Below are 288,358 nucleotides of genomic sequence, written 5' to 3'. Positions count from 1 at the left end.
CCACCCTGAGGGAAGGGACGCCCCACCCCAGAGACAATCAGAAAGGGAAGTATCCCCCTCTCCCCTGCCTGTGGACACTGGACATTGGTAATCCCTCTTACTTATATTGTTTGGACTTCCTCAATGGGGGAAGCTTTGGACTAAGCTGACCAGGGGGGTGGGGGAGGGACAAGAGGAAGTGGCCCAGGGAGAACAAATCTTGGTTGCCAGACCATTGGTGGCCCAAAGGCCCCTGGGTCTGAGCCCAGTGGAGTGGGAGGGCCCGGGCTCCCCTCCCCACAACTCCCTTGGGAGTCAGGGGTTGCGGCCATGACCACTAGGCCGTGCTCCCCAACCAGATCCCAAGTGAGCACTGTTACACCCAGGCACAGCAATGCTACGTGAGTGGAAGGTGCGAGCTCAATACTTGTATTTTAGTGGAAGGTGAATTACACTGGAATTGAGGAGAGCATGATTTCAACTCTCATGTCTACTGACTGCGGTTGACATTTCTATGCACTTAAGCACCCAACTCTCTCGGGCCCTTTTGAAAATCCCATTCTACAATATTATAGTTTGTCGGCTTTTACTACATGAACCGAGATTTCATTTCTCAATTTCCCAATTTTTCTACTGGTAGGATGTTTAAATTTAGGAGTTTCCATTTTTTTAAAGAACTATAAATTTCAACTTCTGAAAGCATATGCGATAAATGACTCTCCTATTACGCTAAAACTTTGAATAAGCAGAGTTACAAACACCAAAGTTACGGACTGACCAGTCAATCACACAACATGGAACCTGAAGTATGCAATCCGGCAGCAGAGAGAGAGAGAGAATAAAAACAAATACATTACAATACTGTGTTAAATGTAAATGACTAAAAAATAAAGGGAAAATTTAAAAAAAAAAGATTCAACAAGGTAAGGATAGAGGCGGATTAGGGTTTTCTGGGGCTCAGGGCCAGAGTAAGTGGGGGCTCCTCCCCACTGCTTCCACCTGCAGTCCCCCCCATTTTCCACCCCCCGGTGGTCCTGCCAGGGAGCGGGGTTGGGTTGCGGGGGCTTCCCTCGCTCCCCGGCAGGAGCACTGTGCAGGTGGGTGGAGTGGGTCAGGGCATGGGGGCACCTATTTTTCCGGGGGCGTCCCATTGACCCAATTGCTAATCCGCCTCTGGATAAGGAAACTGTTTCTGTGCTTGTTTCATTTAAATTAAGATGATTAAAAGTAGGGCTGTCAATTAATTGCAGTTAACTCACGTGATTAACTCAAAAAAATTAATCACAATTATCACACTTATAACAATAGAATATCAATTAAATATTTTTGGATGTTTTTCTACATTTTCAATATTGATTTCTATTGCAACACAGAATACAAAGTGCACAGTGCTCACTTTATATTATTATTTTTGGTTACAAATGTAAGTACTGTAAAGATGATAAACAAAAGAAATAGTATTTTTCAGTTCACCTCATACAAGTACTGAACTGCAATCTCTTTATCATGAAAGTGTAACTTACAATTGCAGATTTTTTTTGTTACATAACTGCACTCAAAAACAAAACAATGTAAAACTTTAGAGCCTACAAGTCCACTCAGTCCTACTTCTTATTCTCCAATCCCTAAGACAAAGAAATTTGTTTACATTGATAGGAGATGCTGCTGCCTGCTTCTTATTTACAATGTCACCTAAAAGTGAGAACAGGTGTTCGCATGGCACTTTTGTAGCCGGCGTTGCAAGGTATTTACATGGCAGATATGCTAAACTTTCTTATGCCTCTTCATGCTTCGACCACCACCCCAGAGGACATGCTTCCATGCTGATGATGCTTGTTAAAAAAATAATGCGTCAATTAAATTTGTGACTGTACTCCTTGGGGGAGAATTGTATGTCTCCTGTTCTGTTTTACCCACATTCTGCCATATATTTCATGGTATAGCAGTCTAGGATGATAACCCAGCATATGTTTGTTTTAAGAACACTTTCACAGCAGATTTGACAAAACACAAAGAAGGTACCAATGTGAGATTTCTAAAAATAGCTACAGCACTTGACCCATGGTTTAAGAATCTGAAGTGCCTTCCAAAATCTGAGAGGGACGAGGTGTAAAGCATGCTTTCAGAAGTCTTAAAAGAGCAACACTCCGATGCAGAAACTACAGAACTCAAACCACCAAAAAAGAACATCAACCTGCATCAGTTTGCACTGCTTTGGATCGTTATCAAGCAGAACCCATCATCAGCATGGATGCATGTCCTCTGGAATGGTGGTTGAAGCATGAAGGGACATATGAATCTTTAGTGCATCTGGCACGTAAATATCTTGCAACGCCAGCTACAACACTGCCATGCAAATACCTGTTCTCACTTTCCAGTTACATTGTAAACAAGAAGCAGGCAGAATTAGGGTACCAACTCATTTTTAAATAAATTCATCTTCATGGGTTAATACTGGGCAACTGTTTATGATTTTCAATTAATCCAAATAACATATAGAAATGGTGTGTTGCATACCAATTTGTTTTTAATATTCCAAACGTTTCCTCTTCTTTTCAAAATTCTGACCCTGATTCTCTACTTTGTTTGTGCTGCATAATGGGGAGTGGTGGCCTCAGAAAGCTGGCTGCAACTCCCTGATCCCTGACTGCTCACACCAGGGGAAGTTAGAACAGCAGAATGCCTGCTTCAACTTCTGCCTTTGGCACCAATGGTTCATCTAGCCCAGTATCCTGTCTTCCTACAGCAGCTAGTGCCAGGTGCTTCAGAGGGAATGAGCAGCACAGGGCAATTATTGAGCGATCCATCCCCTGTCATCCAGTCCCAGCTTCTAGCGGTCAGAGGCTTAGGGACACTTGGGGTTGTGTCTCTGACCATCTTGGCTACTAGCTATTGATGGACCAATCCTCCATGAATTTATCTAATTCTTTTTTAAATAAAGTTATGCTTTTGGCCTTCACAGCATCCCCTGGCAATGAGTTCCATAGGTTGATTGTGAGTTCAGTGGCGTAGCCAGATTCTAAGAGCAGGGGGAGCAAACATAAAAAAGGCGCCCCCCTTTGGCTCCTCCTCTGGCCATGCCCCTCCTCGCTCCTCTGGCTGCGCTGCCCCCCCACCCCCCATGGCTGTAGAGGGAGGCTGGCAGAGGACTGGGGGTTTGAGGGGAGGTGGAGGGGAGGGATGTAGAGGGAGGGTGGCAGAGGACGGGGGTACGAGGGGAGGTGAGGTGAAGGGGAGGATGTGGAGGGAGGGGGACAGGGGGTTTGACTTGAGGGGAGGTGGAGGGGAGCGAAAGGCAGGGGCATGGGGTACATGGGAGGGGTACACAGGGTATGGAGCTTGGGGAGGGGTTATCAGGGATGGGAGTGGGCTGGGGTTCCAACGTGCATTACTTTGCCTTTATTACAATTGAATTTCATCTGCTGTTTTGTTGCCCAGTCACCCAGTTTAGTGAGATCCCTTTGTAAAGGTTTGCAGTCAGCTTTAGATTTAATTATCTTGAGCAATTTTGTATCATCTGAAAACTTTGCGACCTCATGGAGCCAGAGAGCAATGGGAATTGGGGTGGGCAGCAGAAAGGGTGGTTCTTTACTGCCTAGTCTCCACTCCTGGCTGTAGAAAGGCATAAAGTGGACTTATCTCAATACTGCTGCTGAGGAGGCCAACAGGCAGGCATGGGCACAGAAGGGAAGAGTGGAGTCAAGCATGTTTGGATGGTATTGCTCTTAGGCGAGTGCTCACGCTTCCCTGCTGAAAAGACACTATCATTGGTGGGGAAGGAAATCAGGATATACTATTCGAATGGGACCAGAAACTGATTTGTTATTAAAATTAGTCAGTTGAAAAACAAATTCAAGGTGAGTGTCCTTTAAAAATAAATGTAAGCTGGCTGGTATAGGCCTCTCATTACAAGTAGTTGTAGTACCTGCATTTAGGAAATTTAACATATCCATGGTAAACTAGTTGGTGCTGTACTCCTGCAACAGTACATTTAAAAATAAAAATTCCTTTTAATTGTCCTGCTAATTACTATAAGATTTGGACACCACTTTTTCTTGTCTATGTACCAGACTTCCCCTGTGTGTTTAGAATTCAAGTCAGTTCTCATTCACTTACCTGATCAAAAGCTGACCAAGGGCACCAGCATTAAAAGAGAGGGATTTCAGCTGGTGAATTTCACAACAGCCTTAATTGTTTGTCTCTTTTCCGATCGGTGGCAGATGCTAGTGGCAAGGTGGGGAGGAGCAAATCTACATGGCACACCCTTTGGTTATTATCCGTGTCTTCTGCAGCTCAGATATTCCATCGGTGGCAGATATAGATGCGGGGAAGGTTTTGTGGAAGAGTAAATCTACAGGGTACAGGGGCTAATCGAGCAGGCACAGAAGTGCTAGATGGTCCTATAGAAGCTACTGCTATAGCAAAAAGAATCAGGCTCCAAAATCTGTCCTTTTTCTTGCTTCTAATTGGTGTGTGGGGTAGAAGTGGCAGGGATACCAGAGTGGGAGGAAAGAGAACCAGCCAGGTCAAGAACACTTCTATATCCCTGATGGTTTTCGGGGGGAGAGGCAGGCTGCCTTGAACTTGGGAGGTGAAGAAAGGCAGAATCAATAGGGACTGAGGTAGGGAGTTGAGGGAAATCTCCTTGTGCTTGTTTTCTGCTGTGAGCTCCCATGAAAAATGTATTTAGTTTTGTTTTTTAAATGTTTAAGTGGGCTTATGTCAATATAGGTTATTCTGGTTCAGGAAGCTACGAGCACTTATATATCTAGTATCTGCATCCATGCTAGGGTGGGGTGGTTAAAACAGCAAACTTTCTAGTGTAAACAAAGTCTTCTGTACTGAGCCTGCCAATGGCATTGGGGTGGATGCTTTGGACATCTGTCCCACTAGGAACTGGGCTAACTCACTTTGCATGTGAATTGCTGAACAGCTGGTAAACAGTAGCTTTTCTTCTTCAGTGGCCTGGCCTGGATTCAAATTCCAATCCTACTGGGAAGCAAGATCTCACAGCATGTTCAGTTCACTTTACCAACTCTGAGACCTGTTTACATGTTAGAGGACTTCCTATATATCACCAAAGATATTCGCTTGGTGGGAGGTTCAAGCTTTTGAACTACACAGAGATCTCTTGAACCTCCCACCAACAGAAGTTGCTCTAATTAAAGATATTACCTCACCCACCCTGTCTCTTTCATTATGGAAAAGGTCCTTTGGGGTCACATCTGTTTGTGGCATCAAAAGGAAGGCCTCTCTGTCAGTTCAAACTTGCCCTTTACACCCTTTCTTTGTGTCTCACATCTCTTCTGGGACGGCTCTGAACCAGGATATGCAAATCACCCCAGGATGTGGTACTTCTCTGGAGCTGTTTATAGTCCCAGCAACAGCCATAATCAATCCCCACAAACACCTCTTTCATCAATGTTCTGTTTGTCTCTGCTGGGATAGTGCTACCTACAGGAGAGAAGGAAGTACTGCAACCAGATTCAGTCCAGCACTTCCTCCAGCCCCTACAGGTAATGCTGGTACAGCCAGACTATGTCACTATCACCCTGCACTAGAAGGCAGGGTGCCAGAGGTGCATATCACAGGGAACTGAGAGAGGTTTTAGAGCTAAGAAAGGAGATTGTTTCTTCTGGGTGTGCACTTTGTCCTGGAATTCAGGAATGATTTCCAGGTGCTTCGTGCTCTTAAAACCAGCTGCTCAGTTCCTCCTTGTCACACTCATGGGATAAGCTGTCAGAGTTCAGGACTCTTCAGGTTGACCCTTGGGCTGTACACCTGAAGATTGGGCTCTCAGAGGAAACTCTGCCACAAACAGAAGAACAGGAGTACTTGTGGCACCTTAGAGACTAACAAATTTATTAGAGCATAAGCTTTCGTGGACTACAGCCCACTTCTTCGGATGCAAGTGGGCTGTAGTCCACAAAAGCTTATGCTCTAATAAATTTGTTAGTCTCTAAGGTGCCACAAGTACTCCTGTTCTTCTGTTTGCGGATACAGACTAACATGGCTGCTACTCTGAAATCTGCCACAAAGAGATAGGTCTGTTGTCAAAGATGACTGGTGGCTGCTGAGTGGGGGGGTGGCACATTTTAAAGGTTCACCACCTCCAACAGCTTCAGTCATGCCCCCCCCCCCAGGCATGCACCCCCTTCTTACTCTCAGCAGCCCCTCCCTGCAGCTCCCAGGTGTTAGCTCTGCGGGAGAGGCAGCAGCAAAAGCAGCGGGTCACCCTGCAGGTACCAGCTGCTTGCCCCTGCCTCTCGGCATGGCCACAGCTCCCAGCTTGCTGGCTCCAGCAGCTACCATGCAGAAAGGAGGCCCGGCCTCACCATGTGACAAGCGGGGCCAGCAAACCCTAGCAAAAATTGGGGGGGCATGTGACCCCATGTGACCCCCATCCACGTGTCATCTCTGTCTCTTCCAGCAGATTCAACTGTATGTATCTAGGATAGGCCCTAAATAAACAGATCTGCTGTTAGGCAAATTTTGGGAAGCAGAATCCAACAGATTCTAAGTTAAACTTTTTGACTCACAACCAGGAGCGCCGCCAGCTTTTCTGCTGCCCTAGGCGGCGGAAGGTCCTGCCCCAAAATGCCGCCCCCCACAGAGCCGGTGGAAGGTCCCACTGCCAAAATACCGCCGCAGTCGCCGCCCCCCAAATTGTAGCGCCCTAGGTGACCGCCTAGGTCGCCTAATGGGTTGCACCGGCCCTGCTCACAACAGACCTCCTGTGACCTTTTAGAAACAATATGTTGATGGGTGTGTCAGTATAAAATAAGGAACCAGCTGCTCACTATTCTATATCCTGTTTATATCCTGGTCAAAGATGTTTTTAAAGTAATCACATGCTAAATTTTAACTAGCTGATCACACAGTGAATAAATCTACCAAATGGAACTATTTAACGCAATTGATTGGTTATTACTATGGCAGGTACAAGTATAAATAGGAGAACTAAACTCTTGGTGCTCACTCAGCAAGAACCTCGAGCCCCAGGTACGTATTTCCCTGCTAATTTTCCTTCAGTGCTTTTGATCAATTAACTGTATTGATTATATTGTAAACTGTGATTGTTGCATTTCATCCCAGAGACTGATTGTTATTCAGGGCAGATGGAAAAAAACGTGGCCTGATTTTTTCCAAAGGTGCTGTGAATCCACAGTTTTCATTTGCTTCAGTGAGAATAGTGGGTGATCAGTACCTTTGAAAAGCAGATAGTACAGCAGAAGGGCCAAGAGGGAATTTGAGAAGCAAATAGCCAAAGATAAAGACAAAAAACAAGACATTCTCAAAGAATATCTGAAGCAAGAAGCCTTTCGGGGTTTATTAAACTACTAGGGAGGAAAAGGACACTGCAGAGAAGTTACTAAAAAAATACACCTCAGCCTTTCTAAAAGGGGATGATGGGCAGATACCTACCCCTGAGATACTTTATACAGGTGGCAATAAAGAAGTGGCAGTACTAGAGAGTGAGGTGTCAACTTAAGACAGGCCTGCACAACTCATAAAGCGGCGAGGGCCAAATTACTCCAAAGAAAACAGCTGAGGGCCAAAACCCCCCGGCCCCACCGAACCCCCTCCCCCAGCACTGCCAACCCCTCCCCCAGCGCTGCCCTCCCCATGGAAACAACCCCCCAGTGCCACCCAGACCCTCCGAAACACCCCCCCTGCGCCGCCCGCCCCGCAGAAACAAACCCTCCTTCCCCAGCGCCGCCCCACCAAAACAGCGGTATTGAACCTTTGTAATATGTTATAGCGGGCTCCTAAGGTAGTATAATTAAGGTAAAAGAAAAATGTCTTTTTGCTAGAAGTAGAATAAGATTTTCCCCCCACTTTGTAATCAATTGCCCTGTTGAATGAATGAGGTATGAATGAGGAAGGCATGGAAGGCAGGCACCTCCAGACAGCTGAACCCTTGGAGATGGGATGGGAGCCAGACCAGATCAGTAGACCAGGTCAGCCACAAACTCACTGCTCGCCGGCTCACCTGCCCCCCCGCCACTACCCTCCCGTTCGCCTCCTTAGCCTCCCTCCCTCACCCGCCGCTTGCCTATTCACCCCCCATGGGCCACACAGTGAGCCCACACGGGCCGCATGCGGCCCCCAGGGCCGCATGTTGTGCAGGCCTGACTTAAGACATGCTGGAACAAATGGATAAAATAAAAGAGCAAGAAGTCATCTTGACTGGTTGGTGACTTGGCTGAGCTGTTAACAAAAATCTGTAATAGAGAATGAAAATTAATTACTATGTTAGTAGATTGGAAGGTAGCCAATGTTGTTGCTATTTTTAAACAGGTACTTAAAGTGAGCCTGGGAACTACAGATCAGGGAGCCTTACTTCAGGACCATATACCTTAAGTTAAAAAATAGAGAATTATAAAACACTTACATGATAGCTAGGGCCCTACCAAAGTCATGGTCCATTTTGGTCAATTTCATGGTCATAGAATTTTAAAAATGGTAAATTTCATTATTTCAGCTATTTAAATCTGAAATTTCATGGTATTGTAATTGTAGTGGTCCTGTCCCAAAAAGGAGTTGTGGGGTGGTCACAAGGTCATTGTAGGGGAGGTTGCAGTACTGCTACCCTTAGTTCTGCGCTGCTGCTGGTGGCAGTGCTGCCTTCAGAGCTGGGCAGTTGGAGAGCGGTGGCTGCTGTCTGGAAGCCCAGCTCTAAAGGCCGAGCCACGACCAGCAGCAGCGCAGAAGTAAGGATGGCATGTTTTGGTATTGCCATCTTTACTTCTACATTGCTGCCTGCAGAGCTGGGCCCTCAGTCAGCAGCTGCCACTCTCTGGCCGCCCAGCTCTGAAGGCAGCAGTGCAGAAGTAATGGCATGGTATGGTATTTCCACCCTTACTTCTGTGCTGATGGGGCACTGCCTTCAGAGCTGGGCACTTGGCCAACAGCTGCCACTTTCTGTCTGCCCATCTCTGAAGGCAGTGCAGAAGTAAGGGTGGCAATACCGTGACCCACCCCTAAAATAACTTTGCAACCCCCCTGAAACTCCCTTTTGAGTCAGGACCCCCAATTTGCAAATGCTGGTCTCCCCCATGAAATTGTATAATATGGGGTAAAAGCACACAAATGACTAGATTTCACAGAAGAAGACCAGATTTCACGGTCAGTGATGCGTTTTTCATGGCCGTGAATTTGGTATAGTATAAAGAGAGGACCAGCGGAGCTCCTGCAAGGGAAAATTATCTTTCTAACCTATTATAATTCTTTTTAGGGTGTTAACAAATTAGTGGATAAAGGAGAACCAGGAGATGTAATGTGTTTGGACTAGACCTGGTCAGGAATTTTCCAGGGAAACAGATTTTTATTAGGAAAATGCCAATTTGTCAAAACAACATTTGTGAAAACATCTCAGTTTCAACAAACTCCTGACGAAACACGGGCAGGGATCTGATGGCACTTTGGCTGGTTTCCTGCCAGCTCACATGATGAGCTGCTGGGGAATCTGGGCTTCCAGGGTTCATGGCTGTGGGGCAGCTCTGCCGCATGGGCTGCCTTGGAATTGGTTACAGGAGGGTTTCTGGCCTCCGTGGCTCTGGGGCAACCTCACTATGTGGAATGACTTGTGACTGGGGACTGCAGTGTTTCCAGGGTTTGTGGTTCCAGAGCAACCCTGCCATGTAGACTGCCCTAGAGTCTGGGTCCTCAAGGCTTCCAAGCTCCCTGCCACAGAGCTGGAGGCTCCTGGGCTCTAGCAGGGGCTCAGCTCTTAGCTCTGCATCAGGATACCTGGTAGCCCTGAGAACCCCAGCAACACTATGACAGTTGAAATTATGCCTGATTCTGCTCTTCCTTAAGCCCTGATCTACACTACAAATGTACGTCTGTATAACTACATTGCTCGGGAGTGTGGAAAAGTCACATCTGTGACTAACATCATTAGACCGATCTAATTCCTAGTGTAGTCAGTGCTATGTTGATGGGAGGGCTTCTCCTATCGACCAAGCTACTGGCATTAGGGGAGGTGGAGTTCCTATGCCAACGAGAAAGGGTGTCCTGTTGGCTAGGTAGCATCTTCGCTAAGTGCCACAGCAGTGCAGCTGTGCTGCTGCAGCAGTATAAGTGTAGACAACCCCATGTACATTAGGGGTAACCCTGCTGAAGCCAACAGAGTTACTCTGGTGTATAATTAATTTGAGAAAAAAATCATCTCATATGTATCTACTAGGATTAAAACATGGTTTTCTCTCTAGCATAGTTATAAAAATAGGTTTTAAATGTCAACACAGAGAAGAAACTACACACTATAAGACAGCTTAGTCACAACCATGTTTATTACACAACCATGTTTAAACATGGATATTTTTGTAGTGTAGATGGAGTGAAAAGATATACATGCAATAGATGGATCATTGTCTGGAAAATGTAATCAGAATCTAGAAACTGATAAAAGAACAGGAGTACTAGTGGCACCTTAGAGACTAACAAATTTATTTGAGCATAAGCTTTTGTGGGCTACATCCCAATTCATCGGATGCATAGAATAGAACATATAGTAAGGAGATATATATACACATACAGAGAACATGAAAAGGTGGAAGTTGCCCTACCAAATCTAAGAGGCTAATTAATTAAGATGAGCAATTATCAGCAGGAGAGAAAAAATGTTTGTAGTGATAATCAAGATGGCCCATATCAGACAGTTTGACAAGAAGGTGTGAGGATACTTAACATGGGGAAATAGATTCAATGTGTGCAATGGCTCAGCCATTCCCAGTCTCTATTCAAGCCTAAATTGATGGTATCTAGTTTGCATATTAATTCAATTTCAGCAGTTTCTCTTTGGAGTCTGTTTTTGAAGCTTTTTTGCTGCAAGATTGCCACTTTTAAATCTGTTACTGAGTGATCAGAGAGTTTGAAGTGTTCTCCTACTGGTTTTTGAATGTTATGATTCCTGATGTCAGATTTGTGTCCATTTATTCTTTTGCACAGAGACTGTCCGGTTTGGCCAATTTACATGGCAGCGGGGCATTGCTGGCACATGATGGCATATAGCACACTGGTAGCTGTGCAGGTGAACGAGCCCCTGATAGCATGGCTGATGTGATTAGGTCCTATGATGATGTCACTTGAATAGCTATGTGGACAGAGTTGGCATCAGTCTTTGTTGCAAGGATAGGTTCCTGGGTTAATGTTTTTGTTCTGTGGTGTGTGGTTGCTGATGAGTATTTGCTTCAGGTTTGGGGGCTGTCTGTAAGTGAGGACAGGTCTGTCTCCCAAGATCTGTGAAAGTGAGGGATCATCTTTCAGGATAGGTTGTAGATCTTTGATGATGCGCTGGAGAGGTTTTAGTTGGGGGCTGAAGGTGACAGCTAGTGGTGTTCTGTTATTTTCTTTGTTGGGCCTGTCCTGTAGAGGGTGACTTCTGGATACTCTTCTGGCTCTGTCAACTTGTTTTTTCACTTCAGCAGGTGAGTATTGTAGTTTTAAGAATGATTGATAGATATCTTGTAGGTGAATGTCTCTGTCTGAGGGATTGGAGCAACTGCGGTTGTATCCTGAAAGATGATCCCTCACTCTCACAGATCTTGGGAGACAGACCTGTCTTTGCTCCATTGACTTCAATGAGCTTTTTGATCAAGCCTTTAATTCACAGATATACCTGAGGATATGCAATGAGCCCCTCTAGATGTGAAAGATTTTCATCCTATATTTAAATTTTTCAGAAGAATCTATAGGCTGAAGATTACAAACTGAAATGGAAGAGAAGGGGTTTTGGTTACTGGCGATTGTCCTGGTATTGGAATGCAGAATCCTGATTGAAGGAGGTGAAATACCAAGTAAGTACAATTAACATTTCATCCCAAAGTGATGATGTATGAGCCAATACAAAACTTCTATTGACTTCATATGACCATGCTTCATTCCCTACTCAAAGCAAGGTAATGTATCTATGGGAAATATTCTTGGTTTCCAGTGTTCTCTCCCTACATCAGACTTTTGATCTCAGAGATACTGGTTGCCAAATAGGCAACTGTAGAATTTGTAGCTTCTCCAATGGAAGTTCTAAGAACTGATCAAACCTTTCCTGAAGTAGAAACCGACTCATGCCCAGTAATTAGAAGCATCATCGGGAAATTGTTATTAAATGGGCAGCCTCTGTCCCTTCTCAGTAAACCTCTCTCCCAAAATGTAGAGTTTCCCATTTCAGGCCAGGAAACCCAGCAGGTCAACACTCTAGATCTCCTGGAATGGTTCACCGCTCCAGGCCAATGGAGACTGAAGGAAGTGGCGTGGGCCGAGGGATGTGCTGGCCACCGCTTCCCACAGCCCCCATTGGCCTGGAGCAGCGAATCATGGCCAGTGGGAGCTGCGATTGTCCGAACCCGTGGATGCGGCAGGTAAACAAACTGGCCCAGCCCGCCAGGGGCTTTCACTGAAAAAGTGGCGGCCCTCATTTCAGAACCACTGCACTAAGTGAAATTCTAGGGCCTATGTTACACAGAGGGTTTTAATGGTGCCTTTCGGCCATTCAGTCTGTGAGTCTGTACATCTGTGGAGGCAAATCTTTGTCTTAGCTCCTAATGCAGAACAGACTTCAAATTTATTCACAGATTTTGATGACCATAGCATATTTCAGGTGGCATTTAAATTGAAACAACATAATTTTTAACTATAGTGAACTAATGGTCATCCTTTACATTAACATTCCATTCATAAATGGTTTATAAAGGGTTAATAAATTACAAAGGGTTCATCCATTTTTTCAAGTTGTTGGAGCCAAACAGGTCATTAGTTTGTTTATAACCGTGGCTTATAACAACTTCTAGTGATGTGTTTATAACTATCCATAAGACTAATCCGGTTTGTAACATGCACATAATAGCTAGTATTAATTTATTAACACTTTATTTGCCATTGATAAAAGAAAACATCAAGTAAGACCAGAATAATAAATATCCAGTAGTCCAGACAGGTCAATTCAACACACATAGTACAGAAAAACTCACTCTTAGCACTCCCTTCTCTTACAGTGACTATCCCCAGAGAAGCAGAACTTTGTAAACCAACATTCTTAGTTTCCTTCTCTAACCAAGAGTGTTTGGAAGACGTGTAGTAGTAGGATTTTATGTTCGTATTTCATATAATATGAATGAAGAATACAGAATAGTAATGTAGCATGTATTAAATGTATTGGTGCAAAATTTGATCATATCCTGCCAGCCACCCATTTTAAATAGCAGAAAGGAATGGGCTAATGGGTCATTTGGTAAAGATGCATCAGCTGGATTCTGTATCTGGGCTGATTTCAAAGCAGTAACAGAACTTTTTAGGGTCACCAATTTGTTGTAGGGTTCGCATTTTAAAATACACATTCATGGCATTCTTTTACTTTTCTTTGGCATTGCAACTCAATGTTTATGTTAGCCAACGGGATTTCAGTATTGAGAAAGATGACTCCAATATTTGTCTTCAAGAATACCAGACTTAGCCTTAGTGTGAGCCATGGGAGCAGGTAAACTACTCTCAACAGGAACTTTCCTGGGAAAACAGTGCTGTACGGGTTCCAGGCAGGAAAAGGAAGCAGCAGAGCTCTCAAGCGTGCTGGATTCGCCATGACGTTTCACATTTCTGCTGAATCCGGCTGTGTGTTTCGCTACTGAGCCCATTCACAGCACTGCATTGTGAGTGGAAGGGGGGAGCTTAATACTTGTAGTTTAGTGGTGGAAGGTGGATTACACTGGAATTGAGGAGAGCATGATTTCAACTCTTACCTCAATGGACTGCGGTTGACATTCCTGTGCACTATAGCAATCGGAGCTGGGCAAACAACACTCTAAGGCCCCCTGCAGAATCCCACTCTACAATATTATAGTCTGTCAGGTTTTACTTGTAAGAACTGAGATATCATTTAACAACTTCCCAATTTTTCTATGGGTACTGTGTTTAAATTTAGGGGATTCCATTTCGAGAGAGCTATAAATTTCAACTTCTGAAAGCATAGAAGATAAATGACACTGCTATTAAGATAATAATTTGAATGAGCAGAGTACTGAAAACTAATCATGAATAGGACAATATACAAAATCTTGGACTTTGTCTTTAACAGGAACAGCTGAATGTGGTATGAAAGTAAAAGAAAGAACGAACTGTGGTTATGCAGGCATTTCAGAAAAAGAATGCACAACTAAAGGATGTTGTTTTGATGACAAATACCCAGGTGTGCCGTGGTGTTTCTATCCTCACCTCAGAACAGGTAAGATACCTCTATGAAATGTGTATAATTATCCCATTACTTGAATATATGAAACTAATGGAAGTGGAGAGTGATGCTTGTTTTCTCCCCGGCCTGCATTATGCTTTGTGTGAAGCTGGCAAATCTCTTTTTGACAGACCCTCATGGTCTCTTCCTTTATTTTCTTATTTTTCTCTCTTATACACACTCACAGTATCACATGCTGACCAGTGTGGTTCATCCTTAATTGGCTCCCTGTACTAGTCCTAGTCCAATCTCCTGTTTAGTGGACCACATGTGCCTGACGCAAAATATCCAATAATGCCTAATGTGGAGAGGGTACCGTGTCAGGTTCCCCCAGGGTGTCACCTGGATCTGGGGTACCACTGAGCCATCTGACCCACCAGCCAGGGCACCCACTCACACTGTGCTGCTGTGATAAGTTGCGAAGCCCTCCAAGCATGCATTTTCGCCATCATTCTCGTTGCCATTCAGGCTGTGAATCTGTTCCTCTGTGGAGGCAAATCTTTGTCAGAAACTGCCTTAGTTTGTAACGCACAACCACAACGTATTTCAGGTGGCGACTTCAATTGAAACCATATAATTTTTAAGGCTAGTGGACTAATGGTCATACTTTATATTAACATTCCATTCATAAATGGTTTAAAATGGTTAATAAATTACCAAGCATTAGTCCATTTTTAGAAACTGTTCAAGCCAAACAGGTCATTAGTTTATTTATAGCCTTGGATTATAACAACTTCTACTGAGGTGTATATAACCATCCATAACAGTCATCCCCTTTGTAACATGTGCATAATAGCTAATATTTATTTATTAACACTCTATATGCCATGCATAAATGAAAACTTAATATCAAGTAAGACCAGAATAATAAATATCCAGTAGTCCAGACAGGTCAATTCAACACACATAGTACAGAAAAACTCCTCTTAGCACTCCCTTCCCTTACAGTGACTATTCCCAGAGAGGCAGAACTTTATAAATCAACTTTCTTAGCTTCCTTCTTTAACCAAGAGTGTTTGGAAGACGTGTAGTAGTAGGATTTTATGTCCGTATTTCATATAATTTAGAATGAAGAATAAAGAATAATAATGTAGCATGTATTAAATGTATTGGTGCAAAATTTGATCATATCCTGCCAGCCACCCATTTTAAATAGCAGAAAGGAATGGGCTAATGGGTCATTTGGTAAAGATGCATCAGCCGGATTCTGTATCTGGGCTGATTTCAAGGCAGTAACAGACCTTTTTAGGGTCACCAATTTGTTGTAGGGTTCGCATTTTAAAATACACAATCATGGCATTCTTTTACTTTTCTTTGGCATTGCAACTCAATGTTTATGTTAGCCAATGGGATTTCAGTATTGAGAAAGATGACTCCAATATTTGTCTTCAAGAATACCAGACTTAGCCTTAGTGTGAGCCATGGGAGCAGGTAAACTACTCTCAACAGGAACTTTCCTGGGAAAACAGTGCTGTACGGGTTCCAGGCAGGAAAAGGAAGCAGCAGAGCTCTCAAGTGTCCTGGATTCGGCATGACGTTTCACATTTCTGCTGAATCCGGCCATGTGTTTCGCTACTGAGCCCAGTCACAGCACTGCAATGTGAGTGGAAGGGGGGAGCTTAATACTTGTAGTTTAGTGATGGAAGGTGGATTACACTGGAATTGAGGAGAGCATGATTTCAACTCTTACCTCAATGGACTGCGGTTGACATTCCTGTGCACTATAGCAATCGGAGCTGGGCAAACAACACTCTAAGGCCCTCCGCAGAATCCCACTTTACAATATTATAGTCTGTCAGGTTTTACTTGTAAGAACTGAGATATTATTTCTCAATTTACCAATTTTAAAGTGGGTACTGTGTTTAAATTTAGGGGATTCCAAATTGAGCGAGCTATGAATTTTAACTTCTGAAAGCATAGGAGATAAATGACACTGCTATTAATCTAATAATTTGAATGAGCAGAGTACTGAAAACTAACCATGAAAAGGACAATACACAAAATCTTGGACTTTGTCTTTAACAGGTACAGGTCAATGTGCTATGAACGTAAAAGACAGAAAGAACTGTGGTTATTCAGGCATTTCAGTAAAAGAATGCCAAACTAGGGGATGTTGTTTTGATGCAAAATACCCAGGTGTGCCGTGGTGTTTCTATCCTCACCTCAAAACAGGTAACATGCCTCTATGAAATGTGTATAATTATCCCATTACTTGAATATATGAAACTAATGGAAGTGGAGAATGATGCTTGTTTTCTCTCCGGCCTCCGTTATGCTTTGTGTGATGCTGGCAAATCCCCTTCTGACAGAACTTCATGGGCTCTTCCTTTATTTTCGTATTTTTTTCTCTTATACACACTCACAGTATCACATGCTGCCCAGTGTGGTTCATCCTTAATTGGCTCCCTGTACTAGTCCTTCTCCAATCTCATGTTTAGTTAGGGTTACCATACGTCCAGTTTTTCCCGTACATGTCCGGCTTTTCGGCAATCAAACCCCCGTCCGGGGGGATCTGCCAAAAAGCCGAACATGTCCGGGAAAATGCCGGCCGGGCACTTCCCCTCCCGCGGCTGCTCTGCTCCTCCCCTGACTCTTCGGCTCAGTTTAAGAGCCGAGCTGCCCGAGCGCTATGGGCTTCAGGCAGCCCCCATGCCTCCGGACCCCAGCCGCCAGCCGGACACTTCCCCTTCCGGGCTCCGCGACGCAGGGTCCGGAGGCATGAAAGCTGCCCGAAGACGGTAGCACTGGGACAACTCGGCTCTTAAACAGAGCCGAAGAGTCAGGGGAGGAGCAGAGCCTCCGGCCGTGGCGGCTCTGCTCCTCACCTGACTCTTCGGCTCTGTTTAAGAGCCGAGCGCTACGGGCTTTGGGCAGCCCCCATGCCTCCAGACCCTGTGCCGCCGGAGCCCGGGAGGGGAAGTGCCCGGCCAGGGGCGCAGAGTCCGGAGGCATAGGGGCTGCCCGAAGCCCAAGCGCTACTGGCTTCACAGTTTGCCAGGCAGCCTCCAGACCCTGCGCCCCCAACTGGGCGCTTCCCCTCCCGGGCTCCTGCTGCGCTGGGGAAGCACCGGCCAGGGGCGCAGGATCTGGGGGCTGCCCGGCAAACCGTGAAGCCGGGAGTACTCGGGCAGCCCTTTCCGCATGGCTGGGAGTGGGAGGGAGAAGGGGGCGGGGTTGGGGCGGGGAAGGGACAGAGTTGGGGTGGTGCTGGGGGTGGGAAATGGGCGGGGCCAGGGCCCCATGGAGGGTCCTCTTTTTTTATTTGTTAAATATGGTAACCCTATGTTTAGTGAACCATGTGTGCCTGACTCAAAATATCCAATAATGCCTAATGTGGAGAGGGTACTGTGTCAGGTTCCCTCAGGGTGTCACCTAGAACTGGGGTACCACTGAGCCATCTGACCCACCAGCCCGGTGCCCACTCAGACTGTGCTGTTGTGACAAGTTGCGAAGCCCTCCAAGATTGCACTTTCAGCAGCATTTCACGTGGCCATTCAGCCTGGAATCTGTTCATCTGTGGAGGCAAATCTTTGTCAGAAACTCCCTTAGTTCGTAACGCACAACAACAACGTATTTCAGGTGGCGACTTAAATTGAAACCACATAATTTTTGAGGCTAGTGGACTAATGGTCATCCTTTATATTAACATTCCATTCATAAATGGTTTATAAATGGTTAATAAATTACCAAGCATTAGTCCATTTTTAGAAACTGTTCAAGCCAAACAGGTCATTAGTTTATTCAAAGCCTTGGATTATAACAACTTCTACTGAGGTGTATATAACCATCCAGAACAGTCATCCCCTTTATACCATGCGCATAAAAGCTAGTATTCATTTATTAACACTTTAGATGCCATACATAAATGAAAACTTAATATCAAGTAAGACCAGAATAATAAATATCTAGTAGTCCAGACAGGTCAATTCAACACACATAGTACAGAAAAACTCACTCTTAGCACTCCCTTCCCTTACAGTGACTATCCCCAGAGAAGCAGAACTTTATAAACCAACATTCTTAGTTTCCTTCTTTAACCAAGAGTGTTTGGAAGACGTGTAGTAGTAGGATTTTATGTTCGTATTTCATATAATTTAGAATGAAGAATAAAGAATAATAATGTAGCATGTATTAAATGTATTGGTGCATAATTTGATCATATCCTGCCAGCCACCCATTTTAAATAGCAGGAAGGAATGGGCTAATGGGTCATTTGGTAAAGATGCATCAGCCAGATTCTGTATCTGGGCTGATTTCAAGGCAGTAACAGACCTTTTTAGGGTCACCAATTTGTTGTAGGGTTCGCATTTTAAAATACACAATCATGGCATTCTTTTACTTTTCTTTGGCATTGCAACTCAATGTTTATGTTAGCCAATGGGATTTCAGTATTGAGAAAGATGACTCCAATATTTGTCTTCAAGAATACCAGACTTAGCCTTACTGTTAGCCATGGGAGCAGGTAAACTACTCTCAACAGGAACTTTCCTGGGAAAACAGTGCTGTACGGGTTCCAGGCAGGAAAAGGAAGCAGCAGAGCTCTCAAGCGTGCTGGATTCGGCATGACGTTTCACATTTCTGCTGAATCCGGCCATGTGTTCTGCTACTGAGCCCAGTCACAGCACTGCAATGTGAGTGGAAGGGGGGAGCTTAATACTTGTAGTTTAGTGGTGGAAGGTGGATTACACTGGAATTGAGGAGAGCATGATTTCAACTCTTACCTCAATGGACTGCGGTTGACATTCCTATGCACTAAAGCAATTGGAGATGGGTAAACAACACTCTAAGGCCCTCCGCAGAATCCCACTCTACAATATTATAGTTTGTCAGGTTTTATTTGTAAGAAATGAGATATCATTTCACGATTTCCAGTTTTAAAATGGGTAGGATGTTTAAATTTAGGGGATTCCATTTCAAGAGTGCTATAAATTTCAACTTCTGAAAGCATAGAAGATAAATGACACTGCTATTAAGATAATAATTTGAATGAGCAGAGTACTGAAAACTAACCATGAAAAGGACAATACACAAAATGTTGGACTTTGTCTTAAACAGGTACAGGTGAATGTGGTATGAAAGTAAAAGAAAGAACGAACTGTGGTTATTCAGGCATTTCAGTAAAAGAATGCGTAACTAAGGGATGTTGCTTTGATGACAAATACCCAGGTGTGCCGTGGTGTTTCTATCCTCACCTCAAAAAAGGTAACATGCCTCTATGAAATGTGTATAATTATCCCATTACTTGAATATATGAAACTAATGGAGGTGGAGAATGATGCTTGTTTTCTCCCCAGCCTCCGTTATGCTTTGTGTGATGCTGGCAAATCCCCTTTTGACAGAAGTTCAGGGCTCTTCCTTTATTTTCATATCTTTCTCTCTTATACACACTCACAGTATCACATGCTGCCCAGTGTGGTTCGTCCTAATTGGCTCCCTGTACTAATCCTTGTCCAATCTCATGTTTAGTGGACCATCTGTGCCTGACTCAAAATATCCAATAATGCCTAATGTGGAGAGGGTACTGTGTCAGGTTCCCCCGGGGTGTCACCAGGATCTGGGGTAGCACTGAGCCCTCTGACCCACCAGCCGGGGCGCCCACTCACACTGTGCTGTTGTGACAAGTTGCGAAGCCCTCCAAGCTTGCACTTTCACCATCATTCTCGTTGCCATTCAGGCTGTGAATCTGTTCCTCTGTGGAGGGAAATCTTTGTCAGAAACTGCCTTAGTTTGTAACGCCAAACAGGTCATTAGTTCATTTATAGCTTTGGATTATAACAACTACTGAGGTGTATATAACCATCCATAACAGTTATAACCTTTGTAACATGCGCATAATAGCAAATATTCATTTATTAACACTCTATATGCCATGCATAAATGAAAACTTAATATCAAGTAAGACCAGAATAATAAATATCTAGTAGTCCAGACAGATCAATTCAACACACATAGTACAGAAAAACTCACTCTTAGCACTCCCTTCCCTTACAATGACTATCCCCAGAGAAGCAGAACTTTATAAACCAACATTCTTAGCTTCCTTCTTTAACCAAGAGTGTTTGGAAGACGTGTAGTAGTAGGATTTTATGTTCGTATTTCATATAATTTAGAATGAAGAATAAAGAATAATAATGTAGCATGTATTAAATGTATTGGTGCATAACTTGATCATATCCTGCCAGCCACCCATTTTAAATAGCAGAAAGGAATGGGCTAATGGGTCATTTGGTAAAGATGCATCAGCCAGATTCTGTATCTGGGCTGATTTCAAGGCAGTAACAGACCTTTTTAGGGTCACCAATTTGTTGTAGGGTTCGCATTTTAAAATACACAATCATGGCATACTTTTACTTTTCTTTGGCATTGCAACTCAATGTTTATGTTAGCCAACGGGATTTCAGTATTGAGAAAGATGACTCCAATATTTGTCTTCAAGAATACCAGACTTAGCCTTAGTGTGAGCCATGGGAGCAGGTAAACTACTCTCAACAGGAACTTTCCTGGGAAAACAGTGCTGTACGGGTTCCAGGCAGGAAAAGGAAGCAGCAGAGCTCTCAAGCGTGCTGGATTCGGCATGACGTTTCACATTTCTGCTGAATCCGGCCATGTGTTCCGCTGCCGAGCCCAGTCACAGCACTGCAATGTGAGTGGAAGGGGGGAGCTTAATACTTGTAGTTTAGTGGTGGAAGGTGGATTACACTGGAATTGAGGAGAGCATGAGTTCAACTCTTACCTCAATGGACTGCGGTTGACATTCCTATGCACTATAGCAATTGGAGCTGGGCAAACAACACTCTAAGGCCCTCCGCAGAATCCCACTTTACAATATTATAGTCTGTCAGGTTTTACTTGTAAGAACTGAGATATTATTTCTCAATTTCCCAATTTTAAAGTGGGTACTGTGTTTAAATTTAGGGGATTCCAAATTGAGCGAGCTATGAATTTTAACTTCTGAAAGCATAGGAGATAAATGACACTGCTATTAATCTAATAATTTGAATGAGCAGAGTACTGAAAACTAACCATGAAAAGGACAATACACAAAATCTTGGACTTTGTCTTTAACAGGTACAGGTCAATGTGCTATGAACGTAAAAGAAAGAAAGAACTGTGGTTATTCAGGCATTTCAGTAAAAGAATGCGAAACTAGGGGATGTTGTTTTGATGCAAAATACCGAGGTGTACCCTGGTGTTTCTATCCTCACCTCAAAACAGGTAACATGACTCTATGAAATGTGTATAATTATCCCATTACTTGAATATATGAAACTAATGGAGGTGGAGAATGATACTTGTTTTCTCCCCGGCCTCCGTTATGCTTTGTGTGATGCTGGCAAATCCCCTTCTGACAGAACTTCATGGGCTCTTCCTTTATTTTCGTATTTTTTTCTCTTATACACACTCACAGTATCACATGCTGCCCAGTGTGGTTCATCCTTAATTGGCTCCCTGTACTAGTCCTGGTCCAATCTCATGTTTAGTGGACCATGTGTGCCTGACTCAAAATATCCAATAGTGCCTAATGTGGAAAGGGTATTGTGTCAGGTTTCCCCCGAATGTCACCTGGAACACTGAGCCCTCTGACCCATCTGCCGGGGCGCCCACTAAGACTGTGATGCTGTGACAAGTTGAGAAGCCCTCCAAGATTGCACTTTCACCAGCCATTCAGGCTGTGAATCTGTTCCTCTGTAGAGGCAAATCTTTGTCAGAAACTGCCTTAGTTCGTAACACCACAACCACAACGTATTTCATGTGGTGACTTAAATTGAAACCACATAATTTTTGAGGCTAGTAGATTAATGGTCATACTTTATATTAACATTCCATTCATAAATGGTTTATAAATGGTTAATAAATTACCAAGCATTAGTCTATATTTAGGAATTGTTGGAACCAAACTGGTCATTAGTTTATTCATAGTCCTGGATTATAACAACTTCTACTGAGGTGTATATAACCATCCATAACAGTCATCCCCTTTGTAACATGCGCATAATAGCTAATATTCATTTATTAACACTTTATATGCCATGCATAAATGAAAACTTAATATCAAGTAAGACCAGAATAATAAATATCCAGTAGTCCAGACAGGTCAATTCAACACACATAGTACAGAAAAACTCCTCTTAGCACTCCCTTCCCTTACAGTGACTATTCCCAGAGAGGCAGAACTTTATAAATCAACTTTCTTAGCTTCCTTCTTTAACCAAGAGTGCTTGGAAGACCTGTAGTAGATTTTATGTTTGTATTTCATATAATTAAGAATGAAGAATAAAGAATAATAATTTATCATGTATTGGTGCATAATTTGATCATATCCTGCCAGCCACTGATTTTAAATAGCAAAAAGGAATGGGCTAATGGGTCATTTGGTAAAGATGCATCAGCCAGATTCTGTATCTGGGCTGATTTCAAGGCAGTAACAGACCTTTTTAGGGTCACCAATTTGTTGTAGGGTTCGCATTTTAAATACACACTCATGGCATTTTTTTACTTTTTTTGGCATTGCAACTCAATGTTTATGTTAGCCAACGGGATTTCAGTATTGAGAAAGATGACTCCAATATTTGTCTTCAAGAATACCAGACTTAGCCTTAGTGTGAGCCATGGGAGCAGGTAAACTACTCTCAACAGGAACTTTCCTGGGAAAACAGTGCTGTACGGGTTCCAGGCAGGAAAAGGAAGCAGCAGAGCTCTCAAGCGTGCTGGATTCGGCATGACGTTTCACATTTCTGCTGAATCCGGCCGTGTGTTCTGCTACTGAGCCCAGTCACAGCACTGCAATGTGAGTGGAAGGGTGGAGCTTAATACTTGTAGTTTAGTGGTGGAAGGTGGATTACACTGGAATTGAGGAGAGCATGATTTCAACTCTTACCTCAATGGACTGCGGTTGACATTCCAATGCACTAAAGCAATCGGAGCTGGGCATCCAATTCTCTAAGACCCTCTGCAAAATTCCACTCTACAATATTATAGTTTGTCAGGTTTTACTTGTAAGAACTGAGATTTCATTTCACAATTTCCCAGTTTTTCTACTGGTAGGGTGTTTACATTTAGGGGATTCCATATTGAGAGCTATAAATTTTAACTTCTGAAAGTATAGGAGATAAATGACTCCGCTATTAAGCTAATAATTTGAATGAGCAGAGTACTGAAAACTAACCATGAATAGGACAATACACAAAATCTTGGACTTTGTCTTTAACAGGTACAGGTCAATGTGCTATGAAGGTAAAAGAAAGAAAGAACTGTGGTTATTCAGGCATTTCAGTAAAAGAATGCGAAACTAGGGGATGTTGTTTTGATGCAAAGTACCCAAATGTACCCTGGTGTTTCTATCCTCACCTCAAAAAAGGTAACATACCTCTATCTATGAAATGTGTATAAATATCCCATTACCTGCATATATGAAACTAATGGAAGTGGAGAATGATGCTTGTTTTCTCCCCGGCCTGCGTTATGCTTTGTGTGATGCTGGCAAATCCGTTTTTGACAGAATTTCATGGGTTCTTCCTTTATTTTCTTATCTTTCTCTCTTATATACATTCACAGTATCACATGCTGCCCAGTGTGGTTCATCCTTAATTGGCTCCCAGTACTAGTAGTCCAATCTCATGTTTAGTGGACCATCTGTGCCTGACTCCAAATATCCAATAATGCCTAATTTGAAAAGGATACCCTTACATACCGCATGAGCCAGCTCCCGTTAACATCAATAAGAAATTTCATTTAATGTTATTTAGATTAAAAATCTAAATGTTTTCCATGAACGTTTTTATTGGAAAACATTTCGACAATTTTTTGTGACCAGCTTTAATGCGAGCATCAAAGGTGTTCCCTAGTGCTTCATTCCCTACCCAAAGCCAGGCCAGGTATCCATCTGAAATATTCTTGGTTTCCAGTGTTCCCTCGCTACATCAGACTTTTGCTGTCTTGTAGACTTACTGGCTGCCAAATAGGCAACCATAGTATTTGTATCTTCACCAATAAAAGTTCTAAGAAATGATCAAACCTTTCCTTTAGTAGTCTCATGCCCAATAATTAGAGGCATCGTCAGCAAATGGTTAGTAAATGGGCAGCCTCTGTCCCTTCTCAGTGAACCTCTCTCCCAAAATGTAGTTTCCCTTTTCAGCCCAGGAAACCCAGCAGGTCACCCTCCTAGAGTTACCCTCTGCATCTCCTGGAACGTGGTAGATTTTTCTAATCTGGCAGACAAAAGAGAAGCAAGATCCAGTGGGTGGAATTGAAGCCTGAAAAATTCAAACTAGAAATAAGGTGTGAATTTTGAATAGTGATGGTAATTAACCACTGAAAGAGATTTACCAAGAGATGCAGTAAATGTTTTATCACTTGCAGTCTTTTAAATCAAGTATAGCTGTCCACACTCTGCTTGTTATTGGACTCAATGAAGGGATCACTAGGTGAAATTCCACTGCCTATGTTACAAAAAAGATTTTAATGGTGCCTTTTGGCCATTCAGTCTGTGAATCTGTACATCTGTGAAGACAAATCTTTGTCAGAAACTGCCTTAATCCCTAATGCACAACAGTCTTCAATTTTATTCTCAGGATTTTGATGATCAGAGTGTATTTCAGGTGGCAGCCTAAATTGGAACCACATAATTTTTAAGGATAGTGGACTAATGGCCATCCTTTATATTAACGTTCCATTAATAAATGATTTATAAAGGTTTAATAAATTACCAAGGGTTAATCCATTTCTAGAACTTGTTGGAGGCAAACAGGTCATTAGTTTTTTTACAACCGTGCCTTATAACAAATTCTACTGATGTGTTTATAACCATTCATAACACTAATCCTGTTTGTAACATACTCATAATATCTAGTGTTCATTTATTAACACTTTATATCCCATTGATGAATGATAATGTCAAGTGAGACCAGAATAATAAAGATCCAGTAGTCCAGCCAGGGTAATTCAGCACACATGGTACAGAAAATCTCACTCTTAGCACTCCCTTCCTTTGCAGTGACTATCCGCAGACAAGCATAACTTTATAAACAAACACTGTTAGCTTTCTTCTTTAACCAAGAGCATGTGGAAGTCCTGTGTCTTATGTTAGCTAACAGGACTTCATTAATGAAAAATATGACTCCCAATATTGGTCTTCAAAAATACCAGTCTTACTTTAATTTAATTTAATTTAGATTAAAAATCTAAATGTTTTCCATGAACGTTTTAATTGGAAAACACTTCAACTTTTTTTTTTTTTGACCAGCTTTACTGCTGGTTGGAAACTTGAAGGTAGGGAGGGGAATAGTAAAAAAAAAAAAAAGTAAAAAAAAATTCATGGTTTAGCATTAGAATAACTTTTCAACTAGCTGTAGCGATTTTTTCATCTTCATTAACCTGAAAAATAGAGAATATTGTAGGGGCATCTCAGTTATCTCTTCCTTATGCAGATATATGACATACATTTGTTTCATCTTCCTGTATTGGTTTATGATATATACCAGGGGTCGGCAATCTTTCAGAAGTGGTGTGCCGAGTCTTCATTTATTCACTTTAATTTAAGCTTTCACGTGCCGGTAATACATTTTAACATTTTTAGACAGTCTCTCTCTATAAGTCTATATATTATATGACTAAACTATTGTTGTATTATAAAATAAACAAGGTTCTCAAAATGTTTAAAAAGCTTAATTTAAAATTAAATTAAAATGTTGATCTTACGCCACCGGGCCGCTCAGCCCGCTGCTGGTCTAGGGTTCTGTTCACCTAGGCCGGCAGTGGGCTGAGCGGGGCCTGCGGCCGGGACCCCAGACTGGCAGTGGGCTGAGTGGCTCAGCCTGCTGCCGCTAAGGGGTTCCATCTGCTGGCTCCTGCCAGCCGGGATCCTAGCTGCCGGACCTGCTCAGCCCGTTGCCGGTCTGGGGTCCCGGCCCTGCCCACATACAGTGGGTACCTACCTTCTCCCTGGTTCTGATCCATTCTCTTCCTCTCTCTCTGCACTGAGCTGAGGGTGGGAGTGCACTGAGCACAAGGCTGGGGGTGAAGGAGCAGGCTGGGGGTTGGGGTGTAGGGTCTGGCCAGGAGCTAGAATGAGGGAGGGGGCTCAGGGTTGGGGCAGGAGATTTGGATGTGGAGCGCTTACCTGGGCAGCTCCCATTTGGTATGAGGGGTGCAGGTGGGAATGTGGGGGTGGTGGTGCAGGAGCTCCCGTTTGGTGCTGAGGGTGGGGGTGGGGATTTGGGGGGTGAAAGAGTCAGGATGTGGGAGGTGCATGAGGTATGGGGGGGCTGGGTATGTGGGAGGTGCAAGAGTCAGGGCAGAGGGCTGGGGGCATGTGAGGGGAATGCAGGTGTCAGAGCATGGAGTGTGGGGGGCCTGGGTATGTGTGGGGGTGCCAGAGACAGGGCTGGGGTCATGGGGGGTGGTGAAGGAGTCAAGCAGAGGGCTGGGTGTGTGTGAGGGGGGTACAGGGCTCAGGCCAGGGGCCTAGGGAGGCGGGGCGCAGGGCTCAGGGCAGAGAGCTGGGTGTGTGTGAGGGGGGGTCAGGGCGGAGGGCTGGGGGTGTGGGCTGGAGTCGTGGGGTGCTCACGGCAGGGGGCTGGAGGGGATATGCCCCTATTCCACTACCCCCCTTCCCCAAGGCCCTGCCCCTGCTTCTTTTCTGCCTCTGCCAGAAGCAGTGAGCACGCTGACTCCACTCCTCCCCCAACCCCTCCCTCACAAGGGCCATCAGCTGATCGGCCGGCAGGGAGGGAGGGATGGAGAGGAGGAGGAGGGACAGGAACCCAGCACACTGCGGGAAGAGGCAGGGGAGCCGGCAGGACCAAGCTTCTGCCCCCTGCCCCCTCGGGAGAGAGTGGGGGGGCAGAGGGCAGAGAAAAGCGGGCCGGGCCGGGCCAGGCTGGGCAGGATTTTTAATGGCATGCTGCTCCCTGCCGGGACTACGGCAGACAGCAGCGTGCCATTAAAAATCAGCTCACATGCCGTCTTTGGCATGCGTGCCATAGGTTGCCAACCCCTGATATATATTTTTGTTCTGCTGCTGGCCCTCCACAGCTAGGACCCTGTGTCTTCCAGCAGCCATCAGCACAAATCCCACATGAAGGGCACAAAAAGTTGGTGCAGATTCCAGTTGTGGCATCCCAGCCTTTATGCCACTTCCACTATCAGGGCTCTGCTCTGATCTTACTCACCTCCTGGATATAACAGAACTAAAGAAAAAGAAAATATTGACACACACCTTCTATTAGACCAACTGAACTGTGTCCAGTCATCTGAGGATGTGTAGAAGGGGACTGTTGTGTTGAACAATTGCCTGATATACACCTCTCAATTTGTCACAGCTTTGCTGCTTTAGGATTCAGAAAAATACTTTTCATTGACTTGTGGACTTGATGGGAAAATCTGACCCTAAAATATTGGTTTTCCCTTTTTTTTCTACCCTCAGATTATTAAAGAAAATCTACCCCAGGAACATACCCCAGGAACTTCTCTGTCAATAGAACCACTGACGAAGGAATGTGTTTAAATCTTGCGATTTCTACTCTAATAATTTTGATTTCCAGGTCATTCCTGTCTTATACAATGACACAGTTAATTACTGGATGGGGGTGGGGTTTGGGTACCAACTCATTTTTAAAAAAAAATCCTCTTCACTGGTTTAATATTGGGCAACTGTTTATCATTTTCAATAAATCCAAATAACATATAGAAATGGTGTGTTGCATACCAGTTTGTTTTTAATATTCCGAATGTTTCCTCTTCCTTTCAACATTATGTCCCTGATTCTCCACTTTGTTTGTGCTGCATAATAGGGAGTGGTGGCCTCAGAAAGCTGGCTGCAACTCCCTGATCCCTGACTGCTCACATCAGGGGAAGTTAGAACAGCAGAAGGCCTGCTTCAACTTCTGCCTTTGACACACGCTAACCTCACACCACAGGGGGAACCAGACAGAGCCCCACTCTACTGGGTCCCCATAATAAGAACATCAGAATGGCCACACTGGGTCAGACCAATGGTCCATCTAGCCCAGCATCCTCCCTTGTGACAGTAGCTGGTGCCTGGTGCCAGAACAGGGCAATTATTCAGTGATCCATCCCCTGTCATCCAATCCCAGCTTGTGTCCCTAACCATCTTGGCTAATAGCTATTGATGGAACTGTCTTCCATGCCCTTATCTAATTCTTTTTTTAATACAGTTATAGTTTTGGCCTTCACAACATCCCCTGGCAACAAGTTCCACAAGTTGACTGTGCGTTGTGTGAAGATGTACTTCCTTTTGTTTGTTTTAATGCTGCCCATTAATTTCATTGGGTGATCCCTGGTACTTGTGTCATGTGCAGGGGTAAATAACACTTCCACATTCACTTTCTTCACACCATTCATGATTTTATAGACTTCTACCATATCCCTGGCCGTTAGTTGTCTCTAAACTGAACAGTCCCAGTTGTCTTAATCTCTCCTCATATGGAAGGTGTTCCATACATCTAGCCATTTTTGTTGCCCTTCTCTGTACTTTTTTTGAGATGGAGTGACCAGAATAGTGCACAGTGTTCAAGGTGTGGATATCCCATGGATTTATATCATCTCATTATGATATTTTCTGTCTTCTTAGCTATCCCTTTCCTAATGGTTCCTAATATTTTGTTAGCTTTTTTGACTGCCTCTGATCATTGAGCAGATGTTTTCAGAGAACTATCCACAATGAGTCCAAGATTTCTTTCTTAAGTGGCAACAGCCAATTTAGACCCCATCATTTTGTATAAATATTTCCATTTATGTTTTCCAATGTGCATTACTTTGCATTTGTATTTCAGTATTGAATTTCATCTGCATTTTGTTGCCAAGTCACTCAATTTAGTGAGCTCCTGTGATGAGGTGGACTAGGCCTTGAGGCCTCTGGCTATAGGCCTTGCCATGCCACGCCTCATCCCAGAAAAAGGCAGTGGAGAGGGTCCTCCAAGCTGCCTAGAGAGGCGGCGTAGGATGCAGCCAATCAGAGAGGCTGCAGGCAGCAGCCAATCAGGTCTAGCAGACTTGTTTAAAAGGATCTCCGGGCCCAGAGTGAGTTCAGCCTGCTGTCTGGGACTGGGGGAGCAAGTGGTGCTCTGGTTGACTGTAGTAGCTGAAATAGCCAAGGCAGGTTGTTTCTGGCCGGGAATGGGGAACAAAGAAGGAGCTCCTGGCTGGCTGCTGGGACTCGACAAAGATAAGGGCCGTGGGGAAGTGGCCCAGGGAAACACAGTTAGTTAAAGTGATGTGGCACATAGCTCCGACTTAGAGGCTTCCTGGGTTGGGGCTCAAAGTAGTGGGTGGGCCCAGGTCAGTCTCCAACAGCCATTGGGGAAGTGGCTGTGACCTGAGAGAAGGGAGTTTAGACACGCCCAGGGAAGGGACTGTTTATGGAACTGTAACCCCCTTGGAAGGGGGTTGAACTGAGACTGACCCAGCTGGAGATCCAGAGTCAGAGGACTAAAGGGCAGATGAAGAGTCACCAGGTAGGAAGCCCTAGGGGTGCTGTTCCATCCCAGAGTAGGAACCTTTGCAAGTAAGCTGGCCAACTAGGATACTGAGATAGGCCCTGTTGGTCAGACTGAGGTCCAGAGCCCGGGCAGGGCTACAGAGATGTTGCCAGTGGAAAGGTATTGCAATGGGCCCTGTTGGACTGTGAAGTGACTGAGACAAGGAGGAGCTGCAGGACATTACTGAGGACTTTGAAATAGGCCCGGTTGGACAGTATACCCCGGAAGGGGATTGTTTTCTTTAGTTTCTCACATGGACTGTGAGAGGACTGAATCACCAAAAGCCTGCCTGACAAGCGCAGCTGCTGACAGGGGGCACCATGAGTGGAGGAAATTGAAAAAACTGCATACACACCCTACCAGAAGGTTGCGCTCGCAAGAAGTGGGTGCCACACTGCTACAGATCCCTTTGTAAATCTTTGCAGTCAGTTTTTGGCGTAACTATATTGAGTAATTTTGTATTGTCTGCAAACTTTGCCACTTCACTATTTACCCCTTTTTCTAGATCATTTATGAACGTGTTGAACAGCACTGGTCCCAGTGAAGATCCTTGGGATACCCTGCTATTTATCTATTTCCTTTGTGAAAACTGACCATTTATTCCTAACCTTTGTTTCCTATCTTTTAATCAGTTACTTACTTATTTATTACTTATACTTATTATTTTGTTGGTCTTTTGACTGACAATCAACATTCAGTTGCCAGTTTGATGACTTTAGTTGTGGTTTTCCATTTAACAGGGTGAACCATGTGAAGGTCATCTTCTTTCATCCAACTTCCCATCTGGCAGATTATGGACAACATACCCCAACAATGCCTGAAATTGCAGAAGCCACATGCGGCCACCTCATGTTTTTGGATCCAGCCAGGGAATGGCAAAGTGTCTGGACATTATCAGTGACCCAATCAGCTGCCCTCCAGGTTTCGACCTGCCATGCAGACTTTGGGCCATACTGAACCACATTCAAACAAACCATGGAAGATGTGGCTACTTGATGTACATGTGGAAAATCAAAGACTCCCCTTCATGAGACTGCACTGAGAACATACAAAACATCAAACACGTTGTAACACAGTGCCCCAAATAGGGATGATGAAATGGATGATATCCACAAATGTCACAGAGGAGGCCTTGGAGGTCTAGGTTGGACATTAGGAAAAAGTTCCTAACTGTCAGGGTGGTTAAACACTGGAATAAATTGCCTAGGGAGGTTGTGGAATCTCCATCTCTGGAGATATTTAAGAGTAGGTTAGATAAATGTCTATCAGGGATGGTCTAGACAGTATTTGGTCCTGCCATGCGGGCAGGGGACTGGACTCGATGACCTCTCGAGGTCCCTTCCAGTCCTAGAATCTATGAATCTATGATTTTTTCTTGACAAATCCATGTTGGCTGTTCCTTATAATCCTATTATCTTCTAAGTGCTTACAGATCGATGGTTTAATAACTTGTTCTACTATTTTTCCAGGCATCAAAGTTAGGCTGACTGATCTATAATTCCCTGGGTTCTCTTTATTTCCCTTTTTTGAAAAAAGGTGTTATGTTTGCGCTTCTCCAGTCCATTGGGACCTCACCCTCCCTACTGCTGTAGCAGGGGAAAGGCTCCAGCAGGGGAAAGGCAGTGAGATCTGGGAGGCACTGCTTGGGTAGGGGAATATGCTCAACAAGGACAAGTGCAGAGTCCTGCACTTAGGACAGAAGAATCCCATGCACTGCTATAGGTTGGGGACCGACTGGCTAAGCGGCAGTTATGCAGAAAAGGACCTGGTGATTACAGGATGAGAAGCTGGATATGAGTCAACAGTGTGCCCTTGTTGCCAAGAAGGCTAATGGCATATTGGGCTGCATTAGTAGAAGCATTGCCAGCAAATCGAGGGAAGTGATTATTCTCCTCTATTCGGCACTGGTGAGGCCACATATGGAGTACTGCATCCAGTTTTGGGCCTCCCAATACAGAAAGGATGTGGACAAATTGGAAAGAGTCCAGCAGAGGGCAATGAAAATGATTAGGGGGCTGGGGCACATGACTTATGAGGAGAGGCTGAGGGAACTGGGATTGTTTAGTCTGCAGAAGAGAAGAATGAGGGGGGATTTGACAGCTGCTTTCAACTACCTGAAAGGGGGTTCCAAAAAGGATCGAGCTAGGCTGTTCTCAGTGATGGCAGATGACAAAACAAGGAGAAATGGTCTCAAGTTGCAGTGAGGGAGGTCTGCCTTGGATATTAGGAAAAACTATTTCACGAGGAGTGTGGTGAAGCACTGGAATGGGTTAACTAGGGAGGTGGTGGAATCTCCATCCTTAGAGGTTTTTAAAGCCCAGCTTGACAAAGCCCTGGCTGGGATGATTTAGTTGGGGTTGGTCCTGTTTTGAGCAGGGGGTTGGACTAGATGACCTCCTGAGGTCCCTTCCAACCCTAATCTTCTATGATTCTATTATTCTATGGTTCTGGCATATTTCTATTCTATTCACCTAAGCAGTGCCTCACTGGCTCCATTGCTGTTTATACCTATGCTAGGGGGACATATAGTGGCTGTATTCAAGTATAGACCTATCCTATGTTACTTGAATATTCTGTAAGGTGCACTTTCCTTATTCTGGCTTTTGTTCCTTCCCCATTGTTGTTAATATTAATTGTTAAGCATCTGGTCACTAAAGTTTCAGAGTTCACTTTTTCTTCTGAATGAAGGTTGAGGTTGATTTTATTTTAATCAAATTGATAGCCCTGTGCTGTTCTTAGCTTAACATGCGTGGTTTATGCAAGTCACTCCCTGTGCAACAAGAAGGGAATGTACTCCTAAATATACATTTAATAGAACTATACAGTAACTCCTCACTTAAAATCATCCCGGTTAATGTTGTTTCTATGCTAAGTTGCTGATCAATTAGGGAACATGCTCGTTTAAAGTTGTGCAATGCTCCCTTCTAACGTTGTTTGGCAGCCACCTGTTTTGTCCACTGCTTGCAGGAAGAGCAGCCTGTTGCAGCTAGCTGGTGGGTGGTTGGAACCAGGGTGGACCGGCAGCCCCCTATCAGTTCCTGCTATCAGCTCCCCGCTCCCCTAAGTTCCCTGTGCAGCAGCTGTCCCTCCCCCCACTGCGATGTGCTGCTCCTGCCCTCTGCCTTAGAGCTGCTCCCAGAGACTCCTGCTTGCTGTATAGGGGGAGGAGGGGAAAGGGGGGACTAATGTCAGGGTGTCTCCAACCCCCCCTCCGCTCCTGCACCCCGCTTACCCCATCTTCCATAGAGCAGGGGGGACACACGACGAAGGGAGGGAGCTTCTAGGCAGTAGCTGCCATCTCAGGTTTCAGCAAGCTGATTTAATTAACAAGGCAGTGTACTCAAGCCTGGGGTCAGCTACTTAAAGGGGAAATACGCATTTTTTCTCTCACACACAGGGTGTGTGTCTCTGTCTGCCCTCCCTCCTTTCCTGCTGCCTTGTAGAGTGTTGTGAGAGTTAACCCGTCAGGGCTCAGTCAATTGCTAGTTCATTTAGCAGTAAGGCATTCCCTGGGAAATATCCCACCCTCTGACTTCTCCACCTCAACCAAGCTTCACAATCATCATCACTGTGTACCAGTATTAAATTGTTTGTTTAAAATTTATACTGCATGTGTGTGTATGTGTGTGTATATATATATATATAGTCTTTTGTCTGGTGAAAAAAATTTCCCTCTCATTTACATTAATTCTTATGGGGAAATTGGATTCACTTAACATCGTTTTGCTTAAAGTCGCATTTTTCAGGAACATAACTACAACGTTAAGTGAGGAGTTCCTGTACCATCATTTGAGAGGTAAGGAGCCATCAGATTCATGCCCCTGCATTGTGTTGCTAAAGGATTAATAGGTATTTTATATTCTTGGATTCTAAGCCCAGAAGAGACCATTTTGATCATCTTATCTGACCTCCTGTATGGCACAGGTCATAGAACTTCCCCACAATAATTCCTAGAGCAGATATTTTAGAAAAATATCCACTTTTGATTTAAAAATGGTCAGTGACTGAGAATCCACCACAATCTTTGATATTTTTTTCCAGTGGTTAATTACTCTCACGGTTAAAAATGTACACTTATTTACAGTCTGAATTTGTCTTGCTTCAACTTCCAGTCTTTGGATCATGTTATATCTTTCTTGGCTAGATTGAAGAGCTCAATATTAAATATTTGTTCCCCACGTAGATACTTTCAGACTGTAATCAGGTTACCTCTTAATCTTTGTTCAGCTAAACAGATATAGTTATTGAGCTCCTTGAGTCTAAGGCATGTTTTCTAATCCACTAATCATTCTCCTGGCTCTTCTCTGAACCATCTTCAATTTACCAACATTGTATTTGAATTGTGGGCACCAGAATTAGACACCAGTACCAAATACGGAAATAAAATAACCTCTCTACTCCTACTGAAAATTCCCGTTTATGCATCAGGATCACATTAACTCTTTTGGCCACAGCATCACACTGGGAGCTCATGTTCAGCTGATTACCCACCCCCAATGCCCAAATTTTTTTCACAGTCAGTTTTTCCCAGGATAGAGCCCATCACCATGTAAGTAGAGCCCACATTCTTTGTTCCTAGATGTATATATTTACATTTAGTCATATTAAAATGCATGTGATTTGCTTGCGCCCAGTGTACCAAGTGATCCAAAGTGCTCTGAATCTGACACATTCCCACAAAATATTTAGATTTCAGTAGCACTGCATTTTCTTATGGACATTTTTTTAGACCAGCTCTACTCACAGCACATTGTCTTCTATGGACAGGAAAGAATTTGCCCTGACATCATAAAAACAACAGGACAATTGGTTAGGTGCATTATCGGGAATGGGAATGAGTAACTGCAGGAGGTGAAATCTCATCTTGGATGAACCATTGGTCTGATTCAGTCTAACACCACCACCACCCACCTGTTATTCCTCTGTTTGAAGATGATGCTATTGCAAGGCTAGTTCCAGAAATTCTGTGGTGTAGAATACATATAGACAGCTTATGACAGAAGCTAAAATGACCAGCCATAATATATGTCTTGGCCCCTCCCACATTAGTCAAAACAAAGTGTGTGTTACTTTGGTAACCTCCCTGACTGTATTGGCTGGTAGCATCCAATATTTCTGCCATATGTAAAAGCTGAAGTTTAATATTTTTAGAACATATGACAATGGTTTTATATTTGATGAAAAATTGCCTTCTAGCTTACATAGTGTCCATAGCTTTCTGGGTTCTATCCTACCAACAAGGCATAGCCCCTCAAAGGGGCAGCCCAGAGCTTCTCCATCCTAATGAGAGTACTTTAATGTGGCCCATCACAGACAGACACACTAGGCTGGTACTCCACTATCTGGCACATTGTGTAGTTGTTTGGACCTGTGCAGAGCAAGTGTTAAATCCCACCAAATCAGAATGGTAGCATGTTACACCTACTTCACACTTACTAAATCTGATCATCTGGTTTTGTCAAACTGTGGCCAATCCGGGATCCAAGCAAAAGGAGAAACAAAAGGGGACTTTATGCCACTTTTTTGGTTCCCCAGTCCTGGGGCCGGTTTGACTTTGGGCACTTTAGAGTAGCCTTCACACTGATCTAAGCTGTGCCCAGTTGCTTATTACCCCCCCAGGGGCTGTTCTGGCAATGTGGAATAGCAAGAGTTCAGGGGCACTCTGTATGCAGCCTCTTCCAGCTGAACATGTTCCTGGTCATGCTCCCATATCAGGGCATAAAGAATGAGTGTTGAGCTGGAGTAGATGGTCCAGAACTAGCAGGGGAGTCTTCAGCTGGCTGGTTAAAGAAGCTTGACTGTCCCTTTGCACCACTGGTACAAAATTTCCAGGTCCAGGAGCTAGCCCAGTTCAAATAAGTGTGACTACACAAGATACAAGGCAATTGAGAATCAGGCCCAGACCTCTAGGAAGTGTAACCATAAATATAAATACATATTTATTATTGATATGTATTGAAATACATAGTTATTATTGATGTCTATAAAAGGTAAAGCTATCTACTGGGTGACTTCAGTTTTAAATGTGGAAACTGGCAGGCTATTTCTGATCAGGCTATGCAATTGTTCCCAACGTTGCATCTGAGAAATTAAAAGCTTAAAATGCCATTACTTTCTTTTCTTTCTCAACAATCAGTGGGGGTTTTGTATAGGATAAAAGCACAAAGATATGTCTGGTGTGTCAATAGGGGTTAATCACTTTTTCCAAGACACAGCTTAGAAAGCTGAATTTAAAGGCAGAGGAAATCTGCAATGAGGGTATGACTGGAAAGATGGATTCCAAGCTCCAGTTCAGTACAAACATGGGCCCTGATTAACTCTGAGTCAAGGAAAAGACTTCAGTGGGAAATGGATTGAGCTCATGGCATTTTTTCCATGACAGGGATCCTTTGCAAGTGCATATCCTAAAATCAAATCCAAGTGACAGAATTGTCTGAGTAGTTCATCAGCTCTCTTCATCTAAACAAGGTTTGTTTGAGCACATCTATTGCTTGTGAAAAGTTCTGTCATGAAAGCCCTGGAGACTAAAATCTCCAGCAGCATGGGTAGTAGTTTTGCATACTTGTCCACATTGCCCTATCCATGTGCTTTACCCATGATCTGGAGGAAGTACCTGTAGGGGTGAGGAGGTAGTTCAGTCTCCTTGGTCCATTCAGTTCTTGTGTCTGTTAAGACAGCCAACAAAGTTATCAATCAATCAGTGCCATAGGTGATGGGTTAGTCATGTCCATTTGGAAATAGACTGTGATCATGTAGGCCACAGAAAAGTCTTTAGTTGGTAACTTTAATTCATAACCAACTTGAGCTAGTTTCATCTCTTTGGTAATGTTTTAATTTGTAGTATCTGTATTGACAATATGATGATGTGTTTTTCTCCAGAACTGTCAGTAATTTATTTCTCTTGGGAAGTCAGAGAGAGAAATATCTACTTTCCAGGAAAGGGCAACCTATTTGGAGCACAAAAATACCAAAGAAGCATCTTGCAATTTTTGTTTTGCTGCTTTTATTGTTTCAGGCAGGTGCATGATACTAAAGTATAGAAAAAAGATTGCAGTGGTAAACTATGTCATTGTAAAGAAAACAGAGGGATCAGAAATGACCTGCATGAAAATCAGCATAATTACAGATTGTATACATTGTACAGATGAGAGCACTTTGTCATTGTCATAATGAAGAACTCCACTGTGAGAGACACGTTTCTAGAGAAGATCCATTTTATAGTTGACATTCTGGGTGGAGAAAGAAAAAAATGAAAATGACCACTGCACAGTGCATTACCTATCTCAAACAATTTCAACAAAACCCATTTAACAAACACTGTGATGACATTCTGAAAATTAGGACTAAGTTTAATTTTCCCCTGTCATTAATAGAGGAAACAAATTAGTAACTGAACTCTAAATATTTTCACATAAAGGGGTGCCAGATGGTGTTGAATAGGAAGGAAATGGAAAAATAAATGAGAGGGATAAACTGAAAACCAGTTTAAACAAGATTCTCCTCAACCTCCCAAATCCTCTCATCTTCTTTCAATGTATCTATTAATTGTAGATGACTGATAACCTCTTTAAAGCAGTCACATTTGTAATCTTCCATTTATCTTTGAAATCTATTGATTTACTAAAATGTAATTTCTGCTTCACAGTGTGGCTTCTGTACACATTAATATATAAGAATGCATTTAATTATATGGTACTTTTCATTCACAAGATGGTAAAGTCACCATGCAGCAAACAGCACCAAGACCTACCTTAGCATGACATTTAACTGATCACAGGAGTCTTCCTGAAAGTTGCTGCATTAACTTTAAGGGAAGGGGAAGATGCGCCACACCTTGCAGAACTGGGATTTATACAAATAAAAGTCCATCTGCCAGCACTGAAAAAACTGACATCCTTCACACACTTACCTTCTGCTGGAACCGGTTTGAAACACCAGGGGCTATCTGGGGTATCTGAATTAAAGCAGCATTGTCTTGCACTACATTCAATTTCAGTGATGCCTGGATACCCACAGTTTTCTCTTGCTTTTGGTTGCACATCACATTCACCTGGAGCTATTTAAAACAAAGTACAAGGTAAACAGCCTAACATATTTTTCATTAAATGATTATGCATCAGTTATTTAAGCAAAGATTCAAAATTGCACCAGCCTGTAAATGACACTTTCAGGCACATCAAGCACTTTTGTAAACCTAAACAATTTATTACCTTAAACTATAAATAGACCCAGCTCAAAACAGTCCCCCAGCATGGGACCAAGTAGTGAAATGGGTTATTTCCTTAGACTTATATTGCAGAAGAAATATGTTCAAATTCACAATTTAAATGAGTCTAGTGTCCTGAGACTGCTGAATATTTGCTCTTACCACTATGAAACCACTACACAGCTTCGCACAATAGGCAGTCTTTCTCCAAAAGATGCCTCCAGCACAGTAACAGTGAGCATTAGTGTACAGTAGTTTTACTTCACTACAAAAATTATACAACTACTAGTAGTACAAAGTTGTAATTGTAAAATACTAAGAGCCAAATTCTAGCCATGTCAGTAGAACCCCAGGCAAGTACCCCAGAGATGAATTTGTCCCTAATGTTGTAGCTGATATAAAGAACCCAATTCTGATCTCAAATTGCTGTAAATTGAAAGAAACTGCACTGAAATCAATGGAGTTACATTTGTGTAAAATCCCAATGAAAAGTGAGAGCAGACTGGCAAAAATCACTGTAGAAATGCAAAAGTGGGAACTGGTTTACTATATCCAGTACTTTGCTTAAATCATCTAACACCACAGATGTGAAAACTAGTCCTTTTTATTTTTTGTTTATTTGAAATTGTTTTCTTGCTACTTTACTTAGTGGGAGTGGCATGTTTTCCAAACTTCAGGTCTGAAATGCCTAGACTCTCTTGAGATTTGAATCTTGACACGATTCTCTTATCCTTTCTAGACAGTAAATTCCATGTAGCCGGACTCTTGTCTTTGTTCATGTTTTGTAAAGCCTGGTGTACATGTATGGTGCTACGTAAGTATTTAAGACACACTCATAACCTGGTTTTGAGGAGCAGGCCCTTTTCGAAAGCTGGGTGGATTTCCGGAGAGGGATCCATCCGAGTTCATAGGGACAAATAGGCACAACCTGGTTCTACAGCTCCTAAGGCCTAATCTTGCCCATTGAAGTCAATGAAATTTGCCATTTACTTTAATGGGAGCATGATCGGGGCCTCAGGAAAAGCTTTTTGAGGTTTGCATAATAAGGATTTTGCAGTACTGTGTCTTATAAATTTGTGTATTAAAATTCCTTGTATTTTTAACAATATTAATATAACTAAAAATCTGAAGTATGTAAATGATATATGCTGGTTTAGATACTTTAGAATGCATTTAACATGGACCATGAAAATGGACTAGTCAGTCTAGCATGAAGTCCTCTAGGGGCCTCAATGTTGCTAGCCTATATTCATGGAAGGCTTTTGGATGATATGGGGATGGGCAGCAGTTCTAAGATAGGCAGATAGGGGAGCTATCTGCTTCTCCTACAATAGAACAATGCTGCAATATTTGGAATGCTGGAAGCTTAAATACAAAACAAGAACTTAATTCCCAATAAGATTTGCAAAACCTTAATTCCGGTTCTAAAGTAACTGACTTTTTTTCTTTAAATAAAATTAACTCCATAGAAAAATAAGACTACATTTTGTATATTTTGGGGACATGGATGGTCATCTTTTTATCATATAGATCTCTTTTGTAAGCAGTGCCATCAAACACTGCTGCAAAAAAACTCTCTCAAATACAAACACATGATCTAAGCTCTTGAAAGAATTGCTATATGCTGCAAATACACTAGGTAGTGCACCTTGCCACTAGGCTGTATTATGTCTAATTCCTCCAGAGCTATATTTCCCATCTCTGGGATGAATTTTTTCCCTGGACACAAACAGCTTCCAATGAAGTCAGCAGAACTCTGCACAAACATCCAGATCAAAATTGGGCCCTAGGTGGACAAATCTCTCCAGATAAAAAACATTATTGTTAGAAGAACAGACCCACATCAAGTTATCTCTGCATGACAGAAAGAAACATAATTTATTAGCTCTCCAATGTCTTTGCTCTCTCATTCTCCCTCATGCCAAGAAAAATAGTAGATGGGTCCTAATTTTCATTCTTTCCCATTTGGAGTCATAACAAAGCTGAAGTACAAAGATGTACTAAATTTTACATCTCAACATAACATTAGAACAATTAACATAATAGTTTCTTAATATTTAACATTACTGACATTATAAAGCAAGATCTTTGAGAAATACCTTATTGAACAATACTCAGAATTAGGGTTGATTAATTTCAGGTGGTTTGAGCTTATGCCCTGAATGTGATATTTTAAAACATGCACTTACGCAGCAAGGCATCGCTGAGCCCCACAATGAGGGAAATGGTCAGTAACCAGAACACCTTATTTTCCATTGCAGTCTTCAGTGTTCAGTCTTTACGAAGAGTGTGAGTCTGCGGACGAAAATGTCCCTAAAGGGTTTTGTTTTATAGCAGTTTTGTTTGCTCAAATAGTTTCAAATAACATTTACCTAAGGAGGCATTTTTTGGCAGTTCTCTCCATTTATCACTTTTTGATTAAACCATTTCCTAGCCCATACAACGTCCAGTGAAGTGATAAGTATTGAAAATGGGAAAATGCTGGTGTAGATATAAAGCTTTGTTTAAAGCTTATGTGGCAATCAGGTTTTACATTCCGCACTGTCAACCTAACCTTATCAGAAGTAAGTCGATACTCTGTCATGGGTGCATTCTGCCAATTTCAGTATCAGTTATTTTTAATAGTAAAAAAAGTGATATTTCGGCAAGCCACCAAGATGCAGATTTTTAAAAGAACATATGTGCAACGCTTAATAGATTTAGGAGCATAAAGAGTATTTTCAATGGGATTTTGGTGCCCAAGAGCCTAAATCAGTTAGGTGTTACAATGCTGAGTGCTGCAACACTTAAATATCTGGGTCTCAGTGTCCATATGTCTGGGACACTAGTTCTATTCTATATGGCTTCTTATACTACCCTCATCACTGTAGTATCTCAGCACTTTCTGGTAGTGCATAATTCAGTGTTAAGGGGGAAAAACTGAAAAGCAGATGAAAGTTATTTAGGATTTTTAACAGTTTTCTCACTTCAGAACTGAGGCCTCAGTTTAGTAAGGTACTTAAGCACATGCCTGACTTTAATCATATGGTAGCTCCCGTCTACAATAGACTACCTGTCTATAGCACATTGGGCTCCTGCTATACATATAAAGAAGGCTGGAGGAGAAGCAGAGTTGCACTTCCCTCCTCCACACAGTAAAAATAAAACCAACAATAAAACATCTGAAAGAAGCAGTTTCCGTATAGTTCGTTCGTTCTTTCTTTCTTTTATTTCCAGATAATTATCTCTCAAGGCTTATCTAAATGGCATAAATCCAGGCCTTATTCTTTAAAATGTCACACTATTGATAACTGCAGATGCTACGTAATCCAGAAGGACTGATAGAGGACTGATAAAGGCTCAGCTAAGGCCCAGCACTGGTGGCTAAGATACAGCATAAGTAACCCTTTTAAAATAATGATTAAGGCTAGGATTTAGTCATGGGTATTTTTAGTAAAAGTCATGGACAGGTCACGGGCAATAAACAAAAATTCACAGCCCCTGACCTGTCCATGGCTTCTACTAAAAATACCTGTGATTAAATTTTTGTGGGGGGAGGGGGAGAGAGGGGCCGCTGGAGAGACATGGGGGGTTCACTGCTGGGGGAGCCGCTGCTGGGAGGGCACCCAGGGCCAGTGGTACCAGCTGCCGGGACCACGGACCATGGCCACTGCAACCGGCCAGGGACCATTGCCAGCAGGGCCGGCTCCAGGGTTTTTGCCACCCCAAGCAGCGGGGGGGGGGGGAGGGGGGAAAGCCATGCTCACGGGCACTTCGGTGGCAGCTCCACCGAGCCGCTTCATTCTTCGGCGGCAGGTCCTTCCCTCCGAGAGGGACTGAGGGATCCACCGTTTAATTGCCGCCGAAGAGCCGAATGTGCCACCCCTCTTCATTGGCCGCCCCAGGCACCTGCTTGCTGTGCTGGGCCAGCGGACAGCAGCTGCTCCGAGCGCCCCAGGTCTGCTGCCTGGGGGCTGGAGCAGTGGCTGGTGTGGCTGCCCTGGGGGCCACCTGAGCAGCTGGCCCTGGAGCTAGCTGCTTGGGCAGCCATGGGGTCAGCCACACTGGCTGCTACAGAAGTCACGGAAAGTCATGGAATCCCTGACTTCTGCGACCTCCGTGACAGATACACAGCCCTAATAATGATCAATAACATCACTGTAACAGTGAAGTGTTTGGGGCAACTGAGGAACAGAATTTAAGTGACTCACTTATGGTTATGTAGGAAATCTGGGGCAGAGCTGTGGACAGAACCCCTAACGGACACATACATTGTCCACTGGACCAAATTGCCTCTCATAAAGTTGTTTCAAATCTCAGGTTTTAGGCTAATTGCAAAATAAGATTAAAGTGCTTACCCACCTTTTGTAAAGTGCTCTGAGATCTACAGATGATAAAGCAGTGTGTAAATGCAAAGAATTAATATTAGCTATATATATATCAGATGTAAGAAGACAAACCAGAAACAAATGACTTGCTTGAGAAAAACTGTGGCCAGGTAGATTAAGTATTTGGAATAAAGCAAACTGAGCCCTGATGCTTAGGGTATGTCTACACAGCAAAGAAATACCCACAGCTGGCCCATGCCAGCTGACTCAGGGGTCACAGGGTTGGGCTGCAATCATGTTTCATTGTTGTGTAGACTTTGGGGCTCGGGCTGGAGGCATATGAATAAGTAGTAGAGTGAAATTAATGATAAAAAAACATAGTAAAGTGTTCTTTTGCATTTACATTTTCTGAATTTGCTGCAACTTCTTTTCTCCCACCCAGCAGGAAGGAAACTAGGAAAAGAAATAATGGGCAAATATGTATTCCTGTGTAGGAGCTAATGCTGATGGTTGCCTGGCTACTAATGGCTAGAAAAGCCAGAACAGCCGTGACCTGTTTAAGGCACAGGTGCAGCTCATTACCAAATGGGTAACCATCTGAGGCACAAGAAGCAAGTTAAAAACTTGGGCGGTCAGAGAAGCTCTAGAAAAGAGATCTAAAGTGAGAGGCTGGTTATAGTGTTTTGGAGTAAGATCTTTGACTTTATTTAGGGCTCTAGTGGGCCAGAAAATAAGAATGCTATTTCTTGAAAAATTTTGAGGTTAACATTTGTTTTCATTCTGCATCAGAACAAAACTTAGACCTTTCAGAATGTTTCTCAAATAGTCCAGTGGTTAGGAGATTCACCTAGGATGTGGTAGACTCAGGTTCTAAGTCCTCTGTATTATTTGTATTGTACAAGTGCACAGGGCCGGCGCTTCCACTAGGCGACCCTAGGCGGTCGCCTAGGGCGGCAGGATTTGGGGGGCGGCATTTTGCCGCCCTTGGTGGAAATTCGGCAGTGAGGGTCCTTCCGCTCCGGATCTTTGGCGGAAATTTGGCGGTGGGTCCTTCACTCACTCTGGGTCCCGCCGCCAAAGTGCCCCGAAGATGCGGAGCGGAAGGACCCCCACCGCCGAAGACCCCAGGCCCCCTGAATGTTCAGAGGAGGATCGCTGCCACCTAGGGTGACAAAAACCCTGGTGCTGCTCCTGCAAGTGCATAGGAGTTTCAGTCATGACCAGGCCCCATTGTGCTAGGCCAGTGGCGTAGCTAGAACAGGGCTATCTCTGCCAGTCCTTATCATTCAGCAGGCACCAGAAGATGAGGCTGTGGGGCATGCCCAGGGGGCAGAGGGGGGCCCTTCCATGGCTCAAGATCTGTCCGGCCCTTCATCCCTGCTCGGTGTCCGTCTGCCCAGCTGGCGGTGTCCTTCTCCTGCCAGCACTGTGTGCTGCTGCTCCGGTCTCTGGCCCCAGTGCTAGCCATGCCCAAACCCTCCCCCATGAAGCACACCCTCTGCCTGGAATGACTTGCCCCCTCCCATCCTGTGGATTTGGGGGGCTCCGGCCCAAATTTGTGTGGGCCTGGATGCTAAGTGGGTGAGCCCTGGCCCAGTCATGGTGTAAGCAAAAGCCTAATGGGAAGAAATTGTCTCAAATAAAATTGTACTCCGTTTTGCTTATTTTGCTTTATACTCCATTTTGCTAGCTTTGAATTCGTGAGAAGAAATTGTAGCCTTGAATTAGTAAAAAGAAATTGTTCTGAGTTTACTTTTTGCTGATTGTGTTAACATTTGTTCTTAGAAGGATAGAAATTTTATGTCTTTAATTGCCTTATTTACTGTTTGGTGTGAGTGAAAAATGTACAGTACTTAACTGAGAAAGGACAACTGGGCCGGATGGTCAAGAAGGGAGTGGAGGAGTAAAGAGGCACCAACTCCATCATCCGGATGGCAGATTGACAACCCTAAAGTGAAGTCATACACCCCAAGGACAAGATAAGGAGTTGAGCCAAAGGGACAGATAAGAAACAGCTGCGGACCTCCTGGTAACAACTCAAAATAATGCTAATTAAAGCAACCTTGAATACCTCGTGACTGACAGCTCCGGTGTGTCACAGCAAGGTCCATAGACTTGTGTGGGAACTTATCACTATAAAAGAAGGGTGTATTGCCATGAGACTTTGGGTTGAATTTCATTGTTCTCTAAAAAATGGAAATGCCTAGATTTAAACATCCTACCAGTTGAAAAACTGAGAAATTGAGAAATGAAATCTCAGTTCTTGCAGTAAAAGCTGACAAACTATAATATTGTAGAGTGGGATTTTCAAAAGGGCCTAAGAGAGTTGGATGCCCAGCTTCAGTACATAGAATTGTCAATAGCAGTCAGTAGAGGTGAGAGTTGAAATCATGCTCTCCTCAGTTCCAGTGTAATCCACCTTCCACTAAACTACAAGTATTGAGCTCCCTCCTTTCACTCACGTAGCAGTGCTGTGACTGTGCTTGGGAGTGGAACACACTTCCTGATTCAGCAGAAATGTGAAACGTCATGCCAAATCCAGCACGCTTGAGAGCTCTGCTGCTTCTTTTTCCTGCCAGTTTTCCTAGGAAAGTTCCTGTTCAGAGTAGTTTACCTAGTCCCATGGCTCACAATAAGTCTGGTATTCTTGAAGACAAATCTTAGGAGTCATCTTTCTCAATATTGAAATCCCTTGGGCTATCGTAAGATACAGGATTTCCACGAACTCTTTGTTAAAGAAGGAAGCTAACAGTGTTGGCTTATAAAGTTATGCTTGGCTAGGAATAGTCACTACAAAGGAAGGGAGTGATAAGACTGAGTTTTTCTGTACTATGTGTGCTGAATTGCCATGGCTGGACTACTGGATCTTTATTATTCTGGTATACTTGATATTACATTTTCATTTAGCAATGGCATATAAAATGCTATGAATAAATGAATAATAGATATTATCAGCGTGTTCCAAACATGATTAGTGTTATGGTTATAAATACGTCAGTAGAAGTTGTTACAAGACAAGGTCATAAACTAATGACCTGTTGGACTTCAACAATTTCTAAAAATGGATTAACTCTTTGTAATTAGAGCGATCTCTGGTACCACGTTCCAGGAGATGCACTGGAGGGTGCATCTCCTGGAACTCTAGGAGGGTGACCTGCTGGGTTTCCTGGCCTGAAAAGGGAAACTACATTTTGGGAGAGAGGTTCACTGAGAAGGGACAGAGGCTGCCCATTTAATAACAATTTCCTGATGATGCTTCTAATTACTGGGCATGAGAGAGTTTCTACTTCAGGAAAGGTTTGATCACGAGAACTTTCATTGGTGAAGCTACAAATGCTATGGTCGCCTTTTTGGTAGTCAGTATCTCTAAGAGAGAGCAAAAGTCTGATGTAGGGAGGGAACACTGGAAGCCAAGAGTATTTCACATAGATACATTACCTGGCTTTCAGTAGGAAATGAAGCACCAGGGAACACCTTTGATGCTTGCGTCAAAACAACATTTCTTTGTCTGGCATTCGCGGCATTGATTCCCGGATATCCACAGTCCTCTCTCTCTCTTGGGGTTACTGCACACTGGCGTTTGGCTGTTTGCAACAAAGTCCAGGTTACTGTATTTTTCTTTCCTCCCCCTCCCCCCCCTGTAAATGCTTATTTTTAATCCATACTCTGTCAATTTCCACTGGACTATCTATGGGATAGTCTGACATATACATTTTCCATAACTCCATATTTAATTTGGTTTTAAAACCCCCATCTGTTAGAATAAAGATACAGAGAATGCAGACCTTACTTCTCATGATAGATGATCTGTAAACATTTTGGTTGTTGAAAAGTTACCTTGCATAAGCCCAGTATTTCTACTGTGACCAAAATGCACTTTATAATTTACTTGATTACGCCACAGATAAGAGATTTGCCCAATGGCTTAATGTGAGAGCTTCTCCCAGGTATGCTATTACCCAGGTGATGTATACAGAGGATGCAAATAGTACTTTTTGTCATTAAGATTCTATCATTTTCCTATTCTGCCAAACAACATAAGGGTTATTTGTTCCCCCAGTAAGAGAGCTATTTTTTCGCTGTCTTTGGCTCCCTTAAGTGTATGTTCAGAGAGGGGAACTTATAGCCCTTTTTCTGACCAGCAGAATAGAGATATGACAAAATCTCAAGGACAAAAAGCTTTTTTCAGAGTCTCCAGGACAGTCTCATCAGGTGGAAATTCACAATTCAATTTACTTCAGTGGAGTTGCACCAATTTACACCCCCTGAGGAATGGACCCTCTGTATCTAATAATTCAGTAATACTGATCCATATTCAGGCAAATCTTCCAGAAAAACACCAAACTCAGAGTGAAGACTACAGGGTCAGGCCTGGAATATGGTCTTTCAAATCTGACTGAATTCCCAGTTTTCCATAACCTCTATCTATATCCTAAACTAAGGCTGTCCCCACCTTTTGTGCACAGACGAAGATGGAAGACTAAAGGTAATGTCCGTGAGAGATGCTACTCCTATTTCAATGATAGTTACCATGGTTTCTTTGGTATTTAAAGTAACCAGAATGTGGAAGAAGCTTGGGGAGGAGCCTCCTCTGCACCAAAGACGTGAATATGATCAATTACATGGTAAGAATTTCTAAAGTGAGACTTTTTAAGACAATTTGATACAGTATCATTATTAGGGAAACAGCTTTCCAGTTACATAAAGTATAATCAGGGCCAGTGCAAGGATATTTTGCGCCCTAGGCGACACTTCCACCTTGCGCCCTCCCCCCCTAAAATAAATCACATACATTATACACAATACACTGTCACAGAGTAATGTTATAATTTAGAATTTATTTTTCTGCACTTTAAGTTTAGCAAATTTAGAAACAAGTTCCTCCAAGTCAATGCTGTGAGCAATGTCACGTTCTATTGACAAGGTAGATAGCCCAACAAGTCTTTGTTGCAACATTGATGTTCGCATGTATGTTTTTATCAACTTGAGTTTTGAGAAGCTTCGCTCACCACTGCCCACAGAAACTGGGAGAGTCAAGAGGCTGCAAAGAGCAATAACTGTGTTAGGGACACTATCTGTCAGCTTATTTTCCCCTATGAAGTTCAATACATCTTGCGGTGATGAATTCCTTTGGACTCGTCTTGCAATAGCTTGCAATTCACTGCACAAGTCAAAGGCATCAATATCTTTGGATTCACCATGTTGCAAAGCTTGCTCCAGATTCAAGCAATGTTCCATAATTTGCTTTGGTTTTGTATTTTGCAAATTGTAAACATCATATAGGAAGCCAAATACTGAACTAATTTGCTGCATCAGTGTGAATCTTTCTTCAACCAAATGTATTGCTGTGTCAATGACTGCAAAGTAAAAGTTCATTTTGAATTTTTCTTTCGGATTATAAATAGGTTCGTCATCTGTTTCATATATGAACTGCTTCCTCTTCTTTCTAATACGGATTGGATCTGGTTCAAAAAGTGCCGGTACATCCAACTCTTCCGCAAGTTTACCTGCATCTACCAATGTTTTCTCAAAGGCTGAGTCACTTCTGCGGCCCACAAGAAACTTCTTGGTTTCTCCGAGTAGATTAATGGCATCACATATGTCGAATTCTTTTGCCTGAAGTTGTTTGCTAGTCATGTTGATCTCAAACAATATGTTATACCACAAAACAAGAGAAACAAGAAACTTGAAACTAGAAATGGCTTTTGTAAGAGCCTTTGCATCAACTTGTGACATATTGCCAGATGATCCTGTCAGAGTAGTGTCTTCATAGATGTCTATCAGAGCATCATAGATGTCACCAAGCTGATAGCGAAGAGGTTTCAAGGCATCGATTCGACTTTCCCATCTTGTTTCACTCAATGGTTTAACTGTGAGATTAGATACGTGGCGTGTTAGAACTTCCCAGCGATGTGTAGGAGCTGAGAATACACATACACATGTTGAACTAAATCAAAGAAGGCGGTTGCCTCCAAGCAACACTTTGCAGCATCATTAACAACCAAATTAAATGAATGTGCACTGCAAAGAACAAAAAAGGCTCATAGATTAATATCCAAAATTCTTCGCTGGACACCATTTTCTTTCCCTTTCATATTGCTCCCATTGTCGTAGCCTTGACCACGCAAGTTTTCTATAGCCAGTGACATCTCTTCTAACTGGTGAAGAATAGTTTCTGTCATACCAGCTCCAGTTGTCTCCATAAGTGACACAAATCCCGAGAAGTGTTCCTTTATGCGTACTGATTCAGTCTCATTCTCGGTCTCTGAAGTAGGCCTGTCCACAAACCGAATGATCATGGTTATTTGTTCAACGTGGCCTGCATCTGGTATACAATCTAGAATGATCAAAAAGTATTTTGCAGCACGAGCAGATGTAGGATTTTTTGTTTGATGGCATTGGATAGAGGATGAATAAGCTCATTCTGTATGTCTTTCCCTAGGTAATGTACATGCATCTCCTTGTCCTTAATCCTGCAAAGATGCTCATCCATAAGCAGGTCAAACAAAGCTAGATATTCAACAAATTTGAGGAAGTTCCCATTACCAGAAGTGTGCGGTTTTTCATGTGTTCCCCAAAAGGCCAGGTTTTGCATACCAAGAACTCTGACCAAAGCAATCAGATGTTTTAGTATTTGCTGCCAATGCTTTTCTTCTTGCTTAATCAAACGCAAATGTTCTTCATCAATTGTTCTCTTGTATTTCAATCGCAGTTCAAGTTCCTTCCATGTTTGAACATTCGTCAAATGTTGACTGCTTTTCTCGTGCTGTGAAAGAATTGCAGACATGTTTTTCCAATCCCTTGAGCCTTTTTCAGAAAGAGATGATGTGACAATAGTACTACTGCCAAACAACTTGCAGCAGAAGCAAAAGACAGAATCACTTGATGTGGAATACTGCAGCCACTGACGGTGCATTTCTTCTTCATTAATAAGTCTACATTTGTAACAAATTGTCGAGAATTTTCTTTGCTTACTATCTTTGGGAAAATCGAACTGCTGAACTTGTTCCAGCCCATGTTCCACCAGAATTTGTTGGACTTGATCATCGCATTTGGCCCAAGTAGCAGGATCGAGGAATGTGATCGTTCCCCTTTATTCAACATTGGTGAGGCCTCATCTGGAATACTGTGTCCAGTTTTGGGCCCCACACTACAAGAAGGATGTGGAAAAATTGGAAAGAGTCCAGTGGAGGGCAACAAAAATGATTAGCGGGCTGGAGCACATTTCTTATGAGGAGAGGCTGAGGGAACTGGGATTGTTTGGTCTCCAGAAGAGAAGAATGAGGGGGGATTTGATAAAAGCCTTCAACTATCTGAAGGGGGGTTCCAAAGAGGATGGAGCTCGGCTGTTCTCAGTGGTGGCAGATGACAGAACAAGGAGCAATGGTCTCAAGTTGCAGTGGGGGAGGTCTAGGTTGTATATTAGGAAACACTATTTCACTAGGAGGGTGGTGAAGCACTGGAATGCGTTACCTAGGGAGGTGGTGGAGTCTCCTTCCTTGGAGGTTTTTAAGGCCCGGCTTGACAAAGCCCTGGCTGGGATGATTTAGTTGGGAATTGGTCCTGCTTTGAGCAGGGGGTTGGACTAGATGATCTCTTGAGGTCCCTTCCAACCCTGATATTCTATGATTCTATGATCACTAAAGCTCAAATTCAAACAAGTGACATTTTCTCTTTCACGGTCTTCCAAGTTTTGCTCCTCACGTGTCTCATTTGATTTGTCTTCAATATTCAGATTATGTTCTTCAAACTCTTCTTCAACTTGTGAAACTCTCATCCCCACCTCCATCTCTGCATGATCCTTTGGCATTGAACTATCTTCATCTCTGGCCAGTGGATGGAGATATTTCAGAAACAAACCTTTTTGCTTTCTTTCTTCTTTTGCTTATCAGCCTTCCGCTTACGAAATTGTGCCCAGCCATGAGGCTGCGTCAACTGAAAATGAAAAAAAATGAAATTTTATTCCTATCAGTTCTTTTTCTTGTTCACTATTAAAAGTAAAGGATAGAGAATACGTCACTTACTATAAGTCACTATTTGAATTTCATCAACTGTTTGACGTAAATATTGATTAAGAGATCAAGATGACTTTCCCTTAAAATTAAGCAATGTTGATTGTAATCAGAAATACACCCTTTTTAGTCACGTATACTTCCTTCCTTCATTCTTTCATATCAAAATCTGACTGGGAGTGCTGCAGAACCCATTCTGTCCAACCAGCCATGTACCTCCAAATGATTAAAAACATCAAATGGTACAAACTCAATTTGAATGAAAAGTTCCATTTTCTAACTAAATAGGTCACACACTCTCAAATGGTTGCCAAGTGCTCTTTGTGGTGGTATGCTCATCTGCTCTAAATACCTACTAACTTCCCTGTGAGAATAATCTTTGACTTTGATCCAATGAAAGCAGGATGGAAAAGCCCCCCCCCCCCCCCCCGCGAAGACCTAAGACATGATGGCTGGATGACATAAACAGACACCTGTCCCTCACAGGCACTACCTCATAACATGCCAATTTTGCTCAGGACAGAACATCATAGAAGAATATTATGCATTCAGTGGTCTCTACACTGGCCAAGCAACAGCATGACAACTAACCCAACATAACCTAACGAGTCCATCCAACTTTTTTGACTGCTTCTTGGTGAGGGCTAGGGGTGCCAGACTGAGCCCGGTGACAGGGGTGGACTACAAGTCTACAAACCGAGGCAAGGTGCTGGGTCTAGAGTCCTCTGAGACTGCAGTCCTGCACCAAGTGGAGTGCAGCCTCCATGTGGAGAGAACTCAAACAAATATCACGCTCCTTCTGCGTGATTCCCCCAAGCACTTCTTCAGGCAGCTGCTATGGGGGTCACTCACAGGCTTAGGCCTGCCTGTTGCAGGCATAACACAGCAGCTGGGCTTAAAACCCAGATACCGGGCATGACAGAGGCTGGGGCAGGGAGAGGGGGGCACTGGGGCAGCTCAGTTCTGCAGGCTGCCGTTCTCTCCAGCCACCCACGCACAAGGGGAGCAGGAACATGGACCAGCCACGGACCAAGGGGGGCAGGAGCACAGGCGCCCGAGGCCAAGCTGTGGGGAAGTGTTTACCTTGCCCAGCGCATGGGCGTTGGGGTCCTCTTTCTTCCTCCACCGGACCGCCGCCCGAGGCTCTCTTGTTTTCCGTGCCCCCGCTGGGGCTGACCGTGGAGGCTGAGCCAGGAGGCAGCCGCCCATTTCCTCGCAAAGCCCTGCTGTCGCACCCATCACCAGGCTCGTGCCACGTGAGCGCTAAGCAGAGCTGCGGAGCTCTGCCCAGCCGCCGGCGCCCCCGCTGGCAATGACAATAATTGCATGGAGCGGCCGCTGTGCTGGGAGAGGGAGTCTGAGCCTCACGTGTCAGCGCGCAGCCCAGCCCAGCTGTAAAAAAAATTTGGGGGCACCACTTTTTGGCGCCCCCAAATCTTGGCGCCCTAGGCAACTGCCTAGTTTGCCTAATGGTTGCACTGGCCCTGAGTATAGCGTCAGTTTAGATGTGTTTTTCTATTACCTTTGTAACTAACTCCTTATTCTGCAAAGAGTATACGTCACCATATGAAGTCAATAGAAGTTTTGTCATTGAATTTATCATGTAAGTGTTTTATAATTCTCTATTTTTTTAATTAATGTACCTGGTCCTGAAGTAAGGCTCCCTGATCTGTAGTTCCCAGGCTCAACCTAAGTTTAAAAATAGCAACAACATTGGCTACCTTCCAATCTACTAACATAGTAATTAATTTTCATTCTCTATTACAGATTTTTGTTAACAGCTCAGCCAAGTCACCAACCAGTCAAGATGCCTTCTTGCTCTTTTATTTTATCCATTTGTTCCAGCATGTCTTATGTTGACACCTCACTCTCTAGCACTGCCACATCTTTATTACCATCTGTATAAAGTATCTCAGGGGTAGGTATCTGCCCATCATCCCCTTTTAGAAAGGTTGAGGTGTATTTTCTTAGTAACTTCTCTGCAGTGTCCTTTTCGTCCCTAGTAGTTTAATAAACCCTGAAAGGCTTCTTGCTTCTGATATTCTTTGAGAATTTCTTGTTATTTGTCTTTATCTTTGGCTATTTGCTTTTCAAAATCCCTTTTGGCCCCATCTGCTTTTCAAAGATACACCCACTATTCTCACTGAAGCAAATGGAAAAAAAAAAAAATAGGCCATGTTTTTTTCCACCTACTCTGAATAACAATCAGTCTGTGGAATCAAAGGCAAAAAATCACAGTTCACAATATAATCAAAACAGTCATTTGGTCAAAAGTGTTGCAAGAAAATTAGAAGGGAAATACGTACCTGGGGCTCGAGGTACCTGCTGAGGGACCATTAAGTGTTTTGTTCTCCTATTTATACTTGTACCTGCCATAGTAGTAACCAATCAACTAAATTAAAACAGTTCCATTTGGGACATATTTATTGGCTATATGGTCCGCTTGCTAAAATTTAGCTTGTGATTGTTTTCAAAATGGCAATGACTAGGATATGAACAGGATATAAAATATATAGCAGTTTGTTCTTTAGTTTATAAATGCAATTTATTTGGAAAGGAAATGTGTACAGCTTTGTATACATTCTCAAGTAAAAGAGAGAGCAGGTGACACATGGGTTCCTATGATACTGCCAAACCCACCCACTATCTGTTTCTCAAAGGTGACATAAGTGAGATTTGTTGTGAGTCAAAATTTTTACTTAGGATCTGTTGGATTCCCAAACCATGCCTAACACCAGATCTGTTTATTTAAGGCCTATCCTAGATACATACAGGTAAAGCTTCTGCAATGGACCTATCTCTGTGTGGCAGAGTTTCCTTTGAGAGCCCCATCATTAAGTTTGCTTAGCACATAGCCCGCGGGTCAACCTGAGGAGTGCTGAACTCTGACAGCTTATCCCATGAGTGTGACAAGGAGGAACTGAGCGGCTAGTTTAAGAGCACGAAGCACCTGGAAATCATTCCTGAATTCCAGGACAAAGTGCACACCCAGAAGAAACAATCTCCTTTCTTAGCTCTAAAACCTCTCTCAGTTCCCTGTGATATGCACCTCTGGCACCCAGCCTTCTAGTGCAGGGTGATAGTGACATAGTCTGGCTGTACTAGCATTACCTGTAGGAGCTGGAGGAAGTGCTGGACTGAATCTGGTTGCAGTACTTCCTCCTCTCCTGTAGGTAGCACTATCCCAGCAGAGACAAACAGAACATTGAAGAAAGAAAAGGAGAAGAAAGAGACAAGAGGGTGGGGTGGGGAGGGAAGAAGCTGATTGATCGATCTTTGACCACAAAAGGAGTGCCAATGAGACACCACAAGGCAAGGGAAAGAACACAGGAGCAGATTGCTGGTGTCAGAGGCAATGTAGCCTGTCTACGGGTCTAAACAGTCACTTCTCTCACCTGTATTGTTTTATAGCCATTCTAAATTCAACCATTTCCACCATGTAAAATCAAGATAAAAGGTCAAAAAATATTTTTTGCAGGAGGGAAAGACAGAAGAAATTCCATTTCAGATCAACTGAAATGGATTTTTTCAGCTTGCTCTCTGGGCAGTTCATCAAGCAGCCCTGGGAGCCAATGGGCTGCCGCAGAGCCAGGGACCCTGGGCTCCCCAGCAGCCATCCATATGGGCTACCAAGGACCTAGGGAGGCAGGTAGACTGGCAGGAAATCAGGTAAGTTTCTAACTGAAACCTGTCTCGTTTTCAGCTTCAATCAAAACAAACTTGCTTCCGTTGAACATTTCAATTTCTTACAAATTGGCATTTTCTGATGGAACCTGTCCATCCAAAAATTTCAAACTAGTGCTAATAGTAGTGTTTGGTTACAGCAGTAGGTTCATCTTGCCGACTAGTTCTTATTAGTCAAATCATGGTTTCATGGTCTAATCCATTGAGCTTTCACTGCCTTTCTTATGGGTGACTTCTCTTCATCACCAGCCTTAAAACACATTTAAACCAGGCGCAGCCTGGGGAGCGGGCACTTGTTACTGCCAACTGTCCCCCTCCTGGGCTCTAGAGGTAACCCTCAGCTGTAAGGAAGTTCTGAGCCCAGCCCCATCTGACATACTCTGAGTGACTGGATTTAGGAGAATGGAATCCATTTATAAGCTTGATTGGTTGAACTGAGTAATTAGAAGGTGCTGGGGACAATGTGTCAAATGCTTATTATGTAGCCATTTTTCCAGGTGATTAATAACAGCAACAAAGGCCAAGTTCCACATATCTAGGGGTCCCTCTTAAAACTAGCAAACAACCACCGCCATCTCTTGCCCTCACGTAGAATTTCTGGAATCACAACGTATCTTCTCTGGATGCACTTAATTACAATATTTCCCCATTCACAAGCACTGAGTGTGTGTATGAAAGAAAGAAAGCTTTATTAGGGGTAAAAAGAGAACAGAGCATCAATATAGCTATATGAATGATAAATAACACTGTAACTTTGTCAGTAGTCTGTTAACTCAGTTCCTCATCTGCTGGAGTGAATGTCCAACAGAGAAGAGAAATTCCCAGAGGACACTGAACTGGGAGGAACTGTGGCTGCCCACAAGAAGAGAAATAATCCAAAGGGCCCTACTGAGACATGGGCAGGAAGCAATTTATCCAGCTATGTCCTATGGTACTTATATAGCCCCCATTGCTATAAAATCTGAGCACTTCACAAACTTTAGCATAGTTATCCTCAGAACAGCCCTGTGAGATAGGGCAGTACTAATATTGGATTGTTTTCTAGAAGATCTCCTCTAGAGATTATTTTGGGGAAGTTCTGTGGCCTGTGTTTTACAGGAGGTCAAACTAGATGACCACAATGGTCCCTTCTGGCCTTGGAATTTGTAAATACGCAAATGTCCTTTATCATATCACTTCTCCCTTTGCAAAACCCTACTCATGGTTTGGTGTCAGTGTGTAATGCAGTCCCAGAGTCCTTAGTGCCTGTCTCCAATCTCTTGAGTTGCTTAGTCCTGCACTGATGCTCCACCACCTAACCTAACTTTTGGAGTGCAGCTTTGTTTAGTGGCGGGAGGAGCAGCCTTATCAGAGTTTACTCATCTCTGCTCCCTGCATCATTCCCCAATGAAAGAAGCCTTCCAACAAACACAGGATCCTTAGTAGAGGGGAACCTTTGAACACAGTCCTTGCTACGGGGATGTACTCCCCGCCCTAAAGTATGAACTCTTTTTACCCTCTCTCCTCTCACAGTTCAATTCCAACCAATTCTGAGTCTGTGTACAATTAGGGGGACTCCATAGTGTTACTGGAGGAGTTCTGCATTGAAATTTTATGCAAAAGAAGTTCTCTGTAGCCATACATTCCCCTGTTTACCACTAGATAGAGAGAGGAAACTTCTTTTCCTCTGGCTCTTCTGTTCATCTGGAATTCTGGATAAATAGCTTATGTAGGGTTGCCAGGTATCTGGTTTTCGACCGGAATGCCTGGTTGAAAAAGGACCCTGGCGGCTCCGGTCAGCACCGCCGACTGTGCCGTTAAAAGTCCAGTCGGCAGTGCTGCAGGGCTCAGGCAGGCTAGTCCCTACCTGTCCTGGCACTGTGCTGCACCCTGGAAGCGGCCAGCAAGTCCAACTTTTAGGCAGGGGAGCCATGAGGCTCCATGCGCTGCCCCCACCCTGAGTACCGGCTCCGGACTCCTATTAGCCGGGAACCACAGCCAATCGGAGCTGTGGGAGGCGGTGCCTGCAGGTGACAGCAGTGCGCAGAGCTTCCTGCCCCCCACCCCACCGCCTCGGAGCTGGACCTGCTGCTGGCTGCTTCCAGGGCACAATGGGGTGCCAAGACAGGCAGGGAGCCTCCCTTAGCCCCGCTGCACTGCTCACCGGAAGCCACCCGAGGTAAGTCCACGCCCCAACCCCAAACCCCAACCCCCTGCCCTGAGCCCCCACAAACTCCTCATCCCCGGCCCCACTCCAGAGCCTGCACCCTCAGCCAGAGCCCTCACACCCCTGCAACCCAACCCTAGCCCACATCCTGAACCCCTTATCCCTCACCCCACCCCAGAGCCCAGACCCCATCCCAGAGCCCGTACCACATCCTGCACCCCAACCCCCTGCCTCAACCCGCAGCCCCCTCCCACACTCTGAATATCTCAGCTCCATCCCCCAGCCTGGAGCCCCCTCCTGCACCCCATACCCCTCATCCCCAGCCCAGAGCCCTCACCCCCTCCCACACTCCAATCCCCTGCCTCAACCCGCAGCCCCCTCCCGCACTCTGAATCCCTTGGCCCCACCACCCAGCCTGGAGCCCTCTCCTGAACCCCAAGACCCTCCTTCCTAGCCCCAACCCAGAGCCCGCACCCCCAGCCAAAGCCCTCACCCCCTTCTGCACCCCAACTCCCTACCCCATCCCAGTGAAAATGAGTTAGGGTGGGGGAGAGCAAGCCACCGAGGAAGGGGGAATGTAGTGAGCGGGGGGCAGGGCCTCAGCAAAAAGGCAGGGCTAGGGTGTTCAGTTTTGTGTGACTGGAAAGCTGGCAACCCTAAGCTTATGCAGACAGAGCAGCTCAGCAGCCATTCTTCTTCCTGTTCATCAATGGATGAGAGCAGAGAGCTCCTTAGTTGTTAAAGCATTAGGCCACAGGGCTTATATTTGTACTAAACTTTGAACTGTCTCTGGATTCTATACTTAGTATACTTTATAAAAGTATGTGGGAGAAGGTTTAAATATTGGGGATATCCAGAAAGCCTGCTGGAACATCCTCCTTCCCACCCCTCAAAGACCTACGCTCCTGCTATTTAGCTTATCATCCTGAGAGGAAAGGGTGATGGTCTTCTTTCCCCTCCCATAGCCTACTAGGCCCAGTGAGTCTCTCCCTGTTTTTAGAGGAGATGCTGGATTGCTAGACCTTGTGGTGCATTCAGGATGGGTTTCCCTACCCCACTGGTGTTCATCTGCCTTTCTAAACACTTAAATGTAGATGGTCAAAAATTCAAAACCATTTTTCCTGAAGATTTCTAAGACTCTTTCATTCTTGTGGTTTTGGAAATGGAGTGAAATATTTATTTTTCAAAATTTGCCCTGAATCTTTTTGGACAGAAATATTTTCATTTCTGAAAAATCAGATTTTTCCAAAAACAAAAAAAGTTTGAGTTTCAAAACAGAAAAATGTTGAAAACAAAATTTAGATTATGAAAGTCCCACCATGTGACTAAGTCAACCAATCAAATACTGACAGTATGAAAAAAATACCCAAACCCAAGAAATCACACTGCTATTACAGTTCCTTTTTCAAAAAATTGCCCACATTTACTCTTTTAAGCATGAACATTTTCAACCAACTCTGCTACAAGTAATCTAGTCCAGGTTCTGGTTGGGTTTCACTTTGTCTAAATTGGTTCACCCTTCCCTCTCATAGTAACAATAGTAATGAACACTTCTTAGTGCATTTACTAAGCATGGTCCCATCTCAGAGAACACAAATGCTGACTATAGGAAGTATTGCAGACATCAGGCCATATTAGAAGATCCAGGCACATTCTTCCACAAGAAGCAAGAAGCAAAATATACATATCTATTCCTCTGAGTCTCTTCATTTTTGGCGAAACAGGGTCTGAACCTTAGATCTGAATCCAGCTCTGAAGTTTCCCAACTCTATCGTGTATTTGAATTCAGGTTTTGGGGTCGGGTCCAGCTCCAGGTTGTGTGTGCACATTTGGTTGATCTGAGGCATCTAATCTTTCCATTTTATCTCACTGACTCTAACCATGTAAAATATACCACAATGGACCATGTATTATTTTACAAGGCCTTCCTTAATGAGTCTACAGAGATAGAATTAAAGTTGGTTTTGGCATATGCAATGGGATATTTTACATAGCTATGTTTGTTTAAGAGATTGTATGGACTATGAGTATATTGGAATATTTATCTTCCCTTAACTGTTCATTTCCGGACTTCAAATGCATAGATTTTTTTAACTACGCAGTTCCTTGGTAGATACGCACATAGCAACCTGCACTGAGAGAGCCTTTTTTCTGTTAATTTCCATGGTTTAAAAACACATGAAACCAGTGACCTCTCCCTGCCTTTAGATCCGGAGCAAAAAGTTCCCTCCTCCTCTCCCTGGAATATGGAGCTTTGTAGGGTTCTGGTTCCCACAGCATGCTGCCCTTCACAGTCCTCATTCCTCACACATACCACTAGACTGCACATTTTGGTTTCCCCTGCCTCGTTTACTCTGGAGATGCTGGAGAAAGCCAACAGGTTCCCTGGGACCTCCAGTCCCTCCTATTCTGAACTGCACTGTGGAGTTTAGGCATAATCCACAGAGCTCCCATTCTTCTTCTGCTTGCCCTGCTCAGACTCTAGATTTGATAAAGCATTAGTTGGGCACTGGGGGTTTTAGAAGGCGTAGATCACTATGCAAAATGATAATGGTAATTCTTGGTAAATAAATATTTAAAAAAAAAAGTTGCCTGGGTCACAAATTTTAGTGGCGTTTAATGTCTTGCATAATTTCTAGTTTGGCAATCACAGATTTGTAGTGAGAGGAACGCAAACAGATATTTTGAGTAAATTTTCAAAAAGTGGTGTCATTTTTAATCATCACTCTCAAACAGGGTTTGACCAACTGACTTCAGACATTGTCCAGAAAAAGCCTAGCATATCCTGAAAGAAGTCACACACACACCCTCCCTGGGCAATGGGAGTGAATTTAGAACTCTTAGAGAATTCTGGTTGTACAACCTTTAGTATAGAGCTTCTCTGAGTGGCTCCACAGGGTAATAATTAATACCCTGTAACACAAGAACAGTGTGAACTATTTTACTTAAACTTTGTAGAAACAAAACCATTAGGTCCATTGTGCAAAAGAGATATTGCTACAGTCACCACAGTTAAACCCCAGAAAGCCATAACTAGAACCTTGGTCTTTTAGCTTCAGAAAACACACATTTACTATTTGAGCTAAAGAATAACCTGTGATATAGAAGTCAAGAGGAATCTGAGACTTTACCTTCTGTATTTGGAGCAGAGTTGGTTTTTGACACCATAAACCTAGCCTGTACTACATTTAACCTTAGCAGGTTATGCGGCAACCTTCTGGAATTCCATTCCTGTTCCAATATGTACCCCTAATATTCCTAACAGGTTTCTTAAGGACATCTAAGAAAATTGGGAATTGCCAGTCTCAAATTTTGAAGTCTATATTATGTCAGTTGCTTAGTCTTAAGGCTGCTTTGACTTGTGCCCAAGGACAGGGCAGAATGGAATCAGAAGTGTTCCCCCCACACCAATCCTTAGGTGGACTGAGTGCATCTCAGAAGAACCAAAGAATTTAGGGCATACTCCCCCAAACTTTCTTACCTACAAAAAACTATACTTGTTCAAACTACTAATGATAGCAGCAAGAAAATGCATCCCCATATTGTGGCATGTAAAAGAACATAAGAATGGCCCTACTGGGTCAGACCAAAGGTCCATCTAGCCCAGTATCCTATCTTCCGACAGTGGCCAGTGCCAGGTGCCCCAGAGGGAATGAACAGAAAAGTGATCCATCCCCTGTCGCTCATTCCCAGCTTCTGGCAAACAGAGGGTAGGGACACCCTTCCTACCCATCCTGGCTAATAGGCATTGATGGACCTATCCTCCATGAATTTATCTAGTTCTTTTTTGAACCCTGTTATGGTCTTGGCCTTCACAACATCCTCTGGCAAGAAGTTCCACAGGTTGACTGTGCATTGTGTGAAGAAATACTTCCTTTTATTTGTTTTAAACCTGCTACCTATTAATTTTATTTGGTGACCCATAGTTCTTGTGTTATGAGAAGTAGTAAACAACACTTCCTTATCTACTTTCTCTACACCAGTCATGATTTTATAGACCTCAATCATATCTCCCCTTAGCCGCCTCTTTTCCAAGCTGAAAAATCCCAGTCTTATTAATCTCTCCTCAGACAGAAGCCTTTCCATACCCCTAATCATTTTTGTTGCCCTTTTCTGAACCTTTTCCAATTCCAATATATCTTTTTTGAGATGGGGCGACAACATCTGCACTCAGTATTCAAGATGTGGGCGCACCATGGATTTCTACAGAGGCAACATGATATTTTCTGTCCTATTATCTATCCCTTTCTTAATTATTCCCAGCATTCTGTTAGCTTTCTGACTGCTGCTGCACATTGAGTGGATGTTTTCAGAGACTATCCACAATGACTCCACGATCTCTTTCTCGAGTGGTAACAGCTAATTTAGACCCCATCATTTTATAGGTATAGTTGGGATTATGCTTTCCAATGTGCATTCCATTCATCAACATTAAATTTCATCTGCCATTTTGTTGCCCACTCACCCAGTTTTGAGAGATCCTTTTGTAGCTCTTTGCAGTCTGCCTGGGTCTTAACTATCTTTAGTAATTTTGTATCATCTCCAAATTTTGCCACCTCACTGTTTATCCCTTTTTCCAGATCATTTATGAGTATGTTCAATAGGACTGGTCCCAGAACAGACCCCGGGGGACACCACTATTTGCCTCTCTCCATTCTGAAAACTGACCATATATACCTAACCTTGGTTTCCTATCTTTTAACCAGTTATCAATCCATGAGAGCACCTTCCCTCTTATCCCGTGGCAGCTTACTTTACATATTAGCCTTTGGTGAGGGACCTTATCAAAGACTTTCTGAAAATCTAAGTACACTATATCCACTGGATCCCCCTTGTCCACATGCTTGTTAACCCCCTCAAAGAATTCTAGTAGATTGGTGAGGCATGATTTCCCTTTAGTAAAACCATGTTGACTCTTCCTCAACAAATTATGTTCATCTATGTGTCTGACAATATTGTTCTATATTATAGTTTCAACCAGTTTGCCCGGTACTGAAGTCAGGCTTACAGGCCTGTAATTGCGGGGATCACCTCTGGAGCCCTTTTTAAAAACCGGCTTCACATTAGCTATCTTCCAGTCATATCCAGTCAAAAGGAAGCCATATAAATGGAATGTGGGTAAAGAAAACACAAGCGGTATGAGAGATGGAACAAATCACAGCTTAAATCAAAATTGATTATAAACCTGCAAGATTTTAGCTTGTAATCTATTCACAATATACCAGAAACAAAGCTCCTAGCAAAGGCAATGTTGTATTGTATCCAGAAAAGACGTCAACTCTTCATTTACATACTGATATCCATATTAACTGAACCCACCCCATCCACATACCTATCTACCGGAAACAATATCTACATTGTGTGCATAAAAACTTGCATACACTTCTATATAAACAGTATAGAACAATGCCATATCAAGCACCATGTTTGCCCGTTTATTCTGTTTATCTCTACGCAGCTCTGCGTGTACATGTTTAATGATCAGAGGACCCAATTGTTTAGCTTCCAATCCACCTACCAGCCCCAAAGCCACAAACAAACAGTACTTCCAACCCACACATGGCTGCTATCCAGCCCTTGTGCGGACACTACCCCGGCCAAAGGCAGGAATAGAGGCCCTCGCCACTTTATGCCTCCTGTATAGGCTGTTAGAGCCACTGAATAGGCAGAGCTGGAGATCCCATGGCCCTTCCCCAGACCACCCTCTCTTGGTCCTCCCAAATCTTTCTTGAGTGCTGGTCTATTTGGGGCTGGCAGGGAGCTCCCTTCCACAGTGCACAGGAAATGCAGAGACCCCAGTGTGTGCCCAGTCTTCCTGCAGTCCCTTGAGTTACTTCAATGATGTGGAGATCCTTGCCAGACCCTCTGTACCATGTGTGAAATTTACTGAGACAGAATTGGGCTCCAGCACTCATGGTCATTAAGGATCCCATCTCACTATTATAATGGGCCTGATTTTGATACCTTTACACATGTTGACTAGCACCTTAGTCTTAAAGTAATCTCACTGATTCCAGTGGGACTGCTCATGAAGTAAGTGTTACTCAGTGTAGGTAAGGATATCAGCAGCTGGTCCTACAAGAGAAGTGTTAGCTTCAGTGTCTTGGTCAAAAATCTAGCTTGGTTAATTGCATTGAATCTACCTAAACTCTCCACTTCTCCTCCTAAAAACTGTCATGTAGTGTTGCTAGACTAAAATTGCTGCTCCAATTTATATAGATAAAATGGGGATTTTAAGCAAATTTTTGATTGAAATTTTTAGTGAAAATTGCATAGGAGGGAAGGTTTTTTCAGTTCTGTTGATAAGATCACAAACTATTTGACCAATGAGGTACTACTTAATTTAAGTAAAGATGGGTTCTGATAATTGGGCCTACAAATTTACCTGCATTGTGAGTGGAACTGTTAAAAGTATGTAAAACTTCATAAAATGTCATAATAACCTATTGCAACAAATGTTGAAGTGAAAAGGTGCAAAAAGGAGACATAAAATGAATTAATCTAAACAACAACACAAAAAGCCAAGTTGTTATGATTCAAGGACTGTGTTGAAATTATGCATGTTAAAAAACAGGAGATGTGGAAATGGAAGTTAATAAGCCAGAATTAATATGTCAGATATTGGGCCTACATGGTGGATAAAATAATAAGGGGATGGAATATTCCACCCATCACTCCTTTTTTGAGTCCTTAAAAGAAATAGATTTAGTGGGTAAAGTATGAAAGAACAAAAAGAACAACTGGGAAGAACAGACAGAGGCTACTGGAGTGAGCTTCATCATCACAGCTGTCTCTACCACAGTTTCCTAGGATCCCTAGCCTTCATCATCTTGATCTTGAGAGGTGTCCTGACCAGAATGGGCCAAAGAAAGGGACCTGATGACATTATCACCCCTGCCAGCTCCAGCTGAATCCCAAACTGAATTGATAGTTCTTACCATCTTTGCTCCCATCTAATAGATTGTCAAACAAGGGTTTTTTTCCTTCTAAGACTGGATGTTAACAGCAGCAACAGTGATATTTCCAACCCATCTTAAATAACTAATTCTCTTTCCCCCAAAAGGACAATTATTACCACCTTTGATACCATCTAAGGGATGGTCAAACAACAGGGTTTTTTCCTTCTAAAACAGGGATTGACACGGGCTGCGGGAAGCAGAGCGGGCCGAGGGGTGTGCTGGCCGCCGCTTCCTGCAGCCACCATTGGCCTGGAACAGCGAACCACAGTCAGTGAGAGCTGCGATCGGCCGAACCTGCAAATGCTGCAGGTAAACAAACCATCCCGGCCCGCCAGTGGATTTCCCTGATGGGCCACGTGCCAAAGGTTGCCAATCCCTGTTCTCAAACATATCTACAGATAAAGGGAAAGGGAACAAGGAACACAGTTAAAATGAAAGCCTTATTTAACATTTTGCATTTCAAATGGTTTAACGCTTTTTTCCATCTTTTCTTTATTTTCAACAAAAGGTTAAAAGGATTTTTAATAATGTTTTTGCCATGGTCCTAAGCAGCTGAGCTCTTTCTATACCAAGCCTCGGACCTTGTTTGACACTGTTTAATGTTGGACAGTGACTGGATTACGTTAACACTTTTGGACCATTTATTCCATCTAAATTAATACAACAGGTGGCAGGAGCCTCAGACACAAAGAATTAGATTGAACAGATTACACGTAGCCCATAATAAGAGGCAGTGTGGAGCCGCATTGCCACAGGGGTCCCGTGTCCAAAGGAAAAGTGCGTACACTGCTATATTCCTTCATGGGGTGCAGCACATTCCTATTGTGTGGAGTTCTGTCTCTCCCAGGAGAGGGAGGGAGCAGTCACTGTGCTCCTACAAGCAAAAGGACATACATTATGTTAGCCCCTTATATGGCCCATACAATGGTGGGCAAGGTTCCTTACTCTGTCTCTCTCCCACAGAGCACTGGCGAACTGCAAGAGGACCAGAGGGGATCTAGCCCTAAGTAAGACAAGAAGCATAGAAAGGATAGGGGTGGAAAATATCACCCATATCTAAATTCCACGAATAGTCCCTTACACACAGGCATCCCTGAAAAGTTAGTGGCCTGAAGTCAGTTCTTCAGATGATGGTATTGTGAAATCACCACTACTTCTGACCAATTTCTATTTTCTTCAGAACGAGGCATCTCTCTGAAACAATAAGAAAAGCCAAATAAGACTACAAAGATTTTTAGTTTTCTTTTTTTCTCTTGCTCTCATTTTAGTGTTCTAAGAGGATCTCCTTGAGTGAACACTTTCATGCTGCCAAAAATGAGATTGTTATGTGGAAACATATTGCATATTTATGTCCAATTAGTGTATAAGTGTTCAGTGCTCAAAACTGGAAGGTGAAGGACTCAATTTAGATCAGTGATGGGCAACCTGCAGCAACCAGTGGCAGCAGTTTGCCATTCCCAGCCAATGAGAGCTGCAGGAAGCGGTGTGGGCTGCAGGGACGGCTGGCCGCCGCTTCCCACAGCTCCCATTGACCAGGAACTGAGAACCACGGCCACTGGGAGCTGCAGTCGGCAGTGCCTTTGGACACTTAAATGTAAACACTGTCTCATGGCCCGCCAGCGGATTACCCTGGTGGGCCACAGGTTACCCACCACTGATTTAGACTGACCCCATCCTCCTGCACCCCTCAGTAGGGCCCTACCAAATTCACAGCCATGAAAAACACGTCACAGACTGTGAAATCTGGTCTCCCCCCGTGAAATCTGGCTATTGTAGTGGGGTTGTGGTATTGCCACTCTTACTTCTGTACTGCCTTCAGAGCTGGGCAGCTGGACAGTGACGGCTGCTGGCCAGGCACCCAGCTATGAAGGCAGCACCGCCACCAGCAGCAGCGAAGAAATAAAGATGCCAGTACCATATCATGCCACCCTCACTTCTGTGCTGCTGCTGGTGGCGGTGCTGCCTTCAGAGCTGGGCTCCTGGACAGCAGTCTCCACTCTCTGGCCACCCAGCTCTGAAGGTGACGCAGAAGTAAGGGTGGCAATACTACAACCTCCCTACAATAGCCTTGCAACCATCACCACCCCTGTGACCCTCTTTTGAGTCAGAACCCCTATGGTTACAACACCATGACATTACAGATTTCAATATCTGAAACCATGAAAGTTAAGATTTTAAAAATCCTATGAGTGTGAAATTTATCAAAATGAACTGTGAATTTGGTAGGGTCCTACCCATCAGACTGCTCTGGGACTGGTCAGACAGTTCCTTGACAATTGGCACAGATTTGATTCCAAAAATATAGAAAATAAACCACTTGAATGTATTGCTCACCCAATGAAAGGAAATAAATTCACTCAAGGGAAATCTAAAATAACTTTCTAGATATTATAACAAAGGATATAAACAGATTAAGAATTTAACAATCATGTGTTTGCAAAAAGAATAGAAGCCGATAGCTTTCAGATTAAGTTGTTTGTTAAAGGCCCAATCCTATACTCTTTGCATAGGTAAATCTTCCATGGAAGTTTTGCCTTGTGAATAGAATGGGATTGGGCCCAACACTTGACAGCTCAAGGATAACAGACTTAATAATAATTTATGAAGCAATAGGAGTGACAAATTATATAGGTACTTTTTATGAGTCACACCAAGGTCTAGTAATCAACTCAACATTGCTGTCCTGTTCTGACAGCAACAACGTTTAGGTTGGATATTAGGAAAAACTTTTTCACTAGGAGGGTGGTGAAGCACTGGAATGGGTTACCTGGGGAGGTGGTGGAATCTCCTTCCTTAGAGTTCTTAAGGTCAGGCTTGACAAAGCCCTGGCTGGGATGATTTAGTTGGGGATTGGTCCTGCTTTGAGCAGGGGGTTGGACTAGAGGACCTCCTGAGGTCCCTTCCAGCCCTGATATTCTATGATTCTATGATTCCTCACTTTTAGATAAAAAGGAATTCATTTAGTCATTTGCTTTTCGTATAAAAGAAGAAGGTTTCAGACACCTAAGCTTTTCTTATGGTCTGATGCAGCTCCCACTGAAGCCAGTGGAAGGACTCCTATTGATTTCTGTGGGTGCTGCATCGGACTCTTAGATTGCATTGACAAAATTGTATGTAGGACAAGAAACTGAATTCCTTTATCTGAAATGTGAAGTTTTCTCCATTTGATGGTCTGTCATGAATTGCTGGATGTTAACTTGTAACACAGACCACTTCTGCTTGCTCCTGCATAATATCTGAAGCAAAGGATGAACAAAGTGCTAACCCATTATACTTTGATGGATCATACCTTCCATAAAGAAACTCCAATACACTGAGTATGGATGGATTTTGAGCGGTGGTTCCTTTTTGATCGTTAAAAGCAAAAAGTCCCTCCTTTGCCAGTAAAAAAAACTGTAAAGGGAATTCATTTTTTCCCTTGTCAATATGTAACCATGCCCTCTGCATGGGTCATTTGTGGGGAATGAACACAGGACCTCTGGATAAAAAAGCATGAGGCCCTATTTGCTTGAGCTAAAGGATAAGATCCTCAGCTGATCTAAATTGTCAGACCTCTATTGACTTCAATGGAGCTTTGACCATTTACACCAGCTGATGATCTACCTGTGAACCGGCCTACTCTTTTGGAAGCAGTAGCAGGCTCATACATCTCTATATATGATCCAGCCACTAAAACAGGCGTTGGCAACGTTCGGCACGCGGTTCGCCAGGGTAAGCACCCTAGCGGGCCGGGCCAGTTTATTTACCTGCTGACGCAGCAGGTTCGGTCGATCACGGCCCCCACTCACCGTGGTTTGCTGTCCCAGGCCAATGGGAGTGGCGGGAAGCCGCGGCCAGCACATCCCTCGGCCCGCGCCGCTTCCTGCCGCCCCCATTGGCCCGGGACGGCGAACCGCAGCCAGTGTGGGCCGCGATCGGCCGAACCTGCTGCGTCAGCAGGTAAATAAACTGGCCCGGCCCGCTAGGGTGCTTACCCTGGTGAACCGCGTGCCGAACGTTGCTGACCCCTGCACTAAAAGGATCAAAGATCAGTGAGGACTGCATAGATGCAGAACAACATTTTCTCTTGGTCATTGACGTAACTAGCTGAACATGGTAGCTGTAGAACACATGCAGGTGTGGCTCAAAGGTTTTGTCAGCATGAGTCTCAGAAGATCTACCTAACTCCTGAGTGATGAACCCACACACAAGTGATGTATGCAGGTCATCCCAAATAGGTGCCAATAAAACCTTTATAGCAAAGTACTCCATTCTGTTCTCTGTACTTGCCACATTTTATATTAAAAATATTTAGCTGTTATGTTCACAGCGTACAATACACCACAGACATATTTATCTTCTTTTTATTAGTACTATTTTTGTATCCTTCCACCTTCTATGCTTTGGAATCATGTCTGACAAAACAGGCCACAAAGGCAGACATTACAGTCTGAAAATTCTAAATATGGAAAAGCTATCTTAGGTTATTAACAGTGGTGTCAGGATTTTAAGCTCTGATCATACCTCCCAAACATACCTCTTTCAATTTAATCCCATAGTTCCCTACATACCTCACAGATTTGTTGTCCCGCTCACTTTTTTGTTATGTTTCACAGGATACAAACAGAGAAGCCAAATAAAAACAAAATACTCTTACTGGAAGATTGCAACATAACACAACATTATTTCTTGGAAATCAGAACAATAAAAGAGCCCAGAAAAAGAGAGAGACAAAGCAGGCTGCTCCCTAAAACAGAGAGGCATAACTCAACTCACCTCACCTAACTCTAGGCCAGGGGTGGGGAATTTTTTGGCCCAAGGGCCACATCTGGGTGGGGAAATTACATATAGGGCCACGAATGTAGGGCTGGGGTTGGGGGTTGGGGTGCGGGAGGGAGTGCAGTGTGCAGGAAGGGGCTCAGGACAAGGAGTGGGGGTGGCGGAGGGGTGCAGGGTGTACAAGGGGGCTCAGGGCAGGGGGTTGGGGTGCAGGAGGGGTGCAGGGTGCAGCAGGGGCCTCAGAGCAGGGGTTCAGTGTGCAGGAGGAGGATCAGGCTGGGGGTTGGGGTGCAGGAGGGGTGCAGCAGGGGGCTCAGGGCAGGGGGTTGGGGTGTGGGGTGCAGGACGGGTTTGGGGTGCGGGCTCTGGCCTGATGCCACTTACCTGAAATGGCTCCTGGGTAGCAGCAGCGCCGTGCTGCTAAGGCAGGCTCCCTGCCTGCCCTGGCCTCGCGCCACTCCCAGAAGCAGCTGGTACCACGTCCCTTCGGCCCCTGGGGTGGGGGGGCAGAGGACTCCGCGCGCTGCCCTCACCTCTGGGTTCCACACCCGAAGCTCCCATTGGCCGGGAACGGGGAACTGCTGCCACTGGGAGCTTCGGGTGTGGAACCCACAGGTGAAGGCAGTGTGCGGAGCTGTCTGCCCTCTCCCCCCCCATCCCCCAGAGGCCGCAGGGACGTAGTGCTGGCCGCTTCCGGGAGTGGCGCGGGGCCCATGGAGCCATGGGGGATGGCAATCCCACAGGCTGGATCCAAAGCCCTGAGGGGCCATATCCAGCCCTCGGACCATAGTTTGCCCATCCTTGCTCTAAGCTGTCAGTCTGCTGAATAACTGTGCTAGGCCCAGATTGCATGCTTCCATACAGAGCCCCCTAGCCTGCAAGCAGGACCAGGAAGCCTCTTACTCTTAAAGTAATAATGTTAAAATCTGTACATGTCTTCAATACACCACCCTTTTGTTTAAAATTATTTATGGCAGAAGTTACAGGGTTATTACCCTAAATAGGTGAATCCCACAGCACTCTAACGTACCTGCATGAATAATTTTATGCCCCTTTTTGGTCTTTGTCACATAGCCAGATTTGGGCCTTGGCAAGTTGAGAGGTATGGATCTAATATCACACAGTCTATCAGAGTTAGAAACAAATTGATTTCCCCATTGGAAAAGGTGGTGTAACAATGGTGTCTATCAGGCCTACCCCAATTATGAGCACAACTGCTAGAAAGTGGGTGAAAGTTCACAAAATGTTACCATCACCTATAACAAGTATGAACAGAAAAAGATATGAAAGGGAGACAGAGACTGGACTAGTTCAAACAAAAAGCTCTACTGATACAACCCCAGAGCTGTGTTGAGATCATGTCTGGTAAATAAGAGAATGGAAATTAATGGACCAAAATTGGAGTGCTGGAAATCAGGACTAACTGGTGGACAAGTAACGAGGGTATGAGCTATTCTACTCAACGTCACCCTTTTAGGGTTCTTATGAAAGGGTCTCTCCAGGGATCAAATAGGGAATAGACTCCTGGGGGAGTCCCTTGAGGAAAAGCCAACAGGCTTCTGCTTCATTCCAGAGACTGTCTTTCGCTGGTGAACCTTGATCATCAGTATGTCTAGACCAGCACACCATTGAGGACGCCCAACCATCACTGCTGGACCAGTGAGAATCCCAGACTGATATATGTGAGATTCTACCCTGTCTTCCTTTTCCTTTGCGTCCACCACTACCTTCCCCTGGGGCTCTACCTGCTAGCTTTACACCTGAGCCAGAGACCGACGGCACCACCTGGCACGAGAACAACAAGATGAAATGGCTCATTGAAGTCCGTGCAGCCTGAGAGAGATGGATAAAGGAGAGGGACCTGACCAGACCAGCCATATGACATCCCAGACCAGGGAAGTGAGCCAGAGTCCAGAGCAGTAGCTGTTACGGCCTACCTGACAGCCCAAAGCATCCACCTGTGACTGACCAGCCCCTTTGTATTGTGAGAATGTCAACAAAAGCCTTATTTCTCCCACTTTTACTAACCTTTCTTTTTCTTTCTGTTTTGCCAGGGGCAGAAAAAGTAATCACCATTCTCAGCGGTCAACTCAATATACAACAGAACTAATCCTTTCTTCTCCACTAAGAAGGACTGTTTGGCAAAATACAAGACTCTAACCAATATCCTTGCTCTAAAGAGGACCTTGATAAGTTTGGATTAAGTTTGTTTTGCATAACCACTCTATTGCAAGATGCTTTTTTCTCTTGTGTGTCCTAATCAATACATTTCCAAACTTTGGCCTTTTTTTTGTGTGTGTGTGTTTGCACCATGGGATTAAGATGGCCAAGGTCTCTCTACTCATCATAACCCCAAACCATATTGGACTATTTGGTGTTGTACAGTGACAGGGTCAGGTTAATATTCCATTGATTTTAACACAACAGTTCTTTACTTCCTAATGTGACGTGGTTTCCTTTTCTACAGGCCAAATGGATTGTGAGCTATCCTCTCACTGGTTCAGGAGTGAAGATCGCCTGGTCTGGGCCTTGGCCCAGTGGGAGTCTTGAAGCAGAAATTATATATTTGGAGGGAAAATATTGCTCTGGCAAGTTGTTTTATTAGAAATATATAGCAACAGTTTGAAGCTGCTCAGATGTTTGGCATGTACTCAAGGAAATGAGCTTAGGTGAGGTGGTCAAAGGTGTATGATAAATGCAGTTTATCACAGGAGTTTGCATTTTATCAAATGGATATCAAATGAACATATATGCTATACTTGGTTAGATTTTCTAATCAAAAGAAAAAGATACTCTAGGTGGAGCATGGTCTGGGAAAGTGTTATCTGAACCTACTGCACAAACACAAGAGAGGATATAAAATGAACCCTTCTGAATGTGAGAGGTACTTATCCTAGATCCAAATTCTCTCTCTTTTCTTTTTGAGGACTCCAAACTGTAATGGAACAGAAGGGGATCCAGTTACTATCAGTCATCCTCATTTTAGGGCTCAGTGCACTGACTGAAGGAGCAGAAGCCCCAGGTAAGTATATTTATTTGCTATTGCATTCAGAAGTACTTGCATGGGCCTGATCCTGCTGATTTCAAAGGCAGCAAGAGCAGATCTCCTATTTGTGTACAATAAAACATGAACATTTCATCTCAAGGTATTGTTCCATGATCCTGATCCGGCTGCTACTGAATTCAGTAGCAAAAATCCCACTGACTTCACTGGGAGCAAGATTAACTCTCATATTCTTAGCAAAATAAGCAGCAATCTACAAAAAGGAGAGTAATAGACATCGAACCTGGTACTACCCATTAGAAAACCGGAAAGATCTTGCCTCATGATGGTCTACTGTAGCCAAGTCTCTCCAAAAAGCACACTGTTGTTTATTTTAACTTATACCACGCTGTTGTGCCAATACAAGCAGAAAGTTGTATATAATACTGCATAATCAGACAAAGAAATCCAATTAGACAACCCAAGAAAGGGGCTGCAATTAACTAGATTTGATGCATTTAGGCAGCTTTTATTGAACCAATCTATTAGTGATGCCTCTACTGTAAGATTATAATGTTAAAATTCCAGCTATTACAATTTGCATCTGATCCCTTATTTTACAATAACCTGACTACCATGGTTTTGCATCTTCACAACTATACTAATTTGCACTGAACTCTCTTTCTTTGTAAGAGATCAGCAAAGATGTCAAAATTTGCTGGAACTGGAATAGTACATGATGTCACATTCTTACTCCTGGGCCTGATCCAAAGCTTACTGAAGTCAATGGGCCTCATTCCATTACCTGAATGGGCTTTGGAGTAGGACAGTAATGCTTAATGGGTGAAACCCTGGCCCCACTGAAGTCAATGGAACTTTGCCTTTGACCTCAATGGAGCCAGTATCTTCATACTATTGAAAAGCTGTAGACCAAAGGATTTCTGGCTTCAATGGGTCATGGAGAATTTATGTTTGCAAGATTGTTTGAAACCAATGAAAGTGCCAATGATTAAAAAAAAAAACACTAATAAGGATAAAGAGAGAGAGATGGTAACATTGATTTTTGTTCTAAACAGCTCCATGCCGATGTAATGTGGATCCAAAAACCAGAGTGAACTGCGGGCCTCCAGGAATCACTGCTGAGCAATGCGAGAATGCAGGATGCTGCTTCAGTTCAGAAGTTCCTGAAGTCCCCTGGTGCTTCGCTCCTCTCGCAAAGAAATGTAATGTACCTTTCTGAAACATGTCTGATTTCCCTAGTGCTTAACTATGCAAAAATGTGTCCAGGTGGGAAACAGTGCTACTTACACAATAAGAAGGACAACCAAATGGGTGCAGACTTCTATTAGAACACTGCAAAGAGCAAGGACAGTGAAAAATACTATTGTAGGCAACATTCAACCTTATTTTCAAGTCTCCTATATCTCTATTTTTCTCAGATGCTCTACACCAGTCATTTGCTTTCTCTCCTGGATAGAAGTTAGCAAGTAACTAAAAGTGGCCCCAATCTGCAGCTTTGTTGACTAATGTTAGGAATGTCTTTGTTAATTTATATTTGTTTTCTAAGTGGCTATCCAGGGCTAGAGTTACTCCACATCAAATCTGATCCAAGGTCAGGAAAAAACAATCTTTAAGGGGACATGAGCCCATCTTTAACTGTTTAGTGCCTTCTGCAAAAGACCCCTAGGTCTATCTTCCCTCCAGTCTTTCCAAACTCCTGATACTTCTCTCCATTCTCACTCACTCCCCATTTTAACTCCAGTTTTCTGTTCTCCTCCTGTCCCCCGCACTCACTCACTGCATCCCTCCCATTATGATCTTCAGGTAAGATGCCCCAACTGCAGAACCTCAGCCTCTGCTTTAGCTTCTTCCTTGAATAAATTCTATGGGGGAGTCTAAGATCCTGTATTATTTTGTTTTTTTCCTTAAAATTTGAAAAGATGTTCCCAAATTTTGTCTCTAATGGACACCAGACCTAACAGAATAGGAATTGTAGGGCCATGGCTCTGACCCTGCAACATGTAGCATATAGGGGAATTCTGCTGTGCTCACATGCTGCATATAGCAAGATTTGAGCCATGGATGTAACTCAAGACACTAAGGACTTGCCTGAGGAAACTATTGTATAGTGGTTTCAAGCTGGAGATAGAAACTCAGAGGTGAAAGTAAGCTGGTATAGTCTGGTACAGCGTACCGGCAAGAGCCAGTACACAGCCGACCATACCGCCAGGGGGCAGCGTCCCGAGGCCTGCAATTTAAAAGGGCCCTGGGCTTCGGGCAGCAACCCCGGGCCCTTTAAATCACTGCCAGAGCCACGCTGCTGGCAGGGCCGGTGCAAGGATGTTTTGAGCACTAGACGAAACTTCCACCTTGCGCCCTCCCTGAGCCCTGGGGCAGCTCCCCACCCCTCCCTCCGCCCTGAGGTGCCCCCCCCTGTGGCAGCTCCCCACCCCCGCCCTGAGGCACCCCCCCTGTAGCAGCTTCCCAGCCCCCTCCTCCGCCCTGAGGCACCCCGCCCCGCGGCAGCTCCCCACTTCCCCCCGCCCGGGGAGCCGTGCGGCAGCTCCCCACCCCAGCTCACTTCTGCTCCGCCCCCTCCCCGAGCCCTGCGGCAGCTCCCCACCTCCCCCTCCGCCCTGAGGCACCCCCCTACAGCAGCTCCCCTACCCCCAGCCCGGGGAGCCGTGCGGCAGCTCCCCACCCCAGCTCACCTCTGCTCCGCCCACTCCCCAAGCCCTGCGACAGCTCCCCACACACACCCCTCCTCCCTGAGATGCCTCCCCCGCGGCAGCTCTCCACCCCCCCACCCTGAGGCACCCCCCCTGTAGCAGCTTCCCAGCCCCCTCCTCCGCCCTGAGGCACCCCGCCCCGCGGCAGCTCCCCACTTCCCCCCGCCCGGGGAGCCGTGCGGCAGCTCCCCACCCCAGCTCACTTCTGCTCCGCCCCCTCCCCGAGCCCTGCGGCAGCTCCCCACCTCCCCCTCCGCCCTGAGGCACCCCCCTACAGCAGCTCCCCTACCCCCAGCCCGGGGAGCCGTGCGGCAGCTCCCCACCCCAGCTCACCTCTGCTCCGCCCACTCCCCAAGCCCTGCGACAGCTCCCCACACACACCCCTCCTCCCTGAGATGCCTCCCCCGCGGCAGCTCTCCACCCCCCCACCCTGAGGCGCCACCCCCTGCGGCAGCTCCCCACACCCCCCCTCCGCCCTGAGGCACCCCCCCTGCAGCAGCTCCCCACCCCCCCCGCCCTGATGTGCCCCCCCGGGGCAGCTCCCCACCCCCTCCTCCGTCCTGAGGCACCCCCCTGTGGCAGCTCCCTATTTCCCCCCACCCGGGGAGCCATGTGGCAGCTCCCCACCCCAGCTCACCTCTGCTCTGCCCCCTCCACAAGCACGCCATCGCTGCTCCACTTCTCCTGCCTCCCAGGCTTGCGGCGCCAATCAGCTGTTTGGCACCGCAAGCCTGGGAGGGAGAGAAGCAGAGCGGGGCGGCGTGCTTAGGGGAGGAGGCAGAGCAGAGGTGAGCTGGGGCAGGGAGCAGGTCCCCTGTGTGCCGCCCCACCCCTTACTTGCTGCAGGCGGCCCTCCCCGCGCCCCTCTGCCCCAGCTCACCTCCACTCCACTGCCGCCCCGGAGCACGCTTTTGTCCGCCCCCAACCACTTGGCGCCCTAGGCAGCTGCCTAGTTTGCCTATGGCTGCCAGAGCCCCAGGGTCGTGGTGGCAACCGGGAGCCCCAGAGCTCCAGCGGTGATTTAAGGGGCCCGGGGCTCCCAGCTGCCACTACTGCAGCGGAGCCCTGGGCCCTTTAAATTGGCGCCAGAGCCCCTCTGCCGGAGCCCCAGGGTAGCAGCGGCGTCCGGAGTCCCTGTCCCTTTAAATCACCGCTAGAGCCCTGGGGCTCCCAGCTACTGCTACCATGGGGCTCCGGCGGTGATTTAAAGGGCCCAGGGCTCTCACCCGCCGCTACCACAGCCAGAGCTCCAGGCCCTTTATATCTCGATTTAAAGTCCCCGCCTCTTCCAGTTGAGCCCCCCCCACTTCTGGTTGAGGCCCCTCCCCCTCCACAGGACCCTGGCCCTGTGTACCAGTAAGTCCTTTAAGTTACTTTCACCCCTGTAGAAACTCCTCCATAGAGTTGGGCACTATACAGAATAAATGAATTAATTTTAGCCTCAAAAACCTCTAGAGTACCTTGCAAAAACCTCAGAGCTATCTGGTGTCCAGTCCTATTAATAAATACCTAAAGGGGCTGCCTTTGCCTTTTGTTTTATATTATCCATAATGCTTAATTCTAATTTAGTACTACCCACTGAAGTCAAGAAGGGCAAGGGATTCTTATCTGTAAATGAAGCCACCAACTCTTAATACGAGTAATTGGAGGATATTGAACACGTACACTGGAGCAAGTTTGTTTCTGGCTAGTAAGGAATAGACAGAGAAGCAGTGAAACACCTGCACTCAAGAATATCCTCTCTGGTACCCAGAGTATTTAGGCCATAGAATTCAAATCCTTTTATTTTAGGGCCAAGAGAAGAAACAACATCAAACAGACATGGGATGATACGTCTCTTTTCAACCCCCTTCTCCAAAAGAAAGAGGAGTAGTTTTACCTGAAAAACACTTAAGAACTAACGAGCTCTTAAAAGAAAGAACAAGCCCATTTCAACGCTGCTTTTAGGCAACTTATGCCAGAGGAGAGTCCTACTAAGAACACCCAAAGGGCAGCAAACCCTGTGTAAAGCTTTTCCTGTAGTATCAGATATTTATAAATTTATTGACTAGGAGAAACAATGCAAATCACTCATCAGCAGTAGAATGGTAAGTCTAGAAACTGTCTTATTATTCACACAACTACTGCACATTAGACCTGCTGTAGCAGTTTGGTTCACAGACACCTTAATACTTTACGGACTAGGTTCAGCATCCATAAGACATTTGGTCTCTATCATGACAAGTCATTTTTATTACCTTTCGTAAAGATAAGATGGATAATGCTTCCATTCCAGCCCCCTAAGTAGCCAGATCTCTATTTTAGCAGTGAAGAGGACAGGGGGAAAACAAACAAACAAAAAACAGGGTCAAATAGAAAACAATATAAGTGTGATTCAGTTCTGAAAAGCAAGCATACAAAAAAGGCAGCTTCTTGCTCAGCAGGTTTCCTCTCCCCCACCCCTCCCCGTATTCAGTTCTTTCCAGTTACCTTAATGACACAACCAGATCTTTACTCCTGTTGGGCCAGAAGATGCTCTGGGAGTAAGATGTGTTTTATTCCTTCTTTTGCATCATCAACAACTTTCTGCTCTAAGTTCCCATTAGTTAAAGCCATGCAAACTCATTGAAAGCAACTGGAGTTGCACATTTAGCACTGAGGACATAATTTGAAGACAGTGAGGCTTCATAGTTGTAACAGGCACAGGTTTCTAATGGAACCTTTATTACAATGTATACGATACATGAGATGGAAAGAATTCATCTGGGCTGTCAGTGCCCAGACTGATTTTGCACTCTGAGAATTAGGGGAGCAGGGAGGGAATCGTTTTATTTTATAAATGGAACGTTTCTTATGGGAATCATGAGAAACAAACTGCAGAATCCCACCGTGCCATTTTCACAAATTCAGTTTTCAGAGCAGGACTTTACATCAATAAATATTCTTGTGCAGGAACACCATACCTGGGCTGCATGGTGGTGAAATATGCCCACATAAGTTTTTCCACAGCTGCTGAAGGGAAATTGGAGATTTACCAAACAGATATGCACAGCTGCAGTTATCAGTTGATTTCAATTCTGCAATGGTCTCCTGTATCCTGATGTGAATTTTCAACCCTAGCTTGAAGTATGGACCCTGATTACCTCCTAAACAGCCTACTTAGCTCACATGATTGAAGGCTGAGCACAATTTCCCTCAGTCTGACTTACTTGCTGAACAACTGCTCTTGCCTCCCCACCTAGGCTGTGCTCCTCCCACTTGACTAAGAAGATACAACACCCTTCTTAACAGGGCCGGCTCCAGGCACCAGCGCAGCAAGCAGGTGCTTGGGGCGGCCAACAGTAAGGGGTGGCATGTCCGGCTCTTCGGCGGCAATTCGGCCGCAGGTCCCTCAGTCCCTCTCGGAGGGAAGGACCTGCCGCCGAATTGCCGCTGAAGAATGAAGTGGTGTGTTATAGGTTTTACCCTCACGCTGAACTTTAGAGTATAGGTATGGGGACCTGCATGTGAACCCCTAAGCTCAATTAACAGCTTAGATCTGATCTGACTGCTACCACCCAAATGATTTATGAGTTATTTGGGAAACTCTGTCTTCTCCCCCGCTCCCCAAAACCTTTCCCTCCCTGGGTAGCCTTGAGAGACTTCTTCACCAATTTTCTGGTGAACACCGATCCAAACCCTTGGATCTTAACACAAGGAGAATTTAACCATCCCCCATCCTTTCTCCCACCAATTCCTGGTGAGTCCAGACCCAATCCCCTTGGATCTTAAAAACAGGGAAAAATCAATCAGGTTCTTAAAAAGAAGGCTTTTAATTAAAGAAAAGAAAGGTGAAAGACAAACCTCTGCGAGAGATTAGCATACCAGCTACTCTCACAGACAACAGATTCAAAACACAGAGGATGTTCCCCTGGGCAAAACTTAGTTACACAAAAGAATACCCAATTTGATTATTCCCCTAATTGCAAGACAAGTTACAAAAAGAAAATAAACAAAACCTATTTATTCCTTTTTTAATACTCACTACTCTGATAAGAACTGATTCCTTGATTTTTTCCACTCCAGCCAAAACTGAAAACTGTCCCAGACAAAGAGAACTTCCCTCCTTCCTTTTGAAACATTTTGTCCCCCCATTGGTTCCTCTGGTCAGGTGTCAGCTAGGCTAGGTGAACTTCTTAATCCTTTACAGGTAAAAGAGGCATTAACTATCTGTTTATGACATGGCAGCAGAATAGCTACCGCCGAAGTTCCGGTCACGGCTTTTTTTTCTTTCGCTGCTTGGGGCGGCAAAAACGCTGGAGCCGGCCCTGCTTGTTAAGAGCCAGATTCTGATTTCTGTGGGGCTTTAGGGACCCTTTCTCAGATCTGCACCTATAAAAGAGTCAGGATCAATTGAAGTCTATGTGATCTGGAGAACACAGAGGCTGTTCCATTCTGACTCCCTAGGGCAGGGGGAGACAGCACCATTGGTTTTAGTGGGGAGGGGTGAGGAAGAGGTACGATCATGACTCCACCATTGATTCTGCTCCTGCATGCTAGGTAGTTCTAGGAAGCATTTTGCCTCTGAGGCACAATTCCTCCCCACGATCCTGCTGAGGTGGGAGGGCTCCCCACCCTCCTTTACTTAAGCTAAACAGGCTTAGCTTCGCCCCATGTGTATCTGGTACCTATGTTGAGAAGACTGGCCTGGCTGTCATGTTCAGTTATTGGCCAAACCTTATCAATGTATCGTTTAAGTTCTAAGCTGGATTGTTGTCATGTTACACGTGCCCCAGATCAGAGAAGTTTACAATCTGTACAAAGCCAATTATTATATTATTATTAAAACATTTAACCTTTTGCTTCCAGGTACTGGGATCTGGTTTTGATTCCTTCATTCTGCTGGACTATTTAAATAAGGCAGTTTCTGCTATTAGCACCTTATGTAGGAAATGCGGGCCAAATTCTCTGCCCCCACTGCACTCCCTTTACCTCACTCAGAGCAATGGGAGTGGCCAAAGCACCAGGCACTCCCACAATCCCTATCTAGCAGCTGGTCCCTAGTTGCTCTAAACTGCACCTGTGACCAAGGCTGGGTGTAGAATCAGGAGCTGTAACAGGCTCCCTCACAGAACCCCTTCCCCTCCCTGCCACACCCAGCACGTGTTTGATGCAGCAGGGACTCTGCCTCTCTATTTCTATAGCCGAGTCCAGTGCTATTAAACTAACAATTTGTCAGTAGATTACAAATAAACATCATGTATGCCTCCACCTAGCTGTCTGTAGCCATCTGATGTCTCTTGCCTTATACTTAGATTATCAGCTGTTTGGGGCAGGGACTGTGTTTTTGTTCTGTGTTTGTACAGCACCTGGCGCACTAGGGTCCTGGTCCATGACTGGGGGTCCTAGGTGCTATGGTAATATTAATAATGACTAGAATAATAGAAACCTAAGGTAATGTGCCTTTTTTTAAAAAACAGATAAAAAGGTCTGTCCAGCAGAAGTAAAACTCAGACAGAACTGTGGCTACCCTGGCATCCCTGCTAAAGAGTGTGAGGCAAGAGGATGTTGTTTTGAGTCAAACCCCCCTGCTGTCCCCTGGTGCTTTTTTCCTCATCTGGTGGAAGAAGGTAAGTTATGTGTGTGAAATAAAGTTAATTTTCTCAGGACATGAACACATAGAAGCTTGTAGTTGGGAATTTTATTCTTTTACTTTCTGGTCTCCATTATACTTTGCAAGCTAAGAGTTGGTAGAGAATTCCCTTAGACTAAGCTTCATGGAGTCTTCCTTCATTATTTGCTTGTGTTCAAGTCTTGCATGCTCAGGGTGTGAGTGAGGTAGAGATGTTTAATATTTAAAAAAGGGGGAATGAATAATCATAGAAATGTGGGCCTGGAAGGGACGTCAAGAGATCATCCAGTCCATCCCCCTATGCTGAAGCAGGATATAATTATTTATTACATGACACTCACAGCTGTTATAATGTTGCCTGCAGTGATGTTTGTGTGTCATTAAAGGGATATGAAGACAGTTGTTGTGCATACAGTACTTAGTACTGCTCTGCAGCTAACCCTCTCCAACCAGGATCCTGCATCCTAAGACCAGTCATCAGGGTATCAATGCCACAAGGAGGGCACAAGAAGGTGGTTCAGAGTCCAGATGGGGCATCTCAGCCAGTTTGGAACTTCCCCTCTGTGGATCACAGCTCCCATCTTAGTCAGCTCCTCTATGTAACAGAAATAATAACACCTTTACACACATTCCTTGATAGATCTTCGTAACTCATGTGCCTTAAACATATAGAAAACTGTGTAGGAGGGAACTGTTGTGCTGAACAATTGCCTGATATACAACTTTTTGTTATTTGCCACAGGCAAACCAATGCTTTTAATCTTCTATGGATCTGATGAAAAAATTCAATCCTTAACCCATTTTCCTTCTTTCTTCCCTAGCTTGTTAAAGAGACTGTGCACCAGGAACTTTCACCAGGAACCTCTCTGTCAATGGATCTACTCACGCAGGAAAATAATAGAAAGCCCTCACATCTTACACTTCGCACTCTGTAATCATTCTGATTTCCAGATCATTTTTGCCTTGGATTTACTCCTTTTCCAATGACCCAATTAATCACAGCTTTTATTCTTTTCAGTCGGTTGGTACCGGGCAGCTGTCCAAAGCAATAAAAGAATCAAAACAAAATGTATAAATGCTGGGTTGTCCTTTGTTTCTAATTGTCCCAATATTTCTCCCTTCCTCTAGATGTACATACTTTAGTGCTCTGCAGATGAGACATTAGTCAATAATATTTCTGACACAAACCACAGCACTTTCAGTTGGGATCAGATTGTGATGCCCTTCCCAGAGCCGGTGGAGAATTTTTTGATGAAACTGTTGTTGTTGTAAAATGCTGATTTGTTGAAACTGAAACTTTTCATAAGATTATGACAGATTCTACAAAACTTTCACTGGGAAGGTTTCTGGGGTCCAAGAGGGACTTCCTCTTCAAAACGCTAATAGTCTCTGTGGGAACTGAGAGACCTAGGGTTCAAATCCAGGCTCTGCCCCATTCAGAGTAGGGACTTGAAGTGGGATCTTGCACATCCCAGCTGAGTGCCTCAACCACTGGCTATTGTCTCACCTGGCTTCTGCTTGAAAAATTTTAAGGGTCTCAATTTTATCTCATTGAGGAATGGAAAAACCTTGACCTCTTCCATTTTTGCTGGACCGGAAGACCATTTCCCATCCAGCTCTAGTTCATACTCATAATGGCTCATTCACTTTAAGGTCCCTTTACATTGATGGAATAAAGGACTAATCAGATACCTCCAGAGCAAGCAGCACAAATGGCTACAACTTGAGCTAAAGAGCCAAGCTCTGTAGCCAGGGCCGGCCCACAACATTTTGGCACCTGAGGCGGGGAGCTCAAATGATGCCCCCATGTCCCCTTGCTTGGGCCAAAACTTTGAAAGGTCTCAATTCTGCCTTCTTCCTGTTCTACTCCTGTCATGGGACTTCTCTACTACTCATCTCATGGTATGCTCTATTGAGATGTTTGCAAGGCTGACCAGCCTCTCCTGTGTCATTGGGAGTGTAGATGTGTTTTTATTAACTTCAGCTTGGAGAAGCTGCGTTCTCCACTGGTAACTGTTACAGGAAGTGTTAGAAGTATACACAGAGCATCAAAAGCATTTGGAAAGAGGGTGGTCATCTTATTTGTGCACATATATTCCAGAACAGCCTGTGGAGTTGATCCTGCTGAAATGTATCTTGAAAGGGCTTTCAGTTAATCACTTAAATCACTCACATCAATATCGCGCATGTCATCATGTGTCAACACTGTCTCTAGTGCTCTGCATTGCTGGTGTAGGTCTTCTTCAGGTATAGTTAGGAGTTTTGGAATATCATATAACATCCCAAATATACTGCTGTGTTCCTTGAGCTTCATGAAAAGTTCTTCAACTGACTGTATTGCACAATCTATCACCTGGTTAAAGAATTCAACTTTGAATTGTTGTTTGCGGTCTCTTATGGGATTATCTCGTCCCTTGTAATCAAAGTGTCTTCTTCTTCAGTGACTCTTGTATTCTTGAATGGGTGGGAAAATAGCTTCAGTGTGAAGTTCCTCTGCCAACTTCTGTGCACTCTTCAGAACGTTTTGAAATCCCTCATCTGACCAGTAAAACTGTAGGTATGACTTTGCTTTGTTCAGTTGTTCCATTGCTCCAGATATATCAAGGTCAACACCTTGGGGGTCTCTTGCTTACAACATTTATTTCAAACAGTATGTCATACCACAACACTAAGCCACACCGAAATTTTAAGTTATGTATGTTTCTGGTGATTCCATTTCCCTCTGCCACTGTTCTCCCACGGACAGTTCCTGTCATAGCATTATCCTCCATAATGGCAACTATGGCATCATCTATCTTCCCAATTTAGTGTTCGATAGGCTTTATCGCCTCCACTCGACTTTCCCATCGTGTGGCACTCAGTGGTTTCAGTGTCAGAGAGGATGTTCCCAGATGTTGCTTCAAAATTTGCCATTGATGAATTGATGCAGAGAAAAATACATAGATGCTTTGAATTACATTAAAAAATTAAGCACCCTCACTAGAAGCTTGAAGGAACAATAATCCACACCATGTAAAGTCAAGCACAGGAGTTTATTACGCACAGCGCTGGCGGAGTGTCACTTTGCTTATCAGGCTCAGAGACACTGCAAAACAATTAATTACTATTGATTATATATGATGCTCATTGGGCGGAGAGAAGCAACAGGGATGGGTTTTTCCAAGCCCTGGATAGGTTCTAGCAGCAAGACAAGATAAGCCCAATAAGCCAATGGTCTAAAAGATTACATAATGGCTCCGCCTATGGCACAAATTAACATATTGCTGACACACAGGTAATTACCCCCAAACTATGTCTATTAAAGTGTATAGGTTAAATCCTAATTTTGGGGTCCAGGGGAATGAGGTAGCAGCTCTCTCAGTTGACCAACAGGTACATTCCTAGAGATTTAAAGCGAAAAAGCAGTAATTAGTACTTAACAATTTCACAAGTTTACCCTTGCATTTCTGTGGGCTAAGACTGGCATACATCTGTGAGGGGAGGGTGTCATAACTCATGTCAATCATATTAGGCCTCTCCATGAACTTTGTCTAGGATCTGAGGGGTATTGTACCACTATCTCTGCCCTGCATTAGGGAGTAACGGTGAGGCCTTTCTCAGCGCTTCATGTGTCTATAACTCGCAATAGGGATGCCCAATTACATTCGGAGTATGCTGACTCCGCACACTAACTTGAAACACAAGGTTATCTGTTTATCCCAGCTTCCTCTGAGCTATGTATTGTTCTCTGTTAGCCGGCCCCCATGGCCCAGGCCAAGCTGTGGACTCCGGGCCCATATGAAAAGTTCTCAGGAGAAACTGTAGTTAAGATCTTACATCCATAGCTAATGGATTCTGATCCTTCAAAACTGATGCTGCATCGCTGACCACCAAGTTCAATGAATGAGAACTGCGTGGGACAAAAAAAGCTTGAGGGTTTAACTCTCGGATCCATGTCTGCACTCCTCTGTTCTTTCCTCTCATGTTGGAACCATTATCATAGCCCTGACCTCTCATGTCAGCTATCGTAATTCCCATATCTTCAAGCTTTTTCAGAAGCACATTTGTCATACCAGCTCCTGTAGTATCATCAATGTCAATAAATTCTGGAAAATGCTCTCTGACAGTCACCATTGCAGGGACATTTTCACTAGGTTCTGTTGTTGTTACAAAACACACCATTAAAGTCATTTGTTCCGTATGGCTGATGTCACGTATGCAGTCCAGAATAACAGAGTAATATCTTGCTGACTTCAGATCTGCCACAATCTTCTGTTTGACTTTTGTTGCCAGTAACTGTATGATCTCATTTTGAATTGTTTTTCCAAGGTAGTGGTGTGTATACATTTCTTGGGTGGTGACTCTTCTTAGATGCTCCTGGAGTACAGCATCAAACTCAGCCATCAGCTCCACAATTTTAAGGAAGTTTCGATGGTTTGATTGTTACAGCTGATCTGAAATGCCACACAGTGCTAAGTTTTGGGTAGCAAGCATTCTCACAATGGCAATGAGCCTTTTCAGAACATTTTGCCAATAAAGAGACTCTGACGCAATCTTCTCTTGATGCTGATCATCTATGGTGGCCTTTAACCTTAATCTCATCTCAAGCTCTTTCCACCTATGGAATGCTCTCTGGTGATTTGCTGCCCTCTCATGGTAGGCCAGATTTCTAGCCAGATTTTTCCTGTCCTTTGTTCCTATAGAACCCAATGTGGCTGGAACATTAGACTGGAAGAGTTTGCAACAAAAACAGTAGGCAGCATTCTGGGTTTTTGAGTACATATGCCATGGCCTCTCCACTTTATCACCACTGGGGATTTCACCCCAGTAATGTGTTGGATGGAAACTTCTATTTTCATTGTCTTTGGGGGACATGACATTTTTCACTTGCTGTGGCCCATGCAGTACAAGGAAGTCCCTCAGGCTACTGCTCAAGTGGGTCCACAGTCCTGGATCATCTAGACTTAAGGAACTAAACTCAGCAGCAGCTGTTTCTTGCGCCTCCACCACACTCTTCTCTGATCTACACTTCTTCAGGAATGTGCATGGTTACATCCATTTGAGATGGAGATATGGATGCTGCAGTAGCTGCCAGGTCACCTGCACTCTCACTAACTGGAAAAACAGGCATCTCCTCACCACACACACCCTCACTGGGGCCGGAAGGCTCACCGTGAACATTTGTGTCTATGTATCTCAGGAGAGCTCCTTCCTGCTTAGATAGAAAAGCTTCTTTTCTTTTTCTGAATGCTGTCCCAAAGGGATGTTTTCTTCTTTCACTCATGACTGCTGTTCTGTGCCAGCTATAGTGGCTCGCAGCAATCAATTGAAGGGGACAAATAAGCAGGCTGGTAGCAAGGCCTGAGTGAGAGAAGATATCAGCGTCTTAAGGGCCTAACTGGCTCCTATTACTTCAGTTGACTGCCTGTTCTCCTCAAGTGGGTTCAGGGAAGCAGCAGGAAACAGGAAGCTCCCTGAGAAGCTGGTGTTAATCAGTCCAGGCTCCTGGGGGTGCTAGAGAGGTACATAAGAGGCTCCTCCTCCTCTCTCTACCTGCAGCTCCTGCTGCTTTCTGTTATTCCCTCTCACCTTTTCTCCTGCCTGCCTGTTATGTCTCTTGTGCCCTCCTTCCTCCAGCACAGCACTCCACCACCTCTGTGCATCTAGAGCAGAGAGAATACATATGCACCAGCAGCAGACACAATTTTCTACACTCTGGATCCTAGGGGCGCCTCTCCCTCCCTCCTCCCCTCCCACAGTCTGGCACCTGAGGTGGCCGCCTCAGTTTGCCTCATGGTAAGGCCAGCCCTGTCTGTAGCTGTGAACTTTACCAGCCTGGCATCCTCAAGCTCAATCACAGAACTAACTTACATTGAGCAGTGGGTTAGTCACTGATAGCTGTAAATTGTGGCAGATTAATCAGTTATTAGACACAATTCCCTCCCTACTTGATATAAGGAACATGAACACTAAGAAGGGGCAGATTCAGACCAGTAAGGAATTGCTGTGTAGAGCTGGTGAACTACAAGACTCAGAGATGGTTTCAGGAAAACTGCTGCAATTCATTCATTCAGGAATTCACCAGTAGAGTGCAGCAGATTGAGAAAACATTGTAAAATAGGTACCTTTACTGGATTAAAGGAAGAGTGCTTCTGTACAGCTGGACAAATAATGGATTGTTTGCTTTTTTTGGTTTGCTGGCAATTTTGAAAACAATCCAAAAAAGTATAGTTTTGTCTCAAACCGAAAAAGACCTTTTCTGAATTTTTTTGGCAAATTGAAAAATGTTTAGGTCAAATCTTTTTGGTAACATAGAAATGAAATGTTTCAGTTCTACCTGAAATAAATGTCTTTCAAGTTTCAAGCATTTTGACCAAAAAAAAAATCAAAGAAAAAGGAAGACTGGATTCACAAAGCAAAGGTGCTTCCCTTATAAGCTGTAGCTTAGTACAGTAGTCCCCAAGCTTTTTTTATCATGCCCCCCTTCCCCATAATGGAATCTGTCCACACCCCTGCCCTGAAAACCATAGTCAGGAGCCACGGCCGAGATTGGGCCAGGAACCAGAGTGGGATCTGGAACTGGGAGCAGAGATGCAGTCGGGGCTGGGAGCTGAGAGCTCAGGCCAGGGTGGAGTTGCAGTGGGGGCCAAGGCCAGGGCTGGGAGCCAAGGCTGGGAGCCAGGAGCCAGGACCAAGGCTGGGTCCATGGCTGGGCATGGAGCCACTGCTGATGCCAGCTGCGGGACCAGGGCCCAAGCTATGGGCAGGGCCAGAGCAAAGCTGGAGACAGAGTAGGGCTGGGTGACGCTCCCTCCCTGCCCCCAGTGGGTGCTGGCTTGTGCCCCACCATTCCCCCCACCCCCCGAATGTTCCTCCATGCCCCACAGTTTGGGTACCACTGGCTTAGTAGTTCAGGGACTCACTTGGGTTGTGGGAGACCTGGGTTCAGTTCCTTTCCCTTTGTGATGTAGAAAAGGGATCTAACTTGAGCCTCCTCCACTGCAGGAGAGTGCCCCAAGCACTGGGCTGTGGCGTATTCTAGGATGGGGCATTCCCAAGCTCTCTTCTTGAAGCTGTTCCACTTTTGATAAATAGCTTAATAGTCTCTGCAGCAAGGATTTGAATTTAGGCCTCCTACATGAGGGCCCCAACTACCAGGCTATAGAACAGCAGCCGTGTAGGTCTGTATCCGCAAAAAGAACAGGAGTACTTGTGGCACCTTAGAGACTAACAAATTTATTAGAGCATAAGCTTTCGTGGACTACAGCCCACTTCTTCGGATGCATATAGAGTGGAATAAATATTGAGGAGATATATATACACACATACAGCATAAACAGGTGGGAGTTGTCTTACCAACTCTGAGAGGCCAATTAAGTAAGAGAAAAAAAACTTTTGAAGTGATAATCAAGATAGCCCAGTATAGACAGTTTGATAAGAAGTGTGAGAATACTTACAAGGGGAGATAAATTCAATGTTTGTAATGGCTCAGCCATTCCCAGTCCTTATTCAATCCTGAGTTGATTGTGTCTAGTTTGCATATCAATTCCAGCTCAGCAGTCTCTCGTTGGAGTCTGTTTTTGAAGTTTTTCTGTTGTAATATAGCCACCCGCAGGTCTGTCGTTGAATGACCAGACAGGTTAAAGTGTTCTCCCACTGGTTTTTGAGTATTATGATTCCTGATGTCAGATTTGTGTCCATTAATTAATTAACTCTCACAGATCTTGGGAGACAGACCTATCCTCGCTTACAGACAACCCCCCAACCTAAAGCAAATACTCACCAGCAACCACACATCACTGAACAAAACCACTGACCCAGGAACCTATCCTTGTAACAAAGCCCGATGCCAACTCTGTCCACATATCTATTCAAGTAACATCATCATAGGACCTAATCACATCAGCCATACCATCAGGGGCTCGTTCACCTGCACATCTACCAATGTGATATAAAGAATTAAAGATTTGTGTCCATTAATTCTTTTGCGTAAAGACTGTCTGGTTTGGCCAATGTACATGGCAGAGGGGCATTGCTGGCACATGATGGCATATATCACACTCTCAGAGTTGGTAAGACAACTCCCACCTGTTCATGCTCTCTGTATGTGTGTATATATATCTCCTCAATATTTATTCCACTCTATATGCATCCGAAGAAGTGGGCTGTAGTCCACGAAAGCTTATGCTCTAAATTTGTTAGTCTCTAAGGTGCCACAAGTACTCCTGTTCTTTTTACCAGGCTATAGAATCATTGTCATTCACTTTTCTTGGCCAAGTGACCATCCATTGGCATCATGAGGGGCAGTAACTGAGCAGGGGGGTGTGGATCACAGTATAGGAGTGGCTAAATCTGGGATTTAGGCACCTAAATTCCTTTGTGAATCTGAGCCCTGGAGCCTTGTCCCAGTGTGGCTCCTACAAGTGCTAATACCAGTATAACTGATTCAGTGCTAGTGCTGGCATGTGAGGAGGGAGCAGGGGGTCTCTGGTACATTCCTCAGTACAGGCCGTTTGTAGCCTGACTGGTTCCTGAACTCAGTAGAGCACCAGGTACAAAGTACATTGAGAGTGTTCCATCTCTGGAGGCCCATATCCTCACAAGAGCTAGAGGCAATGCTTTGGGGTAGCACCCAAAAGGTGCTCTCCACCCTCAATTGCTCCCAGTTGCACTGGTATCAGTGGAGTTATTCTTGACTGTAACATCAGTGTGCGATATCAGGTAGGGTTACCATATTTCAACAATCAAAAAAGAGGACGGGAGGAGCCCTGCCCTAGCCCCGCCCCATCCTGCCTTAGCCCCACCCCTGCCCCTTTCACTCCCTCCCACTTCCCGCCCCCCTCAGAACTCCCAACCCTCCCCCCGCTCCTTGTCCCCTGACTGCCCCCTCCTGGGACCCCTGCTCCTAACTGCCCTCCAGAACCCCACCCCCTACCTAAGCCTCCCTGTTCCTTGTCCCCTAACTGCCCCCTCCTGAGACCCTACCCCCTACCTGTACCCTGACTGCCCAAAACCTTATCCACACTCCCGCCCCCAGACAGACCCCCCCCCCAGAACTCCCAACCCATCCAGCCCTGCTCCCTGTCTCTTGACTGCCCCCTCCAGAACCTCCCTGCCCCTTCTCCGACCCTCTGGCCCCCTTACCATGTCGCTCAGAACAGCGTGTCGGGCTCCACGTGGAGCCCAACACGCTGCCGTGCTCCCCCACGGAGCACCCAGCCCGGTTCCCGCCCTCGCAGAGTGCTGCTGAGCGACGCACTGGGCAGCAGGGGGGGAGCAGGAGGAGGAGCTCCAGACTGCCGGAGGCCCGATGTGAAGCTCTGCAAATGCAGGGAGTGGGAGGGGGAGGAGGAGGGGAGTGATCTCAAGCAGCAGGGGAGAGAAGGGGGAAGCGGAGGAGGGGCTCTGGCTGCTGGAGCCCCGTGTGAATGGCTCGATCCGGCCGGCTGCCCTGTCAGCCGCGCACACTCTGCATGGGGGGGAAATCCGGACATTTACAAATTCCCCCGGACTCTATTTTTCACTCAGAAAAGCCGGACATGTCCGGGAGAATCCGGACAAATGGTAACCCTTTATCAGGCCATGGAGCATCTGAGTGCATGCCCCAATTCACATCCCTTTTACACTACTAACTGCTCACAGCAGAGTCAGTTGCCATTAAAGAGATGATGTCAGAAAATAGGCCAACCATACCCTGATATACAAATCCACAATCCTGGCACCACCTAGTGGAATAGGAGAGGTACATTTATTTATGTTATTACCCTTGCTTAATCACTATATTATTTAAAGTGCTCTCAGCTAGGTTTTGAATGAACACTTTATAGAGTTAAATGCACTGGGAGAAGGGCATTTCATTGCTTTGCACCTGTTATTGTTTTTCAGGAGTATTCAGGGTTAAAAGGCAATGAAAGCTTAGACTTTGCCAATTGCTACAAAACAGTTACTATTGGTGATTTTTTTGCATGTGCAACTAGTGCTTTTCTCCTGGCCTTGGTAACTATTGGAATTGGCCAGCACACCACACTAACCTAGGGAAGCTTCCAAGGCTCTTTTTGTCACTATACTGGTCAGGATGTTGGGTTTATATCAATATGTCTTAAGGTACTTATATGCCCTCCCCTTATCATTATATCTGAGCAGCTCACAACCTCTAATGTATCTATTTATCCACATAACACCACGGTGAGGTAGGGCAGTGTTCTTATCCCCATTTTACAGATGGGGAACTGAAGCAGAGAGATGCTAAGTGACTTGCCCAAGATCTCATGGGATGCCTGTGGCAGAGCAGGGAATTGACTAGAGAGCTCCAGATTTGTGCCCTAATCACTGGGCCAACCTTCATTCCTGATTAAAAAAAAGCCCACTATTTCCATAACACAGGTCTACAATTTTTGAGAATCGTCTGCTTCAGAGATAAAATGTGCTATTTATTATGTATTTTGATGTGCTGAATTCAAATATGACAATTAGAAACAGTAGCCAATCAGTTGTTTTAAGATATTTAAGTTTTTCATTTTATATCTATGTATATTGTGTAGATAGTAGAGTTTTAATCATAAATTGTAAACCTAGGTCTTTTCATGTGAGCAACAACCTTCAAATCGCCACAAAGCTGCCACTGATGTTGATCATAGTTTATGCACCTCAAAAGTTGTTTCATGTTGTCATAGGTTTCCTTCATATGGACTGCATGACCAACTGGAATTGATGGCAAAACATTGCCATTATGCAGTAAAACAGCTTTAAGACTCGTCTTCGATGAATCAATAAACAGTCTCCACTCATCTGGATCGTGACTGATGTTGAGGGCTGCCATCACACCATCGATGTTGTTGCAGGCTACAAGATCACCTTCCATGAAGAAGAATGGGACAAGATCTTTTTGACGGTCACGGAACATGGAAACCCTAACATTACCTGCCAGGAGATTCCACTGCTGTAGTCTGGAGCCCAACAGCTCTGCCTTACTCTTGGGTAGTTCCAAATCCCTGACAAGGTCATTCAGTTCACCTTGTGTTATGAGGTGTGGTTCAGAGGAGGAGGATGGGAGAAAATGTGGGTCCTGTGACATTGATGGTTCAGGACCAGAAGTTTCATCCTCTTCCTCTTCCTCATCTGACTCAAGTGAGAATGATTTTGGTGCATCAGGAACCGGCCCTCCTTCTCCATGGGGTACTGGGCGTATAGCTGATGGAATGTTTGGATAAGGCACAGTCCACTTTTTCTTCTTTGACACACCTTTCCCAGCTGGAGGCACCATGCAGAAGTAACAATTGCTGGTATAATGTGTTGGCTCTCTCCAAATCATCGGCACTGCAAAAGGCATAGATTTCCTTTTCCTGTTCAACCACTGGCGAAGATTTGTTGCACAAGTGTTGCAGCATATGTGTGGGGCCCACCTCTTGTCCTGATCTCCAATTTTGCAGCCAAAATAAAGGTGATAGGCTTTCTTAACCATAGTGGTTATACTGCGCTTTTGTGATGCAAAAGTCACTTCACCACAAACATAGCAGAAGTTATCTGCACTGTTCACACAAGTACGAGGCATCTCTGCTCACTTTGGCTAAACAGAAATGTGTCCCTTTGCAAAATCAAACACTGACAAATAAGAGAGCACGACTCTGTATGATTTCTAGAGCTGATATAGGGCAATTTGTTCAGCAGAGTGATGTAAGCTTTGTTATGATTGTATCATCCATGACTTCTAGGAATAACATGATGCAATTCATATCATGTATGATGCAATACCAGCTTCAGATTGCATCATTCATTGTTTTGCCTAAAAAGCAAGTACTGTCCAAACCCAGTCATGGATTTATTCATAGATCCAGTCAAAGATGTATTTTAGTCATTTCTGGTTTAAATTGAGATCCCTTCCCTTTATAACTCACTTATCCTCCGCCATTCCCAAGTCAAGGGTCGTATATACTGACCCAATAGCATATCTTGAAAACTAGAGCCAATCAACAATTTTAAGCATCATTTTCGTTCTCAGTGACCCAGAATTAGTAACGTTTGACTACATTTATTTCAGAATCATTTTGGCTGTAGAGCAGTGTAATCAAAAATACTAAAACTTATCTTTGTCTTTGTAGTAAACCATCTACTTAACGTATTTCAGTGATCAGACTGCAGGACCTTTGGGGTTCTATATGAAGATTAATGTAATTAAACATTTAAATTAAATCTCTGGTTTGGGGCCCAGGCAAGCACAGAAAATAGTAGAGCTGGTCAAGAATTTTGACTAGAAAAATAGGTTTCCATTTTTTAACTTGCCCTATAAGATACCACATAGTGTTTATTGTAACTTTGGAAAGGAAAACCAAGGGAGTGAGCTCAGCAGCAGATCAGCAGCTCTATGGCATGTTTAGTCATTTGGTGTGGCTGATCATATCATAAGTGTGACTATGTCCTATCAACTACACCCTTGTGTAAATGAATTACTCACAACAGAATACTTCGTTATAATCAAAAATATGAGATCCACTGATTCTCTTCACAGGCTTTCCCCTAAAAGGTGGGATTATATATAAATGGATATAAAAATCAAACAATTAGGGCTAGACTGTGGGTGACCCCTGCTTAACCAGGGACACATAAGAAGTCTTCCTGTGCCACTTGGTTGAGTGTGTAATAGCCACTCACAATAGCAGTCTGTGTGCGCTGGGGAATGGGCAGGGCTGTGGCTCCACACCAGCATATGGAGCAGGGCCAGTGCACTGGGTGGGGGATGTTCTTCTCCACCCGAATCTATGGAGCAGATTGCTTCTTGCCCGTACACAGGGAACAGCCCTGGCAGAGATTGTGCTCTCCAAGATGCAATCTCTGGTGTGGCTCTGCACCACCCTCTTTTCAGGATTGTGGCTTAACAGCTGCAATCGATCCGAAAGTGTTATCTCCGCAATAAACACACAGCAGCACACATTTGTCCAAGATGGGGAAAAACACCACCACCCTGAATGTTTGCCTCTGCGCCATTTCAGCTGCACCTACACTGAGAATTGCAGGGACTACTCCCACCATTGGTCTCGCACTGGTGCAGTTCCAACAGTGCTAGCCATAGGAGAAGTGCTTTGCCACGTCTTTGGGGAATTTACTGTTTCTCTTACAGACCGAGCTCTCTGAGAATCTCAACTTTCATTAAAAAAAAAAAATAGCTTCTAGTCCTCATGGTTTCAGAGAAAAGCCTGCAAACCTGATCCCTGAAGATTCAGAAACCAAGTCATATAAAAAAACCTCCAAAAATATTTTTTTAAATCTCATGTTTTTTTAAGCCAATTGTGTGATTTTAGGGGGGTTACTTGTTATTTCTGAATGTTTGGGATTAGCAATATGGCTAGTGTAGGCTGCCTGGCAAGCTGTCTAGAGTGGCTCATGACCAGGAGTGCCAACCTCAGGGCAGACTGTGAAGAAGCAGGGCACAAACCCCAAACTGGTTGTGAGTTCTAAACTTAGATTTCACCAATCAAGTATCCAGTGTGAATTCCTCCAGCGCTACAACAGCCTTAACATGAAATCACAGACAGTTCCCTTGGGCACTCCAGTCTATCCTGCCACCTAGGCAAGCTTGCCTTTGTGATGGATAATCCCTTACACCAAAAATCGCAACAATATTCAAGTTACTTCTAGTCCCAAAAGACCAGTCACTTACCCCAGATCAGGGATCGGCAACCTTTGGCACGTGGCCCGTCTGGGAAATCTGCTGGTGGGCCAATGGGGGCTGCGGGAAGCAGCGGCCATCACATCCCTTGGCCCAAGCCACTTCCCGCAGCCCCCATTAGCCTGGAACTGCGAACCGCGGCCTGTGGGAGCAGCGATCAGCCGAAGCTGCAGACGCTGCAGGTAAACAAACCGTCCCAGCCCGCCAGCAGATTTCCCTGATGGGCCGCATGCCAAAGGTTGCTGATCCCTGCCCCAGATCAATTGTACCTCAGATCTCAAACGAAAGACAATGCTTGCAGCCAATTCCATAGTACTAACTAAAGAAAAAGAAATAAGCGAGTTATTTACAAGGTGAAAGCAGGTAAATATACACACGCAAATGAGCTATTATCTTAGATTCCAAAGGTGATAGAAGCTGCTATGTATGCAAGCATTCTGTGTCTCTTTAGGGCTAACCCAAATTAAGGGCTTGTCTACACTACACAGCTTTTAGCGACACGGCTGCGTCGACAGAGCCTTGTCGCTAAATGTCAGTGTGTATGAATGCTCTCTGTCGATATTTTGTCAGCACTTTTGCCAATAAAATACTTCCAGCCCTGAGAGCGGTGTTAGCTTTGTCGGCAGGAGAGCGCTTCTGCCGACAAAGCTGCATTCACACTTGCGTCGGCAAAACTTTTGTCTTTCGCAGGGGGGCTTTTTTAAGTAGTCGTAAAAGACAAAAGTTTTGTCAAGCTGCTTGGGGATCCCTTGCTTATGCTTTGATATATTGCCCTCTCCGAACTCCAAGCAGCACAGTGATACAGATTCTCCTTGTCAGACATTTTTATTCCCTTCCCCCCAGAGTTCAAGCTGATGGGGTGAGTTCATGCTCAGGTCCCCTCTTCATGGGGGTCGGGGGGAGCAGTCAACAAATTCTTTGTCCTGTGATGTGTCACAATGGCTCCTTTGGTTTCAATGGGCTTTCTTGTGTGCAGGACCAGCACTTTACACTAATGAATGCTTCTTTCCTGTTTGGTGAGTTGCACAATTACAGAGGTTTACAATGCAAACACTCAGCATAACTTATACCAAGGGCTACAGATGTTATAAGTGAGTTCAATACATGCAGCATCCTACAAGCATTTCATCAAGTCTAAACACTAAATGCATTTGTATCAACTTAACATCTATTTTAACAATACTAACACACCAGTGAGACAGACTGGTTTCCAGCTGTGCATTTGTCAGTGTCCAATGAGGCCTAGGGGCCTTGGCATGAGCTGGCACCTGATCTGCCAGCATCACAATGCTCACGGGCAGTTCTCCCAAAGTAAAGAGTGCTTGTGGATGACCAGTCCACGTCAATGTCTGAACACTTTAGAGTCATCTTGTAGGCCCCTGTCTGGCAAAGGGTTCCATATGGATGGACTGGTGCATTCATATGGAGTCCCACTGACTTCAATCAGACTCTGCATCTGTGTAAGGGTCCACCACAAAGATTCTGTTACAAGGTAGGGACCTTAGCACCTTTTCTTTTGAGACACACCCAGTACAAAGGTTTCAAAAGCCGGGGGGAAATCTTGTCCCCTTAAATTAAATGGGAGCTTTGCCAGTGACCTATTTGGGACCATGATCTCACCCCAGATCCTTTTCTCCAGCCGTTAGATGTACCAGCTTCTAATGTTAACCTAATTCTTTTCTGTGTGACTATTGTATCTGGAATAAGAGGGCTTAAACGGGTAAACAAAAATATTACCCCACTACAACCATGGTCAGCAGGTAATTTCTTGTCAGACAGGTACTGGGGCTTAAAAAAGACTCTACAAACAAGGCATTTGCAACCACATAGTAAAGACAGTAATATAGACACTGTGTCTCAGAGGAATCAAAATAACTATTACCTATTTGGTTTCTGATTATAATATAATAATAGTAAAAATATACTGTGATGTACATCATGTCCAGACTACAATGTTTTTACCAGTAAACCCATAGACATGAGTATGCAGCAAATAGGCATTCTGAATACTGCATTAGAATGAAAAATGTCAGTTATTAGCTTCTCTCATTTTTCTCTACTGTAGAATCAACAGTCTGTTTAAAACTAGTGCAAACCAGTTAGTGTGTATTTCTGGGCTGCAGAACTTCACGTATGGGGATCTGGTAACACCCCTGCTGCTCCTTTGTTTGCAGGAGGCCTCCTGACATCCGAGCATCGGTAACCACAGAAAGAAGATACAGGCTGCAGCATGCAGCAGTGGTCCATTTGCTGGAGATGTTTTGTCTGCTAGGGAGAAACAGCTGCTGCTGTTGGCACCTCTCCCAGAGGATCAGAGGTGCAAAGTAATATATTTGATGTGTGATTTTTTACGTTCCTTCCTGCTCCCTTTCATGCTCTTGCCTCTTGAATGCACACTGTTGTTTGTGGGGGAATTCCAGTGATCACATAGCGGAGCGCCTCCCTGCAAATGAGACACATACAGAGTAAATACATTTCCGTGGAAAATCCCGAGCAAGCCACATTACACCAGTACACTGGTGAGACATAAGGCAAATCCTCAGACGCCCTTAGTCCTTACCTAGGCAAAACTCATTTGACTTCAGTGGGAGTTTTACAGAGTAAGCTGTGCACAGAGTTTAGCCATATTTGACATAAGTGGATTCACTGTAGTAATCAATACAATAGCTTGCATTTATATCAGTCTACACTTTTCATCATTTGGCCTCCATCTCTGTAAGTTATCAGAATAACCTTCCACTCTTTAATGTATTTAACTTCACAACACTCCTAAGAGATAATGAAGTACTATTATCCCCATTGTTTCAGGTTGGAAATTGAGGGCCTAACATTGCCCAAGATCACATTGTGGAGTTCATGGGACAGCCAGGACTTGAATCTAGGTCTCAGAAGTCCCAGCTTAGTGACTTAACCACTGGACTGTCTTTTAGCTTCAGCTAAGCTACTTTCCATCCCACAATGCTTTAATAAACGCTATACAGGACTTATTTTAGGCACCACCAATATGCAACTCTCTGGAGAGGAATATGGAAACTTTTTAAGGGAATGATCATTGCATTGAAGTCAGTGTTAATTTTGCCACTGGCTTCAATGGGCCCAAGATCAGGCCCTAACAGTACATAGCAAAAAGACACAATTAAAGACAGGGCAAGAATAAAAAACCTGAATACAGTTCAAGTGCTGGGGGGATTTATATAAGCAAAATGTAGTTATCTAAATTGAACAAGGACAACAGGGGCTGACATCCTCACTCTTCAAAAAAGCCATGCTCTAGGGTCTTCAGTGACGACAAGTCTCTTCATTTCCCCTCTAGAGTGCACTTTCAGCAGCACAATTACTCCAAAGACCACATTGGGATATTGCTTCGGGGCTGATTCACAAAAGGGAGGAGTGCCTCTTAATACAGAATTGCTAATACAATTGTATGGGGTGTACATGAATGAAATAACTAATGTTCCCAAGGAGTGCTTGTTATCTGAAGTGCTGGTTTTTCAAACCACTGATATTCTCACATGGCTGAGATTTTATAGGGCAATAGGACATTTTAAAAAGCCATGCTGTTCTAAGTTTAAACATTAATATGAAAAAGTAGCTGGTATGAGAGTCATACTTCTACCACTCTCAATTACACAGCATTAGGAAATGCTGCAAATTCTCTTGAATGTTCTGAACTTCTGATAACTTCAAGGACTGAATTAATCTAATTTTTATTGCTATAAGAGCAGCTGCTCCTGATGATCAAGCTCCAATATTTAATCAGTGATATGCTAATCACTGAGCACCTTAATTATATTGCTCATAAAATAATATTGCATTGCTGCGCTGCAGATCCCTATTTAAAGGCAAAAAGAAAGTGGTTCCATTTAATAAATACTTGAAAGATTAAGTAATACCCTTACTTAGACTTCACAGATTTCCATCTCTTATGCAAAACTTGGGAGAGAGAATTAAGTGTTAAGACCTATCAATTCAATTCACTTGAGACTAGAGCCGGGTGAATGTTTTTTGACAGATAGTTTATGTGCTAAAAAATGCAATGTTGGTCAACCTGACACTATTTCTGAATTGGACCCTTTTGGTTTTGACAAGCTTCAGAACAAAAGAGTGTATATGTGTTCATTCCCTGTGAGCCCAGTGGTTCGGCCATCTGCCTGGTATAGCAGAGACCCAGCTTTGAAACCCTGCTCTGGAGCAAAAACTCAGACTCTGATTTTCTCTCTGCCTGATGGAGGCCTGGTCTACACTAGGAGTTTATGTCGAATTTAGCTGCATTAAATTGAATTAACTCTGCACCCGTCCACACAACAAAGCTATGTAGTTCGACATAGAGGTCTCTTAAATTCGACTTCTGTACTCCTCCCCGACGAGGGGAGTAGCGCTAAATTCGACATGGCCAGGTCGAATTAGGGTAGGTGTGGATGGAAATCGATGCTAATAGCTCCGGGAGCTATCCCACAGTGCACCACTCTGTTGACGCTCTGGACAGCAGTCCGAGCTCGGATGCTCTGACCAGCCACAGAGGAAAAGCCCCGGGAAAATTTGAATTCCTTTTCCTGTCTGGGCAGTTTGAATCTCATTTCCTGTTTGGACATCGTGGCGAGCTCAGCAGCACTGGCAACGATGCAGAGCTCTCCAGCAGAGATGGCCATGCAATCTCAGAATAGAAAGAGGGCCCCAGCATGGACTGATCGGGAAGTCTTAGATCTGATCGCTGTGTGGGGTGATGAGTCCGTGCTTTCGGAGCTGCGATCGAAAAGACGGAATGCAAAGATCTACGAGAAGATCTCCAAAGCCATGACAGAGAGAGGATACAGCCGGGATGCAACGCAGTGCCGCATGAAAATCAAGGAGCTGAGACAAGGGTACCAGAAGACCAAAGAGGCAAACGGACGCTCCGGACCCAGCCCCAGACATGCCGTTTCTACGAGGCACTGCATTCCATCCTAGATGCGGCCACCACCACTACCCCACCACTGACCATGGACTCTGAGGATGGGATATTGTCGACGCCCGCTTCCTCGGAGATGGTAGTGGACGGGGAAGATGAGGAAGGAGATGAGGAGGACGAGGCAGTCGACAGCGCTTACAACGCTGATTTCCCGGACAGCCAGGATCTCTTCATCACCCTCACAGAGATCCCCTACCAACCGTCCCCAGGCGTTAACCCGGACCCAGAATCAGGGGAAGGATCAGCTGGTAAGTGGTTTAAACATGTAAACATTTATTTAGAACAGAACATTAATATTAACTGTGGGTTTTTCATGATTAGATTGTCCTAGGCACTTAAAGTTTTAGTCTTTGGCAGTGCAACTGCTGCAAAAAAATCTAACAATGTCCGGTATATCTTGATTGGTTTGCCCTAGGCGCTCTACTGTTTAGTCCTTGCCAGTGCAGCTACAGTAAAATTCGGTCTATATGTCCGGGGAAAGAGCAGAAATCCTCATGGGACATCTCCATGAAGCTCTCCTGGAGGTAATTGGAAAGCCTTTGCATGAGGTTCCTTGGGAGAGCGGCCTTGTTGTGTCCTCCGTAGTATGAAACGTTTCCGTGCCAGGCTATCATCAAGTACTCCAGTATCATTGCCTTGCACAGCATGGCGGCATATGGCCCTGGTCTTTGCAGGCTTTCACGAAGCATGCGTTCTTTGTCGCTGTCTGAAATCCGCATCAGAGTGATGTCGCTCATGGTGACCTGCTTTGAATTAGGGGAGTGTTAGTAGTGGGACTGCTTGCCTGTTCCTTTATAGAACTGTAACCGGCGGTTTACAGCCATGCGGTGGAGGCGGGAGAGGGGCAGTATAGAGGGATCTTTCTCGGGGACAGCCACAAGGGGGTGGGACAGGGGCAGAGTTCATGCTTGCCGGATTGCTGGCAGCAGGAACTGGCCAACGCTAGGAGCATTGCTTTGAACGTCAAAGTAGGGCAGTGCTATTATTAAAGTTTTAAGGTGCCACAAGTCTACGGCTTACCATGTCAGCCTGCTACCCAAATTCCACTGTCCTGTTCCACTTCTGTGATCTGCACTGCAAGACCCCAGAGACTGAATGCGAAGGCCGAAAATTCGACCTTGTCCTGAGTGCGCATGTGATAGGTGTGGTGAATGGTCTTGTTCACAGAGAAAGACTATTTTCTTTGTTCACCAAAAATTTATCTTTCTGAGGAATTCACTCCCTTTTTCCCATCCCACAGCTGTGACTGTCTCCCGACCTACCCAGTCATCAGACTCCAGAGGCTGGCGCAGATTAGGCGTAGAAAGAAAAGGACACAGGACGACATGTTCTCAGAACTTATGGACTGCTCCCGAGCCGAGGCAACCCAGCAGACCCATTGGAGGGAGAACATGTCCCAATACCAGCGAGCACACAGCGAACGGGAGGAGAGGTGGCGGCAGGAAGACCAGCAGGCGACTCAAACGCTGCTTGGACTAATGAGGGAGCAAACGGACACGCTCCAGCGCCTTGTGGATGTTCTACAGGACCGGAGGCAGGAGGACAGAGCCCCGCTGCAGTCTATCTGTAACCACCGTCCCCCGCCACAAAGTCCCATACCCCCCTCACCCAAAGTACCAAGAAGGAGGGGCTGCAGAGTCCGTGAAAACTGTCACTGCTCAAATGGCAGAAGGCTGTCATTCCCCAAAATTTGATAAGACCTTTCCTTCTTGCCTCACCCAAGCCCCCATCTCAGTTTCATCCCCTAACTGTCTAGTTGCTAATAAAAAATACGTTTCTGTTAATTACTGTTTCCATCATGTTTTTTTAGAGGACAGTCTGTTTGAAGGGGGGGAAGGGGGTTGGTACAGACACAGGGGCAGGTTCAGCAGCAGGTCACACACACAGTGCAGTCAGTAGGCACCCTGGTCAGTCTGGGAGGTGGTTTTCATTTTCTGTGGGGGGGGGGGCTATGTGACTTTGTGGCGGGGGAGGGCGGTTAGAGATCTTATGCAGCGGTCCTTATCCTGGATCACAGAGCCACGCAGCAGCGGATCTGTAACCGTCCTCCCCCTGCCACAAAGTCACATAGCCCCCACACACAGAGTCCCGAACAGGAGGGGTGGCAGGCTCCGTTGAAACAATCAGTCCACCAGTGCTGACCACTATAGAAGCAGGAGCCTGTCATTCCTCGAGTTTAGAAGCGTCCTTTGCATCACTACACTACACCCGCTCCCCACCACAGTCTGCGTCCCAGTTTCAACACTTTACCGCGAAAACAGTAATAAAGAAAACGTTGTTCATTAACAATTTTTCAGTGATTTTATTTCTAAACGTGGGTTGGAAGGGGGTGAACAGGGTATGAAACTGGAGAGGATAGTGAACATTCACTGGGTAAAGAAACGGGGGCAGGTTCAGCTTCTCTGTAAACAAACTAAATAGTCACAGGTTACCCTGCTCACTCAGGAACCTAGCTTTCAAAGCCTCCCAGATGCACAGCGCGTCCCTCTGGGCTCTTCTAATCGCACGGCTGTCTGGCTGGGCGTAATCAGCAGCCAGGCGACTTGCCTCAACCTCCCACCCCGCCATAAAGGTCTCCCCCTTGCTCTCACAGAGATTATGGAGCACACAGCAAGCTGCAACAACAATGGGGATATTGGTTTCGCTGAGATCAGAGCGAGTCAGTAAGCTTCTCCATCTCCCCTTGAGACGGCCAAAAGCACACTCCATCACCATTCTGCACTTGCTCAGACGGTAGTTGAAGAGTTCCTTTTCACTGTCCAGGGCACCTGTATAGGGCTTCATGAGCCAGGGCATTAGCGGGTAGGCTGGGTCCCCGAGGATGACTATAGGCATCTCCACAGCCCCAACAGTTATTTTGTGGTCCGGGAAGTAAATACCTTCCTGCAGCCATCTAAACAGACCAGAGTTCCTGAAAACACAAGCGTCATGAACCTTGCCCGGCCATCCGACGTTGATGTTGGTAAAATGTCCCCTATGGTCCACCAGTGCTTGCAGCACCATTGAAAAGTAGCCCTTTCGGTTAATGTACTGGCTGGCCTGGTGGTCCGGTCCCAGGATAGGGATGTGAGTTCCATCTATAGCCCCACCACAGTTTGGGAATCCCATCGCGGCGAAGCCATCTATGATGATCTCCACGTTTCCCAGGGTCACTACCTTTGACAGCAGTACATCAACAATTGCGTTGGCTACTTGCATCACAACAACCCCCACGGTAGATTTGCCCACGCCAAAGTGGTTCGCGACTGACCGGTAGCTGTCTGGCGTTGCAAGCTTCCAGAGGGCTATGGCCACTCGCTTCTGGACAGTCAGGGCTGCTCGCATCCGGGTGTCCTTGCGCTTCAGGGCAGGGGACAGCACTCACAAAGTTCAAGGAAAGTTCCCTTCCGCATGCGAAAGTTTCTCAGCCACTGTGATTCATCCCAGACCTGCAGCACTATGCGGTCCCACCAGTCCGTGCTTGTTTCACATGCCCAGAATCGCCATTCCACGGCATCAACATGACCCAGTGCCACCATGATGTCCACGGCGTGGGGTCCCGTGCTTTGTGACAGGTCTGTGCCACTCTCAGACTTCATGTCCTCATCACACTGCCATAGCCTCCTCGCCCGATTTCTCAGCATCCGCCTCTGGAAAATGTGGCTGATAAGGTGCGAGGTGTTGACAACGGCCATAACTGCAGCGATGGTTGCAGCGGGCTCCATGCTCGCAGTGCTGTGGCATCCGCGCTGTCACTCAGCAGAAAAGTGCGTGAACTGATTGCCCGCCAGCGCTTTCAGGGAGGGAGGGTGGGAGTGACGATTGGATGACGACAGTTACCCAAAACCACCCTTGACACATTTTTTTCCCCAGCAAGCATTGGGGGCTCGACCCAGAATTGCAATGGGCAGTGGGGACTGCGGGAACTGTGGGATAGCTGCCCACAGTGCACCGCTTCCAATGTCGACGCTTGCCCCGTTAGTGTGGACTCACACCATCGAATTACTGTCCTTAGTGTGGATACACATGTTTGACTTTGTAATATTGATTCCACATATTCGATTTAAGTGAAAACGAACTACTCTCGTAGTGTAGACATACCCGGAGAGAAGGGACTTGAATCCATGTCTGCTACTTCTCAGGTGAGCACCTTAATCGCCAGGCTATTTAGCGGCTGCTTCTCTTTTTGGCCCAATGAATACATATATAGTTATACAAAGTGGAATAGCTTCAACAGGAGAGACTGAGAGTAACCCCCCACACCTTCCAAATAGCCATCAGCATGGTGGTTTGGAACCTCAACTCAGAAGGGGTAGCTCTGAGTTCAAATCCTCGCTCTAGCATGGGCCTCCAAAGCTGGATCTAGCAGATGCCAGGGAAATGCCCTGACTGTGGAGCTAAATGTTATAGGGGTCACATACCCATGGTTTTCCTGAAATGGACCTTTCTGATTTGCTGAGAAATTCTAAACATTTTCAGAACCAAACTGAATATTTTTTCGGTTTGCTCACAGAACCGAAAGATAGATTATTCACCCATCTCTACTTTTGGCCTTAATGAAAATGTTCCGGAAACTGTGGTGTTTATAACAGCTCCTCATAATAAATCCATTTGTTTAGTTTGCAGTGGGCCAATTCCTGAAGGCCATACTTAGATTAAATTTCCAACTGCTGTGAGAGTTTTGCTTGAAAGAGCAAAGAGTAACTACTTCAGGAATTTACTCTGTAATAGGTCCAGGGTGTCCTCACCATACAAGCCAGATGAGAACCAGTTCTCCTCTCCCTTATACTGTGTGTAGTAACTGATACCTGTGCAAAATCAGTTTCAAATAGCTGTAAGATATAACCTAGTCAGAATAGATTGTGTTTTATGCCCAGTTTGCCCATGTATAAATGACTACACAAGGTTCAAGTCTGGGCCCAAATGTGTTCTGATACAAGTTTTGCACATAGCTTTTCAACAGTATTACCTTGATGTACAAACTAGAGTGAGATTGGTATCCAGGTCTCTGTTTTCTGCTATCTTTCCTGAGTCATATTTATGAAGATGTAACAAAAAAAAAAGTCACAGTACACAAACTGGCTCTCTTTGTCTATGTTCTTATTCCACACAAACTACAACAAGCAAAAGGAGGGAAATTCAGTCCAAAACATAGTAAAATTGCCCAGGCAGCTGCTTGGATGAATCCTTCCTGTAGGCTCCTTGACTCGTCTCTTTCAGGTCCCAGTTTCCTCTGAGGGAAATGTTAGTGAGTTATGTAACTTCCTGGTGGTTAATTGACAGGGAAACAAGGACCACTTGGCAAGAAAACCCAACTTTTTAACCCCTGGTAGGCTTGGATACATCCCTTTTTGTGCTCACAGGGTTCTTTGTATATATGATCCACTTGCCAGGGTCCTTGATCATCCTCACTTTCCAGCCACAGGGCAGGACTGGGTCTTGGTGCTTCATCATCCTGTTGTCTACAATGACTCATTCAGATTTTTAATGTTGCCCAAACTCCCTTCACAATAATGTTCTCTAATATTTTGCTTATCGACATGAATCATTTATCAACATGGATCATATCTCTCCCAAGGGGAGATAATTATCTGGAAAGAGAAAAAGAGAGATAAAAGATAACTAGGAAGGTAAGAGACCTGCTGTTGTAAATAATACTTTGCAGTTTTACAAGGGAGGTAAGCACCATATGCCAGTTTTAGAGATGAGGTCAGAGAAGCACAGAGAGATTACAGGATTGCCCATCATCTTCTGAGTCCCTAGCTGTATGCTAAGTCCATTAGACCACAGCTACCCCCACTGGGGGTGAAGTGTCATTCTGCCCATGCCTTATCAGATAATATACTGTATACTACCATCTGTCCCATTCTGAAGAGAAGAAGCAAGTTGAAACAATCATACATTACAAGAGTCTCTTGATCCCTATGCATTGAGGTAGTGTCGGAAATATGGCATTTATCAAACTTTTATGGCTTGATGTCACAGCCCTGGTCCAGAAGAGTCTGAGAAGAGTACAGGCACTACCTTGGAATATATTTTTGGGGTGCAGATTCTCTGTCTAGCACCCCCTTCTGAGAACTGAGGCCCCACAGTCTGAATGGCTGGTCTCTGTGACTTGTATTGGCGCCTCCGCTGCTTAAGCATGTCTTTTCCCAGAGCTCCAACCTTGAGGATTCTCTAGTTTACAGTTTAGTTCTTTGGGGACACTGAATAGTTGAACCTAACAGACATAGACCTTGCAAAGATTTCTAGCACAATTATTCTTTACGTTAGATAACACAAGAGAGAAAGAGATCTAAGAAAAAACAATTAAAAAAAAACCCTGTATGCCATTTGCTGCTCACTTCCTGCAGCATTCTTTGGGATTTGGGCCAGTGTCCTTTCCAGTCATTTAGGATCTCCCTCCTGCAGCTCCTGGCTTCCTTTCTGGACCATGGAGAGAGACAGACCATCTTTCCATTGTCTCTCAAATGGCCACTGAGAGACCCTTCCTTTTACAACTTCCAGACCCCTTTGTCAGGTGACCCCCTGATCAGCCTCATCAGGAAATCCAAGTCCCCCACCTTTGCCTGGGTAGCAGTTCACTTGGCAGAATCACTTTTCTTGGTTTGGCCACCTTCTTTGGCATACCCATTGTATTGTCCAGGTAGACCTATTCAAATGACAATGAGTCTTGATAGTCCACTCACCCAACCCAGGCACACTACTACACTGATCACCTATTACTCCCAGCGAGTGTCTCTGGAAAGAAGTCAACCCCCTGAGGTCAGGTAACAGACAGCGCAAGATTAAACAGGTAAACCGAGTCACACCTAATATTTCATAAGCACACTGCAGAAATTTCCCACATTCTCCACACCTGGCAATAATAAATCACTTATATCACATTTTCTTTCTGTTAGATTGATACTGTAATTGACAGAGAAGCTAAACTGATAGAATATTGACTAATTCAAGGGTAGGTATGAGTGACTCATGAGAAAAAATGTGCGGCCTACCCTTGCCACATAAATCTCCTCCTAAGATTAATATCCAAACCATCATTCCTATTTCTTGATAATGTATCTGGACTGAACATGGGTTACCCCAAAATAAATACACAGGTGGAGTTTGGATACAAAATAACCCTCCCAAGATAATGTTTATCTGAAACGACTGAACAAACATATGGGTATAAAATTAGCTTTTCTACAGATTTTCACTCTATACTAATTGTTCTAACCAACCTGAAGGTTCAGGGCTGAGAACTGCAAACAACAATGGAACACAAGGGGTGCTGGTTACTGGCAATTGTCCTTATTTTAGGGCTCAGCAGCTTGGCTAATGGATACATACAACTATGTAAGTGCATTTGCTTCATTTTTCATGTGTTGATAACAAGCAAAATCTTTTGTTGATTATTTGGTTAATCAAACCAAATAATACATTCAAGGAAAGTCTGGGAGAAATCTTAATTTTATCTAAGGAGTTCTGTTAAATCACAAGGCTCTTTCTTGATGATTGCATCCTTTTACTCATCATTATTATCAGTAATAATTATTATTTCTTGAGCACCATTTGGCCCAAAAGTTTACAATCAAATTAGTTTCAAATTTTTTGTGGGATGCTGCAAAATCTGTCTTCTCTGTTACCAAGTACTGTACGTAATGCCACAATAAGTGAAATGAAATCAAAATTAGGATTCTTTTAGTATTTTTAATGTTACCATTTTATATAAAGTCTGTTTTATTGCAGTAGTGGGGTTATCACAGAATGGGATCTTAATGCTTCTAAGATCCCTTGCAATGGAATGCAAAATTTCTTATTACAAATTCAGCTCATTAATAATAATCAAATGTGAGAACCACAAAAGATGAAGATCATCTTCTTATTATTTTCATATACAGAACAGCTGACTAAAACATTTGAAAACAATTCCCCTATATGTCAATTAGCTCACGTGGTTTTCCTTTTCCTGATTTCTAGCCATAGCACAGTTTAAAAGTATAAAGATTATCTCAGCCCTTATCCCATAAACACTTGCCCACATGAGTGACTATATACTGCTGCATGGTCCCATTATTACTCATGTATGCATGTGTTTGCAGGATTGGGGCTAGAGTTTAAAAAAAAAAAAACTAACCAACACTATGCAGGCTTTAAATCACTTTTTTTAAAAGACCTGTGCAGATTCTATTGGGCTTGAGACTGATCTCACTTCCACCCATCATTTAACATTGTATAAGTGAGTGAAGTTCTTAATGTTTTTCGGGGGAGGAGGGAAAGTGTCAATTACATAAATTGTCTCACTCACACAAGACAATACCTTGACTGCAAGACTCTAAAAAGAGCAAGACTTCGTGGTGATGAAGCCACCGACAGCAATCGGTGTTTGAAATCACAACTGGCCATTAGCCCTAAATTTAACTTCTACAGTTATGATGTGGTTCTGTAACAAAGCCTTCACTTACTACTATAACTGAATACACAATGCTTGGTATTACAAATTGGTCCTCATCACTAAAGACAACTTTATAGTAGCTTTAAAACAAATCTGACTAAGGGAAAGCTGTCAACGGATCATGGAATTCTGAAGCAATGGGAGAAAATTGTTTGTGGCTGAGATGCAGAAACAACAAAAGTGCAGTGGGTGGTACATTGTTAGCATGAATGGAAAGGAAAGTTGTAAGAACCTAAATCATTTGGAAAGGAGAAGTAACTCAAACTTCTATGAAAAACTGACATTTTAATGTACTCACTTGCAATGTATCACATAGGTAAATGCTTTGCAATTAAAGGCTCTGAAAAATCTCAAGTCAATGGCACTATTTGAATTAGTAAGGCCCGCTTGCATGAGTGAGATGTTTCTGCAGCCGACAATTGCAATTCATTTGGGCCCTGATTGAACAAAGCACTAAAGCACATGATTACCTTTAAGGACAGACCCCTTGACTTCAGTGGGAGCACACATGAGCTTAAAGGTAAGCATCTGCATAAGTGCTTTGATGAATCTAGGCCTCAAGAAGCTAAAAACAGCTCAAAGAGATTTTTATCAAAAGAAAGAGAGAAAGAAGGAACCCTTTAAATGTGATGTTTGCAATGGACACAAATAATGTGGGGACTGATATTGCAGACATTAATCAAAACTCCCATCAAAATGAGGCCTGCAGAGAAGTTTATCATCTAGACGTTAATAAGCCAGAACAAGAGGGAATACAGAGACTGAATTGTTTCCTTTGTTGGGATTGCAGCATTGGCAACTCTCACAGTTTAACAAGTGTCTGGTGCTATTTGGTGCTTTTCTTAAAGCCCCTCTTCTGGAGTCATGAAAGTTAGAGGAGAATCTCAGCTTTCATTTGAAAAATAAGTCAGTTTCTAACCCTCCTCGTTGCAGAGAAAAGCTTGAAAACATGGCCCAAATGTAATGGAAAGGCTCAGAAGCCAGAAAACAAATCAAAAGAGCCCAAATTATATATTTGTTGGTTTGTGATTTTTTTAAAATATCATGGTTTTTAAACCAATTTAATGAGTTTTCGGGGCCTAACTCACAATTTGAACACTTGAGGCTGGCAATACTGGGATTGTGAGTCATCTTCTTCACACAGTTTTCTCAGAGGAGGAATAACAGCTGCAACAGGAAACAATAACAAAGTTTACAATGAATTAAAAGTTTTAAATAGGAATCATTTTCTTACTTACAACTGACATCACCCTTGTTATTGAATGGATGGGAGATCGTAGCCAAGGTATTTTTTGTTCCAGCAGTTTAGTTATAAAGTATTATATTTACAGAAACATTTAATGTCCATGTCTGATCAATTACCATTACAATAAGAATTTGAGGCATATTGATACTAAGGAACATATTTTGCAGTTGGATGCATGTGGGCTGAAATTAACGTGAGCTTCAATGGGTGATGTTTATATAGATAACAAACCATTCTGTTACGTTAGGTTGGTTAAGGGATCTAAGAACTATAAAGCCCCATGCTTAATATTTCATGAACCAATATCTAACAAAGGGGTTTAGAAAGGAACTTCCTCTATGGGCAGAGAATTCCATAATTACTTGCTATAGGGTTTTTGCACCTTTTTGGAAGCATCTGATACTGGCCAATATCAGATACAAGATGCTGGGCAAGATGGACTGCTGGTCTGCTGCGGCATGGTCATTCCCAGGTTCCTGTGTGCTCACCCAAATGTGAAGATCATAGTGCAGAGTGGCCCCAAATCATGAAATGAAACTCACACAATCCGTTAACTTGGTCTTTATTTTAAACAGCTCAAGAGCAATGTGCACAGCAGCCATCTGCCCGAGTGAACTGTGGCTATCCGTACATCAGTGCTGAGACATGCAACAACAGAGGGTGCTGTTTTGATGACAGTATCGTTGGTGTCATCTGGTGCTTCTTTCCTAGGACAGAGGAAGGTAATAGAGTCATGGGCGGTTTTTCCCAGTTCCGGAATACACGGAAAACATCACTCTAGTATTGATTAGTTCAGTGTGATTAACCTAAAGCAGTAGGTGGATGGAAGAAAATTGTCTGTAAACAAATAACATTTCTGGGCTGGGATTGTGTGCTGAGACTCCAGGAGGCACAGAACACACAGGACTAGCCTGTGGCAGAGAGGGCCAAAGCCTTTAATCCACTTTGGGGAACCTTCCCAATTCTGGGCTAGTCAGTGGCCAAAACTTGGCAGAATACGAGTGAGTTTAAGGATGGGGGAAAAATCAGTGTCTGGGGAAAGCAGGGGCATGGAGGGCGAGAAAGGAGAGTATCTATCTACATAACCATTCCTTAATTTATTTGATTATTTGTACTTACATAGTAAACACCATCTGACATACCCCAGACTACACATTTCTGGAGTTCAGTGAGGGTTTGTGACTTGTAAATTAATACTGTTGGGGAAACATGGGACTATTGGTGCCACTCTGCAAAATTTGGAATTTTGGTCCCATGGAAAATCCTGACATTTCCACATTTGTTTTTGTCCCACAATGGGGTGAAAAGTGGAAATTTATATTTATTTGTTTTTTGCAGAATGGAAATTCTAAAAACATTTGATTCACCATTGTTGAAATGATTGAAATGCATTATTTTGACATTCCCAAAACTGAAATGTTTAATTTCGGTGTATTGAACTGAACCCAAACATTCAACATTAATCTGCATTTTCCCATTGTGGCTCACTGAGTCTTGGGAGCTACAATTCAGGGGCTTGATGTCCCTATCCTCCCCTATGGGTCAGGCTCCCTGGCCAGACTACATCTCACATGATACACCCAGAGTCATGTTACTCCCATGATGCATCCTGTAGCTTGATCAGAGGGAAATCCACATCGCATTGTGGGAGATGTAGTATTCCAGGGAGCCTGGAATGGGAAATGCAGCTTAATGTTTTGTTGAACTGATTCAAAACAAAATGTTTTGGATCAGTTCAACAAAACAAAATATGCTGATCTCGGTTTAACTGATCTAAAATTAAATATTTCATTTCAGTTTTCCTGATGAAAAATCAAATTTTGGGGCAAAATCAAAATTTTCCTGTGGAAATTTAGATTTTGCTGAAACTCATTTTCCATAGGAAAATCATTCCCAATCAACTATAGTAAACACCTTTGAAAATTAGCTAGCCCTGTCTTTGACATGGAATGGACAGCCTTCGGTTTGGAAGCAGATATCAATGATGTGCCTTTGTTTTGTTTTGATTCCAGAATGTGTCCTCTAGAGTGAATCTGTCTCTCTCCGCTGAAATTCCTCAAGCAGGACAAGAACAGAAAGCTTTCCTTCTTACACTGTGATCTCCATTAATTGCTACGCCATTCATGGCACTTGTACTTTTGCTTTTCAGTGAGATGGCTCACCACTGCTGCCCACAAATGTTTCAATACTTTACTATACAAAGCACATGACTTAAAAAATAAAAGCGGCAAACTAAAAGCTTTATAGCAGTTTCCAATTCTTCTACAATTACCTTGGGGCTAGATTCTGATTTGTGCTAGGGAGTAAGAGGGATTATGAATCCCCCTAGAAGGGCTTTTGGATATAGGTATGTGTGAACAGATGAGCGGGAAAATGTTGGAAATGGGCAGCAGCTTTACCTGCAATGGTAATAATACACAGAACATCTGTAAAATATGTATGTATTATGTAACTCTTCATGGCACAGAAAGAATGCAGAGCGCCAAATGAGGCCAAAACAAACCAAGAGAAATTGATGTAATCAGTGCTTCTGAATGATCTGGCTCTTGACAGTTTTTCTTCAGGAAACAGATCTTCCAAAATATACTTGCTAGATAGGTTCCCCTTTATGGAACTTCTAAAGATAGGCCTCACTACTGAGGCATTGTACTACCTTAAAACTACTAACCATCTCTCTAACAATCTGATCCCTGCCCAGTTACTTTATCCTTCAAAATAATTTTAAATAAGATGTAGGAAAAAGATTAACTCTTATTGTGATAACTTCCCCAAGACCTTGTGCTTTTATCCTGCATTACGAATCAAGATTTAAATGGCTAATAAGTTGAAAATACAGCACAGAAGAGAAGCACAGAGAATCCTTTTACTTAATATTCTCTTAATTTTTTTAATCTACTTAAAAGGAGTTACAGAAGGTAGTTGTAAATGTAATGTATGCCACTTCTTGCACAGTTTCTAATGGGAGATTTATGTTTTGACTCAGGTTTATAGTCTTCACCATAGAATCACATCCTGAAATAATGAATTTACATTGACACTAGCACTAGACAACATTTTTGGGAGTCCTGTTTCTCTTTGGTCTAGGAAGGGTTAGTTTGGGGGGCATGCAAAGGCCATGACTAATTTTGCAGGCCTATATAAATATAATATAAAAGGCGATCTCAGATTTAATTGTAAAACTGTCTGGACCTTTGCCTTAAAAAGACAAACCTGTTGCTAAGGATGAAACTTTGTCCATGTAATCTTTCCAAAAGCTCACTAGTTGCTCATATCATCCAGGATTGGCCATTTTACTGACCTGTAAAAAAACAGTAGCCAAGGGTCCCCTTATTAGGAGTAGCCCTGTGGATAGGAGTCAGTGTTGTATTAGCTGCCTCTAATGATCTTAGGCCCACTACACAAATCTACAGCTTAATAGGGTAAGAGGAAGCCTTGCCCAATGAACTAAGCATAGGACTGAGAGTAAGAGACTTATATATCCCAGTCCCTGCTCTGATACTGGTATCCTCTGGGGCTTCAGTCAAGTCATTTAACTTTTCTGACTTTGTTCCGTGCCTGTAACAGGGATAATCTACTAACAGGGCCTCCATCATTGAAGTGTCTGAGCATGGAGTGTCTGAATTTAGTTTCATAATACCCTTGTGAGGATATTATCACCATTTCACAAATGGAGAGCTGAGGTACAAAGAAACTAAAGGAGAAATCCTGGCTCCACTGAAGTTAATGGCAAAACTCTCACCGACTTCAATGGAGCCAGGATTCCACCCTTGAATGGCTTGTCTGAGGTCACACAATGTCTGGGAGAGATCTGGGCATCGGAGCTACAATTCCCGAGTCCCATGTCAGTGCCATAGCCACAAAATCCTCCCTTGTAACTCTGTTACAGGAAGGAGGATTTTCATTAATATTTGTAAAGCACAATGTGGAGTCCTAAAAATCACCAGAAGGAACATGCATAAAAGCATCTGAACAGCTCCCATACGAAAAGGCGTGGAATGTGGGCAAGAAGGAGCATGTCTGTGATGACATGGACTTCAGCATGAGCCTCAACATGAAGATGAGGGGCTTAGCAACATGACCCTCTCTTTAGCCTTACTCCTGCTAGGCATGAGTAACTTAGCAGTGCTCTCATTTATACAGGATTGGGTTTGTCTGCACACCCTGGCCTGTTCATCGCTCCTTACTTGCATTTATATGGACTATATCTTCTGCTTCCTCCTTGATATTTTATCTGAAGAGGTTCACCTAATGAGAAGATTGACCCTGTACCAGAAGGAGGGAATTCACACATGTAATATAGAGCATGCTTCATTAGCATGTGTGTACAAGAATGAAACTGTTGTAGACCTTCAGTTTTTCAGGATGAAGAAAGGAGAAGAGGAGCAGAGAGAGTTGAAAGAACAGGAGTACTTGTGGCACCTTAGAGACTAACAAATTTATTAGAGCATAAGCTTTCGTGGACTACAGCCCACTTCTAATGCTACTTGATATGGCTTACTCTTTATGAAGTTTCCCAGCACCCTCTAGTGCACAGTCGGTGACTATCTCATCTGAGAAAAGACATGGGTATAAATAGGAACTAGGGTCATGGCTAATTTGTATTATTATGTATGATATTGTATGATATTGTGGGTAGCAGCAAGAGGCCAGTCAGGCTGGAGTGCCATTATGCTAGGCACTATAAATGATAGTCCCTGCATCAAAATGCTTATGAAAGACCCTAAAAATTCACTAAAGACAAATAAATTGATTTCATGTGTAATTCATAATCCTGGGACACATGAACTCGCATTTTCTCCAGATTTGTATTCACAGCACTTTTCACTGGGTAAGAAAGCCCCTTGCATATGTTGGGCTTGATTTGCAAAGAGAGCCACCTAATTTACACATGCAGGAGAGCACGAACAAATTGACTTTGTGTGCATGTGGCCAATGAGATACATCACTGTCCATTTGTGCACACAAATACCTGCTTTATGGGCACTGCCACAGTAAACACATATGCAATGGTAATTACTTTTTGCACATGCCGTTGCAAATCTGACCCTTTGAACACCAGGCCTTTCCTTAAAAATGAAATATTCACATTTACAAATTATTAATTTTAAACCAGTTCTCTCTTTACTACAAGTATATGCTCGGTCATGACTTCATGGGCTTGTCTACACTGCAGGGCTATGGCCGTATAGCTATGAGGTCATAACCCTAGAGTTGATGCATCCTATAAGAAAACTACCTCCCAAAGAGATGGTAGCTACATTGATGGGAGCATTCTTCCATTGGACCTGGCTGCATCTACCCTGGGTATCAGGATAGCATAGCTATAGCGGTCAGGGTGTAGATTTTTCACCACCTTCAGCACTGTAGTTATGTCAACCTAAATAGACCAGGTCTAAGGCTCTTGGTTGATCAAAGGCATTGCCACCGGTGTCTTTCAAGGATATTAGGAAGCAATGACCTAGTAATCAAAAGTTTTTTCAATGGAATGGTTAAATATTAGGCTGTATTCAAAATGTGTGTTCCTTCAAAAAGCATTTTTTTAAAATCTTGCATCCATCTAGCACCTTGCATCCCAACCAAAACCAAAGCACTTTACAAACTTTAACTGGGATAAAAACCATAGGCTTGAGCCTGCAAAAGCCCTTACTCCTGGGAGTAGGCTTTACTCATCCAAGTAGTCACACTGACTTCAATAGGACTAAGCATTCAGGTTGATGGGAGTTGAAAACATTTATACCAGGGCTGAATTTGGCCCAAAGAGAGGTTAAGTGATTTATTCAAAGCCAAACAGCAAGCCAATGGTAACAGGACCAAATTCTGATCTCATTGCAAATCTGGAGTAACTTCATTGGAGAGTGGAAGTATAAATCCAGAAGCAACAGTTGTGAAAGTTGTAAGATTGCAAAACCAGGGGAGTACTGCTAATATTGTTAATTTGTTTCTAGTAGTGCCCAAAATGTGGAATCTACAAATACAACAAAGGGCACAATCCCTGCCCTGAAAAGCTTGCCTTCTAAAAACACAAAACGGAGTTGGAGGGCAAGAAAAAGAGGTTCATTAAACAACATTTTAAGAACATTTGCATTATAAGAAATACCAACCCCACAACTTACCCACAATCAGCCAGTTTGTTTCTTGTAGGCATTAGGGTAGAATGTTCGTCTACAGGAGAGACTTGAATGGGAAGGAAGTGACTGTGGACCACCTCAGGAAGGACACTCCTTGCATAGGGGATAGTGTGGAAGAAAGCATAGGGATGCTGGTGGAAGATGCAGACAAATGGGATGTCCAGGTTGTCGTCAGAGGCAGAACATTGGGATGGGAATAGGGGTATAATGGAAACTGTTCTGCAGCCTAACTACATTGGGAGATGCCTATAAGTGCCATAATATATATGTGGAACTAACAAAGAGCAATACACTGCCCTGGATTCACGGCAGAACTCCCCAGATTGGGTGTATAATGTCTAAGAGCAGGCTGTGAAATTCCAAATCATTCACTGGCCAATATGCTTGTCATTTCTGATTGAGAGTGAACAGGGACTAAGGCAGTAATCTGAAAATAATAATGCTTTATTTGATTTTTGTTACATCATCATAAATGTTCTCTGTTTTCAGAAAACAAAGCCCTAATTTGGAAAATAATGCACATACAAATCTCCTACAAGTATTAAGTATACAGAAATATACAAAGCTTAATGTATCGTTAGAATGCCCCACATCCTAAAGTTGGTACTCAGGTCTATCGTGCCAATGAGTACGAACTACAAAGGTAACAAGCAACCTGAAAAAGACCAGGTTTATATATATCTACAACAGTGCAAATATATCACGGTGCGCAGGCAACAATTGTCTCTAAAGAAGCATAACAAAGTTGATTCCTAGTAATGCATCTTGCATCACAGAAACAAGAGAGAACAATTACATATTAGATAGACAGTGTATGCACACCTCTGCACACTGATTTAAAATGTTACTTGCATTGAATCTTGCGTTTTTTAAAAAAAATTAAATAAGAATAACAAATTCAAGGGCAATATCTCACTACAAGTTCAACTGACTGAGATCAGGTATTGCACAAACAGTCTAAAACAAGTTAGCTAGAGTCCCAACTACACTGTAGGACTGATTTTTTTTCTATTAAAACATATCTATAATAAAAATGATCATTTTCCTTCCCCAGCAGAGGACACTACAAATGCAGTATATTAACTTTTGTACCGTGCTTTATGAGCATTTTTCTGTCAGAGCATTTTTTATTTACATTGCATTGTTTTTCAAAATATTCCCATTGGTAAAGGTTGGTATAATCAGAGTTAACTCAAGCAGTCTAATTTTCTGAAGTAATGGAAAGAAGTCATTAATAGCATTTAATTTTAATGTTTTCCTAAAATAAGAAGTAATGGTGCAAAATCATAGATGTCACCAAAGCACAAATAACTTTCAGAAACAAGGACTTCATATTGTCTCTACAATACACTTAAAATACATTTTAGATTTTTTGGGGGGGAAGGCAGGGGGAACACCATTAAATCCACCACTTCCATTTTCAATATTTCAATGAATTTTGCAAAGGCAGTTAAGATATTGGAATACATCTCTACCCCGATATAACGCGACCCAATATAACACAAATGTGGATATAACGTGGTAAAGCAGCGCTCCGGGTGGGGGGGCGGGGGGGAGGTGCGCACTCCGGCGGATCAAAGCAAGTTCAATATAACGTGGGTTTCACCTATAACACAGTAAGATTTTTTGGCTCCCGAGGACAGCGTTCTATCGGGGTAGAAGTGTACCTAGCATTGGCACCAAGTGCTCATTTATGCCATTCTGTTTCTACACTGTAGAGTGTGACACCCAGTGAATAAGGACATGAAGTAACTTGGAGTCAAAGGGTGAAATTCACCACTGTGCAGAAGCCGTGCAGAAGGACTATGGCCCAGAGCCTCAAAGATAGTTAGGTGTCTAACTCCCAAGGTCTTGATCTATGCCCCAATTAAGTCCCCCTTAAGCTGTGGATAGGCCTTGTGCTGGTCCCATGCACAGGGGTGGATTTCACCCCAGAAAGAGGATCCAATTTGATGATATACATGAAAAAGAAAAGGCTTGGAAGAAAGCAAAGACCTATTGAAGGGAGACCCTTCACATGAAAACAATATTAAGTACCACACATTACACGGTGTTGCTATCAGAAGTCTAAATTAGGGCTCATGCTCTCTTCAGTACTTTTGTTCTCAGTGTATGTAGGTGCTGCATGGAATGTGTACAAATAAGTAGAAATGGGCCAGTGTCTGCACAGAGTTAAAACAAAGTTGTTACGGCTGAAGGTAATTGCAACTCGTGGACATGTCCAAAGCAGAGTTGTATACATACTAAAATCCACCTGAATGGAACACGTTAAAATGATCCCTACTATATAAAAATATGATTTAAAACAGGATAGTCTGGATTCAATCCTGGAAGTTGCCAAGTATTCTGGGACCCAATCCAGCAAAGCCCTTTAGCACGTGCTTAACTCTAAGAAAACAAGATTGATCTCAATGGGACTTAACTACTAGCTCTATGTATTCACCTAACGGGGCCTATCTAGTGACATAGCAGTGACAGGGGTTATACAACATATAGATGACATGTCAGAACATCAGCCCCTGCCTACTTCTTAGTTCCAGCACGGCTTTTAAAATGTCTTCAGTATTATCATACTTTATGAATGGCACGTCACAATGTGTCAACTAGGAGAGCGCAACAGATGTACATACAGCTGAGCAAACAGCTGATAGGTCAAGGCTCCATAGGGCACATACAATCTTTGTTTACCTGCTGCCAGCAGGTGTAGGGAGCATTGAGTCAGGATTTGTCAATACACAAAGTCAATGTAAAATGCATTAGGGCTTAATGTCCCCATCGCTTGTGCCAAGGGGGATAAGACACAGACACCATAAAACAGCAGGTCAGAATGAAACAAAACAAGACTTCAAAATGAGTCCATGGAAGTGCTGGGTGTGCAGTGAAGGCAAGATCAAGCCCTATGTTTGCGGCGTTATCATAATAAGATTTAACATCTCATGCAAGGCTCCAGTGCAGCGCTAGGGTAAGGTTGCTGCCACTTTTAGCCAACCTATAAGCAGAATCAGAGACAAACAACATGATGTACAAATAATTTGCTAATGGGATTTTAAGTAAAGGGTTGCAAAAGAAACAGAGCTAAACAATGGCTGTCAGGAAAAGACGATGCTGATGTTAAAATTTAAAATAAAAGATATTCACATTTAATTGGCAAAATCAGTGTAGACAGTGGCTAAAAGCAGCACAGAAATCATTTTCATTGTGGTCCCTAACTACCGGTGCAAATATTAGCGCTGGATCTTTGGGACTGGAACTCTAGGCTCTTGCTCCATGCATTAAGAACCGGCTTCTGCTCTTGCTCCAGTGCACTGCCAATTCCATTGTTTACCACCCAGCTATTTGTGTTCATGCTAACTCCAAAAGCATGGGCTGAACAAAAGGCAGGTTTCAATTCAGGAAAGCATCCCTGCTCAGGAAAGCACTTAAGTGTATGTTTAAATCCCACTGAAGTCAATAGGACTGAAGCACGTGTTTAAATGCTTCCCTGAATAGGGATGGATTTAAGAACATGCCAAATCAGGGCCCCAGTTGCCAGACTGGGATAACAAATTCTGCAAATGGGAGGTGTCAAGTACTGACTAGCACAGCTTAACCCTTGTGAACAAATCCAATTATCTGAAAAAGTTGGGAATCGCTAACAGGTGTCAGAGTGGCAGCCGGGTTAGTCTGTATCCGCAAAAAGAACAGGAGGACTTGTGGCATCTTAGAGACTAACTCAAATACATTCGTTAGTCTCTAAGGTGCCACAAGTACTCCTGTTCTTTTTACTAAACTAATAACACTTCCTGCATAAGGGCCTGATCCAACTACCATTAAAGTCAATGGTAATCACTGTTTCCATTGGTATCAATGGGCTTAAGATCAAATCCCACACATGAAGCCCTGTTATCTTGCAAAGCCTCAAAGGACTAACTTCAACCCACTGCATTAGCTACTTTCATAGATCCTAATGCTGGAAGTGTCCTCTTGATTTATCCACTACGAGTCCATTGTATTTATCTGGAATTTCAGGGGGGGTGAGCAAATGGCAATGTTGAGGAGAGGAGAGCTCAGTGAATTGAAAAAAAGGAGGCACATGTTTGTTAAGCCACCTGGGGGTTGCATCCCCTTCGCAAGGATTTTCAGTGGGGGCTGTGTTCACAAGTTTATGATGCCTGAACTCTCCTCTTGAGCCCTGTATGGTTCCCAAATACAAGGGCCTTAGGCCAGGAGAGAAGAGGGAAATAGAATTAACACAGTACATTTAAATATATCTCTATTATTACACCATACTTATGACTGTAAATACAAAACACTCATTTTTTAGGACTGAACAGCAGTTCTGGATTTGCATTTGTTATACAGAGAGGAAAATATAAGTAGACAATCATTTTTTTGCTTAGCAAAATTATTCCATTAACAGTAGTATCTGTTTAACAGTGAGCACATAGAAAAAAATATATCTTCTTCTGTATGGTGGTCAGTTTCTCCCTTCCTTCCCATCCCCCAGGAGAACACTGTGCATTGTAATAAAGAGCTTAAAAGGTTATTTCCTATTTAGTCAGAGTCACTGGGGAATGAACCCATTACACAAAGGCCATGTCTACACTACAAGGACAATAATGGCATAGCTACAACGCTGTAGCTGTGCTGGCGTAATCCTGTAATGTGGACACAGCCTATAGCAATCACGGTGGAGAGATAGCTCACTGGTTGAGCATTGGTCTGCTAAACCCAGGGTTGTGAGTTCAATCCTTGAAGGGGCCATTTAGAGAACTGGGGTAAAAATCTGTCTGGGGATTGGTCCTGCTTTGATCAGGGGGTTGGACTAGATGACCTCCTGAGGTCCCTTCTAACCCTCATATTCTATGATCCTATGAAGGAGTTTTCCCGTCGTTGTAGGAACACCACCTCCCTGAGTGATGGTAGCTACGTCAGTGGAAGCATACTTCCATCAGCCTAGTTGCAACTATACTTGGGGTTAGGTTGGCATAGCTCTGGTATGGATTTTTCTCGCCCCTGAGCAACACAGCTATATTGACCTAAACTATGAGTGTAGACCAGGCCTTTGATATAACAAATACACTTTTCACCATAGCCTTTGAGCCAGTGCGAAAAGGAGACATGTCAATTTTCTGGGCAGTATGGCCCTGATCCAGCAAAGCTTTCAAACACGTGCTCCGTTTTAAAGACATGAGTAGTTCCAGAAGTCAAAGGACAACTCACAAGTGTAAAGTTAAGTATGTACTTAAGTGCTTTGCTGGAACTGAGTTTATAAGAACCCCATTAGAATGGAATAGATCCATCTAACATGGAGTAGATGGGGTATCAGAGAAACTCTTCCTTTTGGGACAACAATCAGGACAGAATAGGTCACCTTACACCATCACACCTTTTTCTAAATGAAAACATGGTGGGGATCAGTACAGTGTTCATTTCAGTCACACAGACTGATGTAAGACTGTAGACCCACCCGCCAGTCTCCAACATAGAGTACTGTGATGGGGTGTCCTCCTACACAAGGCCTGAAGAGGTTAAGGTGGCCAGGTGGGCCAATTAACCACCTAGGCTGCACTTGGAGGAGGAGCCAGGGAGCAGGGACTAATTAGAGACCTGGCTCAGCAGGAAGGAACAGGAGGGCCTGCATAAAGTCCAGCAGCTGAGAGTAGCTAGGGGCTGCAGAGAGAGAGAGAGGATGCAGTCACTCTGAGGGTGAGAGCAGGCACAGCAGGAAGTAGGCCAGGGATACAGCAGTAAGTTTTAGGACTGTGCAGACCTTAACTGCTTGTTGTAGGTTCCCTGGGCTGGAACTCAGTATAGAGGGTGGGCCTGGATTCCCCTACCAACCACTGGGGAAGTGGCACCATTAAGGGGCAGTGAATGGGAAGACTGCCTGGGACAGTAGGTCCTGAGAAACTCTGATACCCCAGTAGGGGAAGACTACATTGACCTGGTCGGAGGGCCAAGCCATGAAGCAGGAGCAGTTTCCATCCCGAGACAGCGAAACACAGAGAGAGTGATGGAATGCAACAGCAGGAAGGGGAGTCGCTCTGGCAGAGCTAATCCCGAGATGTGGACAGACGGAGGCAGGGAGGAGAGCACCCCATGACAGTAACTCAGACACAAATGTTCACCGTCTCACAGACAGCATTTAACCAGCTATCCTGGTTTGCAGGGTTTCTTTAACTATATTCAAGCTTCAGCCAAAAGGAAGTATCGGAAGCATTTAATGTTTGAATTGATGCATATATGACCAAAAGTAAAATAATACAAACCACATCCACCCAGATCTGGGCTAGATAAACAAAGAACCCAACAGACGGCTAAAATCTTCTCGATGTCATTACAAAAGAAAACATCCTTGGAGCTCTTTGCTTTTGCATTCACAGGAGGTAGTTCATGTGGATAATGGACACAATTAGCATGTTAACTATCACAAATAACGTGGGTTTAAAGGACATTGCAAAAACAGATTTTTTTAAAAAATAAAGCAATCATCTGTGGACAGCTTAAATATTCCTGACTATCTGTGCTCTATTTTTTTTTACATAGGAATCACAGGTTTACAGTCTGACTCTGATTTTGTCTTTTTTCCTTAGTATTACAATTTCTGAGTCTGAGACCATCTCATCAAGTAGAGCCCCAGAATTCTAAATTTAGATAGTGTATCACTATGATTATTTTTTTTAATATTATCCATCGCTATTAAAAAAAAAAAGACATCTTTTCTTGAGAATCAGTAAGCTTACAGACTTTGGGTTTGGATGGATAATTCTTGTGGAAGAGAGATCCAAAGTGATACATAAAAAAATGTCAAAGATGACACTCTGAATTTAAAATAAAGTGATAATGCTACTTTCTTTGCATCCCCCCACTTGGTACTTGACTGACTGTTGATTAATAATCACCAGCCACATAAATGTCATTGTACAACTCTGGCTATCAGGACAAACGTCATCTTATCACAGAAATGGTTTTCATAAAGGAAAGTTCCTGAAACCAGTTTTTGTTGCAGTTACATTGTTTCACAGTTGAAACTCTACATTGCAAAATTCCCTTCTATTTTTTCTTCCTAATTAAAGCTAGAAGTGTAATGAAAATGTGACCCAATCCAACTGGACTGATTAGCTTAACACTACACATCCACTAACCCAATACGGTTCTCTATGGGCTGGATCATAACAGCGTCTGTAACTGGGCACTGGACACCAGCCTGCCACGATGAGACAATAACAAGTTCCCTCTACTGCATGTCTAGGGTTCCTCCTATTGGATAGTTTTGTTTGTTTTTCCTTTACCTCTCCGCTTGGATTTTGTATCTGAGAACAAAATAGGCAATAAGACGCAGAGAGAAGAAGAAAATTCCAAGCACAATGAAGTCCAGGTAAAGTTTGGCATTTTCTACATCCAATTCTCTCAGGATGGCTGCTGATTTTTGAAAGTGGCAAGTATCATCTTTGTCGCAGTGAAGATCTTCTCGATCCAACCCATAGATGGAGAGAATAACGCCCTCAAACCCGTACCTAGAAAGGAAAGGATGGATTACAAGGTAAAATTCTAACCAGGGCAAGAATTTCTCATTTTTTATGATGGACTCAAGAGGGAAAACACTCATAATTAGAGCTCAGATGGTAAACACTGAAGAGTTAAATACTATCCTCAGAGGCAGGAAGTTTTAGACCAGATTCTTGCCTCGGTTGCATTCAAGCAAATCACACTTCAGTGGGTTTTGCATGGGTGCAACAGGATAGAATTTTGCTTTTAATAGAACGTTAAAAAAAACAATACAGTCAACTTTCCTTAAAGGAGAACATTATTAAAAAAAAAAATCAGAATAATCTCTGTTTATATTTAAAAAACATGCTAGTGACTTTATTAAAATTGACATGGTTAATATATATATTTTTAAAGAGAAAATATACTTAGTGCCCGGAGACAGTTGTATTGTATGATGAGGAAGAAACTGGAATGTCTCATCCTAATTGTCCTCTGCACGCTTCTCGTGGCACATCCTCAGCAGGAAACTTCCCCCAGCTCCCCTGTCTAACCTGGATCTGGTCTCACTTAGGACCTGATCCTGCAAGCAGATGAGCTAGCATAGATCCCTCTGTGGGACTCTGATTTCAGTGGGACTTCACATGGGTTGGACAGGGGCCTTAGGAACAAAACCATTTCTCCTCCATCCTGACATTGGATGCTAGCTACCATCCCAGTCTACACTGGCTTCTGATAAGTCTCTGGATATGAGGAATGAACTCAGTCTGGTGTATTTGCAAACCAGGACAGAGTTTGACTTGGGTTGTCTTTATAGTTCTACAACCTGGAAATAAACGATTTTTTCGAAACCACCTCAAAATGACTTTGTCATTATCTAGGACATATACAAAAAGTTGTTTGAGTGGACATTTTCTAAGCCCCCTTAGCTCCCTCTGCAATGTCACCTTCCCGACCCTCTTCCTCTGGAGAAAACCCATTGGACACCTACAGAAGTATCATTATTGGTTAAGCTGGACAAACAGGCTTTATCCAAGAGGTCTGTCTGAACTGTCAGTGAGATATGCCATGAGATACACAGTAAAATGCAAAATAGCCTCCGAAGTGAAGTGCTGGCAACCCCATTAAAGTCTTGCTATGGACACTTTGTCCTCACCTTTATATGTCAAAGCGACTGGTCCAAATTCTCTGTCGACTTACATGCTGTGCACTCTTTGAATTTAGTGGGATTGAACAAGGCATAAATCAGCACAGATACTGGCCCATTACATATAATCCATGCTAAGATTTTTCTTATTTCATGTTGTTATACATACTTTGTACAGTAAAATAATTTGGGATTGTTCTTTTACATATATTTCCTACTGGAAACATGGAAATACATCACATTAAATCCTAAAAGAATATGCTGTAAAAAAAAAAAGTTCCAGGTTAAGGTCCCACACGGTACCTGACATATGAGATGTAGGACATCCATTGGAGGTATGCGGGAATGGTATCAAAGCTGACAAAAAATCCTGAGAAAAGCAGGACTGGGATGGCTGTAACTGGACCCACGAATGTTGCCACCTGGAAAAAGGAGGAAACAAATGATGCCTTCTCAGACAGCAAAGAAACATCCAGGAGTTCGGGGTACTCCCTGCTTTTAATTTCTTCACTACTGTTGGGGAAGGTGGTCTTTAATTCAGTAAACACTCTCTAAGGCACAAATCCTCTGTCCTGTGTCAAACTCAGATAAGCAGTTGAAGTTCACCCAGCCATGCTACAGAATGGCATTGCAGTGTCGCCCCCCTGCAACTACTCCTTCTTCAGGGCAGCAGTCATGTCAACAGCTGCTTCACTCCCTCTCTGTAGATGGTTTGGGTTATAGATCTGTTTAGTGGTGACTCTGCCTTGCCTCCTGCACATTTCTGTCTGTACTTGGATGCCACTAGTGAGAACAGCTGCAAGTCCCCAGCACCCTACCCCACATTACACTACAGAATCACATCAGTTCTGCAATTTATAGGACATGATGCACTTGTGGGTGAGTGGGGTATAACATCCATTTGAAAGAGATGGGTGATCTGGCAACTCATTCAGTGCTGAGGTGCTTAAAGAGCTCATTCTTTCAAATGCTGTAACAACATCACTGCTTTCTCGCTATTATTTATTAATTCTTAAGCAGCTGTAAAGACACCAAGAATCGGCTAGAGAACCCCTTCTTTGCTGTTTCTTTGCAGGTGGTTCAGAGCGAGATGAGAAGTGCAAAGGAGGTCAGGGAACTTACAGCAGCAGCCGTGGCAAGAAGCCATTGGCAGGGGAAGCAAGGTTCTGGTGAGATCATAACACACAAATGCCAGTACCTGAAGTGATGTGGAGGCTGCACCTATCAGAAGACCCAATGACTGAGCCACCAGTGATGTCATTGTCCCCAGGGCCGCGAACAGGACAAATCGGAGCGCATCTGATGGCTGTGAAGTCATCCAATACACGATGCTGCAATATGCCACAGGAAACATAATCTGCAGAAAGATATATCTGCAGTTACTACATTATAGACTCAAGCCAAAAGCGATACAGAGCGTTTCAGTGTTGCTGAAAGCAATATAAACACCTAGAAAGCATTATATCCCACTTAACCCATCTCTCTCATCCCTCAATGCTGTACTGAAAGTGATGATGCTCAGAGGGGAGATAGTACATCCATCACATCCTATCAAATCTATCATGTCTTGCATGCTACCTTAGACTAAAAACACAGCTTCCACTTGCTACCAGCCCTTTGCAGCCACTAGGCACAAAAACAAATGAAAAGCCCCTGTCTTTCTTTAGTTTATTTATTCAGGAAAGCTCAGGTTAGACACAGGATCTTGATTTCAATAAGGGCCTGCCATTTATTCCCAAAGGGTGTTTGGTTTAAGTCAGGAAGCTCATACACTAACACACAGGCAGTTTTCCACCACTCTGGTATTTAAATGAGATTAAAACACTGATGAAATGCTGATATCTACTTCATTTGCAAGTGGATACAATAAAAATGCTCTGTGGTTTATTCAAAAGTATATACCTGAAAAGGGACATCAGCCATGGTTTTAGCTAGATAGTAGGCCTTCAGACTGTACCAGTAGTTCAGATGCTCTCTGAGAAATACACCCATCTCAAGAGGAACTAGATAGAATAAAAATTAATAAGCTGGTTACTTACACTGTTAGAGTGTGACATGCTTGTGCATAATAATATCCTACCCATTTGTAATTCTGAGAAGCTGCAATACTACAGTGTGTCTGGAACTCCAAAACAATTGTCAGACCAGCAACACACTGAATCATGTCTCTTGAGGCACAAGAGGTCAGCCTGGAGAGTAGCTCATTGACAAATACGTGCACTGGCTGCTCAGATGACATGGCTCTCCCTTAAAGAGGCTTTGTAAACTAAAAACTATGTGGTTAAAAGTTGAAAGCCACAAGTCTTCTTTCCTGTCCTGGAGGGAATCTAAGATGACAGCCTACAATGTAAAACCTTGCAGGCTCTGCAAGTCCCTCACATGATTATGGTGACAGCCCTATCGTTAAAGAGTCACAAGTTAAAAAGCTTGGCGGTGTCACCCTAGTCCCTATCCATATACATTGTATACATACAACACAGGGTCACATCACTGGCATCTTCGGACCATGGCAAATTCCAGATCAGAGCTGGAAATTTTTCTCTATCCAGTGCAATTAGTCAAATGAGTGCAAAATGTACTCACTTTTATTCAAAATTAAGCCAAAATTCATACGTGGTTTCACATGAAATAGGTATACTCCAGCACTGATTACTTCATTCCAGCTAAAATAACTTCTTTACAAAAAATATAGTAACAACGTGGTCAGTACTCACACGTAAGGACAGTTGGCATAAGAGCAGCAAACATAAGGAACAACATGGAAAAAAAGAGGAAGCCAGAGTTGCTTAAGACTTTCTTAGCTTCATTTCCAATCCCTAAATATAGCAAGCCTATAAGAAGTCCAATTCCAATGTGTGATGTGATCCGCAAATGTGTCAGGACCTAGGAGCAAGGAAAAGTAGTATCTCTGATCAGCATGTTTGGATCTAACAGCTACCACACTGTATGTAAAATCAACTAACCAGCCAGCAAAAATCTTAAATATATCCTAAAATGAACTATTTAGAAATGGTCATTTTCCACTAGCTAATTGGGCTCCAGACAGACAAAGCTCCATTAATGGAATTTCTAGATGTACCCCTGCCAATCAGATACAAGGACCAATGGAAAACAGAATTTTGCTCTCCAGGCAAAGGCTGTAACTGAGGATGTCCCAGAATAGTGTCTGACAATCTCTGTGTAGCCACTGGCATACTTCCTCAAGAGAAGCAGACTTTCTCTGCCTAAAAAGTAGCTGAAACATAATAGAAAGGGCTTTGAAAGAGTCAAACAAGACATTTTGAGTTTATATTGACAAAACCAATTTAATCTGACATTGATTAGCTCTTGGTATTCTCTCAGTAATTCAGTATCACTACAATAGATATGGCACCAGGTACAGAGGCCGGAAGAAAATCTAGAATAGTCACATCTTTATGATTAAGCAAAAAGAAATTTCCTTAAGTTATAGCTATTAACTGCCCAATCTGAGCATCCCACCGGGAAGAGACGAGGAAACTATTATACAATGAGAGGGTGGTCTTTTGAAGACATCTGTGGGGTAGCCTCAGTAGATAACTAGCAAAGAAAATTATGAGTTAAGTGGATAATGCCTAGACAGGTAATCTGGAAAATCTGAAGCTGGATATATCTTTTTGGATGAATAATAATTCCTTGACATTAAGATTAATTATAGTGTCTTACCTAAACATTTTAATTTACCTTAATTAACTATTGGGAGCTTTGACCAACGGGGGCAACAGTCCCATGCTGGCACATGTGGAAATGCAGGCTGCAGCATTTCAAAGGGTGGTGACGCTCCTAATCCAGTGTAGCCATTCAGAGCCACAAAAGGAACTCTAGCTGAGTGACCTGAGAATTCTTCCGAAGATTCCTGCTGCTGTGCAGCCTCCATACACCCAAACACATACACAATGCACACGGTGACTTCACCTCACTAACTGGCCAGTAATATTTGAAAAGGACAAATTTATCCCAACCCTCCCCTTATGACACTGTAATTAATAACAGCCTGATTCTCCACTGCCTTGCAGTTTGCAGAATCATTTACACTGGTGCAACTTTGCATTCCCTTTGCACTGGGGTAATGACTGCACAAAGTGTAGAGTAGCAGAGAATCAGGCCCTGGATGGGATTTTTTTCAGATATTTCTCCTATCTGAATACCAGTCAAAAATGTCTGATTCTCCACTCTCATACTATAATTACTGAGACGCAAAACACAACCTCCGTGTTTTAAAGTTCTGTGCCAATCTGCACGCACATAAGGTGGATGCTGAAGTTAAACCCAGGACACCACCCTCACAAACACACGAAAAGTGCCCTTGGCTACAAAAGTATGTTAAAAGCAGCCTTACCGAATCCCTCATGATGGTGAGAAAAGTTCTTTTAAAGAGGATGCAGAACTGGGTGAGGCAGCTGGCTGAGAAGCTGTGACAGCCTTCTGTGGATGAAGAGTCCTGAGGTGACACACAACACAACAAACTAAGCTCCTTGCAGAATCTTATTTACTGTTCACTAACAAGCCCCAGTTCCATGCAGCAGAACATGCACAGCTCTCCGCTACTTACTTAATATTTCGATTATTTCTCTCAACCTCCCTCCCCTTCAGTGCTTTGCATGGATTTACCTCGTCAGAGGGTCGATGCCATAAGAAGGGGTTCAGTTCATTCTCGCCACCAGCATCTCTCTTGTAGTCTGTGTTGCACATCCCTTCCCGTGCTGCTCTGACCAGCCGACTGTTCTGGTCCCCGTATTCACCAGATGCAACCTCCATCACTACATAGAGCATTTAGAGGAGATTTACTCATTCTACACCATACATTAGTCACAGGCTTGGCTATTGGGGCCTAATCCTGCAACACTGAAGTCAATAACAACTTTTACCACTGATTTCAATGGGAGCAGAAGCAGGCCTTAAATGCACAATATTTCTTTGTAAAAAGCCTACATTTTTCTGCTGCTAATACTTGTTAAATACAACATTTTAAAGGAAATATAATGAATGTCTGGCTGCCTTAGTACTCATTATATGGATTGCAGACCTATTTATTCTGGTCCCTACTGCTGCTGTGAAACACTTAGCTATGACTATAGAATGATATAGTATTGTTTTCACAAGGTCTGTGGGGTTTCATTAGAAAACCGTGGAAGTTTATAGGCGTGACACATATTCTGCCTTTCATTTCCTACTATTCCATAGTTTGCATTTCAATCAGAAAAAGTCACTAATTAGTCCCACCACTAGATGGCATTAAAATGATTTACAAAAAACAGGGGACTCATTCCACACTGACACAGTAAAAATATAGAAACAAAAACCAATAAAAGCCTCACTATTTCTATTTCACCCAGAAGAGCTAATCAAAAGGAAAATAAGCAAACTGGAAAAGTTATTTAATTTTCCTTACCAAAATCTGCTGGATTGTGATAGGTTGGACAGTTTAAACCCAAATCTCTCAAATAAGGGACAAGGTTTAACACTTTCCCACGGTAAATACATTGTCCTTGACTTAAAACATAGAGCTGAAAAATAAAAGATAGAGAAAGTGAGGAAACATCAGAACCTTTGAATGTGTCTGTGATGTTGCACTCTATATGATTTTATGAAAATATGCTCATGAGTTTAAATATAATGTAACTGGAATATGCTTCACGCAAAAGGTCTCTTGTAAGGTATCATTACAAAATTTATAATCTACTGAGTGTGGTCATCCTATTTGTATAAATGTACCACTCTTGTATCTGAAACTAGAAATATGAAATATAACTCTGAGGGCCTATTGTAATTATGCAAAGTGTGGGCCATTAATGGTGGTTTGGAATCTTGATGACTCCCATTAACCAGGACAACTGTCTGCAGATGGCTCTGTTTTCTTGTAAGTCTCCCTGTATACGTTTGTGCTGGCAAGTGGGTAATGAAGTCTTACAGTGACATGTGATCATGTCACCTGAACTGGAATCCATCTTTAACCTGGGGCTTTTCCATTGAGAAGGAGGGGGTGGGAACCCAGAGAGGGACAAAGGTTCCTGCCTTATGCGAGGAACAGAACAAAGCGGGGAGCCATCATGAGGAATCCCCTAGCTACCACCTGAGCTGGAACAAGGACTGTACCAGGGGAAAGGATTGTGCCCAGACTAGGAAGGAGTCCAGTCTGTGAAAGAGACTTATTGAAACATCTCTCAGGGTGAGATTTTATCAGTACTCAGTTGTATTACTGTATTAGGCTTAGATTTGCGTGTTTTATTTTATTTCACTTGGTCATTCACTTTGTTCTGTCTGTTACTACTTGGAACCACTTAGATCCTACTTTCTGTATTTAATAAAATCACTTTTTACTTATTAATTGACCCAGAGTATGAATTAATACCTGAGGGGGAGGGGGACCAAACAGATGTGCGTTTCTCTCTATCAGTGTTATAGAGGGCGAACAATTTATGAGTTTACCCCGTATAAGCTTTATACAGGGTAACACAGATTTATTTGGAGTTTAGACCCCATTGGGAGTTGGGCATCTGAGTGTTAAAGACAGGAACACTTCTGTAAGTTGCTTTCAGTTAAGTCTGCAGCTTTGGGGCACGTGGTTGAGACCCTGGGTCTGTGTTGGAGCAGACTGGCATGTCCTAAGTCCTAAGCTGCCAGGGCAGGAAAGCAGGGGCAGAAGTAGTCTTAGCACATCACTTGGCAGTTCCCAAGGGGGTTTCTGTGATCCAACCCATCACAGTGTCTACCTGCTTTCTCATAGCAACTGGAGTAGTCAGTGAGTAGCTGTTTGATTTGGAAGAAAATAGCAACAGATTGAAAAGATTTGTCAACACTGAACGTGGAACTACAATTAATGGAAAATCTGCAGAATATTAGAGATGTTCAAGATATGAACTCTGCAAAACAACCCCTTCAGGGCTAGTAGTGTACTAACATAGAAACATCATAATTCATCCCATAGACACAGGTTGGAAAGCAGGCTGGAAATGGCATGACTGTGCCATCTTATTTCCATAAATTATTCGTGTTTTTGGTATGAAGATGGGGATGGCGAATTCAGGGGGCAATGGGGGAACAGGAGGAGAAGGAAGAACAGTAAGAAATAGCTTGATTAGTCTTGCTTTTAGCCTCTCTGTTGACTTCATTTAAACTCATTGAAAGAGTGGCAATCTTCAAGAGCTTGTTCACCTACTGTAGAGTGGGTTTTCTCTAAGCTCTCACAACTCTCACTTAAATGGCATAAGAAGATTAAAGTAAATTTAAATCTAATCTAAACAGGAACAGACCATATCCTGCCATCAGTGTGAACAAAGATTTCTGACAGCCTTCAATTTTCTGTTTTATTCTTTCACATGAATACAAAAAAGCAATCTGTTCTCAGTTATTCAGGATCAAACCGGAGTAATTCCATCAAAAATTAATGGAATTTTCTCAATTTACACCAGAGTAGCCAGGATGAGAATTTGGCCTATCAACATTACAGACTTTAAGAGTAACGCACTCATACTAATTCTTATTTACTATAACACACAAAACATTGGCAGGAAAGGACCCAAAATTCAGGAGTGCGATAATCATGACTTCTAAAATTTACCAGCCAGATTCTTTAAAAATCAAATAAATAAATAATATAATATAAAAACAGGAACATGAAGGGAAAAAGTGAAAAATCATATTTTGTTCAAACCTACAACTCTAGTGATACTGATTTGGGACATGATCTGTGATTTTGCATTATCTCCAGCCTGCACCAATTATACATACAACATATTTAAACAAATATGTAAACCAGAAGAATTTCTGAAAGGTACCTGATCAAATAACTCAAACAGTTTGGCACTTGGTTGATGAATAGTACAGATGATGGACCTGCCACCCTGGGCTAACGCCTTCATGAGAGAGACAACCTGAAAGCAAGATGCACTGTCCAAGCCACTGAAAAAAAAGGCACAGAGGTGTTTATTAGATGTGGTTCCATATGCAACTGTTCAAAATAATACATGTGCTATGATGTTTCTGTCTCTCATTATTATCTTTTTACAAAATACATCTTTATCATCTAACACTACACCACACAGTATCTCTGGGTTCTTATTTCTCTCTTCCCTTGGCCTTTTCCTTTATCAAGCATGCATCATACTTAATTAAAATGGAAGTTCTTCACAGGGTTACCGTATGCAATTTTCAAATTCTAGGATTGTGGGTTCTGATTAATGCATGGGTTCTAACAAACTAAGGGCCAGATTCTACTCTCAGATACACATCTATGGCCCAACTAACTTCAGGGTTGTCATGAGTGTCTTCCTGAAGCAGAATTTGATCCTAAATGTATTAAATTAAAAATGCAATTATCAAAAATGTTTAAGCTGATTGGCCATCTTCACTTCAAGGGAAACTACACATTATAATCTGAAGAATTTTTTCTGCCGCTCTTCTGGGAGATCCCTCTAGGATTTCTCTCAATCGCCCTCTTCCATATTGTTTCCCTAACAACCACCTTTAATAGCCCCATGTCATGTCAGGTTACAACAGTAACCTGGTGCACTAAATGGTGACCCTACTGAAACGATTTCTTGGGGTTTGCATTGCTCTATGGTTTTAAACAGGTGTAACTCAGTTGCTTTCTATAATATTATCCCAGAGTAACCTGGAGTAACACAGTGGCAAATCAGGCCCTTTAAAATCAGTATTCAAAAATTATAGGTTTTACAGATGCTGATGCAAATATTTTAAGCATTTCCTAGCAATGAAAGGTGAGTGTAGCAAACATGAAGCTACATAACTTCATGCAGCATATAATCTAGTATCTGCGTTTCAAAGGAAAGTCTTAATTTTCTTCTGTTTCAGCTATTCTAAAATGCTAACAAGGCTAGTATGTTCTGTGATTGTTCTCTAGCACATGCAGGGGTGGGGGGGGGGCGCGGAATCACAAAAGTAGATAGGCATCTAAGTCCCATTTAAATCAATGGGAGTTAGGTGCCTAAATACCTCTATGAATCCCACCCACAGTAGCAGTAGTCTACTTTCTAACATTTGGCCTTGACTTACCTGGTAGGTTCATCAAAAAACATAACTGGCGGGTTGTTCACCAGCTCCAAAGCAATGGCAAGACGCTTCCTCTGGCCCCCAGAAAGACTTCCAGTTCTTGTATTGGCACATGTCAGCAAACCCAGAGCTGTCAAGATCTCCTTTACCTGGGGACAGGATCAAAGCAACAACATGGGTCATTTAGATTGTTACCACACAAAAAAACCCAGAACATCTCTTACCATTATCACAGGTTTTTCTATAAAGGATGAAAACAAACCAGTTGAACCTACGTTACCATTTATCTCGTCTCAGTATAATGTCAGAACAGTTGGATTTTCATGTCTACTAGATTAGTAGGTAGGGCTCCAGAAAACATCATTTCTCATTATGACCCAAAGTTTGGTCACCTTTCTCACATGACTAGTCCCATTAACTTCCGTGGGATTTCTTCCTCGTATAAAGTGAACAGGAATTGGTCCTCTAATGGCAATATTTTTTTTTATTTGCAATCAGGACTTGGGTTTGTCCTCAGAGCCAGATGTCATAAGAGCTTTATGATTTATGAACAGATAACATACAGCAAAGCAAACACCACTTTTTGTAGATTTTCTAGATTTCTATTTACAAGGGAATCGTAGAATTAAACAGTAGAACTCAGTAGTTTCTAGAGTATATTAACTTATTTTCATCTAATATCTCTGCTCCTCAAGGCCTACATTTTTAAAAGTGGCCACTGATTTTGGGTGCCTCCATTTTTCTTGGGGACCAGTTTGGAACACCTAAAGCTTGATTGTCACAGGCAGTATCTCATATGGGTCCTCAGGACTTGACACAGATCACGGACTGATGTAGGACAATGTGACCCAGTGTCTTGGGGGGCAAGAGAAGAAAAGTACTGGCTGCCATAATTTTTTTCTTTCAGCAACTGTGGGCCTGATCCTGTAGCCTTGACTCATGTGAGTATCTCATTGATTTCAATGGGACTACTACATAAACAAGGCCTATACTTCTCAAATTATAATTTATAGTCCCCAAAAGGAGGACACTTACTAGGCACTGACATTGACACCACACTGGAGTGTAGGAAGGGAATTTTGCTGCTTTGCTCATGCTAAAATTGGCTTGGCTGGAGATAATGTACTTTGCAGAAATCTAACATGGTGACAAGTACATAAGGGCCTGATTCTGAAAGGTGCTGAACCCCTGCAACTGCCACTGTGTTGATTCCCATTGCCTTCAGTGGGAGCTGCAGGTGCTCATCTTTCTGGATTAGATTCCATGAAAACAATGAAACACTTTAAAAAAATTAATACAAAATTTTATAGAAAAATAATATTGTTGAAGATAAACCCCTTAGATCATGGGTTCTCAACAAGTCAACAAAGGGGTGGGGCGGTCTCAACTTGATTCTGTTTTCACATAGTGTTACAGTATGGAAAAGGTTGAGAACCACTGTTCTAGATCCCAGAATCAAAGAGAGGGGATAGGAGGAAAGGTTACATCTATCATTTCCCATTCTCCCAGTCACTATTTTAAACAAGCAACAATATTCAGGCTAAATCAAATTCTTCAAAAAAATAAATAAATTGATGATAGAAGCTATTTATTATTATTAAATATTTACACAGCAGAATGGTTATTAATAATGTATTACTTATATTGCAATAGAGCCCGGGGGCCCCACTCATGATCTGACCCCCACCATGCTACATGTGGTACAAATATGCAAGTTCCAGTCCCTTCCTTGAGGAGTTTGCATGTAAATTACACTGGGAATCTGAACAAATGAATTGGCTTGTCTGGGCTGAATGTTTGCTATACATTTTTCATCTCACATTCCCTGAGGTGTGAGCAAGTTAACAAGTTTTTTGCACGAATACAAGAAACAGTTATCGCTGCTGAGACGTAGGTGTTTTTTAAACAAAACATTTTTCATTTGAAATCTGCGGAGCATCCTGTTTGGCTAATAAAGGAATCCTACTTGAGTGAATCAAAGCATCCAGCAAAAAAGTATTCCTATGGATTTCTCTCTCTGAAGAACCCCTCATGATTTATGCAGATTCTCTGGGATACTTAGAGGATGTACAGAACACTTCAGAAAGGAACATATACCAGTATCTGAGAGAGCCTCGTGCCCTATTATGTTTCTAAGAGTTTCACATAGCTTTTGTCATCCCTTTTGTGTGCACAATTAGGTCAGAAACAAAGGCAAAGGAAATGTATTACAATCTCTGAATGCTTCAGGAAGGGTGTGAAGTGACCACCACACAGGTCAGAAAGGGTTTTCCAGTCTCTCATCTATTAGCAGCACAGCCACAGCTAATGCTGCAGGAAGGGGCAGAGTGGGAGGAAACCTCTGAGATTCTCAAGCAGCGTTCCTCTTAAGTCATTGAGTCAATAGGCCACGGAGCATCCACAAACCCTGGCAGATACCCCCGGGATCTGTCTGAAATCTGGCGGGCCATCCCTGAGAGGCCCTGTGCACCTGACCTCACCCCATGAACCCAGGTAGTGTGGTTCAAAGCAATCTACCATGGACTCCTCGTGGTCACAGCTGCCCTGATACATCATAGAAAAAAGGAATATAGCTCCAGGCTGCACTCTCTCTCCAGCTATACAACCAGTCAATATGGGGCCATCCGCTTCCCATCCTCACTCACTTAGCCCTGACCCCCTTTCCCTGTATGGATTTCTGTACCAGAAAGCAACCTTAGTGGGCCCTGGTAAAGTAGATTGTGCCCCGCTGGTGGCTGATCCCCCACCTCCTTTGCCATTTCCATGCAGATGAGGTGAGATGTCTAAATGATGCCTGGATCTGGGGAGAACAAAATGGCCCCTCAGCATTTATACTAGGTTAACGGAAATTAAAATCTGGCACTTCTTCCAGTAAAGAAAAAGTGACAGTACCCACAAAAATCACAGACACCCCAAATCTTGAACCCCCACGGAAAGAAAATGCAGCAAAAATTTTGAGGAGTCCACACTACAAGTGGTGACATTTTCATTTAACCATCCTTCAAAGATGCAGATGCAGTGGACCACTAACTCATACCTTTTTATTAATTATTATTATTATTATTCTAAACGTGCATAGCCATTAAAACACAAGGGTCCTCCTTTTGAAGACTTTACTCAGCTTTTCTAAGTCCTAACTCAGACCAAGCCTCCATTGGCTATAATGAGAAAGGCCTTAGTAAAAAGTGAGTCAGGACCTCAGGATTGACCCCAGACTGTTTACATACACTAAAGCAACTTCACATAGCTCTAGCACAGCAAAGGGGCCGTAAAGTTTACACTCACTTTTAGACCTCTTTATGTTGCCAGAATGACATAAAACAGCCTCAGTGTCACTGAGAATCAAGACCTTTAGTTTTCTGATTCTATGAAGCAGCAGGTTGCTGGTGCCACTGGTATTTTCTCAAGGAATTTTATACAATATGCTAACTATATCCAGCTGTGTAAAACATGCCCCGCTCACCATACAAGAGCCAGACCATATTGGCTAAGGATGCCTGCAACCTGCCTTAGCAGCTATTCTTTACTGTAAAAGATAATGGGCCAGATCCTCAACTGGTGTAAAGTCAACATAACTCCATGAAAGTCAATGATTTTCACCACCTGTTTGTTCTAACTCATTTAACAAATTTAAGGCTTTAGTTATTTATGTTTACGTAGAGCAATCTGTTTGAGATAGAGTTGTGTTGTACAGATGCTCCCCGACTTATGCAAGCATTCCATTCTGGAATACCTTGCGTAAGTCGAATTTCGCATAAGTCGGGAATGTATACCCAACAATCGCGCAAAAAAAAAAAAAAAGCTTACGGAACTTATGGAACTTTTTCTGTAAGTCCGAATTTGCGTAAGTCAGGTGTGCATAACCCGGGAAGTGTCTGTATTTAAGCAGTACTAGTAGTAAGTTAGGATTGGGTCATGGGTGGCCTGTGGGCAAGGAATGAGCTGCTGGTATCAGGGCTGAAGGTCAGAGGTCAAGGGCAGGTCAAAACCGCAAAGTCAGAGTCCATTACCAACTTGGGAGTGTGAGGCGAGAATTGGGTCAGGCTGGGCCAGGGTCTTTCACAGAGTCTGCAATGGTCTTAAGCCAGAGACAATAAAACAAGGCTGGGCTCAGAAGCTGAGCCTAGGTCGAGAGCAGGGAATCAAGGCGAGTTGCAGCGAGGGGGATCGAAGGCAGAAGCACACCAGAGGTCTGTATTGCTCAGACGACTCCCAGAAATGGTTTCCTGGTTTATATGGGGAGTGCCAGCCAATCAAGGAAAGCTGTCACTCATGCCTTTTAGAATGGGATTTCCTGCAGTGCTTAGCCTCTCAGTTCCCCTTATCAGCAACCCTACGTGGGCCCCGGGTGCTGATGAGGAAGCAGCACCTGCTAGAGACCATAGTTCTAGGCCTATGGGTTCTTACAAGTAGCAATAAAAAAACAGGCCAGTTCCTGCAGTCTTTACTCAGAAACAATTCTCATCGACTTCAACAAGAGTTTTGCTTGAGTAAGTGTAACACCAACAGACCCCAGTCGTCGGCGGGTGGGATCGAACCTGGGTTCTCTGAAGCTTAGTGCATGAGCCTCTACTTCATGAGCTAAAAGCCACATGGCCCTTAGCTAAGGCTGTAGCAGACTCATTAATCTCTAAGTGGTCTCAGTGCCACTAGAGGGGACAAAGCACCACACCCAGGAGGTGTGTGGGTTACATACTTTACTTAGCTGAGGACGCACATTCTGAGCTTTAGAGACTTCCCAGCTGATATCCCGGACGAGCCCCCACGTATAACACCAACAGACCCTGGTCATTGGCAGACAGGATCGAACCTGGGACCTCTGGAGCTAAATGTATAAGCCTCTACTGCATGAGCTAAAAGCCACACAGCCTTAGTTAAGGGCTGTAGCAGACTCACTAATCTTTAAGTAGTCTGGGGACAGAGCACCACACCCAGGAGATGTGTGGGTTACACAAGCACTGCAGGATTCATCCCATAATGTCACTTATACAACACTGAATTATTAAAATAATAGTTTAGACTTCTATAGTTCCTCTTGAAAGAAGACCTCGGAGCCTTTTAAAAGGATGGGGAAGTATTACCATCCACATCTTAAAGCTGGGATAACTGAGTCACAGACTTGCTCAAAGTAATACAGCAAGTCAGTAACAGAGCCAGGAATAGAACCCAGTTCTCTTGACATGTAGTCACTGCTTTAACTACAGGAACACATTGTTATGCAAGACCCATTAGCCCCAGCATTGCCCACAATCACACTAAAGGCTTCCTATATTAAGACACATAGAGACGTGTCTTTTGCTTGTTAATGTCATTTTATGCTGGACAAAAACATAGCTTTAAGCATGCAAAAATAACCCCACCTAACAAAAGAATCTTATTTTAGCAAAAAAACCCTGACCTAATATTTTGCTTCTTGTGAATCTCTCAACAACCTGAACTGTTTCTGCTTTCACCAGGGCTGTGATTTCTTTATTTTTAGCTTCAGTTGTCATCCTCCCCTCCCCAATGACTTTCTGTTTTAAAACATCTACACACAATGAATAGGTCTTTTATCACATTCATGGGAATGCTCCTGTAACCCCACCCACACAGCGATGAGCACCTGAGCTGCAAGTCTGCCTAGGAACACTGGCACGCAGGTCCACATTTTCAAAGGCCCTGGCTTGCCAGACAAAAAGGCTGCATTTTCCAATTCTGTTACTTCAACTGAGTTAGCCTAACAAGAAGTCCCATTAAGATGCAGGCTAACATGTCGGAAGCCATATCGGCTGGCTGTATTTTAAGCTTAGTCTCCCCACTAGACCACGCAGCGGCAAGCTAACACAGTTTGAGATGTGTTAGCCTGCACCTTCATGGAGCTTTTTAATTGTATTAACTCAACTGAACTAACATGATTGAAAAACACACCCTTTCTGCCTGGCAAGATGTACCCAAAGACTCTGCCCTTATGTGTCCAGTACCTGACTTATGCTTGCAAATTTCTGCAGCAGTTGTAAGAGCTATTGATTATGTTTGTCCATTCCTAGGTGCACGCACACAGCAACGGAATTGTACTCGTAGCCAGGCACTGGGGATTAGTATGGGCATGTGCAAGGGTGTGTGTGCCCTGAGGCATGCAGGTCCAAACATTTGAGTCACAAAGTGCAACTAAAAAGGTCCCACAAAAACTGCAATATATTTGAATAAATCTTTCATGTTTACCTAATCAAACTTACTGTCATTTGTAGGGTTTTACTATCCCTCCCACATAATAACAGCTGTCAACTTTGTTATGTTATAATTTACCCCATTCTTGCACATGAATTGCAATTCAATTTTAGATACAAACTCAAGCTATATAAATTTCACTCTGACATCTTCACTATGCAGCATTTATACCCAAAGGAATACCTCAGTTTGAAGAGCAAAATACATACCATCTCCTTTCTGCCTTCATCCTTCTCTTGAAGTTTCAGATGAGCAGACACCTATTATATAAGCACACAATATATTGCAAGTTAAATTGGAATTGGTCAACAACATGACATCTTTGGAATATCCACTGTAAGTCTAAGGGCAGGTCTGCACTTAAAATGCTGCATCGCACAAATACACCATTGCAGCTGTGCTGCTGAAGCACTGACAGAAGAGCTACTCCTATTAGTATAGTTAACCCACCTCCGTGAGAGGCAGCAGCTATGTCAACAGGAGAAGCTCTCCCGCTGACATAGCGCTGTCTGCACCACGGGTTAGGTTTTGGGCAATTTGTTCTAAAATGAGGCAGAAATTAGAAAACAGAAGCTTAAGAAGAGCAGTATTAGCTATGAAGTTCTAATCATGAGTATAGTGTAGGCATATGCATGCTTTCTTAAGGGACCACTCAAGGCACCAACAAAAATAAGTGCTTAATAGAGATGCTTTATCATATCAGAAAGGATAGTCCAGTGGACAAGGAAGCGGAGTGGGATGCAGGAAGTTCAATTCCTAGCTCTGCCACACCCTTTCTGTGTGATGCTGGATGAGTCACAGTCTCTCTGCTTTAGCTCCCCATCTGTAAAGTGATGATAGCAATACTTCCCTACCTCACAGAAGTGTTATAAAGATAAATTTATTAGTGTTTGGTAAGTGCTCAGATACTACAGTGATGTAGAAAATAAGTAGAGAGATAAATAATCCTGTATAAGAAGCCATCTGCTGTCCTAAGAGGTAACTAAAAAATTCTGCTCTACCTTTATAAGAAGCAATTAAATGTTAAGTAATTAATTTTTTGTCAGCACTTTGAGTGGTTAATTTAGACAAAGTATATCATCTGGGCCCAATTTACCAAAAGAGGCTCTCTTTTTTCAGCTGTAATTTAGTCAGCCACTTTGAAAAACATTACCCTATTGGTCTTTGACTTTGACTTCAACTAAATGAACCAGGAAAGTTTTCTGACAGAGACGATCCCTTCCAGAAATCAGTATTAGAAAAATTACAACTCTGGAAAGTTAATAGATAAGGCATAGGCCAGACTAGGTGATCATAACGGTCCCTTGTGGCCACAGAGAATTGATGAAAGCCCCTTTCCCCTTACCAAATGATAATAGCCATGAACTACTGACTTTATATATTGAAGGTTCGGCTGGTACAAAAAACTATTGGGCTGATTTTCTCATCAAACTAAACAGCAGAAGGTTCCAGACTGAACACTCAAGCTGGCTCTCAGCACTATGGGCACTATGTCAAGAGTGAAGAGGAAGAGTTTTATATCTACTTTAAGGCCTGGGCTTCTTCACAGGGAGTCCAGGAAATGACAGAAGGAAAGAGGCTGTATCTGAGGGCTCCTGGACCCAAGACAGGCACAAAAGACTAGTGACAGCCTGGAGTCCTGGCATACAGCAGCATCGTGCCAGCATGGAATCACCTGGTTAGGATGTGGAAAGCTGACAGGGAGATTTAACAGGTCACCTGCCAGTGTTCCCAGGAAAGAGATTCACACAGGGCTCTCACAGACGCACTCAGTCTGGCAACGCTGGCCATGACCAGCATTTCAGACTCCAGTAGTTGGCAGCTACTGGAATATGGAACAAGTGACAGGATACTGGTAGTTGCCCTTCTCTGGTACCAGCCTATTGTTGCCATTATTATCCAGACACTAGCCTTTCATGGTATTTTATTTCCCTGAGGGGGAAATGAATCTCAAATTTTCTTCTGAACCCTAACTGTGATCTTAAAACAGCAGCAAAACCAGGAAGACTCAAGTGAAGTCCAGTCTAACACCTAGAACCACAGCAAGGAATAAAAATGTGTTCTCATGCATGGAGGGTGCCTCTCTCTAGTCCCACACCCCAAACCAATCAGAACCAGAAAGAAAGTTCACCATCATAGCTTCTTGGACAGAAAGATGAGGGAGCAGCATGTCATCTTGCATGATGTAACAGGACACTTTGCGAAAAGAACGCAGGTCACGAGGCTGCCCGTTAATGAAGATCGCTCCTTTCATCCCTGTCTCTCTGAAATGAAACAAACACGTGAGTTAGCGTGAGAGCTACCTTTATAATCTTTACTACACATCTCAGAGAGTGGGCCCATTGGGCAATTTTAGCCACTTTTTAGGTGATTTCTTAGGACCAAAACAGAAAGTAGAGCGAGTGCACATGTCAAGTGTGTGTGTTTATTGTTTCAGAAGAAATGTCACATCTTGGCAAAAAAATTAATTCAAGCTTGTGCAAAAAGTGTGCTGCCCACCTGGATGCTTGCAGAAATGTGGAGTCATTTCTGAAAAGGCTGTTTGTGAGGTGTCTCTGCCCCTCCTTTTTGTGATCTGGTGGCAGCAGCTGCAGAAAGCAACAGCTTATGGGGGGAGGGGAGGGAAAACCACCCAGTTGTTTCACATATTGCAGTTTAATCAAGAATTATTCTTACATCCTGAAAATTTCGATGGAAACATATTCTTAAGTGTCGATAAAACCTAATTTAAAATACTCCACGGATAAAATCTTGGGCCAAATTCATCAGATGGATGGTGAGCAGACATTTTTTATTTTGGGAATTTTAATAAATATATATTAGTCTTGCATTTTTGCATTTAAAAAAGTAACTCATAAATGTCTGCTGCATGGAACATAGGAACATGGCAATGGGGATAGTATAATTCAATATTTGTGAAGCACTTATTTTCTACAAATATTGGGTGAGAGTCTGTAGAGAGGCGGAGTGGCCTCCATCCAAACTAGAGAGCAAAGGACCACTACACTCCCCCAAGTGGGTGGAGCTGAATCCACCCTGCCCTCAGAAGTCCAGAGGTGGGACAGGAAGTATAAAAGGAGAGCCCTGGAGCTCAGTTGTGGCTGGACCACCGGAGGAAGCAGACATCTTTTTTAGGGAGCTGAGAGTTCTACAGGACTCCAGATTTGCCCCCAAGCAGAGCTGCCCCCTGTGGTCAGAGGAGACAGATGAGTAACTCAAGTAGCTGCCAGGACTGCCACCAGACAAATGCGCTGAGAAGCTGTGGGGACAGCTGGCTGCCAAGTACCCCGAGGAAACAGAGGACCTTTGGACTACGGAGCTCTACACCCAGACTGTGGTAGGAAGTAGTCCCGGGAAAACAGACTTTAGTCCGGTTACACTGCTGGAGAATGAGTCACCATGTTTCGGTGGGATCCCCGCTGACCCAGTGGCAGAAGCGGGGCCCTGTGAGGGGGCCCTGGGCTGGGATCCAGTGGAGTAAGATGGGCCCAGGTCCTCCTACCCCCTGCTGCCAACCCCACCCCTGGGGTGGCAGCCTACTTCCCCTTGGCTGGAAGGCCCTATGCCAGGCTTTGACTAGCCCCAGCCAGTGTTTGGCCCCAGACTGTGTTTGCGGTCTGCTCCAGCCTGCAGGCTGTAGCTAAAGATGGCTTGTGCTCTTGCCCCGCCCAGACGGTCAGAATGTCCCCCCAGACTATTGATTACTGTGTGCCTGGAGTGAGGCAGAGTGGCCTCCCTCCCCACTCGAGAGCGAGGGACCACTACAGAGTCCTTTTGCTTTTTCAATGGAGGTCAGACTAAATTATCAGCGTGGTCATTTATACTGACCTGTACCCTGCCAGGATATTCATGAGTGTTGATTTCCCAGCCCCAGAAGGACCCATAATTGCAACAAGTTCTCCACTGCTGAACTTCCCTGAAATTCCTTTCAAAAGGGTCTTGTAACCTGAAGGAAGAAAGAAAATATTACTAAATGGTGACATTTCACAGTTATTTACTGTACGTAAAATATACTTCACCTATGCAGAGGTGACAAGGATGGCTGTTAGTGAATGAAATGCAGGAGGTTGGCAGTTATATCAGCACACCACAGTTACTACCACAACTTACAGACTGCACTGGAGGTTGCTGCCTTTTTCTACTACGTGAGTAGTGGTGATGAGGCTACACTGATCCATTTAAAAATGGCTCTATTCTTGATTCACTCCAAGAACATAAGAACGGTCCTACTGGATCAGATCAAAGGTCCATCTAGCCCAGCATCCTGTCTTCCGACAGTGGCCAATGCCGGGTGCCCCAGAGGGAATGAACAGAACAGGTAATCATCAAGTGATCCATCCCGTGTCGCCCATTCCCAGCTTCTGGCAAACAGAGGCTAGGGACACCATCCCTGCCCATCCTGGCTAATAGCCATTAATGGACCTATCCTCTGTGAATTTATCTAGTTCTTTTTTGAACCCTGTTATACTCTTGGCCTTCACAACAGCCTCTGGCAAAGAGTTCCACAGACTGACTGTGCGAAAAAATACTTCCTTTTGTTTGTTTTAAACCTGCTGCCTATTAATTTCATTTGGTGACCCCTTGTTCTTGGGTTATGAGAAGAACTAAATAACACTTCCTTCTTTACTTTCTCCTCACCAAGCATGATTTTACAGACCTCTATCTTACCCCACCTTAGTCATCTCTTTTCCATGCTGAAAAGTCCCAGTCTTATTAATCTCTCCTCATATGGCAGCCGTTCCATACCCCTAATAATTTTTGTTGCCTTTTCTGACCCTTTTCCAATTCTGATACAACTTTTTTGAGATGGGGCGACCACATCTGCATTCAGGATTCAAGATGTGGGCATACCATGGATTTATATAGAGGCAATATGATATTTTCTGTCTTATTATCTATCCCTTTCTTAATGATTCCCACATGTTAGCTTTTTTGATTGCCGCTGCACATTGAGTGGATGTTTTCAGAGAACTATCCACAATGACTCCAAGATCTCTTTCTTGAGTGGTAACAGCTAATTTAGACCCCATCATTTTATATGTATAGGTTGGATTATGTTTTCTAATGTGCATTACTTCGCACTTATCAACATGGAATTTCATCTGCCATTTTGTTGCCCAGTCACCCAGTTTTGAGAGATCCTTTTGTAGCTCTTCGCAGTCTGCCTGAGTCTTAACTATCTTGAGTAGTTTTGTATCATCTGCAAATGTTGCCACCTCACTGTTTACCCCTTTGTCCAGATCATTTATGAATATGTTGAATAGGAATGAGCCCAGTACAGACCCCTGGGGGACACCACTATTTACCACTCCCTGTTCTGAAAACTGATCATATATTCCTACCCTTTGTTTCCTATCTTTTAATCAGTTACCGATCCATGAGAGGACCTTCCCTCTTATCCCATGACAGCTTACTTTGCTTAAGAGCCTTTGGTGAGGGACCTTATCAAAGGCTTTCTGAAAATCTAAGTACAGTATATCCACTGGATCCTCCTTGTCCACAATTTTTTTCTAAAGTGACTTAGAAATCCAACTGCCATTTTCCAAAGGCTTTGTCCCTGTATATTAGTCAGGTGCTAGCCTCTCCATTACAATCCCTACTACTCAGGAGTTAATACCTCAGCTTTGAAGCAAAAGTCCAGGCAGTTGCTTCAAGTATTATTCAAAGTCTCTGCCCAACAAAAAAATAAAAAGTAATATTCTTCATATTTGGATATCTTAAAAGCAAAACATATAAACATTTGTCTTTTCCCCTCAAAGACGACAACAAAAGTAACATGGCAAAAGGAGACATACTGCGCAGAAGATCCTACTTGATTATTTCCTCCTAAAGATAGGCCTGAACCAAAACTTTAAGGGCTTGTCTGTACAGGGAAATTGACCAGAACAGCTATTGCAGAATGTGCCCACACGGGGATCTATTTTGAAATAGCTATAGCACATTAAATTCACATTCTACCTATCCAGCATAAACTTCCTCATGTAGATATGCCCTAAATTAGAACAGCCCCAAAATTTGGATCTGCAGATTAAACTCATAGCCGCACCTACATTTGATCGGATGAATGAAGACCTTAGATTCAAACATTATGATCTGGGTCCATTTCTAGCTGCTTAATGACAACCTTTGAAAGTATACCCAACCTAACAATTTGGCAGTTGTGCACTGAAATTCAGGGCCTACCTTTACTTGCTCACACCTGAATTCACTGTTCTGTATGCATAAAACTGCCTAGATTAGCACTCAAACAGATGACCTCTAGTTAACTATCATTTATAAAGCTGAAGCCACATTAACACAGAGACTGTTGACTGCAGAACATCACTGACTAATTGGATTTTCATTCTAACCTGTATCTGTGATCCACTAATCTGATTACTTGGATTTAGAGGTCTTTTTCCTTCAACTGCACCTGGGAGATACACTAGTGAGTGTGACGTGTATTTATACTTCTCAGGAATGCCTCTCCTTTTACACGTTTAGATGTTTCTAAAGAGTTAAAAAACGACCCTTTGCTTGGGTTAAACTTTGTAACCTGAAAATATTGGCCAGGTGGCAGGAAACAGCCATGCTTTCTATAATGAAATGAAAACAAAAATGGAGGAAGAAAGAAAAGAACCAAGCATATGACATGTTGGGATTTGGCAATCCACTGAACCTAGGTTAGTTAATATGCAGAAAGAATTTACACGCAATGTGTTACATATTCCCACTGCTGGAATTATTAGCATAGATTCTAACTGGGACACTGAAATGCCAGAAAATGAACTTTCACAAGCACCAAGAAAATAGGCGGTAGATTCTCTTCACATTATTTCTGTCTCCTCGTTACCACTTCATGGCCCATCCTTCCTTATCTGGTTTTCCTTTCATCTCCAGATTCCCTCTTCCCTTTCTCGGTCTCCCCTTCTCCTTTATATCTTCTCCTCCTCCTCGGTGTTCTCTGTTCATCCTGCTCCAGTAACACTCAGGGCACCCTTGCCATTGAGGGAACTTTCTGAGCCACACTCTAGTTTCTGCTCCGAGTGTTCCACAGGCAAGGAACACAACCATGGCCAGAATAAGCTCAAATACTTCTGGAGGGAGCAACATGCCTGCTCCCAATACCACAGGCCATTGTCTAAAAGTAATTAACAAAATATACCCATATACTGGCTCTGAAACCATCCCTCCATTTTTTTTCACAAGCCAGAGGATATTTGTTTTGAAATGCTGGCCTGATCTGACTAATGCAGGTCATCTGGGAGCTGGCAATATGCTATGTGCTTAAGCATGACCCTAAAGATGCAATATTACAATCTCCATATGGAGCAAACCTCAAGAACAGTAATAACATTAGTTTAAAGAGCCTGCTGTGCGAGGGTTAGGAGAGGGGAATCCAGAAAGGCAAGGCTGAGATACCAGTGGCTGGCTGTCTTGCCCTTGATGTCAGTATCACCACAGATTGTATCCCAGAATTCAAGGGAAAGAAAAATCATACCTTTTTGAAGGGTATGTTTTTAAAATATGTTAAGATTTATTTATTTAATAATTGTAATAGGAATATGGCCCTCTACACTGGTCCTTTATGTCCAATAAGGATGAGTTTTAAGTACTCTTGGCTTTACCTCAGGTCTTTAGTAGACTGATGAAGGACCAGTATGTCAGACCTTATCAGTCCATTAAAATTACTACACATTACATGTAAATGTGATACCCTTACGCTGGATGAAAGCCTGGCCCCACTGAAGTCAATAAAGAGAATTTTATCATTAACTTCAATGAATCCAGTATTTCACTCATTATGTAGCACTTTACTCCCACAACTAGCCCAAGTACTAGCTTAGTTTAGAATACTGTTGACTGAAAGAAAGGCCAATAATGAAGCTCATTTGATAACACAGAAAATACCATTGTAACTTTTTGGTACACCACTTTCTACTGTTTGAGATTGTTCTGATATAGATTTTTACTCTATAGGATAGTTTATTCTCACTGTACGGATTTCATAATATGCAACACATCATAAGCACCAAGAATAGTGCAGTAAGTACATACTTCATAATTCTTTTATATTATAGCATAAAGAACTGGGCCAGTTATAAACACTTACGGAGATATAATCCAAAAGATACTTTTGGAGCCTAAAAAATTTTCATAGCCTCAAGATATTCATCTAAAATATACATTTATTGACTAAAAATCAAGGCTTTCTTTACTACTAGCTACACTAGTTTTACTAAAACAGGTTAAAATATATTTCCACTACTAGTCCACCTAATGACTGAAAAATAAACTAGGCTTGTTTTAATTGCATTTTCCTTTTAAAATTTTATTTGTAAATCTGTAAGTCAAGTTTCAGTGTATTTTGTAACGTACGTTTTTTCACTATAAGAACTCTTCTAAATGGAAATGAGAGATCTCCTGCCAAAAGGAGATGTAATGTGCAACAAGTCGTTGCTCGGGGCCTGTCCATTAAATTGAAGAAAATAGCTAAAACTGCAGAAAAATAAGGAATATCCTGATCTTCAATTAGACAGATTTAGACATTTGGATCCAGCACTACTGTCTTTGGCAGGATACATTTTAAGCATCTTACATACTGTACTTTGACTGGAGTGGACTAAACTTCCCAAAATCATCTTCATGACACACACAGTGCAAGTGTAAGAGAATGATTTAAAAAGGAGAAGGAAAAAGAAACTCATAATGAATTTTAGATCAGGATGTCATTAATTGGCATTTCAGACCACTAAGTCCCAACATATACAACTCCATACCTTATTCTTAGCAGGAGTGGGTGAGAGGTCTTTCTACTTACAAAGGTTAATTCTGCCAAATCAAAGAGAGGATATTTTACTATGTAGTGGTAGCATTGTGCTTCGCGTAATCCCTTATCAGGAATTAAAAACATTCTGAGCCGTAAGTAACTAGAGACTTCTGTTACAGAATATTGAGGCTAATCTTCCACAGAATCAGTTGACCTATAAATTCTATACTGGAGTCACATGTCTTTCATGAGGAATGGATTATGTGTTTGGAAACATTTGCGTTTCTTAAATACAGGGACTGCTTTCCAGTGATATATCTACCACGTATAGCAAAATTTCCCTTATTTCCCAATTCACTTTGGCCAAATTGTTCCATTTGCACACTGATTCATGTTGGGGGAGCAAGGAGTTGCACTGCTTTAGAGGAAGTTCAGGGCGGCATTGTACCTCAGAGAGGCATAATCCATTCTTAGAGTTGCCAGTGTGCGTTAAGGACTATGGTCAGTCCTGATCTAAATAGGTAAATCTCTGCTGAATTCAGTAGAGTTACACCAAGGTTGAATTTAGCCCTAGACTGTAAGATACTTTCACCAAAATTATTTCATTTTTCTTAACAGAAAAATGGCCTGGATTCTTAAAGGCACTGAACTCCTCTGATGTTTTCCAGGAGGCTCTGAGTGCTTTAAAGAATCAGGCCTGTATTTGGAATCTATCTGAAATAGCCTTTTTTTTTTTTTTTTTTGCTGCAAGTTGTATCTTAAGCTGGCTAATCAGTTCATACTATTGTCAACAGGTGAACTAGTCAATTTCCTATCAAACATTCTTCCACCAGAAAATGTGGACTCATCAACATCAAAATGTGTTTCAATAAGGTTGTTTCAAAATGACTTATTTTTTTATATATATATCCTAATTTTGAATTTTATTTGTATCTTATCTTGATACTTTTATTTTTATATTATACCAGTTACTAAACAGATTACAGATTACCAAACCAATTAGAATATCAATTACCAATTTCAATAGTTATTACCAATGACCTGTCAGAATATCAGTAACTAACTTCCAACTAACTAAATGCCATTTAGACTACCAACTACAATACCAATAATTAAGGCTACGATTTTGTCATGAATATTTTTAGTAAAAGTCACGGACAGGTCACGGGCAATAAAGAAAAATTCATGGAAGCCCGTGACCTGGCCCTGATTTTAGTAAAAATAACCATGATAAAATGGGAAGGGACTGGGCAGCTGCTAGGTGGGTGGTAGCTCTGGCACCCCCACCACCCATGGGGGCTCAGAGCTCCAGGGTCCCCCTGCCCCCTCCCCAGCAGAGGGGAGCTCTGGGGGTCCCCCTGTCCTCCCGTGGTGGCCGGGGAGCTGCGGGGATCCCCCTGTCCCCTGCAGAGGCTGGGAGCTGCAGTGTACCCCGCCTGCCTCAGGTGGCAGGGGGACCTCACAGCTCCCTGGTGCTGTGAGAGGCAGCAGGACCCTGCAGCTCCCAGTCGCAGGGGCTGATATCACAGAGGTCTTTGGAAGTCACAGATTCTGTGACTTCCATGACCTCTGTGACAAAATCGTAGCCTTCCCAATTTCCAATTACCAAAGTAATTGTCAATTACAATAACACTTAGGAATGACCACTTATAAAATAATTGGTTGTTATTCTATTATATTCTATTTTTAAAATAACTGAAATCTATTCTTAAATATAAAATAAAAATATTATAAAATTAAATAAAATAAGTACAAAAATATAACAAATCATACAAAAATAAAATATCAAATGTCAAAATTGAAATGAAATATTTTGATTTTATCTAAATGAAAAGTTTTAATTCACATGAAACAAAATATTTCAGAAATTTTATTTCATGGGAAATTTTGACTTTTCAATCTAATTCAGATCAGTTGTTTCCCAAAAATGTCAGCATTTCCCACAGAAGGGAGATTCCATGTTTTGACCAGCTCTAGTCAAAGAGGATGGAGGCACAGAATAGGTCCACAGTTAGGGATGCAAGATTGCCCAGCAGCGGAGTGCAATAAGCAAGTAGATTTCTCTAGCCCTCTGATCCTAGGTCAAGAACTAAGCAACCTTGTATTTCATGTATAAACAATTAACTTTCATCAACCAAATTAGGGAGATTTCCTTACATAATATAGAAGATAAGAGGGGTCTAACAGAAAAGAATTCTCTCTTTGCTGGAGTGAAAGGCTTTGTTGCAGGACTCAGCAATGAAGAAGCTTGCAGGAGATTATATCTGCTTTCTCTGGTGAGGAATACGAGGGTTTCTGGGGCAACTGAGATTTTTCATTTTTTCCAAAATTAGAATAGTCCCAAGGCAGCACATGCTTCACTTTAAAGTGAACAGGACTACTCCTGTGCTTAAAGTTACGCACATGGTTATGAAGTAGGCTGCGGAACTGGGGTCAAAATCATCATTAGAACTACTGCTTCTCCAATGAATTTACTGAAGTAAATAACATCTTTAAGATGACAGATGCATTTGCATTTCATTGATGTAATGCATTCATTTGGTATTCAGAGAGATGTCACACAGATTTTCTAAAATTTCCACGAGTTCTAGCATAATTCTGCATTCATTAATAGACATGCAGAGCCTGGCTGTGCTCCCATTTAAATCTATGGAAGTTTCACACTGTCTTAAATGGCAGCAGGACTGGGCCTTGAAAGTGAATCTAAGCTGTTTCCATTGCATCACCAATTCTTTTGAAGGTTCTGGATAGCTGCTGATGCTGTTTATACCTCTACTGTACACATGTCATTGACACCTTTTTGCTTCTCCGTGGATTCTCATTGCATACAATGACTAGAACTGTTACCATCTGACCTTGAGGATGTTATAAATGTAGACAATTAGCACTCTCAGCTCCTATAAGCAACTGTCGGAAGACAGGATACTGGACTAAATGGACCTTTGGTCTGACCCAGTATGGCCGTTCTTATGTTCTTAACTGTTTTTATTTATATAAATATACAACCTCTCTCATCCTTTTATTAAACTACATACAAAAAACTATGCTAAAAGAGTGTTAAGATTGTAAAGTCAAGGACTCTGAAATTAGGCACATCCACAAATTACCACATCCACAAATTATATCAGCCAGCCCCTGACAAATGCTAATGAATATGTGCAAGTGGCAATTTCCAGATGATTATAACTGAGTAAAATCTGGGTGGATATTCACACACAAAAGACATCTCTTTGATCCCGCCAAATTTCAAGTTCTTGCTCCAAAGCATAGAGGAGCTGGAGCTCTTCAAATAAACGTTTGGAAAAATGAACATTGGCAAAACAACCTATTTTTCTCTGTCATCTCAGTCTAGAGAACAGTCAAACCATTTTTGCTGAAACTTTCTCAGAAACCTCAACTTCAGGCAGACACCTGACTTGAGAAATTTCAGCCTAAATTGTTGAAGTTTGGCAAACTTATAAGCAACTGAAAACATGGGTTAATAACAGAAAGTGCTAGGAAACCTTAACTATAGGCGTTGTAATCAGCTCCACCTTCCATATTTCTGTCTGCAGCCAGCTGTGATTTTTTAAAGCCTGAAGATTTTGTAAAGCAATCTGTGCTTCAACTGTGCTGGGCACCATTAACTATTATACAACATTTATTTGCAAAAAATTATTTTTCATTTTTGTACTACTTATTTTTCAGCAGGGATGTTATTTATTGCTCTTCAAAATCACCCAGCTGTAAATTCAACAAACCGTCCTGGCAGTTTTTTAAAATATTGTAGTTGCATCTGTTAACTTATTTTATCATAATTCAATTGCCTTGGTGAATTATAAAGAGAAACCTAGGAACTTTTTTGATTAGATTCGCTATTCCATTAGGAAAACAAAATGGTGTTTTCCTGCTCTAAAATCCCTGGGCCCAATTCTGATCTTTCTGACACCAGTGTAAGTCAAAGTACAGTGAAGTCCATGGAGTTCCCCAGTATAAAAAACAATCTAAATGAGATCAGAATAGGGCCCTGTGTTCTTTTCTTTTTGCCTTGGGGCAGAAGTAGGGAATCTTCCTGTCATGCAAAAAGGCTCCTAGTAAATCCATGAGTCTGCTGTCTCACTGAGGTAGGTCCATTATGCCCATAAATTAATAGCTAAAGACCTCTCAGTTACTTACTACAAAACAAGGCAAGCATCCTGGGCAACATGGACTAACCTTTTTATGTTTCCTATTAAGGGACCAATTGGTTGAATTATTCAAGAGAAAAACAAGTTGTAAAAATCCGCCCTGCAGAGGAAAGCTTCATGTGAGGATACTGTGAGGATATGTACACAGTCCCTTTAAATCTGTAGCAGAAAGCCTGGCAGAACAGGGCTGGAGAAGGCTGGCAGAAACTCCGCAGTGAAGCAGAGCAGCACAGATACATTAGTCTTAGGCCAGGTCTACACTGGAAATTTTTGCTGGTATAATGTGGTTAGGGGTGTGATTCCTTATGACATTTTCATGCTGGCAGAAAAAGTTTTTGCTAGTATCATTTATTTCCTTTGTGGAGCTGGTATAATCTACAAACTGCATCTCCCATGGGAGGGTTCACCAGGGCAGCTATGCCACTAGACTGTACACCCTTCCTAGGGAAAGCAAGGTCTTGTGGGTTTGTTTTCCTTATTTTAATGTTATTTAATGTTACTCTTTGTTCACTGTTAGAAGCAAGCAGCTTTTTACCATTGCCACGTGAAAAATACAAACAGCTAAAGAAAGTCACTGAAAAAATGTAACAAGAATTTGTCTCATTCTAAAACACAGATATTTGTCCTATTTGGGGGTTGATTTTTTTTAGGCTGCGTTGTCTTTCCATGTATCACATACACAATTTGTTTACCATACTTATTTTAATATAGTGCTTGTGTGGTGTGTCTGACACAGATAGGGCACTGAAGTTCTCGGTTTAACCACAGAACAAGCTGATGACAGACTAGGTCACACACAGCGTTTCACCAATGTTCCTTACACCTCACCTACATTTAGACTAGTGTAAATTGAAATCCAATATTCATATCAGCTCAATCCTTGGCCCAGAAGTGGGCAAACTATGGCCCGCGGGCCACATCGGGCCACGGCACCCTCCTGCCCAGCCCCTGAGCTCCTGGCCCAGGAGGCTAGCCCCTGGCTCCTCCCCTGCTGTTCCCCCTCCCCTACAGCCTCAGCTCACTGCGCCGCCGGCGCAATGCTCTGGGCGGCCGGGCTGTGAGCTCTTGCCAGGCCACGGCTCTGCAGCTGTGCTGCCCGAGCCGGTGCTCTGTGCTGCGCGGTGACGTGGCTGGCTCCAGCCAGGCAGCATGGCTGCCTGTCCTGGTGCTCTGGGCGGCGCAGCTGTAGCGCCACCAGCCACCGGTGCTCCAGGCAGTGCGGTAAGGGGGCAGGGAGCATGGGAGTTTGGATAGAGAGCAGGGGAGTTCGGGGTGGTGGTGAGTGGACAGGGGTATGGATAGGGGGTGGGGCAGTCAGAAGGCGGGGAACAGGGGGGGTTGAATGGGGGCAGGAGTCCCGGGGGGGGGCAGTCAAAAAGGAGAGGGAGGTTGGATGGGGCGACGGTGGGCAGTCAGGGAAACGGGCTGGTTGAATGGGGCAGAGGTCCCAGGGGGGCAGTCAGGAATAAGAGGAGGGGTTGGATGGGGCAGTGGGCAGTCAGGGGCAGAGGGTCCGGGGGGGGGTCAGGTAGGGTTGGATGGGGCAGTGGGGGGCAGTCAGGGGCAGAGGGTCCGGGGGGGGGTCAGGTAGGGTTGGATGGGGCAGGAGTCCCTGGGGGACCATCAGGGGGCAAGAAGCGGGTGGGGTCAGATGGGGCGGGGGCCAGGCCACACCTGGCTGTTTGGGGAGGCACAGCCTCCCCTAACCAGCCCTCCATACAATTTTGGAAACTTGATGTGGCCCTCAGGCCAAAAAGTTTGCCCGCCCCTGCCTTGGCCTCTGCTGAGAACAGGCCATTACCCTAAGGAAACAGTTGTGCTTGTGAAAGAGACCGTGGCCATCATCAGCACCTTACTACCTGCCACCACAATAGGTCTAACAAGTTTTGGCTGCTGAAGATGCTAGAAAAGCAAGCAGGGAGTGAGTGCAGGAAGCCTCTGCTGGAGTTCTCAGAGAAGATCATCCCAGGGTGGAGTTCCAACTGCGTACCTTTTACTTCACACAGCTGACTGTATCAGCTCAAGAACAAGCAACATAAGTAATTTGTTTGCCTCCAAACCTGGGTCAGCAGAGAGGAAGTTCCAGCCCACTTCAAGCTCATCAAATCTCATAGCCAATGTTCTAAGTAGCAAATGAGTGCAAAGTTACCATGAACAAGTTCATTAATCTATTTGGTGTCCTGAACAGATAAACAACACGTCTATCATAGCAACACCCTCATGGTTCTATAGATGTTCATTCCTATGCTTTATTCATGTTTACGAGGCTTCAGAAAACCAAATGCTTTCTGTACACATATCAAGACCTTTAGTTTTCACTCTTTAGCTCTATAACCCAAAGAGAGCCTGAGAAATGTGGAATTCTCAAAGTTAGGTGAATGTAGGTCCTCCCCAGTCCCACTATGAAATGTGGGTTTATGGTTTGAGTAGGAGGTCTGGGAATCCAGACTTCGAGTCCTTTTATAGCTTTGCCATTGGCTAACTGTGCAGCCTTGGGGACAACTCACTTATGAACAGATTTTCAAAGATGAGTGTGTGTCTCTAGTTTCTGCATACAAATACCATAACTGTGCATACAAATTAGGTCTGTGACTACTTACCTGGCCAATTAAGCATCTCACTAGCCACATAAATAAATAAATAAAAATTGCAGCATTTCCTGCAAAAAGAAAATCTGTACCCTACCCAGCTGTACTTACTAGTCACATTTTGACAATGTGGCATGCATTTGTGCGCACATAGTTGAACACCCATAATGTATGTGTGCAGCTTTCATGTTTACATATGCAAATTGGGTATTTATTTATTTATTTATTTGCATTCCAAAATGGAATGAAAACAAAAAATTGAAGTTTCCTGCAAAATGATATTCCAGGAAAATAAATCATTTTGGGTCAATCTCAATGTTTTATTTTGAGAAAATCAAAACATTTTTCGTATTTTAATTTTGTTTATTTTATATTATATTATAAAAAATTGGAAAGTCATTTCAAAATCGAAAATCAAAACTTTCCATTGTTTATAAATGAAAATTTAGTTGAAATCAAAATATTTCCAATACATGTTTTTCTTTAGACAAATCAGCATTTTCCAATGGAAAAGTGTTCTTTCAGAATATTTCCAAACAGCTCTACCATTCTGTGATGCAGTTTCCTCATTCAGAAAGTACTTACCTCTCAGTGCTACTGTCAGGGTTTACTAATCTTCAAAGAAGGGTTTTCAGATCTTTGATGAAAAATATTATTATTTATAGGCATTGCTACAAAATAATTTAAACTTCAAAACCTCTTGACAAAAATTGATAAGCCAACTTAAGTCAACTCTAAACAATGATATTTGGGGAGAAAAATAGATATCTTTTAACTTCAAGGAAATGTGTAGGACAGAATGGGCATTCTGGAGAGACAGAGTAAAAATATATTGCTAAAACAATAGGAACTTTCCTTATTACAGAGAGACAGTTGGCATGTATACAAAGGGGGGCAAAATTCCATCTTGGGACTAGTAAATGGATTAAGGTAACTATCTACCAAAAAAGGCATAGCAGGAGATTCACAAGCATTGGTCACAGTGGCTTCACCTGTCATTGGTATGTTACATTTACCTTTATGAACCATTTGCACTTTATTGCTGGAATCCAAATATCCCTATATTTATACTTTATCCATTTTCAGGGGTGCAGAACTACACGATTTTTCCATTGTCTGAGCTCTGTGACCCGCTTTATGACACTTAATGGAATTTACAATTGTAATGCAGTATTATTTGCCTCAGAGCAAACACCCTTCATTATGTAAGTGTCTGTAAAGCAGAATGCCCTGGACTAAAAGATCAGAGAAGAAAAAAACCACAATGCAGAAGTGTTGAATTGGCCAGATCAAACATTTCAAGGTCCTCTTCACTGCTCATTTTGGGGATTCTATTTCATTCAGCTTGACCAAACTAATTGCTTCTTTCATAGTTGGTGAAATAAAAAAGGTGCGTCAAACTAATTTTTGTAGAGGTCTAATTTGCATTTCTAATTGTAGTCCATGGCCAGGTCTAGGGTTATACACTTCACTTAATCCACAGTAGATCCATGATCTAATAACAATGAAAGGGATTATACAAACTCCAACGGGAGAATATGGCCCCTATCTAGTAATTACACAAGCTACTGTTAAATTCAACTTTTCGAATTCAAATTCACTCAAGAATAAAAATGATGTCTGGCACTTTAGGACAAGTACTATTTGTGCCCTGTGTTTATTTGGGCATTTATACGTGTAATTACACCTCTACCCCAATATAACGCAACCCGATATAACACGAATTCAGATATAATGCGGTAAAGCAGTGCTCGGGGGGGGCGGGGCTGCGCACTCCACTGGATCAAAGCAAGTTCAATATAACGCAGTTTCACCTATAACGCGGTAAGATTTTTTGGCTCCCGAGGACAGCGTTGTATCGAGGTAAAGGTGTACCTGATTTGTATATGCTGATTAGTATGCAGTAATTGTGCGAATTAAGCACACAACTGCATACCAAACTTATTACTATTTGTTATTTAGATTGTACTAGAACCCACTTATTCACGAATTCAAGTGGAGTTTGCTGAATAGTTTTGACTAAGCCAAAAAATTGAAATGTTTTGGTAATGTCAAAATGAGCCATTTGATTTTGATATTACCAAAAGATATAATTTTTTAGGCTGGAGTCACAAATGGCCAGAGGAGGCGATAGTCTCCTTATAACCGGAGATACAGAAGACCCCAGTTCGATTCTCCCCTCCACCTGATGTGGAAAAGGTATTTGAACATGGGTCCCCCATATTTCAGGAGAAGGACTATGGAATATTCTGGATATGGCTCTCCAATCTCTCCTGTTGAAGCTGTTCCATTGTGCATAACTAATTAAACAGTCATTGGAGCGGGGACTTCACAGCCTAGGTGAGAGTCCTAGCTGCGAGGCTATAGAATCATTCTCACTCTCTTTCCCTGACTCAAGACTGTCAATTATCATTCACAATGGCAATTCATAGTCATTTATGATTAAACAAAAAAAAAATGGAGTCAGGTGGAATGAAACATTTGATGTGACCCAACTGTGATGGGATCCCTGGGGTACAATCTGGAAATGGGGTACTGCTGTACCCCTTAACTCTCCAGCCTTACACCCAGAGCTGTACCATTTTGCCCTGGTGAGAAGCCTGATCAGTGTAAGTTTATATCCCAGTTTGCCCCTCCCCCAATGTAGAGAGGACATGTACCAGCTTTTGTAAACTGAGCTGAAGTTTCATAGAATCATAGAATATCAGGGTTGGAAGGGACCTCAGAGGTCATCTAGTCCAACCCCCTGCTCAAAGCAGGGCCAATCCCCAACTAAATCATCCCAGCCAGGGCTTTGTCAAGCCTGACCCAAGCACTTTAACCAAAATACACTGCTTTAGGTAAAGTATAAAAACAGATTTATTAACTACAGAAAGATAGATTTTAAGTGATTATAAGTAGTAGGCATAAAAAGGTCAGAGATAGCTACCAAAGAAAATAAAAGATAAATGCATAATCTAAATCTTAAACCAAGGGTTCTCAAACTGGGGGTCGGGACCCTTCAGGGGGTTGCAAGCTTATTACATGGGGGGTCACGAGCTGTCAGCCTCCACCCCAAACCCCACTTTGCCTCCAGCATTTATAATCATGTTAAATATATAAAAAGTGTTTTTAATTTATAAGGGGGGGGGGGGTCACACTCAAAGGATTGCTATGTGAAAGGGGTCCCCAGTACAAAAGTTTGAGAACCACTATCTTAAACTTTATTACACTAGGCAGTATTTAAGATCAACAATTTTTCTCACCCTACTGGATGTTACAGTTCATAATAACAGATTTCCCTCTTAAACCAGGACCAGTCTCCTCAGGTACAGTAGTTGTCTTCTCAGCATTCCTGTTGCTTCCAGCATAGGTGGGGGAGGAGAAAGGCCAAGACATGATGCCACCGTCCCTCATTTTATATTCTCAGTCCAAGAGTCTCAAAGACACTTACCCAGACATGTCCTGGTGAGCTTTGTTTAGTCAGCATGATCACATGCCTGGTGGGCTTTGTTGAGTCACAGTGACTGAGTAAATCCCCATTGGGTGGACTTGTGCAACTGAGCTATAGAGTTGATTATTGGTCGGTTAACACCCACCTGGCAGTAGAGATTCTCAAACTTACAGCATATTTCAGTAACAACCATACAGCAAAAACTCAACTTCATACACATGAACTATATTCATAATTGGGCAAAACAATGAGTTTCAGTAGATCATGAATTTTCACGACACCTTACGTGGCATGCTCTGTATGGAACCTATCATAATTATGGGACACTGGTGAATATGGGGGTTCCAGTGTGCTGTTTCGAGGTACAGCGAGCCATCCAACACAAAAAGTTTTCTGGCATTTCAATTTGACAAAAGAAAATTATATATGTTTTCAGTTAAACCCTAAAGAAAACTTTTTTCAGTTTTTTTGGAATTGCCAACAACCTGAAAAATCCATTATTTGCCCTGCTCCAGTCATAATTAGGCTTTAGAATTAACATGCCACTGAGATGAATGGGAACAGCTGACACCTCTCAGTGCCATTATTTCTGGCTGTCAGCAGACTCGAGAATACATCACTGTATATTCAGTTCGAACTTGGAAAGCTTTTTCACAACCATAAATACTTGTTTGTTTAATAAACCCTTGCATCCTGCAGAGTCTGAAAAGACTATAGAGGGGCAGATCTTGATCAAGGGCTGGGTGTTTCACACCATTGCTCTAAAACACATTTTGAACTCTCTTTGTGTAGGTGCCTATAGTGTCACTGCCACCAGCACAAGGTACTAGAGTCAAAAATACAACCTGACTTTTTCCATTGGATTGCCTATATGCTGCAAGGTAAAGTGGAGGCTAGTGACAAATTCTTAGCACTTAACATTGACAGAGACCTTGGCATGAAGTCATTCACCACTATATGTGGTTTTGTTAACAAAAGATGACAGGCTGGTGAGAAGATGGGAGCGGAGGTGAGAAACTGATCTTAAAATTGTAGTTGAGGAAGAATTTGGAACTAAACTGTAGATTATGAAGGACCTGAAAAGACCCTGTAAATGTATTGTTCTCTCAAATCCATGGATTAGATGTTAAACTTGTGCAAGATATTGGATCTGACAGTCTGCATTGTTCACCCAAATAAAAAAAAGCCCTAAGTAAAGTTTTCAGTCTTTTGAAACTTCACAATAAGGGCTGTATATACCATGCTCTTTCTCCATTATACAGCCAGCTCATTGCATAATTTTAATATCTGAATAATGCTTTTCTTCAGGATAACTAATAAGATCTGACAGCCTGTTAGGCAGCTAGCCCTCCAACATCAGACCATTCAATTCAATTTCAAAGTTTAACAGATGGCGTGACCTCACCCATCTTGCCTGGCTGAATAGCATCTGTCGGCCTATACATTGTTCATGCAGAAACTTTAGAATGAACAAATTTCACCTGCATATTTCCCATATCCTTACAAAACACAAAACCAAGTTCTTGAAAATGAATTTAACAAAAAAGTTATAGAATTTGCCATAAAAAACGCCATGCCAATTCCCAACCCCTTCCTAATTATTCAAAACCATACATTGTTGAGAAAATGGATATGCAGATGGATTAAATGACACTTGCGTTGTGAAGGCAAGATATTTGTAACATTCATCCACTGCTTCTTTATATCATCAACTTTGAATGTGTACATCATCTCAGTTTACATAAACTAGCATGTCAGAATTGTACAAAACCAACAGCACACAGTTGTGGTGCATGGAACTTTAATCTGTCCTGCACCTTTAAACTTTCAAGCACAGACACCACATGAAGAGTTTTGTTCTCACACTTCCATAGATTGTTAGAGGAGAGGTGCACAGGTGCATATATTCAAAGCGTGTTCTCTATCACACAGAGATAGAGTCCCCAATTCAGGAAACATTTAAGCCTGCACTTAAGCTTCATTGGGATTTAAGGGCATGCTTAAAGTTAAACACATGCTTAAGTGTTTTCCTAAGTAGGGATGCTTTCCTAAACTGGGCTTTATCTTTCTCTCCTTTCTTTCTTTTTCTTTCTTTCCTTAAAATTAAAGTCATTTTGAAGTTATTTTAGTACAGTATTTTCTCTTTGTAGGTAACTCATGCTTACTCTGTGTGGCTCTCTGTCCCCTTCTAGTGGCAGGACCACATTGGGGGTTATGAATCGGACACTGGCTTTAAGCTAACAGCCCTGGATCTTTTATCTCAAGTAATGGAGGCTCATGCCTTTTGGTCCAGAAAATTAACCCCCACTACTGACAGCTCAGGATTACATGTTTATGGAAAACATAACACCAAGCCTGATCTGTCCTGTCCACTTGGGCATGGCTAAAATCAGGCTCTAGTTAGTGTTTTAATTTAGCTCCATATAAGCTCTTTCCCCCAAAATACAATACAACATTGTATTACAATGTGGTGCACTGAGTAGGATTCATTAAGCAGTTCACTGGTAGGCAGACTATGGGTTTTCAAATCTTAATGAATAATAACATTTCCATTCTTTATTACATATAATGATAATTTTCAAATGTCATCATTTATAGAAAATTGTCACATGTAGGTAATCACATATTGTGAGATTTATGAGGGGCCTGACTTTTATAAATATAGAAGTTCTATATTTATCATTAAAGCTGCCAATTTATGTACTTTTGAATATTAAAATATTTAACCAATAGGAATGTGGACATTATGGACCAAATTCTGAGACCCTTAGTATTTCTTTAACCTTTACTCAGGCAAACTCCCTACAGTTCATTCTTACTACAGTATTATTATTTTTATAATTTAATCAAACACCCCAAAATGTGCTAGGTGCCTTAGAGACAAATAAAAATGACACAAACCCTCCCCCAAAGACCCTACAATGGAAGGGTCGGTTCCTGCAAACTCTACTGAACGGAAGAAAGACTCCCTCTTTAGGAAGGGTCTTTAAGCATGTGTTTAAGTTCTTTCCTGATTCAGAAGCCTAATGCTTGTAACCATGAACGGTCCCATTTTATGGCAATATGAGTTGGGATTAAGTTTAGTAATATGTATTTGCAAGACCAGACCCACAAGTAGAGACATGATAAAATCTGTGAAAACAAAACAGAAGGAGAAGGCAGGGGGAGATGGGTAAGAAGGGATACAAATACATGTGTTAGCTTAGTAGTCCTATACAAGGAATCTTTTTCACAGTTTTGCACCAGGCCTCTCTCATTTGCATCTAAAATGTTCCCACCCAAATTCTATAAACATTGGCTCAGTTTAGCTTGAGAATTCTTTGCCTTGCAACCACACTTATTCACCTTTTGCTTAAAATAACAATAAAATAAAAAATATAAGATTAATTAATTTAAACAACTGTAAAGTCCAAAAAACCTTTTACTCTGACCCTTGTGTTCCATCATCATCCAATCCTTCCCTCCCAAACTCCCTACAATTAACAACAGTTGGTGCAAAATAAATGGAAGCATCTCTTAGGGACCATTAAAGTGACCAAAGGAATTGTTATGATAAACCTTGTTTTGTGCATAGGTCATGGCGAGAGGAGGTGATGAGCTCTGAAAAATGGGCAGGTGCTAAAAATAACCTTCTGCCATGTCTGAAGCAGAGAGATGGGGACAGTATTAACCATGTAAGCAACAGCTAAGAATTCAACTCAGGATTCTCCTGCCACTAGAAATCTTCTCTATACCATGTGCAGTGAGTCACCAGCCAAGTTTGCACTCAGCTTGTTCAAAGGAATGGTACCAGGACACATCAGGGCAGAATTCAGGCAGACTGCCAGCTTCAGTGGGGGTGTCATAAACATACAGCTAAGGGTAGCATAAAATCCCTCTTTACCCTGTAAAGGGTTAATTCCTCTTTTACCTGTAAAGGGTTAGGAAGCTCAGATAACCTGGGTGGCACCTGATCAAAAGGACCAATAAGGGGAGAAGATACTTTCAAATCTGTGGGGGAAGGTTTTTTTGTCTGTGTCTCCTGGAGTCAACAAGGAACCAGGGAAGGGAACATACATCACCTTAAGCCATATCTAAACTAAGCATCTAATATTGCAGAAATAGTAAGTAATAGCAAATAAATGTGTTAGGTTATCTTTTGTTTTAGCTTGTGAATTTTCCCTGTGCTAAGAGGGAGGTTTATCCCTGGTTTTTTAACTTTAAAAAGTTTTGCCTAGAGGGGAAATCCTCTGTGTTTTTGAATCTTTTGTTATTCTGTAAAGTACTTACCATCCTGATTTTACAGAGGTGATTCTTTTACCTTTTCTTTAATTAAAATTCTTCTTTTAAGAACCCAATTGATTTTTCAGTGTTCTTAAGATCCAAGGGTTTAGGTCTGTGTTCACTTGTACCAATTGGTGAGGATATTATTCTCAAGCCTTCCCCAGGAAAGGGGGTGCAGGGCTTGGGGGAATATTTTGGGGGAATAGGACTTCCCTGATTCTTTGTCTAAATCACTTGGTGGTGGCAGCATACTGTTCAAGGCAAGGTGGAATTTTGTGGAAAGTTTTTAACCTAAGCTGTAAAAATAAGCTTAGGGGGTCTTTCATGCGGGTCCCCACATCTGTACCCCAGAGTTCAGAGTGGGGAAGGAACCGTGACAGGGGGGCAGGGAAAGGGTGGCTCAGCCTGATGTACTGAAAGATCTCTGTTCACACAGATTTATCAGAAATGTGCTTACCTCAGCAATGAAGGCTAAGAAGCCACTAAGGACACTGTCCTATCATGTCACTCAATACCCAGGCCAGTTGCTGGGTTGTGAAGCTGCTCAACATTTTTCTAATTTCAAAATTCTAAATTTATGGGTGGGGAGAAAAAACAAAGAGAATTTGTTTTAATACTTCATAAAATGCTTTCCCTTCCTTTTGACCAGCTATACTGGGCTTTGTTGCTAAATGCTAATGTGTTCATCCACTGTTCTGAGCCCAAAGCACTGAGCAGGAAAGCACAACAAGATCTAGGTGGTGACCTCGATCACAGAAAGAACTGACCAAACCCTCAGAAACATACAAAAGATCAGAAATGCCAAAACTGCTCAAATCAATGGAGGAAACCCTCACATCATGCTTGCTATGAACAACTTCAAGAACAATTTTTGCAGAAAAAGCAACATATATACTGATTATGGGGCAAGCACAGCATATTTTGTCCCCAAAATGATCAGTTTACAATAAAGACAGAAGACCACATCAGGAGCCACTCATTGCCAGCAGCAGCAGCTTTCACACAAAAACACTGTACTCAACCAGGGCCACAGCCACCCACATGCCAAGGTGTGACCTCCACATGGGATGGGAGGGGCAAGGGTGGACGTGCTTTCTGTGAAATGGGCAGGCACTAAGGACAGTCTTTTGTTGCATGCACCTGTAAATGGGAACAGTAGCAACCAGTATGCCACCTGGAAGTCTGCATTCCCCTGTCCACTAGAAATTTATTTTACACCATGCACATGGGATCCCCAGCCAACTACCAGTTCCAGAATCTAATAAACTATCGTTACTTTTCATTGTTTTGGGGGGAGATTTTCAAAGGAACAGAAAGCAGTTAGCTGGGCACCTAACTCCCATTTGTGCCTATGAAAGTCACATCCCATATGAGTAAGCCTACTTCATTTTCAGTTTAAACCTATTTTTACCCTTTAAAAAAAATCCCCGGTTTTACAAAAGGTATTATTCCCACCCCCACCCCCCATGTCCCCCCCACTTTTGTATCATTCACATATATAAAAAATAACTTGTTTCATTAGGAAAATACAATACATGGCATGAGATACTATGTATTACGATAATACATCAGTCTCTGAGTCTATGCAAAGCTGCTTGTTGAAGTAAGGCTACGTATTAGTCTAGAAGACACTCACAAACAGGCATGCACATAAGGTCTGAAGTGTGTGCACATCTGAACGTACTGATGAATCTCATGCCCACCACGTACACATTTCAAGCTGTTAGCAGATAAGGATTTAAAGATTTGACACACTAAAATGGGAAGAAAATGAAAATCTGTATCAGAATACATTTCAGAACACAAGGAAGTATTCAAAAGTTTTAAAAAAACAAAACAAGAGAAAAGGATGAAGTTGAGTGTATGTGTTGCAAATGGTGTGGCCCATTTAAATGTAAATATTTATAGGCTAATAGTTGTAAGTCTACAACAGTAAATTGTTTATTCAAATGAAAAGTTTTACTTGGGGATTAGAGATGCATTTTTTCTTAAACTCAGAAGTAGCATTATGTTCTGAGTTCTGTTTTAGTTTTGCAGCAAACCACATGAATTCCGTTCATCAAAGCATTAATCTACTGAATACTTTTCCCCCCGTCCTTCCATCCACCAAAATAAACCAAAATTTACCCAGAAAAATTAATATTTTGCACCAATTTTAATGTTTTTGTTGTAGTAATAAAAATCAATAAATTCCCAGAAAAAAAATAAAAACCGAAAACGAAGGGCCCTATACATGAGGAATCCTTTTCTCTGAATCAGCCTCTAAATCTCAAAGAAATTCTCTAAGAGCTAACTAACAATATTTCTCAAGTATATGGTACATTAACGTAAGAGGATTTTTTAAATGACCACAAGATCTTCATGAGGAGTGGAATCTATCAGTTCCCTGAAGCAAAGCCTGCAAAACAGATATAATCCCAACTTCTTATCTAAACAACCCACCAACAAACCCAAGGTGCTGGGTTTGTTTGCAACTACGGGCACAGCATTTTTGTCACACCAGGCCCAGCTCCCCTCCACTCCACCTTCCTTCTCCATTGTTGTGAGCAGGCAGAGTTTTGCAATGTGTAAGAATCCTGCTGCAAAGAACTATTTCAATAAAGTGCCTTCGTGCCTGCTCCATCTCCTTCCTGCTGAATAAATGTCCGACACTGACTGCTGCCATTACTCTAACTGGCATGGCTGTTCAGAGCAATTACTAATCTTTACAGAGAGTAATAGCCACTCGTCCACTTATCCGTACGTTGGCATGTGAGAAAGTGGATGGGAAAGAGCGAGCCGTTTGTTTCCAAATGGAATAAAGTATTTACTTCAATGGGAGCTTTGCCATGTGCCTGAAGGAAGAATTTCTGCCAAACCCTGAGGAAGAGGTCCCTCCTCAGCAGCAGCAGATGCAGAGCTGCTATGTGGCTACGCAGCCCTAACCCCTCCCTCAGAAACAGAGAGCACACTCATTCCCCACAGCCACTGTCGACAGAAGGGCTGCTGGAGAATTATGTGGGAGGAGGATGTCTCTATATGGGTTGGAGTCTCCCTAGCTGACTGACTGCTGGGGAGATACTGAAGCCAGCAAGCAGCCACTCCTCAAGACACAGCCATTCCTCTCCAAGGGCCACTGCAGAGATGGTAGCAAAGCCCCCAAAATCCTTCCTTAATCCACAATCAAAAGGCTGATTTGAGGGGAGCAACGCCTCCCTCTGTCTTTTCCCTATAAGCGTCTCCCAAGGAGGTAGTAGTCGCCGCTATGGTCCCTGCATCGATAATGGACCGAGAGAGGATTAGCAGCAGGCCAACGTAGAGCGTGCAGGGAAATAAGGTTCAATATAGATGACACTAAAGACCTATGGAATTTTATAAAAACAATCTCCTCTGTATGAGTTTTTGAGCTGTTCTATAGCAGGGATAGAATTCTCTATTCAATCTTATACGATGACTAAAAGAAAATGTATAGAAAGGATCTCCTTTTCTGTTAATTTCTATAAGACTTTTGCATAGGGATTTGACTCTTAGATAGAGACCGTTTCCTTATCAAATACTGCTTCATACGAGAGTTAAAGCTGAATTCCGCCTTCGGATGCATGCACACGCAGCCATATGCCTGCATCCAAGGACAGGGACTGCCACTTAAATAGGTCAATGAACTGTAATAGCCCTGGCTCCTGCAAACATACATAGGAGTAACTCTGTGTTTGTGAGTAGTGCTGCTGGCTTCACTGCATTGCCAGAGCGTTTGCAGAACTGAGGGCAGAGTATGTATTGTGATCTAGAAGAAAATAGTCTCCTTGCCTCTCTCTCCTCCCACCAAAAAGATAATCGGGGTGAAATCACAAGTACCTGATGCACAACTTTACCTTTTTAACGAATCTATTGAAAATTTATTTATTTTCGAACCAGTTAACTCAGACAGATAATGGACAAGTGCTTTTCTTCTTTGGGTTTCTTTTTTTAATTCTTACATTTGTTTCTGCAGTTTAAAAGTACAAGCAGGTTTATTATTGTCCCCAAAAAAGCCATCATACGGAGAGATGAAAAGCTGACACATTCAAGGGAATGACAAACAGCAGTCACGAGCGCGGTATGTGCATGGAGATGAGAGCCCCTTACGTATGCCAGTCATGCAGAAGGTAATTTCCTCGTAATTACAGTACTTTTATACCTCAGAAAGTACAAATAGTACTATTCACAGCCTTGTAAAACAGATTTAAAAAAAAAAAAACCAAGAGGTTTTTAAAAAAAAAAAATCCTTAATCTAGGAGACATTCTAAATTGTTCCAGTGGGCTTTTACTTGCTGAACAATCTCACCCAACCTCATTTTATAACACACAGATCTAACTGGGCTGCTCTGTTACAGGGGAGTCAGAACCTGCCTCACACTTCTGCATGGACTATCTGGACCATGGGTCTGGGTATTGCAAAAATAACCAGGCACTGCACACTTGCTCCTCCCTCCTCCATGCAGAACAGATAGGCAGGGAGGGGGAGGGGAGGGGGTGAAGGCTTGGCTCCCTCTCCCTCCCTCCCTCCCCAATGCACTGTAGACTGGAATGGCAGCTGTTGTAATTTGCTGCTGGTAGAGGCCTGGAGCAACTTTCCACCCCAAAGCAAAAGGACAGCGTTGTTGTTCTGAGGGGTATCTCCGAGGCACAATGCTTCAGGGCTGCTGCTGAAGTCATGCATGTTCTGTGCCACCCCTTTCTCCAGGCTGTGTCTAGTGGCACTATCTAGCCCATAGTTTTTTATTTGCAGAGAAAAGCTTTTCAAACGCTATTTCTTTTCTAAGTCAAGGTTTGTCAGACTCACTAAACCAAAGGGGTGAATGCTGAAAAGCATTGTGCAGACCATAAAGAGAATACCCATCTCCTCACAGCATATTGCAAAGGAGAGTGGTTGTCACAAATGTGCATCCAGGATCACATCTTCCTACAAATCCCTACAGAAACTGAGGGATCCACATTTTGTGGATTTTGAAAAATGTTTGGGTTCCACTGGTTACATGATAAGTTACTCCACTCTTTGACTTTTAAAAGATGTTCCTCTTTAAAGTTCAGCTTTAATAATTCAATAACACATTTGACTGCAAACAAAGCGTCGTCCCACTGAAGTTAAATCAAATTAAATTGAAAATATTGTTCAGGCAACAAGCCATCTACATTTTTTGGAGAAGGAGAAAGAACAGCATTAGAACAGATCAGCAATCGTGCATTCTAAAATATTCCTACATATGCCTCTCGCTCTTCCTTCCTCACAGTCCCTGCGAATAGATTTGCTTCATGTTTATACATTTAAAAGGGTCCTCCATTATTGTCCTGTTCCCCTACTCCAGCTCCCATTTCTTCCATTCTGCCACCTATTCCACAGGCAGACAGACACTTGAGGGTAAGGAAGAGACTTTCACCAAACACACTCAAATATACCCAACTTGTTTAAAAATGCATTTTAAATGAGCTTTCTGCAGCTTTTCACCAGGATCTGAGCAGACGTGAAAAAGCTTCAAGTCTTTCATTTTGTTTCATCCACCCAATGCTAGCTAGGGGTTCAGAGTTGCCTGTGTAACAATCAGAGAGGAGCTGAAGCAATTGCTCTCAAAATCAGGAGGAAACCGGGAGAGGAAGAGAAATAAATCCCATAGAGAGTAGTTTCTGAAGTTGAGATAAGCTTAGTTTCAGTGGGACATCCACAGAGCCACTTCCTACTTGTGCCTGCCACTAGGTAGGCAGCAGGCTATCCGTGGGGACTCCTGCTTTGAGAAGCATCCATACTGATCCCTCCCATTTGTTTTTCCTGCATCCACAGAAATAATTTGATCATGATATGAATGACATACAAGTATAATAGCAGCATCTGTGTTCCTGAGTATAAAGAATAAAGATGAAGAGTGTGGCAGCAAGCCTGGGATTTCTACCAGCTCTTGGATTTTGGTTAGAATAACTGTGTTTTTCTCTCTCTTTCTGAATATTTACATTAATTAAATCTTCTAAATGAAAACACCAGTGAACTATTCTAATTAACTACCCCAATCTTCTGTAACATGTCAGTGCTGAATAAATTACAAACAGAAACCTACTGTACAGTATGCTGGTGTTGCTAAAATGAAAATGAGTTAGAATAAGCGGATTTCAGAAGGCTGATTTCTCCTTTTTCTGCAGTTTGGAATTGGAGAAGTTGGCAGCCTTGTGGGGGCATCCGTTGAGCCACAGTAAACTACTAAATTTCCATCTGTTTTAAAAAGCTCCAGCTGACCTACATTCAGTGTTATGGATTAGCTAAAGCTGATAGGGTAACATGCAGAAAGCTTTGATTCTTGCTGCTAACCATATATCCTAAGCAATTAAAGATTTCATCAGTAATAGGTAAGAAGAGTGTTTCAAAAGGAAGATACTTTTGACTATTCACACACAAACCAAAAACATCGTTTGTACAACGCATAATTTATGACACAGTATCAATATACCCAATAATCCCATTACTGACTTGTTTCCAGTACTTTGTTTCACTCTAATGGACACCTTTTTTAAAGGTATTGGCCAAGACATTCAAAAATTACTAATGATTCTGGGGACCCAATTTAAGATTCCTTCAATAAGCCTGATTTTCAGAACTGTTGAGCACACACTTTCTGGAAACTGGACCTTTCAAGTTATCTCATGTTGGACATGCAAGATCACTAGTCATTTTAGAAAATCTTGGCCATTATTCTCCAAATTATCTACAGAATTATAGGTTTATTATGAAATTGTATTGATTTATAAAACAATCAATCATCTCCAACAATCATCCAATGGAAAGCTATTTTCCTGAGCTGGTTTTCAATTGTCTAAGAAAAATAATCAGTAACATTTTCTTCTTTTATCAAATGACAGTGAAACTATGCTTTCTGGGTAATTCAGGTTGTCTGGTTTTTCAGTTCCTCCCAGGACTTCTTTTGACATCTTCTGTCCTTATTTACACCTAGACTATTCAATTAACTTCAGTGGGGCTGTGAGGCTGTTTGGAGTGAGGGAGGGAGCTGTGGAGAGCACTGAGCTGTATGTTGACTGGTTCATCTGTTAATAAATATTAGAATTAACAGGAAATTAATGGCACAGAGAGATGCTGCCCTTGTAACTGGAAGCCCATTAAAGGAATTTGCAGACTGAAGTACTCTTCTTTACTCTTGTTTTGCTAAGTACGTTCTTCATAAGAGGCAGACTCATAAAAAGAGAGTATTGGTCTTCCCATTTCTTTCTGACTAGTTACTCTTGCAATCCTGTGTCCCAAGGTATATTTGTTTTTCCAGATACCAGGTACAGTGCTGCCAAGCACTGCCTGACCACTACCTAGATTACCTAGGCTTGTCATTTGGGGGCAATATGGACAGGATAAATGTTACCAGAAAATGCAATCTGAATTTTCCTTTTAGAATTCTACATTCTCTTACAGTACAATTTTGTCACAGGACTCATTTATGTTACTTTTTTCAGAGTAACAGCCGTGTTAGTCTGTATCTGCAAAAAGAAGAACAGGAGTACTTGTGGCACCTTAGAGACTAACAAATTTATTAGAGCATAAGCTTTCGTGGACTACAGCCCACTTCTTCGGATGCATCCGAAGAAGTGGGCTGTAGTCCACGAAAGCTTATGCTCTAATAAATTTGTTAGTCTCTAAGGTGCCACAAGTATTTATGTTACTGTTGTCCTGTGTTCATACTACCTATTATCCCCCCACAAAACAAAAGATTAACTTGGAGTTAAGTTTTCTCAAGTGTTTCTCCTCATAACACAATCACTAAAAGGCAAGGAAATCATCAGTTGAAGCAACATTAACACCCAATCCGACCTGAAATCACATACCTTACAGGCAAATCACCATAACATCCAAATATAGGCTATGTCTACACAACACTCGCCACAGCCGTGCTGCTAAAAGTCACACAGTGTAGCTGCTGTTTGTTGGCTCTTCTGCCATCAAAAAACTTCCATTTGCATTGTTGGAAGGAGAGTGCTCCTGCTGACAAAGCGCTGTTCACATTGGTGCTTGTCATCGGAAAAACTTTTGTCTTTTTTTTTTTGGGGGGGGGGGGGGGGGGAAGAGAGTTTAACACTTCTGACAGACAAAAGTTTTGTCATTCAATTGCCAGTGCAGACATAGCCTAAATATGAACTGAAACTGCATCATGGGATGAATTATTAATATACTGCTGTCTGACAATCACATTTTCACCTGTATGCAGCCATTACTTATATTAGCAATTCATTTGCCTGGTATGTTGAGGAAACACAGATTTAAAGCAAATTTTGCTATACGTACATGCGAAAGCAAAGAAAAGCAATGAAAATTGTAGCATCTGTTCATGGCACTCTTGATTTCAATGGGAGTGTTTGTGAGCACTGTGTTTAAGTAGTGAACGCACCAGCTGCATTTTTTAGGCAAGTTAAGATTTCATTAGTCTGGCAGACAAGAGATAGGGATTGCAACAATTTGGATAATGACAAAACACAGCACATTATTCTGTCACTGGATCACAACATTTTCAAAATAATACAGGATAATTTTCTTAACTTGTGTACCTCCCATTAACATTAATATGAGTCACTAGACCTTTGGTGAAGATATGTGCAAAACCCCCAAAACTACTTTTGAATAGGCTTTCCCTCATTTGTATGATTTGCTGTAAACCAGTCTAGGAGAAGTGATCTGGTCTGCAAATATCTGTTTGCAGCTTATACTTATTATTTGTATTACAGTAATGCCTAGATGCCATTGTCCAGTTCAGTCCCATTGTTTTAAGCATTGTATAAAACATATACGAAATAATCCCTACACCAAAGAGCTCACAGTCTAATCACCCACTTCTTCCAGTACTCCCCACTCTCTATTAACTGTGTTACTGTAAATTCTCCTTATACATGAAAAAGGAATGCTACAGCATCTTACTGCTGCAATGGTCCAAACCTCTGCAGTAAAGCTCATAGAAGCAGAGATGGCCTAAGAAAGCAAAGGGTCATATTAGCATTTGGTTAAGATAGGCCTTGGGGTTCAAAACATAATCAGGGCTAGAGTATGTTTTCAACAGCCCCACAAGTTGTTCCCTTAAAATTGCCATCTGCTCAAATGGTAGAAATCTCACAAGATCTGTTCTTCTCGTGACAAGATGTTTGCTACATCTGAACCAGAAAAAAAGGCCAGTAGGCCAGTCTTTGGCATAAAGTAGAGCAGCTGTCACCTGACAGCTGTCGCTCAGGGACTGCTTTGGCAGTTGGGGAGCTCCAGGCTATAGACAGACCCCAACCACACCCCGTTGCCCACCAGACACACTCCCGGTGTCTAGGGCAGGGGTAAGGTGGCATGGGAGTTGGCATATTGGCTCCATACCACCTAAAGATCTATCTATACAGAGGAGATCCTATCTTTTAACCAGTTACTGATTCATAAGAGGATCTTCCCTCTGATTCATGACTGCTTTCTTTCCTTACAAGCCTTTAGTGTGAGTCCTTGTCAACAGCTTTCTGCAAGTCCAAGTACATATATAGACTGGATCCCCCTTGTCCACATGTTTTTTGACACCCTAAAGAATTCTAATTGATTTGTGAGGCATGATTTCCCTTTACAAAATCTGTATTGACTCTTCCCCAACATATCATGTTCATCTATGTGTCTGATAATTGTGTTCTTTGCTATAGTTTCAACCAGTGTGCCTAGTCTCTGCTCTAACACTGACCAAGCCAAGCTCTATGGCTTGGTATCCAACTAGATGATACTGTGATTCAAAGGAAGCCCAATCTGGATCTCCTTTTCCTAGGGACAATTGTGAAGACCCCGCAAGTATTTATAACTGTTTTTTCCTTTATGTATCTGCATAACATTGAATTATTATAAATAAGGATATTAAGAAGAAAAAAAGAGAAATACTCTAGGTTTTAACTCCATTAAAATACATTGGGCAAGTAGGATCTGATTCATAACAGCGTTGTGGTCCATTTGTGCCAGCATAACTAGTGCAAAGTTGCTGTAAAGCAACTGCATGGCTCTTCATGGAAGTATGCCTTGCGCTGGTAGCCTATCCTACCAGCTGCGGAGCTCAGCCAGTTCTGTACCTCTTGTGACCGCCTTAGGCACAGAGGGTGTTCCAAGGCATGTTGGAGGCAGGAGGGAGGGGATGTGACTTGAGTTATTATGGCCCTAGCTATTCCCTGGCTGTCACAGGGGCTGTAGACAGCCTGTCACAGAACTGGCCCCTGGCAGCCCCAGAATCAAAGGGACACAGGTCTACCCTGCATCCCTAGGGCAATCTCTTTTCTAGTGCTGAGGCGAACTGGGATCAGATAGTTTTTGAGGCATCAGGGTAGAAAAATAGCTAAAATATAGCTAAAAAAGAAGAGTTGGTGTATTTGAACCAAATAGAATTCAGACTCTCCGCAGCTGGCGATGGAAAAGGCCTGTTAAATTATCAAATCCATCTCCCTGCCAGTTCAGGATTATTTTCTAGGGTTTTCTCCAGTGCAGTGTTAAACATCCAAAGCAATGAGGCTTCCGCCACTTCCACTGAGATGCTATTCCACAGCCTAACAAATGTCACCAGAAATTCAATTTACATTTTCCCTTCCTCAGTTTCATCCCATTATTCCTAGTCGCCCCTTCAGTACTAACCTAAAAAAATTCTCTCCCTCCTTGGCATTCATGCCTTTCAATTTTCTGCAGCCTGTTTGAAACCCCCCTGCTCCCACCTCGCCCCCCATGGCCACTACATAGCTAATCCATCCCTATTTAGCTCTGATACCCTTTTCTCTTCACTCAGACCATGTCTACACTACAGGCACTATAGCAGCACTGTAGCGATGCCACTGTATTACCATATTGTAGACGCTCCCCACACTGATGGAAGGGGTTTTCCCACTGATGTAGGAAATCCACCTCCCCATGTAGCAGTAGCTTGGTTGATAGAAGAATTCTTCCATTGACCTAGCTGTGTCTACACCAGGGTTAGGCTGGTTTAACTACAATGTTCAAGGGTGTGAATTTTTCACAACCCTGAGAATAGGGTTGCCAACCCTCCAGGATTGGCCCGGAGTCTCCAGGAATTAAAGATTAATCTTTAATTAAAGATTATGTCATGTGATTAAATCTCCAGGAATACATCCAACCAAAACTGGGAACCCTACCTGAGCAACATAGCTGGGTCAATCTGAATTTTAAGTGTAGACCAGGCCTCAAGTCTCTTCATCCCCTTGATCATTCATGCTGCTTTTCTTTGAACTTCCTCCAGTTCATCAATATCTTCCTGAAGATGAGATGCTCAGAAATAAACACAAGATCTATACATCTAGGATTTTATTCTGCACAGATTGCCATGGTATCTGAATGCCTTAATACCCCTAGTGTGATTGCACCACAGCCAGGTAAGATGAACTACTACCCTTTACTGTAACGTCATGCTTCTTCACATGCACCCAAATTTTCTCTATCACATTGCAAAGTCATGCCTAATTTGCTGTCCACTCTCTCTTTCAATATTTAATGCTTTCCCCTCACACTGCATTTCTGGATTATTTTATTAGCTTTAAATAACTCATTCCAAATTGAATTTTGTTTCATCATTTCCTTGCTTATATTACTAATATCTTCCTGTCCCTTTATATTTGTTTTGTAATCCTCACTAGTAGTATCAACCGGGAATTTCATTAACTCCTTCCTTCAAAATAATGAATATTAGGCTCGATTGCCTCTCCTTAGGTCATCTTGTGGAGATTTTTCACCACTTGTTTTATTTAAAGGGCTGGGTTTACCTCTCCATCCCTTTCCCATCTCCTCCCCTTCCCCCATACCTTCACACACATTCCCCTGAGGAACCAGTCATGGAGCTTACCCACAAACTGCCCTAAGCTTTGCTAGGTGTGAGGGGTACAATGTGTGTCCCCTCCAGCCATTCCACAGTCAGTCAGCTCTATCCCATTAGGATCCCCCATAGGCAAGTACCCTGTGCAGTGTCCAAGGGAAGGGGATATGCCACTTGGGAGGCAGATGAGCCCCCTTCCTGCATGCAAGGGGCAGAGTTATGTGTGAAGAGTCCCTTCTGCATACAGATCTCAGGGACACAATCACGCACTGTGACGTTATTGACATAAACTGTGACCGTATAGATCATTGTTGCAACTGCTGTTATATATTTGCAACAAATATTGTACAAAAGTTGTCGTGTGAGATGTCTATAAAAAGGTTATGATTTGCTGGTTATGATTATGCTATCTGTATGTGTGTATCATTTTGTAGTTGAAGTTATGAATATTGGCTATGTACTTGTATCTCAATGTGTTTTGATTCTAAGTAGCCTCAGTGAAGCATTTGGTTAGCTTTTTAAGAAAGGACTATTCTCAGTAAGTGCCCAATCAAGAAACACTTAACTGACAATGAACTTTGGGAGATGCCAATCTACATCTGAGCTTTCCTGGGAACGTTTAAACTAACATGTAAGCAATGGTGTCGGCCTGCAAACTGAGTCATGCATAGACATGTGACTTGCCCATGTGAGTTCAAACCCCCATCTTGCTGCTGTGATTGTCCACAGTAAGAACAAAGGGGTGTCCTTCCACAGGGCAGAGAATATAAAAGGCCCTGGAAACCCCTCCATTTTGTCTTCAATCCTACTTCTTACTTCTGGAGGAACTTTATTACAAACTGAAGCTTTGAACAAATGACTGAATGACCCATCCAAGCTGTGGATGTACTCCAGAAACTTGATTTGAACCTGCAGCTTATTCCATCACTGCTACAATCCTGAACCAAGAACTTTGCCATTACTGTGTGTAATTGATTCCATTTAACCAATTCTAGCTCTCATCTATATTTCTTTCTTCTTATGAATAAACCTTTAGAATCTAAAATCTAAAGGATTGGCAACAGAATAATTTGTGAGTAAAATCTAACTTGTATATTGACCTGAGTCTGGGGCTTGTCCTTTGGGATCGGGAGAACCTTTTTTCTTTTACGGGGATATTGGTTTCCATAACCATTCGTCCCCTTAATGAGTGGCACTGGTAGTGATACTGGGAAACTGGAGTGTCTAAGAAAATTGCTTGCATGACTTATGGTTAGCCAGTGGGGTGAGACCGAAGTCCTCTCTTTTGGCTGTTTTGGTGTGCAAAGGACCCCAGCCTTGGGCTGTCACTTCCCTGCTCTAAGCAATTTGTCCTGAATTGATACTCTCAGTTGTGTTCCACCAAAGGCAGCATCATTACAGGCACTATGAACCCCACTATAAGGGTAACCAGATGTCCTGATATTATCAGGACCATCCCGCTATTAGGGACCTTGTCTTACATAGGACCCTATTACTCACTCCTCCACCCCCATCCTGATTTTCACACTTACTATCTGGTCACCCTACCAATTATACACCTTCCCCCAATGACTTAGATGCAGATAAACATTTTTATCCCACCAGAAAATCAGCTACAGGAAGTCTCTACTGTATGGTTATTGTTTGCGGGTTGTTGGGGTTTTTTTAAGTGTCTTTTGTAAGCTGAAGTGTACATTTTCATTACTTGTCATAAATTCTGGTCATTTTACTTCTGGCTCTACCTAAAATACATATTCCACCAATTCTTTGCCATCAACAAATCACCAAAGAAATGGAAGTGAAACAGACTTATCTAGTAAACATGCATGTTCCCCTTTAAACCCAGCCTGAAAGGGAGTCAGATCAAAGCCCTGGGTAACACAACAGAAATTTCAGAGAACGATGTTCAAAGTTGCAAACAGAGATCTAACATTGTACCATATCTGAACTGGAATTCCTGCTGACATATTCTGAGGGGTTCCATGACATTCTTCCATGTCATTACTGAGGGGAAACAGTGATAAAATACAATATGAACAGTATGGATTGCAAGAGAAATTATTAGAAACAGTAGAAAATTGCCCAGCTCATACAACACAATAACCCCTATTGAGAAACATTACTAAAATGCTTTCCTTTCTTAGTCCTCATCCTTTCCACTGATGGCACTCAAAAGGATGAGAAAGCTTCCATTTTACAGTCCACTTTTCTGCTATTTTCATTTATTATGCAGCTTATCCAATGGAAACAGGCTTGAACTATTTCTAGGAAACTGCTATTCCCTTCTTTTGATACAAAAAAAATCAGTTTTGCTTATCTTGACAGGAGTTTGAATCCAGGTCAGGTTGAAACTGGGGGAAGTATCCTCCTTTGGTTTATTTCCAAGCCAATCGGAATTCTTATCTGGCCCTACAGATTGTACTGTTTGACTCTCTAAGTAAAGCCCCTTACTATTTATCATGATGGACTATAAACCTAATTGCACTGGATGATATTAATGTATCTGTACTTTTAAGTTTTAGAGCATGCTAATGAATGAAGAGAGAGCTTTTCAGGAAGTAGGCCAAATTCTTTTCTTATCAAACTCAATTGACTTTAGTGGGTTTATGTCAAGGATGAGTTTTGTCCAGAACAGTCCTTCACAAAAAGACACACTTGACAAACTGTTAAGGATACGTCATGTGGGTCAAATTCATCCTTGTACCAGCACAATAACTCTAAGACAGAGGTTCCCAAACTTTTCTTATTGTGTATCCCCTTCCAGATCTACCACCTCCCTGCATACCCCTACCCTTCTCATCACTGATACTGTGTGTTCTTCTTAACGCTGCCTGTCTTTAGCCATCTGTGCACATTTCACTGTTACATACAGATATAGTTATAGTACAACGTATACAACTGGGGGAAAAAAAGAGCTGTTAGACTGGATAGTTGCATCTTGAGGTAAATTAATTATGGTATTTTATATAAGAAATTCCCACAGAGTTTTAAAGCTTCATCAGAGTAGCTTTTATTATGAACATGTAATAAATAAATCTATAATCAATAAAATCCACCTTTACACAATTTCTCCCGCGTCTCACATATCTCCAGGGGTCTGTGTACCAGTTTGGGAACCTCTGCTCTAAGATGATACAGCATGAATGTCTGAGTTGAATCAAAGCCTCCCAAGTTAGTCTTGTTTGTTAAAGTAAATGCATTTCTATTGCCCTGCTTCAAATAATTTAATTTGGTTGCATTTATGTTGACTATTTAAAAGTTGCCTATGAAAAATCAAACAAACACTATAACAAGGCTGTGATCATGCCCTATCTTCCTGAATTCCAAGTACTGTAAAGAATAAACAAGATTAATGTAATAGTGCAAAGTACCCAACTTCATGTTTCTTTTACTACCCCACTACCATCCTGTTACTGGTTGCAATCACACTGTAGAAATATACAATAATATTTTATTCCAGGATTCAGTGATTTATGCCTGCTTCAGTTGAGTAATATCTTTCCCCTGGAGGTTTACATAACCATATCCTTACATGTCAAATCAAATGGCAAACATTCTCTCCAAGAAGGTGAAATACTATTGCTTACTCTGACTGCTGATTCCTAATACAATAACTCACACACATGGCAGTAGCTTGCAGTCTTGGACATTAGAACTTGTTACACTATAGTAGAAATGGCAGAAATTCTATTTTCCCGTTTGCAGTTGTTCATAACTATCTGAAACTTTCACATTTGGGGCTGAATTTTTCCATACTTGAGATCCAATCCAATGCCCACTTAATTCAATGGGAGACTTTCCATTGCCTTTATTTGCTATTGCCCTGGGCCCTTGGTCTGTGCTGATGATTTGATTTTATTCATTTATTTTTAATGAAAGTCTGAGCAAACCCAAGTCAGCCATTAGGGAGTAAGAGAGGAGTTTTTTTTATTTTTTTTTAAATTCCCCTTCTTCACAATTCTTACAACCTGTTTTTGAACAGCTCTCCTATCAAACCTGATGGGAAATGAAAGTTGAAATCTGGCTGATATTCAGAATGGTATTTGGAATCTTTGGTCCAGTATTTGCATGTTAATATCAACTTACTGCAAATTTGCCCATCCAAAGAATTATACAAGGTCCAGGACCAAAACCCATCTCTTTCCCATCCCCAAATGAATGAAACATAGTGAATGCTTAACATAGTGCCTAACATAGTGAATGCTAATGGGAAGGGGGTAGGTTTAGCGGATAAAATAAAAAAAGAACAAGTTAAACATCACTTAGAAAAGTTAGATGCCTGCAAGTCACCCGGGCCTGATGAAATGCATCCTAGAATACTCAAGGAGCTAATAGAGGAGGTATCTGAGCCTCTAGCTATTATCTTTGGAAAGTCATGGGAGACGGGAGAGATTCCAGAAGACTGGAAAAGGGCAAATATAGTGCCCATCTATAAAAAGGGAAATAAAAACAACCCAGGTAACTACAGACCAGTTAGTTTAACTTCTGTGCCAGGGAAGATAATGGAGCAAGTAATTAAGGAAATCATCTGCCAACACTTGGAAGGTGGTAAGGTGATAGGGAATAGCCAGCATGGATTTGTGAAGAACAAATCATGTCAAACCAATCTGATAGCTTTCTTTGATAGGATAACGAGCCTTGTGGATAAGGGTGAAGCGGTGGATGTGGTATACCTAGACTTTAGTAAGGCATTTGATACGGTCTCGCATGATATTCTTATCGATAAACTAGGCAAATACAAATTAGATGGGGCTACTATAAGGTGGGTGCATAACTGGCTGGATAATCGTACTCAGAGAGTTGTTATTAATGGTTCCCAATCCTGCTGGAAAGGCGTAACGAGTGGGGTACCGCAGGGGTCTGTTTTGGGACCGGCTCTGTTCAATATCTTCATCAACGACTTAGATATTGGCATAGAAAGTACGCTTATTAAGTTTGCGGATGATACCAAACTGGGAGGGATTGCAACTACTTTGGAGGACAGGGTCATAATTCAAAATGATCTGGACAAATTGGAGAAATGGTCTGAGTTAAACAGGATGAAGTTTAACAAAGACAAATGCAAAGTGCTCCACTTAGGAAGGAAAAATCAATTTCACACATACAGAATGGGAAAAGACTGTCTAGGAAGGAGTACGGCAGAAAGGGATCTAGGGGTTATAGTGGACCACAAGCTAAATATGAGTCAACAGTGTGATGCTGTTGCAAAAAAAAGCAAACATGATTCTGGGATGCATTAACAGGTGTGTTGTGAGCAAGACACGAGAAGTCATTCTTCCGCTCTACTCTGCTCTGGTTAGGCCTCAGCTGGAATATTGTGTCCAGTTCTGGGCGCCGCATTTTAAAAAAGATGTGGAGAAATTGGAAAGGGTCCAAAGAAGAGCAACAAGAATGATTAAAGGTCTTGAGAACATGACCTATGAAGGAAGGCTGAAAGAATTGGGTTTGTTTAGTTTGGAAAAGAGAAGACTGAGAGGGGACATGATAGCAGTTTTCAGGTATATAAAAGGGTGTCATAAGGAGGAGGGAGAGAACTTGTTTACCTTAGCCTCTAAGGATAGAACCAGAAACAATGGGTTTAAACTGCAGCAAGGGAGGTCTAGATTGGACATTAGGAAAAAGTTCCTAACTGTCAGGGTGGTTAAACACTGGAACAAATTGCCTAGGGAGGTTGTGGAATCTCCGTCTCTGGAGATATTTAAGAGTAGGTTAGATAAATGTCTATTAGGGATGGTCTAGGCAGTATTTGGTCCTGCCATGTGGGCAGGGGACTGGACTCGATGACCTCTCGAGGTCCCTTCCAGTCCTAGAATCTATGAATCTATGAATCTATGAAACCTTCATGCAGAGCTCCACTTCCCAGCTCTTTTACTTGTGTCTTGAGGATCAAAAAATTCTCCGATAGCAGCCTATGACATTCACTTGTCTGGGAGTAAGAGGACTACAAACCACAGGTAGCAAGGAGGGCAAGTTTCAACCTCAACTGATGTAAGCAGGTTTTTAGAGAAAGCTGGGCCCCAATATTCATTTTCATGACTATTCAATAAAAAAAAAAAAAAAAAAGTTAGTTCAAGCATTTTGACCCAACTGCAATGGCAACCCCAATTTGCCAGTGCAAATTTTCTCATTAAGTATTTACCCTCTAACCCCTCTTTCTTTTGATTCTATGTTCATTTGCTGATTAAGCACAGTACATTCACAGTACTTTATTGTTTAATGTCTCAATCACTCGGAGAAGTGTTTGGCTCTGTGCTTGTAAAATCAAGTAAAAATGCCTGAGCTGTATCTGTGCCAGCAATGCCCCTCTGCCATGTACATTGGCCAAACCAGACAGTCCCTCCGCAAAAGAATAAATGGACACAAATCGGGCATCAGGAATGGTAACACACAAAAGCCATTAAGTGAACACTTCAATCTCCCTGGTCATTCTACTACAGATTTAAAAGTCACTATCATTGAACAAAAAAACTTCAGAAATAGACTTCAAAGAGAAACAGAAGAACTAAAATTCATTTGCAAATTTAACTCCATTAATCTGGGCTTGAATAGGGACTGGGAGTGGCTGGCTCATAACAGAAGCAGCTTTTCCTCTCCTGGAATTGACACCTCCTCATCTATTATTGGGAGTACATCCACCCTGATTGAATTGGCCCTATCAACACTGGTTCTCCACTTGCGAAGTAACTCCCTTCTCTCCATGTGTCAGTATATAATGCCTGCATCTGTAACTTTCACTCTATGCATCTGAAGAAGTGAGGTTTTTACCCACAAAAGCTTATGCCCAAATAAATCTGTTAGTCTTTAAGGTGCCACCAGACTCCTTGTTGTTTTTGAGCTGTATCTGTGCAGTCTCATTTACTTAAATGATTCCAGAGGGATGGCACAGGTTTAACTCAGAATTTGGCCCAATAGCCTTGGTTACAATATTAAAACCCTTAGATAACATTTTTCCTTCAAATTTTATGTTCATTTTGACTAACCATATCATTTCTGATTTTGACTCTCCCATCTCCTCTCTCTGACCCTAAGATCTATGCTTTGAAGGTCAGGAGAAGATTGAACACAGGCCTAATTTCCCAGGGTCCTGACCATTAACTGTTCCATCTTTTCGTTTACGTTAGCAGATGTACTCAGAAATAATTACAAGTGTTGTTTATAATTAAACATGTAAAGCAGCAAGAAGTAGGATTCTGACACAAAGGATGTAGGCTGTGGAAAGTAAATGAGAGGCAGATGGTAATTTATCCTGCAAACCGTAGGCCTCTGCCATTTATTTGTATTTATTTTGAAAAATGAACAACAAACAAGAGGTTAAATTACATAATGGTTGGAATGAATTAACACATTGTTTTTCTTTAAGGATTTAGACTACTTTGCCATCACCATCCTCTCTCGTGATAAATATATATTATAAATTGTCAGGTCCTTCTCCTGTTAACACTGATTATTGCTGAAAGCCTAAAACCACTCCAAGGGAAAACGAAAGACTGGGAGCAAAAAGTAACGCCTTCTAGAAAGCTTAACCAAGATGCTTTCCACAATGGGACTCAACTGAACACAACAAAATTTGAGACTTTTAAACACTACAGGTCTACACTGACATCATTTGCAAGTAAGTATTATGATTTTATCCACACACTGCTAATATTTAGAAAGCACTAATTTAATAGTATTTGCTGATACTTCTTTGTTACTTTATCATGTGAGAAAAGCTTCCTTCTCAAAAGAAAAACAATAAAAAAAAATCCACAAGTTTGAGCCCAGATTCAATCAAAACATATGTCTGAATTCACTAGGGAACCAATTTCCTATGAATACATTATCAATGGCACATCTGATAATTAATAAGTTCCAAGGGAAAATAAATGAAAAATAAATCTCCACAGCATTTCCTTCTACTACTGAAATAACAGTCTCTGTCAAAGGTATCCTCTCTTCTTATGTCTGAGCTGCTGGTACCTCTCTCTGTGTGGCATTTCAACTGTCTTCTTGCTTGGGGTGGGGAGGGGTGAATTGTAGAACTGGTTGAAAAACATGTTTCATGAAAGATTTTAAAATATAAATCATTCTTATTCTGCAGGTTGTAAAAAGCAATGACTTTTCATTTATTTGGTACTTGGTGAAAAATGTTGATATTCTTTTCCTCACCATTTCCCCCTTCCTCCTGTCTCTCCTTTTCTAGTTTGCCACTGAAGGAAGAGAAAGGAAGAGAAGAAAAGCCGAAAAACAACATTCTCATTTCACTGAAAAATAATTTTTGGAAAAAAAATTTTTTTTTATATTTGTTTGTTTATTAAGTCATTTTTGATGAAAAATTTAAACCTGCTCAAGTGAGCTGTTTCTGTTTTTGTTTAAAACTGTTTACTGAACTTTATATATCTATCCATACCATGGAGCTGGAGTATGCCCTTCGCCCTGAGTAGGGGCTGATACATAGATGCTCCATGGTGCTCCTCCTGTTGGAGGGGGAATAGACATCCTTGCAGCGCCTGCTTACTCCTACATATTCTTACAAGGTCTAGATAGCCCATGCATTAGTAAAAGAATCCTGGCACTTCTCTTATGCCCATGCATGAACACGCAGTCCAATTCACAATCTAGCCCTTATTGTTAGTTTTATTGTAATTGTCATAGTTCTTTTGTTAGATGAAAAGACTAAATTCATAGCAGACTCTGCACTTAAGTCTTTGTTTATACATAAATGCATGTGTTGCAGCTCAGATGTGATGTGGTCAAAAAAAAAAAAAAAAAAAAAAGCAAATTCTGCCCACTTTTATACCCCAGTGAGGTTATATTGATGCAACTGCAGGCAAAATAACCCCACATGCCTGTGCTAGAGCACAGAACAATTGATTGTTCCCAACATCCACAGTCCTGGGCAGGTTTCTGCCATGTGGCATGCTCACTTGAGCCCTGAAGTTATTTCCATACAAATACTGTGTGAGATTATCTGTCACTATTTCTCCATATGCAGCAAGAATGTCCTATACAGAAACCTCATATATGAAGCACTATGTTGGGGGGGAGAGGGGTTGGCTAATAAATTCAAATTTTGCCTCAAGGACATTAGCTTCTGGATTTTAATTTGTAGTGCTCTCATTTTAAACTCAAATTAATTCACTCCCTTAGGCTAAAATATTGTGTAGATTTTGCTGGGATTCTCCTTTGAAGTTCTGGTTTGGATGATGCTGAAAATGTTCATTTTCTAAGTAAGATCAACCTTTTTTTTTTTTTTTTAAATGGGGGGGGGGAAATGTGTGCTGCAGTTTTATAGGCACAGTTCCTAATTATAACTCAACAGGGTCATAAGGCTAGAATCGGATGTATGTCTTGTTCCATGAGTAGTCTTACTGAAATCAGTCAGCTTACCTGAGGAAGTGTGGCAGAATTCATTCCTTAGCGAATAAGGGCTGAACCCTGCAGCCTTCCCTATTCAAGCAAACTGCCACAGAATCTGTCCCACTAAACTGTCAGGATCTGTTCCAGAATCTGCTATTGTATAAAATGCATGCAAGAGGATGGATAGGGAATTGTTTTTTTTTGTTGTTTTTTTTTTGTTTTTTTTTTTTGAGGACTACCTCATGAAATGCCATAATGTATTACAATAGTTGTGATTTCTCAATACTTGTTACCATCTTTATACAGTTTGAATGCTAACAACAGTGTGTCCCTCTTACTGGGTTACTTACAATAAAATTAAATGCAGGAATCATCAAGTTAAAGAAAAATATACAATTTTGGTATGGTCAGGCATGAGTAAAATTAAGCTGATTAAAAAAAAAAGGAAAAGGACCCTTAAAATACCTAGCTCTGAAGCTTGTTCTCTAGTATTGCAGTTAATTTCTACCAGTTAGACTTGTTTGCTCTAACATATGGATACTAAATTACTTACATTTTGCTATCTGAGATGCAAATATACCATCTCAGAGCAAGCAGATTCTAAAGTGGATGAAAACAATACAATCCATCTGTTCTAGAGAAAAGGAAAAACTATCCCCCCAGCAAGGGTTTTGCTCCTTACTGTTCTGCATCTTTTCCTCTCATCTTAGCAACAGTACATATAGCAGCCAATCAGATTGCACTTCCTCTAGCTCTAACGTCACATTCTGAGGTTACTATAGTGCACTGACCGACAGTAACCGTGAGAGAGGAAAAAGACAGTTCATGCGGCACCTCTACCGCAGTGCACCTGCTATGATGAGGACAGGCTTTTTCTAACTCCTCTAGAAGGATTAGCCAATAATTTAGGGCAAATCCTATTTTTGATCATTTGGATCTTACAATGTCACCAAGAGAGTGAAATCTTTCCAGGACGTTACACAAAACGCACAGAAAAATGTCTGTTTTGTTCAAATCAATATGTCTGAATGAATTTGTAACCGCACACCAAGAAAGAATTAGAGAAACCTAGTCCATTGAAATCTATTTTGGCATTTTGACAGTGGATTAAGTCACCTGTGTTTTCCATCTTCTTAAAGAACAACATTTACACGACATATGTATCTTTTAGCTGAAATGTAGGTATCTAAAATCTCTAATGAGGTTATCTCAGTCTGTGATAATATTTCTTAAAAATTAAAATAGCTTAACAGCTTAACAAAAATTCTACCTTTCCCCTTCAGACACCATGGGTCAAACTTGTTTAAAATTGGCCCCTTGTCTAAAAGCTTCTCCCATGCAGGGAGAGGATCTTGTTTTGCTTGATAACTTTAAGGTAAAACATGTTACAGTCTTGTAAAAGAAGACCGTTTCCCTTGACTCAATCACAGGGATTGCTGAAACATGAAAAAAAGCAAAAACAAAAAAACAGAAGTTAACAATCACATATTTTACAGAGTATGGATGTCTGTATTGATATTAACCAAGTCAATAAAAATACAGTTTTTAGAAAGATTACATTTTGACTAGCTAAACCCCATTTCTTAATAGGTTACTAAAGAGCAAATTCTACCACCCCCTGCATTCTAACTTGGTGCCAATGAGTCATTACAACACTGAAAACAGTGAAGGAGAAAATAAATTTCCAACTAAAAGGTTGCCTAATTAACCATGAATACTGACAAGTACTAGAAAAAGTAAAACCTGAGTTATTTGGGATTTCTGAGAAGCAAATTATCACTATCTCCTTTGAGGATATCCTGGATTTATGTTGGAACAATATTTCCATGGGATCTTAAGTTATGTCAAAGGTGCCTTAAAGTGTAGATGGTGTCCATCTTTAGTGCATATATAAAACCAAATACTGTAAATAAAGTAAGGATGCATGTGTTAAGGGTGAGAGGGCAAAATAGCATTTTCATCCCTGTGACGGGGTGTACATACCCCACACTAGCCAAGAAAGAATGGGATTAACCTAACCCTATGGGTGGCAGAAGACCCGCCCCTCAAACTGTGCAGGGCATGCTTCAACTGCTGCCTCAATTTGAAAGCCAGCTCATTCTAGGCTGACCACCGAGGAAGGAGGATGCTTGGTAGAGGCTCCCGCCCAGGAGCTGCTTCAGCACTTGACTGCGGAAACTAGAGATCCCATGGACCAGAACAGAGACCTGGTGCCTGTGGCTGGCCAACCAGTCAGAATCCCAGGGAGATACCTACACTGAGGGGCTCAGAGACCCTCGAAGACCAATGTATGGACCCTGGCTTCAGGAGACATGGTAGTAAGTGGCCCAGGGAGGCAATGTGAATGGTATCTCCAACCTGAGGAAAATCAGCATGTTGCAGTAGGATCCCTGCTGATTGGGTGGTGACCTCTCTTGCTGCTGATAGGGCCCTGGGCCGGGACCTGGTGGAGCAGGGAGGGCCTGGGTTCCTCTTCCCCGGCCGTCACCCACACTGTGTGACAGCCCCTTATTCTATTAGGCCATACAGCCCTGACTCCTAGGGCAGCCATACCGACTCCAGCCACTGGGTCGTGCTGTTCTCAGCCTACGGATAGGTGAGTAGACTGTAACCATGGTAGTATCACAACCCTGACCTGCCCTAAAAGGGGATGGGGTGTGCATACCCTGTGACAATCCCCTTTACTGCATGGGGCTAGCCATAATCTGATCCTAGATACATGTGTTTTATTAAGGTAAACTAATCTTCTCTTCATGGTGCTTTTAATGAGAGGGGCATGACAGCAGAAGAGTTGACATCTCTGTTGGAAACCCTGATTTATGAGGTAGAAAAATTTAATTTCAGAAAGCACTAGACTGAAACTTAGTATAAAGTCTATTAGCCCCAATATCAATCTTCCCTCTTTAAATTAGTTAACCTGGGTTTTTCTTTTTCTTTTTTAAATCTAGATTGAGATATCAGAGTTCGGGGTGGAAATTTATTTCATACCTTATTTTTGTTCAAATGCTAGTCAAAACAAGGAGTTGCATGTTAAAAAAAAAAAATCAAAATTTTGCCTACAGATAGTCCTCAAACTTTGTGGATTAGGCTTTTGTTATATTGAGAAAATATATTTGACATGGCAGAGGGATTTTTCCTTAAAAGGTAAATGAGGGACAACCAGCATGGGACTGAACAAATCATAGTGTGTGCATGTACTGTGCAAGTTCCCCTCCTCCAGTTCTGCCAACTCTCCTCCATTCCAAAATATGGCAACACCTCTACACCAGTCCTGGACCTCAGCTAAGCAGTCTCTGAGTCCCACTTAACTGCATAATAGTTTTGTGATGTGCCCAAGCAGCGGCCAGATTCAAACCATGAAACTCATTTTCACTGGTGGAGAAGAGTAATCAGGATTTGATCCCTGCAACCTCCAGAGCTGAACTAACTCACTCCACAATCTATATCCTTCAAAACCGAACAGCTATTTCATTGTGAAAATCAGAGACTTTTCTCTATAAACCTTACGGGCTAAATTTTCAAAAGTGCCAACGTGACTTAGTGATTGACTAAACCACACTGAAAGTCAGTGGGACTCCCAAGTCATTAAGGTGCTTTTGAAAAATCTTACCCTACACCTTTTTCCAAACTCCTGTGCTAATGAAAATGCCCATTGACATGGACGGGTCCGAGGTACCATTTGCTTGATTAAGTATTTGTGTGCCAAATTCATTCCCAGCATAATTTCACTGACTTCAAGGGAGTTACATCAGGGATGAATCTGGCCCAAGGTCACCCCCAGACTATCTCATGATGGATTTCTTAATGGTGCATTCCACTCATTTCAACGAGTCTCTTGCGACAAGCAGCATTTATCATGTAATTCTTTGTAAATGAAAGTGAGTCCCTCTACAGACATTTAGCCAAACGAAAAAAGGAAAATGAAAATTAATACATATATTAAAGAGATGTTAAAGCTGGGACACAGATCAATACAAGAAACATCCTGACTTAAAGGCAGCCATGGTGTATTTAATTTACCTGTTAATGGCAAGTAATGCAGAGTTGTAGTTCTCACTGGATCTTATAAAAAGTATATGATGTTACGTGCAATATGGGTTTCACTGTCTGAACAATGTGGCTGAACATACAACACAATGGCAGCATTATCACAAAATGCCACTGCTTTTGTAGGTTTGGATCTTAATCTTACTTTTACCTTACTGTTTTGGTTGGTTGGTTGTTGTTTTTTTAAGACTTTCAACTCCTATACAACCTGTTTGCATAGATTCTTCTTTGCAAGGAAACTATATTCTCTCATATTTGAGCATTCACTGAACGTTAACTGTTTCATTAAAACCAGGCAGAAAGATGAATCTAGGTAAACTGCAACAAATTTTCTGAGCTAGCTATTAAATGAACACCATCAATTTGAAAAATCTCATTGACATCTAAAAATCTTTTACATGTTGCTGCTACAAGTAACACCTAAGACTGACTAGAATTCAAAGAGATTATTTTCTATTCTTTTCAGTTTGTGCATTTGACAGCAGTTTAGTTAGTTTCACGGTTTGTTTTTTTTTAATTAGTCATCTGCACTTCCTAGACCTGATTTTTTTGCTGCAGGTGAGTTACTTTGCATTATTCTCGTGTAAAAGCAGACTTAAACCCAACATATCTTGCCAGCAAAAGATCTCTTCAGCATGAGGAATCCCAACCAGCATAGCTAGCTATGCGTGGAGTTCATTGTTGCCTTTTTGCCAAGCTGTAGCTTATGGGGCTTTGCAGTGCATTAGTTTCTCAACAGAGGAGAAATTGGTAACACAGACTCCGGGTATTTTCTCACATAATTTATTTTTAAAATGTACGTAAACTCTGTTTATTTTATTGCACAAAGTTAGTTCTATTTTGCAGAAACCCCAGCAAAGAAACCACAGACCTCAAACAAAGAAGCAGTTTTTTGGTCAGTGTCTTCATTTGAGACCAGTTAGACCAGGGGTCGGCAACGTTCGGCGGCGGGAAGCCGCAGCCAGCACATCCCTCGGCCCGCGCCGCTTCCCGCCGCCCCCATTGGCCCAGGACGGCGAACCGCGGCGAGTGGGGGCCGCGATCGGCCGAACCTGCCGCGTCAGCAGGTAAATAAACTGGCCCAGCCCGCTAGGGTGCTTACCCTGGCGAGCCGTGTGCCGAACATTGCCGACCCCTGAGTTAGACTGTTCAGTTTTTGATTTTCTATTCCCTAGTGTTTTTAGCTTGTGGTGTGGCTTGAAGGCCTCTGTGCTCTGGTGATCCCAAGCAAGTCTAATGGACCTTGAGACCCATTGGCAGCTGGCATAATTTAGAGCAGTTCTGAGGCTGCTCTAAGATATGTCAGGGAAAAAGCAAGTGCAAGCCCAACATCAGGACTGGGGACTAGCAAATGGCCCCTTGTAGCTGCCCTGCACAGAGGTGCACAGAGACACTAACCCTCTGTTTCACACACCAGTGTGATGACATCACTATCATGCACTGTTCTTCCCTAGGGCCAGCAACGGATGCATACCAGTAACAGCAGCTGCAGAACTGAAACTGAATTGCCAGGAAGCAAGCAAGTGCTCAGTAAGGGAAGAAGCAGAGGCAAAAGCCTGAGCATGTTTGGTAACGATGCTGTTGGTTTACCCAAAAGGTGCTCTTAAACCTCAGAAGGGGAACAGAAAATCATTTAAAAATTTTAGGCATTTTTAAAAGTAAACATCAGGGTTCAATTAAAAAAATGATTTTTTTTAAAATTGAAAAGAATTCAAGTAGACAGCATCCTTTTAATCTCCATGAAATGTCCTGCCCTGAAATAGTCATTGCTATTAAAAGCTAAATACAAGTGGTCGTTGGAACATTTTCAACCACAATAGAACCTCTGAGTTATGAACACCAGAGTTACCAACTGACCAGTCAACCACACCCCTCATTTGAAGTACGCAATCAGGTAGCAGCACAGACAAAAAAGTACTGTGTTAAACGTAAACTACTAAAAAAATAAAGGGAAAGCAGCATTTTTCTTCTGCAAAGTAAAGTTTCAGAGCTGTATTAAGTCAATGTTCAGTTGTAAACTTTCGAAAGAACAACCATAACGTTTTGTTCAGAGTTACGAACGTTTCAGAGTTACGAACAACCTCCATTCCCAAGGTGTTTGTAACTCTGAGGTTCTACTGTAAATTAAATTTAATTGAAATATGCCATTTTGTCAAAGCCAAAATGTTTCACGGGGAAGTATCGGTTTTGTCAAAATTTTCATCCGGGAGGGTTTTTTGGGCACTCTGTTCATTTCTGACCAGAGAGAGAGAGAAAGAGAGAGAGAGAAAGAAACTGAATCAAAAAGCTCAGGTTTTGGATCTGAAAAGGGACATTTCAACTCAATTCCATTTTGTGAAAAATCTTTGAAAGATCTTGTTTTCATTCCAGTGAGGAACAAAACAAAATTTGAAACCTCAAAACTTGCTGGAATTGTTGTCTCCCTTGTAGCTCTACTAAATACATTAAATAGCTTTCAAAAATACCTTCTGTAGTAAGTGGGGAGGAAAGGAGAAGTAATGATTTTGGGGGGGGGGGGGGAAATGAGATACATTAGAACCCTGATCCTGCAAACACCTATGCATGTGAGTAACTGTATTCATGTGAATAGTGGGGCAGGGGCTACTCACAGACATAGGGGTTTGCAGGATCAGAGTTTACGTGATGATGTTTCTTCACCCCAGACATTTCTAGATTATTAAAACTTGGTACATTAGCCAGGTTGGCGTGATGGTGCCTGGGAATTCTGTTTATCTGACAACGCATTTTATAAAACAATGTTAAGAAGAATGTTTAAGCCAGTGGATACACACCCAAAGACAGGTAGATTTAAATTGAGAACAAGAAGTGTCATATAAAATTTCACTAACCTTTGTCTCTGGTATGGCTCAACAGCACATTTGTTATTTCCGATGAATAGATATACCCTACCAAAGCACACCACCATACCAATTTACTCTACAGGAAACAATTCCTTGTGGAAATGTAATGACTGCATTTAAGTATGTGAAGTTCTCCTTAAAGAGTTCAATATTTTCTCTTGGGTGTATTTTCTTCCAGAAATGTCTGCTACTGGGAATATTATACATCCTACTTGCCCCTTCAAAGAGACCACAAATCTTATGAAGAAAAGAGACCTTCACTAGAAAATGCAATGCACCTCATTCTCCTCTGCCTTGCATCTTGTGTAGCCCTTTGCAAAGTGAGTGCAAAGTGGATGGAAAATTTTACTATTCTGATGGGCAGCATTTTATGCCCGTATTTCGTAAGTGCAAAAGACCAACAATGTGCAAGGCAAAGGAGAGTCGGGCCCATTATGACAGTTTTTCTGCATCCACAAAATGGAGATGAGAATATTTACCTACCTCATGGAAGCATGGTAACGACTAATTACCAAATATGTATACATTGCTTTGAATATGTAAACCATTATATATATTAGAACTAAGGGTGAAATCCTGGCCCCATTGAAGTTAATGGGAGTTTTGCCATTAACTTCACTGGGACCAGGATTTTACCCCCTGTTTTACTCATCACCTTTGAAGTGTTCTGGACAACTAACCCACAATCTGTTTGTGGAGCACAATTTATTAGACAGAAATAGAAATACACCTGTCTTTGAGCTCATGTTTTTAGACTTGGAGTTAAGGTCTTGAAGTGGGGGAATAATAATGGAGGCATAGCAGATAAAATAAACCACTGCTGTAGCTGCAGTGGATATAAATATGTTCTGGGATACTTCAGAGTCATATTTTACAACTACTTCAGTGGGAAATTGTAGTAGTAGTTCCTCATTTCAATGAGATACACCAGCTGGCCAATAGGCTTACAAACATGGGCCATGATCTAGCAAAAGCAGCCATGCAGGCAGGCCCTTATATCCACTTAGTTTCCCAATGACTTCAGTAGGATTCATTATTTGACTTCAATGGCACTCCATGTGGGCAGATTCCTTTCTAGGATCAGGGCCCACTAGCTGCACATGGGGTAGGACCAACACTTTGTTCACAATTTACCTCACAGTACTTCTGCCAAAAACCTGAGGTGCTGAGTACACCATTTAAGTCACTAGAAGGTGCTCAGCATCTCTCAGGATCTGGCCCTATCAAGAAAGACCAACCACATGGGTTCTCTCTCCTTATACATTGTTAGGATGTAAAAAGAATGATAAAACAGCCAAGAGACATGGATGAGCTGACATTTTACATATTATGGGCTAGATTTTCAAACAACACATTTTGAGAGACACATTCTGCCCTCAACTTTGTGTGCTACTATACCGCTGAAACACTCACTCCTCGGAAAGAGTTCAAAACCTAACCATTTGCCAGTAAACGCCTTCTCTTTTGTCCTATACATAGGATAGAAACATATGAGGTTGTAGATTAGGCAGATTTGGCAACCCTGTAATACTGTATTTACTTGGCTCATGAGATCTAAATTGAATTTAGAACTCTGTCCAAGAATAAATTCTTTGTCATCTGAATAATAAGTGCCAAGGGATCATACAGGGTTAATAGTTTAGCTAGAATGAATTTTAATCATAGTCTTTATTTCTACTGTTTCAGTCAAACTCCCTCAGTGACTAGAACTGGTTTGTTAGGCTCAGATTGTGCCATTTAGGCACTGGCTGGAGCTGACAGCAGTTCTGAACTATACCACCCCATGAGGAACTCCGGGAGGGACTGTGCTTCAGAAGGTACAGTCCCACCCCCAGCTCTCCAGTACACAAGGATAGCATCTACGCTGCAGTCAGGGCCGGATTTACACTTTACGTACCCGTAGGTATGGCATCTTCAGCGTCCCCTCTGCCTACAGCTGACCTTCGTATTTTCTGTAAAAAAATGACACTTTTTAACCCACTTAACTTTTAGGAACTCCTAGAACGCCGATGCCTCTAGGCACGTGCCTAATTGGAAATCCGGCCCTGGCTGCAGTGTCTCATTGAATGGCATAGGCCCCACTTCCCAGTGCATTTGCCTGGCACCTGAAGGTGAGGAAGGTCCTCTCAGCACACTCTGAGGCAATCTTCATCCCCAAAGGTACCAGCAAGGAGCACTGCCTCGAAAGCAGGGACTCCTATTGTGCTTGTCCCTTGAGCAGGATAAAGAGGGACAGCGGTGAGGAACGCTCCTTGTGCCCATCCTACCTTCTGCTCTCCCATGTTAAGGCCAGACAAAATAGTCACTTTAGCCTTGGTTAAACACATCACTTTATATTTAAGCTATTTATTTGCATACTTAAACAGATTTATTTTGAACCAGAGAAAACATCAAGAGTCATTGCAATAAGTGGCTGTGAGAATGCCCCAGAAAAACAAACACGGAATGTACTTTGATGGCCCCACTCATTGCCTTTGCTTTCCTGTATACAACACACTACCTCCATTTACCACCACAGGCCACATGAGAATGTAAAAACCTTTTCTCCTTATATTTCTTCTAAAAACATTAGTTTTCCTCACCCTTCTTCCTCCACCATGGTCCTTCCTGGATAGAATATGAAAGTTCCTTAAACTCAATGTTCACTGCTGGTCTTCGGGGTAGGTAGGAGAAACGATGGGCTTCTGTTAGAGTGTTGTCCACCTTTTTTAAGTGTCCATTCAACAACCGAGCATCTTGGTTATCTGTGCCACTTGAGACCACTTCATCCACTGAAACACACACTGACTTTGGCTCAGCCATAGCAGAAGAAGAATTGCTGACATTCTAGAAAATAGGAATAGGAAACAAGAAAACTTTTCAGAAACTCTTCATTGGCAACAAATTTCATCAAACTTCTTTGTTTGTTCTAATAATTCTTAAGAATGTATTAATCCAGAACAGTAGTATTGAAAGGTGAAAGGGACTCAGTGGTTTGAGTCCTGTGGCCTGTGTATAGGCAGGTGCATAAGGGAGTAGGGGTCAGCAGTGAAAAGGGGCCGTTTCCCAAAATCTAGCAAGCACGTATGCTGCCATGCAAAGCACGCACGAGACTGTTCCACTAGCACCAGTCACATTTTTTCCTTCTTGAAGACTTCACATTCAATGTAGCAAACACATGATCCATAATACTGGAGGTAAAAGTCAGCTCAGATTACCAAATTTCCTGGTGGGGAGGGGAGAAGGTGTTTTATACATGCTCATAAGTAACTAAACTGGTCAGGAATCCAGCAATGCCTACCAAATTTCTTTGACAGTAATGACATGTAATATGAACAGGATAATGCGAAAGAGGATCTAACAGAACCCTAGGCACCGAAAAAATAGTCCCACTGGCAGCCCCACAGATCAGCACCTCCCTCTCCTCCCACCCCCAGCGCCTTCCCCTCACCAGTGGCCTCGTTGATCAGCACCTCCCCTTCGCCCCCAGTGTCTCCCGCCCGTCGTGATCAGCTGTTTGGCCGCATGCAGGAGGTGCTGGGGAGGGAGGGAAAGGAGTGGGAGCAGGAAGAGGTGGAGGAGGGGGTGGAACAGAGTGGGAAGAGGCAGGTCAGGGGTGGGGGCTTGGGAGAAGGGATGGAGTGGGGGTGAAGCAAGGGCGAGAAGAGGCAGGGCAGGAGTCGAGCACCCCTCGGGGAACAAAGGAAGTTGGCACCTATGAGCAGAACTAAATTTGTTAACCTGAGGAACATATGATGAAAGGTTTAAAAAAACTGTTTAGTCTTGAGAAAAGAAGACTGAAGGGGAACCTAATAAGTTCCGTGAGGGGATTTCCACAAACAGGTTGGACAGAGATGGTCTAGGAGGTTTACTTGCTCCTTCCTCCGAGCAGGGGGCTGGATTTGATGACTTCTTAAGATCTCTTCCAGCCCTAGATTTCTATAATTCTATCTTGCAGGTACGACTTGCTGCGAGCAAGGGCCACTCTTTGAGTAAGGATTTGCAGAATTGTAACCTACAGTGAAGTAAGTGGCCGAAACATTTGCCCTGTCCAAGAGATAGCGATCCTGATCTTGTTGATGCCAATGGACACAGATTCAAGTCCTACATTTATGTTTTTGTTTTCTTTAACAAAAGGAGTGTTACTAAACAATACAAATATATTTGCATATCTGTTGATAAAAGCAAGCAAGCTATTTTTATAATGATACTTATTTACAATAGTGTCTTTTAAACCAGTGGTTCTCAAACTGTGGGTCGCGACCCAGTACTGGGTCAGAAATGTAAGGCACTGGGTTGTGGCTACTCTGGTCAGCACCACTAACCGGGCCATTAAAAGTCCCGTCGGCGGTGTTGCCCGGCTAAGGCAGGCTAGTCCCTTCCTGTTCCGGGGTGCAGCACGGTGTCGGAAGTGGCCAGCAGCAGGTCTGGCTCCTAGGCGGGGGGGGCAGGGCTCCACGCACTGCCCCCGCCCCGAGCACTGGCTCCACACTGCCATTGGCCGGGAACTGGCCAATGGGAGCTGGGGGGGTGGAGGGGCGTTGCCTGTGGAGCCTCTTGCGTGCTTCCACCTAGGAGCCGGTCCTGCTGCTGGCCGCTTCCGGTGCGCAGCACAGTCTGCGGTGCCAGGACAGGCAGGAAGTCTGCCTTTGCACCCTGGCTGCACCGCTGACCAGGAGCCACCAGAGGTAACCCCCCCTGCCCCAGCCCTGAGCCCCCCCTCAAACCCGGAGCCCCTTTCTGCACCCTAAGCCCCTCATCACTGGCCCCACCCCAGAGCCCTGACCCCTTCCTGCACCCCAACCCCATGCCCCAGCCAGCCATGAGCTCCCCCAAACCCAGAGCTCTTCCTGCACCCCAACCCTCTGCCCCAGCCTTGAGCCCCTTCCACACCCCAAACCCCTCATCCCCAACTCCGTTGGGTCACGGGCATCAATAATTTTCTTCAACTGGGTAGCCAGAAAAAAGTTTGAAAACCACTGTTTTAAACTGATGTATGTTTCAATTAACATGTTTTTGTGTAACAGACAAAGTCTCTGCCTGCACCTTCAACCAGTTTCCTATGGTTTTATTTTCCAATTTCTCTGTTGAGGTTTTTAATTGCTTCTGTTTCACAACAGGCAAAACAATAAACACATTTCCATCCAATGCAGTAAAATTGACCTACATGTCTCGCACTGTGAAATGCCTCTATCTTCTACCAACCAACTTCTCTCCAAATATCTCCCTTTTGTTAAATTCAACCAGACATACACAAAACCCATTAGATAATGAGCTAGAGAGCTTGTATGTTCCTCAGTAAATTTGTTTTGAAATCATAGGATGCAGTTGTGCAGGACAGAGCATGCTCAGAAGATTGGCTAAGCCCCCCCTTTAGATGAGCTCAAGGCAAGAGGTAACTATCGGTCAAACCTTTCACGGACTTCAAATCCGTGATGCTATAAATGAAAAACCACTGCATCCTGCCTACTTCTAGCCAGCCTATACCCTGTGAAATGGCAATAACTATGCCACAAGAACAACCCCCAGAACTTGAGATAAATTCTTTACATGATTTTTTTACACAATCAAAGACCAAGGTTAACCAGCCACTCCAGTTGCTTAGAAAGCACAGACAATTAAATTACCAAGCCATGGCATTCGTTTATGTCTGCATAAAAATCAGGTGTCCTCCTCTAGATCCCCTCTCTCACGGCACACAGACAAAACGGTTATCGAGCTATTAACTCATCGCAGCCAGGCTCACAGACAAGGAAGGCATCTCAGCAACGCTTACTACACACTGGAAGCCATCGACCTGGGTTTTTTGCTGACCTGGGACACTTTTGGAGAAGTCCGACGGCCATCCTCACTCCCTCCCCAAGGCACGCAATGTTGCCCCCAGCCCTAAGGACACCTGCTGGAATGCACCTCTGGAACTCACCGCCTGGGGATTATCCTGGCTCACCGCGCCGCTTAGGCGGGGGACGCTGCCCTCTCCTCCTGGGCTGTCCAGGAGCAATCGGGCGGCGTGTCAGTGGGGGAGGTTTCCTCTCTGCCAGCGTGTCTGTTTTGAAATACGGGCCGGCTGGAGGGACGAGCAGCGGGGCACTAGTGGTGAAGCTCACCCCCCAACTCCGACCCTGCCGGTGGGTGAAAGGCTCTGCCGGGCTAGGGCGAGGCTGGGGAGCTGTGCTCCACCGGGATCTCTCAGCCTGACTCTCCACATCCCACCGCCTCCCGCAGCGGTGCCAGCCCCTCGCACACCAGCAGAACCGCCCTGCACCGGGGGAGGCTGTCCCAAGGCAGCGGAGCCGCGGGCCCCAGGCTGCAGCGCGCTGCTGCCGCCGGGCTGCCCCGCTCGGACCGGGTCCAGGGCCACGCAACAGGGGTGCATCTCCTTACCAAAGCGGTGCCCACCGAGAGCGCTGCCATCAGACAGGCCATGTGCCGCGCGGGCGTTCGGGGCAGCGGGAGAAGGGAGCGCGCTGCGAATCGCGATGCTCGCACGGGCTGCGCTGCCTCAGCCCCGCACCGGCAGCTAGTCCCGCCCCCTTCCCCCGGATTGGCTGATCAAGGGCAGGGGCGGGGCTGGCCTCTTGCAAGGAAACGTGCTCTTGTTTTCCTGCCTCTGTCCGGGCGGGGCGCTGCTCCGCCCCGCCCCACGCGCGCGCAACTGCGCACTTTACAGCCCCTCCTCTACCCCCCCCCCCCAGCCTGGACCCTGCCTGCTCTGACTCCAGCACTGGCTGCGTGCAGGGCAGGGGGTGGGGGACAGTGCCATCCCGTGTGAGGGGTGCCCCCCAGCAGCATTGCACCCTCTAGGTGCAGCACTAGCGGGATGCACAGAGGAAGCTTTCCACTTCCCTCTGCTCCTTGACCCTGGACTTGGTGGTCAATGTCTGGGCAGCAAAGAAAAGCAAGTTCCTTGCCTCTTCCCATTGCTGCTGCTGCGGGCAAAGTGTATTAATAAAAGAAAGCTTAGCAGGTGTAATAGCACTGGAGATCCATGATTCCATATTATTGTGCCGTGCATAGGTGTTGGAACTTGGGGTGCTGCAGCACCCCCCCCCCGGCTTGAAGTGGTTTCCATCATATACTGGGTTTACAGTTTGATTCAATGGCTCTCGACACCCCCACTGTACAAATTGTTCCAGCCCCCTTGATGCCATAGGGTATGGCTATATTATCAGTGATTACTGATGATAAATTATAAAGCGCTGCCACTTCTTACTACATCAGCACAAGATGCAGAGGAGCCAAGAATTGAAATATTGATTAATCCTGGCGTCACCCCTGTAAAGTAAGGAAGTAAGTTTGTCGGGGGGGGGGGGGGGCAGGAGACCACACAGACTGAGGCCTGGTCTACACTACGGGTTTAGGTCGACTTTAGCAGCGTTAAACCGAATTAAGCCTGGACACGTCCACACAACGAGGCCCTTTCTTTCGAATTAAAGGGCCCTTTAAACCGGTTTCTTTACACCACCTCCGACGAGGGGATTAGCGATAAAACCGGCCTTTGCGGGTCGGAATTGGGGTAGTGTGGACGGAATTCGATGTTATTGGCCTCCGGGAGCTATCCCACAGTGCTTCATTGTGACCGCTCTGGACAGTGCTCTCAACTCAGATGCACTGACCAGGTAGACAGGAAAAGACCCGCGAAGGTTTGAATTGCATTTCCTGTTTGCCCAGCGTGGAGAGCACAGGTGACCACGCAGAGCTCATCAGCACAGGTAACCGTCATGGAGTCCTCCCAGGATCGCAAAAGAGCTCCAGCATGGACCGAACGGGAGGTACGAGATCTGCTCGCCATATGGGGAGATGAAGCAGTGATAGCTGAACTCCGTAGCAGTAAAAGAAATGGAAAAGTATTAGAAAAGATCTCCAAGGCCATGAAGGACCGAGGCCATAACAGGGACACACAGCAGTGCCGCGTGAAAATTAAGGAGCTAAGGCAAGCCTACCACAAAGCCAGAGAAGCAAACGGAAGGTCCGGGGCAGAGCCGCAAACTTGCCGCTACTACGCGGAGCTGCATGCGATCCTAGGGGGTGCAGCCACCACTACCCCAACCGTGTGCTATGACTCTCTCACTGGAGAAACACACAGGGAAGACGGTTCGGGGAACGAGGAAGATGACGATGGAGGTACTGTAGGTAGCTCACAGCAGCAAGGAAGCGGAGAAACCGGTTTCCCCAACAGCCAGGATATGTTTGTGACCCTGGACCTGGAACCAGTAACCCCCGAACTCACCCAAGACCCTCAGGGCACACAGGAGACCTCTGGTGAGTGTAACTTTGTAAATATTTGTAAACATTACAAAAAAAAAGCAAGCAAGTCTGTTAACGTGTATGGGGATGGAGCGGAAATCCTCCAGGGACATCTCCAGAAAGCTCTCCTGGTTGAAATGGGGTGATTTTATTAAGGGGGACATTCAGAGGCGCCCGTTCCTGCTCTTCTGACCAGAAATGTTCCCCGCTGTTAACCACGCGGTGGGGGGGAGGGGTGAAGTGATCATCCCAGAGAATCGTGTGTGTGTGTGGGGGGGGGGGGTTTACTTGTGTTTGTGCCGCATGTTAACCGGGAAACCGCAGCCCCCTCCTTTTACATTGAAACCCCATTTTAAATGGACAACCCAATTCATCCTTGATATGGGAAATGCGCTGCTGTTTGCAACCTTTCCCGCATGTTAAGAAGGTTAAAAAAGCCAAAACACTGTGGCCTACGATGGCTGCCTGCAAGCCGAAATATGCGACCTTGTAATGAAAGAGTGTACCCATTGTTCCCTAAAATGTGTCTTTTTTAACCACCTCTCCCTTCTCCTCCACCAGCTGCAAATGTTTCTCCTTCGCAGAGGCTCGTGAACATTAGAAAGAGAAAACGTAAGACGAGGGACGAGATGTTCACGGAGCTGCAGATGTCCGCCCAGGCTGATAGAGCACAGCAGAATGCGTGGAGGCAGTCAATGACGGAGATGAGAAAAGCCCAATATGAACGAGAGGAGAGGTGGCGGGCTGAATCGCGGGAAGAACAGAGCAAGTGGCGGGCTGAAGACGATAGGTGGCGTCAGCTTGCAGACAGACGGCAAGAGGCAATGCTCCGTCTGCTGGAGCATCAAAGTGATATGCTCGAGCGTATGGTTGAGTTGCAGGAAAGGCAGCAGGAGCAGAGACCGCCGCTACAGCCCCTGTGTAACCAACAGCCCTCCTCCCCAAGTTCCATAGCCTCCTCACCCAGACGCCCAAGAACACGGTGGGGGGGCCTCCGTCCACCCAGTCACTCCACCCCAGATGATCGCCAAAGCATCAGAAGGCTGGCCTTCAATAAGAGTTAAAGTTTTAAAATGCAGTGTGTCCTTTTCCATCCCTCCTCCCCCACCCATCCCAGGCTACCTTGGCAATTATCCCCCTACCTCTGTAAGGAACTAATAAAGAATGCATGAATGTGAAAAAACAATGACTTTATTGCCTCTGCAAGGGGGAGGGGAGGGTGGGGTGGGGTGGTTGGTTTACAGGGAAGTAGAGTGAACCGGGTCGGGGGGGGGGGGTTGGAGGGTTCATCAAGGAGAAACAAACAGAAGTTTCACACAGTAGCCTGGCCAGTCACAAAACTCGTTTTCAAAGCTTCTCTGATGCGCACCGCGCCCTGCTGTGCTCCTCTAACCGCCCTGGTGTCTGGCTGCGCGTAATCAGCGGCCAGGCGAGTTGCCTCAACCTCCCACCCCGCCATAAAGGTCTCCCCCTTACTCTCACAGATATTGTGGAGCGCACAGCAAGCAGCAATAACAATAGGGATATTCTTTTCGCTGAGGTCTGAGCGAGTCAGTAAGCTGCGCCAGCGCGCTTTTAAACGTCCAAATGCACATTCCACCACCATTCGGCACTTGCTCAGCCTGTAGTTGAACAGGTCCTGACTCCTGTCCAGGCTGCCTGTGTACGGCTTCATGAGCCATGGCATTAAGGGGTAGGCTGGGTCCCCAAGGATCACGATAGGCATTTCAACATCCCCAATGGTCACTTTCTGGTCCGGGAAGAAAGTCCCTTCCTCCAGCTTTCGAAACAGAGCAGAGTTCCTGAAGACGCGAGCATCATGTACCTTTCCCGGCCATCCCACGTTGATGTTGGTGAAACGTCCCTTGTGATCCACCAGGGCTTGCAGCAGCATTGAAAAGTACCCCTTGCGGTTTACGTAGTCGGTGGCTTGGTGCTCCGGTGACAAGATAGGGATATGGGTTCCGTCTATGGCCCCGCCACAGTTTGGGAATCCCATTTCAGCAAAACCATCCACTATTGACTGCACGTTGCCCAGAGTCACTACCCTTGCTATCACCAGGTCTTTCATTGCCCTGGCAAATTGGATCACAGCAGCCCCCACCGTAGATTTGCCCACTCCAAATTGATTCCCGACTGACCGGTAGCTGTCTGGCGTTGCAAGCTTCCACAGGGCTATCGCCACTCGCTTCTCAACTGTGAGGGCTGCTCTCATCTTGGTATTCTGGCGCTTCAGGGCAGGGGAAAGCAAGTCACAAAGTTCCATGAAAGTGGCCTTACGCATGCGAAAGTTTCGCAGCCACTGGGAATCGTCCCATACCTGCAGCACGATGCGATCCCACCAGTCTGTGCTTGTTTCCCGGGCCCAGAATCGGCGTTCCACGGTATCAACCTGCCCCAGTGACACCATGATTTCCACATTGCTGGGGCCTGTGCCTTGTGAGAGGTCTATGGCCATGTCAATTTCCTCATCACTCTCGTCGCCGTGCTGCAATCGCCTCCTCGCCTGGTCCGGGTTTCGCCTTGGCATGTTCTGGCTCTGCATATACTCCAGGACAATGCGCGTGGTGTTCATAGTGCTCATAATTGCCGCGGTGATCTGAGCGGGCTCCATGATCCCAGTGCTAGCTATGGCGCCTGGTCAGAAAAAAGGCGCGAAAGTAGTATCTGATGGACCAGGAGAAGGAGGGCGGGAGGGAGGGAGGGAGGGAGGGAGGGCCAAGTGACGACATGGCGTACAGGTACAGGAACAGGGAGAAACACAAACAACTGTCACACAGAATGGTCCCCCCAAAGATTAAACTGGAAACCCTGGGCTTAGCAGGCCGTTGATTTCACGGAGGAAGGGGAAGCAAATGAACACAGAATAAATCTATTTTTTACATCTTAAGGTGGCAGCCGACGCTGCAGCATGAGTGACAGCCATACCAGTACGATGATGATGGGTACCAATCATAATATACCATCATCTGCCAAAAGGCAAGGGGCTGCTGCTGTGTAGCAATGCAGCCCCATGTCTGCCAGCCCCACGTCCGCCAGCACCCAGCATCGCCCTCGGCCTCTTCTGGGTGCTTAGCAGACAATATTGGGCAATTGGCAGAAAATAGTACATTATGACTGGTAACCGTCATCATCGAGACAGTAGCATGTCTGCCCAGGTGGCCATGATTGACAGCCACTCCAGTACGACGACGACGGGTACCAGTCATAATATACCATCGCCTGGAAGGGGCTGGTGCAATGCAGCCCTACGGCTGCCAGCCCCACGGCTATCACTCATGCTACACCGTCTACTGCCAAAAGGCAGTTAGCAGCTGCTGCTGTGTAGCAATGCAGTCCCACGTCTGCCGGCACCCAGAGGACATATGGTGACGGTGAGCTCAGCTGTGCTGAGCGGGCTCCATGTTGTCTGCACAGGTAACCCAGGTAACCCAGGTAAAAAGGCGCGAATCTATTGTCTGCCGTTGCTGTGACGGGGGAGGGAGGGGCCTGACGACATGTACCCAGAACCGCCCGCGACACTGTTTTGCATCATCCGGGCATTGGGATCTCAACCCAGAATTCAAAGAAAAGGCGTGAACCGCTTCGCGGCTCGAGCTGTGGCGCAAACGTAGTATCTGACGGCCTAGGGGAAGGAGGGAGGGGGGCCGAGTGACGACATGGCGTACAGGCACAGGGAATTAAAATAAAGAACGGTGGCTGTGCATCAGGGAGAGACACAAACAACTGTCACAGACTGGTCCCCCCCAAAGATTAAACTGAAAACCCTGGGTTTAGCAGGCCGTTGATTTGACGGAGGGAGGGGGAAGCAAATGAATACAGAGAAAATCTATTTTTTACATCTTAAGACGACGGTGCAGCGTGACTGATAGCCCTCGGCATCTTTCTGGGTGCTTGGCAGCAAATACGGGGCGGTGTATGACGATGGTCTTCAGGCCTATTGCACGAGCTGCTGCTCAGGGAAGACTCTGCTAATGTGCGATGACCCGACTTGTAATAGGCCGGCTAACAGTCATAATACACCATTTACTGCCAAAAGGCAAGCCCCACGGCTGCCAGCACCCAGATCGCCGATGAAGGCTACCAGTCTACTGCACCGTCTACCGCCAAAAGGCAGTTAGCAGCTGCTGCTGTGTAGCAATGCAGTCCCATGTCTGCCGGCACCAAGAGGATATATGGTGACGGTGAGCTCAGCTGTGCTGAGCGGGCTCCATGTTGTCTGCACAGGTAACCCAGGTAACCCAGATAAAAAGGCGCGAATCTATTGTCTGCCGTTGCTGTGACGGGGGAGGGAGGGGCCTGACGACATGTACCCAGAACCGCCCGCGACACTGTTTTGCATCATCCGGGCATTGGGATCTCAACCCAGAATTCCAAGGGGCGGCGGAGACTGCGGGAACTGTGGGATAGCTGTGGGATAGCTACCCATAGTGCAATGCTCCGGAAGTCGACGCTAGCCTCGTACTGTGGACGCGGTCTGCCGACTAGAGCACCTAGAGCATTTTATTGTGTGGACATACACAATCGGCTGTATACAACCGATTTCAATAAAACCGGCTTCTATAAATTCGAACTAATTTCGTAGTGTAGACATACCCTGAGGCAGGGTTGGAATTTGTGAGTAATCCATGTGTGGGTGCTGATGCTGAGCAGACTGTCATCATGTGCCACAAATGCAGCTGGAAAGGTTCTGTCACAAATGCCAGGGATTCTAAGTGCCAGGGATATCAAAGGCACGGGCTGCCGAAGTCACTGTGGGGTTCTTTTTTCCTTGTTTGTTTTTTCTCAAGACGGAGAAGAAAATGCACCCAATCAAGGTGCAGTATAGATGGATACACTGGAGGATTGTGGGCTCAAAGCAAGTCCAGTGGTAGTGTCAAGCAGTAATGTGAGAGCCTGTGCATCATTTTGTGTGTGGATGTGAGATTTGTTATATGCAAGTGGAGGTCGTGGCCGTAAATGGTAGTTAGCACTCCAAATTTCCTCTCCTGTAGTCAAGACCATATAGATATGTGATCTTAGAGTAGGATGGAGGGCCAAAAACTCCTGAGTTTCAGTCCCAACTCTGTCACTTATTTGTTATGCCTCAAGTAAGTTCCTAAGATTTCTTTGGTTTTTGCAGAACTGAGGATCTGGCCCAAAGCCTGGTCCAGGTAATAACCACATACTTAGTGAGCCTTGTTCTCATTTGTCCTAAGGACCATTTACATGTCTTTGGAAATGTAAGGAGGCCTTAGAGTAGGTATATATTACTGCCAGAATGGCAAAAAATGGCCAGTGTCAATGAGAATCAGGCCCAAAATGTCTACAAAGCATTTGATAATCAAGTTCATAAACTGTTTGAACCCTTCTAACAGGGAGTCTGTCATACTACTTTACTTACCCCGTCTATAATGTTGTACAGACATAAAAGTAATCTTCACAATGCTCTTGGGTGGTAGGTAAGCTACCTCTTTTAACAATGGGGAAACAGAGATGGAGAGGTGAAGTTTTACCCCAGGCAGTGGCAGAACTGGGACTAGAACATTTGAACTTCCAGCACCTAAGCTTGCATTCTGTTTTACAGACATTGCTGGGTCTGTTTGCAGCACAAATATTGAAAAAGAAAATGTTTGCCTACTGTGGAGTACCAACTAAACTGTGTGCGTATCAAAAAGTGTTAACTACAAATCTGAACCATGTTGGGAAAATGATATCAAAATTGATTCTTCCCTACTGTTCAAAATCAGCTGTCAAGCACTGGCCTGGTTATGTTAAAAGGTTTTAGCTAGCTTGGTTTTGTGAACCATTGTTGACAGAACTTAATATTTGTGTAGACTAGATGCCTCACTTCCCCTTAAAATGTTTGCTTTTGAAATAGCCTTCCCTCCTTCCTTTCAACATCTGAAAAGCATTGTGTTGTGTGTCAGCTTCTGCTGTACAATATACATTTAGGAGTTATGTGGTCAGATGGCCTCCTTAAGTAAGCCAGCTGTAAAGTAAAACAGATGGGGGACAGAGTAGAGATATTACTGAAGAAGGAGTGTAGCAGCTAGTAGTTTGAGATATGTGCAATACCCATCCATCCAATGCCTATTCCTTCCCCTAACTCTCACCTTTTTGGACTCTAAATGTGGAGCAAAACCCCAAAATGAAGGACAAGAAAATAACCAGTCCGGAAAGTTAAATTGATGGTCCTGAAATCTCTGATATAAGCAACAGTCTCAACTCAGTCTGTAAGTAATTTATCAAAGTAAGGGCTGGACTGTGCCTTTTAGGGAACTGTCTTACATTGGAAGCTGTGCAGCACTGCTTGTCCCCAGTAGGAGCTCCAGGAGCTCCCAGTGCCACCCTAGCTGGCTGGGATGGGTCATAATTAACATAGATAAGATAAAACAGCAGAATCAAGCTTTAAAATGAAGGACCTCCCTTATAAAATGGGACAGTTGGGAGGTATGCTCTTCTCATCGCCCATATTCCATCTTGTGTGTCAGGAATGTTGTCATTTATATGATGTGTGACATAACAAGGGCAAAAATACCCACATGTTGTGCAAGAGATATCTTTAAACAATTAATGGCTGGATTCTGACGTCTTTACTCAGGCAACACTCCTGTTAACTTCCACAGGAATTTTGCCTGAGCAGGGAGTGCAGGATCAGACCCTACAGATTTATTTTCCCACACAGCCACTGATAAATCAGTATCTAACTCAACCTCTTGTAAAGCACTTTGATGTGAAAGATCCTGTGTGAAACCAAATTCTAGCTGATTGCTATTTTTAGATAACATACTCTTTCAAGTTATGTAATGTCATTTTTTCTCTGAGATACCAAAATGCCCTGGGTTCTCTCACATTCCTTCATTAACTCTTCCATTAACTGCACAGGTGGTCCCCAAATCCCTGCACAGACTGAGATAAAGAACACAAGCCAAGGAAGAAGAAAAATTAAGATATGGAAGGGTGTTAAAAAAACAGGACAAGAAAACTACAAAGGCAGTTGAGTACTAGCAGTCAGGAACAAAAATCCTGAATCCAAAAATAGAACAGAACAGGTGAAGAAGAACTAACAGCTTCCAGTTGCTACTGCATTAGACCCACAGTACAGTAGACAGAAACAACACATGAAGGATAAAGACGAGTCATACTGATGAAGGAAGCGAGAATTGGGAGAAAGCAGCAAGGGGCAGGGCAATGGAGAAGCTTAAGACAGGAGGGAGAGAGATGCAATGGTAAGGAAGAAGGACAAGTGTGGCTTAGGATTCGAAGGTTGTGAAGTACAGGGGAGAAAGAGAAAATGAGGAAAGAAAAAGGCATTACATGAAAAAAGTGGGAGGAGCAATACACATGTTAAAACAGTGCAGAGAAGAGGCTGAGAGAGTACTTAGGTCATAGTACATATGAGCTGCTAAGTACCTCCAATTCTCAACAACTGGCTCTTGATAGATGGATTGAAAATATGGGAAAGGCATGGAAAAGCAAAGGAGAATTAAAAAACCCTCACAATCTCACTGAAAGAAGAAAGAAAAAGTGTGATCATAACTAAAGTATCACTGTGCTTCCTATATGAGCCCAGACATGAAAACACTTGAAAAATGTTTTTCCTGCACTTTTCTTTCAGGTAACAAATATGTAGCTTGCTACAAATGAAGCCCAATAAGAAGTGGAAAGGCAGTTTTCAGCCACAGGCTCACGTCGGGATAACTTCCCCGCCCAACATTTGTGTGTAGTAGGGGGTTTGTAAGCCATCCCTACTCCCATGCCTCTTATCTGGCTCCCAGAAACACATCTTACCATCATCACCTCCCCTTGAATTTCTCTGATCATATAATGAACCCATATAAGCAGACTAATAAAACTTCCATGAGGGAGGGGAGATTGTTGTTCTCCTCTCTTACAAGGGCCAAGAACTACAGCTGGTCAGGAGCTTGCTGACTAAACATTTTTGCATCAGAACATGCTGATTTGTCAAAAATGAAACCATTCAGGGAAAAGGTCAGTTTCGATGAATCTCCTGATTTAACATTTGCTAAAGGAAAAGTTCTAGTTTCCAGTTCGAAATTACTTTTTGTTTCGAAATTTTAAAAATTAAACTCAAAATTGAAACAAAACATTTTGAAATGATTGAAATAAAATATTTCAAAATTATTTAAATGAAACCTTTTGATAGACCCAATCCAAAAACAATTTCAGATTACCTGTTTGCAACAGTTTTCATGATTTCTACTTTTCATCCCAATTTTGGGACAGGGGAAAAAATTCAAAATCTTGAAAACTTTCACAGAATGGAAAACCATTTCCCACCCAGCTCATCCTTTTTCTTACCTTTGTTCAGTGTTCTTTCCTGTAGCATCCATTGTCAGGCCAGCCCTGGTAGCTAGAGCAAGAAGTTGGCTTGTATGACTACATGGCCATTAGCCATTATGGCAGGCTTTAGCTACAAAACAAAAACAATATTTAAACACGTATACCTTCCCCCACACTCCCAGGTTTTGTATAGCACATAGAGGCTTCCGTGACTGGATGCCTGTTGTTCCATCTGGTGGCTGAATGAGGCTCAGAGATCTGGACCCCCTCTGGCCACCTAAACATATAAAATAAACTTCTAAAAGAGGACATGTAACTTTACGATGAATCTAGGTTAGGGCTGGTGTTCCTTGTGCCACCTTTCCCCCAACCCTATTCTTACCTTGCTTTCATCCAGTTCTGGAATTACTAACCTTTGACATCTGTGATAGCTGCCCAGGAGGACGCTGATTAATATAATTACAACTCTCATCAACCACAGGCTTCAAATACAACCAACTTATTTTAACACTCATTGAATTACATCTCTCTCAGAATAGTTTAAAATAGAAATAAAACATGCCATCTCTCCCCACTAGCCCTTGCTTATACCCAGAGTAGACTTTCCATACAGTTGTCAATTGTAGAGAATTTGAGTCATTGTTGAACTATGTAAACGATCTTTTTTTTTTACATATAGGTACACTCTGCTCTACACAGTATATGTTCCTGTTCCACCCTTTGTTCTTCAGCTAACATATTGATTTGTGGTAATACAAGACCTATCCAATTTATCTTTTATTTTTCAAGTATTTTTAGATACTCTACTCCCTTCTTATAAGCAGGGCCGCCAGAGCGTGGGTGAAAGGGGAAGTTTGCTCTGGGCATTGAGACCTGGCGCACACCTGAGTGGTGCTGCAACCCAGCATGCCAAGTTGCACGGCCACTGGCTCATGATCCAGGAGCCGCCAAACCTGAGTGGTGCTGCCACCCTGTCGTAACACCCAGAGTGGGGAGCCAGGTCCAGCCCTGCGAGATAGGAGACTGCTGCTATGGGTAGAATGCAAGGCAGATTTGTTCCCCAAACCTCTGCCTCTTCTCTGGGTTTTTGCCCTGGACCCCTCTGTGCAGCCTTATAAGCAGATTCCAGTACAAAAAAGAAACAAGAAAGAAAACGGGATCTTATTCCTTATCAACCTCAGTTTGATTAAGTTGACAGCACTCTCACTTTTATCCCGCTCCAGCAGTTAGGTTTGTAGCCAGTATAATGAATTGGATGAGATCCTTGGTGGCTGTCAAAGTGGAAGTTGAAAATCTATCAGTCTATACTTGTATGGTCCTTGTCGCTGTAATATCTGATCCCAGAACACATTTGAAAATAGCAGGGGAAAATTCATGGAAAAAAATTGCTGGAAAGGTCATTGAATAATGTAATGAATGAAACCATTGCCATGTAAAGTTGCAGGATAAAGTAGAAAACATTTCTTCCTCAAAACTAAGACATCAGCATGTGATTTTTGACAACTTGTGAATGGAATAAAGTCATCATATTACTTTTAAAGGACACCTGCAAATTTTTTTACTAAATTTTCTCAGCTGCAGCAATCCATGCTGCATTCTCCCATAGCCAAGATGAGAAATCCCCCACCTACATATGTCAACCCCATGCTGCAGTCAACCCTAATGACTAATATCAGCATAGCACACACTAGGTTATAGTGCAGTTGGGAAAAGTCATTAGAGTGAGCCTGAGCAATGGGAAAACAAATAAAGACACAAATGGGGGATTAAACCAAGAATGATCTAAAAACTCTTTTAGCCTAGCTCAGGGGTCGGCAACGTTCGGCACGCGGCTCGCCAGGGTAAGCACCCTGGCGGGCTGGGCCAGTTTATTTACCTGCTGACGCGGCAGGTTCGGCCGATCGTGGCCCCCACTGGCCGTGGTTCGCCATCCCAGGCCAATGGGGGCGGCGGGAAGCCGCAGCCAGCACATCCCTCGGCCCGCGCCGCTTCCCGCCACCCCCATTGGCCCGGCGCGGCGAACCACGGCCAGTGGGGGGCCGCGATCGGCTGAACCTGCTGAACCTGCTGCGTCAGCAGGTAAATAAACTGGCCTGGCCCGCCAGGGTGCTTACCCTGACGAGCCGTGTGCCGAACGTTGCTGACCCCTGGCCTAGCTGTTGGGGATTTTCAGAACATATTGCTAGGTTTGAGGGAATTTTCTGCAAACAATTTGTAGGACACCTTTTTGGAGGAGTCATTTTGCTAATCTGTCTTCACAGAATGAAATAAAACAACAATAACCCAATCCCCCCATTCAAGTAGGATACCACTGAAGTTCAGGTAAGTGAGAGGCAAAAAACAGCCAGAGATAGCCCTGCATTGTTGTAATAATGCTCTTATCACAGAATGAAATAAATGAGAGCAGGGCATCATGTTATATTGTCCATTCCTTTAGTGGTGCTGGACTGCTTTCTAAAGTCAAGATGTAGGATTATAGCAGTATTATCATGCTTCCTGGTTAGTAAACTCTTGTCTTATTGGGCCCGTATCTAAGAACATTCCTAATGCATGCAGATATCCAGCATAACCATGCAGTTTGTGGTATGTTACTGCTTACCTGTTACGTCTATAGAGACAGATTCTGATGCCTTTATTCGTGTTGAGTAGCACATTATTCCATAAGTGGTCCTACTGACTTCAGCAAAAAATACTCATGGAGTTAGCATCCATTCAGCGGGAGTAAGGGAATCAGAATCTGATCCTTAAATGCTAATCAAGATTTAAAATGTAATGAACAATATTCAAGCTCTATCGTTTGATATTCAAGAGCAGTCCAGTTCATTGGTAGCCTTATTCTAGGCTGTTATCCATTTCCTCATAATGGGGGAATAATTAAATATATAAAGTGACTTTAATGAGAGTCAAGGAAACTGAAACGTAGAGCATCAGACTTTGTAGTTAACATAGAGCTAATGTTTAATTACTTTTTTGATTTACACAGGATCTTTTTGGTCAGATAATTCAGCAGTGCTCATGAAATCCTATCTTTTTAAACATGAATTCTCTTCATCTGCTGATTCAGTAATTCCAAGGTAAAAATTGCCATAAGCAATTGCAATAATAATAAATAATCCAAACATTTGTAGACGACTCTAAAAACTAAAGTGGAAGTTAACACTCAAATCAGATTAAGATTTTGAATGTACTATGTGTAATAACCTTTGTATAAAATTAACCTTTTCATCAGAAGAATAGAATGATGCTTATTACTGAAGTGAGTTGAATAAAATTAAGAGGACATAGCTGTTGATTTGAAATGACAAATAGACCAATGACTCAACAAATAGCATGCTTCCCTCTGAGTCGGGATTGAATCAATGCCCTAACATTAGCAATAGGGGACACTATGTTTTTGGAGGTGCTGTGTCAGATAAATTTTCCTGACTGCTTGCATTCATTAAAGATCCAGTGGCATTATACGCAAGAGTTGGAATGTTAATGCCAGTACTTTGGCTATATTCCCACATCCGTAGTTATTACTTTTATAACATGCACTCTATCCCATCTCTTAAAAGAACATGTATCTGGGGAATGTAATTTCTCAGAGAAAAAAGATCACTCTTCTCCATTGGAAGAGTCCTGGAATTCCTGGAGATAACAAAATTTTGTTGCATTTTCACAATGATCTTCAGTAGGATACAAAAAAGAATCAATGGAGTCTGTGGGAACCAAGTCAATGCGAGATGCAGGTGCTCAGCATCTCTCAGAATCAGTAAATCAAGCCCTTAAAGAGCGAGTCTTGTTTGTGTGCTAGCTTCATACTGCACCATCCCAGAACATTTATCTGAAAACACAAAGGAGAGCAGTGGGGAGAGTGGAGGGAACACGATATGGGGAAACATCTATCAATCTCTCTTTCTTTAAAATGTTTTTAATAGGTGGATTTAAAGCCACATTTTCAAAGGTATTTCACACCTAAAAATGCAGGTACGTGCCTACAGGGATTTTCAAAGACACTTAGGGTATGTTTACACTGCAGCTGAGAGGTGTCATTCCCAGTGCAGGTAGATAGCCTCATACAAGCTCTGAGCTAGCGCACTAGAAACAGTAGCATGAATGTTACTGGTGGCAGCTCAGGCTAGGTGTCCAAGTCCAAGCCCACCCAATCCCCAGAGCTCAGATGTCTAGCCTGAACCGTTGCCACTGCTGCAACATGTACACCGCTACTTTGAGCGTGCTAGCTCAAGGTGAGCTAGCATGAGTCTCTCTACCCAGGCTGGGAATCAGACCTCCCATTGCTGTGTAGACATACCCTTGAGGTCTAGCTCCCTTTGATTTCAATGAAAGTTAGGTACCTAAGTACTTTTATAAATCCCACAAGACACCTATCAACATCTTTAGGCACCTAAACACCTTTAAAAATCTGGGCCTCAGTGCTTGCGAACTATTCTGAACAGACGGACCTAGGGTGCGAAGTCTGGCATCTTTGTCCATAGTAGAGTTACAAATGGGTAACAGCAGTGCAAATGTCCCCAAGCGGCCCCTCCAGAGTGTCTCCAGCCCCATAAGGAGGTGCCATCTGAGAAGGTGCTGTAAGTGTTTGTTTTCCTTTCCCTTTGAAACCTTCTCCTCTCTGCCCAGACTGCTAACAAGGCTGTCTTCTTGTCTCCAGTCAAGGTGGAGATTTTTGTCATATGGATGCTTGTCTCACAGAAACTGAACTAAGGTCACCCACTCATATTAACCACTTTTTTTTTTTTGAGTGCAGATTGTAAACGTATCTTTGGCACAGGTAACTATGTCATTCAGAAAACAGTTTTCTTCACATGGGGTAAAATCCACTGATGTGGAAAAAGTCAGTATAAGACCCAGGCACTGATTAAGTCCTATTTTGAGAGCTGAAGTGGTGCTTAGGCATTGTGGTGAATTTTATCCATGTGGAGCAAGTTTCCAAATTTCGCAGTCACTGAGATTTATTTTAGACGATGCTTATTACATTTGTAAACCACTTAGCTGTAATCTAAATATTTCCCCTTGTGGGCTGAAATGGATAGAGACAGCAGCACCTAGTGGAAATTGCAGGAATGTACCGCATTCTCCATCTACCCCGGGCCATTTATAAGCTGGATAGTTTTCTGTTCTGTATCTAATCAGGATGCTAAAAAAGATTTCCAGAACTTCAGTGTAGTGACTGATAAATTGACCCAGTCTCAGTAGATTAAAGCCTTCTTTCACAACATTGGTATTTTGGAAAAAAAAAGGAAATTTATATTAATATGCTATAAACAGTAACTTTGAAGAGCAGATTTTTCAAAAGGACTGTCAAAAGGATTTTTACAATATTTACTTGCTGTGTGTGCATAATATAGAATCACAGTCACACCAACTGTCACAACAGTGACTCAAGCCAAGCTAGAAAATTAGCACTCCTGTACTGATCAACACAGAATCAAACTTGATGGGGAATCTGAAGTATGGCCCCCCACAATACCAAATCTGGACGCTTGTATTTCTATTGTGTTTTCAGCAGCATGGTCCCTATGATACTAAGGAAGAAACGCAGCTTCCAATGATCGAATGCACTACATTGATATGGCTGATGATAGCTAAAAGGATAGATATTGATTTGTTTACCCAGAAATTTGTCATGTCCTAAGATAACCCAGCTTTCTTTCAGGAATATGGTAAAAATGGTATATATTTGCTTAGATCCATAAGGGTGTTATTTTTATGGATCAATTATTTCAGTGTTATTCCTTTTTTTAAAGTAGCTCTTTTTTTAAATAGCTGTTCTTTAATATAGAGAACAATCACCATTAGAGTTAAATCCTACTCCTAGTAGAGCAAGGCCACATAATGAGGAAGAACAGGGATACCGGCACATACATCCTTTACAACAGCAATTCTGTGGGCTGGAGGGACTGGCTGCTTGATCTTTCCAGAATTTGTTGTTCCTGTTTTCTCCAATAGTGGAGCAAATGGCACCTAGACTCACTGGAAGCTCAATCTTGACATCAGGAAGGTGCTCAGTCCCTTCATCCAGCAGCTCTTGGTGTCTTGCTGCGCCATCCTGGGGATATGCTCTATGATCTGCACACTCCATGACCTATGATCTACAGTGAGGGCACTCTCCTGGGAGGTGGGGAAGGGGGTCCACCCAGATTTCAGTTGCTGCTCCAATGAATATTTAATTATTTATACAGAGTGTAACAGTTTCAATCGGAGAGACTGAGAGAGACCCACCCTGGAATACCCAATGATTTGGTAGCTAAGACACCTGGGAGGGCAGAGACATGTATTCAAATCCTTGTTCCGAAGTGGGGATTCAAACCTGGGTCTCCCACATGAGTGCCCTAATCACTGAGTTACTGGGTATAAGACCACCACCGGTATTACTTCTTTTGTGACTGGTGCCAAAAACCCTGCGAGTCGCTAGCCCAAAAAAATCAAAATCTTTCATTGTGATACTGTCAAAACAGTTCATTTTGACAGGTCCATTTTTTTTTTCATTTTGACTTAAACAGTTCACCAATATTGACACGAATATGCAAAATATTTCATTTGAGCTGAATCTGCATTGTTTGGCGGTAAAAAGTTATCTCTGACACGTTTTGTCCAGCTCTTATGTAGCGCCAGCTCATCACAGAAGGGCAATGTCTTCCAAGATCTCAGGGACCGGGGATCTGATCTAGTATGGCAAATCCTACATTCCTACCTAGTTATTACTATAGGCCTAGATCATCAAAGATATTTAGGCACCTCACTCTGTTTGATTTCAATAGGGGCTAGGCACCTAAATAGGCACCTAAGTATCTGGAGCCTAAATATTTTACGAGGCAATAACAGGAATCCGCCTAATATTAACTAAGCTCAGGAAAAAATATTTTGTTATGAGAAAACTTAGGGGCCAAAAGGCAAATATGTCATATGTCATATGTCATATGACAAAAAAGAGGAAATATCAAGACCTCTTAAGCATTACAGAACGGTATATTGGTCTGACAGAGTTGGTGAACCTTGAAAGGGTGAGTTCTCATTTGAATCCTAACTAAAGGGCTTCAATACAGTCTGGTCTAATTTTCTAGAGAATTATGATTAATACATCTATTATTGGATTTGTCAGATTAGTTTATTCTTTCCTATAGCTAGAAGCATTTAATATGTATGATATATTAAAGTTATCATTTGTATTTATTAGTGTTTTAATTTCCGATAAATATAAATACTTCATGTTGTCCTACATTTTATTTTGGGACATACACATTTTAAAATAAAGAACCTACAGTTAGGGCTAAGTTTCTCCCCTTACAGGTGTGGGTTTATGAATCGGAGCAAAGTAGCTCTGATTTTATGTTTTTTTAAAGGGATCCCCTTTGCTTGAAATCCTGTCAGTTTCCAAATATGAGTGAAAATAATGTCAGGTACTAACCCTGTTCCTCCTGCCAGTTTCTTTGGCTTTACAATAATGTTTTTTTTCTCTCTTTTAAAAGTTTGTTTCTCTTCATCAGGAAAAATTGACTGACTATGGACAAAGTTCTGTCAAATGTACAAAGGAACAAACTGATGGGGAAAAAAGAAGAAAAAGGTATGTGTTTTCTCTAATGTCTTGAGGTAGAGCAATCCAGGGTTTTATGTCTATCAGTGGTAGATCCGTTTTGAGACAGCAGAGTGATTTTTAAGTTGACAGTGTCCTTTTCTCTTAAATGCTTAAAGTATATCTACACTGTAGTTAAACTTCTGCAGCTGGCCCATGGCCAGTGCTGGTGCTAGCCCATTGGAGGCCTTAAGCAGGAATATTTCCCCCAGCCACCCACATACACACACTAGACATACTAATAATTAAGGGGGAGGGCACCTTGAGCTGCTCAGGGCCCTAAAAGCAATCGCTTAGTCAGCTTATGCCTAGCACCAGCTCTACCAATATCAGCTGACTCAAGCTTGTGGAGCTCAGGGTGCAGGGCTGTAAAATTGGAGGTTCGGGCTGTGGTTGGAGCCTGAGCTCTGGAACCTGGGGAGCAGGGAGAGTCCGACAGCCCAGGCTGGAGCCCAGTCCAAACATCTACACCACAATTTTATAGCCCCACATCCTGAGTCAGCTGGCACAGGTGTTTAATTGCAGTGTAGACCTACCCTTATTGGCTAACCCTTTACCATCATGGATGTTATATATTGTGCCTTTCCATGGAAGGGAGGTAGAGTGTCCAGGAAACTCGGCATGGTGAACCTTGTAGTGTTTCTTTGAAAGTGTCTCCTCACCAGTGAGGGATATGTGCCTTTTTGGAAGAGGCAGGGAGCGTAGCCTTCCCAGCCCACAGAACCCAGGAATGGGAACATCAAGTCCCATGGAGGTCTGGCCTTTTCTGTGTGGTTTCTCTGGTCTCCCTCTTTTGGCTGACAGCGTGAATCTTGTTGACAGGCACCCCATGAGTGCAGAAACCTATCTCACTGAGGAGGGAGCAGGTGTAGAGCCTAACTTAATTCTACTTGAAATTCAAGAGATTATCCCCTACCTCTGGAAGGGAGAAGAGAGGCTAATCCTCTTCTTTCCCCCGGGGAGTTCCTGGAGCCTGGTCCCCACAGTACAGCTGCAGAGAGGCTTTCATAGGGCTGGAGGGAATAGGGCCATATCCACCAGATCTGGGTCCTACAGCTTGTAAAAATGGCGGTGCTGATCTTGCGCAGAGAAATCACATCTCTGTATCTGTTGAATTAAGCCTTGCCAACCTGGCTCTGCCACTACTTAATAATTTCAATCAAAACTGAAAATATTTAAAAAAAAAAAAAGTCCCCAAAATTGTACTGCAAAATAACAATAACAAACCCCTTAGAAATGCAAAATTGTAAAAATAGTATATTTATTTCTAATATATTTCTGGAAATCATTTAAAATAACAGGTCTTCAGAGAGTTTAACATATTTTACATACATAGTATCATAGAATTCTGTCATTTTATATTACAGTACAACCCAGCTGTACATACTCTTCCAATCAATATAATTTCCAGACACCAGAAAAACTGAAACTAAGAGTCATGTCCATTATTATTCATACAATATTTAAAAAAAACAGAAAAAAATATTAACAGCAGCCAATGACCTTCATTTGTATTTGCAAAGCATAATACTCAAATGAGACAGCATTTACTGATAGAATGAATGGTAGGATGACCAGACAGCAAGTGGGAAAAATCGGGACGGGGATGGGGGTTAATAGGAACCTATATACGAAAAAGACCCAAAAATTGGGACTGTCCCTATAAAATCGGGACATCTTGTCACCCTAATGAATGGCTATGTACACATTGACAAGTGATTCATGAGTATACCATGTCATCAGGGTTATAAAGCATGTAAAATAGTGGCCACAAATATTAATGTCACTAAATCTTCTTCTGTGGGGCTGGGTTGTGGCATATAGGCACAGCCCGAGTAGAGGGCAGTGCAGCATATACTGCCCCAGGGATGCTCAGAAAGGGCTTGTGCCTCATGAGGCACAAGCCCCCGTCACAGATTCCTGCAAATATTAGTCCTGCCAGGAGCACAAAATAGTGACACAAATTTGTGCAGAAAGGTGCAGCAAACATGCAGCCATACCTTCGTGACCACCATGGCCCATTCTGGAATATCACTGTGTTGCTAATCTATGGAGGGCCTAGTAAGCGACCTCTTGGAAGGATGGTACAGCCTGAACGCACTCACCCTATGTTCTGGGAAGCAAAGTCCCACAGGGTCTGTCTACACAGCATTTTGGAGCGACTGGGAGTGAGCTTTCCAGTCCAGTTCGATAGACTCAGGCTTATAGGGCTCACGCTCGCACTCTAAAATAGCAGTGGGAACGTCTCTTTGAAGTTGCAGCTTGGATGCTGAAGCCCATGCTCCTCACTAGCCTTCAGACCCCAAGCTCTAGCCTGAGCCGCAGCTTCAAAGCGCTGTCTATCCAGCTAATTTTAGACCTTCAAAATGCTGCGTAGACATATCCATACAGGTGTGACCCCCTCCATTTAGTTAATTGTATCTTGGTTCCTCCACGAGACATGCTATCCGGCAAAAGAGGAGAGCCAGAGAAACAGCACTGAAAGGTCAAACTGACTTGGGATTTGGCCTCGCAAAAAGGAACTGGCTGCACCCATATAAAACAGTAAGAATAGGTGTGCAGTCCCTGTGGACTGGGATGTTCAGAAAGGCATTCAGCCGTCTGGGGCAGTGCAGCTCTGCTTTCCTTCTAACTCTATCTAGGCTGTGCCCAAAAGGCATGATGTAGCCTGTAAAAGAATAGGACTCCTGCTGTTATGAAGAAATGAACTCCGTTCTTTCTTAATTGACTGCTGATTTCTGAACTGAAGTCAGACCCTATTATTCAGAAATTCCACCCAATCAGTATTTCACAGTAACGCACATTCAATAACAAATCATAGAACCAGGCGTTGGCTCACAGACAAAAGGAAATACAGACACAGACAAAATTAAGCCTACATGAAATACACAAATCATAGTGGAATAATTATTATTACTATTTATTAGTATGCTCAGTGCTGTAAAATACACAAAAAATGTAAACAGGTCCTGTTCCAAAGAGTTTACAGTCTAGGTGTGATGAAGATAAGGAAAACTCTGTAAAATATTTTATGATTATAAAATATACAGGGTCTGATTTAATGCCTAGTGAAATCCCTGAGTCTTTCCATTGACTTCAATGGGCTTTGGATCAGGCAAAAGTGAAATGAGATTATATGTCAGATTTTTGTCTAATCATTTCTAATTGGTAAAAATGAGTTAATCTGTTCCTCCCCAGATCATCTTCCTTCCCTTTCAGTGGTATGTTAAAATTTTACATTTGGCAGTTTCTTTTTAGATCACACATACATGTGTATTTAAAGTCAACATACTTTATAAAGATTTTATTTGTTTATTGCAAACTGTGCTCATTGGTCAAAACGAAAGAAGATAATCATGGAGTTGTGTAGAGTATTCATATGTATAAGTTCATTTGTGATGTGCGTAAGACATGTAGGTACATGCCAAGCCACACTTTGTATAGTGAATTTATGTGATGGGTTAAAACTAAATGAATGTAGTAAACACACAGGCACACAAAGAGTCAAGTTCTGCCATTAGATGCATATATACAGCTCTCCTTGAAGTTAAGTACTTCCAAGAGCAAAATATGGACCATAATAGTGGGCTTCATCATGTTCCCATTTAAGACAATGGAAATGTTGCTGGTGATTTCTGTAGAAGCATCAACTCTTTTTTGTTTATAACTCTAACACCACATATCTAATCTATAACTGCCATTTATGGCCATTTCATTTCCTTGGGTCACTAGCATGGAACTCCGAGCTCTGCCACAGACTTCTCAGGGTAGGTCACTTAGTCTCTCTGTGGCTCAGTTCCTCCTTAATAAAATGAGGATAATAGCACTTCCCTACCTCACAAAGCTGTTGTGAAGATAAATACATTAAAGATTGTGAGGCACTCAGGTACAACTGTAATGGGGGGCACGGAGTGTCATGTAAGTACTTCAGATAAAAAGATACATTAAAATCTCTCTATTAAATCTATTTTAAGGTAGTGAGTGAAATCATTTCTAAGTCAAAGTGAAGGCTTATAAGTAATGGTAGGCAAAATTTCCCATGAGTCCTTTAGGTTCAAGCCAATATTCACCAGCTGTAGACCTCATCCAAAGGCACACTGCCAGTATCAGCATAGCAAGTATTAATGCAACTCCAAGTAGAACTCCAAGGACAATCACCGCTGTTTTCCAGGCCAGATTTGTTTCAGATGTTGGGATTGCTGTAAATGGAAAATATATTTGAGAAATGCCAGCCTGAAATGTCAAAATGTGAAGCCTTTAGAAAGCTCGGTGCATTAAATGACAGCTGCATTCAATGTCTGACATCAAACACTTTGAAACTGAGCTGATGTTAAATACTACTGTGTTCATGCCCATCTCTTGGGGCCAGATTGTGGCAGCTGACATAGCAGTCACTATGCTGTATGAAGTGTAAGAACTGCTTACTTCCACTCCTCCTGGGGAGCCAGGTGCCAAGAAGGGAGCACAGAGGGGGAAGGGTCCTGGCCCTATGCCAACCCAGAACAGAGTCAGTGTACCAGGGGGAGCAATCAGCTGCATCCAAATAGTTGGAGCAGATTGCATGCTGTGTGCGCACAGAATTCTGTCTGATGTCTCGATCCCTCTCCTGTGGCAATGCGGCTCTGCACAGCTCCCTCCCTAGAGCTGTGACAGAAATGACCTGATCCAGCCCTTATACTCAATGCAAGATATGCACATGCTGTCCAACATTCAGTGTAGTCAATAGGAGTCTTTTCATTGATTTTAAGCGAGCTACATCAGGTCCACAGAGGCAAATTCAGAGATGAGTCTAAGTGAGCTGAGAGAAAGTTTAAGTTAATGTAACCTGCCTCTTCTTTCAGATTCTTCAAAGTGTATCTTACACCAGCGTAGGGTCCAGCTGTGCAGTACTTACGTGAGTAGCTTTGTTCCCTCCAAAGAACTACTCTTGTAAGTACGTACTTACCAGGCTAAGGAAGGGTCGTGGGACCTATATGCTTTATACTGCAGCATTTCATTTTTAAGTACTAGAAAAGGAGAGCAGCGGTTGGAAAGCAGCTCAGGGGGTCACATCATGGACCAAGTATGGAGACTCTTCATGCCCCCTCCCACCCAAAGCCAACCATCTGTAGCACCAGCCTGGCTGGTGCAGAGCTGGCATACACTGCAACAAGGAGATCTATATCGTTTCCTTCCTTCTGTGTAAAGAGAGACAGGATTTGCCACATAGATCTTTAAATATAAGAATGTACCCCAGAATATTCTACTTTCACACTGCTGAGGAGAGTTATAACATGTTCAAAATAGAACAGTAATCTACATTCCAGAGGGAATGAGCTGATGAAGAGGTGCAACAGAAGAGGGGTGAGGTAGGGGGCCCAGGCCCATCCCCGCTTAGTTCTGAGCAGAGCCCCACTCCCAGCCTTTCCTCCTGGCCATGCTTGAGACAGCAGCGTGTGGCAGCCCCACGACCAGAGACCCTTGGCCCACACAGGAAGTAACAGGCTGGGGCACCCACATCCCTGCCCCCTGCTGGAGTCCTGGCTGGGGGTAAGAGGCTGGGGCCTTCTACAGGGAGCAGGAGCACTAAGGGCCTGCAGGACTGCCCTGCCTTGGCACCAGGGCCTCAGGTTGGCATGTCCCAGCACTTCCTTCCCTGGGTGCAGCCCTGAAAACCTGCCTGTAACTGGCTCTGTCCTCTGTCATTCTGAGCCATGCCCACAGGGCACCCTGCACACCACCATCCTCATTCCCTCACTGAAGAGGGGTCCTTTCCCTAGGCTCCCTCCTTAGGAAAATTCTGGTTATGCCCCTGTGCTGATGTGAATGTTATTTGAAAAGTTAGCATAAAAGATATGCACCTTGTAGAAGGAAAGAATTATTTTTAACAATTTCTGTGCAGTGCATGAGATTAGATGCTTTCAGGTCCCTATGCCATAACTAATAAGATGTTTTAGTAACACTTACATTGTACTGTTACTTCAGTTTCATTACCAAACACATTCTTTACTATTTTACTTAAATTTGCTTGAAGAGTATTTGCGTCAATGGACTGTTGTCCTTGTAGTAGAGAAACGAAATAGGCGATCACACTCCCAGGTCTGAATCCAACCACTATGATATCAAAGCTGTCATCTCTCAGACTAATTCGCATTTGTTTAACAACCTGGAAAAATGTAAACCAACATTTGTTCCAAAATGTCAGAGGCAGAGCAAGAATTACTATATACATACACCAGTAAATTTATTTTTTGTACACATCACCCTTTTAAAGCAATACTTTTAGAATAAGAAGTAACTGAATACATTTTTTTTTCTATAGCACAAAATATTTATTCAAGGAAGGTTCTCTTGGCGATGTACAGTGCATGATTTAAAGTATGAAATCAGAACTTGATTTTTGGCGTAGCAATCTATAGTTAACTATCAGTCGGGAATTTGTATGCAGTATCCTTCTTCACATGTATATTGGAACCCAGCAGCACCTTACTGCTATATTTACAAAGCACATATAAGATTTCTAAGGTTACTTTTAGGATCCCTTCAGCCTTATTAGCTTGCACAATTTGACTTCAAGTGTGCTCATCCAATGCGTACACATCCAATGGTAGAGGTTGGAAATAGGCGTTTAAAATGGATATGATAGTGCTACTAGTCTAGACAAATAGCATGTATAACTTGTAGAGCATTATTCACTTTGGGCTGGTCCACACTAACCCCCCAGTTCGAACTAAGATACGCAACTTCACGTAGCTGAAGTCGAAGTATCTTAGTTCGAAATACACATGCGGCAGGCAGGCTCCCCCGTCGACTGCGCGTACTCCTCTCGCAGAGCAGGAGTACCGGTGTCGACGGCGAGCACTTCCGGGATCGATTTATCGCATCTAGACAAGACACGATAAATCGATCCCAGAAGATCGATTGCTTACCACCGAACCCGGAGGTAAGTATAGACGTACCCTTTGTTTTATCGTCACATAATCAAGAGCCAGACATTTCAAAATGACTGGGCAAAGGAGAGACAGGAGGAAAGATTCTTCTCACAACCACTCCAGTATAAATCAAGCATAACCTCCATTGGCTTTATTGGGGTGACTCCAGATTTACACTGGTGTACATCAAAATGCAATTTGGCCCAGTATTTCCTACCAGATAGAGGAAAAGTACTGATAGTTTCCTTCCTTCTAGGTAGGCCTGGTCAAAAATTGCTGTCAAAACTCTTCATTAAAGAAAATATTTCACAAAGTATCTGCTTTCCATGGAGAATTTTGATTTTTTTTTGTTGAAAAAACAAATGCCTAAATAACAAAAAAATTGGATTTGGAAACACTGTTGTAGTGCCAGCTGGGAGTTGCCTCATGTCTCCATTCTCCTTTATGGGCCACACTCCCCAGCTGGACTACATGTTCCATGATGCACCATGGCCAGGGACTCCCATAACACACTTCTTCCCAGCTCCAAGACCATCATGGGAGATGTGAGAGGAGAATAGGAGCATGGGGAATTTGACTATACTTCCCATGAGGCACCATGACAGCATTTCCAACCCAAAATATTTCACATTTTTGATAAAATTGTCCACAGAAATAGAAAACATTTTGTGACTTCAGAGGAGGGTCTTTCCCCAGCTCTGTCACTGTCTAATAATAATCACTATTGCCTTGAGCAAGTCATACAAGGCCTGATCCAAAGTTCATTTAAATCGGGAGGAAGACTCCCTCTGTGTTTGGTGAACTTTGGATCATGCCCTTTAAAAAGTCAGTTTACCCCTCTATAAAATGGGGATGCTAATAACAACATTGTATGAACGTTCAGCTGATGTAATAATAATAATAATATATGGAGATATCCTATCTCCTAGAACTGGAAGGGACCCTGAAAGGTCATTGAGTCCAGCCCCCTGCCTTCACTAGCAGGACCAAGTACTGATTTTGCCCCAGATGCCTAAATGGCCCCCTCAAGGATTGAACTGACAATTCTGGGGTTAGCAGGCCAATGCTCAAACCACTGAGCTATCCCTCCCCCCTTATGTAGTACGAAGGAATTATTTACTGCTTGTAAAATACTTGGAAATTCTTGGGTGAAAGCTACAAAAGACACGCTAAGAATTCTTTTCTTTATTATTCAAATCAATGACAGTCTATCCCAACCTTGCAATATTTTCACTCTTCAAGCTGGCTCAGGCATGTAAGTCTTTTTGACAGGTGAATAAATTATCATTAGTTTTTACATTATCATCATGGCAAGGTAGAGTAGATTTTTTTACCTGCCTGGTACATTTTTCATGACAATTTTGCTAAACTGTTCTATGTTATGTAATGTTTCTGAACTCCCCTCCTCCCTTCTGTATTCCACCAGCACCCCCTCCGGTGCCTCAGCTGCCAGCGTAAGGCATTGGCCAAGAGTTACAGTATTCTACTGGAATTAGTCAAAGCCCTACATCTTACAAATATTTTTTGCAGCATGACTTTAGAACACTATAATAGCTACTCCTATAGACATTTATCTAACAGGAATGAAAGAAAACAAAAGGGATGAGGAATTCCCCTCCTTTTTATTTAAAACTTTTTAAAGTTCCCATTATTAAATATGGTACATCTGAAAACTGAGCAGGCAGCCAAAAGCTCCTTCTCTGCCCTGATGATTCTTTTTAGGCACATGCTTTGTGTATTATTTTCACTGTACAAGAAGGGGTAATTTTTTTCTGCTTAATCACATCAAAATATTCAGTGAGATACCAACCTCTGCGAATGACTCTGGGGCTCATAACAATATTATTAGTGCATTTCCAGATGACAAAGGAGGACAATTTACAAAATGATAATCCATTAGAAAGTCAAACTTACGTCTGTTGTGATGCTTTGGGACAAATTCTGATACCTTTGACTTTCAGAGTTATAAAGTTCAGGACCAAACACCAAGTTTTTGAACAAAATTTCACAAGCAAAAGCTTGTTTACCTGTGGGAGGAAAAAGAGGTAATAGATTCAAAGAATTCCTGACCTTCACTTGTGTCTTCTTGTTAGACTTTCCTATCTCATGTTATTAATGTATTATATTAATTTTATGTAAAAAGTAAATTAATTAAATAAAAACAAAGGAACTCATCAAGTCTGTTCATAGAATAGATTACCTAGTACAATCCTCATCCCTCCCAAAACGTGTCCCACATCACAGTGGCTGCCGTTTGCTTATCATCCCTTGCTATCGTTTGTGACCATTTACAGTGCTCCCACCGAACTCAATGGCAACACTTCCTTTGATTTTAGTGGGAGCAAGATCAGGCTGTTAGTTCTGGCTCCTTCAAGATGCACTCCATGCTAGGAGCTGAATACCCGCAACTCCCAGGAAGTAAATGGATGATCCCTACCCAAGAAGAAGACACTTTAGAAGCAATTGTCTTATTTAAAAATAAAGACTGAGGCTGAAAGTGAAGCTTTGGTGGAGGGAGCATTCACAACTATAGGCCAAAGAAATGTGAACTTCAGGTGCTAGTGGAACTCACGTACCAAAGTAGAGCATAAACTGTATACCAAAAACACTTGCTCCCATGTGGGATGTTACCCAGCAATCTGAAATGAATCAGGAATGCTTAAAAACTTACTTGAGCATATCCGATTTTTGGAGTCAAGACAGTCATTATTTTGTGTTGAGCAACGGTTAGCACTGCTGAAGCAGAGAACAGGGTCTGTAAAGTAAATAGCAAACCAAGTTAAGTGATACTCTTAGATACAGAAATGAAATTCACCCCGGGTAAAGGGCCATTGAAAGCTGTATATAACACATAAACACTAAGAGGCTTTAAGTGGGACAGAAATGGTATATATAAGCCTTGTAGTGGCCCTTTGCCCAGGTGTGAATTCCATCCAGTGGGAGAGATGATGGGAATTTCCAATGGAATTATATGTCTGTAAAGCAGCTAGCACACTTTTAGGTGTGATCACCCTAGTTATGGAAGAAAGCCTGTATTAAAAGGTTCTGTTTTTCATACAAAAATGACAGAGCTGGGGAACAAAATCCTCAGCCCAGCCTGTTGTAGCCGGCATGGAGTTATTCCCATTGATGCTACCATAATGTACGGGGAAAGCAGCGGATGCTCTCATGCTATTTCTTGGGAGTATCATGTCGCAAACACCAGAGAACATATGGAATGGGAGATCCATTCTTTCTGGTGCATGAAAAGATGCAGCTGGATCACCTAGGGCTGGATCTCTCCATCTCATGGTAAGACCCACACAAGAGAGTTAATAGGGGAGATAAGCTTCACAAGGTTCCCCCCACAAAGTTCCACCCAAATTTTTCCACTGGGCAGGTGGGGTGAGCCATGAGTCCTGATCTTAGGCCCTGCAGAGCCCATGGAATTCATGCATGTCCTCGAGGATCAGTGGGAAGTCAGGGCTAGCCACACGGAGGCCCTGCTGGCCTGGGGAACTGAAGTTCCAATGGAGCAGTGCTGCCAGGGCTTCTGCAACTAACAGCAGTCCCCAGCAACCCTACCCATATCTCGTTAAAGAGAGTTTCTTGCTACAAAGGGGGTTCTGCAGGAAAGTTATTACAGCGCCAGAACTTTTCTGGGGACTCTAGGGGCCAGAGTGAGGGCCGTTATATGTCTCTCTTCATCCATTCCCACTCAGTGCAGAGTTGCCCAGTCCCCTCCCCCAGCCCACCTAGTCTTCACCAAGTGGAGATCCCAGCCTTACACAGAACCCACCACGGGATCCTAGGTAGACTAGGGAAAGTGCCATGGATGTGTCTGGGCCCATCACTTCTACGTGGGAGGAAGAAGATGTGGGACGGGAGGACCCTGTCAGGGCACAGATCTGTGGAACGATATCTGCCCTCCGTGTGGAGACAACTTTCAGCCCCATATCCTGTGCCCCTATCATACATAATAATAGCTTTGAGAATTCCACAGTATGGATCTCCAAGTATACCATTTAGAATGAAGCTTTTATGTGTAGAGAGTACAAAACAACGTTTTTGGTGAAATAAGTGTGGCCTGGGAGAATTTATTTGAGGTTTTTCAGCAACATATTGCAAAATAATGTTTTCCTCAGCACCAGTAAGCCAATATTCATTTACCTTTACATTGTCTTCCAGGATTTGTTGGATTCCCATCTTTTATTCCTGGATTACAGTTACATTCATAACTTCCTACAGTGTTGTTGCATGTGGCCAAGCGTGAACATGATGACGTGTTAGTAGCACATTCATTTATGTCTATAAGTTAAGAGAAGATCATGTTTATAAACTGAGATAACATTTTCCCCCTTCTACTGTATAAAGGCAGATGGACACCATAATACACACGAGACTGAAAATTAATTTTTCACACTTGAAAAATCACTGTATGGAAGATTTAAGCAAACAATTTCAGTTAATACAGATGTAAATGTAATCAGTTTGTTTTTACACATAAACTTGCATTGGGTTAATCAAGATCAGATTCATATCAGTGCACATCTCTGAAAGGGTATCATAGTCTTTCCTTCTTACCTTGGCAATCTCTCCCTGGTACACGGGGACTGTGGTCATAGAATCCATCCTTACACTTACAGGAATAAGTTGCCTCTTCACGGATGCATGAGGCATGTTCAGAACAGATTTTTGATCCTGTTTCACAGCTGTTTCCCGCTGTAATAAAGTAAATATTTGCCATATTAAACGCCTCTTGGAAAAAATGAAAATATTAGTGCTGTCTAAAAAACAGAAATGCCATTTCACATGAAATTCTGATATTTCAAAATTTCCTTTCATCCCAAATCAAAATGAAAAGTTGACATTTCATGTAAAAGTGGTTGGTGCTCAGTGGGAGGGTCTGGGTGTGGGGAAATGAGACTCGGGGGGGTGGGGGGTCTGGGTGTGGAGGACTCAGTGGGGGGTCCGGGTGCTGGGGGAGTGGGGCTTGATGGGGTGGGGGTCAAGGTGCAGCTGGATGGAGCTCAGTGGAGTAGGAGTCTGGGTGTGGGGGGGCTCATTGGGGGAGATCTGGTGTAGTGGGGTAGGACTTGTCAGGATGAGGGTTCGATGGGTCTACTTAACAAGGAAGTCCCAGCTGCTGCCAAGGCTCCCGCTTCCCTCCATGATTCCCCTATTCCCTTTTCTTTCCCGTCTCATCCCCCTCCCGCTCTGCCCCATACCCCACCCCCCTCCCCTCACTCCCACATTCCCTTCCCCTGCCCTATTCCACCCCCTTCCTTCCCCATTGCCTCTTACCCTCACCCACTCACTCCTCCTTCCCTCATTTCCCCTGCTCCCCTTATCCAGCCCCGCCGTGGGCACTCACTGTTGCACAGAAAACAGGAAGGCTCCCAGCACACATAGGGGAGCACAATTGGCAGTAGGACCCAGGTAGGTGGCGTTCAGCTGCAGAGTTAGCAGAGCTGAGATGCAGCCTCCTTCTGCAGGGCAGCTCTGCGCTTGCAGAAATGGGGGGGCAGTGGCATAACCTTGTGTGCCCCCCATGCCTCGCCTCTGTTTGGGGATGCAATCTGCCCCCCCCAAAATTCATCCATAGTCATCCCTCCCCTCCCCACGCATGGCTTCCCTTTGCTTCTCTGCTGTTTTCTGCAGGGAAGCACAGGAATTCTGCGAGGGGGAGGGGCATTTTCTGCAGGCATGCAGTCCGGCAGAATTCCCCCAGTAGTTATATTATATTATATTTATTATATTAAAGACAAAATGATAATGTCAAAACCAAGGCTTTGACATTACCAAAATTAAACATTTTGTTAATTTTTCCTCAAAAATGTCAATAAAGTTGATACGTTCCTATGAAACATTTCAATTTTGTCGAAGCAGCATTTTCTGATGAAAAACTGTTTCATCAGAAAATTTTTGACCAGCTCTAGTGCTGACACTAATGACAACCAACTTTCTATTATTAAAGCTAACATCATACAGAAGTATTTCCAACCAAAGAGATGGCACACATGCTCTTGTATTATTTTCATGTCATGTTTGATTTTTATTTCTGAAAAACCAGAAGCATTGGTTGCACTCTTCCCTTTGTTTTATTTTTTAAGGCAACCAGTTACTATAAGATACTGTCTGTAACTTGCATTTTCCTGCCATTTCCTAGGGTATAACTCAGGAAGATAGTAGGCAAAAATGTGCAAACTTTGGTTCCTAAATCTATATTTAGACACCTAAATAAAAATGGCCTGATTTTCAGAGGTGCTTAGCAATGGGTGATGTGGGAGAATGGGAGCTATGGGTGCTCAATATTCTGAACATCAGGCCACCTTATTTAGGTGCCATAGGGCCCAGTCCTGCGGACACTTACTGCTTCGTGTTTACAAATTGTATGTCCTAGTGAAGTGCATTGAGTGCAATAAGACTGTTCATGAAAGAAAACATGACACATTGCAGTCCCTGTTTGCAGCATCAAGCACTTCATCTGGATTTGGGTGCATAACTTTAGGCGCCCAATCTTGGCATTTTGGGCCATAATTTCACGGGATTACTCATGTGGATAGAGTCAATACAAGCATAAGCATTTGCAGCATTTACTCTTTAGTCACTGTTCTGGCAAGAATAATGAAGTAAAATTACCTGAACACTGACTAGTTTAACTCCTAGGGCATAGATAACGTAGTAAAGGTAGATCTTCCGCAGAAGAAAGAGTTTGGGAGACTTCCCCCCCGCACACACACACACACACACACAACTTGCATCAAGTGCTCCTCTGCCATATTGAATAATAGGATGCACAGCATGAACAAAAACAGTGAAAGGTACAATTACTGGCATCATTAATCGTACTTGAAAGACAAGGGTGTGGATCAGCCTGGACAGCTAGATTTCTAGCTCTGCCTTGACCCGGAAATTCCCTTAATGCCTCTTGGAAATGTAGGAAATATAGAAACGTAATGTTCAGAGGCATTGTGCTTCCACCATTGTCAGTCCTCTAATTGATGTAGACTTGCTCCAACATGAAGCAATTAGAGAACTTCTGAGAATAACGTCATATAGCTATGTACTGCAGCCAGTGAGCTTAGCCATATGGCAAGAAGCAAATCTTCCAAAATTAAAACGTAAGAGCCACTCTAAAAATATTCACATTTCCTTTGTAAAAGTAGCCCAGCTGTTAATTTTGTCTGACAGTGAAGTGAAGGAAATAATGCTCCCAGCAATTGGAAAATTCATACAATTTGGAAGTATTTTTATTAATCAATAACCAAACACAGAAACAGTTTGTTACCTAGCTTTAAGCTGATGAGCATTGTATTGTTATCAATGTTACTTAAAAGTGGCACTGGCTATGTTCTCAAATCAATGTTTGTGGTTTTAGCCAAATGTGTAATACTAGCACTTGCATGGCTAGTAGGCTAACGGCTCTCTTGTGCTTTTAAGATGCCTTTCTGGGGGCTTTGCAAAAGGCTCATCATCCCATTGAATCCTTGGAAAATGTGCAGTGTCCTCCTTGCTCTGCCCCTAGCACTCAATCTCATACCCACTGCCTCTACAGAGGTCTTTCCACTGAGATCAGTGGCTGTTGAATTGGGTCTGCATTTTCTTATGGGTTCTTGAACATCTGAAATAAAGAATAACTCCCCTTGTGTATTGGGTCCTAAATTCAGAAATCCCACTACAGTAGTTTTTACAGGCAAGTCATCGTCATTGGTAAACACAGTAATCGCAGAGTATACCAGAAAGAGATTCCTGTGAGCACTGGGCCATACCTTCTATAAAAGTGCTGTTGAAGTCCACTCGCCCCAGAGCGCTTTTGTTCAGGGCTTTTATTAAAGCATCGAAGACCGTTGTTTGTGTTAAGTTTTGTTGCACAGGCATCACCATGTTGAAGAGCACAGTCACACTGCCATTGCTAAGATTGTCAATTACTATACGCAATTTCCGCATGTCAAATAAGTTTTTGAACTCGCCTGTCAATTTTTCCCCTATCTGTAAAATGAAAAGTAACAATAAATCTGATTTTCTTTCACCTTCATAAATTCTTAAACCAACTTTTTGTGGTTTCATAACCTTTCATAAGAGCCACCGATAAAAAAATAACCCGCGTATAGGAATCAGTTCTCTGTTTCCCAAACCATTTTATAGACCTTTCAGTTTTAAATGTAACTGTTTGATGAACTGCCGATAAAGGAATAAAATAAGCCAAATAATGTAAAACATTCCTTATTAATTTACCTGTGGTGGTATTTAAAACTCTAAAAACAAAACAAAATTCCCCGTCCTGGGGGAAAAGGGGAAGAGGAACAGAAAAAACAGCATTTCACCATGTGATTCCCATTTTAGCCTTATCTACACAAGTGAATGGAACCATTTTTAATTAAACTGATAGGGCATCTCCACTGTAAGCACCAGTGGTGCAGTGGGGCCACATTAGCCATGATGATTTAGGTGTAGGTCTGTTGCAGTTTTGTGCTGCATTCACCCAGCAGGGTTTTGCACCATGACAGTCAAAGCCACTCTGCAGGAGTCAGGATCCAAAATCCGGGAAAGGGCAAGTTGCTGCGGGTTGGAGGGGCAGCCACTGTTTACAGCAGGATCCCCCCCATTACTGCTGACTCCATCAGAATTAATTTACATGCTTTCTCCTTCCACCCCTTGCAACCCATCTCTGAGGGGAGTTCCAGACACAGCAGCCAACAGGGAAGCTCTTAGTAGCATGGTTCTTGCAGACAGGGCCGGCTCCAGGGTTTTGGCCGCCCCACGCAGCCAAAAAAAAAAAAAAACCGCGATCTGCGGCAGCAATTCGGCGGGAGGTTCTTTGCTCCAAGGCGGAGTGAGGGACCGTCTGCCGAATTGCCGCCCAATACCTGGACATGGCGCCCCTCTCCGGAGCGACTGCCCCAAGCACCTGCTTGACAAGCTGGTGCCTGGAGCCGGCCCTGCTTGCAGAAGCTGTGTTACCAAAGGATCAGACTGAGATGGAAGCTAGTGGGAAAACATGGGGCCTCTGCCCAGATGGCCCTGGCCTTCCGAAATCCCAGAGTTTTAGGTGGCTCTCAGGGGGTCTGTTGGTTTGGGAGGCCTAACCCTCTGCTACTTCACCAGTACAGAAAATCCCCCTGACACTCCTCCAGAAGAATGTGACAAACTGTCCTCTAGGCAGTAGTAAGCAGTGTAGGGAATGATAAAGCCCATAGATATTTTGAAGCAATGAGTGGTACCTCGTCAGTGAAATTCTTTTCAAAGTCTTTAAATGCTGTACTTGATTTGTTTCTGTACTGAGGGTTGAACACTTTATCTATCAACCTGGTTTGTCCTTTGAAGTTTTTGGATGCTGTAAAGAAATAGAACATATTAAACATTCTCCCCGAAGAATTAACCTAATGACATTGATGCACTGGGTTTACTAGACTGAGCAAAAAATAATCTTGGACTGCCACAATCAGCCTAACCTCTGGGACACTTTGGAAGGAACAAAGGGTTTATAAAAATCATTACTTATCCAGTCAATTTTAATTTTTAAAAATTAGCTGGAATGAGACAACTTCTTCAGTCAGACAATATTAGAATCTGACTGTGCAAAAAACCTTGGGTCCGATTCCTTTATCCTTCTCCACATGGAACTCCCCTGAGGAGAGTGGGGGGTTCCATTTGTAGAAAGCACGCAGGGTTGGGCCCATCGTCGCATTAAAACAAAGGAGCAACGCTTCTAGGCAAAGTCAGAGAATGTAAGCAATGTATATTTTGTCCTGTTATTTGATGTCCTTTTTGATATTGAGTCTCTAAATCCAAACTAGAGCATCATCAGGCATAAACTGAAAGACACAAAGGCAGTATACTCATATCTGAGAAGTCTGAATCTCCTCTCCAGCACATCATTGTACATTGAGAGTAATCCCTTCAAAATCAATAGAATTGCACTGGTGTAAAACTGGAATAAGTGAGAAGAGAATCAGGCCCCAGGAATTCATGCACATTGCTGAAATTACACTACAATATTTTAATTCATTTAAAGCCCCCGTTTGCCATTTCCTTAGAAGAGAGAGAGTGACAGCTTGTACTGTACAGGCTTGTGCAGCTAAGTCAGCCTTGTAGGAACTGATTTTCAGAAGTACAGTGCACCTGCGATTTCATTTGAAGTCAGTACGTTCTTGGCACCTCTGAGGACTTGTCTACATGGGACGTTAGTGTGCAGCAAGCCAAGGTGTTAATCTACAGCTTGCCGGGCAGTAACGTCCTACATGGACACTGGTACAGCAGCACATTAAAAGTTCTGTAGTGCACTTTGAAGTACTTTCATTTCAAACAGCAGTACCTCAAAGCCCATTACAGCACATTTAGTGTGCAAAAGCAGTGCCCACTTGGTATGTTACTGTGCAGCAATCTAGTGTGCTGCAGATTCACACCCTGGCTTGCTGCCCACTAATATTCTGTGTAGACACGCTCTAAGAGTCAGACCCACGGTTACTTGCCTCGTTCCTGGAATTACACATAAGGAAATATGTATTGTAATTCATATGAAAAGTCTTATGACAATGATACACTAGAGCATTATGATGATGAACAGAATATAAATATACAAGAATGAAAAACTGTTACATGATGCTACTTGTGTGTCTAAGGTTGTAGAATTTTTTTTATCATATATGTATTTTTTAGAAATAGTATGTGACCCTATAATTAATACTGTTTCATCATTCCTAGGCATAATAAAATAATAATAATAAATAATAATAATAATAATAATAATTAATAAAACATAGGGGCACAGTTAAGGTGGCTCATGCAACATTAATTTTGGCATTACCTTACTTTTGAGTGTTAAATTTGTAACAAATATTCAATGGGATTTTTTGTACAGAATTCTTTATTTAAGTGCCATGACTGCAAAATTATACAGAATAACTCCTGCTTAAGCAAGTAGTCCTCTTGAAGTCAATGGGATGAGTCACATAAATAAGAACTATTCACATGAGTAAAGGTTACAGAAGTAGACTCTAATCCAAATGTGGGCAAACTATGGCCCGGGGGCTGCATCCGGCCCTTCAGACATTTTAATCCGGCCCTCAAGCTCCAGCCAGGCAGTGGAGTCTGGGGCTTGCCCCGCTCCAGCTGGGGAGTGGGGTCAGAGGTTTGCTCCACTCTGAACATGCTGGGGCTCCGCACAGCTCCTGGAAGCAGCAGCACTTCCCCTCTCCGCCTCCTACGCATAGGGGCAGCCAGGGGGCTCCGCACACTGCCCCCGCAGCTCCCTCTGGCTGGCAACCACGACCAATGGGAGTTGCAGGGGCAGCGCCTGCAGACGGGACAGCACGCAGAGCTGCCTGGCTGCACCTCCGCATAGGAGCCGGAGGGAGGACATGCCACTGCTTCCAGGAGCTGCTTGAGGTAAGCGTCGCCTGGAGTCTGCACCCCTGACCCCCTCCTGCGCCCCAGCTCCCTGCCCCAGCTCTGATCCCCCTCCCACCCTCCAAACTCCTCGATACAAGCCCGGAGCACCCTCCTGCACCCCCAACCCCTCATCCCCAGCCCCACCCCAGAACCCGTACCCCCAGCCAAAGCCCTCACCCCCTCCCGCATCCCAGCCCCCAATTTTGTGAGCATTTATGGCCCGCCATACAATTTCCATTCCCATATGTGGCTCTCAGGCCAAAAAGTTTCCCCATCCCTGCTCTAATCTTATCTAAAAAAAGATATCTTATGAGTTATTAATAAAAATGATTAGATTATCAAGGAAATACCTGTCTGAACCGTCATTGAAGTATTGGTCTTCTTACCACAGGTTAAAACCTCCACAGATATTATATATTCCTGGCCGGGAAGCAAATGTTCATATGCTATGCTTGTTTTATATGTAGTGGTTTTTTTCACCTCTTCATCTCCCAACAGAGAAGCTGTATAAGCTATACCGCCACCTTGTGGTGTCCAATTGAATTGTATCATATCACTGGTTACAGTCTCAAGTTGTATGGAAAAATCAAGTGAAGCTATAAACAAAAAGATCAGTTTTCTGTAAGTGACACATTTACCCACATCTGTGATGCTAAAAATAAATACGTATGAAAATTAAACATTGTTATTAAATGATTTCTTATGTAAGGACAATTTAATACTTTGGGGATTTTCTAGGCTAGTGTTAAGGGACAAAGATGTACATGCATGTCTCCCATTGAATCAAACCATAGCTCTGTGCACCTACCTGAGGGTAGAATCCAGCCCCAAGCTCATTGTCTCCCTCAAAGCTGGAAGGTAATTATTTCCTCTAAAAATGTAAATTACATTCTAAAATATTAACTTGCATTATCTGATATATCCAAAAGAAAGTTTCATTCTCCTTTTTTAATCTCTCACCACAAATTAAAGATGGCTTCGCTGATAACCATAATCAGAAGCGGACAGATGGCTCTAAAACAGACTCCGATCTCTTAATCATGGCAGATTTTTTTAAAAAGCAGTCAAGAACCCAAAAAGCTCAGAACGAATTCTATCATGCTAATGTGTATACAGATTGTGGTCATGGACATTGCGCAATTGTGCATTATAACAACAGTCACAGCTCCCAACATGCAGCTTTATCTGGGCAGATAGACATTTTTGTCCATGTCAAGCCCTTCTGCACTCACTGTGGCTCTGCATAGGTTCAGGGAGGGACTCCCGTCGCAGATCTAATCATGCATTCTAGCCTTAAAAATAATTCAAATAAATATAGCTTCTATAGGATTTTTGGATCATTCTTTCCTAAAGACATATTTTACTAGAGATGTTACTTCCCAATTAAAGTACCTAGTAAACATAGAATTATATTTTCATAGCTTATATCACAATTTCTTTTTCTCTTACTGTGCAATATTAATTAACTCACTGCAAGCTCCTGATGTGGTAGTTAAAATAGGATTTGTTGTAGACCCTGTAACTATAACTGTAGACCTTGTCGTCCTGTTGAAAGTCTCTGGAGATGTTGAAATCGTAGACCTGTATGGAGATGTCACAGGGATTGTAGAAAATGTTGTTGGCATTTTTGTGGTTGAACTCCCAGAAGTAGTGCTGGGTTCCACAATCATAGTTACTCTGGTCGTATGAGTAGATGAGGTACCTGATGAACCTGTAGAAATTCTTTCTGTGGAATAAGCTGTAGACGATAAGGATATTTGTGTGGTGGAAACAGGAGAAGATGTCTTTGTGGCATCTGGAAGAGTACTTGTGGAAGGAGCTGTAGATATATCATTAGTGTCCATAGTAGAAGAAGGCCTAGAAGTGCCATTTGTTAGCACTGCATTAGACACAGGAGCTGCAGTGGACTGCGTCACAATCGTTCCTAAGGGAGTAGTCAGAGTTGCTCTGGAAGTATCAGCAGATGATATATTTGATGACCCTGTAGAAATTCTCTCTGTGGAAGAAGCCGTAGGCGATAAGGATTTTTGTGTGCTGGAAACAGGTGAAGGTGTTTTTGTGGCATCCAGAAGAGTACTTGTGGAAGGAGCTGTAGATATATCATTAGTGTCCATAGTAGAAGAAGGCCTAGAAGTGCCATTTGTTAGCACTGCATTGGACACGGGAGCTGCAGTGGACTCCGTAGCAATAGTTCCTAAGTGGGTAGTTTCCAAGGATGTATTATTTACCGAATATGTATATGTGGATATTGTAGCTACTGATGAAGATACTGGCAAAGTTACATGTGTTTCAGTGGTGGCAGGTGTTGAAAAATGTGTCTCTGTAGTTGCTATTGTGTCTGTGGTTGGATATATGAGTGATGTAGATTGTGGACTCAGCATTGGTAATGGAACTGTTGTGTTTATAGAAGTTGCAGGTGCAGTTTCAGATTTTTGTGTGGGGCTAATGCTTTCAACAGATGGCTTTGATGTAGATGGCTGTCTTGATGGTGCAATTGTCACAGGCTCTCCAGCTGGTTCTATTATAGAAAGAATAAGGCAACATTAAAATCAGAGATGGAGAACATTATTTTTAAATCATACTGAAATGGAATTGCTTCTGCCAATCAAAGTTGCTGTCCATCTACCCAAGCACAGTCATGCAGGGCTAGATTGTTCCCTTGTCTTAGTCAGCTAAGCAGGAGAATAAGGAGAAGTAAGGGCCACACACCCCTTTGCACAATCTCCCTGGATCTTGGGTCTGGGTCTCATGCAGAGTGCAGCCTCTGCTTTCTGGATCATTGCCCCACCAAGAAAGCAGGTAGGGAATAGACAGTTTTGGCTCCACCGGCCCTACTTGCTGTTGAGAGTAGATGGCGAGCTGCCCTGGGGAAGTAAGCTCACCATTTCAAGAGCTGTAGTAACTGAATTTTCCCTGTAGCAAGATGAAATCAGGGCAGGAATTATGAAGCTCTGTGCCACAATTCCTTTTCAGGGCTTTTCCTGGGGCCACAGCAATGCATTACACCTTACTCAGGACTGGGACTAATAGCTCAGTCTGATCCATAGTTTTCCCCAGTTGTGTAGTTCCCAGTACTCTGGTTGGCTCTGTGTATCTAACTTGCAGAGTCATCATGCAGTTATTTCTCAGCAACTTTACAGAATGTGAATCTCTGTACTCTGATTGGCTCACAACTCTTATTTGTTAAGCTAAAGGTGAAGCAGAAGAATTCCAAAATGTAGATGAAAGAGAAGAAAAGAAAATAGGGTTGTGAAGCTGCTGGAAGGGAAAATGCTTTTTATATGTTTTAAGTCAATATAATAACTTGAGAGTTGCTTACTATTAATTATGTACTAAACAAAGGGTTCAACCTCAGAGTTTATATACCCAAAATATAGTCCTTGTGTTGTAAACAGGAATCACTCTTCAGTTACCATTGTGATATGACTATGGACCCAATCCTACATAACTTTACTCTTATAAATAATTCTTTATGCAGCCAATTTGAAGCCATGTCCCTGTCTTTTAAATTTGGATTAATCTTTCTTTCCTTTTAAAGGACCCACATATTTCTAAAGTACACCTGGGCCAGACTGTGAATTTTCATTAAAACATTTCTCTTGAGGAGAAGGAGAGTGTTGTGTTAAGACGCTGCACTGGCATTTGGGAGAGGGGGGTCAAAACTGGCACTTCTACAAACTTCGTGTGCAAATTACTTCATCTCTCTTTGCCTCAGTTCCCCATTTGTGAAATGGAGATAATGATACTTCCTTTCTCCTACCCTTTATCTGCCTTATCAATTTAATCCCCAGTCCTGCAAACACTTAGTAAACAAATGACTCATTCCATTGTACTCTGTTTCAATTGGACAACACTGTGCTTCAATTCACCACATGGAGGAGTGTCAGAAAGGCAAGGCCTTAGAGTGTATGTCCTTCAGGGCAGTGAACGTTTCTCTCTTATTATGTATTTGTACAGAGACTATCACAGTGAACTCCACTATTGGTTGGGGCCTCCTGACAATAATGTAATAAGATAATAAAATCATCATCATCAACTGTTAAGATTCAACCACGTTTTATTCTAGTTATTTCTTTTTCTTATTTTCTTAAATAACTCATTTATAAGTTTATTTTTAAGAGTCAAATACAAAGTTTTAGAAAATGACCATCTAAAGAGTTTTGTGAATTTAAATTCATCTTACCTCGGCAATCTCTCCCAGGTACACTGGGACTGAAGTCTGTGAATCCAGACTGACACTGACAGGAATAAGATGGCCCACTAGCGTGGCATGTGGCATGTTCAGAACAGTCATCTAATCCCGTCTCACAACTATTTGTTTCTATAATGAAGTTGAACAAACATAAAAAGAACAATTCTTTAACTCATCATGGAAAAGCTGAAAGTACAATTAAATGACACAGTTCACTGCCAGTGCAGTTGTTTTCACATAAAGTCACTATCAGTGATAAACACTATAATCACTAAATATAAAGAAAACAGTTTGTATGAGCATTAGGCTATACCTTCTATAAGTGTACTGTTGCGGTCCGTTTGAAATTCTGTACTGTTGTTAAAGGCCTCTGTAAAAGCAGTTGTGAGCTCTGTTTTTGTTACATTTTCTCCTACATCCAAAACAATCATAAAGTCCACAAATATGCTGCCACTTCTAAGATTGTTGATTACTATACGCATTTTTCCTTCGTCTAGTAACCTTTGCATCTCAGGTGGCAAGTTTTTTCTTATCTGTAAAGTAAAAAAGTTTAAATTATTCAATTTTCCTTTCTTAAGGCAAAAAGTACCCTGCATTGTTCAATTCATTTGAAAAGCATTACTGATAGTGGAACCAAATGCTTATAGAAATCAGTTCTACGACCTTCAAACATTTTCATAACTCTCATTTATTAATGGCAAATGGTAAAAAATTGCAAGAGTTGATAGGGTTAAAAACTGTTTGAGAAAGAGATCTACAAATCAGAGGTCGTTCCCACTCCCCTTGAGGATTGTAAGGTGTACAGGACTCTCCCAGTTGTCTAGGTCAGGCCCGTTCCCTTCCATGAACACTGGTTTAGAACAGCCTTTGGCCCTCAATTAAAACCAAATTGAAATCCCCTACTTTTAAATCTCTTCTTCCTGTCTCCCAAATTCTGCTTTAGTGGAAGTTCTGAGTGGTATTTAAGTGTAGTAACAAATTAGCGTTTTCTGCAGTAATCCAGTTGGAAGGCCAAGAATCACTGTATAAATATGGCAAGACCCAAATGAACAAAATGTCCACATGTGTCTAGCCAAATGGAGATGGGAAAAGGCTCATCTTTTCACTGACACTATGCAGGAATCAAAGAACATGAAACTATCCATAGTGATGATTAGATACCAGAGTGTCATGAAAGAGCAGTTATTTGGGTTTGGGTTTATGCTGTTGGATACATGTTTTCCTCTCACTTTATTTTTCACTTGCTTGTTTTTAGCTCTGTCTAACCACAATGAAGCACATGCAATAAAAAAGAAAAAATAGTAGAAGATCAAGTCCAAAGTCTACGTATGCATTCACAATCTTTGGAAGTATGTTTACTACCAACACGTTTTGTATTTCAGTTATTGGAAAGACTTTAATAAAAAAGTTATGTTTAAAAATAAAATTTAGCAATTATATCACACTATTCATGTTCAAAGCATTTTACAAGCGCTAGCTGTGAACTTCCTTAACAAAGGGGGGGAGAAGCCCCTGCAATACAAAGGAACAAATGCCAGTGTTTGCACCCTTGCTACATTCTTCACCTTTTCTAGAAACATCATCCCAATTTTTTCTAGATAGAGCTTTGACCAACTCACTCTCATCCAAGGCCCGACCTCATTTGGAAGTGGAAAGTGTAGAGAGTACACTATGTAATCTCACTATATCTCCTAACAGGCTCCTTCTGATGAGACGGAAACTCCAAAATCATGTTTGACTGACCCTCAGGGCATAGAAGTAATTGCTCCACAGGGCATCGACAAGATCTGCCAATCTTTTGTTACAGTCTTTTGTTTGTTATGGCATACACACAGAGAAGTTAGATAAAAAACATAAAATACTCTTTCTGGAATATAGCAGTGTTACACTACTTTATTTCTCAGACTCCAAAACCCTAACATATAAGCACCAAAAATGGAGAAACAAAGCAGACTGCTCCCCTAAAACAGCGAGGCAGAACTCAACCCACCGTGCTCTAGACTGGCTCTTTGCAGATTGACTGCTGAAGACTAGATTGCACATTTCCCTCCAGAGCTCCCTCAACTACAAGACAGACCAGTAAATTCCTTACAAATTAAAGTAATAGCTTATCATTTGGATGGTTAATATAACATATCATTGAAATTAAAGGCTGCTGAGAGATTTAGGAATTAGAATAGCCCCCAAGATTGATCAATCCCTTGAAAGTGATGGTCAACCAAAAAGATTAGTGCAGTGTCTTGGTGTCCCAGGAATAAGGTCAAATTGAAGGGGGATCAGGAAATCTGAGTATGTCAAAGGACACAGAGATGCTTGGCTGAAACTTTAGCAGTAAAATCACTTATTGGGAAAGATAGAGACAAGGCAATAATGGTCAAAACTTGTCTGTGTCAGGGGATGATTCCCTGATCAAGAGCATAATACCTACTCACATGCAAGAAGTTGGTACCTTACCCTTCTCTAAGGAGGCACTGATGTTCTCAAAACAACAGGGACACAATGACTCCCTACTGGATGTTGCTAGCCATAAGACAGGAAGTCACTGGTAACAGACTGCATTTCTCCCTATACAAAAACTCTCAGTAAATGAAACTGGTGAGAAATTAACCAGAGAAGATTTCACATTTGTCTGCTGCTGGTATGACTCATCTACCTAGGAGGTGACCTAATCCAAATCTCATCAGTCTTATCCTCAAATAAGTGGATAATATTTCACAACAAGAAACACCTGATTCTGCTTCTGGTTAATGCCAATCCAGATTCACTATGCAGTCCAAACCTAAATTCAACATTCACTGGCATTTCATGGACACCATGGTGGGAAAAAAAAACCCATCACCTCTGTCCCATCTCAGATCTCAAAAACTCATTCTCCTTCAGTTAATACCACTCTGGGCCAGAGCGTCATTTAAACTAAGGACCAATAGGGCTTTAGTGTAAATGAGAGTTCATGCATCACTGTGCAATAATTATCACTGGTGTTCTAATCTCCAACCAGTGTGTTCCATCCGTGTAGAACGCGTGTGAGCTGGTTCTCACATATATTTGGATTAGGAACAGTTCAATAGAAAACTAATTTTATTTGAATAATCCTGGATATGATACCTCCCCAATGAACTTCTTTTCAAAATCCTTAAATTCTTCACTTGATTTGTTGTTATACTCAGGTTTGAAATTTTCATTTGTAATCCTGGTTTTTCCGTCAAATGTTTTAGCTTCTGTAAAGACATTGAAAAACAGTTCAGCACAGTGCTGCAAGAATGCATTTGTTACATGAAATCTTTTGGCTACCACCCAGATCAAACACAACATTGGCATGCTACCTTCACCCCAACTTCTGGGACATGTTGAAAGGTAAAAGAATTGTAAAGTAATCAAAATGAATGTGATCTATATCAATTTTTAAAAGGTTAACGAGAATGAATCTACCGTAAGCAGGAGAAAGTGGACCTGGATTCTACTGTTTCTACTCAAAAGTTTGTCATATTGAATTATTTAATTAGAGCTAATAGCACAATAATAAAACTGTTACTGGGGTATGTTGGGTTCTTCACTGAACATTTTAGGAAGATATACTTTGGTCAGTTTATTTTATATTCTATTTCAAAAATGGTTCTCTGTCTAAATACAAACTATAATAGCACTAGGCATAAGTTAATGTAGGCAGGATGTCTTCATCCACTAAGACACTCAATACTGTACTGTAGCAGGGTGGACACCTGCTCCTGCCTGGAAGGGCCTGAGATAGCCCAGGGAGGCACCGCAGGGGTGAGTCTGCTCCTCTACATGTGGTGGAGAATGTGGGCATAGCGGTCTGCCCCTGACACATGGGGCCAGGGCAAGGACTGTGGGACAGTTACCCAAATCAGGAAGTGGATTAACTGACGGTGAAGAAGAAATGAGAGACTATTATTGGAGAGCCTGTGTGGCCCAGCTTGCCGAGCAGCAAGTGGGGCTGCTTCAGCTGCTGCGGGGGAGGGCACAAGGACCTCATTGGGGGCCAGGCACCTTGGGCAGGAGGCCGGTGCCAAGGCCAAGGAACTGTTGGGCCTGTGGGGAACCAGGACACTTGAAGAGGGAGTGCCCTTATGGAACTCATAGGGCCCAGGCGAGCCCTGAAGGAAGGGCTATGCCAGAGATAGACCATGGACAGACTTGAGTGCCCCCTGTGAAGCCAACAGGGGGGCTCCAATTGTGTTGGGCCTGTGGGGAGCCAGGGCACAAGAAGGGGGAGTGCCCTCATGGAACTCGCAGGGCCCAGATTAGCCCCGAGGTGGTCAGGGGTAGGCACTGGCTGTGCCTCCTCTGCCACAAGGGGCACCGAGGAAAATGGCCTAGCCCCCAAAGAAGGAGGGGGAGGCCGCAGGACCGGGCTGGGTCCGAGACTGCCCTGAAGGAGTGGGTGGTGACGACCAGGGCCCTAGAGAGGGGATTGTCAGGGGCAGGGAGGCCCCAGACAAACCTGGGATCCCATGGGGGAGCTGAGAAGGCTACCAGGGGAACCCAAACTCTGGAGGAAGGGAGCAGGCTGCTCCTTGCACTGGAGAGCCTGCAAGCAGAGAGGGATTCCCTGCGGGCCCAGCTGAGAGGAATGCTGAGGCGTTAGGGATAGATATCCCCCCAGTGGTGGGGATAGGGGATGGGAGTTCCTCAGGGAGGGGAGACCCAGATCTGTGGGGTACTGCCAGGGGGCAGCATCCCAGTAATAGGGGCACCAGGTCCTGGTAGGGACACAGGGGCCAGAAGTAGGGACAAGGCAGATCACCGGCCTGCAGAGGGCGCTCCAGACGCTGGATGAGCTGATTCCCCAAAGCAACCAGTAGGGGGCGCCGCAGGGGTGAGTCCGCACCCTTACAGATCTTAATGGGAAGTGTCTTCAATTCACACCCCAATTTGCTATCCTAATTTTGATTTCTGTTCTATTCTTCTAGGTAAGATATATATATTTCTTTATCAAATATATATATTTGAAACCTGTAATGTAAGATGGAAAATATCCAGAATAAAATATAACTTATCTACTGTATCTCTCTGTCTTTTGCTTAAGATATACCTGTATGGGCCAAATCTTTTCTTTACTTACACGTGTACAACCACACTAATGGCAGAGGGGTTGTTTATGTGTAACTGAGAGAAGAATGGCTGTCATGTCTTTCTATGGAATTAATGTCTTTCAGGGGCCAGTTTCCTTTGATTTGTCCCAGATTTTCTGAGTTATAGACATGACAGTCTCTGAGATTCAGTGCTACATCATTTAGGGCCCAATCCCAAAAGTACCCACAACTTTCATTGAAAGTCAAATGAGTTGAGGGTGATCAAAACATTACAAAATTAAACACTTATTTTTCTGTTCATTTGCATGATGTGATCACTACAAATGTAATGACTGATCCATCATCACTGAGTGCACATCTGGACTTCAGTGTCCATGATATGGCCAAGTCATTTCAAGATTTATCCCATTTATATCGAAGAGAGTTTTGCCTGAGTAAGGACTTCCAAATTTGGCCATATATGAGTTACTGTAATAAAGAAAAAAATATTCAATAATGAAGGCCATACCTGTGCGAACTCTCTTTGAAGTATTGATCTTCTTAGCACAAGTTAAAACTTCCACAGATATTATATATTCATAACCAGGAACTAGATCTCCAAATGCTATCCGTGTTTCGTTCGTAGTGCTCTTATTCCTCACCATGTTATCCCTCAACAGATACACAGTGTAAGGGCTATCTCTTGTCCCACCTTGAGGTGTCCAATTCAATTGTATCACTTCACTGGTTACTTTCTCAAGTTGAATGGAAAAAATAAGTGAAGCTATAAACAAAAAATTAAGTTGCTGTAAGTCATGGATTTGCTTATTTTCTGTGAGTCAAAAAATAAATCTTAGTTTTCAAATTCTTATTTTAGGTAAAACTAAATTATTTGCAGAATTTATAAGTTAATAAAATGCTTCAGTACAGTCTAGAAATAAAGTTATGGTCTCAATATTTAAGTCACTACTATATTCTAAAATACTGTCTAACCTCTTATTTGTTACTATAGCCTATTTGGCTGTATTTCATTTGTTTAGTATACAATGCTCTAAATCTTCTCAGGCAAGAGGCAGTAGTAGACACGTAATAGTTCAAAATTCTGATTTCAAAAGGTCCACATATTTCAACTACTGGATGAACAATCCCTACATGTAGAACAATTTCTGATTCCCTGTATGACATCTAAAAAAATTATTTAGAATTTAGATGTTTCATTCCTAAAGCCACAGTTTATTGGGTTTCTTACTCACACTTTCCAATACAAACATTTATTTAAGAACAAGTATATTTTCACAGGTGACACCAGAATTTATTATTATATTTTGTTTTTCAATCTTTAGTAAAAAGCACAAATATACTTACTGCAAGTTCCTTGTGGTAATGTTTTTTGTGTCATAGATGAAACAGTGCCAGCTTCAGGTGCAGTAATTCTAACTGTGGGCTTTGTATTCTTCGAGGAAGTATCTCCTGCTGTTACAATTGTAGCAACAATAACTGTGGATCTGCTAGTTAATGATGTCTTTGTGGGACTAGCAGAAATTATTGTTGTGGCTGTAGTTGGTGGGGAAACAGCTATGTTGGGTGTGGAAAAAGTAGAAGAAATCTGAGATATTGTAGTGTTCAGAACAGTGATAGGTATGACAGATTTAGGTGTTGTGGAGGACATCGTAACGGTTTCACTGGCATTTATCATGTCAGTAAGTGTAGAAATTTGGACAGTATTTGAAATAGAATTAGATTCAGATGAAGTTACAGATGTTAATGAAAATGAAGTGCCTAAACCAGTGAGGGCAGAAGAGAATATAGTTGTGGAAGATATTTCTGCTGGAGTGTGAGCCATAGTGCTTAGATGAGTCATTGGATTGGTTCCTACAAAAGCTGTACTTTTATCAGCCACTTCAGAAGCTACAGATGCAGTAGAGGAGACTTTGTCTGTGAAGGCAGATGGGGTGTTAGATTCCGTATCAGTTGTATCGTTACTTGTGCTGCCCATGGGTACTGTGTTTGGAACAGTATTACTAGTGCCAGTGATTTGAGAAACCTCTGTCTGAGGAGGAATATTTGTGGTGAAACGGGATGTTGCAGTTGGGGCCACTGTGCTGCTATCCAGAATCACAGTGCTCACCGGAAGAGCCGACTTCTCGGTATCTGTGCTGGGTGTCTCTGCAGTTGAATGCAGTGAGGAATGGCTGAGGTCCGTTCCCGTTACATCATTCAGAGTTGTCTGGTTAGAGGAAGATGTTATGCCCTCCTGTGTATTCTGTTCTGAGGTGACTGGTGACAATGCACCTTTGGTGGATGTAATGCCCAAACTGGATTCCGTGACAGTCGCAGAAGGAGTAGAGGATGTTTCTTCAGTGCGTGCATTACTTGGGGCAGTAGAGCCATGCCCACTGACACCGATAGGAGCAGTTTGCTCGCTTGCCTGAGAAGCACTCTCTGATACAGGTGAGGAGGAAGAAGAGGTGCTGGATTCTGTTGCTAAGGGGTTTAAAGTAGCTGTGCCATCCCTTGTGCTTGTTGTTGACAAAGGCGGAGTTGTTTCTTTGGAGAATCCAGTTGTGGCTGGACTGTTGGAAGATATTTCTGCTGGGGTCTCTGCTGTAGTGCTTAGGTGACTCATTGGATTGGTTCCTACAAAAGCTGTACTTTTATCACCCACTTCAGAAGCTACAGACGCAGTAGAGGAGACTTTGTCTGTGAAGGCAGGTGGGGTGTCGGATTCTGTATCAGTTGTATCGCTACTTGTGCTGCCCATGGGTACTGTGTTTGGAACAGTATTACTAGTGCCAGTGATTTGAGAAACCTCTGTCTGAGGAGGAATATTTGTGGTGAAATGGGATGTTGCACTTGGTGCCACTGTGCTGCTATCCAGAATCACAGTGCTCACTGGAAGAGCTGACTTCTCGGTATCTGTGCTGGGTGTCTCTGCAGTTGAATGCAGTGAGGAATGGCTGAGGTCCGTTCCCGTTACATCATTCAGAGTTGTCTGGTTAGAGGAAGATGTTATGCCCTCCTGTGTATTCTGTTCTGAGGTGACTGGTGACAATGCACCTTTGGTGGATGTAATGCCCAAACTGGATTCCGTGACAGTCGCAGAAGGAGTAGAGGATGTTTCTTCAGTGCGTGCGTTACTTGGGGCAGTAGAGCCATGCCCACTGACACCGATAGGAGCAGTTTGCTCGCTTGCCTGAGAAGCACTCTCTGATACAGGTGAGGAGGAAGAAGAGGTGCTGGATTCTGTTGCTAAGGGGTTTAAAGTAGCTGTGCCATCCCTTGTGCTTGTTGTTGACAAAGGCGGAGTTGTTTCTTTGGAGAATCCAGTTGTGGCTGGACTGTTGGAAGATATTTCTGCTGGGGTCTCTGCTGTAGTGCTTAGGTGACTCATTGGATTGGTTCCTACAAAAGCTGTACTTTTATCACCCACTTCAGAAGCTACAGACGCAGTAGAGGAGACTTTGTCTGTGAAGGCAGGTGGGGTGTTGGATTCTGTATCAGTTGTATCGCTACTTGTGCTGCCCATGGGTACTGTGTTTGGAACAGTATTACTAGTGCCAGTGATTTGAGAAACCTCTGTCTGAGGAGGAATATTTGTGGGGAAATGGGATGTTGCACTTGGTGCCACTGTGCTGCTATCCAAAATCACAGTGCTCACTGGAAGAGCCGACTTCTCGGTATCTGTGCTGGGTGTCTCTGCAGTTGAATGCAGTGAGGAATGGCTGTGGTCCGTTGCCGTTACATCATTCAGAGTTGTCTGCTTAGAGGAAGATGTTATTCCCTCCTGTGTATTCTGTTCAGAAGTAACTGGTGACAATGCACCTTTGGTGGATGTAATGCCCAGGCTGGATTCCGTGACAGTCGCAGAAGGAGTAGAGGATGTTTCTTCAGTGCGTGCGTTACTTGGGGCAGTAGAGCCATGCCCACTGACACCGATAGAAGCAGTTTGCTCACTTGCCTGAGAAGCACTCTCTGATACAGGTGAGGAGGAAGAAGAGGTGCTGGATTCTGTTGCTAAGGGGTTTAAAGTAGCTGTGCCATCCCTTGTGCTTGTTGTTGACAAAGGCGGAGTTGTTTCTTTGGAGAATCCAGTGGTGGCTGGACTGTTGGAAGATATTTCTGCTAGGGTCTCTGCTGTAGTGCTTAGGTGACTCATTGGATTGGTTCCTACAAAAGCTGTACTTTTATCACCCACTTCAGAAGCTACAGACGCAGTAGAGGAGACTTTGTCTGTGAAGGCAGGTGGGGTGTTGGATTCTGTATCAGTGGTATCGCTACTTGTGCTGCCCATGGGTACTGTGTTTGGAACAGTATTACTAGTGCCAGTGATTTGAGAAACCTCTGTCTGAGGAGGAATATTTGTGGTGAAATGGGATGTTGCACTTGGTGCCACTGTGCTGCTATCCAGAATCACAGTGCTCACTGGAAGAGCTGACTTCTCGGTATCTGTGCTGGGTGTCTCTGCAGTTGAATGCAGTGAGGAATGGCTGTGGTCCGTTGCCGTTACATCATTCAGAGTTGTCTGCTTAGAGGAAGATGTTATTCCCTCCTGTGTATTCTGTTCAGAAGTAACTGGTGACAATGCACCTTTGGTGGATGTAATGCCCAGGCTGGATTCCGTGACAGTCGCAGAAGGAGTAGAGGATGTTTCTTCAGTGCGTGCGTTACTTGGGGCAGTAGAGCCATGCCCACTGACACCGATAGGAGTAGTTTGCTCGCTTGCCTGAGAAGCACTCTCTGATACAGGTGAGGAGGAAGAAGAGGTGCTGGATTCTGTTGCTAAGGGGTTTAAAGTAGCTGTGCCATCCCTTGTGCTTGTTGTTGACAAAGGCGGAGTTGTTTCTTTGGAGAATCCAGTTGTGGCTGGACTGTTGGAAGATATTTCTGCTGGGGTCTCTGCTGTAGTGCTTAGGTGACTCATTGGATTGGTTCCTACAAAAGCTGTACTTTTATCACCCACTTCAGAAGCTACAGACGCAGTAGAGGAGACTTTGTCTGTGAAGGCAGGTGGGGTGTTGGATTCTGTATCAGTTGTATCGCTACTTGTGCTGCCCATGGGTACTGTGTTTGGAACAGTATTACTAGTGCCAGTGATTTGAGAAACCTCTGTCTGAGGAGGAATATTTGTGGTGAAATGGGATGTTGCACTTGGTGCCACTGTGCTGCTATCCAGAATCACAGTGCTCACCGGAAGAGCCGACTTCTCGGTATCTGAGCTGGGTGTCTCTGCAGTTGAATGCAGTGAGGAATGGCTGAGGTCCGTTCCCGTTACATCATTCAGAGTTGTCTGGTTAGAGGAAGATGTTATGCCCTCCTGTGTATTCTGTTCTGAGGTGACTGGTGACAATGCACGTTTGGTGGATGTAATGCCCAAACTGGATTCCGTGACAGTCGCAGAAGGAGTAGAGGATGTTTCTTCAGTGCGTGCGTTACTTGGGGCAGTAGAGCCATGCCCACTGACACCGATAGGAGCAGTTTGCTCGCTTGCCTGAGAAGCACTCTCTGATACAGGTGAGGAGGAAGAAGAGGTGCTGGATTCTGTTGCTAAGGGGTTTAAAGTAGCTGTGCCATCCCTTGTGCTTGTTGTTGACAAAGGCGGAGTTGTTTCTTTGGAGAATCCAGTTGTGGCTGGACTGTTGGAAGATATTTCTGCTGGGGTCTCTGCTGTAGTGCTTAGGTGACTCATTGGATTGGTTCCTACAAAAGCTGTACTTTTATCACCCACTTCAGAAGCTACAGACGCAGTAGAGGAGACTTTGTCTGTGAAGGCAGGTGGGGTGTTGGATTCTGTATCAGTTGTATCGCTACTTGTGCTGCCCATGGGTACTGTGTTTGGAACAGTATTACTAGTGCCAGTGATTTGAGAAACCTCTGTCTGAGGAGGAATATTTGTGGGGAAATGGGATGTTGCACTTGGTGCCACTGTGCTGCTATCCAGAATCACAGTGCTCACTTTAAGAGCTGACTTCTCGGTATCTGTGCTAGGTGTCTCTGCAGTTGAATGCAGTGAGGAATGGCTGTGGTCCGTTCCCGTTACATCATTCAGAGTTGTCTGCTTAGAGGAAGATGTTATTCCCTCCTGTGTATTCTGTTCAGAAGTAACTGGTGACAATGCACCTTTGGTGGATGTAATGCCCAGGCTGGATTCCGTGACAGTCGCAGAAGGAGTAGAGGATGTTTCTTCAGTGCGTGCGTTACTTGGGGCAGTAGAGCCATGCCCACTGACACCGATAGGAGTAGTTTGCTCGCTTGCCTGAGAAGCACTCTCTGATACAGGTGAGGAGGAAGAAGAGGTGCTGGATTCTGTTGCTAAGGGGTTTAAAGTAGCTGTGCCATCCCTTGTGCTTGTTGTTGACAAAGGCGGAGTTGTTTCTTTGGAGAATCCAGTTGAGGCTGGACTGTTGGAAGATATTTCTGCTGGGGTCTCTGCTGTAGTGCTTAGGTGACTCATTGGATTGGTTCCTACAAAAGCTGTACTTTTATCACCCACTTCAGAGGCTACAGACGCAGTAGAGGAGACTTTGTCTGTGAAGGCAGGTGGGGTGTTGGATTCTGTATCAGTTGTATCGCTACTTGTGCTGCCCTTGGGTACTGTGTTTGGAACAGTATTACTAGTGCCAGTGATTTGAGAAACCTCTGTCTGAGGAGGAATATTTGTGGTGAAATGGGATGTTGCACTTGGTGCCACTGTGCTGCTATCCAGAATCACAGTGCTCACCGGAAGAGCCGACTTCTCGGTATCTGAGCTGGGTGTCTCTGCAGTTGAATGCAGTGAGGAATGGCTGAGGTCCGTTCCCGTTACATCATTCAGAGTTGTCTGGTTAGAGGAAGATGTTATGCCCTCCTGTGTATTCTTTTCTGAGGTGACTGGTGACAATGCACCTTTGGTGGATGTAATGCCCAAACTGGATTCCGTGACAGTCGCAGAAGGAGTAGAGGATGTTTCTTCAGTGCGTGCGTTACTTGGGGCAGTAGAGCCATGCCCACTGACACCGATAGGAGCAGTTTGCTCGCTTGCCTGAGAAGCACTCTCTGATACAGGTGAGGAGGAAGAAGAGGTGCTGGATTCTGTTGCTAAGGGGTTTAAAGTAGCTGTGCCATCCCTTGTGCTTGTTGTTGACAAAGGCGGAGTTGTTTCTTTGGAGAATCCAGTTGTGGCTGGACTGTTGGAAGATATTTCTGCTGGGGTCTCTGCTGTAGTGCTTAGGTGACTCATTGGATTGGTTCCTACAAAAGCTGTACTTTTATCACCCACTTCAGAAGCTACAGACGCAGTAGAGGAGACTTTGTCTGTGAAGGCAGGTGGGGTGTTGGATTCTGTATCAGTTGTATCGCTACTTGTGCTGCCCATGGGTACTGTGTTTGGAACAGTATTACTAGTGCCAGTGATTTGAGAAACCTCTGTCTGAGGAGGAATATTTGTGGTGAAATGGGATGTTGCACTTGGTGCCACTGTGCTGCTATCCAGAATCACAGTGCTCACTGGAAGAGCCGACTTCTCGGTATCTGTGCTGGGTGTCTCTGCAGTTGAATGCAGTGAGGAATGGCTGTGGTCCGTTCCCGTTACATCATTCAGAGTTGTCTGCTTAGAGGAAGATGTTATTCCCTCCTGTGTATTCTGTTCAGAAGTAACTGGTGACAATGCACCTTTGGTGGATGTAATGCCCAGGCTGGATTCCGTGACAGTCGCAGAAGGAGTAGAGGATGTTTCTTCAGTGCGTGCGTTACTTGGGGCAGTAGAGCCATGCCCACTGACACCGATAGGAGTAGTTTGCTCGCTTGCTTGAGAAGCACTCTCTGATACAGGTGAGGAGGAAGAAGAGGTGCTGGATTCTGTTGCTAAGGGGTTTAAAGTAGCTGTGCCATCCCTTGTGCTTGTTGTTGACAAAGGCGGAGTTGTTTCTTTGGAGAATCCAGTTGTGGCTGGACTGTTGGAAGATATTTCTGCTGGGGTCTCTGCTGTAGTGCTTAGGTGACTCATTGGATTGGTTCCTACAAAAGCTGTACTTTTATCACCCACTTCAGAAGCTACAGACGCAGTAGAGGAGACTTTGTCTGTGAAGGCAGGTGGGGTGTTGGATTCTGTATCAGTTGTATCGCTACTTGTGCTGCCCATGGGTACTGTGTTTGGAACAGTATTACTAGTGCCAGTGATTTGAGAAACCTCTGTCTGAGGAGGAATATTTGTGGTGAAATGGGATGTTGCACTTGGTGCCACTGTGCTGCTATCCAGAATCACAGTGCTCACCGGAAGAGCCGACTTCTCGGTATCTGAGCTGGGTGTCTCTGCAGTTGAATGCAGTGAGGAATGGCTGAGGTCCGTTCCCGTTACATCATTCAGAGTTGTCTGGTTAGAGGAAGATGTTATGCCCTCCTGTGTATTCTGTTCTGAGGTGACTGGTGACAATGCACCTTTGGTGGATGTAATGCCCAAACTGGATTCCGTGACAGTCGCAGAAGGAGTAGAGGATGTTTCTTCAGTGCGTGCGTTACTTGGGGCAGTAGAGCCATGCCCACTGACACCGATAGGAGCAGTTTGCTCGCTTGCCTGAGAAGCACTCTCTGATACAGGTGAGGAGGAAGAAGAGGTGCTGGATTCTGTTGCTAAGGGGTTTAAAGTAGCTGTGCCATCCCTTGTGCTTGTTGTTGACAAAGGCGGAGTTGTTTCTTTGGAGAATCCAGTTGTGGCTGGACTGTTGGAAGATATTTCTGCTGGGGTCTCTGCTGTAGTGCTTAGGTGACTCATTGGATTGGTTCCTACAAAAGCTGTACTTTTATCACCCACTTCAGAGGCTACAGACGCAGTAGAGGAGACTTTGTCTGTGAAGGCAGGTGGGGTGTTGGATTCTGTATCAGTTGTATCGCTACTTGTGCTGCCCATGGGTACTGTGTTTGGAACAGTATTACTAGTGCCAGTGATTTGAGAAACCTCTGTCTGAGGAGGAATATTTGTGGGGAAATGGGATGTTGCACTTGGTGCCACTGTGCTGCTATCCAAAATCACAGTGCTCACTGGAAGAGCCGACTTCTCGGTATCTGTGCTGGGTGTCTCTGCAGTTGAATGCAGTGAGGAATGGCTGTGGTCCGTTGCTGTTACATCATTCAGAGTTGTCTGCTTAGAGGAAGATGTTATTCCCTCCTGTGTATTCTGTTCAGAAGTAACTGGTGACAATGCACCTTTGGTGGATGTAATGCCCAGGCTGGATTCCGTGACAGTCGCAGAAGGAGTAGAGGATGTTTCTTCAGTGCGTGCGTTACTTGGGGCAGTAGAGCCATGCCCACTGACACCGATAGGAGCAGTTTGCTCGCTTGCCTGAGAAGCACTCTCTGATACAGGTGAGGAGGAAGAAGAGGTGCTGGATTCTGTTGCTAAGGGGTTTAAAGTAGCTGTGCCATCCCTTGTGCTTGTTGTTGACAAAGGCGGAGTTGTTTCTTTGGAGAATCCAGTTGTGGCTGGACTGTTGGAAGATATTTCTGCTGGGGTCTCTGCTGTAGTGCTTAGGTGACTCATTGGATTGGTTCCTACAAAAGCTGTACTTTTATCACCCACTTCAGAAGCTACAGACGCAGTAGAGGAGACTTTGTCTGTGAAGGCAGGTGGGGTGTTGGATTCTGTATCAGTTGTATCGCTACTTGTGCTGCCCATGGGTACTGTGTTTGGAACAGTATTACTAGTGCCAGTGATTTGAGAAACCTCTGTCTGAGGAGGAATATTTGTGGTGAAATGGGATGTTGCACTTGGTGCCACTGTGCTGCTATCCAGAATCACAGTGCTCACTGGAAGAGCTGACTTCTCGGTATCTGTGCTGGGTGTCTCTGCAGTTGAATGCAGTGAGGAATGGCTGTGGTCCGTTCCCGTTACATCATTCAGAGTTGTCTGCTTAGAGGAAGATGTTATTCCCTCCTGTGTATTCTGTTCAGAAGTAACTGGTGACAATGCACCTTTGGTGGATGTAATGCCCAGGCTGGATTCCGTGACAGTCGCAGAAGGAGTAGAGGATGTTTCTTCAGTGCGTGCGTTACTTGGGGCAGTAGAGCCATGCCCACTGACACCGATAGGAGTAGTTTGCTCGCTTGCCTGAGAATCACTCTCTGATACAGGTGAGGAGGAAGAAGAGGTGCTGGATTCTGTTGCTAAGGGGTTTAAAGTAGCTGTGCCATCCCTTGTGCTTGTTGTTGACAAAGGCGGAGTTGTTTCTTTGGAGAATCCAGTTGTGGCTGGACTGTTGGAAGATATTTCTGCTGGGGTCTCTGCTGTAGTGCTTAGGTGACTCATTGGATTGGTTCCTACAAAAGCTGTACTTTTATCACCCACTTCAGAAGCTACAGACGCAGTAGAGGAGACTTTGTCTGTGAAGGCAGGTGGGGTGTTGGATTCTGTATCAGTTGTATCGCTACTTGTGCTGCCCATGGGTACTGTGTTTGGAACAGTATTACTAGTGCCAGTGATTTGAGAAACCTCTGTCTGAGGAGGAATATTTGTGGTGAAATGGGATGTTGCACTTGGTGCCACTGTGCTGCTATCCAGAATCACAGTGCTCACCGGAAGAGCCGACTTCTCGGTATCTGAGCTGGGTGTCTCTGCAGTTGAATGCAGTGAGGAATGGCTGAGGTCCGTTCCCGTTACATCATTCAGAGTTGTCTGGTTAGAGGAAGATGTTATGCCCTCCTGTGTATTCTGTTCTGAGGTGACTGGTGACAATGCACCTTTGGTGGATGTAATGCCCAGGCTGGATTCCGTGACAGTCGCAGAAGGAGTAGAGGATGTTTCTTCAGTGCGTGCGTTACTTGGGGCAGTAGAGCCATGCCCACTGACACCGATAGGAGCAGTTTGCTCGCTTGCCTGAGAAGCACTCTCTGATACAGGTGAGGAGGAAGAAGAGGTGCTGGATTCTGTTGCTAAGGGGTTTAAAGTAGCTGTGCCATCCCTTGTGCTTGTTGTTGACAAAGGCGGAGTTGTTTCTTTGGAGAATCCAGTTGTGGCTGGACTGTTGGAAGATATTTCTGCTGGGGTCTCTGCTGTAGTGCTTAGGTGACTCATTGGATTGGTTCCTACAAAAGCTGTACTTTTATCACCCACTTCAGAAGCTACAGACGCAGTAGAGGAGACTTTGTCTGTGAAGGCAGGTGGGCTGTTGGATTCTGTATCAGTTGTATCGCTACTTGTGCTGCCCATGGGTACTGTGTTTGGAACAGTATTACTAGTGCCAGTGATTTGAGAAACCTCTGTCTGAGGAGGAATATTTGTGGTGAAATGGGATGTTGCACTTGGTGCCACTGTGCTGCTTTCCAGAATCACAGTGCTCACCGGAAGAGCCGACTTCTCGGTATCTGAGCTGGGTGTCTCTGCAGTTGAATGCAGTGAGGAATGGCTGAGGTCCGTTCCCGTTACATCATTCAGAGTTGTCTGGTTAGAGGAAGATGTTATGCCCTCCTGTGTATTCTGTTCTGAGGTGACTGGTGACAATGCACCTTTGGTGGATGTAATGCCCAAACTGGATTCCGTGACAGTCGCAGAAGGAGTAGAGGATGTTTCTTCAGTGCGTGCGTTACTTGGGGCAGTAGAGCCATGCCCACTGACACCGATAGGAGCAGTTTGCTCGCTTGCCTGAGAAGCACTCTCTGATACAGGTGAGGAGGAAGAAGAGGTGCTGGATTCTGTTGCTAAGGGGTTTAAAGTAGCTGTGCCATCCCTTGTGCTTGTTGTTGACAAAGGCGGAGTTGTTTCTTTGGAGAATCCAGTTGTGGCTGGACTGTTGGAAGATATTTCTGCTGGGGTCTCTGCTGTAGTGCTTAGGTGACTCATTGGATTGGTTCCTACAAAAGCTGTACTTTTATCACCCACTTCAGAAGCTACAGACGCAGTAGAGGAGACTTTGTCTGTGAAGGCAGGTGGGCTGTTGGATTCTGTATCAGTTGTATCGCTACTTGTGCTGCCCATGGGTACTGTGTTTGGAACAGTATTACTAGTGCCAGTGATTTGAGAAACCTCTGTCTGAGGAGGAATATTTGTGGTGAAATGGGATGTTGCACTTGGTGCCACTGTGCTGCTATCCAGAATCACAGTGCTCACTGCAAGAGCTGACTTCTCGGTATCTGTGCTGGGTGTCTCTGCAGTTGAATGCAGTGAGGAATGGCTGTGGTCCGTTGCCGTTACATCATTCAGAGTTGTCTGCTTAGAGGAAGATGTTATTCCCTCCTGTGTATTCTGTTCAGAAGTAACTGGTGACAATGCACCTTTGGTGGATGTAATGCCCATTCTGGATTCCGTGACAGTCGCAGAAGGAGTAGAGGATGTTTCTTCAGTGCGTGCGTTACTTGGGGCAGTAGAGCCATGCCCACTGACACCGATAGGAGTAGTTTGCTCGCTTGCCTGAGAAGCACTCTCTGATACAGGTGAGGAGGAAGAAGAGGTGCTGGATTCTGTTGCTAAGGGGTTTAAAGTAGCTGTGCCATCCCTTGTGCTTGTTGTTGACAAAGGCGGAGTTGTTTCTTTGGAGAATCCAGTTGTGGCTGGACTGTTGGAAGATATTTCTGCTAGGGTCTCTGCTGTAGTGCTTGGGTGACTCATTGGATTGGTTCCTACAAAAGCTGTACTTTTATCACCCACTTCAGAAGCTATAGACGCAGTAGAGGAGACTTTATCTGTGAAGGCAGGTGGGGTGTTGGATTCTGTATCAGTGGTATCGCTACTTGTGCTGCCCATGGGTACTGTGTTTGGAACAGTATTACTAGTGCCAGTGATTTGAGAAACCTCTGTCTGAGGAGGAATATTTGTGGTGAAATGGGATGTTGCACTTGGTGCCACTGTGCTGCTATCCAGAATCACAGTGCTCACTGGAAGAGCTGACTTCTCGGTATCTGTGCTGGGTGTCTCTGCAGTTGAATGCAGTGAGGAATGGCTGAGGTCCGTTCCCGTTACATCATTCAGAGTTGTCTGGTTAGAGGAAGATGTTATGCCCTCCTGTGTATTCTGTTCTGAGGTGATTGGTGACAATGCACCTTTCGTGGATGTAATGCCCAAACTGGATTCCGTGACAGTCGCAGAAGGAGTAGAGGATGTTTCTTCAGTGCGTGCGTTACTTGGGGCAGTAGAGCCATGCCCACTGACACCGATAGGAGCAGTTTGCTCGCTTGCCTGAGAAGCACTCTCTGATACAGGTGAGGAGGAAGAAGAGGTGCTGGATTCTGTTGCTAAGGGGTTTAAAGTAGCTGTGCCATCCCTTGTGCTTGTTGTTGACAAAGGCGGAGTTGTTTCTTTGGAGAATCCAGTTGTGGCTGGACTGTTGGAAGATATTTCTGCTAGGGTCTCTGCTGTAGTGCTTAGGTGACTCATTGGATTGGTTCCTACAAAAGCTGTACTTTTATCACCCACTTCAGAAGCTACAGACGCAGTAGAGGAGACTTTGTCTGTGAAGGCAGGTGGGGTGTTGGATTCTGTATCAGTTGTATCGCTACTTGTGCTGCCCATGGGTACTGTGTTTGGAACAGTATTACTAGTGCCAGTGATTTGAGAAACCTCTGTCTGAGGAGGAATATTTGTGGTGAAATGGGATGTTGCACTTGGTGCCACTGTGCTGCTATCCAGAATCACAGTGCTCACTGGAAGAGCCGACTTCTCGGTATCTGAGCTGGGTGTCTCTGCAGTTGAATGCAGTGAGGAATGGCTGTGGTCCGTTGCCGTTACATCATTCAGAGTTGTCTGCTTAGAGGAAGATGTTATTCCCTCCTGTGTATTCTGTTCAGAAGTAACTGGTGACAATGCACCTTTGGTGGATGTAATGCCCAGGCTGGATTCCGTGACAGTCGCAGAAGGAGTAGAGGATGTTTCTTCAGTGCGTGCGTTACTTGGGGCAGTAGAGCCATGCCCACTGACACCGATAGGAGTAGTTTGCTCGCTTGCCTGAGAAGCACTCTCTGATACAGGTGAGGAGGAAGAAGAGGTGCTGGATTCTGTTGCTAAGGGGTTTAAAGTAGCTGTGCCATCCCTTGTGCTTGTTGTTGACAAAGGCGGAGTTGTTTCTTTGGAGAATCCAGTTGTGGCTGGACTGTTGGAAGATATTTCTGCTAGGGTCTCTGCTGTAGTGCTTGGGTGACTCATTGGATTGGTTCCTACAAAAGCTGTACTTTTATCACCAACTTCATAAGCTAAAGACGCAGTAGAGGAGACTTTATCTGTGAAGGCAGGTGGGGTGTTGGATTCTGTATCAGTTGTATCGCTACTTGTGCTGCCCATGGGTACTGTGTTTGGAACAGTATGACTAGTGCCAGTGATTTGAGAAACCTCTGTCTGAGGAGGAATATTTGTGGTGAAATGGGATGTTGCACTTGGTGCCACTGTGCTGCTATCCAGAATCACAGTGCTCACTGGAAGAGCCGACTTCTCGGTATCTGTGCTGGGTGTCTCTGCAGTTGAATGCAGTGAGGAATGGCTGAGTGTTGTGGCTGTGCCATCTGTTGTGCTTGTTGTTGTTGTTGTTGTTGTTGTTTCTGTTGAGAAACCAGTTTAGATTTTATTAATTCCACTTCAAAGCAGTTATATATTGAGATATACCTATGTCATAGAGCTGGAGGGGACCTTGAAAAGTCATCAAGTCAAGTCGAGTCCAGCCCCCTGCCTTCACTAGCAAGACCAAGTACTGATTTTTGCCCCAGATCCCTAAGTGGTCCCCTCAAGGACTGAACTCACAAGCCTGGGTTTAGCAGGCCAATGCTCAAACCACTGAGCTATCACTCCCCCCCTTAGGGAAACAAAACTGTACTGTATTTGTATTCAGAACAATTATTTTATCCTTAGTTTTTAAATAGCTTCTATATTTTTCTTCCAATATTTCAAATGTATGCATTTATGTCTAGACTTAATAGCCATTCAAAAGGAATTTGGGAATTAGTGGTTGACTGGGCCATTTTCAGCATGGACAGTCATAAAGCAGGTAATGTTAAATAGAGTTATAATTTCCACTCTGTGAGCTATTCAACCCATAGCGTATAGGGTGACCAGATAGCAAGGGTGAAAAATCGGGACAGGAAGTGGGGTGTAATTGGTTCCTATAGAAGACAAAGCCCTGAATATTGGGACTGTCCCTATAAAATTGGGACATCTGGTCACCCTAACAGAGTATATCTTTTGAAATTTAGTATTAAAATCTCACAAGTTCCTAATTTAACCAATTCCATAATGTACTCTGAACAAACTGTGTTTTATAAATCAAATTTTAGTATTCTACACACACAAGAGAATTTGTGAAATTTATAAATCATGAATGAGGCCCCAAGAAATCCTGTGATTGACTTAAAATCATTGGATTTTTTTTTAAATAATGCATTTCTGGTTCTTTTTCTTTCCCTTCTTGTTTCTGAACCTTCCATGTCCACTTAGGTAATATTTTCAAGCTTTTCTCCTCATAATAATGAGGGTTAGAATCTTATTTAGAAAAAAAAAGGCTGAAACTCACTTGTCTCCAGGAGCTGGGGCTTTAAGTATAATATCACAAGACTTGCTATAAAATCACAATACTTGGCAACACTGCACCTTACATTACAATTTGGCAGACCTAGACCACTAGTCTGGCTACTGTCATCACTGTTCAAAATAGAGCTGAGCAAGGGAAAAATTGGTTAATTTTGAACTGAACCTGAAAGTTTACATTTTTTCTTGCTGAAACAAAAACAAATTGTCATTTTGAAACAAAGGTTGAAACATCTCATTTTGACATTTTAAAAAAAAATATTTTTTTCAGCCCCAAATTATTCTGCAAAGTGGCAAATAATTTTGGTCCCCCCACCCCTCCAAAAAGACCCCAAATTTATTATTCACCAAAAAATTTCACCCAGCTCTAGTTCTAAGTTAAATATCGTTGCTTTAAAGTTTATATAAATAAAACTACAGGATTATTAATAAAGTCTTAGGACCTGACTGTCCCCTGCATTGCAGATTGTGTGCTCATTTACAGCCAAATTGAAATAGTGGCATTTTACACCCCTTTGGCACAGATGTAAGCAACAACACAGGATACAAGGTAGTGGAGAATCTGGCTCCTAGTCTTTATATTAGCTATTGTTAAATATATATAAATAAAAACAATTGCTTTTGTGTGCACAAAGAATGTCAAAATTTCTTCTCTGCCTTTGACCCACCCTCAAACTTACTAAGATCCCCTCCCCCCCGCACTCCCAAGTGACTGTATGGTGGAATAGAGGAAGCAATAAAACATGAATAAAAAAACTGCAAGACTCTTTTGTGGCTTGGTGATTACCCCCCTCCTGCCTGGAAGGGGTTAAAACAGCCCTGGCAGAGAGCTGCAGCTCTAAAAGCTGGGCTGATTGGGGCATGACCCAGCTGTGCCTACTTCCCCAATCAGGCCACAGCTGGCCTGTATAAAAAGACTGGGAGCTGAGTAGTCTCTTTCTGCTTTCAGAGGAAGAAGGGCCTGGCTGCAGGGAGCTTGAGACAGGGTACTTGAGTGGAGCAGGGATGGGGAAAGGCTGAGTAGCTGGGGAGCTCCAGCCTGGAAAACCCCAGGCTATGGCCTAGGGAGAAGGCCAAGGGGTACTGGTGGTTGCAGGGGGCAGCCCAGAGCTAGGCCAAGGCAGCAGGTCCAAACCCAACCTTGCTAATGAGTGGCCTATACTACAGTCTGCCCCAGGGAGTGGGGGTTAGTTGGTGGCTGGCAGTGGCCTTATCCTGAGGTGAGGTAGGGATAGTGGGTGGGGGGTTCCCTGGGGAGGGGAAACCCAGTGGAAAGGGGTTCTGCCTGAGGGCAGTCCCCCAGATAAGGGCACTGGGGTCTGGGAGGGACATAGGGCCAGAGGACAGGTGGATCACCAGCCTGCAGAGGGTGCTCTGACAGCTGGATTGAGCTAATTCCCAGAGTTACTAGCAGGAGGCGCCACAGGGGTGAGTCTGCTCCTCTACATCTTTCAAAATAAATTTGACTCGAGTCCCAGTTGCAAAGTACTCATTTATTCAAGTATTTCCCCCTGCTCTGTTTTGCAAGTCAAAAGTTATCCATTGAATTGGTAACTAACCCTCTGGGCATGTCAGGTATTTGCTCCTCAAGAATTATTACTTTGCCACCCTAGAAAGTAAATAATAATTAGACAGAACTCCCTTCTATCCTGTGTTTCCCTGTGTCATGAAATGTAAATATTAACGATTGAAGCGGACAATCATGTGTGAAAGTAGATTTCAACATCTCCTATAGCTCCTAAAATTTCTTTTTAGAGTGTAGCCAGTGTGGTTTCTACTGTGGCAAAGTAGTATAAATAATACAAAGTACACCAACTACTAGTGTCATATACTCATCTTGCTAAGTCTGCCCCGACTTGTAGTTGTGTGGAGTTTAGCCTATATGTCTATTATCTATCTTTAATATCTGTTAGGAGCATTCTTTCTAATAAACTAGCAATTTGATTCTGATTGTGTAAGTGTTTAGAAACAAAGTGCCAGATCCTCAGCTGGTATAAATCAGAGTACATCTATTTGAAGCCATATTGGAGTCTACCATAGCACAGGAAATATATTATGTTAGTGTTTTCAAATATAGCATAACATATCAAATCATTCCTACTGCACTTGGATATACTTTCTGATCCAATATACAGATTGAACTGTAGGATACAGCTTGCGTAGTCTTGTGTGTCACATTAGTAAGCAGTGAATAGTGGCAAAAAACTATTACTGGTGCTACATTAGATTATAAGATGTTTTAAAACATTCTCTAATAGAAGAAAATCATTTTTATGAAATGCCTCAATTTCTAAATATTATCTCAAAAATAATTGCTGTATAGGGACAGTGTAGCAGGGCTGGCTCTAGTTTTTTTTTGCCACCCCAAGTTTAAAAAAAAAAAAAAAAACCCTCAGAGAGCGAAGTGCAGAAGCTTGGCTTGCTGGTGCCTAGAGCCGGCCCTGCAGTGTAGGACAGCAGAAGTAGCATAATCCATGTTCTTCTACTGAAGTCTTACCAAAAGATTCTTTGGTGGGGGTGAAAAGACTGGCAAAGGTGTGCCATTCACATTTCTCATAGATGACAAAATAAGACCTAAGGCTAAATAAATCAATCTTCATGCAGTCCAGCCAGATAATGTGTTGTGCTGTTGATATGAAAGACTGTCAGATACTGTCTTTTCATCTATTTCTAATTTTCTACTGACTGCAGACTTTATGTACAGACTCAATACCTTGTTGAATACTGAGACACAATGCAAACTAAAAATATTTCCTAATAGGAAGTATTAAGCCGTTTGCAACCTTTTAGCCTGTTTCAGTTACTGAAATCTGTTTCAGTAGTCTTTATATTATATTCTTAATGTAGAACATTGCATAAAAACATATAACAATACATTTAGTCCAATTGAATATTGACTTACCCAGCAAAACACAGATAATGAAATGCCATAAATATTTCCAAGTCTCCATGATTACTTTTGGTCTCCTTTCTGTACTTGTCCCATTTGTGAAACTGACATTATGTATTGAAGGCTTTAGTATTATAAACAGGGTGAGGCTGTATGCATTGTTACGTTTCAACCTGAGGTAATTCCTCACACTCTCAGGAGCATAAGCTTGTTTTGCAATCCAGCCAGTCTAACAAAGTGTATTCACCTGAACCTGAACAGTTATAAATTCTAAATTGTTGTTCAAGTTGGTTGGTTGTTTGCTTGTGTTCTTTAATATTACAAAGTTAGAGACCGATCCAAAGCCAGCTGAAGTCAATGGAAAGACTCCCATTGAATTCAGTGGGCTTTGTATCAAGCTCTAAATTCTTTGTATTATTTGTGTGTTCATGTGGGGATTTGGTAAGTATGCTTTGATCAGTGGGAGGTCAGCTCCTGAATGGAGCTATGGCAGTTAAGGATCTGGCCCACAACATAATGTACATATTGTTTATCATCTAGAAAAGTTAGTCTTTTAAATAATACACCTCTACCTCGTCATAATGTGACCTGATATAACAGGAATTTGGCTATAATGCGGTAAAGCAGTGCTCCGGGGAGGGGCAGGGCTGCGCGCTCCGGCGGATCAAAGCAAGTTCAATATAATGCGGTTTCACCTATAACGCAGTAAGATTTTTTTGGCTCCCAAGGATAGCATTATATCGAGGTAGAGGTGTAATTAATTAAAACTCACATTATCGCAGCAAGTCAACAGAAGACAGAGCAATGGAACTCTGGCACCCTGACTCCCAGATTGTTACTCTAACCACTAGACAAAACTGTGTCCCAAAAATTCCAGTATTTTGAATTTGGCCTTAGATATTGATGAATTCAATCCAAGGCAAAATTTCTTCATTAAGAACTCTGTAATGGAGTAAAATTTCAAGCCATTCTACATTCAGAATACATTTCTCAGGCCTGATTCTTCACTGCCCAGCATTTTGTGTAAAGGGATTATAAAGCAGCTGTAAAATGCTTCCCAGTTAGAATTCTCTGATCACTCATACCCTGATGGTAGCATTGTGCACCTCTTTGAACATGGTGCAAGACAATGGAGAATCAAGCCCTTTATTTTTTGCTAAACTTGTCCCATTTTCCTTAGCAGCCCAGCCAGCTCCTTTTCACAGACGGTTGATGCTGGCTGATACCTCATTTTGAGTCAAATCCTCAGGCCCACTTCTAGGCCAAGTAGCTGGACACTGAGGCAGATGCAAGGGAATCTATAACCTCCCGTCCTGCACCGGCTGCAGAGTGGCTGCATGGAGACTAGCTCAGCAGCTTGCTGGTCTGATGGAAAGCCTAGGCCTTTGTGAAACTGCTGCCTCTACATTGTCTTCAGCTTCTAGTTTATGCTACATTTAATCATTTTAAAAACAGGCTTTCCAGGTCTGGAGGTGTGTGGTTAAAGGGTCTGATTAGATGATTTTCAGGGTAATATTTTTCAAACACACATCATCTCTGGGCGCTCCCCAGTCTATGGAGAGCACAGCTCTTGCTCTACCACTTAGACAGGCGCAGCATGTGCTCGCCTCCATTAGGGAGTGCAGAGGTGTGTCCTGCCTCCTCCCCACCTCTTCTGGAGACACCCGTAGTCCTGGCCCAGTAGAATGAGTGCAAGTGCTGTAGCGGTGGCTAAATCCTGTGTGAGTAGAATGGGGAGCCTCAGTCTGGCCCTTAGTTGATAACCTTTTATTCCTCCTTGCAGAATATCATTACACCACATCTTTTCTACAGCCTTGCCCCCCCCTTGTGCCAATTTATCTCATTTTTCACAATTACAATGGCTACTTCCTTCAACCCACAGGGTATGTCAGTATGGCAACTCCTGCATATGTACCTGACCTAGCATTAATCTAGCTAGCTCGGGGACCAGAGCAGTGAAGCCACGGCAGCACGGGCCACCTGAGTAATTACCCAATGTTCCAGGCGGGTTTGTACAAACCAAGATGAAACTGGTCATGGATCTAGTGCTCCGCTACCCAAGCTAGCTAGACCATTGTTTGTGGATGATTACATGAGCCACAATCACACCCTGTGATTACAGTATAGACATACCCTTAGGCACACTGATTAGTACTTGAGCTCTCAAGTGAATCCCAATCATTATGCTGGAAATACTTAAGGTGTAAGACACCCCACACTGTGAGTAAGGGTGGGAGAATCTATCCCTGTGCTGTTTGGAGATTTGCCTGTTTTTTCCATTGAGAACATCCTACATATGGATGTGATTAGGGATGCATGACTGAAGGAGGAAGAACTTTAACTATCTCCGATACTAGAAGTATTTGATGTTTAGAAACAAAAATATATTCACTCTGTATAGTCCTCTAGCAGACTTTTTTCTAAAATTAACTTCCATTTGTTCCACTCATTCTGATTTTACTGTGAGTGGTGACTATAATTGAGAACAAAGGATATTGAAATCAAATGCAATAAACAGTATTGTTGCCTCATGGCTGAGCAGTAACAAATGTTGAGGCCTTGAAGGGTCCTGCTGGATTCAGCAATTGGTGGTGCAGAGTCAGGGTATTTTCATAGTGCAATTTGTTTATTTACAAAATGTCAGCGGGCCCCCTTTCCTTGAACAGAGGTTGCACAGGCAACTTCATCTTGCAAAGCCTCAAAAAAGCACCACTAGCCTTTTACCAAGAGGAGAAGCCTTGAATCTCTCTCGGCTTCTCGCTACAATGCAACTCAGATTTAACTGCAAAAAATGTGCTTTCCTCTTCCTGCTCCAGTCCCTGCAGTTTACACCATAACCCAAACCACCTCACCTGGGGCCACACGGCCTTGAAAGGTGAGCCTTGTGCATCACCCTTCCTTTTGTGCAGCTGCTTTGCAACCCAATGGCACGTCAGAAGTTTAGCTGCCAGCCAAAGGAGCGTGCTTTGACCCACAAAGTACAGCTACACTTGGAGCTGGGAGGTGGGGTGATTCCCAGCTCGAGGAGACTAGCTTGATCAAAGCTAGTGCACTAAAAATAGAGTATGACTGTGCTTGCACAAATGGCAGGAGGGGCCAGCCATACCTAATACGTGCCTATGGTCTCAGACGGGTATGTACTTGGGGGGTGGCGTAGCCCTGCCTGCCACTCACACCACCACGGGTAGACTTCTATTTTTAGCACGCTAGCTCACTCCGAGCTAGCACAGGTGTATCTCCTCAAGCTGGAATAGATATCTTCCAGCTCTAGAGTAGACATACCCACAGTCTCCTTTAAAGACAGCCTGGAAGCTTACACTCAGTGACCCCTAGCCTGCAGGCTGTTAGAACCCTTTGCCATAGCCACATTTCTGGCGGTCTTTAATCAAGATGTCACAAACTTTTAATGAAAGTTAATCATTAACTAAACAGAAATGATCATTTAGACTGTTTTATTACTTTGTCTGATTTCCTGTTTAAATTACAGAGGTATTTGCATGGGAGACCTCTAACTTCTGTTTCATTTCTCAATATGTTTTAGATGCAAAACTGGCTCGGCCTTAAGCTACCCCAGTTATTTATCCCACAGATAAATACATCCGTCTTTCAAAGACAAGGTGGCATCACAAACTGCCCTTATCTTTTCCTAAAGCATGAAGTCCATTTTTCATGTCTACAGTAGTTTTTTTTTTTTTTTTTCCCATCTATGGCTTATATTTATGGTAGGTGAAGTCTCCCAGGAAATATTGTAAAACAAGTGGGCAGTGTCAAATGCGACCTCCTGTTATATCCATGAAACAGGTCCTGAAAAATCAGAAAAACAGTTCAGAAAGTTGAGCTGTCCAGTGCAAGGAAGTGGGGGAAATTCGTAGTAGCCTTCCTATTCCCAGGAGTGCAGAGTAGCTTTAAAATAGAGATGGTGGATGATCTGGGAGCAACTTCCTTGAATAATTTCACAAATTTTGGTAAAATTTTCAAAAAGAAAATTACCAATATTTGAATTTGGGGTTGCACTGCCCCACAAATGCCCAGCACCAGGCCTACCCATCACTTACCAGCCCTACCTTGACAGCAAAAATAGTGACTTGGCCCTTGTGCAGACCCTCCACACAAGTGTTAATTTCACCCTATTTGCCAGGCACTAGTCACAAATATGGCTGAACTGAATTTCACTTTCCCACTCAAGGGAAGATTTGTGAGTACTTTTTTCACATTATTAGCCCAGTGCCTGATATTGCAGCCTTGAAGCTTCAGCAACCTCTACGGTGCCTGTATCTCCTCTCCATACAGCTCAATGACAGGTGGATCAGCCTCATGAGAGATCAGTCTGCCCCACTACTCCCCTATCGCATATCTGCCCCAGCCACAACCTCCCACTCCCAGGCAACTGCAAGATAACAGTGCTTGCAGAGCTGTATGAGTCGCTATGCAGGGTGTGTGGATCCCCTGAATGGCCTCCCTACATCCTTCTCTGAGCAACAGAACTGAATAGTTCCCAGTGCAATCTGGAATCATCTGTACCCATTGAGGAGGGAGTAGGATTTGCCCCTGGAGGGCTCTCAGTTTTTAAATACATATTTTCTCGCCTACTCACAAGTCTTGAAAAGCTTACTATAAATTATACCCGTAAACTCAACAAACGTCATGTTGTAAGGTTTTGGGAAGAGCAATCGTTTGTGAATGCACAAGTGAAAGTTCAGACTTATGGGTATGAAAGGTATTTGGTAAACAAAGGAGCATACCAAGTTCAGAACATTTCAGAACCTATTAATTGTTAGGGGCTATAAAGCAGATGGTATAGGCATATTGTAGAGAAACTGAAGTCCTTTTTTATCTTTTCTGGGCTGGCAGATTTTGCCTCTAAGGTTGCAGCTAGCTTCTTGTTACTATAAAACCTGCTTTCCATTCTTTCACACAATTCCAGCTTACTGCACCAGAACCAAACTCGTCAACCTGAATTTCAGCATGCCACATTATCCCAGAGATGATGTTCCAACAAACTTGGAACAAAGCACACAAGATGATTGAGAGAGATGAGGGCTTCCAAAACTGACCTGTTGTTGACCTTTCAAAACTATTTTAATGTATTTTGGCTTGCTACACCCTCCTATAAACTCCAAATTTGATTTACGCTGCTGAGGTTTATGTATGCCTTTCACAAGAGAAGAGATTCTCGCTATAGCTATTTAGCATGAAAGGGGAAGATACAAGGACAAATATTATATGAGAGAGGGTGTGACAGATACTGCAACTGCATGCAAATATCTTTGGGCACCGTATTGTGTTACATTTATGCATACTGCAGGCCAGGGACTGTAGGAAACTTCAGGGAGGGGGGTTATTCAGCTCTTCCAGGAACCATAAACAGTAGGGGATAATTAAGGTGAATCACTTTGGTTGTATACACCTCCAGAAAGGTGCCAACCCTGGGGACGCTTGCATGTACTGGTTCAAAATGGGTTTTCAAGAGAGCAGTTGACAAAGAAAGGGCTTGTGGCTTAAAAAGGATGTGTTTAATTAAATAGACTTGGGGCCTTTGTTCTGATCCAACAAATGGACAGGACTTTTGGTCCAAGGAGGGTCCCAACCCGTGTGGAAGGGTTGGGAAGACTTTGGCCTACTAGGGCCCCATAAGACTGGTGGATGATGCCTGATGTTTCGTGTGGGTTTAAATATGTTTGTTTTTGTTTTCCTTTTAATGCTTTCCCCTTAAGAATAAATGTGCTTGCTTAGAAAGAGCTGTGTTGTAACTGGTACCTGCTGGCAATACACTATTAATACCTCTTCAAGAGAAAGCAAAGCACAGGTGCTGGCCTTCAGGCAGGCTGGATTGCTGGGGATATCACAGGATAAGGTAGGGGCTGTGCCACCTTAAAAAACCTGGACCAGGGTCCCTGTCCAGACAGGTGACAGCTGAAGACCTGAGACCTGGCTGGGCATGCCTGGAGTGGACCATTGGGAGAGATTACAGGTGCAGTTGCCCTGTGACAGAGGGAAAGGGGCAATACTGTATATAATTAAATCATTAAAATGGAGTCTGTATCACCTTGCGATGCTTGAAAGCTGTGGATACTACACTTTAATTCACACCTGCCTTGGAGTGCATGCAGTTAAAGGGTACATGCTTTCCAGGGCCTCAGCTTCTAAATTAAATCGAGGTAGGGAATATAACCTTCATACCTTGGAGAGAGATGCTAGTCTCTTCATAGTTTAAGTATACACTTGCTTTCAATGATAAGCCTGGTTCTGAGACACATGCACACCCCTTCCTTTCTTCCCTTTCTACCAGCAGCCAACCAGTCCCCCTGAAATTTCACCTACCTGTTGTTATTCAAGGAGAGAGTTTGTCAGTGTCCCTTTGGGGAAATCAGACATTGAGGGATGGGGGGCATTCACATTTTGAAGATTTCTTTAACTTTGTCCCAAGATATTTCCAAAATGACTTAGCCAAGAATTTCCAAATGCAGAGCGGTGCTTTCAATGAGGTGTTTTGTTGTTGCTCTTGCTGACGCTGCTGCTTCTTCTCCTTTTATTTAATGTGGGAGGAAAAGGGGAATTAGATAGAAACTGTACTTTCCACATACATCAGAGAGTCTGCATGGCCAATGTGTGTATTACGCTGGTGTAACAGATCAATATCTGGCCCTGTGGGCCCACGCTGTATATAGAGTAATACAAAAAAGAGTTCAACAATCAGCCCACTCATGCAAGTGCAGCTGTAAATTAAACAACAATTCCAGGTGAAAAATGTGATTAGCTGAGTTTTTGTAAAGTGTACGTTTACTTGGAATTTTCAAGCTTTCTAACCCTTCTTCCCTTTATGTCTCTTAAGTGTTTTGTGCTTAGGTTCTTTCATCCTTAAACTCAAGGCTAATGACATTTTTCACCTGGGATTATTGTTTATTTTACCACCACACCTATATAAGAATTACCCGATTGTTGAACTCTGCGTACGTTTCTTTGTTTAATGCCTAGGCCACGTTTTGATCTGTTACACCAATGTAAACCCAGATTAACTGCAATTAAGTCACTGGAGTTACTCCAGGATTACACTGGTGCATAGGAAATAAAAACCTGGTCCTGAGTGGGTTTTTTAGGCCTAAAAAAATCTATTAATACTGAGTGTTCTTCCTTGCCTTATGCTATGAGAGTACCTTTTAAATTTCGATATCTGTACGAGAGAGAATGCTGTCTTTCAAATTACATTTGTTTGATACTTTCCCATCTCCAGTAAATTCCATGCACGTCTAGATTCATTCCTGTGACGTCACATCAGCCAAGATAAGAGACTTGCACATATTTCCCACCACTCCTAACACTCTGAAAGCATTAAAAAAAATCTGTGTTCAAATGTACACTCATGCTTGGGTCCAGTGAGTGTCTCAACGGCTCCAGAATACAAAGTAATACATACTAGCCCAATGAATTAAACAGACATAAAGGAACAATGATCATACTAGCACTTGGTACTTACACAGCTCTTTACAAACACTAACTATTTAGGCCCAAATCCAGCTCCATTTGGGCACAGAGATAGCTCAGAGGAAGCTCATCACTCCTTATTCTTCTTATTCATCACACCATTGGAAGATAAGTATTATGATCCCCATCTTACACCTAGGGAAACTGAGGCTCGGAGACGTATAGTCACACACAGTGGGATTAAAACAAAAGAATTCCTGAGTCTCAGGTCCCTGGTCAATTGATTAAATCATGCTGCCTCTCTTGAAATGATCACTCACGATTAATTTATGATGTGATAGGCCACTTTTATACAAAACTAGATGTGTGCATTTCAGTAAATGAACAGGTCATTATAATCTACACCTTACTAACATAAAGCTTTAACACAGAGACTCGGTGCTTGGGACTGGCCCTTTGGTGGCTGAACATATATAAGTGATATAAAGCCACCTCTCAGGCTCACTGATCGCCAGGACACCGGATGATGTCTGGTCCTGAGAAGCGATTTACAGATGCCCCGGGGCAGTTCTAATCAGTCTTGCCAACCCTGCCTGTGCAAATATCATGAGTCAGGCCCTCCAAAATCATGACATGGGCTTAAAAATCATGTGACTTGTGAAAATAATAAATGACGGGTTCTTTTCATTTGCTTTCTGGATTTTGAGCCTTTAGGGTTCACGTTTGCCAGCCTTTTCCTGCAACCACAAGGACTAGAAACATTTTCCCCCTAAAACAGCTGAGAGTCTCACATAACAATGTGACTGGGGCTTTAAGAAAACAAATACAAGAAGATTCATTGTCAAATTTCAAGAGTTGATAACACTGTAACTCATGTTGCAAGTCAAGGGACATAAAATAGCTGTACCACAGTACACACCAGCCATACTACATCTCTGACCCACCCCTTCAGTCCCTATAGTCCCCCAGACACATACTCCTATGCTGGGAATAGGGCTGGACACACTAGCAGGGGATCCCCCTCCTATTTCCCCAGTGGCCATTTTTGCCCCCTTTACACCAGGCAAGGAAGCACCAGATAAGGGATGGAGAGTACTCGTATGGACAGACCATTTGCAAGATTATAAAGCAACCAGCCTAATGACTGTAAGACTACTAAATTCCAATAGCTAGTACAACATAAATACATGGTGAATCTGACAAATCATCATTCAGCAGTCTCAAACTGAGGGAAAATGGGTTTCTCAGAAAACAAACCTGTTTAAAACTGGCCACTAAAAACAAATTTCCCCTTTGTAGAAAGCTAATGAAGCATGCTGCTGGGTGCAGAGCCATGTAGATTGTGATGTGTGAGTTGCCTTTCACCATCTAAGATGAAAAGCAGCCCATTCTTTCCTAGCCAGACTTGTCCCGTATTCTCTTGGAGAGTGGAGATGGAGGAAAAAAACAAGCACAAAGAACCAAGTGAATCATAACAGCACAGTAGATAAATAGCCTGGGAGATAATTGACCTAAATCCACAGAGAGAGCGTACAATCTAACCCACAAAAACTACAGACACCAGTTTTAAATAGCCACTGCATCCATTTCCTGAAAACCTTTATTCTGAAAATCAGAAGAGTCTACTGAGTTTATCAACAGCGTAGTACGTAGAAAAGCTTCCTGAGCAAGGAGTCGGCCACATCTGGTGGGAGGCAGGGACGTCTGATCCACACCAATCGTTCGAGCCATGACAACCAGAACAGATCCTCCTCAGGGTGTCCCTATCAATACAGGCAGAAGGAGAGACAGGGCCGGCTCCAGGGTTTTGGCCGCCCCCAGCAGCCAAAAAAAAAAAAAAAAAAGCCGCGATCACGATCTGCAGCGGCAATTTGGCGGGAGGTCCTTCACTCCAAGCGGGAGTGAGGGACTGTCCGCCAAATTGCCGCCAAAAAGCTGGACGTGCCGCCTCTCTCCGGAGTGGCCGCCTCTCTCCGGAGCGGCCGCCCCAAGCACCTGCTTGCCAGGCTGGTGCCTGGAGCCGGCCCTGAGGAGAGATAAGAGACAATGTCCCTTCTGAAAAAAGTGGCTGATCCTACACCAAGAAACAGCCCCATAACATCCACTCCAGAAACCTGTCCACATATCCCACCAAGGGGGAAAAAAAATCAAAGCTAATAGCGGAGAGCAATTAAGAAATTAGCTATGGTATCTAGAATATCTAGCAAGCAAGACAAATCCAATTACTGCGTTTAACCACTGTACCCAGAGTATATTGCCAACACTAATATTTTCACATAATTACATAGAGCTAGCATTAATAAAGAAAGCAGTGCCAAGAAAGAGAGAGTTCTGTGCCCTGACGGGTTGCTGTGTGTCTTGCTGGGTAACAGGCAACTGGTGGCTAGTGTTCTTGGAGACAGGAGCAGAGCTGGTCTCTGCTCCGCTGGCACCAGCCACTCCCACCATTCCATCTCCTTCTTTGAAACCCCTTGAAATTATTTTTAATTACTCCAGAAGCATCTCTTTATTTCCCAGATTGGGCTTGGAACTCAAGAAAAGAAGACTGCCTGCCTTTATGGAGCACAAGTCTTAAAACATCCTGTCTGACACTATCAGAGCAGAGTAGCACAGAGGTAACATAAGGAGGCAGAGTGGTCTAGTGGATAGCACACTGAGCTAGGAACTCTGTGTTCCAGTCCTGGTCTACCACTCACCCTGCTGTGTGATGTTGGGCAAGTCTTTGTGCCTCTGTTTCTGCTCCCATCCTTCATCTGTTTTGTCTATTTAAAGTGTAGGCTTTTCAGGGAAGGGACTTGTCTTGTGTGTTTGCACAGCTCCTAGCACAATGGGGCCAGGGTCTCAGCTGTGGCCTATAGGTAAAACTGTAATATTAATGATGATAGTAATAATAATTACAGTGTCAAGTATCAGGGGGTAGCCGTTTTAGTCTGTATCTACAAAAACAACAAGGAGTCTGGTGGCACCTTAAAGACTAACAGATTTATTTGGGCATAAGCTTTTGTGGGTAAAAACCTCACTTCTTCGAATGCATAGAGTGAAAGTTACAGATGCAGGCATTATATACTGACACATGGAGAGCAGGGAGTTACTTCGCAAGTGGAGAACCAGTGTTGACAGGGCCAATTCAATCAGGGTGGATGTAGTCCACTCCCAACAATAAATGAGGAGGTGTCAATTCCAGGAGAGGAAAAGCTGCTTCTGTCATGAGCCAGCCACTCCCAGTCCCTATTCAAGCCCAGATTAATAGTGTTAAATTTGCAAATGAATTTTAGTTCTGCTGTTTCTCTTTGAAGTCTGTTTCTGAAGTTTTTTTGTTCAATGATAGTGACTTTTAAATCTGTAATAGAATGACCAGGGAGATTGAAGTGTTCACTTACTGGCTTATGTATGTTACCATTCCTGATGTCCGATTTGTGTCCATTTATTCTTTTGTGGAGGGACTGTCCGGTTTGGCCAATGTACATGGCAGAGGGGCATTGCTGGCACATGATGGCTTATATAACATTAGTGGATGTGCAGGTGAATGAGCCCTTGATGGTGTGGCTGATGTGGTTGGGTCCTCTGATGCTGTTGCCAGAGTAGATATGGGGACAGAGTAGGCAACGAGGTTTGTTACAGGGATTGGTTCCTGGGTTGGTGTTTCTGCGGTGTGGTGTGTAGTTGCTGGTGAGTATTTGCTTCAGGTTGGGGGGTTGTCTGTAAGCGAGGACTGGCCTGCCTCCCAAGGTCTGTGAGAGTGAGGGATCATTTTCCAGAATAGGTTGTAGATCGTGGATAATGCGCTGGAGAGGTTTTAGCTGGGGGCTGTATGTGATGGCCAGTGGTGTTCTGTTATTGTCCTTGTTGGGCCTGTCCTGTAGTAGGTGATTTCTGGGTACCCGTCTTGCTCTGTCAATCTGTTTCCTCACTTCCCCAGGTGGGTATTGTAGTTTTACGAATGCTTGATAAAGATATTGTAGGTGTTTGTCTCTGTCTGAGGGGTTGGAGCAAATTCGGTTGTATCTTAGGGCTTGGCTGTAGACAATGGATCGTGTGATGTGTCTTGGATGGAAGCTGGAGGCATATAGGTATGTATAGTGGTCAGTAGGTTTCCGGTATAGGGTGGTGTTTTTATGTGACCATCACTTATTTGCACTGTAGTGTTCAGGAAGGATCTCTTGTGTGGACTGGTCCAGGCTGAGGTTGATGGTGGGGTGGAAATTGTTGAAGTCCAGGTGGAATTCTTCAAGGGCCTCCTTTCCGTGGGTCCATATGATGAAGATGTCATCAATGTAGTGCAAGTAGAGGAGAGGCACTAGGGGACGAGAGCTGAGGAAGTGTTGTTCTAAGTCAGCCATAAAAATGTTGGCATACTGTGGGGCCATGCGGGTACCCATAGCAGTGCCACTGACTTGAAGGTATAAGTTGTCCCCAAATCTGAAGTGGTTGTGGGTGAGGACAAAGTCACAAAGCTCAGCCACCAGGCGTGCTGTGGCCTCATCAGGGATACTGTTCCTGACAGCTTGTAGTCCATCCTCATGTGGAATATTGGTGTAAAGTGCTTCTACATCCATGATGTCCAGGATGGTGTTTTCAGAAAGAACACCAATGCATTGTAGTTTCCTCAGGAAGTCGGTGGTGTCTCAAAGATAGCTAGGAGCGCTGGTAGCGTAGGGTCTGAGGAGAGAGTCCAAATAGCCAGATAATCCTGCTGTAAGAGTGCCAATGCCTGAGATGATGGGGCGTCCAGGGTTTCCGGGTTTATGGATCTTGGGTAGCAGATACAATACCCCTGGTCGGAGTTCTGGAGGTGTGTCCATGTAGATTTGTTCCGGTACTGTCGCTGGGAATTTCTTGAGCAGATGGTGTAGTTTCTTTTGGTATTCCTCAGTGGGATCAGAGGATAGTGGCCTGTAGAATGTGGTCTTGGAGAGTTGCCTGGCAGCCTCCTGTTCATAATCCGACCTGTTCATTATGACTACAGCACCTCCTTTGTCAGCCCCTTCGATGATAATGTCAGAGTTGTTTCTGAGGCTGTGGATGGCATTGCGTTCTGTACGGCTGAGATTATGGGACAAGTGATGTTGTTTGTCCACAATTTCAGCCTGTGCACGTCTGCGGAAGCACTCTATGTAGAGGTCCAGTCTGTCATTTCGACCATCAGGAGGAGTCCACGCAGAGTTCTTCTTCTTGTAGAGTTGGTAGGAGGGTTCCCTGTGGGTCAGTGCACTGTTCAGTGGTGTGTTGAAAATATTCCTTGAGTCGGAGACGACGAAAGTAGGCTTCCAGATCACCGCAGTACTGTATCATGTTCATGGGGATGGTGGGACAGAAAGAGAGTCCCCGAGATAGGACAGACTCTCCTGCTGGGCTAAGTGTGTGGTTGAAAAGATTGACAATGTTGTTAGATGAGTTGAGGGTACCACTGTTGTAGCCCCCTGTGGCAGGTAGGAGTTTAGATAGCTTACTGTCCTTTTTCACTCTGTAGAGAAGTGAAGTGTGCATTGTAAATGGCTTGTCTCATTTTTGTAAAGTCCAGCCATGTGGAAGTTTGTGTGGAAAGTTGGTATTGTATGAGAGACTCCAGTTCTGAGAGCTCATTCTTGATCTTCTCCTGTCTGCTGTACAGGATGCTGATCAGGTGGTTCCTCAGTCTCTTGGAGAGTGTGTGGCACAGTCTCTCACCATAGTCAGTGTAGTATGTTGATTGTAATGGATTTTTTACCTTCAGTCCATTTGGTATGATGTCCATCTGTTTGCATTTGGAGAGGAAGATGATGTCTGTCTGTATCTGTGCAAGTTTTTTGTTGAGGTTGATGGATTTCCACTCCATACGGCTAAATTTAGTGCCTTGCATGGTGTCAAGTATCAGGGGGTAGCCATGTTAGTCTGTATCTACAAAAACAACAAGGAGTCTGGTGGCACCTTAAAGACTAACAGATATATTTGGGCATAAGCTTTCGTGGGTAAAAACCTCACTTCTTCAGATGCATAGAGTGAAAGTTACAGATACAGGCATTATATACTGACACATGGAGAGCAGGGAGTTACTTCGCAAGTGGAGAACCAGTGTTGACAGGGCCAATTCAATCAGGGTGGATGTAGTCCACTCCCAACAATAAATTACTTACAGTGGTTGGTGCTCTAGAAAAACCCTAAGACAAACAAAACTCTTATCTGCATCATGGCAGCATTAATCCATCGTTCCCTTTTCCCCAACATTACAGAGCAGTGGCCAGATGTCTGCCATGGGAGTACAATAAAATGGAGGGCAGGCTTAAATTTTGAAACATATGATTTCCTAGTTAAGCAGAGGAGCCAGGAGACAGCATGATGGGGATGGAAATTATGTCAGCTTCCCAGTAGCAAAAGCTGGAAGTTACCCACCACCACCACCGGGGAGAAGGGGAAAAGTTACAGATCGTGGCATAACTCCTGCAATCCCAGTAGCACCTCAGGCACTGCACTAGAGATCTGGTGATATGGCTGCAGTGGAGCGCCCCTTGCGACCACATATGCTGAGAGGAAGGACAGTCTTGTGGTTCAGCCCCTGGACTGGGACTCAGTGGATCTGGGTCAATTTCCAGCTCTGTCACAGGCTTCCCGTGTGACCTTGGGCAAATCACTTAATTTCTCTGCGCCTCCATTCCCCATCTGTAAAATGGGCATTGTACTTTCTTTGTCTTTCTGTTTAGATTGTAAACCCTTTGAAGTGGGGACTGTATGCTAGTGTTTGTATGTACATCACCTAGCCCAATATGGCTTTGATATCGGGTAGCACCTCCACTACGTGTCACCACTAGCTGACAGAAAAGGAGATTTATGACCATGAGGATCTTCTATGAAGCAACTAGTGGCTCTGCAAAAAGATTTCAATCAACTGATCCAAGAGTGGAGCCCTGGAATAGAGCTGGGTGAAAAGTGTAAATTTCCATTCCAGGGGAAAGGCTGAGATTTCAAAATTTCATTTTATCCAAATTGGGATGAAAAATCAAACCCTCTAATAGTTTTGCAAAATGAAATAATCTGAAATATTTGTCTTTATTGGTTTGACTGCTATATTATTATAATTGAAACATTTCAGATTTTATATTGTATTACAAATTATAATAATACAAAGTAAAAGTTGAAGTGATAAAGTCAAAACAAAACATTTCCACCTTACAGAGATGAAACATTTTGATAATTTCTAGTCAAAATTTCTTTGACAAAATTGATACGTTCCTGCAAAACATTTCAATTTAATCAAATCAGCCGTTTCTGATGGAAAACTTCCAATAGAAATTTTCAACCAGCTCAACTTGTGAGACAGCTGAACAGTTGAATAAGGAGCAGGACCTTCAACATTGCAATGGTTCCTTTCACATAGAACACGATCCTTGTCAAAGGAGTCATTGCTGCGTCAAAGATCCTACCTAAAAAACCTGAGAAATTAATACACAAAAACACTGTGTTGTGTGCCAGTTAAGGAAAGGTAAGGCTATCATCAGCTCACACACTCTATTCCCCAATCCAGAGACATATCTCAACACTAGCACAACAAACCCAGAGAACACACCACAATCTTACCACTCCCACGATAGGCAGAGGCAGTGCTAGCAGGAATATTTGGGGGGGCTCACATATACAACACATACTAATAATTAATTGGGGCGGCCCCTTGAGCTGCTTGGGGCCTAAGCAATTGTTCAGTCTGCTTATGCCTAATGCCAGCTCTGACGACAGGGATTCCAGCCTTCTAACACCCCTGCCCCAAACCTAAGTGTGTGTTTAGTTTCAAGGAACTGTGCATAAGGCACAGGGAGTAGGGAGATCTGGTCTGTTTGTAGTGGAGGATGTGAGTGAAATCTAGGGAAGGGAAGACATCAGAAAGGTAAAGGAAATATATCATCTCTTTCTGGTCATAAATTAGGTTTGTGGAAGTTTCTCTTTCTTTTTAAGCGCAAAGACTTACATTTCTTTTCCTTTGTCTGACGGGTGCAAGTAAAAAATGTAGAAGGTTCCACGTACATGACTTGGGTAACACCCAAGAACAAACATTCCACTCCTCTGTCAATGAAGAGGTCTTTTGTATGAGGAAGTAAATTGCTGAACATCCGCAAACAAATGTCATCAGTAATTTAAACCTGATATTTTTGGAATAGCCAGGCGTGAGTTGCTAATACATTTTGCCCATTAAAGGCCTGATCCAACACCCACTGAAGTCAATCCAAGTCTTTCCAATGATTTCAGTGAATGCTGAATTGGATCCCATTCTCATTTAAGCTAAACAGAAAATGAAGGGTTATGAACCTTTTCCCAGTCAGGGCACTCAGCCATCTCAACTTACGTTATACTTTGCATGGGTACATACTGCAAATAAATCCGCAGACTGCTAGTTTAAGGCAGTTGTTTCCAACTCCAGAGAACATTTTCTGCCTTTTCACAAGGACTCTGTTATTTGTTCTAGAAATGCTTCATCCACTTCTTCTTCCTGATTTGGCAGTCTGCAGTAGCCCCCTGCAATGACGTCACCCCTCTTTTTCCCCCTTTACCCAGATACTTTCAACTGGGTCTGCCTCTCACCTGCTTCTGGACTGCTGAACAATTGTATATATTCTTGATGTTTAATGCAACACCTCCTCCCTTTTTTTCCTGCCTATCCTTCCAGAACACTATATCCCTCTGTGCCAATATTCCAGTCATGAGATTTATCCCACTCTGTGATGCCAGTCAAGTCATAATTTAGCTCATGTACTGATACTGCCAATTCTTCCTCTTTATTCCCCATACTCCTTGCATTTGTGTATAGACATCTAAAATGCTGAGCAGATTCCCTGACAGATTTCCCTCTTGTTGCCCCGGTGACCCTAGTAAAAAGAACAGGAGTACTTGTGGCACCTTAGAGACTAACAAATTTATTTGAGCTAAATGTGTTAGTCTCTAAGGTGCCACAAGTACTCCTGTTCTTTTTGCAGATACAGACTAACACGCTGCTACTCAGAAACCTGTGACCCTAGTGTAATTTTCCACATCCCCTTCCCACAACATCTAGCTCTCTGTTAAGGTTGCCTTTTTTCATGCTCATCTGTTGGTTTTTGTCACTTGCCCCCTTTGAACTTAGTTTAAAGCCCTCATCACTTTGGTGCATCTGTGGACAAAGATGCTCTTTCCCTTCATCTCCGTGGTGAACAGCACTCCTCTCCTTTTTCTACACTCAGCATCTCGATACAAATGACTTGCTAGGTATTATTGACTAATTTAGTTAATTCATGAGTGTGTGGGAGAGTGAACTTTTGAGATTGCCTTTTGTTTCGTGAGAAATAACAATCGCTGGCTTAAAAATTTCAGGCAACAACTCTATTCTCTGTAATCACAGTAATAACTGACATCACAATGCAACTTGCAAACATATCATACACTACTGCCAAGGAAATTATTCTGCATATTACTGTTTAGGGAATAAGGAGCTGATGGCACTTGTGAATAAGATAGATAAGACTAGCGAGGACTATGTTGAGTAGTATCGAACTGCTTCATCCAAGTTGGACTCCCTTTTTGTGATGTAAATACCTCCTTGTTTGTGGAAAGTGATTTATATTAAGGAAAGATTTCTCTTTCTGCCTTTGAATATTTATTTCTTATGTTTGTACTATAGTGTGACATGAACACACAGGTGAAGTAAGTTTCTCCCACGAGCAGTGTCTATTCCAGCCTTCTCTGTGGATATCTTTTGTGAGTTTATATATTACAGGGATGAGAGCTTAGTTGGAATGGAAATTACTTTTGGAGATCTGTACCACTGAGATCAATGAGGGTAGGAGCAAACCACTAATCCCCATTGGCTCAGACTCAGGACTGAAGATAATAAAGATTTGGTCTTCTTCTTACCTGCATTCCTTCTTAACCCACTTTGGGAGACCAGGAACTCAAATTTCTTGCATTTCTGATATTTACGTACATCTCAGTTTCCCCTTTTCTTTCATCAGTGTCTCTGAGATAGCCAGATTTGGCCTCCATGCAGGGCACTGACTTTATCAAGCAATTCCCATACTAACTCTTGAACTCTGGGGACCTTTTCCTCCAGCATTCCTAATTGTATCTCCACAGTAAGAGATACAGTAAGGCCTGGTCTACACTAGGCGTTTATGTCGAAGTTAGCGCCGTTACATCGAATTAACCCTGCACCCGTCCACACCGCGAAGGTATTTAGTTCGATATAGAGGTCTCTTTAATTCGACTTCTGTACTCCTCCCCGACGAGGGGAGTAGCGCTAAATTCGACATGGCCATGTCGAATTAGGCTAGGTGTGGATGGAAATCGACGCTAATAGCTCCGGGAGCTATCCCACAGTGCACCACTCTGTTGACGCTCTGGACAGCAGTACGAGCTCGGATGCTCTGAACAGCCACACAGGAAAAGCCCCGGGAAAATTTGAATTTGAATTCCTTTTCCTGTCTGGCCAGTTTGAATCTCATTTCCTGTCTGGACATTGTGGCGAGCTCAGCAGCACTGGCAATGATGCAGAGCTCTCCAGCAGTGATGGCCGTGCAATCTCAGAATAGAAAGAGGGCCCCAGCATGGACTGATCGGGAAGTCTTGGATCTCATCGCTGTGTGGGGTGATGAGTCCGTGCTTTCCGAGCTGCGCTCCAAGAAACGGAATGCAAAGATCTATGAGAAGATCTCTAAAGACATGTCAGAGAGAGGATACAGCCGGGATGCAACGCAGTGCCGCGTGAAAATCAAGGAGCTGAGACAAGGCTACCAGAAGACCAAAGAGGCAAACGGACGCTCCGGATCCCATCCCCAGACATCCCGTTTCTACGAGGCACTGCATTCCATCCTAGGTGCGGCCGCCACCACTACCCCACCAGTGACCGTGGACTCTGAGGATGGGATATTGTCCACGGCCGGATCCTCGGACATGTTAGCGGACGGGGAAGATGAGGAAGGAGAAGAGGTGGACGAGGCAGTCGACAGCACTCACAACGCTGGTTTCCCCGACAGCCAGGATCTCTTCATCACCCTTACAGAGATCCCCTACCAACCGTCCCCAGCCGTTACCCCGGACACAGAATCTGGGGAAGGATCAGCCAGTAAGTGTTGTAAACATCTAAACATTTATTTTTAACAGAACAGGAATATTAACAATTAAAAAAATGGGTTTCTCATGATTAGTTTGCCCTAGGCACTTAACGGTTCAGTCATGGGCAGTGCAACTATTGAAAAAAAAATCTAGCAATGTCCAGTTTTGCATGATTGTCCTGCCCAAGCCGCTCTACTGTTTAGTCACTGCTACAGCAGCTAGAGTAAAATGCGGTCTATATGTCCGGGGATGGAGCAGAAATCCTCCTGTGACATCTCGAGGAAGCTCTCCTGGAGGTAATTGGAAATCCGTTGCATTAGGTTCCTGGGGAGAGCGGCCTTATTGGGTCCTCCGTAGTACGACACGTTGCCGCGCCACGAGACAAGCAAGTACTCGGGAATCATTGCTCTGCACAGCAGGGCGGCATACGGCCCTGGTCTTTGGAGGCTTTCCCGGAGCATTCTCTCTTTCTCGCTGTCAGAGATCCTCATGAGGGTGATGTCGCTCATGGTGACCTGCTTTGAATGAGGTAGGGGAATGTTAGTGTTGGGACTGCTTTACCGTTCCTTTACAGAACTGTAACCGCTGGTTTGCAGCCACGCGGTGGAGGCAGGAGAGGGGCAGCCGAAAGGGATCGTTCCCGGGGACAGCCGCGAGGGTGTGGGACAGGAGCAGAGTTCCTGCTTGCCGGATTGCTGGCAGCAGGGACCGACATTGATTTCAATGTGAAATGAGGCCATTGCTAATATTAAAGTTTTAAGCTGCCACGAGTCTACGGCTTACCATGTCTGCCTGCAACAGAAATTCCGTTGTCCTGACACGGTTCTCAAATGTGCTGTGCAAGACCCCAGGCACTGAATGCGAAGGCCGAGAATTCGACCTTGTGCTGAGTGCGCATGTGATAGGTGCTGTGCATGGTCTTGTTCACAGAGAAAGACTATGTTCTTTGTTCACAACTACATTTATCTTTCTGAGGAATTCACTCCCTTTTTCCCATTCCCACAGCCCCATCTGCGACTGTCTCACAACCTAGCCTGGCATCACACTCCCAGAGGCTAGCGAGGATTAGGCATAGGAAGAAGAGGACACGGGAGGACATGTTCTCAGAGCTTATGGCCTGCTCCCGAGCCCAGGCAGCACAGCAGACCCAGTGGCGGGAGAACTTGTCCCAAATGCAGCAAGCAAACATGGATCGGGAGGAGAGGTGGCGGCAGGAAGACCAGCAGGCGACTCAAACCCTGCTTGGACTACTGAGGGAGCAAACGGACACGCTCCGGCGCCTTGTGGATGTTCTGCAGGAACGGAGGCAGGAGGACAGAGCCCCACTGCAGTCCATCTCTAACCGCCCTCCCCCGCCACCAAGTCCCATACCCCCCTCACCCAAAGTGCACAGAAGGAGAGGCGGCAGAGTCCACGCCAACTCTCACTCCACCCCTGCAGAGAGCTCTAGTAGCAGAAGGCTCTCATTCCCCAAAATTTGACAAGTTCTTTCCTTCCCGCCTGACACAAGCCCCCGTCCAAGTTTCACCTCCCAGTTCCATGTGTAGTTGATAATAAAAAATATGTTTCTGTTAACTAATGTTTCCATCATGTTCTTTTGGAGGAGGGGGGGAAAGGGGGATGGTAATTGGACAGGACAGTCACCTTTGGCAGGGTACATAGGCGGGGGCAGGTACAGCAGCAGGGCACATACACAGTGCAGTGACTAGTTGCCCTGGTCAATCTGGGAGGTGGTTTTCATGTTCTGTAGTGGGGGGTGGGTTGCTCTGTGACTTTGTGGCGGGGGAGGGCAGTTACAGATCTTAAGCGGCAGTCCTTATGCAGGATCACAGAGCCACACAGCAGGAGATCTGTAACCGTCCTCCCCCTGCCACAAAGTCACATAGCCCCCCCATACACACAGTCCCGATCAGGAGGAGTGACAGGCTCCGTTGAAAGAACCAGCCCACCACAGCGGAGCCTGTCAATCCTTGAGTTTAGAAGCTTTCTTTGCGTCACTACACTACACCCGCTCCGCACCACAATCCGCGTCCCAGTTTTAAAAAATTCCCGCGAAAACAGTAGTAAAGAAAACGGTGTTCATTAACAAAGTAGAACTGATTTTATTTCGAAACGTGTGTTGGAAGGGGGGGAGAAGGGGGTATGTAACTGGAGAGGATAGTCAACATTAACTGGGTAAAGAAGCGGGGGCAGGTTCGGCTTCTCTGTACACAAACTTTACAGTCACAGGTTACCCTGCTCACTCAGGAACCTAGCTTTCAAAGCCTCCCGGATGCACAGCGCGTCCCGCTGGTCTCTTCTAATCGCCCGGCTGTCTGGCTGTGCGTAATCAGAAGCCAGGCTATTTTCCTCAACCTCCCACCCCGCCATAAAGGTCTCCCCCTTGCTCTCACAGAGATTGTGGAGCACACAGCAAGCTGCTATAACAATGGGGATATTGGTTTCGCTGAGATCACAGCGAGTCAGCAAGCTTCTCCATCTCCCCTTGAGACGGCCAAAAGCACACTCCACCACCATTCTGCACTTGCTCAGCCGGTAGTTGAAGAGTTCTTTTTCACTGTCCAGGGCGCCAGTATAGGGCTTCATGAGCCAGGGCATTAGCGGGTAGGCTGGGTCCCCGAGGATGACTATAGGCATCTCCACATCCCCAAGAGTTATTTTGTGGTCCGGGAAGTAAATACCTTGCTGCAGCCGTCTAAACAGACCAGAGTTCCTGAAAACACGAGCGTCATGAACCTTGCCCGGCCATCCGACGTAGATGTTTGTAAAACGTCCCCTGTGGTCCACCAGTGCTTGCAGCACCATGGAAAAGTAGCCCTTTCGGTTAATGTACTGGCTGGCCTGGTGGTCCGGTGCCAGGATAGGGATGTGAGTTCCATCTATGGCCCCACCGCAGTTTGGGAATCCCATCGCTGCGAAGCCATCTATGATCGCCTCCACGTTTCCCAGGGTCACTACCTTTGGCAGCAGTACATCAACGATTGCCTTGGCTACTTGCATCACAACAACCCCCACAGTAGATTTGCCCACCCCAAACTGGTTCGCGACTGACCGGTAGCTGTCTGGCGTTGCAAGCTTCCAGAGGGCTATGGCCACTCGCTTCTGGACAGTCAGGGCTACTCGCATCCGGGTGTCATTGCGCTTCAGGGCAGGGGACAGCAACTCACAAAGTTCCAGGAAAGTTCCCTTCCGCATGCGAAAGTTTCGCAGCCACTGGGATTCATCCCAGACCTGCAGCACTATGCGGTCCCACCACTCAGTGCTTGTTTCCCGTGCCCAGAATCGCCGTTCCACGGCATCAACATGACCCATTGCGACCGTGATGTCCTCGGCGCTGGGTCCCCTGCTTTCTGAGAGGTCTGTGCTACTCTCAGACTTCAGGCCATCACCGCGGTGACGTAGCCTCCTCGCCTGACTTATCTGCATCTGCCTCAGGGAAAGGTGTATGATAAGCTGCGAGGCGTTGAGAGCGGCCACAACTGCAGCGATGGTCGCAGTGTGCTCCATGCTCGCAGTGCTGTGGCGTCCGCGCTGTCACTGACTAGAAAAGTGCGCGAACTGATTTCCCGCCGGCGCTTTCAGGGAGGGAGGGCGGGAGTGATGGACGGATGACGACAGTTACCCAAAAGCACCCTGGACACATTTTTTTTACCCAGAAGGCATTTGCGGCTCCACCCAGAATTCCAATGGGCAGCGGGGACTCCGGGAACTGTGGGATAGCTGCCCACAGTGCACAGCTTCCAATGTCGACGCTTTCCCCGTTAGTGTGGACTCACAAAGTCGAATTACTGTCCTTAGTGTGGACACACACGTTCGACTTTGCAATATCGATTCCAAAAATTCGATTTAAGTAAAATCGAACTACTCTCGTAGTGTAGACAAGGCCTAAGAGATGTATTTTTGTAGCCACTATTGATGCTGTTAAATTGATCTTATTTTGAGCTGAGTCTTTTCATTGTCCTCCCGTGCAGTGCCACGAGATTTCAAAGGTCTACTCTGTCTGAACTTGGATTATGAGCGAATTTTCCCAATCCAAACTCTCTACTCCCACACCGGCATTGCTTTCCTTTTAGGAAGAGGTCAGCATTTTTACTCTTCTTCTTAAGTGATCATTTTGCTCAATTCACTTCCAAGCCCTGCATATGACTATTGCCAAAGCAGCATGAAAATAATGCAGACCAAATAATAGAAACAAACATTATTTATATGTGTTTTAAAAGGGGGGGGGGGGCTAGCTTGAATTTAATCCAGTTATTCCTGGTTATCCTGTTTTGTGCATTCCTAAATAGGTATGCATGTACAAGTCATAGAACCATTAACAGCTAATTAGGGACAATGCAAACCCTGTACTCACTGAGGTGAGAATATTCCCCTTATAGCTCATTGTCATTTCCATGAGGTTGCAAGGCCCTGAGAGTTTGAAGAACTATAATTCCAAAGGTTTCAGAATGGCAACCGTGTTAGTCTGTATCCGCAAAAAGAACAGGAGTACTTGTGGCACCTTAGAGACTAACAAATTTATTTGAGCATAAGCTTTCGTGGGCTAAAGCCCACTTCATCAGATGCACATTCATGGATGCATCTGATGAAGAGGGCTGTAGCCCACGAAAGCTTATGCTCAAAAAAATTTTAGTCTCTAAGGTGCCACAAGTACTCCTATAATTCCAAAGTCACTCCTAACATCTGGATGGCCTGCATGGTAATACAGTGCAACTGCCTGGGGCCCCAGTTCAGTAAAGCAGTTAGGGCCAGACATTTTAAAGGTATTTAGATGCCTAACTCAGGGGAGTTTAAAAATCTGGCCCTAAATCACACGTTTAAATGCTTTGTTGAATAGGATTGGATTTAAACACAAGCTTAAAAATCAAGTACCTGCTTAAGTGCTTTGCTGAATTGGGGCTTAGAACCAGAGTCAGGCCAGGAAAATGATATATTCCATGCGCTGGTCAAATGATACCGTCAGCTATAATAGTATCCATAACAAATAACTAATGTAATAATAAGATACATAAATAAAAATAATAGTAACAAACAGATCAGATCCTGGAGTCCTCCCTCAGGCCATACGCAGGAAGAACTTCTTTGACTTCCATGGGAGTTTTTGCTGAGGATGCACTAAAAATTGCAAAAATTGGCCTAATAGTGACAATACTTTGCACTCCATTTGAGGTTCCCGAAGCATTTGACAAACATTAATGAATTAAGCCTCATCCTGCCTCTGTTGCCACACGTGTGCAGCGTTAAACTCATTGCACAGACTGGGAAACTGAGGGGTTAAATGACATCTCCGAGTCCTTGGGAGAGCTACAAATACAACCCAGCTCTCCTGCAGCTTCTGTGCTGCCGGAGGCCCAGAGTCGAAATGCTATCAGTGCACCCAAAGAGTGACGCAGGCTCAGTGAGTGACTGATACTAGAGAGGACGGTGTCAGTACTATAACATTTGAAATCTAGTCTCTGCAAGAATTCCTACATTGTACAAAAGAAATCTTAAGTGCCAAGTAAGTTTAAGAGAACATCGTGTGGAAGGATATGGGCATGCTGTTTCTTTAAATCTGCAGCGGGAAACCAGGCAGGATAGACTAGGGAAGGTCGCAGGAGAAGCTCTTACCTTTAATAAAATTCCTTGTATGGTTTTACAAGAATGCTGCTCCTATGGTGATTTTCCATTTTCATATGACATACTCCACCTTCCTTTAGATAAACAGCAATACCAATGTTAAACTGTAAACTCTTTGGGGCAGGGCCTGTCCTTTACTATGTTTGTACAACACTTAGCACAATGGGACCATGACCTGGTTCGCCCCATGCTGTAGTGCCAAATAAGTAAATAATAAAAGAAAGTTTTGGAATATAACAGCCTTCTGTTCAAATGCATGGTCAAAGAGAGGAAAGAACTGTAAATACTGAATCAGCAGGTAGAAAATTGGCTTCATAAGTCAGATGATTCTGAATTATTCTCTGCAGTGATCAGCACGTATAGATAAGAACATAAGAACGGCCGTACCGGGTCAGACCAAAGGTCCATCTAGCCCAGTATCCTGTCTACTGACAGTGGCCAATGCCAGGTGCCCCAGAGGGAGTGGACCTAACAGGCAATGATCAAGTGATCTCTCTCCTGCCATCCATCTCCATCCTCTGACAGACAGAGGCTAGGGACACCATTCCTTACCCATCCTGGCTAATAGCCATTAATGGACTTAACCACCATGAATTTATCCAGTTCTCTTTTAAACGCTGTTATAGTCCTAGCCTTCACAACCACCTCAGGTAAGGCGTTCCACAAGTTGACTGTGCGCTGCGTGAAGAAGAACTTCCTTGTATTTGTTTTAAACCTGCTGCCTATTAATTTCATTTGGTGACCCCTAGTTCTTGTATTATGGGAATAAGTAAATAACTTTTCCTTATCCACTTTCTCCACATCACTCATGATTTTATATACCTCTATCATATCCCCCCTTAGTCTCCTCTTTTCCAAGCTGAAGAGTCCTAGCCTCTTTAATCTCTCCTCATATGGATATCTCCTCAGATAATGCTCTGCTTGGCTCTACCTACCTGAGTAAAATGGCATGAGGAAAAAGAGATGAGTAAAGGATTTCACTCAAAGGAAATTAAAGAAAATACACCATGTAGTAATAAGATCTTGTAGTGTTATCCTTAGGGCTCTACACCTCTTTACAGCTCTCTCTCATGCTTATTTTAAGCTTGTTGGCCTGCATGAAGTAAGTCTATAAACCTGACTTCCTTATCAGTACTATATCTATCCAGTGATAACATCTGAAAGCTAACATCACATATAAAATTGGACTGAAAAGGTCAGGACTGAGTTTCTGTTTACAGAGAAAAACCTTATGTGCTAATGTTGATTTCATCATATAAGATTGCACTTGTTTGTCCTCTAATACATTTCAATTTGCAAGCGGAGCTCAGAAATGTGTAAGTGCACCAAGTACCTCTCAGTGCATTTTGACAACAAAATTCTTGAGGACTTTTCCCACACTACGCTGCCACGTTGTGGTCTAGAGCCATGTTGTGTCTGAGAGGCGTAGGCTGCACTGGGGGGAGAAGGAGTGCAGAGATTACACTGTCCAAGAGGAAGTTTTGAAAGGGGCTGTGGCACAGGAGACACAATCACAGCCCTGGCTCCTCTAAAGCACAGAGGTGGTGGATCTTTATTGATTGTGCAGCCTGTTCCCCCAGCATGTCTAGGCTGCTCGATGGGCTGCAGAAAGAGATGGAGGTCGGAAATTTCTCCCTCCCTATTCATCAATCCTCCCACAAGCCTTTGGGGTGGCTTCCCCACCCCCAGCTGCTAGAAGAGCAGTCATTGTGCTGAGGGCCAGCAATCTCTGTGTTGTATTATAATTATTTGTACTGGCTGTGGCCCATGAAGCTTCAGGATCATTAATGTGGTCATGCGTAGAGATGGTTCTATTGGTAATGATCCTGGGTCGCCAGTACTCCTTTCTTGGCTTTTAGCCACAGTGCAGACAACTTGCTTCATGCTCTGGGGTTTGAACATTTGAAAATGTCTCCAACAATGGAATGTTTTGCTTCTGGAGCTGCCCGCGCCTTTTTCCCCCTCAAGCCCTTCCTCCTCTCATTGCTGCTGCTCATGCAGGCACTGACCAGTGATCACTCCATTTTGTGTTATAATAAGAACATAAGAATGGCCCTATTGGGTCAGATCAAAGATCCATCCAGCCCAGTCTATCCAGTCTTCTGACAGTGGCCAGTGCCAGGTGCCCCAGAGGGAATGAACAGAACAGGTAATCATCAAGTGATCCATCCCCTGTCGCTCATTCCCAGCTTCTGGCAAACAGAGGCTAGGGACACCATCCCTGCCCATCCTGGCTAATAGCCACTGATGAACCTATCCTCCATGAATTTATCTAGTTCTTTTTTTAACCCTGTTATGGTCTTGGCCTTCACAACATTCTCTGGCAAGGAGTTCCACAGGTTGACTGTACATTGTGTGAAGAAATACTTCCTTTTGTTTGTCTTTAAACCTGACGCCTATTAATTTCATTTGGTGACCCCTGGTTCTTGTGTTATCAGAAGTAGTAAACAACACTTCCTCATCTACTTTCTCTACACCAGTCATGATTTTATAGACCTGAATCATATCTCCCCTTAGCCATCTCTTTTCCAAGCTGAAAAGTCCCAGTCTTATTATAATAACTCAGACATAGGTTAGGGGTTTTGTTACAGGAGTGGGTGGGTGAGATTCTGTGGCCTGCGTTGTGCAGGAGGTCAGACTAGATGATCATAATGGTCCCGTCTGACCTTACGTCTATGAGTCTCTCTCTCCTCATGTGGAAGCTGTTCCATATCTCTAATTTTTGTTAATTTTCTGAACCTTTTCTGAACCTTTTCAAATTCCAATATATCTTTTTTGAGATGGGGTGACCACATCTGCACACAGTATTCAAGATATGGGCGTACCATGGATTTATATAGAGGCAACATGATATTTTCTGTCCTATTTTCTATCCCCTTCTTAATTATTCCCAGCATTCTGTTCGCTTTTTTGACTTCCGCTGCACATTGAGTGGATGTTTTCAGAGAACTACCCACAATGACTCCAAGATCTCTTTCTTGAGTGGTAACAGCTAATTTAGACCCCATTGTTTTATATGTATAGTTGGGATTATGTTTTCCAATGTGCATTACTTTGCATTTATCAACATTAAATTTCATCTGCCATTTTGTTGCCCAGTCACCCAGTTTTGAGAGATCCTTTTGTAGCTCTTCGCAGTCAGCCTGAGTCTTAACTATCTTTAGTAATTTTGTATCATCTGCAAATTTTGCCACCTCACTGTTTACCCCTTTTTCCAGATCATGTATGAATATGTTAAATAGGACTGGTCCCAGAACAGACCCCTGCGGGACACCAATATTTACCTCTCTCCATTCTGAAAACTGACCATTTATACCTACTCTTTGTTTCCTATCTTTTAACCAGTTACCAATCCATGAGAGCACAGACTTTCTCATTCTCTGCCATTCTCCTAACACCCCTCTACTGAATACACAACACAGTGCATACCAGGTTGAGCACTCCAGCACTTTGCAATGAAAACCTGCATTGCACACAAACATGCTTGGCCATGCTTTTACATAGACAAGTATAAATACCACTAGTCATCTGGAAAGAAAGCAAATATTTGCAGGAACCTACACCAGTCACATGAAAGTTAGTAAAAAGAACTAAAAGGGGCACAAACACGGTAGAATTGAATTGCAAGCTGGAATTAGCCAATCTGTTTGCAAAAACCTTTTCCAAGCAATCCTCCCAATTCTAGTTTTAGTTTTCTGCATTAACTATTGTGCTATTAAACAAACACCCGAGCCATATAACACAACACAAGATCTGAGCCTTCTTCCTGGCTAACAATTATTTATATTCAACTTCATTGAAATTTTAATTCCTCATTCCACATTTATCTGCACTTACATTAAAGCCATTCGATACTATGTAGACTGTAAATTCTTTGGGGCAGAGAGTCTACTCCACTGTGTATGTACAGTGCCAAGCACAATGGGGCCACAATCTTGGTTGCTCCATAGGCACACAGTAGGGTCTTCTGAATCAAGTCAAGAAACAAAAACATGCCAGGTAGCTGATATGCCTAATGAAACTAACCAACATAACTTGAGTAGCACAATTTAAATAGCAGATACTCACTGTGAACTGCATGCAGACAATCTACCAACCAGTAATTATTAGCAGAAATGATTCAATATATTATTTTGAATAACAAACCCTCCAGAAAACAGCAAATGATTGAAGATAATTCATAAACAGAACGAGGGCAAATTCATCAGCTCTAATAGTTTATACACATTTTTCATCCAGCTCCATCAGAAAACGGTAATTGAGCTTAGTTTGAAAGGTGCATATCTGTGCTACTAGGAAGGTTTGAGTCATCTGTGCTCTGTAAGGAAAACAAAAAAAATGAACAAAAACTTTGGCTGGGTCTGTCTGCACACGGATTTTGAACAGGTGTCATTGTTAGTAAAGGGGATGATCTTTTTTTTTTAACCGATAGAGTCGTAGCATTACAGTTCCTAGTGGGGATGCAATTATATTGGTATAAAGGTGCCTTATACTAGTATCATTTATTTCCCTTCCTATACAGGGATAGGCTATACTGGTATAATAACATTTACATTGATATTACGGCATCAGAGGGGTTGCATGGCTTTAACTATACCAGCATAGTTAAAGTGGTACAACTTTTGTGTGAAGACAAAGCCTTTGCGGAGGCTTTTAGCATTGCCGTGACAAAATGAAATCAAAAGATCTGAGAAATAGACGAGTCTCATCAAAACAAACCACAGTGAGTCATCTCCTGTTTCCTAGACGTCATAACTCTCTAGCTTTGCATATGGCCACTAACCAAGTCCCCGTTAAGCCTTTGGGTACTGCCTCATTGTGGAAGTTCTGCTTGTCCACACAAAGAAAAAGCCAGTTGAGCTGCAACTTTACAAATACATCTAAATACCTCCTTCACTAGGAGATAGCATTAATTTGTTTGGTACTTTTAGGGATCACATGATGCATGCAGGAATTAAGTCTAAAAATATGTACTGGTGTTTTCTGCCTGCCCATCCACAAAGTGTCTGTTTGGTTTGGTGTGATTTAAAAATAGTGTGTCGGACACTGTCGAGTGTGCAGAACTGCAATGCCTATTTGTGTTCCTAGTTGGCAGATAAGTCACTGTTTACAGAAACATTAAATACACCCTCAACCCCACCCCGAGATGACCTCTAATTTGGTTTATTTCCTCTTCACTAGAATTAGAAGGCAATAGTTCTCCAAACCATATTTGCATGGTGTACCTTAGGGCTTGTCTATACTTACCGCGCTGGTTCGGCGGCAGGCAATCGAACTTCTGGGTTCGATTTATCGCGTCTAGTCTGGACGCGATAAATCGAACTCAGAAGTGCTCCCCGTCGACTCCGGTAATCCTGCTCGCCGCGAGGAGTACGCGGAGTCGACGGGGGAGCCTGCCTGCCGCGTCTGGACGGCGGTAAGTTCGAACTAAGGTATGTCGACTTCAGCTACGTTATTCACGTAGCTGAAGTTGCGTACCTTAGTTCGATTTGGGGGTTTAGTGTAGACCAAGCCTTAGAATTAACTGCTATTGGTAATGTTGTTGCCCTATTGATGAGTGGGAGGAGGAGCGATGTTGAAGCATGTCAACTTCTCATTGGAAATGTGAGATAGACTTAGGATGTTTCCTCCCCTAATGTAGTTATTTGTAGCAAATGTGTATCCCGGGGTAGGATCCCAGGGAGAGGAGAAATCCATCCCTTGTGCATTTCAGAGTTTCAGTCCCATGGTCTCACTCCA

At 43.4% G+C, this 288,358-nt stretch overlaps 7 protein-coding genes across 7 annotated transcripts; 3 read left to right on the top strand and 4 right to left on the bottom strand.

Annotated features, from left to right (window-relative positions):
- The first annotated feature begins 11,701 nt into the window (after positions 1-11,701).
- On the top strand, positions 11,702-27,802 carry LOC128835522 (putative gastrointestinal growth factor xP4). Its single transcript, XM_054025085.1, has 7 exons — positions 11,702-11,783; positions 14,054-14,200; positions 16,232-16,378; positions 19,262-19,408; positions 21,275-21,421; positions 23,418-23,564; positions 27,630-27,802. Exons 1-7 carry the CDS (start codon positions 11,702-11,704, stop codon positions 27,635-27,637), a joined length of 825 nt encoding a protein of 274 aa, XP_053881060.1. The 3' UTR covers positions 27,638-27,802.
- An 8,881-nt stretch (positions 27,803-36,683) lies between these two features.
- Positions 36,684-40,220, bottom strand: LOC128822977 (trefoil factor 3-like). Its single transcript, XM_054004916.1, has 3 exons — positions 40,099-40,220; positions 37,613-37,759; positions 36,684-36,932 (listed from the first exon to the last, which is right to left on the bottom strand). Exons 1-3 carry the CDS (start codon positions 40,163-40,165, stop codon positions 36,919-36,921), a joined length of 228 nt encoding a protein of 75 aa, XP_053860891.1. The 5' UTR covers positions 40,166-40,220; the 3' UTR covers positions 36,684-36,918.
- Positions 40,221-47,046: 6,826 nt separating this feature from the next.
- LOC128835448 (uncharacterized) lies at positions 47,047-51,437 on the bottom strand. The gene is given in 5 exon segments (XM_054024981.1): positions 47,047-48,021; positions 48,291-48,583; positions 48,586-48,982; positions 50,077-50,151; positions 51,312-51,437. Coding segments are annotated over 5 exon segments (1,866 nt in total).
- Positions 51,438-70,651: 19,214 nt separating this feature from the next.
- On the top strand, positions 70,652-80,153 carry TFF2 (trefoil factor 2). Its single transcript, XM_054004889.1, has 4 exons — positions 70,652-70,797; positions 71,835-71,981; positions 78,926-79,075; positions 79,899-80,153. Exons 1-4 carry the CDS (start codon positions 70,716-70,718, stop codon positions 79,904-79,906), a joined length of 387 nt encoding a protein of 128 aa, XP_053860864.1. The 5' UTR covers positions 70,652-70,715; the 3' UTR covers positions 79,907-80,153.
- Positions 80,154-104,848: 24,695 nt separating this feature from the next.
- Positions 104,849-109,576, top strand: LOC128822972 (trefoil factor 3-like). Its single transcript, XM_054004902.1, has 3 exons — positions 104,849-104,987; positions 107,908-108,054; positions 109,345-109,576. The coding sequence occupies exons 1-3, from the start codon at positions 104,906-104,908 to the stop codon at positions 109,356-109,358; spliced, it is 243 nt and encodes an 80-aa protein (XP_053860877.1). The 5' UTR covers positions 104,849-104,905; the 3' UTR covers positions 109,359-109,576.
- A 4,310-nt stretch (positions 109,577-113,886) lies between these two features.
- On the bottom strand, positions 113,887-195,032 carry ABCG1 (ATP binding cassette subfamily G member 1). The gene is made up of 15 exons (XM_054004876.1): positions 194,937-195,032; positions 191,156-191,399; positions 141,143-141,260; positions 139,446-139,578; positions 137,524-137,574; positions 131,111-131,256; positions 129,874-129,997; positions 127,488-127,602; positions 126,707-126,855; positions 126,435-126,536; positions 124,792-124,960; positions 123,980-124,080; positions 123,276-123,434; positions 122,381-122,499; positions 113,887-120,959 (listed from the first exon to the last, which is right to left on the bottom strand). Exons 1-15 carry the CDS (start codon positions 194,976-194,978, stop codon positions 120,731-120,733), a joined length of 2,001 nt encoding a protein of 666 aa, XP_053860851.1. The 5' UTR covers positions 194,979-195,032; the 3' UTR covers positions 113,887-120,730.
- Positions 195,033-215,565: 20,533 nt separating this feature from the next.
- LOC128835381 (mucin-17-like) lies at positions 215,566-263,175 on the bottom strand. Its single transcript, XM_054024862.1, has 16 exons — positions 263,154-263,175; positions 241,536-254,660; positions 240,700-240,954; positions 238,243-238,355; positions 235,451-235,670; positions 235,129-235,266; positions 232,417-233,463; positions 231,296-231,541; positions 228,776-228,888; positions 227,324-227,543; positions 224,136-224,273; positions 223,722-223,859; positions 222,244-222,327; positions 221,487-221,599; positions 218,608-218,806; positions 215,566-216,860 (listed from the first exon to the last, which is right to left on the bottom strand). The coding sequence occupies exons 1-16, from the start codon at positions 263,173-263,175 to the stop codon at positions 216,673-216,675; spliced, it is 16,359 nt and encodes a 5,452-aa protein (XP_053880837.1). The 3' UTR covers positions 215,566-216,672.
- Between the last annotated feature and the right edge of the window lie 25,183 nt (positions 263,176-288,358).

The sequence above is a fragment of the Malaclemys terrapin genome, chromosome 1, assembly GCF_027887155.1.
Source record: "Malaclemys terrapin pileata isolate rMalTer1 chromosome 1, rMalTer1.hap1, whole genome shotgun sequence".
Classification (NCBI taxonomy): Eukaryota; Metazoa; Chordata; order Testudines; family Emydidae; genus Malaclemys; species Malaclemys terrapin.
Note: the sequence above shows the minus strand (reverse complement) of the source record. Positions and strands in the feature narration are given on the sequence as shown.

Coding starts and splice junctions, on each gene's coding strand:
- LOC128835522 (XM_054025085.1), top strand. CDS start 11,702: ATGGAAGAGAAGGGGTTTTGGTTACTGGCGATTGTCCTGGTATTGGAA. Junction 14,201..16,231: donor CTATCCTCACCTCAGAACAG/GTAAGATACCTC, acceptor TGTCTTTAACAG/GTACAGGTCAATGTGCTATG. Junction 21,422..23,417: donor CTATCCTCACCTCAAAACAG/GTAACATGACTC, acceptor TGTCTTTAACAG/GTACAGGTCAATGTGCTATG.
- LOC128822977 (XM_054004916.1), bottom strand. CDS start 40,165: ATGGAAAATAAGGTGTTCTGGTTACTGACCATTTCCCTCATTGTGGGG. Junction 37,760..40,098: donor GCTCAGCGATGCCTTGCTGC/GTAAGTGCATGT, acceptor TGTTTTAAATAG/CTCCAGGTGAATGTGATGTG.
- TFF2 (XM_054004889.1), top strand. CDS start 70,716: ATGGAACAGAAGGGGATCCAGTTACTATCAGTCATCCTCATTTTAGGG. Junction 70,798..71,834: donor TGAAGGAGCAGAAGCCCCAG/GTAAGTATATTT, acceptor TGTTCTAAACAG/CTCCATGCCGATGTAATGTG. Junction 71,982..78,925: donor CGCTCCTCTCGCAAAGAAAT/GTAATGTACCTT, acceptor TTTAAAAAACAG/ATAAAAAGGTCTGTCCAGCA.
- LOC128822972 (XM_054004902.1), top strand. CDS start 104,906: ATGGAACACAAGGGGTGCTGGTTACTGGCAATTGTCCTTATTTTAGGG. Junction 104,988..107,907: donor TAATGGATACATACAACTAT/GTAAGTGCATTT, acceptor TATTTTAAACAG/CTCAAGAGCAATGTGCACAG.
- ABCG1 (XM_054004876.1), bottom strand. CDS start 194,978: ATGGCCTGTCTGATGGCAGCGCTCTCGGTGGGCACCGCTTTG. Junction 124,961..126,434: donor TCACCATCATGAGGGATTCG/GTAAGGCTGCTT, acceptor CCTTGCTCCTAG/GTCCTGACACATTTGCGGAT. Junction 122,500..123,275: donor CAGCCTCCACATCACTTCAG/GTACTGGCATTT, acceptor TCCTTTTTCCAG/GTGGCAACATTCGTGGGTCC.
- LOC128835381 (XM_054024862.1), bottom strand. CDS start 263,175: ATGACGTTTGTTGAGTTTACGG. Junction 235,671..238,242: donor AAAAGAAGTTCATTGGGGAG/GTATCATATCCA, acceptor TTTACTTTACAG/ATAAGAAAAAACTTGCCACC. Junction 235,267..235,450: donor CAACAGTACACTTATAGAAG/GTATAGCCTAAT, acceptor ACTTCATTATAG/AAACAAATAGTTGTGAGACG.